The sequence below is a fragment of the Nyctereutes procyonoides genome, unplaced genomic scaffold (assembly GCF_905146905.1).
Source record: "Nyctereutes procyonoides isolate TBG_1078 unplaced genomic scaffold, NYPRO_anot_genome, whole genome shotgun sequence".
Taxonomy (NCBI): domain Eukaryota; kingdom Metazoa; phylum Chordata; class Mammalia; order Carnivora; family Canidae; genus Nyctereutes; species Nyctereutes procyonoides.
This window is the reverse complement of record NW_026575162.1, coordinates 1,983,314-2,271,671: the sequence shown is the minus strand read 5'-3', so window position 1 is coordinate 2,271,671 and position 288,358 is coordinate 1,983,314. Positions and strand designations below refer to the sequence as shown.

Sequence of the window (288,358 nt, the reverse complement as noted above, 5' to 3'; positions counted from 1 at the left end):
ACATAAGCTGAAAAGAACTTAATCAGAAAGTGCAGGGGGGAGTGTCTGGGCAACTCAGTGGGTTAAGCGACTACCTTCCATCCGGGTTGATCTGGAATCCTGGGATTAATCCTCCAGTGGGGCTTCCTGTTCAGTTGGGGGCCTACTTCTCCCTCTTGTTCTGACACCCCCTCCACACACACTCATGCTCTTTCTCTTGCCCCGCTCTCTCTCAAATCTTAAAAAAAAAAAAAAAAAAAAAGTGCAGATGGAGGCCAAAATGGGGGTAGCTGAAGTCCTCTTTCAGTACCAATATTTATTCCTTTATTAGGAATGTTGTGTAAGGATCTACTGTAGGCCAGGGACTTTCCTAGGTATCCAAGTACAGCAGGGAACAAATCTATGAACCACTGGAATCTACATAGTAAAGGGGAAAGAGTCAATAAACATATTTTCAAGTAATGACAGATACATGTTTCAAGGGGAAATAAAGCCAGATAATAGAACAGAGAGAGTGATGAGGTGTTGTTTTCCATGGGGAGACCAGAGCATTCTTCTCTGAGGAAGTGGCATTTGAAAAGAAAATTGAATACGTTAGAGTGATTTTTGAGGGAGAAAAAACGGGGAGGAGGCTGTAGCCATGACCCTGGGAGAAAAACCCAGGAGCACTGCAGGTGCATTAGGAGGACATTGCAGTGAGGACAGAGAGGACTTTAAGAGGAGTTTACAGTGTAGCCAAAAACAACGATTATTTTAAACTACCATTCTACTAGTAGCATTTACTTCAGCTTTCTCATTTCACACCAAATGGAAAATTCACAAGGGACAGAGATGGGAAGAATTTTACATGCGAATCACAGAATTTAGAACTAAAAACTCGTCTTCAACATAGTAGAAAAAAAATCAAATCCCTAGGGCTCTAAGGATTGCTGAAAGAGAAAACTGTCAAATTTCCACTTACCCTCAACAAAAAGATACAGTCAGTAGCATCATCATCAAAACACTTAATGAAGAAGAACTTTGTGAAAGATGGAGCCACTTAGGGCATGTAAATGCCTCTACTAATGGTTATGATAATTATTTAGTCGAAGAATATCACGTGTAGTTACCTTATAATTTGGGATATAAGCTATGTAAAACAAAATACAGGGTAATAGACTTTATGGGGCTAACCACAGTGAATGATGGCAGGGTTCTCGGGATTTTTTGCAATAATTACACATTTTACTCAGAATATTCCTTTATATTTGTCAGGCTCACATATAAACTCCTGAGATGTTGAAATCCCGTATGTCCAAAAAAATCCCCATGCCATTTTGTCTCCTGCTTAATGTAGTCAATAACTGAGAGCCTCTACTTGCCCGCACATAAACAGCTTGGACATCTTCAAGGAATGATGAAAGTGTCATGACAATGTTTCATAAATTGTTCATTACTGGGGTGCCTGGGTTGCTCAGTAGGTTAAGCATCCCACTCTTGATTTTGACTCCAGTCATGATCTCAGGGTTCTGAGATCTAGCCCAAAGTCACTCTTCACACTCCATGCAGAGTCCTCTTGTCTCTCTGCCTCCCCCTCTGCCCCTCCCCCAGCTCCTGGGTGTGCACACTCATATGTGCAAGCGCTCATTCTCTGTCTCTCTCTCATAAATAAATAAATTCTTAGTTCATTACCTACTAGGATAGTTGAATGTGTGAAACCCAGTTAGTGCCCAAACAGTGATCAGGATTTTGTTGTAGGTTTTTTTTTGTTTAATTCTTCAATTCTAGACCACACACACACACACACACACACACACACACACACACACACTTGAGATACAGAAGAGGTAGCTAGCAACAAGGCAAACCTTTGGAAAATCATAAAGCAAATACTTCAAAGAAAATATGTTTTCCCTGGAACACTGCACAGTGCTTAGCTGGCATGTTGTCAGCAAACAAAAAGAAATTCAGTGTTAGCATTTATGACAGAGCATACAACATAATAAAGAGGATTTGGTCTGAATAAAGAGATGGTCCTAAAATGCTTCAGACCATCTGCAGCAGCACTTTAGGACCCGAGCAGCCTGGTGGCAGTCTTCTTTTCTATCAACTATTTGTTGCCAGCCCCCGAGATAAGAAACGAGCCCTACTGGTGTTATTAAAATAAGAAAAATAGGAAATCTCATTTAACATTGCCAACAGCTTCAACTCATTCTGAATCTCCCCATATAGCAGCCAATAATCCAATAATGGTATTGTTTCCAGTAATATACTTAAATATATCTCACTACAAATAATTGTGTCTTGACACTCCATAAATGTTTTGCACAGTGAAATCTTTTTTAGTTCAAACATCTTCATTTTAATGATATTTCATAAAACTTGACTATTAGGTAAATAAACCAGTACTGTAAGCAACTGTGCATAACCACATAAAGCACCTATAAGTCATCTTTTTTTAAAACCTAAATTGTCTTCTTATAGCCACTGTCAATGTTGATAAATTAAGCTTCACTTAGTTGTCCTGACTCACCTGGGTCTACCTTGTTGTCCGTTATAAACAAAGTTTTCTTCTAGATTTGCTTTCTTGGCCTCTTTCTTCTACACTCCCCCAATACTGACATGTCAGTTTTTGAATTTGGTGTTTTGCATGTTTGAACTGTTATATCAAATAAGCCTAGACTCTTTGATCCCGTCTAATGCTCCCCTGACACAATATCTAAAATATTTTTCCAGTTTTTTCATCTTGATTTCTCAGAGACCTCTTGTGGGAAAATTTTGTCAGTAAAAAATGTGAGTGACATCAACTGTGAACTGTGACTGACATAAACTAGTAACTGACAATTCATGCAATGGGCTATATTTCAGTATAGTTTGCAATGGTAACGGCATATATTTTGATTTTAATGTAATACCAATCATGGAAGAAGAATGTAGAAAACTTAAATGTTAGCTCCATATAAAAAGAGAGAAAAATTTTAGAAGGACACGTGTAATACATAATGAGGAAGGGCTAGGCAGTACTGTTAGGAGGAAAATTTACTATACTAAAATCAGGGAGAAATTTAGGATGGGCAATATGTTAAAAGAGATTCTGCTCTATGGTAAAAGCAGAATGATTTTATCAACAAAATGACACAGATGTGATTCACAAAGCAAAAGATGTCTTTGTCAGTAGAGGACCTGTAGTTAAGGTATAGTTTCTGGTAAGAACAATGACTGAGATGATATGGGAAGAATAAGGTTGTGTATATTAAAGGGAAATCTTCGAGCCCATGAGCTCAAGAGCATCTGCCTGTCAATTCTCCCACAAACCTGATCTACCAATCTGAAGTAAATCAAATTTTCATAGTTCCATGATGCCTCCTAGACTGGTCTCCTGCTATAGGTACATGAGGAAATCCTGTAACAGGAAGTGCATCTACATGCGATCATATTTTGCTCTTTTATAGGTAGATCGATCATGTTATTTATTACGCAAATGAAATTTTCTTTTTAAGTTTTCTTTAAGATATTTTATTCATTTGAGAGAGACAGAGAGAGAGTGAGCACACACTAGCAGGGGGAGGGGCAGAAGAATTTCTTGAATGATGGCCCAAGAATTCATTGACATGCTCTACTACACTCCCCCCTTTAAAAAAAAAAAAAGGATTTTATTTATTTATTCAGGAGAAACCCAGGCAAAGGGAGAAGTAGGCTCCCTGTGGGGAGCTTGATGTGGACTCGATTCCAGGACTCCAGGATCATTCCCTGAGCCAAAGGCGGATGCTCAGCTCTGCTTCTGTCATGGTCATAAGAACATGCCCTGGGGAGCTCACTGGTGCCAGGAGAAGGGAGACATGCATCAGACATGTGCTCAGCTCCCCCGCACACTGGCAGCTTCCAGTTATCACCTTAGTCAACTCTAGACCTATGTGAATGAGAGTGAAGCTCACTGCTGTCATGCCACTGAATTTGGGATATCTTTGTTATACATCAATAACTAACTGATCCAAGGTTGTATCCTAAGCACACACTAAGCTCTGAAGCATCTGTCAGCCTTGTGAGCTATATTATTAGCTCTGTTTTGCAAGAAACTAAAGTTTAGAGAAGTTCTGTAATTGAGTATAGTTTCTAGCCAGGCCTGCCTAAGTCTTTCTTCTTTAATCCTATCAATACCTTTCAGTGTTCTAGAAAATTCAGGTTTGATCCTTTTCTTGAACTTTCCTTTACCCTGCTTTTGGATGGATATACTCAGTGGGTAGGACTAGAAGGCTTTCTCTCTTTTGTTTTCTGTTTTTGACCTGAGTAATAATGACACTAACAAGGGCCTGATTGTGAAGCTGGAAAAAGCTAATCTGCAGCTATGCAATTGCTCTAATTGATGTTGCTATTTCTTCTTCCAGAGAAGTATACTACTCTTTCCTTTCAGGTACACATTTTTTTTTGTTTGAATCCTTCTCAAATTAAAGCGAAAAAGATCTGAAATATGTGCTTGGTGTTGGTACACCAACACTGTATGATCTTGATCCTAGTTAATTGCATTTTAATCTTATCTCTAAATGAGGAATTTATTTATTTGTTCATTTTTTTTAATTTTTATTTTTATTTATGATAGTCACAGAGAGAGAGAGAGAGAGGCAGAGACACAGGCAGAGGGAGAAGCAGGCTCCATGCACCGGGAGCCCGACGTGGGATTCGATCCCGGGTCTCCAGGATCGCGCCCTGGGCCAAAGGCAGGCGCCAAACCGCTGCGCCACCCAGGGATCCCTATTTGTTCATTTTTAAAGATTTTTTATTTTAAGTAATCTTGATATCCAACATAGGGCTCAAACTCACAATCCTGAGACCAAGAGCCCCAGGCTCTACCAACTGAGCCAGTCAGGTACCATGCTAAATGTGGAATTTAGGGCTTTGTTTTTGTTTTTTGTTTTTTTAAAGGGGTTTGTATTCTTTTAAATATACTTGAGGCATTTTCTGCTCTCCTTTCCTTTCTTCCTTATAAAGGAATAACTGGTATTTATTGACTATGTCAATAGAAGGAAAATGAAATGAAGTAGGAATTCAGTAAGTAAACAGATATCATCAAGGAGTCTACAGGGAGATGGGAGACCACATGGAATCCTTGGGAATTAGAGGTAGCAGGAGTTAGGAGAGGCAGAGAAAATGCAGATATAAAAGAATAAAATCCGATATTTAATCTCATATAATCTTTTAAAAGTCCGTTGTCTGTTAAAAATGTAACTTTCAATTCAATAAGTATATCTTTTTAGTGCCAAGCGTGCTAAATCCATGTATAATACTGAAGAAATGTAGGACCTTATACTGCAATAAGAGGGGCTTGCAGCAACATTCTCTTTATATGTGATCAGCGTTTTTTTCAAAGTTATATGATAAATATAACCTGTGGATTTTGGAGAGAGCAAATAAGCCACCATTTGGTAAGAGTTTTAGTTGGTAAAACATTTGTGAAGAACAATTGGCAGTATAAATCAGAAGCCTTAAAAATTTGTGCCTTAGAGGCTTATTTAACATTCCTAATTATTAGAAAAAGGCAAGTAAGTGCACATGAAGACCACAATGAGATACTACCTCACACCCATGAGGATGGCTCTGGTCCTAGTTCACTAGGGCCACTAAAACAAAATACCACAGGCTGGATGGTTAAACAACAGAAATTGATTTCTCACAGTTCTGAAGACCAGAAAATTTTGTCAGGATGATGGCCATTTGGTGGTTTCTTAGGTTGTTCTCCTTTGCTTGCAGATGCTCACTTTGTGTCTTCGCATTGTCCTTTCCTCTATGCACACATGGAAATAGACAAATCTCTGTACTTCCTCCTCCTAAGGACAGCAGTCCTACAGGATTAGAACCCTACCCTCATGACCTGTTATATCCTTAGAGCTCTCTCCTTCAAAATAGTCACATTGGGGGTTAAGTCTTTAACATATGAATCTGTGTGTGTAGGAGTGGGAGTGACATATAATTCAATTCATAATAATCTTATTGTTTACAATAGCCCCTAGTGAGAAATATTTCAAATGCCCACCAATACATCCTTAAATACATCCTTATACATTCATATGATGGAATATGATTTACATGTATATATTAACATGGAATGATGTCATGATACAGTGAGATGAAAAAAGATATATGCATGTACATGCTATAAATGCAATGTGTATAGTGTGATCTCATTTTGTAAATATAGAAAAATGCATCCACAAATACATTTTTAAATTTCTCTCCCTTTCTCTCTACCTATATATGATCATCAGGAAAGATCATAAAGTAAACCTAGGAATAAATTTATTGAATGGTGGGTTATGATTGATTTTACCTTTTTCCTTTAAAATTAAGTTATTGCTTGAGTATTTGTATCTGAACGTATTTTACTCATACATTCCTTAAGTAACATTTTCATTTTTTAAAAAAATCTATAAAAATTGAAAATACAATTTACAAAGAATTAAATCCGTAAGGCTTAAAAGGTAACCTGAAATAAAGAGGCTAAGGAGTCTATTGGATATTTTCCAGTATCCCTCTTAGGTTAGTACCAAAATCCAGAGGCTATGAATTTTGATTCATATTCTAAGCACTGAGTTTTCTATACATATATCTGTTTCCTACTTTTTTTCATCTAAGGCAATGTTCTTCAGAAAATCTTATCCTTCATGCTAAGAAAATGATTGCTCTTGTGCCTACTGACAGATAAGTGGCACAGTCCCGACCCTGGAGTAAACTGGCCCTCAGCGGGCTTTCCCCAGCTCCTTGAGAGCCCAGTATGCTGTAGAACAGCTCTTCTGGGCGTCCAAGTACAGCTAGAACAGATTGTCTCTCACCCTGTAAGGCCAGCTGCTGACATTGGATTCACCCACTGGCAGCCACCCAGTCCTCCTGCGAGCTGGTCGCACAGAATGGAGCACTTCATTGGCCTCCTAGGCCCCAGGGCCCAAGGAGAAACCTAACAGCAGAGTGGGAGCCAGCCTCCAAGGACAGCGTGGGCGGAGTGAGGGATGACACTGAGGGGTGTCTCCAGGATCTCTCCACAGCTCCACCCAGACCCTGAGTCCGAGCCCCTCCTCTGGCTGCCTCCTTCCTGGCCGGGGGGCCTGCGGCTGAGAAGAAGCCCCTTTTCTGCTTAACCTCGAGGGACAGCCTGTGATCTGCCACTAAGAATCTAACTGATCAACTGTGCTTGAAAATAAGTTTCTTTTGTTCTTGTCTTTGAATAAAGGATTCACTGGGTACGAAACGTTGGCCTCAAGGATCTTTTCCCTCGGACGTTTCTGATGATTCCATTTCTTCTTGTGACATATATCCCTGCTTCTCATTCCCTAGTAAACCTGTTTCTTCCCTGGAAGTTTTACCAGGTTTTTCCTCACCCTGAGTGTTCTGAAACGTGTCTTCCGTTTATCCAGTGTCTCTGGATGTCGTTTTTCCTTTGTCCTACTCGGTCCTCCGTGAACCCATCCAGTCTGACACTTACTGCAGAGAAATCCCGCTCTGCTGTCCGTGGCATGTTGTCTTCCATCCCTTCTGTCTGGTGTCTTCTAGATGGCCTACCTGACCGATACCAGACCTTCTTCACCTATCCTACATGTTTTAGAAAGTTCTTTCACGCTCTGTAGGACTTTATTTCATAACTGCAAATTATGCCCTATCGATGTGCTTCCCAAACGTCCCTGTGTATACAGATCACCTGGGAATCTTAGTAAAATGAGGATTCTGATTCCAGGTGGCCCCTGAGTGTCTGTATTGCCCAGGGGTTCGTGGAGATGCCAGTGCTGCCGGTCTGCAGCCCGGGCTCTGTACAGCAGGCCCTAGACAACGTGGTAGCATGGCAGGTCCCGAAATGCACCCTGAGACACAGGGACTCCACAGGCAGCCAGCGTGGGGACCTCCGTCCCCCACTCACTGGCCATATGTCCTTGGGAAAACTGAACTAATCCCTTTGAGAATCTGCTTTTCCCTCTACGAAATAAAGATAACCTGTCCCCATGGTTCGGATTCCCTGCAGTGACCAAGTGTGATATTTAGCCTGCGCACACCGTGGGGGGCACGAAGTGGACGAAGGACAGCCCCGGGCCTCTGCTGTCAGGGGTAGGCTTTAATCATACCCGACAGAAAGTGTCCTGGCAGCCAGGTCTCTGCCCAGTGGGGAGGGATCTATTCTCAGCTTGACCTCAGCCATGAAGTTGTTCTTTGAGTTGAAGGGATTGGAACAAAACCCCACACCTGTTTCATCCCCACACAGAGCCAGTCCCCACCCGGAGGATGGGAGCAAGTGCACTCAGTTTCAATAAAGGCAACCTTCAGGGTCGGCCACGCAGATACAGTAAATCATCGTGATTAATGGAGTATACTGAAAGAACAGATTCCTGTTAAAAACATAAAGGCAATACTTCAAGTGAAAATTGTGAAAAGTCATGAGCAGACGGTGAGGATAAGAGCCTGGTGTTTGGGAGCAAATCTTCTTGCCCTAAAATCATTCGACAGTTATGGTTGTTCTGAACAGAGGGCATGGAAAAGGAAGGAAGGAGGTCAATATTGAGCAGATATTTCATGCCAGGCATCTTGCAAATATTATTGTGGGGTCTGCTGTGATAATGTGAGGCCCACCAGAGCTGCATTCAGCTCCCTCATCTTAGATATGGAGGGTAAGTAGCCTAAAGCAGCAGAATGAGGGGACATATTGGACCAGACATATTTTTAATTTTTTTCCAGTATTGATAATTGAGTTACCAATTTCTGTTTGGTTATAATCTTGCTATTGATAGGCAAACATTTGGTTATAGTTTTGCGGTTAGGAGGCCTGATTGCATTTGTTAAGTCAAATACAAAAAGAACAGCAAAGTATCATAGACTCTTGAAAGGATGGGTGATAATTTTCCTAAGAACTAATTTTACCCTCATTAATTCTCATGGAGTTTATCAGAAAATTGCTTAGTGGGGCACCTGTGTGGCTCAGGTCATGATCTTGGGGTCATGATATTGAGCCCCAAGTAGGTGTGGAGCCTGTTTGGGATTCCCTCTCCCTTTGCCCCTCTCCTGCCATGCATGTCCATGTGTTCTCTCTCTCTTCAGAAAAGAAAGGAAAGGGGATCCCTGGGTGGCTCAGCAGTTTGGCGCCTGCCTTTGGCTCAGGGCGTGATCCTGGAGTCCTGGGCTGGAGTCCCATGTCGGGCTCCCTGCGTGGAGCCTGCTTCTCCCTCTGCCTATGTTTCTGCCTCTCTTTCTCTCTCTTTGTCTCTCATGAATAAATAAAGTCTTAGAAAAAAAAAAAGAATTGCTTAGTATTTTATTAGCCATGCCACATTCTAGAGGAGAGTCATGAATTACATTGCACAAAGCAATTCTGTTCCAATGAAGTTTGGGGAAATTTTTCTTTGGCTGAGGATTTTCACCATTTCCTTAATGAAGAAAAAGCAAGAAATCTGAAAGTGGACTACGTACAATATAAGGCATAGTTTGCTCTAAAGCAGTTAAAAGGACTTTTTCCCAAGAATTGCTTTAAATCATTTTCTCTTGGTGGGAAGGCTTACAGGACAGTACCCCTATCTATATCAGTCAAGGTTCAACTTTTCAGAGAAAATTGTGATATTGTGATTTATAATAAGAAATCTATATCTAGTCTTAGTCAAGGTTCCTGGCTCACAGCTTCTAAAACCCTTGGAATTTCCTGTGATGGAGAGTGATAAAAATATCTTGTTATGTTAAGGAGGTAACTTTTGGACCCCACCTAAGGACAGGGGCAGGTTGTCTTGAGAACCAACCTTTTGATTAAAGAGCTGGGATTTCTGGGGCACTTGGGTGGCTCAGTTGGTTAAGTGACTGCCTTCTGCTCAGGTCACAATCTCAGGGTCCAGGGTGAAGCCCTGTGACCAAGCCTGGCTTAGGGCATCCTGCTCACTGGTGGTGGTGGTGGGGTCTGTTTCTCTCTCTCCCTCTGCCCTTACACCCACTGTGTGTATGCACACTTGGGCTCACTCTCACTTTCTTTCAAATAAATAAATAAATAATTTTTTTTTTTTTAAAAAAAGAGAGCTGCAATTTTCAGGCCCACTCCCTGACTCCAGGGATGAGAGAGGAGTTGGAAACTGATTTTCAATCTACGATGGTCAGTGGTTTAACCAGTTATGTCTATGTAATGGAGCCTCCATGAAAACCCAGAAGGATGGGGTTTAGAAAGCTTCTCGTTTGGTGAATGCAGGGAGGTGTTGGAGAGGGCATGGACATTCTATAACCTTTCCCCATGCCTTTCCCTACACAGTTCGTTCATGTGGCTCCTGAGTTCTGTCCTTTTACAATAAACACAAGTGATCTATCTGGTAAGTAAAATGTTTCTGCGAGTTCTGTGAGCTGCTCTAGTAAATTAATGGAACCCAAGGAGGAAGTCATGGGAACCTCTGATTTCTAGCCAGTTGGTCAGAAGTACAGGTAGCAACAACCTGGGTTTGTGACTAGCATCTGAAGTGCGAAGGACAATGCATTCTTGTTGGATTAAACCATTAACCTATAGAATATGATGTTCTGCCCAGGTGTCAGATAGTGTCAGAACTGAATTTTCAGACACCCTGCTGGTACCCAAAAATTGCTCGGTTGACGTGAGAAGGCTCAAACATACATTGAAATTGGGCCCAGGAACCCAAAAGAAGATGAAAGGGCTGTGTGGCAGTTTCTATCCAGGTGGCCTACCTGCTACATCAGAACATATGTCCAGCACTTAAAGTGAACTCAAATCTGTATTTTGTTTTTTCTTTCCTATAAACTACACACTTATTCCTTTCTTCCCTTCCCTTCGGCGCTAGACTTATTTACTATAGTATTTCAGGCTGAAGAAGTTCTCTCTAGCCCCAACAATTTTTTTAACCTGTTTAGATTTGTCTCAAGTATATTTAAAAGAATACGAAGCCCCCCCCCCAAAAAAAAAACAACAACAACAAAAAAAACCAACAACAACAAAAAAACAAAGCCCTAAATTCCACATTTAGCAGGGCACCTGACTGGCTCAGTTGGTAGAGCATGGGGCTCTTGGTCTCGAGATTGTGAGTTTGAGCCCTATGTTGGATATCAAGATTACTTAAAATAAAAAATCTTTAAAAATGAACAAATAAATAAATTTCTCATTTAGAGATAAGATTAAAATGCAATTAACTAGGATCAAGATCATACGGTGTTGGTGTACCAACACCAAGCACATATTTCAGATCTTTTTCGCTTTAATTTGAGAAGGATTCAAACAAAAAAAAAATGTGTACCTGAAAGGAAAGAGTAGTATACTTCTCTGGAAGAAGAAATAGCAACATCAATTAGAGCAATTGCATAGCTGCAGATTAGCTTTTTCCAGCTTCACAATCAGGCCCTTGTTAGTGTCATTATTACTCAGGTCAAAAACAGAAAACAAAAGAGAGAAAGCCTTCTAGTCCTACCCACTGAGTATATCCATCCAAAAGCAGGGTAAAGGAAAGTTCAAGAAAAGGATCAAACCTGAATTTTCTAGAACACTGAAAGGTATTGATAGGATTAAAGAAGAAAGACTTAGGCAGGCCTGGCTAGAAACTATACTCAATTACAGAACTTCTCTAAACTTTAGTTTCTTGCAAAACAGAGCTAATAATATAGCTCACAAGGCTGACAGATGCTTCAGAGCTTAGTGTGTGCTTAGGATACAACCTTGGATCAGTTAGTTATTGATGTATAACAAAGATATCCCAAATTCAGTGGCATGACAGCAGTGAGCTTCACTCTCATTCATATAGGTCTAGAGTTGACTAAGGTGATAACTGGCAGCTGCCAGTGTGCGGGGGAGCTGAGCACATGTCTGATGCATGTCTCCCTTCTCCTGGCACCAGTGAGCTCCCCAGGGCATGTTCTTACGACCATGACAGAAGCAGAGGCATGCAAGCATGATTCAAGCATTTGCTTATATAATTTCCACTAATATACCGTTAGCCAAAGGAAATCGCATGGCCACACTTAGGACCAATGAAGCAGTGAGAGGGGAGGGAAAGTTGTTTCTCTCTCTCTCTCTCTCTCTCTCTCTCTCTCTCTCTCTTTTTACAGTCAACTGTCTTTACATTAATTTATATCCTCGCCATATGCAAAACACATCCATCCCCATCCCAAGACCCTCTTGAAGTCCCATGTAATCCCAGCATCAAATTCAAAGTCCAGAGTCTTGTGATCTACATCAGATCTAAATGCAGCTTTTCTGGATCCAGAGATCTCTTAATAAAATGACAAGTTATTTGTCTGGTACACATCCAACATACAAATTCAGAACAGGGATAGGATAAATAACAACTCCCATTAGACAAGTGAATGGTTTTCACATGCAGACTCTTGCCTGAGGAAGGCAGATCCCAAGAACTTTTTATGTCTCAGAGGATTTCAGTCTTTTAGTTCCAGCTGGCCGTGCTTTCCCCAATATGGTTCTTTTCAAAAACACTCTAAGTTCCAAACACCATGGCCCCAAAATAGATGACATCCGTAATTCTTTCTGAGACATGCCTCTCTCTCTGGAGACTCAATTACAGATAGTTTGATGGTTTGGGGCATCTATAGACCAAAACCTTAATCTTTGTAGGAACTCCTTTGTCCATGTAAGAGGATCTAGTAGACGCCTTAATCATTTCAAGAGTCTCAGCGAAGAGTCTTACAACCACAGTCTTCAATTCATCTTTACCCTAAGTCAGTTTCTTGCTGGCAGTCCCCTGAATTTGTTCTTTTCCTTAACACTATGTCATAATGGCTATATGGTTTTGATGAGAAATAGTTTCATTTTCTACTGCCACTCCCACTGACATGTGTTTTTAAAAATGTATTTATTAAACAGAACCTGATTTTTCTACATGAGTAAGGGATGACCACCCATTTCATCATTCTTCAAAAAGCATATTGGAAGGGCATGGAGCTTTTCAGATAAGGACTTTGGTCCTATAAATGAATTGTCAGACTATGACTAAAGCTCAGATAACACAGGGAGTTTACAAAGAACTAGAGAGATTCAGCAACAGGAACAAAATTAATGATTGCTCTTCAGGCACATGATCTGTTCGTGGTGTTGATCTTCCTAATGCAATAAGGGAAACCTAATAAAGAGCTTCAGAAGATGTTCATGGACCAATTCACCATAATATAGTGAACATTATTGATGAATGAAAACAACCACCAGTGATTACACCTGGAACCTCGGTGTGAAGAGAGCAATTATCAGCCACTCAATTAAAAAATCTGAAGGAAATGAATGTTCATAATGATGCCTTGCAATTATGTGAAACTATACGCTCTCATAGTATCACTAGGGACTAGGAAATTATTCAGTATCATCAGTAGGCCTTTTTGGATTGACCTATAGAATTGTGAATTATAAAGTTGAATAGAATTACCGGGAATCATGCTTTAGATCCTGTCTTTGCCGTTCCTGGCACACAAAAGTGGCTTCTGATTTCCTCTTAAGTGCGATGAAAAGTCTAATCATAGGTACTCCATACACCAGCCTCGTACAACTATAGACCATTCCCTGAATACACTTTTGATTCTTTCTCAATTCCCTGTGGCCTCCTTTAGCCCTTCATTATCTCTGACCTGGATATGACAGTGGTGCTATTCCATCAGCCTCAGTTCTTATTCCCTTGTCTTTCAGAGCTTGTTCCAATGCCATCTCCTCCCTAAAGCCCTTACCAATTACATTGCTCAGAATTATTATATTTACATAGTGCTGTGTTTATTCCTCATTTTGAGATAATCACCATGTAGTACATTTTACTACAGTCTGATATATTGAAGTCTGTTGCCCATCATTGGACAATAGGCTTCCTGAGGTAGCATACAGGCTTCATCCCATTTTATCCCCTGCAGATGATGTTCATTATTCTAAATTCTATTCTATGCAAAACTACTAACAGTTGAATCATTTATAAAATGATCCAAACTTACCAACATACTCAGACCCAAGTTAGACAAATAGTTAGACCTGTCATCCTACTGACCTAACTCAGCCAACCCATAGTTCTACAGCCAGTCTCATGATCTCTAAGCTCTTCAGAACAATCTTCCTATATAATTTCAATCCAAACATTTCAATTAGAATAATGCTAGCAATGGTAGTGAAATGGACTCTTAAGTATGCACTAGGTTATTATGAAAATATATAACTATGGACATGTTCACATGTGTGTGTGTGTGTGTGTTCCACCACGTATATGTAGGTGGAAGATTTTTCAAAATTTCTGAAGCTAGCTACAGATGGCTAATACATCAGGGTAGAAAAAGCATAAAAACTTATTTATGAAACACATTAATTACAGAAGAGGAATTCCTGAATACTTACTCTATTTCCATATGGCATTTTGTACATATATTTTATGAAGCCAAAGATGAATAAGACTGGCTTGGAAATCACTGAACGTAGGTGTTAACTGACCATGCATTTTCTTTGTAAAGGTCAGGTAAGAGGAACTAGACCATTTTCTGAAAAAAATTTGTGTGTGAAAATTGTAGTTGAAGTCTCCAGTTCACTCCATGTTTCATATTTGATCACCCAAAAATGCAAGCAACACTTAATAGTTCAACAGAATTTTCAGGGTTTTATTTGTGATGTTCTCAATTGGGGAGGTGAGAAAATTTGGGACCAGTCTAATCATCGTGAAGAATTCTCTAAAGAATTGATGCAATTATCTCACCAAAAGAAGGAAAGGGAAAGCCATACTGGACATATTTAGTTCTGGATATTGAGTTTGTCTTTGTTTAAAATTTGCAGTGGATGTAAGGTATGTTTGAAAAGATGAGCACAACCTAGCCATAAAAAATGCTGAGTATAAAAGGTGCCTAAATCTTACTGAACTTGACCCTTCTAAATGAGAGCAATCAGTTAAGCCCCTACTTTTGTGAGTGATTCTGAAGGGTGCATAAAGCCCTGAGGAAAAACCTTACATTTCCAATATTCTGAAGCTGGAAGGGGAGCTTTTCAGATCACAGAATGCAGTTTTGTTGCAGTTGACATGCTACACACCATACCTGGAAGTCCAGCCCTATTGCTGCATGCCTCTCTGCTTGCTTCCTGAAGATGATTGTTGGGAAGGGAGCTGCCATTATTCAGTCCCATCATGGAAGTGCTGTTAAGCCGACATCCTTCACTAGTCTCATGCACTTTAGGGAAAATTTCCCCAGATGTGGCTGGGGGCAAAAGAACTGGCTAAGGGTGGACAGTTGCTCTCTGTATTTCCACTTGGCCCCTTGCTGCTTATCAAGTAGTCTCTATTCCTTTTTCATTTTTTTTTAAGTGCCTGGAGTTGGATACCCAGTTCTAGTGTTAGATCTGCCTGAGTTAGGGAAAAGCCACAGGAGACTTTCTGGCTAGCTTAAAGGAGGTATTCCTGCCATTAATTATCTTAATGAAGATGGCATAGGTATATGTTGTCAGTCGGTATAACTGTGAAATTTAAATCCATTTTCCCTTTGGCTGTTAAGTGTCTCTCATTGCTTTTAAGTTAATAATCTTCTGACATCTTTTTTTTTTTACATCTCTGCTGTATATTCTTTTTATCGTAGATCTCTTCTGGAGAAACATACCCAGGGCTTGAATGATTCTAAATTCTGATGCAATATCCTAAATTCCTTGATATGTTAACAATTTTTTTTTATTCCTACTTTACACTCCTCTGGACTGGGGACCATGGCTTTCCCTTTCTGTGATCATTCTAAAGCACTGCCCTGTTCAGTAGAGTTCTCCATCCACCCCACATCTAAAGGACAGAACTGTCAAATGAGTAACTTATATGCATTCTGTTCACACCCATACTATCTCCAAATTCTACTGATTCTATTTCAGGAAAATATCAATCTCCCCTCTCTCATTGCCACCACTCCCTGCTTTTCCATATTTCTTAACTCATTCTCCTCACTAATTCCAACAGAACTGTTAAAATCCATATGCCTCCCACCATCGGTATTGTTAAAATACAGACATAATTATGTTATTTCATCATTTTAAAGCTTATGATGTTCCCATTTCTTCAAAATAAAATTGAAAATAGAGTATTTTGTGTAGTAGGAAAAGCTATTCATAACTTCTCTATCTTTCCACCATTTCTTTCCACTTCCCTGCATGCGCCTTTATCTCTAGTCACTGGTACTTACTCCCAGTTTCCAAAAATATAACTTGCTTTTATTCATGCTGTTCCTGCTTCTGAAATCCCCTATGACTACTCAAAGCACCTCCAATCCCCAGATGTATATATTGAATTAATATCCACACTCCCAGGCCCTCCTATTACAGGATAAATGTTTTCCTAGGAAGCATTCACAATATACTTTGCACTCTCTTTGTTGTGTGTTAGTGTCTTACAATTAACTTTAAGTATAATGTGTCCTGAATGCAAACATGTGTTAGTCCAATATAAAGTGACTATTGTTTAATCACATTTTGGATTTCCCTTACTAGGTGAATAGCATTGAGAATAGGGCCAAAAGATTTCTAAAGATCCCTTTATGGACAAATACTTATTCAGTTAATCTGAATATGTGCCAAGTATTTTTATTTTTGTTTTAAAATTTTATTTATTTATTTTAGAAAGAGACAGAGTATGAGTGGGGAGGTGCAGAGGAAAAGGGAGAGAACCTCAATCAGACTCCATGCTGAGCATGGAACTGACTTAGAGCTGGATCTCGGGACCATGAGAGCATGACCTGAGCCGAAACCAAGAGTTGGACACTTGACTGACTGTGCCAACCAGGCACCCCTCAAGTGTTTTATAGTGGGCTGAAAATATGCGAATGAACAAGACAAAGGCTCTATCTGCATGACATTAACATTCTGAGGAGGAGTGTTAGGGTGGAGACAATTAAAAAAATAATTACATAATATAATACAGGTACTGAGAGAAATTTTTTAAAAAGAATAAAACAGGATAATAGGCAAGTGATAGAGCATCCAGCGAAGGCTTTTCAAGTGGTAACAGGAGAAGAGAGCTAAATCGAGTGAGAGCTATCACCAAGCATGTGAAGATCCAAGGAAGTATAAGTGCAAAGGCCCTGTGGCAGGAGTGGGCTTCCTGTGTTCCCATGCATAAGTGACCCATGCATAGGGAGTAATGTGAGGGGAGAGTGGTATTGAGGAGGCAGGAGGTAAAAGCTAGAGGGAACATCTTGAAGGGCTGTCTAAGGGGTGATGGATGGACTGACTGTTCTGGGATTGTTGCTTACTTGTCTTCAGGAAGAAAAGCTGGAGACATGAGCCAAAGTCAGAGAACTGAAGCAGTTGGAGAACTAAATATTGCTTCAGACTTAACACTTCCAGATGTTTCCAAAGGCAACCAGTAGGGCATCTATAGTGACTCCCAAGAAGAGCCCCTCCCAGCATGTAGTCCTTTTATTGCCTCAGAGGTCCACAGGCCAACTAAGCCTTTGGAATGAGGGGTGGGGGAAGGAAACACAGCCTGTGCCAATCTTCCCATTTGATTGTTATTTTGGAGCCTAAACAGTATTCTAGAATGCTATAAAGTAGGAGTCACCTGGATAGCTTATTCAAAATACAGATTTCCGTGTTCTTCAACCTTCACAAATACAAAATATATAAATAATGAGGGCCTACTATATATGTCTGTTGAAGGAAGGCAATATATTCATTCTCATCACCTGTTGGCACGAATAAAGAAACCTATGAGGTACCATGACTGTATATAAAAAGTTGCCAATAGCAGCTGTTTTTTTTAGTGATGGTAGAATTTATTTCCTATGCTTTCATTGCTATCTGTCTTCTAAGTAAGTTAGGGGCTCTAAGAATAATAAACTCTTAGAAGTAGCTTTGTTGAAGAATTCTCAGCCTTAGGTATTCATGTACCTACTTTCTATTTTCCCCAAGTCTGATGGAACTGGGTCTTGTCTGGGTCCATCTGGCCCAGAGATAAGGAGGTATTTGGAAGACTGGTATAACAGGACCCGGTGCTGAGGTTAAATGAAAGGGGCAGTGACAGATGTTTCTCTGAGATGCAAGGCTCTGTTTTGTTACAGTTGCCTTCTTCTTGTCATCTGCATCTGTTCAAGTGGTCAACCCCAGTGACAGACAAGAAGTAAGTGCAAGATTTAACAGATCCGTTCCCGAGCAACTGATCTTACATAACAAAATTGCAGCAAGCTGTCAGTTCTGTATGTCCTCGGTCTCTAGACCTTTGCACTCTCTCCCATGCTGCAATCTTGCTGACCTCTAGCCTACACATAAAAGAATGATGCTAGCTTGCTGTCTGGCATAGTGTTTTCCATGAAATGCCACAATTTGTGAGACAGGGACTTGGTGTTTTAAATGCATTTCTTTTCCTAACTTCTTGATGTGTGTCTGGTTGGGTGGGTGGGAAATACTAGTTTTTTATGATTAAAAGTGCAGTTAGAGATTCAGGGGACCACCCTTCCACAAGCACCATGATGATGTGAAATGGCAAAAAGATAAAGAACAAAAATGATGGTAAATCTTGTTTCCCATGTGAATGGTCCTACAATTTCAAAATATGAAATATCCCAAGTAGTTAACCCATGACCAGTAAGACCTCACATGTTCATCTAATGAGAAAATGTCCTTTGGGCTTTTTCCTGTGGCTTTGCTTATTTGCTTTTGTTTATATGTAATGATGAAATAATCTTTGATTCATTATACCCTGTGACAACCTCATAAGGTGTTAAGGTTACCTTCATAAGGTAATGATTTGCTTTCAAAGTCAGTGTAGTTATCCTAGAACAAGAGAGAAATTATCTGTCACAATTTCAGGTATTGACCTTTCCATAACCTAATTTTTCATATTCATTATTTTATCAATTCCTTTTTTCTTTACTAAAACCCATCTCCCTCTTTCTTATATCAAACAGAGCTTATTTGCCAGAATAAAACTAATCAGGACACCCTTATTTACAAGATATTTGCTAGAATAGAAAAAATAATTCATTAGTAAATCATTTTACCTAACTACATTTTTTGTCTCCTGCTTAAGAATATAACCACCCAGATAAGCTTGAGAGGGAGAAGTTCGGGTCTAGGCATTCACTCACTCTTCCCCTAAAACTCATTTGTTTGTGAAGGCCATATTTTAGACACATCAGTCTTGAAAAATAAAAAGGATTCTTTTAATTTGGCCAATCTTTTCTGGCAGTAAAGACAGAAGATAAAACGTATCAATAGCAAGATGCTATAAAAAAACAAAAATGAAGATGCTGGGGGAGAGGGGTGCTCAGCCATGGCCAATAGCACAAGAGACATTCAATGTGAATTTGAATGTCTTTCCGGATTTCGTCCTAGTGCATATGCAAACCCTACATGGGGAGAACTCACAAACCTTCTGGAAATTAAGAGTTTACATTCTAGAGGGCCCTAAATATCAAACTACAGAACAACAAAAAAAGTTACAGTAGCTTTATTTGTAATGCTACCTTATTCGTGGGAGACCTATTTCAAGACTCCCAGTGATACCTGAAACCATAGATGGTACCAAGCCCTGGAGAGGCCATGTATTTTCCTGGACATCCAATACCTATGGTAAAGTTGCATTGATAAATTAGGCGTGACAAGAGATGGCAAGGATGACTAATAACAAAATAGAACAATCATAACAATATACTCTAATAAAAGTTTTATGTGACTGGTATCTCTCAAAATTTTATACTGTTTTTCACGCTCCTTTTTGTGATGATATGAGATGATAAAATGCCAGTGTGCTGAGACAAAGTGAGATTAATCATGTAGGCATTGTGACATAGCGTTAGGCTACTGTTGACCCCGATGATGATGTGTTAGGAGGAGGGTCATCTGCTTCCAGACCGTGGCTGACCATGGTTAACTGTGGATTTACTGTACCACTGTACCACTGTCTACAACTTTTGGGATCTTTATTTTTAATTCTATTAATTTGGTTGAACATAATCATAGATTTACCTATCATATTCCTTTTGCTTTCCCTTTATGCTAAAGTAAATCTGGGTAGTGCTTGTTAAAATAGGCTGACAGGGGCGCCTGGGTGGCTCAGTTGGTTAAGTGTCTGCTTTCCCCTCTGGTCATGATCTCAGGGTCCTAGGATGGGCCTGCATCTGGCTCCCTGCTCAGGGGATGCCTGCTTTTCCCTCGCTTCTCTGCTCGTGCTTTCTCTCTCACAAATAAATCTTTTAAAATAGATAAAGCAGGCAGACAAACAAAAATCACTGAAAAATATACACATTTATTCTGTTCAGTTTAATCTGCTGGATCTTTCAATATGTAAGTAACATAAGTAGATCTGTTGTTTTTCCATGAGGTTGGTTCACTCACTGTGATATAATTAAAAATAAATGGAATTGGGGATCCCTGGGTGGCTCAGTGGTTTGGCACCTGCCTTTGGCCCAGGAAGCAATCCTGGAGTCCCAGGATCGAGTCCCACATTGGGCTCCCCGCATGGAGCCTGCTTCTTCCTCTGCCTGTGTCTCTGTCTCTCTCTCTCTCTGTGTGTCTATCATAAATAAATAAATAAAATACATACATACATAAATAAATACATAAATAAATAAATCTTTAAAAAAATAAAAAATAAAAAAGAATGATTCAAAAATAAATGGAATTGACAAGTGTGGAAGATGTTAGAAAAGAAAAATCTAATTGTCTTTAAGAGTGTCAAGAGCTTTCTTGTTTATTTATTGATAGCTGCTAACTTTTGCTTCAAAATTTCCTAAAAATTTTTATAAACAATCCTTTTTTTTAATGTGGAAAAAAGTTTATTCAGTAAACAGCAGATACTGCATACACTGGGAATCACCTCCCCCAATGATGGCAGGAAAGAGTGACCTCACCTGCTCGGCCTCCTGGACTCTGGGGTTGGCTCCAGATGCTCCCTGTGCCCTGCCCCTCTGTCGTAGGCCTCATCCTCCTCCTCCTGCCAATCCTGTTTGTTTGTTTCTTGTACACTATACAGAAGGAAAATTTGTTCTCAATGAACAGATTTGGAAAAAATGCTTGAGGACCCTGATTTTTATTGCAGTGTGAATTGGAAAAACAGGGAACTTCTCAAGAATGAAAACAGGATGCATTTCATAAATGGACAGTCACAAACCTCTTTCATGGTTTATGTTCCCCCAAGACTGTTGTCCCCACCATTAGCTTGTTATTTTACAGCATTATACAGTTCAACCTCACAAAAGCTTTAGGATGATCTCTAAACCTTTCAGCTGCTCAGAAGCTGAAGTGGGCAGGTGGTTTCCTCTTATAAATGTCAGTGTGTGTGTGTGTTTCCTGGTGACTATACTTTGAATCTACTTACTTCATTGCAGTTAACTTGCTTTATTATAACTTGTGTGTTCTATATTTATTTCTTCAACTAGATTATGAATTCTAAGAATATGCACTTTCATCTTTATAATCCTAGTGTCTGGCAGGGCCTGATACATAGAAAGTGCTTGAAAATGCCTATGGAATAGAAAGAGGCCAGTTTAGTAAAATGGACATTTAATCAGAAAAGTTCAGTTTAACCAGTCACATATAGGCTTCCTGCACAGATTTTCTTTACAAGTAATAACAAATAGTGGGTGACATCTCAGGATGTGGTGGTCTCTCAGCTCAAATTCCTACTAAGAACTGAAGACACTTCTCTGAAACAAACTGGTTCTCCTCACCTTCAAACTTTACACAGGAAGAAAATGAATGACTCCAACCTCCAAGTTCTTGGGAGTTCACTGTTGAAATAGCCATGAATTTGTTCAAAGCAGCATTGTCAGTAGCCTCATACAGAAATACAGTCATAAACAGTAGTAGAAAGTAAATACTGCGTCCCTCTTAGTTGATGACTGTCAACAGGATATTTTTCTGCCATTTCTAGATGCTTTTTTGTAATTCCACAAAACCACATTTATTCAGTTTATGTTCTCCCCTTTCTTGACATACTTTGCAGTTGCTAGAAATCATACTGAAAGAGAGAAGGAAAAGGAAAACCTCACTGAGAATGGATGTGTAAATGTAGGGATAACACTTCGGGGATTTTCCTTGATTAGTCTTTTGGGTCCCCCACCTATTTTGAGGCAGACTGTGTTCACAAAAATCCTGAAAGTTTATTATATTCCTTTTGTTTACTTTTGAGCGTGTTTAAAATTTTCATTAGTAAAAGATGTTGGTGATATATATGTGTGTGTGTGTGTGTGTGTATATATATATAGTTTTTTTTTTTTACCTTGTACTACAGTATCTAACTTTGGCCCCTCAGGCACATTTTCCAGAAGAATGATTTTTCAGAGTTTTTATTCCTTTGCAGAAATGTTCTAAGCATATACACATACATACATGTGTATGTTTTTCTGATGGAATCCTATGCCACACATTGCTCTACAACTGGCTTTTTCAATGCATAATACTCATTCTAATGCTGAGTAGTATTTCATCATGAAGTTACCCTATGATTTGTTTAATCAGATCTCTTATTGACCAACACTTAGATCACTTCCAATTTTTTACCTCTAAAGGGTGCTTGTGTGATTACTCTTCCATCCATCTTTGCACATTTGTATGGGTATATCTGTAGGGAAACTTCCCTAGTAGTTAAATTTCAGGATCAAAGGAAATTTCATATATTTAATTTTGCTAGGTATCTAAACTGCCTCCCAAAACAGTGTCCCAAGTGACTTTGCCACCAACAGCGTACATGAACATACCTCCCGCCCTATCTCAACAAGCTCCCTCCCTCTGTTTTTTTAATTGTTGTAAATTGATATATAGTGTTATATTAGTTTTGGGCTTACAACAGAATGATTTGATATTTGTATATGTTGCAAAATGATCCCTACAATAAGTCTAGCTAACATCTGGCACCATGTGTAGTTTTAACATCTGGCACCATGTGTAGTTACATTTTTTTTCTTATGATGAGACCTTTTCTTATGATGAGATCTTAAAGATCTCTTAGTAACTTTCAAATATACAATACAATATTTTAACTGTAGTTACCATTCTGTATAGCATATGCCCAGGATTTATTTATAACTGGAAGTTTGTATTTTTTGACCCTCTTTACCCATTTTGCTTTTGCCCTCCCCTTCTCTGCTCCTTTGCCAGCCACCAGTCTGTTCTCCATACTTAGTTTTGTTTGTTCTTAGATTCCACAGATACATGAGTACATACAGCACTATTCTTTCCCTGAGTTATTTTATTTAGCATCCATCCATGTCATAAGTGGATCCTCAAAAAAGAAACCCCAGGTGCATTTTATTAGCTCATAATTATTTTAAATATTATAAATATTGACAGATTATTTGTAAAAATGTAGGAATAGCAAGACAGAAGATAAAGCTTAGTCTTCACACATTAAATATGACTATAGTTTGTGATACTTTTATTACATTATTTTTGTGACAACAAAAGTCAGATACACACTATAGCACAATGTAGAAGGATAGGGACATAATCAATGTATGTATAAATTCCAATTTGCTTTGTCTCTGAGTTTCCTGCTTGCTGAGATAAAGGAGGAAGATTGTTGGCTTTAACCAGGAAAAAAAAAAAAACACCAACAAAGCCTATTACCCACAATTCCTTGCAACCTCTCTGCTTGATGATGTACCAATGACAATACAATAAATCTGCTTGTTCATGAGAGCCTGACGTAGCCCAGTTAGGAAGGTAGCATTCAGCAGCCTGTATCATCATATATCACCTGGAGGTGCTGCTGGCCCTGCTCTAGAGAGTGACACTGCTCTGATTTTTCTCTTTTTTGTCACTGACTCCTCCAGACATCACTGTCTCATTGAATGTAGCTGATTCCTGGCCATATTTCCCCTCTTCTTGCCGCCTCCTATTATTTCTGCTCAGATAAATCTTCTCACTTTGGCAAAAGGGGTTGAATATACAGCCTCTTCCCTTTGCAGTAATCAATACTTGCACGGAGATAAGCCAACCAACAAAGGGCGAGCAAGAGCAAAGGAACTGACTCTTACCATGATTATATCTCATGTTTGAGGGATATCTAACCTTTATGGTGTAATCCATAAAAATAATACACATTAGGAAGGTATGACCACAAGCACATGTAAGAGAAAGGCTTTCAGGTACAGGCTAAGGGTACTGAACCACAAGACCCAACCAGGTATACTCCTGAATCTAGCATTATTGCAACCCAAATCTTACAGAACTTACCCATATGTGGAAACAAATGGGACTCAAAATATCTGTGTTAATAATAATTTCAATGACACTAACTCCCATCTACTTATGGAGTCCACTATGAAGTCTGACTTAATTATTTTGAGGAATCTCTGTGGGTTCACCCTAAAGTACCTACATACCAGTGGTCAGTTCCAGTCAAGTTATGTTGCAGCATCTGTCATGTTGCCTGGGTCTAGCCTCCTCCTTTGTAATTACTACCTGCAAAGGTGCTTGCAGATGCTGTATTCCTAGGCAGGCTTGCTATGCCTAGTAGCCTAGTAGCTCCTTAATGGAACTATGCCTAGTAGCTCCATTAAGGGAGCAGTCTCCTGATTTTCAGAGAGCTAATACAGCCCCCACATTCCCGAGGAAGTAGAAGAATGTCCTTCTCCCCAAGGCAAGAAGGTCTTTAGCACCTGGGTACCAAAGTAACTGGGCTACTGTTCTTGCCTCACATTCCCTCATTGAAACAGCTCCATGAATCTGGGCCTCTAGTCCCTCTTGACAGGACTTGACATAAATCTCTATAACTGGGCCATCAGGAGCAGCACAGCTAGCTTGGACCCCACTATTTCTGTCTCTAACTTTCCTGAGGTCTGCTTCCACTCATGCCTATCAGCTGCTGCACACTGCCTGCGCAGAGAGACAACATAAAAATGACAGTTTACATAACACCAGGGGCAAATGGGAGACAGATCTATTCGTATTGATTTCAGAGCATGTCCCCGACTGCTTTGAAAACAGTGGAGCTGGCGGGCACCATTTCTCAGGTCCACACCCCAGCAGAAACACGGAGTTAACCGGCAGGGGGCAGGGCTGCACAGACCCTGGTAGCCTCCGCCCAGAGCTCAGGGCAAATTTTGTTAAAGCTGCAAGCAGGACTCATCATCTGGCCCCTGGATGACTGGCTGCCACACAGCACCCAGCCTTGCAGCCCCCACCCCTACCCCGCCACCCCACCACCCTACCTGGCATTCGCCCCCCTCCCAGGCTGCCACAGTGCTTGGGGATGTCCTAGGACCAGTGGCCCAGAGCAAATTTTGCTAAGATCATGGCCCCACTCCCACTTTCCCAGCAGGCTTGCCCCTCAGAGCTGGCCTGTCTGGGTCCCAGCAATACCACAGACAGCAGGCACAGCCCTTAGCAGGCAGAGTCCGTGCAGACAACGGCCCTGAAAGGAACAGTGACTCAGACACAACTGCAGGGCGTAAGCAGCACACACAGGAGAGTCTGCTGAGGTGCCAGGTCTTGGTGAACAGGGGACACGGCACTGCAGGGCACACCAGGACCTCCTCTTCATAGAGTCACTGCTTTCAAGAGCAGAAGGCAGAGCTGACTCTCTTAACACACAGAAACAGACACAGTGAGGCAGACAGAGGAATTTTTCCTAAATGAAATAGGACAAGGCCACAGCCAGAGATCTGAGTGAGACAGACATAGGAATATGCCTGATAGAGAATTTAAAGCAATGATTGAAAGTATGTTCACTGGGCTTGAGAAAAGAGTGGAAGACCTGAGTGAGACCCTTACCACTGAGATAAGGAACGATATAGCAGAGATGAAAGACTTAAGTCCTGCACACACAGGCCTGGGCGCCCCATTCCTACTGTTTCATCAGTCCTCCTCTTAAATTGCTTTTTTTCCGCACATTCACTAACTAATGCAATTCCATGTCCCCAAAAGAAGTTACATGCATAGCTGCATTGTATAAGTCACATGAAAGATATGCTTATATGATTAGAGTCATCACTAAATTGTAACTACTCACTGGAGTTGCCTTTCTAGAAAGGTTTCTTGGGCTTTTTAAAATTTTTTTATTTTTTCGAAGATTTTATTTATTTATTCATGAGAGAGAGAGGGAGAGAGGCAGAGACACAGGCAGAGGGAGAAGCAGGCTCCATGCAGGGAGCCTGATGTGGGACTCGATCCCAGGTCTCCAGGATCAGGCCCTGGGCTGAAGGCGGTGCTAAACCGCTGAGCTGCCGGGGCTGCCCGGGTTTTTTTGTTTTTTTGTTTTTTTTTTTTAATATTGATTTTGTATATTCCCAAACTCAGAATTTTGAACACGTTTGAGTATTCTGTGTTCCTGCCAGGAATGTTCCATGTCAGCTCAGTGATGTAGACAATTATCTGGTCTAACCTACAGTCTCCATGATCTGTCCCTTCCTCTTTTTCCATATCTGGCTTTACCCTCTTATACCCACTTACTAGTTTTACTGAATGATTTTCAGTTTCCTAGTCAAGTTTCATTTTCATGCTTACAACCTTTGCTCCCAATATAATTCAACCTAGAAAACATTCCTCTCCACTAGTTGTCTCAAAACCCAAATCAAGCAGCTGTGCATTAATGAATATTTTACTCTCTACTTTTACCTCATCCCTCACCACCCTGAAAGAGTCAATCACTTTCTCCATTGACTCAACACCATACTCCATATAAAACTCTTCCATATCACCACAGTATTTTATTTTATGAAACTTGTTACACTTAAGGGCAGACTTATTTTATCAGCACTTACCAGTGTCTGGTGCTCAGTAAAAGTTTGGTGACCTAATCTCTTGAAAACATAACATGGGCTGTACAGCTCCTGTGCCCACATCACATTCCCTTGGCCCACCTCTGGTTGCAGCTAGAAGGGACAGGTGTTTGGTGAGCCTCTCTGCATTGTTGCCCAGGACCTTCTCTGACAGGCCTGCATAAGCACAGCTGGAAGCAGAGGGGACTTAATGCCCTCTGTCCCAAGACTTGACAGATAAGTACTTCAGACTCTTATTTCTCAGGTGGGCAATCCGAGAGGCATCTTGGGTGCTTCTCAGCAGCTCTAGCAGAATTGAATCCCATTCCTTACAGTTATAGCATCAGTAACACATGCCCCTACTAGCATTCCCTTCTTCTTTTTTGTCTTTCTGCTCCCTCACTTCTTCATGAAGTCCCCTTCTAGAAATGACTTGCACAAAAGTCTATCTCAGGCTCTGCTTTCAAGGAACCTAAACCAAGCCCATGGGAACTTGGCCTGGACAACCCACACTCTCTCGAACATTAGTGCATGAGAAGATAAACCGGTCTAGATTGAAAGAAACCTAAGACACATAACAATTAAAGGCAATGTGTGTTTCTGGATTGGATGCCAGTTTGGACAAGCTTGATTTAAAGGACATTTTTGAGACAATTTTAAAAATGTGAATACGGTTGGGTACATGAGATAAAAATATACTGAAGTGGAAAAATAGACTTTAACTATAGTGCAGATTTCAAAATAAAATTTTATATATCCCCAAGGATATGTAAAAATCTAAAAATGGGGATGGCTGGGTGGTTGAGCATCTGCCTTCAGCTCGGGGTGTGATCCCGGGGTCCTGGGATTGAGTCCCACATCAGGCTCTTCGCAGGGTGCCTGCTTCTCCCTCTGCTTGTGTCTCTGCCCCTCTCGTGAATAAATAAATTTTAAAAAATTTTTAAATGATCCAGAAAGATACATACTCAGGCATTAACTCTTCAGTCTCTAGGTATTTGCAATATAATCCTTTTATTCCTTTAGTTTTGCTTGTATTTTTTTTTAATATGCCACCACACACATACTGTTTCTGTATTTAAAAGAACATTTTTGAAAAGCTCATGCTATGTCCAACTTTCAACCTGTTATGTTGTTATTCTAGGGCAGTTTCTATACCGTTCAGTGATGAATGAGTCTGAGAAACAAAGAAAAATGTAAATGGACTGAGGAGGGTCCCATCATGCGCTGTGGCAGGATAAGAATACACAAGCTGTGACCCGGCTCCCAGGCAGACAAGGATCCCATAAATATGAGAGTCCGATTCTAGGTGAGTTATGTTCACTCGTCTCAGTAAACTCATTCGCATGCACGCATTACAATACTCAGGAAACACAGACCCATTCCTCAGCCCAGATGGAGGAAGAGGCCTGTTTTAAACAGTACTTTATAATTTATGATTGCAGGGATTGGGAGCCAGCCTTCGTGCTTACTAACGGCACCCGATGTGCCTCGGCAGGAAACTTCCACAACACGCACATTCTCCGAGAGCCGGTTATCCTCCTATATACTTAATCTTTCCCCCAACCAATCCCCCGAAAAGAAAACAAATATTTGTAGATTAAAGGAGAACTGCCTTGTCATCCTTTACAGCTGCTGGCGTGCAAGCTGTTAAGCACCGAGTGTTTAATTAATGGAGAGATACCCTTAGAGAGACAGCTGGACCTGCATTCAGATGAGCCCGGCTTCAAGGTGCCAGGAGATAAAGATCTGGAAGTGGGAAAGCGGAACTGCAGTTGGGTTCATTTATAAGAGAGGCTGTTAAAGGTCAGCTGTGGCTCCTTGGGCTGGAGATAAAGAGATGCTATTAAAAACAATTGGAAAGTAATTCATAAGGGAGCAGCAAGTCACTCACGTTAAATTAATTTGTCTTTCTGGTAGCATGGCCCTCACGATGGGAAAGTAAATTTACCTAAAATCAAGATCTTTTGAAAACAGCCATTGATCATGGGTTCCATGCAAAGCCACAGGCACACACTTTGCATGGTTTCCATGCAAAGCCACAGGCACAAAGCCACAGGCCCTCGGGTCTGGTCTGATTACAGTGTCCCCTTTGTTCACTGCAGCCCTACCCAGCGTGCGCATTCACCATTTCCCCCTAAAGGTAGCAAGGACAGTGGCATTTCCGTGGACCCCCTGAGGGGCTCGAGCCTGCTGACTTCTTCCCGCCTCCGCCGATGAGCTAACAGCCAAGCAACAGGACAAGTGCACGCGATCCCACTCTCCTGACCTTCAGCAACATGTTAGAACATTCTAGCCCACTGTGCTCTGCTTACAACCTCTCCTCCCCCCTTTACTCACCCTAACGTACCCCATGTTCACACATACACATGCCAGGATGAAAATTGTTCATGTGTCCCAGGACTGTATCTGTAATCATGACTGGCAGCTGATTTAACTCCACACAGGAACCTGGTAGGTCTTCTTTGTCCATGGCCTCCTAGGGGCAAACGCTTTCATTCGACGGCTCCACTCCTCTTCGCTTCCTCACGCATCCCAGCAGCAGCCTGTGGTGTGACAAAGGGCAGGTGCTCTTCATGTGGGAAGGCCAGCTTTGCTGAAGCCCACCACATCTTCCTCCGGGCATGGTGGCAGCTGTGCCCCGGTGCTGCCACCCGGGGCTAAGGGGGAGCCGATGCCCTGCGTCAGCCCATGATTGTGACCGTGCGTGCTCGGCTGGGTCTGATCAGCTTCTCCCCTTCTTCGGGTTGCCCGAGGAAAACTGCTGGTTGTTCTTCTGTCTTTCTTGGGCTGGGAAATGAATTGGGGTTGTTCTTTATTTCCTGAAATAAGGGGAACAAGGAGTGATTCCCTGCCCAGGTCTGTTTGCGACCAACGTGCATTCCTGGGCACGCGCTACTATACAGCCCAGCTCAGTGGGCCGCTCACCGGTCCCTGGGGGCAGTTGGGAGTGTCAGCCAAGGGGACAAGAAGAGTGGAGAGGCGGTTCATCACACATTTACTGCTGCTGATCATTTGCGGTTTTTAATAACAACTTTGCAATTCAAATTTTGCAGTAAAAAGGGTTTCCAGATCAGATATCACAAGTTTGTTAGTTTTTTTTTTTTTTCTAAGCCTGTCACCTTTGAAAAACTAGGGACGTGTACGTGTTCAGCATTAACCGCACCAGGATGGATGCACCTTGCTCATGTTCAGACTTCACACACATGATCTTAATAGGATGTGCTTTAGGCTGCAGCCAGTGGAGAGAATTCCAGAAAGGGAAGAGGCCGAGTCAGGGGGGCTGTCCTCCTGTAATGGAAGCTAATGAGAAACAGCACATCGCAGAAGGAGCCAGGAATAATAGCGACAACCAAGAGGCCCCACTTACGGAGTGCCCGCTCTATGTCATGTGCCAGAGCACTTGTTTCACATACACGATCTCACTTAATTTCTGGAACCATGCTGGGAGATGGGAAGTGGTGTTTTCACTCTCCAGTATGCAGAGAATTTAAGTAAAGCTAATGTAATAATCCCAAAGATTGAATGCCTAGTAAATAGAAGAGACAGCATACCCCCACGCGGCCTGCTCTGTGCTAGGTATCTGTAACCATCTCCTGTGATTCAGAGTTTAGCAATGAAACCAATTCGGGAAAGAACAACAAGGTCCTGGGCACATTCTTCTTGTATTTTCTGCCCTATGTGCCTCTCATCATAACATGGAATCAGTAGCCATGTCTTCTGGGCAATGCTTCTTCCATCATATCTAACCATCTCATTAAATGGGAACTACTTTCTTCTTACAGACCCTCAACCCCTCTTTTACAAGCCAATCTCTAAGACCCTTCCCACCTCCCTCACTACAGTTTGTGGCTGGGCATGTGAAACTGTAATATAATTTTTAAAAATTTATAATTTTTCCTTATGCCAGACACTTTACATTTTAACTTATCTTATTCTCACAACGATTCTGTGATATGGGTACAGGTACTATCTCCATTTTTCAGAGGTAGAGAATGAAATCTGGATGGTTAGGCATCTTGGCCAGGGTCACATATCTGGAAAGTTGTAAAATTGAGATTTGGTTTGTATCAATTAGCTATTGACACACCATTTAAAAAATCTAGGTTAATAATTCAGTGGCTTAAAGCAATAATTACATATTCTTCTAGATCTGGGGGACACTTAGGTGTTGGCTGGCTGAGGCAGGGCTCAGCTGGGTGGCTCTGATCTTGGCTGAGATCACTCATGCAGTTGAGTCAGCAGGGAACAGCACATACAATCTGGATTGGCAAGGTGGCTATGTGCCATGTGTCTCTGGGGACTTCAGAGACTGGCCTGGGAATGTCCTTTCCATGGAGCAGCTAAAAAGCAAGGGCACAGATGGAAATTAAAGAGGCCTCCTAAGGCCCGGGCTCAGAATCCACACACTGCCGTCTTCACCTCATCTAAACATCTCACGAAAAGTGAGAAATATAGTCTGTCTTTTGTGAGGAGAACTTCACAAAGACAAAAATAAAGATTCAAGGAAAGGTAAAGAGGAGGGGTTAATGCCCCAATCTACCACATAATCCCGTATACTTCTTAAGGATGTTTCACTCAAGCTGGGCAATTTCAGGTCCTTGTTAGGTAGCTGACATTGACAGGAAGTGAATCTAAGATTGTCAGCACCCACATTCCTCAGAGTGAGGAAGAAGTTACTCTGCAACTGTATGTGGAGACACAAGACAGAAAGTCCCAGGGATGCTCATGACCCTAGAAGCAGTTGTCTTTAAGCCTCAGTGGTCTTCTTGCCTTTCCTGTCATTTGGTTGGTCAAGCCTACTTCTGAGGTCCTCACCCCAAAGTCTTCTAATTTAGGTTTATTTTCTGCCAAGTGTTACTCAGAATCTCCTACACAATGTAACATCCTGTAAATAAAACCAATCAAGCAATCTGCAGGAATTCATGCTAAGATATCTAACATTTAACATGTTTTATGCATCTACTGTTTGCAATAGATTATGTTAAAAAGTGAGGATCAGAAAGAATGGGTAAGATTGAATCCCTGTCCTCAAAGAACCCATAACCTAGAGGAAGACACTGAACATACATAGCTTGTAGCCCCACAAAATGAGTGCAATTTGCTTCTAAAGGAAAATGCAGGAGAAGGTGGGATTAAACTGATTTAGGCAAAAATGGGAATGTCTCGAAGGAACTCATGTGTTCTATCAAGTCCTGAGAGATTAGGAGGATTCCTACAATCAGAAGAGAGAAAAGAGGTGGCAGTACAGGTTTTGCTTGGGGTGGGAGTTAGGAAGCAAGGACAATGAGCAAAGTCATTGAGGTATAAAACTCCATGATATCTGACGAAGTGATCAAAATCACTTGGCAAGTGATAAGAAATCTTAAAGTGTAAAGATGAAAAGAAGAATTTGTCAGTGTGCCTCTAAGCATTATGCAAGGAACTGGGGCCCTGTTTAGCTGGCTAAATTGTTCTGCTCCACTTAACAGGCATTATGTCCCCAAAGTGCCATGGGATGTGGAAAGGGCCCCTTGAGATTGTCCTACTCCTTTTAACCTGATATTGTTCTTTTGAAGCAACCTTTTCAACATCATTTGGTTTCCCACATAAGCTGTCCTCCAGGGAAGAGCTAACCTATAGTATTATTCCAATCCATTTGGCAGTTATATTTCTTAGCACAAATTTTTAAATTGACAACCTAGTTTATAAAACAAACTCCTGGGAGTTTAGTATTTAGTCAGGACTCTTTATTTTACAGAAATCCAACATAAGCTAAGCAAAAAGTTTCCTGGAAAATGATCAGTTTGGCTCACAAAAGAGGAACTTCAAGTACCAGGGCTACTTCAGAGCCTCAGAACGTGGAGCCTGAAAGTCCATGTTCTGCTCTCATCATTGTCCTGAGATTTACTATACCTGGAAAGACACTGGGAGCCCTGAGAGTGTATTTTTATAGCTCACCAGGAGGAAGGAAGGAAGGAAGGAAGGAAGGAAGGAAGGAAGGAAGGAAGGAAGGAAGGAAGGATGGATTTTGCTAATTCCAGCCAAGAGGAAATCTTAAAGGATGCCCCTGTTGTTCAGATCTGGATTTTATGTTCATTTGTGAGGAATGCCAAAAGAATGAGATAGAATTATTGGTCCAGTTCTGGATCGTGTGGTCAGAGGTAGGTGAGAATATTGTTCCAAAGTTTGAGGACTGGAGGGAGGGTATTTCCTTGGACAGAAAATCACAGTTCCCACCTCTGTTTATCATGAACCAGTTAGGCCCTAAATCCAGTGGTCCCCAGGCTAATAGAGGAAACTGAATATGAACCTCAAAAGCACAAGACAAGACGTGGACTGTTCCCCTTTCCTAAGGATGGAACAGCCAAACCACTTTTAGTCTGGCACTGCTTTTCTTAAGGCATGATTTGAAATGATATGGATTGAGTAAGCTTTCAGACAAGTCATAAATTAAGTCTGCAAAGGTCAACCCTGTGGGTAAGATACTAAATTTATACTGAAGTGGAAAAATCTGACTGAGCATCAAATAACATAAGAGAATGGGTATGTTTTGTCTCCTTTTCTCCCTTGGGGAAGCACTCACATACCTTGCAATTCTGAAACAGAAGATCTGGGATCAGCAGCATTCCAGATGTTCAGGGAAAGGTGTAAAAAGGAATAGCATGCCCAGATCCCAGCCTAGGCAGCTGCTCTTCACTTACTCCCACTCCTACCTGAGAAACTCAACATTACTTTCAAAATAGCACAAGAACTTTTGGTTCTCACAGATATAAAGGTCAGCACTTTTTTTCTGATTTCTTTCAGCCTTGTTTAAACCAGGGATTGCTCTGGCAGGTCAAAAACAGCCCATTAATACACTTGCTAAGTTGAGAATAGTTAAAAGCATGGATAATAATACAAAGTTTTGAAAGGGGGGCATGAAATATAAAGAAAAAAGCAATGGACATCAGGAGACCAAATCTCTGATGCTCATTCTGTGTGTGCTCTTGAGCAAGACCATCATCTTTGATGCTATTTCTTCATCTGTGAAAAGCACCAGTTGGACAAATTAATCTCTAAGAATCTTTACACATCGGAAAATGTACAATTTCTCTAGAATGCCCAGTTCCTAACCTTTTCTGGGATTGATGTATTTTCAGTGTGCTTTGTTGTTAGTGAGGATGAGGGCAACATTGGTATGGGAATAGTATCTATATACTGAACCATCCTCAATAATTAATTTATACAGGATAGGGGAGCATTTGGAGTTTAGCATTTGGAATCACACAGATCTGCATTCAAACCGTACCTCTTCTACATTGCCTAGTAAGAGGGACATTGTGAACAAAGAATCAGTAAAACTTGGCTCCTGCCTTTCTGGTATAGGACACTCAACAGTGGCTCCTTGACTTTGAGTCTGGGAGAAGTAGGAAAGTGGGCAAGGAGAGTCTGGTTTTAGATATTCAAGAGAAAAAGGGCAAGAAGCAGAGAGAGAAGTGAGAATGGAGGCCACGAGCTACAGATTTTTTTAGTTGGAAAAACAGTTGGTATCTTTTTTTGTTCTTTCAACAATGAGTGCTACAAGCTAAAAAAAATTGGTTTGGACGTGAAGATTAACAATGGTGTTACAAATGGTGTTTCATAAGGAGTAAGCGAGGGAGGCCCTGGGGGGACAAACACAGCTCTAATACTCTGTCGACACAGATAATACGAGGCAGACAGCTGGATGAGGCTGCCATGGTATGATGAGAGCAATCCCATTCAACTTCAGTTATCTGACACTCCCTATGTGAGTTATATTGTTGTCTTTGGTGAATAAAAGAAAAGTTCTTTCAGTTACATGTCTTTTTATTCCAATCGTATTATCTACCTTCACAAAGATGAGTTGACGGGTGCCCATCACTAGATGCCCATCATTAATCTATAATAGCCGACCCAATGAAATACTATGCAACTATAAAAAAAGAATGAGTAGGCTCTTGTATAATAGAATAGAAAGGTCATCAGGATATTCTGTTATGTGACAGGAACAAGATGTAAACCAGTTTAGATAGTAGGCTACCTCTGGGCTTGGAAGGAAAGAAAAGAATATATTTACATATATCATTGGTATATACTTTTGTGTTGTATGTATAAAAAAACACTGGCAAGATATCCAAGAAACTATTAAAGTAGGTCACTACAAGTCAAAGAGGATGTGGCATGGAGCATTGTATGGAGAAATGACACAAGAGAGCATCTTTTATATTCATCTTCATTTTTTTATTGTTTGGACTTAATAGGAATATGTTACCTATTTTTAAAATTTTAAATTCAAATGAAATTTGGAATGTGTATTTGTTAGTTAAGGTAATGTTAACTGCAGCTGAACTCAAACACTTAATACATTGTATGTTTATTTCTTACTCACACAAAGTCCAGAAGCAGATGGTCATTTAGGACCTACGCTTCTTTTAAAATAATAGGTCTCATTCATCCAATGTATCTCTGATGTCTCTGTATACAGCCAGCAGAGCTAGGGGTGCAGAGGAGGCACAGGCCTACAAGTGGAGCAGTCATTTCTACCCATATTGCTTTGGCCACAATGCAGCCATATGGCTACACCTAACTACAAAGGAAGCTGGGAACACAGTCTAGCTGTGTGCCCGGAGGAGGAGATGAATTTGGTGAACAGGTAGTGTCTCTGCCACCCGTAGAAAGACCTAACAAAAGGGAATTCTGAACAATTTTATTTCTCTGTTGAGTACATAAAGTTATTGCTAAAGCATTATTTTGAAATCATGGCATTGAGGTAATGAGTTCTTGCAAGACACCTTTATTGCTGTTGATGAAATATGGACATTCACTAATCTCATCCATTCATCAAATGCCTTAGTCTTAGGTTAAAGGCAACCGTTGGAAGATCTGTTATTAGGGCAAATTGGACTGTCCACAGAACAGTAGGACTCTGCTAAGAACCCTCTATCTTGTTGACTTTAGGTAGGATGAGGGTCCCTGCTCTGTTTATTGAATCCCAGGAGATAAGGAGCATCGGATGATTTGAAATGCCTCAAAGGTGGGTGCTGCTAGTACCAGCAGGTTGTCCAAGATGGAGGTCATGTGCCTTCCCTGTGTAAGGAAATTCAGACTGAGCAAATAAGATGACTAGGTGTCTCCAAAGGCAGACTATGCATTGTTTAAAGACATCTTCCTAGGGTTGTCCAATGATAGCCTCTAATTGCCTTTGGGCTATTTTACAATTGATGGCAAGGTGAATCATACATGTCTGTGGACGCGCAAATGGATTCTGTTTGGTGGAGGGACTGCTCTCTCCTTTGTGGCAAAGACACTTACAGGTCCGTTTACTAATTCAATTCAGTATTCCTGACTGGTAAATGTGTCTGTTCTTTGGATTCTCCTTTAAGCCAGTTTTAACATCTGCCTGGTGTTTTTGTTAACAGCAAGTTAAATAAAATCTTTAATGTGCGTGTGTGTTTTTATCTGCACGAGAGTTGTAATTTTACCTTCTTTTTTGAAATGTATCCTTAAACACCAGTAATTGCTCAGAACTGAGGATCTGTGCTTCTGGCCCTTGTTAAGCTTTACTTTCTTTCTTTGGTTTGTTTACTTGTTTTGTTTTTTCTTGTTGTTACACCTATCAGCATTGCCAGAAAAGCTGTTATGTAGTATAGCATAAAAATTAGGCAATGAAATGATTTTACTATCTTGCACTTCCACCCCCACCCCAACTGTTAGGATGGTAATGCCAGCATAATTTCATCAGAAAGCCTCTTCTGCTGACATTTCAAGCTCCCACAGAAAACGCTGTAAATTTTCTGAGAAGGCCTTTTTTGCAAGATTTGTTCAACAAAGAGGTTGGATAAGCACCTTGGATTAAACCTTCAAAGCCGCAGGCCTTTGTTTACTTTTCCTGATTAACCTGGGAACACTTTGAAACTCTCTTATTTATCATACCATGTTTTTCGAGTCCATCAATTTTCATAATGAGAAACACTTTTGTAAACGCCTTTTTTGTGTTTCCCTCTAATTAGCAAAATCTTTATTTTGCACAAAGGTTTCCATATATACACTTTATCTGCAAAGAATATTTAGTGTGAACTATTAAAGAATTAGAAGGCTAATGGAAATTACATTTTTCCTACTGATAACATATCAAAATCTGTTGGTCTATCCATTAATATCTAGCTGTTTAGCCTCCAGGAAGCTCAGAGTCAAATTTGTGACTCAACTTTAATAACTCAGTAGGATCTACCTATCTGCATTCTACCTTTTCCATTCTTGACCTTGGTTCTTTATTTATATTTTACCTACTGCTGATTTTAGTTATTTAAGATTATTTTATTTTACCTTTTTAATAACATTTCATAAGCTATCTCTACTTCCTTAGGGAATAGGCTGGATATAAAGAAAAATGTTTATACAGGCACATTGCAAATGTCTATATTCAGTCTTCTAAGATAAATTCTTGGAAAAATCATAATTTACTTTGTCATTGTGTTTTCTTGGTGTATTTCATTCACAGACAAGGAGGTATTTGGGTATTTCACAGACAAGGAGGTATTTGGGTATTTCACAGACAAGGAGGTATTTGGGTATTTTACTTATCTAGTCCATATCCTATGTAACTATTTTATACACTTCAGGAATGGACAAACAAAGTCATAGTAAGGTCATTTGGTGTGTCTCAGTTCCTATAGTAATTCACGTCATTTAAATGAGATTGTATTTTCAATCTCTAAAATATTTCTTAGCCATATCATTATTTATTAGAAAAGTACTTGCTGATCATCAGACTCTCATCCATCTTTCTATAAACAGCTCATGAGCTAGAAAATGGCTTGCCATTATGCCTAGAAGGTTAAGAATTCAACTTGAACAGGCTTACAATTCAGGGATTTAAGTACAACTAAATCACCCTGGGAGCTCAGGGCTCCTCAGATCCCTTTATAGAAGTGAAGTCTCCCTGAAAGGAATCAAAGTATTGCCCTAAAGGGGCAAAACAAAAGATTTGGTTAGCTGCCTTCCCACTGTCATAAGTGGGGAAAGCCCATTTGATGATGTATTAAAAACATGCTGGACGAGGGAACACTTTCTTCCTTATAAAGAGTGTGTTTCTGGGGCAGCTGCCCTAACTTGAGCTCGAACAAAACTCTTTTCCTTTCTCTTAAAACAACAACAACAACACACTGGACCTGAAGCCCCAAATCTGGGTTCAAGCCCTTGTTTAGCAACTCATTGAAGTGCAGTTTCCTGCATCTTTAAAATTTGGGTAAAAATTCTCCTTACTTTTGAGTAATTGTGAAAAGGTCTTTTGAGCATGTTTGATATGGAAGAGGACTCCCTCATCTTCAACACTCTCCTGACTTGCTGTGGGAATTAACTCTGTATGTGTGAACTCTAGAGCTTTTAGAGCCTCTTTCTTTTCCCATGCCCTGCTGCCATGCTGAGGCAGGCTGCAGGAAGCAGCTCAGAGCTTTGAGGTTTACTCTTTCCCCATGGGATGTCTTAGCCCAACCTTAGGACATCCTTTATTTTGCCCGAATAATCTTTGAGGAAACCATCATTAAGGAATTACTTGATCATTTCTGGCATTTTATATTTCCAAAGGTGGCCACAACAATTTCCTTCACCCCATAAGCACTTCTGCAGTATGAAAGTAAAGAAAGGAAAAATTGGGGTTCTGAAAGGATTTAATACCTAGTTTAATGGTCTTTCACTTTCTGAACATAGACACCAGTGTTTCAAATTGTCCCTCTGTCATCTAGAGCTTTACTGGGCTTGAATGGGAAGGACACCTTTCTTTTGTAAAGTGGAAAAGGAATATTGAAGGCTTCTCCCCGTGAATATTGTCCAGCAGGTTAGTTTGGGGAACACAATATAAGGAAGTGGGAATCTGGAAATTGATTTCCTTAAAATTACCATAGGCATGTACCTGTTGCAGGTCTTAACGATACCCTTGAAGGTATGAGCTTCCTAGCTTGAAAGTTACTGTTCTTTGCAACCATTACCTTGTGGTGTGATAATTTGAAAATTAGTTTTATAAGATATTACCAGAAGTTTAAAAAAAAATCAAAATGAGGCTGAGCTCCATAATGGGAAAAAAATCCAGGTAACTCTGATTTAGTGATATCTCTTTGTTGTTGCATTTTTCAGAATACAGTGATTCGGGGATCCCTGGTGGCTCAGCGGTTTAGCGCCTGCCTTTGACCCAGGGCACGATCCTGGAGTCCCGGGATCGAGTCCCATGTCAGGCTCCCTGCATGGAGCCTGCTTCTCCCTCTGCCTGTGTCTCTGCCTCTCTCTCTCTCTCTCTCTCTCTCTATGTGTGTGTATCATGAATAAATAAATTAATTAATTAAAAAAAAGAATACAGTGATTCTCTAAGGGGGCAGAGAGTATAGAATGCAACATTCCCCAAACTGATTTAGATGTGAAACCTCCCCCACTGCTTAAGGAGCCCAATATGAGAATAAAGTTAAACTAACCATGCTTTTGGAAACATGGACTATATTAGCAATCTATTGCTCTATGACAAATCACCACAAATTTAGCTTAGAAATATATCTATTTATTATTTCACGATTTTCTGTGTCAGGAATGTGAGCACACTTTGATTCATTTTCTGTAGGGGCACAATCCAGGTGTTGTCTAGAATCGATCTCATCTGAATGTTTGGGAAAGGGTTCGTTCCATTGAAGTGGTTGACAGATTTCATTTCCTTGTGGTTGTGGGACTGGGGGCCTTTTTTCTCACTGACTGTTGGCTGGAGGCCATCCTTAGTTCCTTCCATTTGGGTCTCCTTTCATCATGACCAATAAGTGAGCAGATAGTCTCTTCACAAGATGTTTTTGCCATCTTATGTAATGTTATTACATAAATGTAGACATGTTCATTTTGTCATCTTTGTTGAATCAATAGATTAGAAGCAATTTATAGGTTTCACCTGTATTCAAAGAGAGGAGATTACACCAAGATATGAATATCAGGAGGTAGGAATTATGGAGGTAAGAACTGACAAACTCTCAGTACAAATGACTTTGTCCACTATGCATACTAAGACATTTGAACAAATTCTAACGTAGCTTCTATTAGCTCAAGGCTATGTCCTAGGATGACAAACCTGTCCTCTTAAAAGAGTTGTCTGAAAAAGCTCAGTGCTGCCAAAAGAAAATATTGTTCTATTAGCTAAAATCTGATTATAGGTCCCTGATCTCCCTTTTTGTAAAGCATTTACTTTAGAAAACTTGCAATTGTAAATCCTTTCTCTACCTCTTTGAGATGTATCTTCTGCAACCCAGAAATGTCTTTCTCAAGGACCTGGAGAGCCATCTCTCTGAAATGTAACCATTAAGAGAGAGATGTTTGTTTCCCTTTTCCCTGGGAAGAAATGAGCCTGACTTCAGTAAGCAGTTAGCCGTCATAGCCCCCTCATCACATTGGCCGACCTCCCCCTAGTGTCCTTCAGTGTTTTCCCTCTGGCCCACCCAGCATTAAAAGGCATCCTTTTTATTTCGGTGGAGTTGAATTAGTTTATACTGGGGTCTCTGTCCCCTACTGCCATAGCCTTAATAAAATCTATCTTGCAGCCTTTGACAAATGTCTGACTGTTTTCTTTGACAGGGGCAACCTTAATGTTTATCTTCCACAATTACCCAGAAGTTTGGGAATCATTTTACTTTCCATCCTAACACATCTAGTCTAGCAAAGCTGAGCTTCAATGAGCATTTTTTGGATTATGTGTTTGTAGAGTAACTTGGGTGTTTCTCTCTTTACACAATAGACATGTTCCTAAAGAGTGGTAATTGTTTTAAAAAAAATAAATAAAAGTTAAACTATGAAGGGACTTTGATATTGAAAAGCAGCATAAGCAGAGGAGCATATCTGGCTTGTAGATGTGGCTCTGTAACATCGACTAATCTAGCCGATTAGTAGGCAGAAATGACTTCTCTTGATGATGAGATAGGATTACCTTGAGACAATTTTGTAGGGGAAAAAAATTATCTCAGCCTTGCAAATAGAGAAACTGAGCTGGAATCATGTAACACACCATTTGCTCCCCACTCCAGCTCTTCAGTGGGAGTTCATTCTTTCCCCTGGAAGAAGTCAGGAGAATCTTGAGCAGAGAAATGTTCCACTCATCCAGCTCAAGCCTAGGATAGAAGAATCAACACAAAATGAAAAGGAATTTAGGCTTTATAGGATGGTTTTGAGATATTTATTTGAGCCCTTCAATTAAAGAACTTCTTTGAGGTAGTTGGATCTAGAAGTGGTGAAATCATGTGTTCTCTCTGGCCTCCTCCACTGAGGCCTATAATCAACCAAAGAGCAAGGGCCACTTCTTGTGGTTTCTTGAAGGAATGGATCACTCTCTACTACATACCTCTTTTCTGACCCTATCAAGCCAGTTCCTTTGCATTGAGCCTGTACCTCCTGCCCAGCTTGTCAAAGTGTAAGTGTGCTTCATGGATCATGATGCACTAAACCAGGAGGAAAAAGACATTACACAGGTGTTGAATGAGTATAGAGTAAGAGGGCTTTGTAAGTGCTGGTGTTTTCTTTTGTTTTGTTTTTTAAGAGAAGCTCACAGCTTCTTTTATGTTTTATAATATAAACTATGGATAAGAAGAGCTGAGATTTCCCTTTGACATTTTGTCTGTTCAGTGAACTGCAGAAAATGCAAACCTTTCCAAGCCAGAGAAATATATCTTCCTTGTGTGTGTTTAGAATATTTAAAGACCAATCTGTGTCTAACTTTTTTGTTCTCAAAGTTTTGGAAATGACATTCCTCTTGATTTTTTTCCTGTTAAAAATTAATTGGTTCTAATTCTGTAATAGTGTTTTTAAATCAACAGCTATTTCCCAGTTTTATATTTAATATTCCAAACTAATCATTTCTGTCATTGCAATATCATCATGTAGTATCCTTGGAAATGTGATTCTTTGGAAAAGTAATATGCCAAAGCCATAATAACTCTAAAATGAAGTTAAATTCTATATAGGTTTTTACCTCTTCTTTTTTATTTTATTTTCTTCCCCTGAGATTTAGATCTACTTTTCAATAAAACTGTTTCTTTTCATATGGACAACTTTATTTCTATTTTTAATCCATTAGTGCTTTGGTTCTAGATCATTCACTCTAACATTGTTTTAACTACATTAAGAAGTTTCAAGTCTTGCTCTGAGTGTTGGTCATTGAGTTGTAGATTCTGAACTAGAATCTTGCACCTCTGTTACCTTCTCATTCAATGTCTCTGTATAGCAGTCATAGTCTTCATGCTTTGAGATTCCATCACCATGTGTAGCTTCTCTGAGCCACTTGGCTAACCTTACTAGCTTTCATTTTCTTTTTTGTATCTTTTAAGCTTATTTAGGAGTGAAAGATTTTAATGAAATTACAAATGATGAAGATATTCCATAAATTTGGAACTATTTGAGGAAAAGGTTAATATCTATGTTGTACTAGAACACTGTCATATCCACTACTTATTTAATCAGCATGTAGTAGATAAGTCTTAGTGCTTTGGGTTCAGGAGAAATGTCTCCTTCCAATGGCCCTAGCTGTCACTGAGTTTGTAGCCTATCACTCCCTGCCCTTAGCTGATGAGATATGGGAAAACGTGACTCAAGACCTAGGCCAATCAGATTACCTCGTCTGAGACTTTAGAGTTAGTTGATGGAAATTCCTAGAGTTGGAAGATCAGGAGCCAATGTTGTAGCTCATTTAGACCCTATGCTGATGAGTAACCAAAAGGAGTTTTTACAGGGAAGAAGGGAGAGGTGGATGGAGGAAGAAAGGAAAGGGGAAAGAGAAAAGAGACGAGGACCATTTTAGGTAAAAATAGAGGGGCAACTCCAGAAAGTTATAGTGCCAATGAGCTACCCTGATTCTGGAAGATCTTTTAGTTCCCCATTCCAGCCTAAGGTTTTTAGGTATTTGGATTCTGTGAGACATTCCTGTGCTCATACATGAAACCTCCCTTTACATAAGTAGGCTTGAGTAGATTGTTATTACTTACAAACAAGCTATATTTGACTACGAAACTTCCTAACAATCATGTGAAAATTATATTTAAAAATTGGGGCAGATTTTTGTTTAAAAAATAGTAGATTGAATTCATGTTTCTCTCTGCTGCCTCTGGAAGACCCAGTAAAACTGAAATAAAGTAAAAGGATTTGAAATCACAGGGACAAGGAGAACAATAAAATCAAGTTTTGGAATGATGGAAGGAATACGATGAGTGGTCACTCTCTTAGCTCAGCAGAGAAGGTGAGCTCCAGGGCCCGGAAAAGGGGGATGAGAGTCAGACTCGTATGTGTTTCCAAACTCCATAATACCAAGAAATTGAACTACCAGACATGGTGGGAGGTTGGAGTGAAGAGTGAAGCTGAAAAACACAAATGAGGAACAGATATCTAGGTGCACTTTTCCACTCTACACTGTCAGATGTGTCCCTTCAGCTAAAGGGGGGACATCCATCCCCTACCAAAAGACCAGAGGGTCTCCAAACAGAAAGACAGCAAGTCCTTCTAAGGACAGAGGGGAGACTGGTCACAGGGAGGTTGAGTGACTGTACAGGTGATGCCATGAGACTTTCTAGCCCCACTAGAGCCCTGGCTCTCTCACCCTTGGCATACTGTCCTAAAACACATAGTTTCAAGAAGGAGGCTGTAGCATTTTTTCCTGGAGGAAATGGTCAGACAAATACACACACACACACACACACACACACACACACACACACACACTCAAAGATGTGCTGGCTTTTGACAGATTTTTTTTTTTAAGATTTTATTTATTCATGAGACACACAGAGAGAAAGAGAGGCAGAGACACAGGCAGAGGGAGAAGCAGGCTCCATGCAGGGAGCCTGATGTGGGACTCGATCCCGGGTCTCCAGGATCACGGTTGAAGGCAGGCGCCAAACCGCTGAGCCACCCAGGGATCCCCGATTCTTTTATTAATTTATCAATGCCTCCTGAAGTGACTCTCACCAACCTACAACCTTTTCCTACGTACATAGCATATGCAGTGCCCATTCTTTAGAATGAGTGGGCTGTCAAGGATTTCCAGACATTTGAGGAAAACCTTCAACATGAAAGGGGGAAAAAAAAGAGAGAAAAGGCTATTTGGGTGAACAAAGAGGAAAAAGAGACAATTCAAAATAGCTTTGGCTAAATGCAGGTTTAGAAGTACACACATATATAAGGAAGTGTGGATTGTCCAGAGCAGGACATAGTAGAACAGAGACAAAAGCTTCATTAGACTAAGAGGTAACTTTCAAGACATCAACCTTGTGAGAGAAAGAATGGCCTCAGATAAGGGGAGATAGGTGGCTGAAAATAACAAGAGGAGACTATTGATCCTGAAAGCAGGAGCTAGAAGGAGATTTAATGATAGAAAAAGAAAATTTTATTATTTTAATAGAAGAAAAACTGCCTGGGTCAAAGTTAGAGAAAAGCAATGAGGGACATTAAAAAAACAACTTTGTAAACAACCCAGTAGAAAAACAGGCAAAGGATATGAACAAGCACTTCCGTAGAGAATATATACAAGTGACAAATAGGCACATGAAAAAGCGTTCAAAGTTATTAGTCATTAGGGAAGTGCAAAGTAAAACGACAGTGAGATGCCTGTTTGGCTAAAAAATGAAAGCAAAACCAAACATAAAATGCCAAGTCCTGGTGAGAATGTGGAGATGTGGAGCACCTATAACCATCATATATTGCTTGTGGCGATGTAAAATGTTGCAGTCACTCTGGCAGACACCTTGGTAGCATAGTACAAAGTGAAATATATGCCTACCACATGACCCAGCACGTCACTTCTAGGTACCCAAGAGAAGTAAAAATTATGTTTCCACAAAGACACAAATATTTATAGAAACTGTATTCATAATCACCAAAACCTGGAAACCACTCAGATTTCTCTCAACTGGTGAGTGGGTAATATAAACTGTGGTATATCTGTACAATCAACACTTCTCAACAGTAAAAAGGAATTAACTCCTGATACATGAAACAACACAAATGAACTATTTTAAGTGAAAGAAGCCCCACCTAAAACAATATACTACAGCATTCCATTTTTATGACATTCTGAAAAAGGCAAAACTCTATGGACAGAAAATAGATGAGCGGTTGCCAGAGGTTGGGGGTCGGGAGAAGACATTGACAGTTGGCTATAAAGGAGCATAAGGTAATTCAGGGATGTGATAAAACTGTTTTCTACCTTAATTGTGATGGTAGAATGACTGTAGTTATGTCAAAACACAAAGAACTGTTCATTAAAAGTGTGAATTTTACTATATGCAAATCATAACTTTTAAAAATGGAGGAAAAATGAATGTGGTTTCTGTCTTGAGAGACAATTGGAGAATTGTTAATAGGGAAGCCTGTATGGGCAGCAGACAAGCCTACAGGAAATAAGGGCAGATATTGCCTTGGAAAATAGAACTTGAGGCAGCAGAAATACAGTTAGTATGATCAAGGTAGTGGGAACTTTTATTGCTGAATAGTATTCTGTTGTATGAATATACCAGAATTTATTTTGACATTTGCCAGCTAAGGGACATTGGAGTTGTTTCCAGATTTAGGCCATTATAGTCTCTATACACATTCGTTTGGCTACCAAAGGATCTGAGCAGAAAAGTCAAGGATCTACGTTCCTAAAATGCAGATCCGATCATGTTACTTCCCTGATTAAAATTCTTCACTGGTTCCTTATTGTCTATAGCAATGATTCTGCACCATGACCATACATCAGAGTCACATGGAGTGCCTCAAGATGCTGAATGTTCGGCCCACCCCCAGAGATTTGGCCCTAATTGATCATTGGATGGGGCTCAAGTGTCAGGGTTTTTTTTAAGCTCTTCACATGATTTTATTTTTTAAGGCCTAAATCATTTTCAAATAAAATTATTGAGATATAATGTATATAACATAAAATTTATCGATTTAAAGTGTACAGTTAAATCATTTTTAGTATAACCCATTCTTGATATTTTCAAATGTGTATTATATCTATAATAAAATCTGCCATCTTATTTTTGTACATATTTTTTTAAGGATTTTGTTTTTCGGGGGCACATGGGTGGCTCAGTGGTTGAGTGTCTGCCTTTGGCTCAGGTTGTGATCCCGGGGTACTGGGATCGAGTCCTGCATCAGGCTCTCTTGAGGGAGCCTGCTTCTCTCTGCTTCTCTGTCTCTCATGAATAAATAGATCTTAAAAAAAAAAAGATTTTGTTTTTAAGTAATCTCTACACACAACACAGGGCTTAAATTTGCAACCCTGAGATGAAGAGTCACATGCTCTATCAACAGGGCAGCCAGGAGCCCCTAAAATTTGCTATTTTCAAGTGTATAATTCAGTGGCATTAATTATATTCACAGTGTTGTGCAGCCATCACCCCTGTTTGACTTTAATAAATGTCCAATTCTGCAGAACTAAGTCCAAGTGCCTTAGGAAACTCCCAAAACCTTTCATAAGAATACGTCATCCTTTCTTCCTAGGTGCAGCTCCTGTCACTTCCTGCCCTCTCTCTTGGATCCAGACATGCTGAATCATCTTTAACCTTTGAAAACTCATTATCTTTGCATATCTTGTTTCATCTATCTGAAACATTATTCCCACTACCCCTTCTGATAAAATCCCATGCCTTCAAAGCCAGGAATCAATGTGGTATATAATAATAATAATAATAATAATAATGATATTTATATCTTATATAACATACTTCTGTTATAGAATTATAATCATCATATAAATTATATAAACTATATAATATATAACATATAAATTTATATGTAAATTATATAAAATATAATTTTATTGTGATTATAAATATAATTCATATTTATATATAAATATAAATATATAATATAATATATATTATATATAATACAATACATAATATAATTATATATAAATTATGAATATGAATATAATTCATATAAATATGAATTATAATTATTAATAGAATCATTATTATATAATACTCAGGTATTATTTGTATGAAGTATTTTTCCACCTCTGTGCTTCTTTGGCTGCTCTCCATCTGTGATCTGTATAGCCCATTTCATGAACCTCTGTTGGAACCCTTACTCATGACAATTTCCTGTTTTTTATCTCTCTCACCAGATTCTCTTTCTTCCCTCTCTTTCTCTTTTTCTTTCTCTCTCTTTCAAGTGGCGAAACTCAAATGTTGAAGCTGCAGTGTGAACATATAAATCCATGAGGCAGTTCTTCAAGAGCTGGCAAGAAGTGCCACAGACAGTGATACAGGTGAGAAGTAGACTTTTGTTGGTTTAAGGCACTGAGATTTCTGGACTGTTTGTTTCCACAGTATAGCGTAGCCTAGCCTGACTAATACACTCATGAAGAATTTATTCATCATGTTCACCAGCTGTTCTGGTGTGTTATAACCAAATGGAGAATGTAGAACTCCATGGGAAAGTGATCCTGGATTTGAGGGCAAGTGGGAGAGCTTGATTTTAGAGGATCTAGGAAAGATACAGGCTTAAGGAAAGGTCTTGAGCAGAAATGGTTCACCAAGGAAGACAGACCTGGGCTCTGGGACAAGGGAAGAAGGAACCCATATATTGGCTGTGTCTAAGGGCACTGAAAGCAAACAGCCTCTTAAAACTTTTTACATAAGACTGCTCATGACTTCCAGAATTACACATAACCAAATGTAAAATTTTAAGTCCCAAATCAATACTTGCCAAAAAGATAGTGTAGAAAAGGAGAGATAATCATAACCCTGAACAGATGTTCCATTTGTTAATCTGATTTTTACTAACCAGATACATGTTTGGAGGCGTTGCTGAATGCACAGTTTTGTCCCTTGTTAGTATAATCAGAAGGACGTCTGGTTCAACACTGCTCTGGAGGTTGAAACGTGCTCTCCTTTATGATTTGCAGCTCTGATTGGTTCAAGTTTTCTGCCTAAGGTGCAAAAATGCAAATGTGAATTAAGAGTCTGTGTGATTTCTGCTTCTTATATCATCACCATTAAAAAAAAAATTCAGACCAAGTGTCTTCTGTTGAATCTCCCTAGAAGCGTGGCCTGAAGTGCACAAGGCAGACTATATACTGTGGTCCGATCTTCCGTGAACATATTACCCTACAGTCCCACAGTATTAAAAAAATAAAACAAAATGTTCATCTGTCAGAGAAAAATATGTATAAGTTAAACACATCCAATCAGAAGCAAATTGTTGAAAGGATAATATGTGTTAAAAGGCATTGTAGTCTGGGATCTGCTTTAAAATAATTAGGTGAAAAAGAAAGGAAAAATATATAAAGCAAGCATGGCAAAATTTCAAGAATTGTTGACTCTCAGTTATGAGTAGATGGGGATTCATTGTAACCTTCTCTATACTTTTGTATTTATGTCTGATATTGTTGATGGTAATAAATAGTAGAGGCATCATAAATTTACAGATAGGATACCTTCAAATATTTGCATGAATTTGAGGGCACAGCTTACAGAATTAGGTTCCTTATCATAGAATTACATTGTGTTATATAAGAAAAATATTTTGCAAACCATAGGCTTGATTAATCTTCAGAGCTCTTTCACCATGTTCTTTCCACCATGGAGCATAGAATGACAGATTCCTTCAACGATTATTACCTCTTTCTGATGCTATTTAATAAGCTGCCTTTCTCACTGTCCTGAAATCTGAATATGCTGAAAGAGTTCATCTGTCTTTAAAAGCAATAATGAGCTTGCATCACCTTTGGAATTAGACTCAATGTTATAAATGATAGTTGGAACTGGCATGCATGAGGGAGAGCCACGTTTTCTCCTCCTTATGTATCAAGAAGGGATATTATCATCTTCAAACTTATACATACAACATGATTCAATTATTGTTATGTAGAAACCTTATCTATTGTTTGTGTCTTGAAACATGGATTTGAAAACAGTGATTTTTTTTTTTACTGCAATGACAGTATCAATAAAGGTAAAGTGTATCTTATTGTCTAGAGAGATATTTAGCATGCTGTAGGTGTAAATGAAAGACATAAGCTAAGAGACAAAAGCGAACCTTTCAAACATTAATGGGATATTGGCTGTGTTATTATGAGCCTAATGATATCAAGTGCACACAAGAACACATAGGTGTCATGCTGGGAAACCAATGATCTAGCTTTCATTTTGACTGCAGGCAAAGAATATCTCATTAAAGCTATAAATTTCATGAGTCTGTTCCCAAATTTAAAACCCTTAAGGAAAATGGCTTTCATGGTTCAACAGTTTTAAAGGGTTGTACTTAACTTGGCTTTGTAACAAGGAAATTAATAGTTTTCCTAAAACAAATCAGAATTATGCCATAGTTCCATGTCTTTTCATGCTGCTGCTGTTAGCACTTAACTTCCTCTCTAGATAACAAAACCACGGACTCCACATTGAATTCACCACGGGAAAACATTTATTACCTGCTATGTTTGTTCAGGATAGTCTGGGATGGGGATGAAATTTGTTCAATCGTGGCTAGGTAAAAATTGTTTTCTTGAGGTGATGTGAAATGGAGTAGGTTTCTAATCAACCTTCACTATTCAGAGTGAATCTTACTTAGCCTACTATCAGGAGGAGTAAGTTGCTCTGGTCCCACGCCGTGTTACCAACCAACTGATCGAAATGTGTGCAGGCCTCAGGGACCCGAGGCATTGGGAAATAAATGTCAGTGCAATGAACTGAACTTATTTCTTCTTTCTCAGTGGACTTTGTAATAAATCTTAGATAGTCCTGTGAGAGATGCATTTATAAGAAACTGTTTTGTTTTTGTATACATTTAACTTAAATAGCAATTGTTCTATCTGGGAAAAACAAGACAGATTTTAACAGATATAAGACAGTACAGGTATGTCAGATGTCTCTAATGGTTTAAGCTTAAAAGAAAGTCATTAGTGATTTACAGAAAGAATATACAAAACAAAGTGAGCAATAAGAATGTAATTATCATTTTCCAAAAAATGTTAGAGAAGCAAAACTACCTAGACTCACCTCATTTCATCTGGATGATCAGAATTTCACACCCTGGAAAGAGCATATACTGTTGGGGATGTGGGGAAGTAAAACTTGAAGTTCATAGACACTTAAAGTTTATAGAAACTAAAAGTAGTTCATATATGCTTCAAGTTGAGCAACTGGGTGCACATCTTACTTCCCTCCCTCACTTAAGCTCCCTAATCTTATGGCAAGGGACAGAATTTATCCAGAAGATATAGTTATGACTTAAAAATTTAGGTTGTATATAAACGTACTTTCAACTGCAAAGGTCATTCAAACCAAATCATTAAAACGGAACAAGGTGTCATTAAAAAGTTTTAACTACATGAAATGCTTTCAAATAAGGCATTACACTTTTTCAAAAGCTGAATTTTTTGAAATTTTTTATGCTGTTTAATTTCTTTTTAAATTCAGGATCTTTTTGTAGGTAGTGTTTACTCCTGTCCTTTATATTGTTGTTGTTACAAATCTGCACAATATGTCCAATTTTCCAATACCCTGGAGCTTAGGGTGAAAAATAGTTTCTGAAGAGAATAACCATTATAAAATGCAACATTTACTTAAAAAGAAAAAAAAATGTCTCCAGCTTTTAGCTCATTATGAATATTATAAGGTTGTTTAAAATGTCCTTGGAACAAATGTAATTCATGTATGTAACTATATGTAATTCATGTAAACAAATACTTGTGTAAGCATATATTTTCATTTCTCTTATGTAAAAATCTATAGTGGAGGTATGGGTCACATATTAAGTGTATGTTTGACTTCATACAAAAGCTGAACTCTTTTCAAAGTGTACCATTTTACACTTGTACTAAGAATCAGGTGGACAAGATGACAATTTCTTTAGCTGTCTTCCAGCCTCTTTCCATGGCTGCATCACATTCTCAATAGGCTCATGAATAAAATGCCCATCCTAAAGGGATGGAGCTGTGTATGGACTCCATCATGTTACTATTTACTCCCAAAAGGAGATCCTGTTACCACTGTTGAATGCCAGACTTGTCAACAGTAGCAGCCTATCCCCAACTGCTTATGCAGTATCTCATTTGTTTTCTATTACTGCATAACAATTGCCACAAAACTAGCAACTTACAACACGTTTAATATTTCAGAAATTCTATGGGGCATGAGTCTGAACATAGGTTAGTTGACTCCTCTATATAAGTTCTATTTGCTTCATAAGTGCACCAGCATTTCATCATCAAACTTTAAATTATAGCCCAGGATTGTCCATAGAAATACAATGGAAAATACATAGACAACTACATTAAAACAGTGGAAACAGTGGAGATTTATTTTAATAATATACTTTCTTTAGCCAGATCTATTTAAATTTATTTTCATTTCAGCATGTAATCAGAATAAAATTAATGAGACACTTTATTCTTTCATGCAAGCCACATGTGGCTAGTGGTTGCTGTATTGGACAACATAATTACAGATATTTTAGTGTGTATACAGTGGTAATTGTGATTTTAATGTGCATGTTCCTGATAACTAAATGATGTTGAACATATTTTTAGATACTTCTCGTCCATTTGAATATCTCCTTTTATATAATATCTGTTCAAATGGATATACAGATTGTGGTATATTCATATGATGAAAAAGTACTCAGCAATAAAAAGGAAAAAAAAACCCTACTGATTCATGCAATATGTACATTTAGAATGTGTGTATGATATTGTATGTAAACTATACTCCAATACAACTGATTTAAAGAGTAAAAGCAATATGTGTTAGTAGTACCTGGTATGTACTTTGGCTCAGGGCACAGTAAAACTGTGGGGCCCCATATTTAAAAAGTATTGAGAATTTCAAGACAGTGACAGCAGAGGGAGTTTGTTATTAAATTCCTGGTAATAGACAGTGCACAGCAGGTAGAAAGTTCCAGTAAAGTTCTATTGAATCAATTTAAGATCTTAGTGCTCAGCAGTTTCCATTTGAGAACAGCCTAACACCTCTTCCAACTTCTGCTGTTTACTTCATAGACCTGAGGAAAGAGTAGAATTCTGAACACAATTTTTAAAAAACTGCTGGTTGTTAAGTATGATAGAGAAAAGTACTGAGTAAAGTTGTTTTAAGTTTTCTAAAGATATGAAGAAATAGAGTCCAAACACTAACATGAAGAAAGAACAATTCAGTCGAGTGGGTGGAGGTTATACAGGCACCATGAGGTACAAACGAATTTTGTCCTTTAAGTAGTCTGTATTGTCAATCACAGGCTGACCTACAGTGGCAGTGTTACACCTTCCATGGGCTAGGAAACAAGCTAAGGAATGGGGATGTACCGAGATAAAACAGGTACGTACAATTGTGCAATGGTTTGTCTTCTTTAGAAATCAGTCTTAGATCATGTTCCAGTTATTAACATTTCTAATATTTTGTTCCATCATAACTCAGTGTACAAAACATAAAGCAGATTTCTCGTGTTTTGGAGGAGGTGGCATAGTAGTTTTTATATAATCCACTCTGTCACAGACATTTCATTGGGAGTTTGCTCCTGTGCTTTTTAACAACTAGAGTAGTTATTAACAGAGGCACTGGAACTTCCTTAAACAATGGGTTATGGACTGGATGTGTCCCCCACAACCGCCCATATTTATATCCTGAAGCCCTACCTCCCCAGGATGGCTGTATTTGGAGTAAGGAAATAATTAAGGTTAGTGAGGTCATAAGGCTAGAATCCTGATGACAGGATTAGTGTCCTTATAAGAAACCAGAGAGCTTGCCTGTTTTCTTGCTCCTGATGCACCAAGAGCCCATGTGAGGAGGCAGTGAGGCCACCTTCTGCAAGCCAGGAAGAGCCTTCAACAGAAATGAAAACCTGTAACTTCTAGCCTCCCAAATTATGAAAGGATAAATTTCTGGTGTTTAATCTGCCCAGACTGGGGTATTTTGTTATGGCAGCCTGAGCTACTATAATATGTAATATTTTATGAAAACTTAAACAAAATATGCATAATCTGCATATTATTAATACAATCTGCACATTAAATAACCTAATCAGTTACATAAGGTGGGCAGCCTTGTAGGGTGACAACAGGATCTATATGGAGACACCTGGGTGGCTCAGTGGTTGAGGCTCCCTTTGGCTCAAGGCGCGATCCTGGAGTCCTGAGATTGAGTCCCGTATTGGGCTCCCTGTGAGGAGCCAGCTTCTCCCTCTGCCTATCTCTCTGCTTTCTCTCTCTGTGTCTCATGAATAAATAAATAAATCTTAAAAAAAAACAGGATTTATATGTATGTAGTGATAGTATGAATGTGTGGATCCTAAAATTTTGAGAAGTTCATATGGCAAATTATCCCTAAAGGAAATTTACAGTGATTCTACTTTATCACTCCCTGTCCTAAAACAGGGGTTTTTTTTTTTTAAAGGAAAAGTACAGTTTTAAATGATTAAAGCTATCCTGTAAATATAAATATTAAAAATGTCTGTCATGGGGCAGCCTGGGTGGCTCAGCGGTTTAGCCCAGGGCCTGATCCTGGAGACCCGGGATCGAGTCCCTCGTCAGGCTCCCTGCACGGAGCCTGCTTCTCCATCTGCCTGTGTCTCTACCTCTCTCTCTCTGTGCATGTCTCTCATGAATGAATAAATAAAATCTTTATTTAAAAATAAAATAAAAGGTCAGGTGTCTGCGTGTCACTATGCCTCTCATGCTATTCAACAACTTATTTTAGGAACGAAAGTAGTAAGAGATGAGATGGCAGTGCACTAACAATTGAATAAAGTTTACTGGAAAAAAAATGGCCAAAAAGTTTTGTTATACTTGTTTCATTGTAACTTCGTGTAAAAAAGATAAAGCAGGATTCTCCTGTTCTGAAGCAGGTGGAATGGTAGTTCTAATTATTTCACTTATTTCACTTAAGCCAGAGTCTTCAAAATAATATTAAGCATGGCTAAGAAGTTGGGGAATAGATATAACTAAAGAAGTGATGAATGAAGTGCTAACAAGGAAGACTGTACATTTTGGGGAGGATTGAAAGAGGGATGGTAGTAATTGGTTATTTCCACAATAATTAAATGTGGTATTAATTCTGGGGTGAGACTGTTTGGGTTTGATGTCTTGCTATGCCAGTTACAAGCTACATAAACTTAGCTTATTTCCCATCTAAACCTCAGATTGATCATTGGAAAATGGGAAGAGTAATAGTGACCATCTTATAGGTTAGCAGGGATGATTGGTGGCATAATGTACAGTAAGCATTTAGCACAGTACCTGCAACATAATAAATAAGTACTACCTCTGATGTGAATAACGTATTACTGCTGCTTTTCAAAAATTACATTAATGGGGCAGCCTGGGTGGCTCAGTGGTTTAGTGTCACCTTCAGCCCAAGGTGTGATCCTGGAGACCGGGATCGAGTCCCACGTCAGGCTCCCTGCATGGAGCCTGCTTCTCGCTCTGCCTGTGTCTCTGCCTCTCTGTGTCTTTCATGAATAAATAAATATTTTAAAAAGTTACATTAATGTAATTCTAATCTACGTGAATATGGGTATTTTGAAATAGACTGATGTAACTCAAAAACAAAAAAATGAGGGAAAATGTCAAATTTTATTTATTTTTGCTTATTGTAAAGATTGTCTTTAGACTCCAGCCTGCCTTTCTCAGGTATTTGTCTCAAAGTCTTTGTTCCAAAAATCATCCAAGGAGTTCAGTATGTGGGATATGGCTGTTTTCCTGATATCCAGTTACATTAGTTGAGGCTATATATCAATGAATTTTCTATCTTGCCTACTTGTAGTTTCTCCCATTTCGGTTCACTGTATCATAACTGTCAGCATGTCCCACTGTCATACCTTTATTGAGCTTGTCAGATGCATGTGATAAAACTATGGCTCCAGGGCAAGTACACAGATTTCATTTCTCATAGGGAAGAAGTTGTATGCTGACATTCCTTACAAGCCCTCCAAAGTTCTGCTTCTCATTTTAAGAAACTCTGCCTTAAATAATCAAACAAAGACATCTGCCAAAAACATTTGGCTCTGCAAATAGCAAGTAGATTTGTTGCTCCTGCTGTAGTTGGCAAATGGTAGCTAAAGAAGTAGAATCTGGGGAAGCAAAATGTCTTGTTATGAGAACTCTCTGATAAAGACAGGAATCAAAGGAATTCTAGAACATTTCTAAGCCAAAGAAATAAAGATGGGAAAACTGTTCTTGAAAAGTCCAGGATAAGTGTGTAGGGCACAGTAAATAGTAGGTCCTTAGTATTTTATGAATTAGAAGTCATGGTACTCCTACTGCAGAGAATGCTAAATTATTTCTTTTTAGCCTTGACCTGCAATCCCAGAGTAGTAAGTCATACATAAGCTGATGAAATCACAAAATGGTATTTCATCTTGTGGGGCACTGTTTGGTCTTAAGTGTTTTCGCATCAAGTGTTCTCTGTTCATGTTTGAACTATGTTGGTTTTTCCTTAAACTAATAGTTAGGATTCTGTTAAAGTGCTTGAAGAAGACAACAGAGATTACTAAGGGGAAAAATGACTGTTAGAAATTTGTTTAGGTCATCCAGATGTATTCATACTTACAGATAGGTTAGAGATAAGAGAAATGCTTTAGAAAACATACAAATTCTAAATGCAAGTTCCTATTTCATTTTCAACGACTTTATTGAGAACATTTTGCAAATTAGATTTTACAATTTAACATTTTACAATTAGAAATTTTATCTGCTACTACATAAGTTGCAAACTTTCCAAAACACTACAGAAAATCCTTTATTTCTTTGGATTTTTCTGTTCCATGCTGAGCTCCTGAGATATATTTTTTCTTTCAGCTTCGTTTTCATCTTCCTGTGAAATAAATTTTAGAAAACATTAACATATAAACTTTAGGGCATTTTATCAGCTATACTTAATACATTTTTCATTCTGTTTCTCTGAAGAATTAACTATGGTGATTCTGGTAATCCTAGAAAAAAGGCTAGAAACAAAATGGTAAAATTATGTAACATTCAAATATTTACAGTGGATGTTCTCTTATACTACACATTCACTAAAATTTGCTATACGTTTTTAAAGGCAACTTAATTAATGATCAAAAAATTACTTTTGAAAACCCCTGCCCACAAAAAGTGTCCTTTTGAAGGAGGTGAATCAGGTATATTTTTACTTCACTGTTTGATAAAAATAAATTTAACTTCTGAGATACTTTATGTGCTCCAGCATAGTGTTTTTGTCTCATCTAGCATACTTTCTTGACAGGTCTGCCAATTTTCCAATTACTTGTACCACCATATGTTATCTGAAGATCAGTCAGCTCTAAAATAGGAAACATGGGCATGTCAGGCTATCGAATGCTTACAATCTCCTACAGTTTCGATTCTAAGTGGTGGCTTCATAATTCACAGCAGATTCCTTTGAAACATGGTGAATAAATGAAGTGACTTCATAATATCAGTCTCCATAGGAATGAAGTGTATCTTGTGTTCAATATTAAATGATGACCTCCAAAGCATAATGAAGAATATGGAAAAATATTTCATCTTACAATTTGTAACCCATTTCATCATCTATATTTCTTCAACAATACAAAGTATAAAGCAGTCTTGTTTTCCTAATATTTCTAATATTTATCAAGATCTTTCATTTTTATTAACTGAAGGTAAAAAGCACCGTCTCTTCTATTGAATTAATTAAAGCATGAAGGGAAATTTCTTAAGTATCTCTAGACAACAGTAATACCAGTATCATCAAATACATCACCCTCTATCTCGAATCATATAAAACCAAATTCAAGTAAATAATTGTTGAGCTCTGCTTTAGTAAATTGACATTATCAAGTAAATGCAAATCAAGGCATATATATTCGTTTCCCATGAAAAACCACATCCTTGCCTATAAACATTAAGGTGGAGAATGCTTCCTTTATACACGGACTCTCTCGAAGCTCGCCAGCATCTGTGATTTAGACTTTGTCAACACCAGAGAAGTAGAGAAATTATCAATATTATTATCCAACTGGAACCATTTATAAATATGTGGCATACAAGAGATGGGGTTTTGAATGTCATTTTGGCAATGTAATATATTTTTCTAAGCATAATAGGCACTGTATGTTTAATTTTTTTCCAATTTCTCTTTACTGAACAGAGATATTATTATGTTTGACTCACTCTTGAACAGGTAGCTTCCACTCGTGGACATGAGTTTCTAGAGATTATTACATTTTGCTTAGATCCTAATAAAAAGCCAATCTTGCTCTGTACTTTACACTGTCTTCTTTGAGTGAGACATTGACAGGAAGAGTTAAATCAGCAGGTAAAGAGCAAGACATTTTCTGTTAGGTAGCACTGAATTTAGTTATATATTCCTCAAGGCAGGGCTTTGTTTTTTTATATTCTTACCATCAACAGGGCATACTTAGTGTATAGTTGGAATACAATAAATGTTTTCTGAATTATGTGTAACAGTGGAGTAAAAAATGAATAAAAGAGAAGTCTGCCTAAACTAATATGTAACTTGGAAAAGCATTCTTCTTAACCAATAGACTTACTAGAACAGTACTGAAAACAAAAAATAAGCAAAAATGTTTGAACCAACATTAGCCAAAAATAGCCACTATCAAGCTCATATCCTTTGATTTATAAGACAGGAATGGAACCTTTTTTATGTGCGCAGTCTAAGTTCCCACATTGACATGATGTACTGGTTTAATAAGCTTGGTTATCTTGCTTTCCCTAGCAACCTTCAATAATGCTCTAAGTCAAATGGAAATGTAAAGGCTAATAACCCTGAGGACTAGGAAGTATCTATACACTTTCATATTTAACTAAAATTCTTATGCCAGCCTTCTTGTTGAATTGTTTCTGTAATAATTGACCTTTGAACAACACAGTTTTGAACTATATAGACTTTTTTCAATAAATACAGTACTGAAAATGTATTTTCTCTTCCTTCTGATTTTCTCAATATTTCTAGCTTACTTAACAAAGTATGTATTAATCAACTCTTTATGTTATCACTAAGGCTTCTGGTCAATGGTAGGCTATGTTAGTTAAATTTGGGGTGAGTGAAAAGTCACATGCATGTTGTTGGCACCCTGAAGCCCCCCTGCATTATTCAAGGGTCAACTGTAGTTTATAAATGCATGTCTCTTGTAACATTGTCTCCTGTTCAGGACAGGTGAAGAACTGTTCCACATTTTTCTTTATGCTGAGGACATGTCTTATAATATCCTATCTTTTTATGCCTTTAGACTATTTCCATAGATAACAAGATCCAGCCTCTTTTTTCCTTTGTACAAGAATAATCGTGATTTGGATGAAGAGGATTATGAAGGGGAGGAAAAGGCATTTAACCCTAACTGCTGGAGTATAACACACTGTAACTCCTATAGTAGAACACCATCAAAATAACAGTAACAGATTTAACAGATTTTATTATTATAAATAAAAACATTAGGATTAGACACAATAAAGCTCCAGAAAGGATTTTAGAGGTTGCTTTGTTTGTTTGTTTTTGTTTTTTGTTTGTTTTTGTTTTTTTTTTTGGAAGTACTGATTTGTGTTTCCAGCATTACAGGTCAATTTGTATAAGAACTTTATAAGCAATTAAGATTAATAAAATCATTAAAATAGCTCAGGCAGCAAACCAAATATCATTGACAAATGATTGCATAATGAATAAAACTGCAAAGAAAGGAAGCTTTTTATCAAAGTATTTCTTCACTATTAGATATTAAGGGCAGGCAAAAATTTCATCTGATAAATGGCAGGTTTTTGTTACTTTTTGCTGAGATACGACATCTGTTTGTTTCCCAGTGAAAGAAGACCCTTGCTACACGGATCATTTTCTTAGTGACAGTCCTGACAATTTTGACATTTGTTTCATGAAGTGTTCTGAGCAGTGAGCAAGAAAATGTACCCTTTGGGGCCACTGGAAAGTGTAGACAGGTTTACCTCTTAACTTTGAAGCTTGCTAATTCATACTCCAGAAAACATGTTGTTTGTAACAACACAGCAAAGCTACTAGTTACCTGTGGAATTTCAAGAATACCCACTCATGTAACAAGTTAACAACAGTAACTAAGGTGGTTCTTTAGCCTTCTTGTTTTTACACTACAGCATTGTTGTTGTAAGGAGAACAGTAATTTCTAGGCATACACAGACCATGTGATTATGGTCTAATACTCCAGGTGGCAACACAAGACTGAAAGAAAGTTATTCTAACAGAGAAATCCATAAAAACACTGCCATTCTTATCTAAACTAAATCCATCTTACCACTGAATAAAACTTGCAAGATTTTGGTTAAATTCTATTCAGGCTTCCAACATCAATTGGAACAGAGGTGCCGTCAATTTTCCTTATTACAAAATTGCCTTAGTTCCCATAAGAGTTCTAAGAATTGATGCCAATTAATCCAACCTGTCCATCCTGCTTTCCCTTTCTCTTAGGAGGTAACCAACTCCAAATAAAGGGCAATTATTTTAGCAGCTGGGATTTCTACTGTTCAGGTAATATTTTGACTCAAATTAGTCTGTGTACAGATGACTTTGTTTTTACCAAATTGTAAATGATTTTTTTTAAAGTACAGAGACAACTTATCCCATTGATTCTTTTTTTTCTTTAATTTTTCTATTTGACACAGAGCACAAGCAGAGGGAATAGCAGGCAGAGGGAGAAGCATGATCCCCAGAACCCTGGGATCATGACCTGAGCTGAAGGCAGACACTTAATCAACTGAGCCACCCAGTCACTGATTCTCTATATCTTTAAAGACTTTGAGTACCTCTATAGAGCAGATACCTGTCAAATACCACCATACCCAAGTGATCAAGATTAACATCATCAGTTATACATATTAACACTAACCATTTGCTGTGATGCACAAAAAAGAACACAACTCTGGTCTGTGGTATCCTTCCTAAAAGTGTATAACCTCAATCTAATCATGAGAAAACATCAGATAAAAACTCTATAAAATAATTGAACAGTAGGCTTCAAAACTGTCCAGGTCATGAAAGACAATACAAAGCTTGAACTATCACAGATGGGAAAAAACTAAAGGAACATGATGACTAAAGGCAGTGGTGGGCTCCTCGACCATAAAAAGGATATTTGTGGGAAAACCGACAAAATTTAAATATGGTCTATGCGGTAGCTAATAGTATTTTCTTGATGTTAATTTCCTGATTTTAGTAACCTACTTTGGTTATAGAACCTGGTAGCTACAGCAAGCTGGATGCAGGACAAATGGGAATTATTTGTGCTATTTCTGCAGTTTTTCTCTAAGTCTACAGTTATTTCAAAATAAAAAGGGCAACTTAATGAAGGTTTTCCTAAATTCAAAATAAGTATCATGTACATGCAGGGATTTTGTGGAAAAAATTTTAAGCCATCCATTATAGCTGCCTACACTGAAAATATACAGCTTTTGAGTTTGCTTTCCATTGTTCTACTTAAAATTCCTTTTGTAAGTATCTCTAATGTTAATAATGTTGATGCTCTTAATTTTTATTCCTTTGTGCTTTCATGTGTTTTCTTACTGAGTATGCATTACTCTTACACAGAACATAAGCTTTCTTTCAATAAATGCCTTTATAATCTGGCCATTTGAACTATTTCCAGAAGTAAGTATAATGGAGGTCAGTGTTTACAAAGAGAATGGTTTCAGTTGTTTTTACTTAACTGAATTTGCTATTCATAGCAGACAGATAAGATACATGGTAGTACAACAGTAAGATGAAGCGAGAAGGTGCAGCAAGCATTAACTTAATGTATTTTTTAAAAAGATTTTATTTATTCATTTATGAGCAACACAGAAAGAGAGGCAGAGACATAGGCAGAGGGAGAAGCCTGAAGTGGGACTCCATCCCGGATCCTGGGATCACGCGCTGAGCCAAAGGTAATGCTCAACTGCTGAGCCACCCAGGCATCCCAACTTAATGTATCTTTAGTTTTGTATATAATCTTTACATTTTAAATATATATAATATATTCCTTTGGCCAATTAGAGAAGAGCTCTTATAGATTCAAATCAATAGTCAAAATTATCTGTATGCTTTAACAATGGTCTTTTTAAAAATGTTAGTGTATATATATATTTATGTATGTATATATGCATGTATGTATGTATGTATATAGCTTCTGGAAAAAAATATGTACACCTAACCTGTTATGTTAGCTATAGAATAAATGTCAAAAAGCAAAAAATACTGTTCCAATCTGTGGACAAAACTGCTTTCTTTTATTCACTTATTAAAGCATATTCCAGATATAATTCTGAACAGCATTTAAGATTGTGCTTTTAATACAGAAAATATGCCACTGCTGCACAATGAGGAAAAAATTTATCTTAATAACTGGAAAAATACTGATGATAATGAAAATGTTTTAGGCAAAATGGGCACGCTGCATGCCTCAGACTAAAATTAATTAGAGATTTTAATGTTTTACAATTCCACCATAATTCTTTAAATGGTGCATTTACTTCATAGTAATAAACACTTGGATCATTAAGTAAAGTGCAAGATGTGTGTGATGTGCTACATTTAACAACCTTTGGCTCTTTTTTCTGTACTTCTGCATTCAGTTTTCCAATGCATTGAATAAGCAATTGAAGACCACAATTAAATTTCCTGACTTTGCATATTTGAGATTCTTATTTCATTTAATACAAAAGGCAATTAATCTACCATTTTACAACTGAATTCCAACTTTAGTGGGCCATGATAGATACTGAAATGAACTTACAAGAAATGCTTAATTAAATATATTGTAAAAAAGCATAAGATGGTTTTTTTCTTATGACAGAAGTTGCATATTTAATTAGAAAGTGCAGGCTATATTATAAAATTAAAGTAACTTGGGGATTCTTAGTAAACCTAGCTCAAACACTTATGTCATTCAGAGTGGAGTTATTTTGTAAATTTCTACCTTTTTTTTCTCTAGTGATTCAAACAAGAAATCATCAAGGAAATTTGCCTTTATTTAACATTACAAAACCATATCCCTTATTTTAATAGCAAGTAAGATAGATAAAAGGGTGGTCACGAATATCTAATTTCATGTATAAGAATATATGAACAATTCTATTTCATTTGTTAGGCACTTACCTCCAATTTGTGATTTTGGAGCAGACCTAGTGGAGTAGGTTTGCTTTTCTAAGTCGTTAGTTCCTCTAGCCACTTTTTACTTGGTGGTGGCTTTTGGAAGCATGGAAAATGGGGAAGTCAAAAATAAAACATTGGATTTCCCATATAATTTGGGACTCTCTCTAGAAAGAAAGGCCCTAAGACTGGCATAACTATCTAGAGAGGGTATAATTATAGTAAAAGAAATGAAGATCAGTGTAGTGGAAGGTGAGAGTTTGGCAAAATAGGTAGGGTAAAAGAAAGGAAATGAATGGCAATGTTAAGTGTGAGCTATAGTAGACTCTTAATGAGCATAAACCCAATTCTATGGGCTTATATCCTTATATCTTCCCATAAACATGAGAAAAAAGCATAACTTCCATAGTGTGAATTTTTGGATACTTCAGATATGTTTAAGATATAAACCTTCTAGGGCTAAGAATACCACCATTCTCTATATGTGGAGTTTATGGCCTTGAAAAAAAAAATTCTCCTTCTCTAGTAGAAGTCTAATTTTGGGAAATAAGCATAGAAACGTACGCTAGATTCTATATTAGAAGCCCCTAACTTGATAACTCACCCTCATTTATAACGTTTTTGCTTTATTTATAAAGACATTTATCTATATTGAGAGAGAGAGAGTGTGAGCACATGAGTCGGGGGGAGGGGGCAGAGAGAGAGAGAGAGAATCTAAGGCAGACTCCCCACTGAGCATGGAGCCTGATGTGGGGCTCAATTCAAGGACCTTGAGATCATAACTGGAGCTGAAATCTAGAGTTGGTGCTCAACCAACTGAGCCACCCAGGTGTCCCCATTTTTGCTTTAGAAGATATTACTTTGTTTAAAGAATTTAGGTTGGTAAACTGGTATGTAGTCATCAATGATTACAGAAAAAAATAAAAGCAAAACAAAAACACCCCAAATTCCATAATGAGCCAACATAAATATATTTAAATGAGGATAGCAGAAACGCTATATATATTTTTCCATGTTTTTTTCCCATGTATATTTTCCATGTACATTGTTTTTATTTACTTATTTTAGCTGAAGCATAGTTGACACAGTATATTAGTTTTAGGTGTATAACATAGTGATTTGACAATTATATTCATTATCCAGTGCTCACCACAATAAGTATAGCTACCATTTGTCACCATATAAAATTACTAAAATATTGACTACATTCCCTATTCTGTACTTTTCATCCTCATGACTTACTTTATAACTGAAACTCTGTACCTCTTTGTCCCCTTAACCTGTTTTGCCATTCCTCCACACCCTCTCCTCTGGCAATTATCAGTTTGTTCTATTTAGGGGTCTGTTTCCGTTTTGTTTGTGTGTGTTCATTTGTTTTTTTTAGTTTCCACAAAAAGTAAAATCTTATGGTATTTATCTTTCTTTGACTTAGTGTAATAACTTCTAGGTCCCTCCATGTTATTACAAGGGACAAAACTTCATTCCTTTTTCATGGTAGGGTAAGATTCCATTGTGTATATTACCACAACTTCTTTATCCATTCAGCTATCCATGGACATGTAGGTTGCTTCAATATCTTGGCTATTGTCAACAATGCTGCAATAAACATAGGGGTATTTGTATCTTTTTGAATTACTATTGTTCTTTTCTTTGGGTAAATACCCAGGAGTAGAATTACTGTGCTGTATGTTTTCTCTATTTTTAACTTTTGGAGGAAACTCCATGCTGTTTTCCATAGTGGCTGCGCCAATTTATATTCCCACCAACAGTGTACAAGGGTTCCTTTTTCTCCACATCCTTGCTGACTCTTGTTATTTCTTGTCATTGTGATAGTAGGTGGTATCTCTTTGTGGTTTTGATGTGCATTTCCCTGATGATCAGTGATGTTGAGCATCTTTTAATATATCTATTGGCTATCTGTATATCTGCTTTGTTAAAATGTCTATTCAGGTCCTCTGCTCATTTCTTACCTGTATTTTGTTTTGTTTAGTTTTTAGTATTGGGTTTTAGGGGAGAGAGAAATATATATATCCCTTATCATTTGCAAATATCTTCTCCCATTCAGTAGATTGTCTTTGTTGTTTCCTTTGCTTTGCAGAATATTTTTATTTTGATGCAGTCACAACAGTTTAATTTTGCTTTATTACCCCTGCCTTAGGAGACATACTAGAAAAACGTTCCTAGAGCTACTGTCAAAGAAATTACTGCCTGTGCTCTCTTTTAGAATTTTTATAGTTTCAGGTCTCACATTTAGGTCTTTAATCCATTTTGAGTTTATTCTTGTATACAATGTAAGAAAGTGGTCCAGTTTCATTATTTTCCACGTAGGTGTCCAGTCTCCTCAATATCATTCATCTCTCTTTCTCATTGCATATTGTTTCTTCTTTTGTTGAAGACTGACCATATAATCATGGGTTTATTTTTTAGCTGTCTTTGGTTTCATTGATCTATGTGTTTGTTTCTGTGCCAATACCATACTGCTTTAGTATAGCTTTGTAGTATAGTTTTAAATCTGGGATTGTGATACCTCCACCTTTGTTCTTTCTCAAGATTGCTTTGGCTATTTTAAGCCTTTTGTGGTCTCATACAGATTTTAGTATTATTTGTTCTAATTCTTTGAAAAATCTTATTGTTATTTTGATACAGATTGAATCTGTAAGTTGCAGACAGATTTTAGTATTATTTGTTCTAATTCTTTGAAAAATCTTATTGTTATTTTGATACAGATCGAATCTCTAAGTTGCTCTGGGTAGGATGGACATTTTAATATTATTAATTTCCAACTGATGACCATGATATATCTTTCTATTTATTTGTATCATCTTCAATTTCTTTCATCAGTATGTTTTAGTTTTCAAAATACAGGTCTTTCACCTTCTTGGTTGAATTTATTCCTAGGTATTTTACTGTGTTCAACATAATTATAAATAGGACTGTTTTCTTAATCTTTCTGTTAATTCGTTATTAATTTATGAAAAAACAATAGATTTCTGCATATTGATTTTATATTCTACAACTTTACTAAACTCATTTATTAGTTCTAATAGTTTTTTGCTGGAGTCTTTAAGATTTTCTACATATAATATCAGGTCATCTGCAAATATGAGTGCCTTTTAATGGATGCCTTTTATTTTATTTTTTCTCATCATACACCTGTGGCTAGGACTTCCAGTACAATCTTGAATAAAAGTGCTAAGAGTAGACATCCTTGTCTTATTCCTCATCTTAGAGGAAAATATTTCAGCTTTTCACCATTGAGTATTATATTAGCTGTGGATCTGTCATATATGGCCTTTATAATGTTGAGATATGTTCCCTTTATATCCAGTTTGTTGAAGTTTTAACATGAATGGATGTTGAATTTTGTCAGATAGTTTTTCTGCATCTATTGAGATGATCATGTGATTTTTATCCTTAATTTTGTTATGTCGTATAGAATGTTGGTTGATTGAACCATCCTTGCATCCCTGAAATGAATCCCATTTAATAGTGGTAAATGATCCTTTCAGTGTATTTTTGTATCTATATCCATCAGGGATATTGGTCTGTGATTTTCTTTCTTGTAGTGTCTTAGTCTGATTTTAGTATGAATATAATGCTGGCATCGTAGAATGAATCTGAAAGCATTCCTTCCTCTTCTGATTTTTGGAATAATTTGAGAGTAATGGGTAATTATTCTTTAAATACTTGGTAGAATTCACTTATAAAGCCATGTGGTCCTGCACTTTTGTTTTTTGGGAGTTTTTGGATTACCAATTCAATTCTATTACTAGTAATCAGTCTGTGCGGGTTTTCTATTTCTTTCTGATCCAGTCTTGAAAGACTATGTTTGCAAGGATTTATCCATTTCTTCTAGTTTGTCCAATTTATTGGCATATAATTTTTCATGGGAGTCTTTTGTAATCCTTTGTATTTCTATGGAGTTGGTTGCAGTGTACTTTTCTTTCGTTTCTGGTTTTATTTGAGTCCTCTCTTTTCTTGATGAGTCTGGCTAAAGGTTTATCAATTTTTGTTATCTTTTCAAAGAATCAGCCCTTAGTTTCATTGATCTTTTATACTGTTTTCAGTCTCTCATTTATTTCTGCTCTAAACTTTTTATTTCCTTCCTTCTACTAAATTTGGGCTTATTTGTTCTTCTTTTTCTAGTTCCTTATGGTGTAAAGTTAGGTTTACTAACTTTGTTTGAAATTTTTCATTTCTTGAGGGAAGCCCCTATCACTCAGTGTACCTCTTAGAACCGCTTTTACTGCACCCCAAATATTTTAAACCATTGTTTCCTTTGTTATTTGTCTCTAGGTTATTTTTTATTTCCTCTTTGATTTCTTAATTGACCCATTAACTGTTTAGCAGCATGTTGCTTAGCCTCTACATGTTTGTTTCTTCCAGTTCTTTTCTTAGGCTTGATTATTTTATTTAGACTGTTGTAGTTGGAAAAGATGTTTGATATGATTTAAATCTTGAATTTAGTGAGACTTGTTTTGTGGCCTAACGTGATCTCTCTTTGAGAATGTCCCATATGCACTTAAAAATAATGTATATTCCTCTTTTGGATGGAATGTTCTGTATATATCATTTAAGTCCACTGGTCTAATCTATCATTCAAAGCCATGGTTTCCTTACTGATTTTCTGTCTGGATGATCTATCCATTGGTGTAAGTGGAATATTAAAATTGTCAAAAACTGTCAAATTCTCCCTTTATGCTTATTAATATTTGCTTTATATATTCAGGTATTCCTTTGTGAGTACATAGGTATTTCCAATTATTATATCTTCTTGCTGGATTAATCTCTTTATCTTCTGTAATACTATTGTCTCTAGTTACAGCCTTTGTTTTAATGTCTATTTGTCTGATGTAAATATTGTTACTTCAGCTTTTTTTTCCCCACTTCCATGCTCTTATTCCATCCCTTCACTTTTTTTTTTTAAAGGTTTTATTTATTCATTTGAGAGAGAGAGAATGGAGAGAACATGAGCAGGGGTAAGGGCAGAGGGGGAGAGGGAGAAGCAGCCTTCCTACTGAGCAGGGTTCCCAATGTGGGGCTTGATCCCAGGACCCTGAGGTCATGACCTCAGCTGAAGTCAGAAACTTAACTGACTGAGCCACCCAGGCACCCCTCCATCCCTTCACTTTCAATCTGTAGGTGTTTTCAGGCCTGGAGGGAGTCTGTAGCTAGTATATAGATGACTTTAGGGTTTTTTAAATGTATTCAGTCACCCTCTGGCTTTTGACTGAAGCCCTAAGTTCATTTACATTTAAAGTAATAACTAATAGGTATGTACTTATTGCCATTTTGTTAACTGTTTTCTGGTTGTTTTTGTGGTTCTTCTTCTCTTGCTCTCTTCCCTTGTAATTTGATTATTTTATTTATTGTTATGCTTGGATTCCTTTATTTTTACTTTTTTTGTGTATCTGTTATAGGTTTTTGGTTTGTGGTTACTATGAGGTTTATACATGGTTCATACATATATGTATGTACATATATAACTATGTATATAGCATTTTATAATAAGCTGATGGTCACTTAAGTTTAAACACTTTCTTAAAAAGCACTATCTTTTTACTCCCTTCTCCAAGTTTTATGTATACAATGTTACATTTTATGTCTTTTTATTTCATTTATTCATTGACTAATTTAGGTATCATTGATTTTACTACTTTTGTATTTTAACCTTCATATTAGCTTTATAAGTGATAGATGTACTACCTTGACTATGTTTGCTTTTGCCAGTAAACATTTTCCTGTCTTAATTATCTTTTTCCCAGTTGTGGCCTTTTCTTTTTCACTTAAAGGAGTCCCTTTGACATTTCTTGTAAGGCTGGTTTAGTGCTGATGAACTCCTTTAACTTCTGTCTGGTAAACTCTTTATCTGTCCTTTAATTCTAAACAATAACCATTCTGAGTAGAGTTTTCTTGGTTGTAGGTTTTTCTTTTCAGAACTTTAAATAAATCATGCTATTCCCTGCTGGCCTACAAAGTAACTACTGCAAAATCAGCTGATACCCTAATGGAGTTTACCTTGTATGTAACTGTTTTCTCTTTTTCCCTTTAAGATTCTCTTTATTCTTAATTTTTGCCATTTTAATTATTATGTGTCTTGGTGTAAATCACCTTGGGTTCATCTTATTTGGGATTTATACACTTCTTGGATCTGGATGTCTGCTTCCTTCTCCTGGCTAGGGAAGTTTTCAGTTATATCTTCAATTAAGTTTTCTGCTCCCATATCTCTCTCTTCTCATTCTGAGATCCCTGTGATGTTAGTATGCTTGATGTTCTTCCAGAGATCACTTAACCTATCCTCTTTTATTTATTGATTTATTTTTAATGATTTTATTTACTTATTCATGAGAGACACAGGCAGAGGGAGAAGCAGGCTCCAAGCAGGGAGCCTGACGTGGGACTCAATCCTGAGTCTCCAGGATCACACCCTGGGCTGAAGGTGGTGCTAAACTGCTGAGCCATCCAGGCTGCCCTACCTATCCTCTTTTTTAAAAAATTCTTTTTTTTCTTTTTGCTGTTCAAGCTTAGTTGCTTTCCACTATACTGTCTTCCAGATTACTTATTTATTCTGTATCCACTCATCAGCTACTGATTCCCTCTAGTACATTTTTCATTTCAGTATTGTATTCTTCAGCTCTGTTGTAAAAAATACACACACACACACACACACACACACACAATTTCTTTCTCTTTGTTGAAGTTCTCACAGAGTTCATCTACTTCTCTCCCAAGTCTGGTGAATGTCTTTATAACTATTACTTTGATCTCTATCAGGCAGTTTACTTATCTCTATTTGTTTTAGTTCTTTTCTGGGATTTTTGTCTTGTTCTTTCATTTGGAAAATATTCATCTCTCTCATTTTGTCAGACTCTCTGAGTTTATTTCTATTTATTAGGTAGGTCAGCCTCATCTCCAGGTCTTGAAAGTAGTGTTCTTGTGTCAGAGGCATCCTGAGATGCCTAGTAGCATAGTTCCTTCTGGTTACTAAAGCTAGGTGCTCCAGGGGTGTCCCCTGTGTGGGCTGCATATGCCCTTCTATTGTGATTGGGGCACAAGTGGGTATGCTGGTGGGTGGGACTTGCCTTCTGACAAGGCAGCAATGACCAGCTGCAACTACTGTGGGCACACTGATAAGGAAGGCTTCCCCTGACCATGGCTGGATGAGAGACCGGATGAAGCCACTGTGGATACATTGGTGAGCATGGCTTGCCATTACACTGTCTTTCTGCAATGAACAGCTATGACTGTGTGGGTGCACTGATGGGCATGGCTTTGCCACACAGCTGGCTGAGAGAACCAGCTAAGCAACTACGAGTGTGCTGCTGAGTAGGGCTATGTCCTCCCCTCCCCCAGGGCAGGAGTTGCTCTGTTTGGGTGCTGGTCCAGAATAGGGCTGCCTGCCGGGTGAAGCAGGGCAACAGTTGCTCTGAGGGAGGATGAGTCCCAAAAGAGGTTGCCTACTGGGTATGATGGGTGGAAGACACTTTGGAGGAGTCCTGCCAGGCTGGCTAGGGCAGATCCACAAGGGGAATGCTAGGGTGGGGCAAGTGGTACTAGCAAGGTAGACATCAGAACTGGCTCCCTACAAGACTCTGACCAGCTAGGCTGATGGAAAGTAAGTAAATGGTGCCCACCAATCATTCTATTCCTGGAGAAAGCTTCTGCAGATCCCTGCCTCTAGTCAATAAAGCTTCATATGTAACCCAGGTGCTTTTCAAACTGCTACTTTTGTGCTGGTTCTTGAGCTCAGTGATATAGCATGCTGACCTTTTAAGTATTAAGACTCAAGTTTCTTATAGCCCTCTAGCTCTCCTAGAGCTAAGTCCTGTTGATTATCAAAGCAAGACCTTATGGGCGCTCGTCTTCCCACTGGAAGTCCCCAGGAATGGGGGTGCTTGACATAAGGCTTGATCCCCTCAATCTTCTGTGCCTGTGAGACCCCTCTCATTTGTGGGTTGCACACTGCTGGTTTTTGGGTTCTGACCATGTCTCTGTCTCTCCAGCACTTCTCAATGTGGCCTGCTCTTAAAGTCTTTAGCTATGGAAGGTCTATTCTGCCAGCCTTCGGGTTATTTTCATAGTGTGTTGCATTATATGTAGTTGTTTCCTTGGTATATCCATGGTGAGCTCAGGATCCTCCTACTCTACCATCTTTCTACCTACCAGGTAGTACATTCACAAGTTCAATATATATTAAAGTTTATTGTATACTAAGATAAATTTAAAGACATTCTTTAGAAAATATTTTTATGTAAATCATCTACCATTCACTAAATGTAACATTTCAAAAATCCCAAATGTGCTAATGACAGTACATATAACTTTCCCCATAAATACTCAAGGAAAAGAGACATTTCTAAATTTATGCTGTTTTTTTTTAGCCTAAATATACACATACAGATTTAAGTTCCCATGGGTTTAAAAAATTCTACCAAATTAAAATGAGATAAAAAATAATGCCTAAAAATGTTTGAGATATTCAAGATATATGATCACCAAAGTATAGTTGTCAAGAGATTTCCAAGTTGGATTAAAAAAAAATCAATGATTGGCTCATTAAAATTTTCAGATACATGCATTGTTTACGATGACCAGAAATTATTCAGCCATAACTGAGTTTATTATAAAAGCTGGAAAATACTTATATGTAGCATATTTATTTATTCATTAACATAAGCAATAGCCATGATACTGGAATTGGCCACTAGAAAAGTGACTTTATTGGGTATGACAACATTTTGTTTATCCTTCACAATACAATGAGGGTTTAATGCAACACAGATTAAAAAGACACTTTATAATTTAAAAGAATTTTGTTTTTGCTTAGTAAGATCCTAAGGTTAATTTTTACCAAAACTAACTTCTGTGCCATTAGAAAAATTATAATCTCTAGCCATTTCATTGAAAACAGAGAAAGAGGGAGAGGGAAAATATACTTTATATTTCTTTTGCTGAGTTTTCATTTTCTTTTTTTTTTTAATCTTTTTTTTTTTATTTATTTATGATAGTCACAGAGAGAGAGAGAGAGGCAGAGACACAGGCAGAGGGAGAAGAGCAGGCTCCATGCACCGGGAGCCCGACGTGGGACTCGATCCCGGGTCTCCAGGATCGCGCCCTGGGCCAAAGGCAGGCGCCAAACCGCTGCGCCACCCAGGGATCCCGAGTTTTCATTTTCTAAAGAAAGGTTATAGCTCAAATGTACCAAATCACTGTCAAAGAAACAATTTATATAAATGGTAATGTTACAACCTTACTATTACTTTAGAGGTAGGTAGAAGACATTCAAAAAGTAAAGAGTACCAAAACCTCCCTTAATGAAAATTATATTATTTATATAATCTGTTATTATTTATAAAACTTGATATCACTGAATGGAATTTATCAAAGTGAAAACTACAGTTTGTATTAGGATAAAAAAATCAGCTGACAGTATTTCACTAATTAAAATTCTTTTAATGTTGCAGTTTCTGAGGCTAGGTAATGTAGATGTTTTAAACTGACAATTTTTAGACTAATAAATAACTTCATATCTAAGTAATAAAACGTCTAGATAGTAGATTTTCAGTTAGGAATTTATAAACACTCTCAATTTAAGTTGTTTTCAATGTATAATGCCCGTGTTAAGCAGGAAATAAAAGTATTTATATCAAAAGCCACATCAAATTCAAAGATGGACTTGAGGCTAATATGTAAACAACTATGATATGTATGGGACATCTCTTAACTCGTTTCCAGTTCTCCTCAGAGTGATTAAGCCACAGAATATTAAAGCTGAAAGATTCTTAGAAGATTTTACCTAATCCCCCACTGTATATATGAAAATACTGAGCACTGGATAGATAAAAACATGAAGCCAATTTCTTCACTAGGTTATTTAGTGATTTAAAACAACTCCCCAAACTGTCTTCCAAACTCAAATGATTTAAAACTACATTATTAAAGAAAAACAGTAATTTTCCAGTGGAGAAACCTGCAAACACTAATCTAACTTGAGTGAGCTAGGTTAACCTCACTAGTAATAGATATTGACATCGTATTTTCTGTCATAGGATGCACGGAGAAGGGATATCACCTCTAGGCTGTGGTAGCCTCGATCTAATCATGAGAAAATACCAGACAAACCCAAATTGAAGGATATTCCACAAAACAAATGAATAATCCTCTTCAAAAGTGCCAAGATTTTAAAAAAGTAAGTAAATGCCACACATTAGAAGACCCATTACAAAATTAAATAGAGGATTCTGTATCAGAAAAGTTTCACTAGTGGCAAACCTAGTAAAACCCAAATAAATTCTATAGTGTACTTAAAAGTATTATAATACAAAGGTTTAGGTTTGATAATAGTCCTATGCTTATACAAGATGTTAACATAAGGAGAAGCGGGATACTACATACTCTCCATACAATTTTTGCAACTCTTAAAATCTAAAGTTATCGCAACACAAAAAGTAAAGACAGATAAGCAAATAAACAAATCTTTGTTAGGATGATTCAGAAATAAGTATACTTTGGTTTAAGTACTATAAAGTTTTTCACCAAAGTAGTATGCAAAGGTAATCACAGTTATACATAAAGAGGTTTTGGCATTTCCATGATATGACCAGCTCATTATAGACTACACTATAAAGTAGTGTTTTTAGTAAAAACAGTGCTAATAAAATCGTACAATCATTCAATAGTACAGAATAGTGTTTCACCCATGAAGTTCATTGTCATGTTTTTCTGATTCATGCAGTTTAAGAACCATTAGAACAATATTCAACTGTGATATGGTTAAAATATGATATGTTTTTTATTATTTTATTTCATAGGTCTTTTTGGGTAGCAGATGTTCTTATTAATACTGACATGTTATTAATATTTAATAGGGGCCTTCAAAAATAAGTCTGTTATCTAGAGGGAAAGAGGTACTCTTGTTCAACAAAATAAATTTCTCCAAAGAAACATCATTTGATCTAAAACTGACAATATGGTACAAATGTCAAAACAAAGTAAAAATATTAGTAAGTAAAAACCTAATGATTAATCAATTGATCTATCTATTCATTTTTGGTAACCCAATAACAGACTTGATTGCACTGATTAAACAATCTTCATTTTATGTTTTAGAAGGGTCTGGAATATACTTTCTCCATTGACTCACATTAAACATTTTTTTGAAAATGATCTTAACTAGAAGTAAATTCTATTCCTAGAATCCTTCCTTTTATTCTCTCACAAAAATTTAATGAACAGTGACCATATGTTAAGACACTAGGCAAGGTACTGGAAACAACAAAGAGGAATAAAAGGTCTTCCTTTCCAGAGGAGTCCATGTTCCAGTTTGGTAGATAGGCATGCACATAATTACAATGCAATGAAGAAAGTATACCTGACATATAAATGTGAAGAGAAGAAAACTGAACCATGATAATACATAAGAGAGCATTTTTTTTAATGATTAATATCCTACAGAGTTGGGCTATGTCATCAAAATAATAAACCTTCCCTTGTGCCCAAAGATTAGTATTGTGAGTCTTTAAAACAAATACTTCTCAACGTAACTTACACAGTTCTTGTATTAAGATAAATTCAACTTCAAGGACATATTTCAGAAATAGATTATGTTTAGAAAGTGAATTTTAAAAACTTAACTCCCAAGTGAACAGATTAAGTTGCCTTAAATATCTCTATTTCAAGTTTAATACTATTTTCCCCAGAGTGAACCTATTAATCTTCACAGTTTTACTGGAAATTAATAGCTCATTAGATGTCCAAGTAAAACATTTCCTATGGCACATTAATTTTTCATGGATTAAAAAACTGATTTTGCTTCAAGAAAAATTAAAAATACTACTTTAGAAAATTCTACACACAAAAATTCTCTAACGGTGATATTTCATAATCAGTGTCAAAAATAACAGCCACATTTCCACATCTTGAATTTGTAGATTACTGCTCTGCCACTATTTTGCTTTTTTAAGAAAAAGATTAAATATTTTAAACTGTTACCATAAATAAAATCATGCAATGATACATTAAAAAAAGTTTGTCTCTTGGCAAGTACGGAATCACTTAGAAAGCTTGCCTAAAAATGCACTCATTTATTTAATGTTTTTCTGTGACCAATTAATTATTCTATATTTCTCAGTATTCCATAATCTAGGCTATGTGACATTAGAAAAAATAATTCATACAATGATATTTTCAAATATTCTATTTGAAAAAAGATACCTGGAGAGTTACATAAGCTATTTATGCATCCTTCTCTGATTTAGAACTGTGTATCAAATATTGTGCTAGGTGCTCAAAAATTGTGATCTATTAGACAGACATAGTCCCTGCTTTATGGAGCTTTTTATCTGTGACTAGAACAACTGATCAGTTGAGTAACTATATAATTGCAGTTACGATATGTTCAATGAAAGAGAAGTAGAGTGCGAGCAAACTTTTAATAGAAGAATCTGAAAATTCCTGGAAAGATCTCCACCTTCCTGAAAATAAAAAATACACTGAGATCTGAAGGATGAGAAGGAGGAGAATTAAATAATGAAGGAATAGCATTCCAGGTAAGGAGAACAGTGAGAAGGTGAAATCAGATGAAGTCCAGTAAGAGAAAGGAAAAGAGTAGCAAATGACATGGAAAGGTAGACATTTCTAGCATTTTCTGCTGTAGCATTACACACTTTCCACAGAGGGTTACTTTAATTGTACTTTAATATTTTTTATGTTTCTTCTGTGCAATTAGGTGGTGGAGATTCAACTTGGGCTTCCTGGTCAGTGACTAGCAAACCCAGGTTCAGATCCTAACTTTGATAAACACGCTATCCGAAGCTATGCAACTCTGAGAAAAACTGCTTACCCTTTCTGAACCTTTTTTCCCTCCTCTACAAAATGATAATAACTGTTACTGATGACTAAAGGTACTAAATCAAATAAAATGTGAGGAGACTAGCACAGATACTGGCCCACAGAAGGCATTCAAAAGCTTTATCCCTGCTTCCTTCCAGGGTTGACTTTATGACAGAGTTTAACCATCAAGGGCCTACTAATATGCTGTTAAGTAGTGGGGATCCTTTTAAAAAACAGTACTTAGCTAAATTGCCAACATTATGATATTAAATAGAACCCTATTCCATCTATGTCTTTTTAATTTTTTGATCTTGCAATTTTGTTTGTGTTACCAGACTCAAAGCAAGAGTAAATAAAAGAGTAAGTTAAATGAGTGAATGATTACTCTCAAAGATAATCATTCAAAAATAGTAATAATTAAGGAAAGGCAATAATTAAATAATTTTTCAAAATGACAATAAGGGCCTTTGATTATCATTTTTACTGAAGTTCTTCCCAACTTTACCTTATAGTCTGCACAATGTTGTAATTGTAGATGAATGTAAACTAATGCTTTTCTCCCTGAGTAAAGCAACAATCTTATTGTGGTAGTCCAATTGAAATGAAAATAATCTTGGGATTTGGATAGGTCCAGTACATAAAAACATGAATAATGATTTGGTGTAGAAGTTAGACAAGTATATTTCTTGTAGAACTGACTTAAACTTTTAGGCATATCATTCAAAAAATAGATCATAATCTTACAGATAAATTTTTCAATTTTTAGAAATACTGAATCTTGGAATTGAAAGAAAAGCTAAAAGTATTTAATTCACCTCCCTTAAGTAATATTTAAATTTTGTTTTTCTTTTACATATGTATATACCTAGATATATACAGACATACTGCAATGGACAATATTTTATATTTGTGAGGATTGTATAAATATGGTAAATGATCATTCCTTATTATATATATAATATTAATTACTTGAATAAATAGTCCATGCCACAGGAATGAATCCTCATTGCAAGGTAAATTCCATAGAAATAACCTGGTTAAATTTATTAGTTTCTTTAAAATGTGTTTGACTATCACGATAGACCCCACTGGAAACATGAACTGATTTTAGATGAAATACGTAAGGAAACCTACTGGGAAATTCTGTGAAAGTATTCCTTACTCTCTAAACAAACAAACAACAACAAAAAACCCACACACAGACAAGGATCCCTTCCATTGAATTGCCTTTATATGTATTATATGAGGACATAATACCTGGAGCTCCTAAAGCCATCTTGTGATCACTGAGCCACAAGCCTAATGCCAAAAGTAAACACACTGATGATTCCAGAAGACAGAATATCTTAATTAGTCCTATAACCACCAAAATCTTCTCAATTCTGAAATGCAGGGTATAAAATATTAAAAGTAGTTCAGTTTTCTGTTACTTGCAGTTAAAGCATACCAATACAACACTGGCATCTTTCTTAAATTCTTCTCCTAGTTCTCTGAGTTTTCCTCATATCTTTTAACTTTGTTTTATTGCTGTCTTTATCTTGGGATGGCTCTGAAGTGCCTCAAATTCCACCTATTTTATGATGATTCTCCAATTTGTATCTTCAGCATTGATATATACTCCATACTTTAAACTCACATACCCACTGGGTGGGTATACCTACTTGATGTTTTCAATGAAGTTTTAATAGGCACCTCAACATATCATGTACAAAGCCAAAATCTTCTTTATCTCTCTCTTTTTTTTTTTTTTGAGAAAGAGAGAGAGGGGAGGGGGAGAATCTCAAGCAGGCTGCTCACCCAGCATGGAGCCCGATGTAAGGCTCAGGCTCACAACACTGAGATCATGACCTGAGCCAAAACCAAGAGTCCGACACTTAGCTGACTGAGCCACCCATGCACCCCTAAAGCCAAATTCTTGTTTCTCCTTTCTCAACTACTGTCAATCCTCCCACCCCCTTCAAAAGCTTTACACTTCTCTTGGTCTGCAGTTTACTCAATTACTCAAACCCAAACTCTGGAGTCATTCCATAATTTCACATACAAAGCCAACTCCTGCTGTCTCTATCACCAAAGGGTATCTAAAGTTTGTCTAGTGTTTTCCATCTCCACTGTTACCATCTTAGTCCAAGATATATTTCTTGCCTGGATTATACCAATAGCTTCCTAATCAGACTTCTTGCTTCCCCTTTATACTTGTAAAAACTATTCTCCATAAAGACAGAAATCTCTATAAGAGATTGTAAGGCCACCCTAGAATGAAATCCTCCTATAGCACTGTATTTAGAGTAGAATCCAAACTCCTGACATGGCATATAAAGTCCGATATCATAAGGCCCTTCTCACCTTTCTAGCTTCATCTGTATACTTCTCCAACTTGTTTAGCTGGCTCGAAACATGCTAATGGTTTCTAAACAAATGGTGGTTATTTCCTCTGCAACTAATTTTGTGGACTTATGCTTAGTTTACTTTTGTCATACAGGTCTTGGTCAATGAGTTCTCTAACTTTATACATGAAACTAGCTATTCCTTCAGCACTCAGATTGTTCTCCATAACATTTATCACAATGAAATGATCATTTACTTATTTACATATCCTGTCTTTCTAAATAGTAGATTTTCTGTCTTGTTTACCACAGTATCTCAGGAACTAGTGCTATTCCTATTATACTTTGGCTTCTCAATGAGTATTTCTTGACTGTATGAATAAATTCACTAGTATATAGATGGCACAGGAAACAAATAATACTTTTGACTTTTTGAGTACTTATAAATATCAAGTACTTACATGCATTATATGTAATCTTCACAAATGCCAGGCAAGAGTAAGTATTATTATTCCCACATTTCATTGAGAAAATTAAGGATTGGAAACATTAAGGAACTGTTCTTGGTCACACACTCAAAAATATGATGACCTAGGATTCAAACGCAACTCTGACTCCAAAGAGTCCTCTTTCCAATATACCAAAAGTACAATTAGAATTGCTCACGATCAGTACATTTTAAAATCTTCCCATACCTTCCCAAAATAACTCAACTTTTCCTTACTGAATACTGACCACTAATTATTCAGTTATACAAAAAGGTCCTAAAAGTCTATCTTGAAGAACTGATTGAAAAGCAACCTTAAATCCAAAACAGTTCAACAGTTCTGCTCCCTGAAGATAATTCATAGAAATCTTGATAAACATGCCAATTGGTTTTTCATTTTTTCAAGCATTATGACAATATTTAGGATTTGTTGTATTATTTCTTAAATTTCATGAGGAAATAGAAATAGTTGAGGACAAAAAGGGGAAGTGGGAAAATACTGCAAGGATCAGTTTCTGAGCAACATACAGTTCTGCATTACCTTGGTATTCTTGTTCTTATGTCTTCAAGTAAACTAATGTAAAGAGGATTTACTATTAAGATCCATGGTTTTCTCAACTCTTCAATAGCTACTAATATAAAAGCTTACTTTCTAAGAAAAAAAATAGCCTCTACTTAGAAGAAGAAGAATCATAAGCTTCTAACAGGTAGGACTGTGGGTTCTTGGGAATGTTGGGAGTTCAGACTCAATGGTCTCAAAAGGAAATCCTAGTGTACTATTAAATTGAATATAAAACACTGATATAACTCAATAGTTAAAAATGAAGTTATAAATTCAAAAATATAAAAATTACAAAATAAAAGTTAATGATCTCATAGTCACATTATGGGGGAACCATACTGTTCAATCAAAAATATATTAAACACTTAAAACTTGCTAATTTTCCCAATACAGATGTTCAGCAATTACCCAGAAAATTTTAATTTATAGTTCTTCATTGCATTATGAGTTTTTTTTAAAAAAATGATTTTATTTTACTTATTTTAAAAATACTGGTATATATATTTTATCACAAAAAATAGAATGTGTTTTTCCAGTTTTATTTATTTATATATTTTTAAAGATTTTATTTATTTATTCATGAGAGACACAGAGAGAGAGGCAGAGACAGAAGCAGACTCCCTCTGGGGATGCGGAACTCGATCCAAGGACCCCAGGATCATGACCTGAGCCAAAGGCAGATGCTCAACCACTGAGCCACCCAGGTGCTCCTCCAATTTTCTTTTAAAATAGAAAATAAAGTGTATGCTCTGTAATTCACCACAGATTGAAATGTATTGTCAATATATTCAATTTAAAAAAGAATGATAAATCAGGATTTTAACTGAGCAAAGCAGACATTTGAGACTATGATACCATTTTGTTCCATATTAATGTAGGTAGCCTGAATCAGGACTTTATTTTGCTAATACACAGGTAGTAAACCCCATTATTAATTTGTGTTACATGTTTCACATACACTACAAGAAGTACAATAAGTATGTAATAATATGCTGATTTCTGAAAAGCTGTATAGAAAACTGGGTAACATTGTTCTTTAGAAAAGTTGAGGCTTCTAATATACAAAATACATCAAATCTACAGGACTTATTTAAACTAAGCTTTAGTTAAAAAATTGATGTGTATGAAATAATGAGAAATAAGAAATAAGGACAACTAATGAAAATATCCTCCTTTCGGGGATCCCTGGGTGGCGCAGCGGTTTAGCGCCTGCCTTTGGCCCAGGGCGCGATCCTGGAGACCCGGGATCGAATCCCACATCGGGCTCCCAGTGCATGGAGCCTGCTTCTCCCTCTGCCTATGCCTCTGCCTCTCTCTCTCTCTCTCTCTCTCTCTGTGTGTGTGACTATCATAAATTAAAAAAAAATCCTCCTTTCCTTCTTTCTTTCCTCTAGTTTTTCACTCAGTAATTATTAAGTGAATACCTACTATGTGCAATAAGTTGAGGGTAGAGAGGACAGCAGAGCTGACTGATCCCTGCAATCAGGAAATTTATATACTTGAAATGTATAGTGTGTTCAACTCATGCTTATGTTCTTTACACCAGACACCTGGTCAGCAGATACCTCTATGTTTCTTCAGCAAATCAAATTATTTTGTTATAAAATATTGCAAACATAACAGTAATCATAACCATAACTTGTAAGACTTACTGAAGCCCTTTAGGTATTCCTTCACCATCCCTTTCCCCTTCTTTTTCTTCCTACCAGATGGACCAATACACTAAATTGGATATTAATCATTCTCTGGTATGTTTTTATATTTTAACACTTTATATGAATGGCATATTACGGATCTTCTACAGCTTACAGTTTATGTTCAACATTATGCTTTACATATTTACGTTAAACTTTCTTTAAATTTTTAGCTCAAAAGCTAGTTTCATTTGCTTAAAGCATTCCAACTAAAGTCAAAGTAACACATATACTAATATTATTTAATCTTTTTTTGGATATATTTAGCCAACACAATTAAGCAAGAAAAAGACTCAGTACAAAATTGCAAATGAGGAGGTGAAACTATTCCTATTTGTGTATACCTGGAAATAATCAAGAGAATCAACTGAAACACCATTACAAACAAAAAGAAAATACAGTGAAGACCTCTATTGATAATATTAGGAAAATCAACAGTAGGTAACAATAAAACAATATAGATTATTCAACCCTATATTCTGTCTCTGTATTCTTCTAATTACCTTCCTAAATTTCAAGAGTAGTTAAACCAAGGAAACTGTATATTTCCAAGAAGAGCAAATCAGTATGTAAGCAATTCATATTCAAGATATATATCAGATATCAAGATAAGTTACAACAAATTTCTATGGTCTTTTCCAGACCACTCTTCTCTGCTAAGAGCTGTAAGATGTTAGAGATAGGAGGTACCTTAGACAATGGATCATTTGATTTATTCTTTTTATGCTGCTGATAGAAAAGCCATTCTCAGATTATGTGATTGACATCCCCAAAGCCCCACAGATAATTAATGTAGAGCTGGAATCAGAATTCATGTATCCTAAGTGGCTGTCTGGAAGTGTCTTTCATAGTGAGTCAGTATTACCACAATAAAACAATAGGATTTTAAATCAGATGTTAGCCACACTCTGTGTGTACATACTCTGTGAACTGAATTGATCTTATACTGGAAAACAGTTGTGTGATGTTCTTACGCAAGACATCTATATGAACACAGTGGGCAATGTCTAGGCTTTGGTGTCAGATAAACCTATCTGAATCCTGCTTTGGTACTTACTACTAATGTGATTTTGGGAATGACCTTAGTCTTGGTTTCCTTACCTGTAAAATGTGAAAAAATAAAAACCTAACCTCAAAACCTAACTACAATTTTAGTATTTCAGTACAAATGGTAACTGCTAAGAATTAAACTAAAAAATATAAAATGTGTTCTATTTGTTGATAAATTTATAAATATGTGTCTACTATGTGCCAGGTTCTGTTCTAGGAAATGGAGAAACAGCATATCTATCCTTTTGGATCTTAAATTCCACCCAGGAAAGAGATAATAAATTGTTAACAGGTAATTTCAAACTCTGATGTAGCAGAAAAAAAACACAGCAAAGGGATACGAAGTGTGGGAGAACACTTTTTCTTACACAAAATAGGAAAATCCCTCTACTAAAGTGGTGACATTCAAGCTGAGACCTGAATGATATGAAGGAACCACTCATGTATTCATCTGTGAGAAGAGAATGTCCAGGCCAGGGAACAAGAGCAAGGGTGTTATGATACAAATGAGTGCAGCATGCATGTGGACCAGAAAGGTCAGCATATGTGGCATGAGATTAAATGTTAGACATAACTATGTAGGTCAAGCTGAATATTCTATTTGCAATGAGAGGCCACCGGAGTGTTTAAAAATTTAAGTAAAATGATTTGATTTTGAATTTTATGCTGGTTTTGGTTGTAATATAGAGAAAGTAGAGGATAGGTAAGAATGGAAATAGGGAAATAGGGCAAAAGGCTATTCCAACAGTCCATATCAGGAATGAAGGTGTCTTAGAGTACTGTAGGAGTAGTGGGAATGGAAAATATGATATACTTCAGAGTATGTTATAGCTCGGAGTGACGGTAAGGTTGATAAGTAGATGCAGGAATAAACAAGAGTAATTAGAAAGGATTCTCTGTTTTTGGCACCTGAAAATGGTAAGTTGGTAAAAACTATGGGAGAAGTAGCTGTGATGGAGTGGTGAAGGATAAGAAAACAAGAATTACATTTTGGCAATATTAAGCTGAAGACAATCTTTAGGTATTCAATGGGAATGTCAGGCAAATGTTTGGACATAAGAATTTAGATCTTGGAAGAAGAATTAAGGCCTGCTGTTAGAAGTTTTGAAGTCCTCAACATATACTTACTAATAGACTTATTTGCAATCATCTAGGGAACAATATGTAAATTGAGAAGAAAAAGGACTTAAGGAGTAAGTCATGGTAATACAACTTGGGTGGAGGTGGAGATTTAAGAAGACTGAGAATTTAAGGAGTTGCCAGTTTTGTTAGAAGAAAATTAGGGGACAGTGGAGGTCACAGAAGCCAAGGTAAGAGAATTTTTCAAGAGAGAGGGAATAGCCAGTTGATTGTCAAATGATATTGAGAGGTCAGACAAGATTCAGAAGCATGACTATTCAGTTTGACAAGAGACTGTAAGTGACCTTAACAAAAAACCATTTCAGTGGAATGCTATGTATGAAAACCTAGTTGAAATAGTTTAAAGAGGGAATAGGACATGTCATTTTGCACTTCATCTTTCCTCTTTAATTTCAGGAACATGGATATAATGTAATGACTGGAGTTTTGACAGCAGTCTTTGAGCCATGGTAGAAAGACCAAAAGAATCATGGTAAAGTTATGTCTGATAGCCTGGAATCCTGACAATACTATTTCTGTTTTTTTTTTTTTTTGTTAAGTGTTAGTAATATTATCTATCTATCTTCTATATTAATCCAATCTTTCCTGCAGCATAAAAATATCCCTCCTCTAAAAACAATATGTGGTATATTCTCTATCCTAGTCTCTAAAACTTTTAGTTTGAGTAAAACAAAAACAGAAAACAACTGCAACACTGATTTGCACAAGGTCCACTGCATTTACTGTAAATAAGAACATCTTTTAGCATCTCCTTTTAATTCTCTATGTTCTAGTTATCCCTGAAATGACCATATAAAGCTGAATGTGTGTATGAAAGGTAAACTTTCAGACAAAGCAGAGATCTATAACTGCTTTTTTTTAAATGTACCTATATGTGGCTTTATACACCCAACCATAAACAGTCAAATCAGAATGATCTTCCCAAATTCAATTTGGTGTTCTGAGAATTAATACTACATGACTATAATCTGGAGGTATATATTTTGTACTGTTTCATTTTTTTACTAACATTTCTAATCTTGAGGGAAAAAGGAAATGAAGGTCCTGAGTATAGACAACTACTTAGAAGTTCTGTTGTAGCAATATGGAAATGAGCAATAATTGGAGAAAGGATGAGCTCAAAGTTAGAGATTCTAAAAGACTGGGAGATATTAAAACATGTTTGTCAAAGAAAATTTAAATAAATGAAGAAATTCCTTTTGAAAAAAACAAAAATATTTTCTCTTATATTCCTCTGGTATTAGTTTCTAAAATGAAGTCTTAGATCATAACAAAATTATTGGCTTTCAAAATTAATTTTACAGTATTTAAATAAACATTGTTATTAGGAATTCATGTTTTGACTGTAAAGCACTAGAAACTGTATGTCATGAAACATACAGTTATAAGTCTAGATTTTCCAACGAAACTTTTTAGGATAATAGGATTAAATTAATATAGTTAATCCATGATGGAGAATTTAGGCTCAACATATTAAACAGCTTACTTGCCACTATTAAAATTTTTTAATATGAAATATGCTTTCATATTTTCCTAAGTTTGCTTTGTAATATAACAAGTTTAAAATATGGTAATGTATAAAATACAGAACAGAATGAAAGTAGAAATAATACAAAAAATTGAAAGGCTTTGCATTCTATTAAATTTATTTACTGTTTTTAATAGAACAGAATTACAGTACTGTTCATATATTACATGCCACTCTTCAAATTTATTAGCATATTTCATAATGGTAAAAACAAAGCACATAATTATTTTATTAGAAAAATGGGTGCCTGGGTGGCTCAGTCAGTTAAATGTTTAAATGTCTGTCTTTGGCTCAGGTCATGATCTGGGGGTCCTGGGATAGAGCCTCACATTGGGTTCCCTGTTCAGCAGGGAGTCTGCTTCTCCCTCTTCCCCTTCCTCTCTCAAATAAATAAGTTGACTCTTTTTAAAAAAGAAAAAAATAGTCTTTAAATAGCTTGATTAAATTAAGCATATTGCTATAAAATATATTGCGAAATTGCTATGAAATTCTGCTAATTGATTTAGGACAAAAGCAGTGTTAAGCTGGATAAAATAAAATACTTTCATAAATTATAACAAGTGAATCAAGCAACCTTATATTATCATAAAAATAATCTGGAAATGCTAAATTTTTTCTGCCCGCAATGAAGAAATTGCCTAAGAGACATTTTGGATATTTGCTCATTTTCAGTCTATTTAAGTTTATAGCAGTGATAATGATACCATAGTGGTTTTTAAAATAATGCGAATTTTTCAGATATGAAGGTTTATGCATACAAGAATGTTATTTTCTTTTAGATCCTCAATGAAATGGCCAATGAAAATTTTAAAATGTGAGAAATAAAAAGAACAAGTGAGAACATACGCCTATAACAGTACTGGCATCACAGAACACTCCTACTACATTCTAAAAATAGCAAGCGTACTTGCTGGGACCCAACCAACAAGGTTAGTTCCCTTGCTATGGGTTTTAACAGTACCTTGGGTGCTTTTCTCATAGCTTCCATCTCATTTGCCTATATTCTCTGACACTCTATAAGCAACCATCAAGAGGATAGGGGTTATATCCCCACAGATGCTATGCTACTCAGAAATTATTACTGGGCCTTACACTTATAAAATGCTCAGTAAATACTTGTTAAATGAAGGCAAAAATGAAAGGCTAGAAAGAGATATACCAATATGCCAACAGTAGCAATCTCTGAGAGGTTATGACTTTTGTTTTATCCATTTTTCTGCATTTTTTGAATGATCTTAGTAAACATACATTACCTATATAATAATTAGAACAAAGTAATTAATGTTTTTAAAATGCAGCTGTTAATCTGCCACTAAATTCCTTACTGAACACACAATAGATAACCAGTAATATGAAAAAAGTAATATTTAAATTATGTAGTTATTTATATAAAAATTGTGCTAAATGAAGCTTATGTATTTTATTTACTTACAAATTACTGTAGCATACCATTTTCAAAAATTAAGTACATATTTTAGTATATAGACCATTGTTCAATATAATTTAGTTTTTCATTGTCGAAAATGGCAATGTCAAAGTCAAGAAATGTAAATCTGAATTCCCAAAGCCCGTCAAATATTTCTAACATACCTAAAACCTTTTATACGTCTGATTTTTAAGTAATGCAGATCAAGTAGTATATAGCTTGTTCCTAACCTAGGCAAATATTTAACTGTGAAAATATGAAGCAGTAAATTATAGAGCTACATTTTGTCTGAGCAGAAAATACTAGATTTTTCAAACTGATAACTTTTATGGCAGTAGTCAACTAGCCATTAAGTCATCTCATTACTGTATATTTATAGAGGATAATAATTTGTTTTTGAGAACTCAAAGTATTATACTATTAACAAAAGAACTATTTCACTTTTTGCGTTTTAGTAGGGTTTTTTGGTGGTTTTATATAGTGAACATATGATAACAATAAAATCTTCCTATTTCCCCCCCATCAAACAGAAGAGGATCTTCTTTAAGCTAGGTTTGTAATAATGATAGGTTAAACTTGTCATACTATTTTTAATAAAATACTGCATCCTTACTTTAGTATATGGAAGATACATTTTCAAGAAAGAAAATGCTGATATTATCTTGGTTATAAGCTTGCTGCTAAAATGATTTAGATAGTTTTCTCTTCCATTCAGTATCAGTGGAAAGTCTTTCTTTTCAAGCAATGAATTATAGTGGATACTTCAAACCTACTTTATGTGTATCTCTTAGTTCAGAAAAATGAAAAAACATAAATATTCTATATAAACAGAACACAAGATATAGATAAAAAATGATCCATTATAGAGCAGTGAATAATTGCAATCCATATCACTGTAAGAATGGAAAAGGGCATCAAGTATTTCTACCAGTTTTCAATCTGAGGCTACCTAAAGTTAGTGAGAAAATTTAAAATCCATAATTATATCTGTTTGGGATATGCATTTATGGTTCATGAACTTACATTGATAATAAATTTAACATTGTTGTCTATAGCACACTTTGTCAGAATAAAACTATTGGCTTTGATTGAAAAGCATCTACAAACAAAAAAAAAAGTCTTAAAAATCCCAATGTATAAAAATAACCAGTGAAGCTTTTTAAGTATTTTCTTCCTTTTACTTTGCCATTTCTGATATCTAGATATTTAAAAGGTAACCACTTAAGTTTTTGTAAACGAAACATTCTCAGAGTCTGGTAACTTGAGGAAAATACAATAATATTTTTTTTCTTTCACGAAAGAGTATTTTCAAATTTTGGGAGACTATGGGTAAGGAAAAGGAAGTATCAATTAGGAACAGCAATATCACTAATAAAGTGATAAGTATAAAAACTTATACATGCTAGATATGATTTCAAACTAGGTTAAAAAATGAAACACAAAAATGTCTATTATCAGAGATTCACATACTACACTGATGTAAGATGAAGCTGATAATATCAAAGAATAAAATTTGTACACAGATTAAACCTCTCTGTAGGAACCATATATCAAATTATGCTCTTGATGAAACTCAGACTATTATATACAACAATGCAAAAAAAATTTAAGTAACTTATTTTACATCAAAATTACAAGAAAATATTTTTGTCTATATATGCCAAACAATAAGCCCAATTAGATAATTACTGAAATTATACAATATTTGGGAAATGTATAGGCACTATAACAGATTTAACCACCAATGTCCATAAAGGAACACTGAACATCAGTACTATATAGGGCAAAGGCCAATGGATTTGGAGACAGAAAGTCAAAGTCCTTTGCTGGTTCCTGCAACTCACTATGGGTCTTTGACAATTCATTCACAAATCTTCTGGAACCCCAGATTCCTTAAATACAGAGATAACCTTGAGGAAGATGAGGTCTGAGAGCATTCAATCAGTTGACTGCAAAGTCAATTCTAGATTTAAATTTAAAAATTCCAACTATTCTAAATGAGAAGTATATTATGATGAACAGAACTCAAGGTGAAATTAGTATTTTCCTCAAATGACCTTGGGGAACCAATTCTCTTCCTGGGTAAATGCTTTATAATTCTAACCAACTGAATTTTTAAGGCAGACATTACTTATTGAAGACATTACTTACTGTGAGCATATTTGCAGTATCTATTGACCTGTTATTAGCAATAATTTAATATCATGTAAAAATAACACTAATAGCTTGAATTAAAACTCAAGATGATTAGAAAATACAGTATATAACCCTTTGTTGAAAAATTATGAAATAGTACTGTGCTATAATTCTATATTGACTCAGAAAAAAAGTGTCTATAGCCAGATTTATACATGATACTATTTTTCTCAAGGAATCTTTTTGACAGTAACAGTTATATAAAGAACTACTCTATTTTTTTAGGCATTCCTATTTTTGAGTTATGAAAAACCAAGCATAGATGGAACAAAATAGCTTGACTTTGTTCACAAATCAAGATAAATATAAGATTAGCAACAAAATTAAGAACTATGTATCATCATGATTATTATAATAGTATATTACATCATATACTATGGAAAATTTTACTCAACTCATCAATTTTAGAAACATTTACTGTATCTTTTGTAAACTTACTATAACTTTTGGTATATAATAATAATCACAGTGATATATATTACCATTTTTTTTCATTTTTATTTTTTTTTATTTATGATAGTCACAGAGGGAGAGAGAGAGAGAGAGGCGCAGAGACACAGGCAGAGGGAGAAGCAGGCTCCATGCACCGGGAGCCCGATGTGGGATTCGATCCCGGGTCTCCAGGATCGCACCCTGGGCCAAAGGCAGGCGCCAAACTGCTGCGCCACCCAGGGATCCCTATATTACCATTTATGGAGGATTTAATGGGCCAGCAATTGTGGTAGGCATTCTATATATGCTATTCTTTGATCTTCAGAACATGCCTATTAAGTATTATCTTTACCTTACAGATGATGGATGACATTGAAACTCAGAAGGGTTAAGGACTTTGCCAAAGTATCACAACTACTAAGTAGAGGAGTAGATATTCAAATCCAGGTCTGACTGACCATAATCCTGATGCTCTTCAGGCATGTTTCACTTAAATTCCAATTTTGTAGAAATATGATCATGACCTGAAACCAAGAGTCAGCTGCTCAACCTACTCAGCTACCCAGATGTCTGCATTTGGTTACATTACTTGGGTTCCAAAATCCCTTGTTACAATGGCTTCAAAGTCACTTAAAAGAGAGTACAATTTTTAAAAATAAGGTTTTAATATTATATGATTTAAGTCTAGGAGTTTAAATTTTAGTGATAGTGAAACAAATGAGAAGAGCTGAATAAAAAAATCTTCAAGACATAAAAATAAGAACACAATAAATATATACTATTCTCAGTCTTAAGGGAGCTTGTCTCTCACGATCTTCTCAAGATAATTAGTGGAAATACAGATGTTAGATAAGTTTTAGGAATTAAACTATTGTTACAGTATTCAGTGTAATATATATGACTTATATGGTAAAACATTTGTTATTGTCAGACATCATTCTGCCAAATATTTGATTGTTTGGCTCCATAAAACAATGGTTTCTTTATTTCTACAATATCAAATACCCGGTAGTGTTAGTTTTTTAAAAAAAGACTTATTTAAGTAATCTCTACACCCAACATGGGGCTTGCACTCAACCCTGAGATCAAGAGTTGCATGCTCTACCAACTGAGCCAGCCAGGCACTCCTACCTAGACTTTTAAAGCACTAGTAAGTCCTTACTTTTCAGTTTACATGGCTTTCTTCCCAATAAGACAGAGTTACTCAGAGGAAGAATTATGTCTTGTTCTCATTTTTAAGTAATTAAGACAAAATGTCTTACAAATTTAACCTTCATAGTACATAGTGGCCAGCACAAAGGCATTAATGTTTGTAAATGAAAAGTCATAAATCATACCCTAGAATTATGTAACAGAAAATATGCATACAAACTAGAAGGACCATAGTAAAAACAAAGGTCAGATCATCTGAAAGACTTCAAACAATAACACATAAAAAATGTTACAAAGGAATCCTACTGAAACTTAGATTTATTAAGACTGAAACATCAGTAGATAAGTAGATATTTACGAATCTGTCTCTAACAATCACAAAATGACCTAGTACTCTAGTACTCTTAGATATTTGTGGATTACTAGAATTTATGAATTATCATCTCAAATGAAATTTCAAATAAAACTATTATTAATGACTGATGTCACAAGTGAATCTAATTTCAAATAAAACTGATCATTAATGACTGATGTCATAAGTGAATCTACAATTTCTTATATATCTTGTGTGCAGGGCACAAAACTGGCTTTGCATAAAAATAATTTGAATGTTTACTATGTAATATTAAGTAAAAGAGCAGGATAACAGTTGTTTATGCTAGTGTTTCTCAACTATTTTATTAGCATCCCCCAAAGAGTCTTTTTAGAATTTTTTTTTCCTAACTGCCTCTCCATGATATTTTAATGCCACGGATATAATGGTATATCTGTTTATATGCTATATGTATAGCTGCACCTTATTTAATAAAAGGAGTTAAGCTTTATGCTTTAAAAGAGCTTAACTCTTTTTATTTGATACAAGGTTATAAATGACTAAATAATAAATTTTTATATTTTTAAAACTAACAAGTGAAAAATTAAAAGCTATTAACATGCAACTTAACTCTGTAACTGTAGATGTTGAGTAATTTATTTATATAACTTATTTGTCAAAAAACAATCCTATTTTAAAAAATGGGCAGAGGGGGATCCCTGGGTGGCGCAGCGGTTTAGCGCCTGCCTTTGGCCCAGGGCGTGATCCTGAAGACCCGGGATCGAATCCCACATCAGGCTCCCGGTGCATGGAGCCTGCTTCTCCCTCTGCCTGTGTCTCTGCCTCTCTCTCTCTCTCTCTCTCTCTCTCTCTCTCTCTCTGTGTGTGTGACTATCATACATAAATAAAAATAAAAATAAAAAAAATGGGCAGAGGACCTGAATAGGCATTTTTCCAAAGATGATTTACAGATAGACAATGGATTCATGAAAAGATGCTCAACATCACTGATCCCATTGGAGAAATGTAAATCAAAACCATAATGAAATATCACCTTACACTTGTCAGAATGGTTAAAATAAAAAAGACAACTGCTAACAAAAATATGGAGAAAAGAAATTCATGCACCGTTGGTGGGAATGTAAATTGGTACAGCCACAGTAGAAAACAGTGAGGAGGTTCCTCAAAAGACTAAAAGTAGACTTTTTTAACTTACCCCAAGAGAACAAAAACACCAATTCGAAAAGATGTAGGTACCATTATGTTTATTACAGCATTGTTTATGACAGCAAAAAAATGGAAGCAACCGAGGTATCATCAGTAGGTGAATGGATAAGGAAAATGTGATACATGTACATAATGGAATATTACTAGCAACAAAAAAGGATGAGATCTTGCCATTTATGACAACATGGATAGACCTAGAGAGTACTATGCTAAGTGAAAAAAGTCAGACCTAGAACAAATACCATAAATTTCACGTATGTGTGGAATCTTAAAAAACACAAATAAATAATGAGTAGAACTAGACCTATAAATAAAGAGAATAACTGATGGGGATTAGAGAAATAGGCAAAATGGATGAAGAAGAGTAGGAGATACAGGCTTTCAGTTATAAAAGAAATATGTCATGGGAATAAAAGTACAACATATGGAATAAACAGTGATACTGTAATAGCATTGTATGGTGCCAGATGCAGCTACACTTGTGGTGAGCAAAACATAATGTACTCTTGTCAAATCATGACACTGTACATCTGAAACCCATGTAATACCATGTCAACTATATTTAGAAAAATTATAAAACATTACAAAATTTAAAAATTATGTCAAGTTACATATAACAAAACGTGTGAGAATAACAATATAAAAATCAAGTCATTCAATCTACTATATTTCCAGCAAAAGTAACTGAAAAAATTAAGCCTTAAAATTTTAGTGAACTTTAGGTTTTTTGCTTGATAGAAGAAAATAACTAGCTGCTAAATAATCATTCATATATCAGTATGTTCTCATTTCAGCAACTGATACAATTAATAACAGATTAAATAATTTTGTAATATTAAATAATCTATTTTTATTCATTCTCAAAGCCTAAGTTATACACAAAAGCATTGAAGATCAAGCATAAACAACATCCACAAGATAGCCAACAGCAGCCAGCAGGCATATGTAGCCATCTTATGTGACATAACTTCAAGATCAAACAATCTGATGGAATGTCATGTGATCATAACCATCTGTTTGTCATTGTTTTATAGCACTGATCATTATATATTTTGTATATTTCTACTACTACTACTTGTGTGATACCCAACAAAACCTGAGAGAAATTAAATACTAAGATTTTATCAGAAAAGGTTAAACAGTGGAGAGTCACAAACCCTCTTTTGTTTCTATTCCTGTGTGAACCAATTGCCCCCTTGTAACACTGCCTCTACCGGGAATGCATGGCATGTCATACTATGTTAAGATCTTTAAAAATACACATAGAAAAAATAACAAAATACTAGCAATGGTTATTCCCTAAATGACTTTTACTTTCATCTTTATATATTATCCTATAATCATGTACTGCTTTATAATTTTCAAGAGTAATTAAAATAATTATAGCCATAACTTACTATGGGCAGAATTAGATTAACTACCATCTTTTTGTCTTAATATCTCACAATATATCTAGACACGTTTCATTGATGAAACTATAGAATATGACAGTACAGTCTTATATATCTAAACCTATGTTTATATACATTTATTGACATTTTTAGCTTAGATATCCAAAACATTTCCAATGTATTAGTGATACACATGGTTAAAGATGGTAAATGTCCTTTTCAAAATTTAAACATTTTCTAGGGTCCTATAATAATAGCATATGACAAAAGATATGCTCATCCTCCACTATCTTTTTCTTTCAAGGAAAAAAGTTACAACCATGCAGAGTACTTAAATATAAAAAAGGAAAATGTAATCCATTTTTACTCCTGAATGCTGACATGAAATTTCTGAAAATCTGGCTTCATTCACAGTACAAATTATCTTACTATGGTGGTTATATTATTTGTGGGTCAAAAAATGTTCAAATAAATAGATAAAAATAGCCCACAAAGGCCAAAAGTCTATGGATTTTTTTCAGCCCAAATAAAACTGAAGAGTTCTCCTTTCAGCTTGCATGTTGAAAAAAGATTAAATTAAATGCTGACAAAACTATTTAGCATCAGTCACTATGGCATACAGTACATTTGTCACTGTGGAAATCACAGCACCTGCTAACTGTACCTAGCCTCTCACTAAACTTAATATATATGTGATGAAAAATGAAGGAATTTAAAATACAGTAAATGCAAATAGCACAGATTTTATGAAGAGAGGACAAGAAATTAGGTCTGAAATGAGATGATGACAAATTTAAACTGTGTCAACAATGCTACTTATGTGAAGCAAAGTTTACCAATTATTATTTCTGCCATTCCCTTCCCACCTATGTTTTCTAATACCAGCTGACTTTAACAAAACAATCTGAATGTCACAAGTTAATTCTTTATCAGTTTTCATATATCATCCTTTACCTTGGTTGGCTGGCTAAGAATTATGCAAGCTATAAATTAGCTTTAAACAACCTCTGAATCAGGTTAGAACTGGTTTTCGAATTAAAGAGCCTTCAATATATTACAAGTTGCTGTCATTTTATTACCTCAATCAATTCTGTGTGGCCTGAGGTGGAAGAAAATGAATGCTGTCTTCATTTGCAATGGGTTTATCTCTTACAGCAGGCTCTGGAAACACAACCACAGCAATGAATTGAAAGCTAAAGTTACATTTAACATTACCAATGCAGGAAATTGTGCTCCTTAACAAAGTTGGAGTTGCAATGGAAAAAAGACATTTCTTTACTGTGGAAAGATATACAAAAAATTAACACTTGTTTAAATTTAAATTTTTATGGAGTATTTAAAAAATTATAGTTAAAGCCAACATTATATTAAAATAATTTTAGATGGTTCTCAAATGAAGAAAAAAATGAAAACAAGGGACTTGCTGTTCTCCGTGTTTCAGAAATAGTAGACAGAAAATAAATATAACTCATCTTTATCTTAGTGAAAACCATTTCTTTTCCTTTCCTTGCAGACATGCAACTAAATGGAAAAGTGAATCAGGTACTAGTGAGGCTCAACGACATTGTTATCAGACTCTAAAACACAGATAAAATAGCCCTTCAAAAGCCTTAATGAGTAGGTATTATTATTATCTCCATTTCAAAATGAGGAAACGAGGCAGAAAGATTAAGTCACTTACCCAAATTTATACGATTACCTAGACAATATGATTCTGAGTCTGTTTTTGAAGGAGACTATTTGAGATTAGAGTAACAATAAGAACATCCAAGAGACTACTTTCTCAGGAAACATTTCATCAGAAGAAGTAATGAGTGTGGGCTACTGATGACAGAATAAAATTAAGTTTAGAGGCCTTAGAAAGGTATGTCAAGTGAAGAAAGAGGTGGGTTCTAGTGCCGGTAGACAAATAAATCAGAATTTTTATGTGCAGATATTTTTATATAATGCAACAATGCCTTTAATCTTTTAACAAAGCTTACTTAAAAATGACTTGTATTTCTTTACCTAATCATTCACTGTGTATCATTCTACAGTTCGAGTTGACTTGTTTTTGCAAAATGTTTTTTAGGTATATATATTTTAGCACCAAACTTATTTTTAATCACTGAATAAATTTAGTGACAAGTACAATAATTTCTGAGGTGCTCAAGGATAGATTAATAAATGACTGTAGAAAGAGAAATAACTAGCACTAACCTCATCATAGCTCTGCCATTAACTAGCTGTGTAACTCTAACATGAATCTGAGGTTACTTCTCTGAGTTTCATCTTCCTTATTCTGTAAAACAAAGCACTTTGAAGAGATCAATGTTTTTGTTTTGTTTTGTTTTTTTAAGATTTTATTTATTCATTTGAGAGAAAGAATGAGAGAGCACAAGTAGGGGGACAACCAGAGGGAGAGGGAAAAGCAGGCTCCTCACTGAGCAGGGAGCCTGACGGCCAACATGGGGCTCAATCCCAGGACCCTGAGATCATGACCTCAGCCAAAGTCAGATGCTTAACTGACTGAGCCACCCAAGAGCCCCTATATCAATGTGTTTCAAATTACTTAACCCTATAAGGGGTAGTGAAGTCAATTTAGTAAAGACTGATCAGCATTTTTTTTAATCTATAAAGCACAAAACAAAAATTATCAGCATGCTTTTATTCCATGAAATCTTTAAATTATATGTAACAAACTATATAAAATAAATTCTCTCATTGAAAGAGTTTGCAAATCACTTGTCTAAAGGATATTTCTTCTTCTGATCCCTAACATCCTCCGAAAAGGCCTTTAGTGACTACAAATTTATGACATTTATAATCTTTTATGACATGGTATCATCTGCATTCCCCTAGTGACTTCACATTAAAACCATATTAGCCTAAAAGACTATACTTTCTTCAATGAACTGCCTTTGCCAATGGTCACTTGGCACACATGTGAGACTGTTTCTGGACCATGTATTCTGTTCCATTGATCTGTATGTCCTTTTGCTGATACCATACAGTTCTTTTCTTTCTTTTCTTTTCTTTTCTTTTCTTTTCTTTTCTTTTCTTTTCTTTTCTTTCTTTTTTTTTTATACCACATTGTCTTTATTACTATAGCTTTATAGTAAGTCTTGAAATCAATTTCATTACTCCAACTATGTTCTTCTTCAGTATTGTGTTAGCTATTCTGGAACTTATCTTTGCATGTAGACTTTATATCTTATATCTTATTTTAATTCCAGTATAGTTAACATACAGTGTTATATCTTCAGGTTTCAGGTGTACAATATAGTGATTCAACAATACCATACATCACCCTGTGCTCATCACAAGTGTACTCCTTACTCCCCATTACCTAGTTCACCCATCATACTATACAACTTCCCTATCTTTTCAGATAAACTTTAGATCAGTTTGTCGATATCCACAAAATAGCCTGCTGGGATTCTGACTAGAATTGCACTGAATCTATACTTCAAGTTGGAAAGAACTGACATGCTGACATTACTGAGTATTCTTTGTTGTGTACCTGGAATGGTTTTGAAGATTTTGAAGTTTTCTTCATATAGGTTTTATACATATTTTGTTAGACTTAAATCTAAGTACTTATTTTTTTGGTTCCAATGAAAATGGTAATGTGTTTTGAATTCAAATTCCAATTGTTCATGGCTGGTATATAAGAGAGCAATTGACTTTTGAATATTAACAAACAGTGCTAGAACACTTGGATATCCATGTGAAAAAAGAGAAATATAATCCATACACAGACCTTACCTTTTCACAAAAATTAACTAAAGTGGATCACAGATCTAAAGGTAAAACATAAAACCATAAAGCTCCTAGAAGATAACAATAGAAGATCTTGTTGACCATGGGTTTGATTATGACTTTTTAGATATGATACCAAAAGCATGATCCATAGAAGAAAAAATTAAGTTAGGTTTCATTAAAATAAAAAACTTCTGCTTTGCAAATGACACTCCTCAGAGAATGAAATGACAAACTACAGAGTGGAAGAAAATATTTGCAAAACATATATCTGACAAAGAATTGGCATCTAAAATATACAAAGAACTCTAAAACTCAAAAATAAGAAAAAATACAACCAAATTAAGAAATAGACAAAAGATCTGAAGAGACAAATCATCAAAGATATATAGATGGAAAATAAGTTTGTAAAAAGATGTTCAGCATTATATGTCATAAGGGAACTACAGATTAAAGCAATGATGAGATACTACCACACATCTTTTAAAACTGGTAAAATCTAAAACACCAAATACACTAAGTGCTGGCAAAGATGTAGAACAAGAATTTTCATTCATTGCTGGTTAGAATGCAAAATGACAGGCACTCTGAAGTTCAAAATGAAGTTTGACAGCAGATTACGAAACTAAACATGCTCTTACCACATACTCTAGTAACCATGCTCCTTGGTTTTTGTCAAATGAGTTGAAAACTTATTTATGTCCACAAACCCTGAACATGCATACTTATAGGAGCTTTATTCAGAGTAGCCAAAACTTGGAAGCAACCATGATTGTTGTACACACAACAAACTAACTGTACACATATTCTTTCTCTCTCACCTTCACTAGGTGAATGGATAAATCACATGTGGTATATCCATACATACTGTATGATGTCAACCGTGTGACATTCTCTAATAGGCAAAGCTATGGAAACAGTAAAATGATCTGTAGTTGCCAGCGGTTTGGGGGAATGGAAAAAAGAGGTAAAGAGGTGGGGCACAGGAGATTTTTTGGGGCATTCCATTCTGTATGATCCTGTACAGGTATATATTAGTTATCATACATTTTTCAAAATCCATAGAATAGACAGCACAAAGAGTGAATCCTAATGTAAACTATGGGCTTTAAATAGTGCCTCATTAACTGTAACAAATGTACCACACTAATACAAGATGTTAATAACAGGGCAGGAATGAGGGGGCATATGGGAATTCTCTATACTTGCTACTGAGTTTTTCTGTAAACTTAAAACTGCTAAAAAAATATTTAAAAAAATTTTTAAGAACATATTAGTAACTATTATTACAGTTATGTTTCAAACTATTATGCAGTTTCCTTCATAGAAATTATACACACACTCTTTCCAAGGATTCCCCTACACTGCTTCAAACATCAGAAAGGCCTTTGGAAGTATGGTCACACGTGGTAGTGTTATATTTCTCTGGCTTCTTAACAGTAGGTTAAACTATGTAATTTGTGGAATGTAAATTAAAGTGATATGTGTCAATTTCCAAATATGATTTTAAAAGCCATTCTGCAGTTTGCCGTATTTCCCACTACAGTGCCAGGGACCATATATGTTGAAATAAAACTATGATCAGCTTGGGTCCCCAAATTACTCTGATGTACAGATTTGTCTGCCAATCTGTAATGACATGTTACTTGCATGAGAATTCAACTTGTGTTAATCTCTTAAAAATTTGGGGTTTGGGGGTGTATTGCATAACTTAGGCCATTCTCATATTAGCCCATATCTCATATTAGTCCATATCTCAATCCTACCTAGTTTTCATAATTCCATTCAAATGATATGTTATCCATCAATTTCTCTTTGATTGATGGAGCTGAAAGTAAACTAATGTTCTTAGTCTTTCAATTCCCAGAGTGGCTTTTCTATACCTTAATGGCATTTAACACTTTAAATCTTGTATTGTATGTTTATCCTACTAGAATGTTAAGTTTTTTAAGAGCCAGAGTCATGTCTGATCTTTTTTTTTTTTTAAAGATCTTACTTATCTGAGAGAGTAAGAGTGAGGCAGCACAACCGGTGGAGGGGGTGGGTGGGGAAGGGAGAGGGGGAGGGAGAAGGAGGAGCAGATTTTTGGCTGAGCAGGGAGCCTAACATGGGGCTAGATCCCAAGACGCTCAGATTACAACCTGAGCCAAAGGCAGACAGCAGACATGTAACCAACTGAGCCACCCGGGTGGCCAATGTCTGATTATATATATCAAGCACCTAGTACAGTGTATAGCATATCTTTTGAAATGCTACAGGTTTTTATTCAATAAAATGAGGTTACTGTTGCAGATGTATTAGTAGGATCATCAAAAGAAAGATAATACCTATATAAATATTCCTTCTCAATTTATATATAAAAATATGAAATAAACATTTTCTTTCAGATTAGTTTTACCATCTTAGACAACCCCAGTCTTCTCCATTCTGGAGGAAACAATTTCTTTTTAATTTAAAACTGCATTTCTATTCCAAAGAAATCTACTCTAATCAGCAGGTACTCATAAATGTTAACAGAAATGCTGAGTGAACTAGACAGGAATAGAAACTATTCTAAGAAAAGATATTATTTTAAACTTGCTGAACAGGTATTTTCTTATGTCTTTTACCCTAGGTCTTTTATGCATATATGGGTCATGGCTGGCAGAAATTTATGTTTTAGACATCATTTGTTGTTTCAACAAATAGCCTTGAGCATCTATGGCAAAAAGTAGAACCTGTACTATTTCTACTGCCATTCAGCAAAATAAAACTTTAAAAAATAATTTTAATAACTAATAGGAAATAATAGCAGTGAAGAACTATTAGAAGCAATTTAAAATCTATCTCAGAAAAAATTATATGTAACATTGAGACTCCTTGTCTAAAGAAAAGTATGAAAGAAATATTCTCTGCCATACCCATTTGTAATCTAGCTAGTAAAAAGAACCTAGACATAAAAAGATGAATAAAAATGAGAAGAAACATCTACTAAATGGTAAATGAACAGTCTAGCAAAGAAATTAAAGAGAAATTCAGTCTAGTCCTAAAGATTATAGAAAAACTGGAACTTAAGCTGAACCATTAATTTTAAAAATACCCTTATATTTGTAAAAGAGAGAGCAGAGTGAAGAAGGAAGGGAAGAGGGAGAGAAAAGGAGACAGAGAGATCCATCTGGAGTATTAGTATGGACACAGATCAACAGATGGCCTTGGAAGTCAGGGATAAAACCCTGATGGTCGGGGATCCCTGGGTGGCGCAGCAGTTTAGCACCTGCCTTTGGCCTAGGGGTGCGATCCTGGAGACCCGGGATCGAATCCCACATCGGGCTCCCGGTGCATGGAGCCTGCTTCTCCCTCTGCCTGTGTCTCTGCCTCTCTCTCTCTCTCTCTCTGTGACTATCATAAATTAATTAATTAATTAATTAATTAATTAATTAAAAAGAAACCCTGATGGTCTGTGCTACAGTATGGACAATGGAGAACTCCTTCCTGGAGTTTTCTAATCGGGAAGGATGTGAAAAATGATCTTTCAAAAAGACTGATTTGGAAGTTTGTAGAATGGCTTAATGAGAAAAGAAACCTAGATTCTGAAGAGAAAGGTGATTTGGGAAATAAAGAACAAAAGTAAACATTTTTCTTTCCTTTGGAGACAGGAAATAAGAGACTGAGGTAAGGAAAGTAACAAAAGTTGAATTAGGAAAAATATGAAGGATTATTTCTAGGGTTGAGAGGAGATACAATAGCGATATGGGAATGATGTTAAGAGACATGTTAAGAGTCATCTTGAAAAATGAGAGTGCTAGAAATAAAACTGAGACCTGAGATATGTGGCATAGATTTGACATAGCTGCTATAAGAAATTTGATAAGGAGCTCACAAATGAACCTAAATCCATAAATTCCTCTAGTTATTTCTGGCCAGAAAAAAAAACCAGTTAAGATGAAATAGCACAATGGATCCAGGAAAGCAGGGGAATCATAATGGAGGGCTTCAATGCTTTATTTTAAGTGTAATATTAAATGCCAAAAAATAGTGTAATAAAGGGAGAAGGATAAAATCAGATGGAAGATTAGGGTCTAGGGGTCTTGAAAAGTTGAGAAAACTATATGAGAACATATTTGAAGAAGTAGAAAAACTAAGAAAAAGATCATGATTTGAGTCATAGTGACAGGGCATTCATTTGACATACATTAAAGTATTCATGAGGTGGGTGGAATTTTCTTTATCATAAACAGTCTAAAATTTCATTTTTGTAAAGATATGCACTGATGAAATATTTCAGAAAATATTTACTTCAAAGGCTCACACACATAAAAATTGGTCTGGAAACTCATCAAAGAAACCTGAAGACAGCAAAGGTGAGACAAGAGAGCAAGGATTTCTTTAGAAGAGGAAGTTTAAAGGGAGTCCCTATATGAGAAGGATTTTCTGAAAGGTACTCAGAGTTTGCCCTGAGGAGTTTGAGGGTCACAGAGACTACGGTGATGCATGTCTGTCTAGCTGTAGGGTGGAGCAGTGGAGAAATAAAAAATCAGGGCCACAGATGGAATGACTCCTTTTCTGAGCTTTCAGGGCAGAGGTGTGAGTGTATGTGCTTATCTCAGGAATAATAATGAGATATGAAAGACAGCAAGATTCTGGTTATCTAAAAAAGGAGTTAGCCAAAGAGGACAGCCTAGTGGGAATGAGGTGATGCCAAGCAAAGAGGAGACAAAAGGGAGTCTAAGTTCTGAAAAATGAGTTGTAAGTAATGCACAGGGGAAGGCATCCATCTCTCTCTCACATCAAATGAACTGCAGGTAGGCAAGCCTTAACAATGAGAGATCACCAAAAACCCACAAAAGAAAGCAGGAAAAAGAATCAAAGTCCAGTATGGCCCCCATCAAACTATAGATTTTCCAGTTTGAAGCAGGCCTGAGGTGGGGAGAGGAGAAGCTTTGAATTGATTGAGAGAATGAACCCTTGACATGAAACTAGATTGGATTTTATGTATTAAAAAAAAAAAAGAGGATTAATACCTTAAGGAGACTAGAAGAGCCATGAAATACATCCTAGAATCACTGAAGAAAAGATCCAACACAGCTTGTTTTAAAGGCACTGAAAAGAATTAAGTTGCTTTCTGTTGTATTGTCTTAAATTCATATTTATATCTGAATAAAAATTAAAGACTAGTATTTTTTTTAAAGATTTTATGTATTTATTCATGAGAGACACACACAGAGAGAGAGGCAGAGACACAGGCAGAGGGAGAAGCAGGCTCCATGCAGGGAGCCCGACATGGGACTCCATCCCAGGTCTCCAGGATCACGCCCTAGACCAAAGGCGGCACCAAACCGCTGAGCCACCCGGGTTGCCCAAGACTAGTATTTTACAAAAAATCTGGATAGTCCTTAAAGCATTTAATATGGAGAACAGATAAGACCATTTCTATGGTCTTTAATACTCTTTATTTAAAATTAATTTGAATAGTTTTTATTTAAAGGTGTCAATTTCAGACTGCAGGATTTTTCTTCCAAATTGCTATGGTGAGTAAACAATAATAATATTAATTTAAAAAGCAACTAACTATATTTGACCCTATTAAAGAGGTTTTTATGGATAGAGGACTACAAATAGACAAAGTATTCATTACATCTTAGGGGAAAATGAGGATGGTAAAAAACCTAGGAAAGGAAAAAACTGGGTGATTATGGAACAGCTAAATCATAAAGAAAGAAAGTTTATCTCACTGCAAAAATTAGATTCATGAGTAGTAGACTTGGGAGCACTCAAAAATAAATGGAGAATAAGACAGTACTTACTTAATATAGTCATTGTGCTGCAAACAAGTTAAAGCTTCCACATTGTCACTAAATGTCACAGGGAAAAGGTAGACAAGTGTCTGAATTATACAGCAGTTCACCTTCTTGTAAAAGCGGAAAATGTTTTCTGAAAATGTTTCATTCAGAATTCTAAAATGACTTGAAACACAGAAAAATAACTACGTGATAAGTAAACTTAATGACTGGATACTAGAATACATTTTATATTGAATTATTAAGTAAGCAATTTTGTTGTCGTGGGATATATGTTGAAACTGCTGCATTAAAATAAGGAAATAATGCTAAAATATCATAAATTCATGACTTGCTTTGAGCTACCTATTTGTACTTTGGAAACGGATCTACAAATATCTGCTAATCTAAATCTAGAAATCTGATTCTAGAAATAGAATTTATACTGTACTATAATGTAATGTCTTTGAAAGTCGAGAATATAGTGCAGTCCCTCAGGAATACAAAAGTGAAGTGATAAAAATGCACTGATGCAGCCTGAACTTTTCAAAGTGATTCTTAAAAAATGTAACCTCTATATGCATACTTTAAAGAGTTTTCAAGCCAGCGAACCAGATAATCATTTGTAGCCATTATTGAAGGTACATTTAACAAAAAACCAACTTAACTTCAATGAAGATATAACACTACAGCATAAACCTTTAAGAAACCTTCAAAGAAAACATTAAAATAAATTGCATCTTAGGTGACCAGAGTTTAAATTCAACATATGAATACAGTTCAGAGGAAAAAAAGAGACCAATATATTAAAGCTAAAAAAACTTGTGGAAGCCTGAGATCATAAGAGAACATAGATATCTGTGCTGGGTCACTGGGGAAATATAGGAGAACAGCACCGTGCACATGTGGATCCTTTATCTGCCAACGATGGGGAGACAGGTTTTAACTTAAATTATAGGTTAGGTGATGATTTCATGCACTCTGGCTGACAAAAAAAAATCAACAAAAGAATTAATCCAAATGAATCTAAACTGCATTTTAATTAGATTTGATCCACTTATAAGGTATTATTTTTGAGTAAGAGGAATTTTTTCTGCAAAAGAAAGCTAGTATTAAAAAAATATATAAAATCTTCCCATTTGTACACAAAGTGGCGGACACTGCACAAATCAGAATATTCTTAAACCATCTTTGCAAAGAAACTAAATGTGGCTGCTTTTAGTTTCTTTTCATGGTGCAGTTTTCAAATTTCACAATTAATGACAAACATTAAGATAGAATATTTGACTGAGGGAAAATATTTGACTCAGGGCCTTGAGAAGTTATGGTCTATCTTCTACACCTTACAATAGGACCATCTTTAATTTATTTGTTTTAAGAATTACCTCTAGGTTTTATTCATTCCTCTATTCATTAGAAACACCAAAACAGATCCCACGTAACAGTAAAGGTATTTTTTCCTTTTCCTAATACCAGCAGTGTTTGTTTATAATACAAAATTATGAGTTTCTACATTATGAAAATCTGAAGTGGCTAGGACAAAATCTAACTTGAATATCTTATGCAACAAAGAATAGAAAATACCTATTTCAATATATGAAAGCAAGTTTCTAAAACACAGGCTCCTAAATCAGGCAGAGCTAAGTTTGAATCACTCTTATACCACTTAGGTGTGTAATCCTTCTCTGGACCTCACTTTTTTCCCCCCACACAAAGGAAATAAAAACAGTTAACTACCTTCAAAACTGTGGTAAGGATTAAAAGAGATTATAAAGGGCTTTTTTTTTTTTAAAAAAAAAAAAGGTTTTATTTATTTATTTGAGAGTGAGTGAGAGTGAGTGCACAAGGGTAGGAGGGTCAGAGGGAGAAGCAGACTCCCCGATGAACAGAAAGGCCAATGCAGGACTTGATCCCAGGACTCACGGATCATAACCTGAACAGAAGGCAGATGCTTAACTGACTGAGCTACCCAGGAGCCTGAGATTATGTTTTAAGTGCTTAAATAATGCTAGGCACAGAGTTACTCAATAAATGTTAACTCCTATTATTATTTCTAAAATTCTACTTTATTTTAATGATGTTCATTTTTCTGACCCAGAAGTTACACCAAGACTGTATTTGTGCAAAGGAATGTACAGTACTTAAAAATCTGGTTTGGGATGCCCGGGTGGCTCAGTGGTTGAGCATCTGCCTTCAGCTCAAGGTGTGATCCTAGGGTTCCAGATCGAGTTCCTCATCAGGCTTTCTGTGAGGAGCCTGCTTCTCCTTCTGCCTATGTCTCTGCCCTTCTCTCTCTGTGTCTCTAATGAATAAATAAATGAAATCTTATAAAAAAAAACCAAATCTGGTTAGAAAAAAAGTATCTAACATCATGGAAAATGGCCACATACACAGATACATTTTAAAAAATTAAAAATGTATAATATGATTGAAATTTTTAAAGAATAGGTTATTGTAGGATATACTACTGAAACATGAGCATAAATGTAATGCCTATAGGTACTATAATTGCAGGTAATTTTAAAGATTTTGTTTATTTGAGAGAGAGAGAGAGAGATAGAGAGAGAGAGAGAGAGAGAGAGTGCATGCACAAGTTGAGGGGAGGGGCAGAAGGAAAGAGCGAAGCAGACTCCTCCCGCTAAGTAGGGACCCCAATGCAGGGCTCAATCGCCAGACCCTGAGATCATGACCTGAACCAAAGGCAGCTGCTTAACAGACTATGCCACCCAGGTGCCCCTGCAGGTAATTTTAAATATTTTTCTTTATATTTTTTAAATTTTTCCTAATATTCTATAATGACCATGTATTATATTTACAAGAAATTGTTACAAAAACACAATGTATGTAATTTCTTTTCTGATTCCAAGTTTCTCCAGAAAAGCTGAGTCAGAGAAAAGAAAAAAATTAAGAGAAAAACACAAGAATATGATTTTTTAAAGCAAGATTTTATATAAAGGATGTAAACTATATTAAAAACTGCTATTTTGAATTATTACTCTCTAGTGCTAAAGTTAAACAAAACTCAAAGTCTGACACCTCATTTACAGCATATTTAATCATATGTCCAGAACAATATTTCACTTGGAGATCAAATTGATAAGTATTCTCCTACTTAGATAAATTACTATTTAAACTTTGTGGTAATTTTTTTAGTTTTTTCACCAAATTTATTGAGATTAATTGACATATAACACTGTGGAAGTATTAAGGTGTGCAACATGTTGATCTAATACACATATACCGCAAAATGATTACCACCATTGTGTTAACACATCCATCATGTCACATAATTACCATCTCTTTTTTTGTGATGAGAATACTTTAAGATCTACTTTGTCAGCAACTTTCAAGTATGCAATACAGTATTATTAACTATTATGACCATGCTGTTCATTAGATCACCAGAACTTATTCTGCATTCCAAGTGATTACACCATTTTGTCTTCACCCAAAACTCACTTGCTCCTCCCTCCTTATTTAGAAGTTGCTACTATAAAAATTTTTAGGTTTTCCTCAGTAGACTACTAGATAGTGCAAATGGCCAACTAAAATTTGGTGGATTTATCACCAAATTATATCTTAATTATTAGGCAAAAGATAGTATTTTATTTTTTTAAAGGATAATTTTTTAAAAGACAGAAAGTCTCTCTTGATGAACATGAAATCAGAAAGACTAGATGGATCATTAAATCCTAAATCCCAAGTTTTCCTGTAGCTTTAGGTATGGATGCTGACAACTGCAAAGTAAGACACTATGTATTAAGAGAAGCCAAAGAAGCCTATCAAAAGACCAAAGATATATATGGTCTGCTAAGAAGGGAGAAAACCAGGACAAAGTAAGTTCACTGAAAGGCAAGGGAACAGTTTGTAAAAAGGGGAAAGTTACCACCAGTATCAGCTGCTGCAAAGAAGTAGAAAAAAGATGAAGCAAAGTAACTGAGGAAGATTCTGCATGGGAGCATACTAAATTTATAGCTCAGAGAAGATCCTTAAGATATGGCTGAGCAATTCCAGAACTCAGAAATAAGAAAGGGAATATGGTATATTAATCCAGGAATGTTACTGTACTGAACCTGAATCAGGTATCATAAATCAAATCTACTTTGAACCTGCCTGGGAGGCTAAAAGTCCATTTATAGAACAGTAAAGTCTGTACGTATAATGAGTACTTGAAGTAGAGACCAAACTATGTAGGGAATTTAAAAGAAATTAGGGTCAAAAGCAGTGGTTCTTAAGCTTTAATGATCACTTGTGGTGCTTATAAAAATGCGGATTCTTGAGCACTATTCCAGAAATACTGATTTAGTGGGTCTGTATGGGGCCTTCCAAACTGCATATTTAATAGTACTTTAGAAGACCCTGGTGCAGGTGGTTTGTAGGCTTTGGGGAAAAATCACTGGCATTTTGCCTATGTGGACTGTCAAGTGATAAATATGTCAAGTTATGATGTAAATCAGAAGACTGAAAAAAACTTTTGACAAAGCACATGAAGGAATAAAGTGATGTTCACTTAACCTATTAAAGTTAGTTACAGGTAGTTCTGGGATGCTGTCAAATAAGAACTGAAGCTCTTAATTCAATATGTAGCAGGACTGGACTAAGCTGGGGCCATAGGAAGATAGTGTGGACCACAGTCTTACTTAGCATTCTATCAATGGAAAATAAGTTAAAAGCTATATATCTGATATTCCCAGATAGAGCTATTTTTTAAGGTAACATGAAGGTAACAGAGAAATTTATATGCTTAAATTTATATGCTTAAAGAAGAAATGTGGGGTGTAAAGATAGGGCTTCGAAGAATTTATAAATCTCTATCCTTTAAGTCATATATGTAAAGCACATGTTGAAATCTACTTTTCCAAAAGAAAGACATTAGTAGCATCTGAGAATGAGTATAAATTTCCTTACTTAAGAATGAGGCTTTCACATGGCCTAAATGCCGTAAGATATATTGAGGGGCACTTGGGTGGCTTAGTTGGTTAAGAGCTTGACTTCTGATTTCGCTCAGGTCATAGTCTCAAGGTTGTGGAATCAAGTACCACACCATGCTCCATGCTCAGGGCAGAGTCTGCTTGAGATTCTCCCTCCCCCTCTCCCTCTGCCCCTCCTCACACATGTCCATGCACTCTCTCTCTCAAATAAATAAAATCTTAAAAAAAAGACATACTGAAGGCACATGTTATGAAATTCTAAATATTTTTACACAGGATGCCCTAAAAGTTAATAACCTTAATTTCCAGATTTCATAAGGAGTGTGAAAGTCTAGTCCAGAACCTTCCACATATTCATCCATAGGAGTTTTCAAATATTTAAATGGTAAAAGCATGTGCTGCTGGTATATATGCCTGTTCTCTATAGGGCATTCATTAGGATTAATGAAATCTTTTATTATCGAAAACTGTATATACTTTGACAAAATAGACTCATAAATTATCTTACACCTGTCTTCAATGGTTTGTTAATTTTTAATTTCATTTTATTTACTTTCTATTTTCATTTCAGTTTCAGGTTTATAGTTTTCATGACCTTGACAATAATACCCCTCCAGTCTATGGGAAATTTCTTGAGTATTTCTTAGACCCATTAACAAAATCTGTCTTTAGCTAAGGGCAGGTTTCTTTTTATGCCCATACCAGTTACATCTTTTTTTTAAATTATTATTCAATAGTTGGTAGAACCAGTTTAAATATGACAGTAACTCTAGAAAGAAATTAGAACAAATGGGCTTTTTTGTGAATGGAAATGTTAGAGATGATGTTATTCTGTTTAGCATAATACTCTGAAGGAGGCAAGAAAAGATTTTTTCTTGGTACATGAAGACAAAAAAAAATTGCTCTTTAGATTAGCTTTCAAAACATTTCTTACATTTGAAAAGCAGAACATTAGCACTAGCTCTGAACTTTTCTCCCTGTAACTAAAATGATTGTGTATTTTTAAGAATAAGAAGAGATATCATTTACTGAGTATCTCTATTAGTCCAAGTATTGCCATTAAACCTTTCACAAATAAGCAACCCGAAGCTCACTGAACTGAAGCAACTTGCTAAAGGTCACAAGCATCATAAAGTTAATATCTGGACCCAGTCCGTTTCTTTTCAAAGCTCATAAAGCTCTTTATTCTACACTGCATTACATACTTTGACTTTCTCTGTATTTTATTGTTTTTTACTCAACAATGCCTCATATTATAAGAAACTCAAAAAATTGCCATTAAATTTATGAAGAAAAAAAAGTGTTATGACTTAAAAATACAAACTGCTTACAGACACACACCCTAATTTCAGAAATGTCAAAAAATGTTAAAATGCAAGTAACATGGTGTAACACACTTCGGCTATGTCCCAGCCCCCTAATCTACAATATTTTATCAATCTTGATAAGGATTCTATCAGAACATCAAGATTAGAAGACTTAAGTATGTTTGATTTCAGAACTCAATTCCATTAACTTTCAGAGTTCATTCTTTGAATTTTCTTAGCTTAGAAGTCTTAGTTGTAGATAAACAGTACTTCTGAAACCACAATGTATAGGTTTAGAAGGATAATTTTTTAACCAATAAATAATTCCACACAATGATAACGTAGTTAAAATAAATGTTTATTAGAAGGAATAAGCTATCTGCATATAGAACATATGAAATTTCACTCTGTTTTTTGAAGCCTGGAGTTAAGCTTTTCCTATTATTTAGGTTAGTTCCACAACTCGGAGATTGAGCTAGCCTATTTCAACTAGGACCATCTCTTTACAACAAAAAAGGTCTCTCACCCTCATATTACATACAAATACTGGAATAACAAGTTTACATAATTAATGTATTCTACCCTACTTCTGAATTCTTATATTAATATATTATACAATACAAATTCAATAATGCTGGGTTAATAGGTAAAAATATTCTTATTAACTTTTTATTTTTATCTATCTATCTATCTATCTATCTATCTATCTATCTATCTATTGTTATTTATTTATTTATGATAGTCACACAGAGAGAGAGAGAGAGTGAGGCAGAGACATAGGCAGAGGGAGAAGCAGGCTCCATGCACCGGGAGCCCAACGTGGGATTCGATCCCGGGTCTCCAGGATCACGCCCTGGGCCAAAGGCAGGCGCTAAACCACTGCGCCAGCCAGGGATCCCTCTTACTAACTTTTTAAAATCTGTAATGAAAATCCTTCAGCCTAACTACCAGATTTTTAGTAGGTGGCTTTTTCTACCAACATAATATAAGTATATATATTTTAAAAATTATTTAAAAACTGAAGAATAGTATAAAGTTGGTGAGTTCTGAAAGGCTTGCCCATGTATAGCACCCTACTGTACTTTGATTAATATCTCTCAGTTATGAGTTAGTTTCTTATCACATATGGTATCCACAGCATGTTACGCAAAGGCCCACATGCCGTCTAAATAGCTTAGTTTTTCCAGTTTGTAGTAAGCATAACTTAAATAGTGATTTAGTTTTTCAATTTTTCAAATTAACATAAAAAAATTTTGTCTAATATTAGAGGTTCCACTCATTTTCTTTCTGTGGATATGGTGTTGAAATATATACAAATGTATGTCATAAACACTGACAAACTTTACCTGGAGGACAGAAACCAAATTTGCAGAAAAATTCTTAAGGAATACCTAACCATGACATAACAAAGTATACCAATATGCTTAACATGTATCATATAATCCCCATGAAAATTACCTTAAGTTACAGAACTAAACAGATCAGTAAAGAGCCCAGTTCTATTGTAAAGATAACCATAAACAGTCCCTTGTTTAGCTCAAAATTGTTACCTGATAAAAATAATGCCTGGAACAGGTTTCAGAAAATGTCTAGGACAATCAAGTAAAGAACCTCTGAGCAAGCAATAATGACAAATAATAAGTTCATTTCAGTACATAAATGCTTAGTTTTAAAAAAAATACACTAAAAAAAACACAGTACCAACTATAATTAGTGGAATTGTTAATGACTATTACTTCTTATTGAATTCACAAATCATTGTTACTAGTCTCAAATTACAACACTCAGAAACTAAGAGCTTAAATAAGACATTTATACAAACAATTTTGCCTACCACAGGAAATGCTAGAGGTATCTGGCAATTGCCTGGACTTAATCTAGTTATTAAGTAGAAGATTGACTGGAAGACTGTGGGCTTTATTCCATATACTAACAAAGAGGAAATCTAAAGTTTAAATATATAACTACAGCTATCATCAAGGATAACCATGCCAGTTTTAATTCTCAGATTTTTACTAAGTCTACAAACTGCCACAGTTTTATCTATGGTATTCTACTGTAAGATAGTGTATAAACAACTTTTCTGCAGACTTTTACATTAAGTGTATCAGAAAAAGCTAAATCAAAACTCAGTAAAACTTGCTAAGCACACTGTTGTAAGCTTTAATGCTAGTTACATAAATGCTAGAAGAATACTAAATTAAGATAATTAAGTGGTACAATTTTTACTTGAAAATGACTTCTTGGCCAACCATGCTAAATCTAGAACTTTAAAATTTAACCTAATGTCAGATAAAATCCCAGAGGTCAAATGAAGTTAAAATATTTTAAAAATCCTTTTTCTTATGGGTCAATTATATACTTCAAATTTAAAAGAGCTTTAAAGTATAGTTCATTACAATTTTATTTTTTATTATTTTTTAATAAGGATTTTAAGTAATCTCTATACCCAACATGGGGGTCTAACTCACACTCCTGAGATGAAGAGTCACAAGTTCCACCAACTGAGCCAACCAGGCACCCCTTAATTTTATATTTTTCATAAATTTTTATCATATAAAAAATTCAGACATTGAATTTCCAATAATACCAGGTTTAATTAAATGTGCTTGTTTAATGTATTTCAGCAAGATACTCCTTGAAGAGACTATTTTGTTCAATTCTTAAAGGGGCAAAATTCACAATGTTTTATTTGAAAATAAATATTTATATATGTAGTTTTTATTCAGGTATATCAGTTTTAGAATTCTAGTTGCCTAGTGCAGAAAATTAGAAAATAAAGGTTAAAAAAAAAATCCTACTTTCCCTATCCAGGGATTTCTAATACAAATGATTATCAAAAAGTACCACTTACCTCAGCAGGTATGTATTTCATTTGTAGTTCCAGAAAATCTTACATAGGGATTTAGATGACATTTCTGTGCATATGAATTCAACTTATTACTGCTCAAAAAGAGTAGTAAACTAGGGGACACCTAGGTGGCTCAGTGGTTGAGCATCTGCCTTTGGCTCAGGGCGTGATCCTGGGGTACTGGGATTGAGTCACGCACTGGGCTCCAGGCAGGAGCCTCTCTGTCTCTCTCATGAATAAATAAATAAAATCTTAAAAAATAAGAGTATATACTAGACAGAGCAAATAAGAATGAACCAAATGGAGGTCTTCATGCTAAGACAGTTCATCCTGTAGTAGTCTGCATACCTGTCATGTATACTCTACAGCTTTTCACTGAATAGGGCGTAAATAAGGATGAAAAGCTAAAATCAAGCTAAAGATCATAAGATCAAGCCCTGTGTCAGCTGCCTCTCTGAGCTCCCTCTTTCAAATAAATAAAATCTTAAAGAAAAAAAAAAAAGAATAATAGGAGCCAGTTTTCTGTCAGGGAGTTACAAATACAGAAAGGGAGAAAACTGGAATGGTTTCCAAAGTTTACAAAGGCAGAAATATAGATGCAAATGTGTATGTATACCTACATACATCTAAGCTAAAACTGGCATAGTCACTGTAAAATATGTGATATACATTTAAATTCTCACTGGCGTTTGTAAATATATATGACTTTGATGAAGCACTTTAAAAAATATGCAGGTTCATTTAACCATGTCAAAATAAATTATCTTCATTTTGGATGTTTTGGCAGACAGAAGTTGTTGAAATCTGCATCAAATAGACTCTAGGAAGAGACTGAATAGTGAACTGTGCCCTATATTTTTAAAAAAAACATTATTTAGTCTACTTTGTATATTATATGTAAGTATACAACATAATTTTAAAGTAGTCTGTTGACATTTCACTTGGGTTATAGGCATTGTGTATATTTATTTTAAAGTTCTGAAAATTAATTTTTAAAGTCTTAAAAGTTCTTATTCTTGACTGCTCATTAAAATAATTCAGGAAGCTTGTAAAAGATACAAATCTCCACCCTCTTTCCCTCTCTCACTTCCTCCTGAGCCATCCAGTCTAAAAACTCTAATGAGACTACAGAGTAAGCAAAATAGGTCTCCAAGTGGGGTGGGGTCGACAGTGACAGAGATTAGTTTTGTATCAGGGGACTAATCATATAAGAATATTTAAGAAGGGGGGGGCACTTTGCTTAAGCATCCAACTCTTGATTTCAGTTCAGGTCATATATTAGGGTCGTAAGATCAAGCCCTATGTCAGCTCCCTCTGCGCCCTCCCTCTTTCAAATAAATAAAATCTAAAAAAAAAAAAGAAAGAAAGAAAGAAAGAAAGAAAGAAAGAAAGAAGAAAGAAAGAAGAAGAAGAAAAGGAAGAAGAAAAAGGAAGGAGGAAGGAAGGAAGGAGGAGAAGGAGGAGGAGGAGAAGAAGGAAGAAGAAGAAGGAAGAAAGAAGAAGAAGAAGGAAGAAAGAAGAAGAAGAAGGAAGAAAGAAGAAGAAGAAGAAGAAGAAGAAGAAGAAGAAGAAGAAGAAGAAGAAGAAGAAAGAAGGAAGAAGGAAGAAGGAAGAAGAAGAAGAATAGGAGCCAGTTTTCTGTTAGGGAGTTACAATACAGAAAGGGAGAAAACTGGAATGGTTTCCAATGTTTATAAAGACAGAAATATAGATGTAAATGTGTATGTATACCTACATACATCTAATCCTTGACTCTACTGTGAAGACCCAGAAGGAACAGTGCAGCAACAATGAGCACATCTAGTACCCACACTGTGGTGTCTAAATATCATTCTCCACTGAAAGGAACTGGAGCTTCTAGAAGAAATGGCTGGTTCCAAGAATAGGGAAAAGGAAAGTATAGTTGACCCTGGAACATCGTTAGTAAGGAATTAGTTAAAGATGCTGGGATCATGTCAAAAGATCATACATGCCAGGATGAAGTGTCAGAAGCCAAATCTGGGACAATCTGAATATCAAAACAAATGGTAATAACCAATATAATCCACTGATTAAAACAGAAGATCAAAAATAGGATATTTGCATAGTCTCAAGGTTCTTCCCCACAAATTAAATAATTAGAAAGGTGAGGAGAATGGAGAAGACTTGCAGAAAACTTGTCAAATGATTAAAGTTATTGTCACCATATGTGGTCCACACTGAAATCATGTGTCATCTGAGAGAATGCATACTGCATTGCATCTGTGGCATTCTTATCACAGATGCATAAAATGAATCTATAAGAAAAGATTAAAAGTGCAAAGTGAGATATTCTACAAAATAACTGCCCTGTAATCTTTAAAAGTGGCAAGGTCATGAAAGTAAGGAGAGACCAAGAGTACACTGGAGAAATATTTAAGGAAGATAACTTTTTACAGGACTCAGGAAGTGATTTTCTGTATGGCACAAGGATTGGAAAAACTTAAAAAAGGACCAGGTATTTGGCTTGGGTGAACAGATGGAATAGAGAGGGAAGAAAAAAATAAGGGATAGGTGGAGAGGAGGATTAAGAATAAAATGCATTACTTTTCCAGGCATGTAGCATTCATTAACAATACTATTAACATAGTAAAGAACAGAAAAAAAAAACACTAATGCATGGTGATGGGTAGCAATGAACTAACTGAACATAAACATAATATATTGACTGAAGAGTTGCTGCCTTAGTCAAATGTCTTTGAAGCATAGCTTAGGGGAGATGGTAAGTTTTGTGCATGTGTGTTTCCATATGTTTGTATGTGTATAAATCTGTGTTTCCATGTATGCACAAGTACATGTATGTATATGCATGTATCCATGATATGCATGGACTGTATCCATGCAGTCATTTTCCATGAAACCTAAAGTGAACTAACTAGGTTTATAATGAGTTGATAAGGCAGAGAAAGTCCTATGCCATACTTCATGGATTTAGGTAGAATAAAAAGTCATTCTATATACAAATATTGAATGGTGATGTTATCATACCCCAGACTAATGTTATATGCAAATTATTTCTCAGTTTTAAAAAATTATCTTACTTTTAGGTATATTATTATTAAATCAGTATTAAAACTACACTTAGGTATATTTTATCATGTTTAAAACTTAAAATTATGGATTATGATATTATGAATCTTCTACTTTAGTGGAATTTCCATAAAAGTAAAAAGCAGGATTTGTGACAGAGATTTTCACCGTCATAAAGCCCACAGCAGTAAACCTATTACTTGAAAACAAAAACATATATAAATATATTATGCTACTGAGAATATACGTGGCAATATTTTACTTTCCTCTACTTGCTACACAAAATCTGGAGACAATGATAACAGTTAAACTAATATTTAAAGTGCAATGTATTTTCAAACACATGTTCAGCTATATGCCTTCCTCTTGTATTTATCTAAAATTCTAAGCAAAACAATTTATTTGGGAATTGAATTTTCATAATAATATTTAAAGTGCAATGCATTTTCAAACACATGTTCAGCTATATGTCTTCCTCTTGTATTTATCTAAAATTCTAAGCAAAACAATTTATTTGGGAATTGAATTTTCATAATAAAAGTTAAGACTTCTTAGACTTAATAATCCTGACTACCACAGAAAAGGGAAGTTGGATATATATTTTATGGCTATCACAATTTTATACATTCACTTCCCTGCACCTAAATTTATTAGCAATTTAATCACTTCCTTTCTCCTGGCAATAACTAGTTCTATCTTACTTTTTATATCATTAAAATACATGAACATGGCAAACATACCCAAGTATTATCTAACAAATAACACTTCACCAAATCTAACAGAGGAAAATAAAGGACAAAGTATATTAACTTCCATTGTGGGTTTCTCTTAGGCCTGAAGACTATACTAATTTTGACTCAGATGTTAATAGTATACTGATTTCTTAATTTGAAACAGCTTCTGCAGCAATTCACTGAATTATAAAGCATGATGTTATCTATCCATGCTTTCTTGTTGGGACCCAGATTGGCAAACGTCTTTCAAAGGAAAATGCAAACAGAAATCTACTACCTGCTAGTCAAGAATGAAGTTTTCCAAAGTGAACAAAACAATGGATGCAACACAATTTTCTCAGGAATAAATTAAGTTTCCAATCTAACTATTATATTAAATATTATTTATTAGAAAAAAGTTTCAGTATATAATAGTCATGTTAGTAAGGATAAAAAATACAAATCCACATCATTGCTATAAAACTTACAGTAAAATGCTGTGACATTCCAAAGATTAGATACCATATTGGATGAAATTTTGACCATGTTGTTTGTTTATATCTAGTATTCAATAAGAGGTGAGAACACAGGAAATACAATGTAAGTTTTCTAACAATGTGCCTTCCTAATGGATTACCATCAGAGTCCAAAGACCTACAGTCTCATAAAGAAGGAAAAACAAAAATAAAAATATCTTATCCTTCTCAATGGCTACTGGCATCCTAGTGCATTATAAAATAAGATATACTCCCATCCTGAAAACGAAATAGGCTCACTTTCATTTTCACGATTCATTCACTAAATTACTATATACCGTAAAGCCATTCTTTAGGCACTGAATACAGTGCTACACATTTACACAGTACAGAACCTTTTCAAGAGAATGTATGCAAAAAGGTGTACTTATAAAGGGCAATAGATCCTTTAAAAATGCTTTCCTTTTTTTTTTTTTTTAAAGATTTTATTTATTCATGACAGACACACATTGAGAGAGAAAGAGAGAGAGAGAGGCAGAGACACAGGCAGAGGGAGAAGCAGGCTCCATGCAGGGAGCCCGTCGTGGGACTCGATCCTGGGTCTCCAGGATCACACCCCAGGCCGAAGGCGGCACCAAACTGCTGAGCCACTGGGGCTGCCCAAAAGATGCTTTCATAATTTGCTTGTTGAGGGTAGAAGGAAACTCCCCCCAAAAAATGTATTATAAAAATCATATCACAAAGAGTCCCATAAGACAACTCTCTAAAATCTATAGTACAACCACTATTTTTTTTATTTTTAAAATATAATTTCTAAAAAAAACAAAAAATAAAATATAATTTCTGTAAAGCATTTTTTAAATTATGCAGTAAAACTTTTGCTATTCAATATGCTCCCTCTTAAATCTGCGTTGTAATAAAATGCCTGAAAAATAATTCTTGATATCGTATAGTTTAAAATTTGGACAAAAATGCTTGGTTATTAAATAAAATACATAGTATATTCTATTTTAATAATAATTACACAAATATGTAAAATCCTTAATAAAGTTCGTTATTTAAAAAATGCTTTAGTTTTTCTATAACCAAATGTTTTATGCAGTTTTTCATAAATAAATTTTTACAGATGGCCTTTGTGGTAACCTGGAACAAATCATTTTAACTTAAAAAATATATTTTTTTTCTTTTCTTTTTTTTGGTTTTGGTTTCTTTTTACTAGAGCTTGTATTTTATTAAAAGATAAAACTGCAAACATTTATACAGACATCCATTGTGCCTTTGGGGTTACTCATGATTTTGGTATGTTCTGAAAACAGTGGATATCTATCCTTTGGAGGATCTCAAATTAAAAATGGATCATTCATTACTGAATTATTAGTCTCAATCTACATACCTTTCTCCTTGGCCATTATTGAAGTTCTTGAACATTCAAAATCAGACTCAATCTAAAGGCAACAATTTGGCCAAAAAACCCTGCTATGTATACCACACACACACACACACAAACACACAGGATTCCACAAGCAGAAAGGAATTTAATATCAATTTTAAATAACTCTAGGACAGACAGATGCATTTAAGTAGCATTTTAGAAAGATGGCTTCATGTTTATATTGCAATAAATAGCTGATTTCCATTGTCTTTTTAAGGCAGAACAATTTGATTAACCTACAGCTGACCAGAAGGTCTTAGTTCAAATACATTCAATATTTTTGTCAAATGAGTCGAAGTATCAGGAGTCTAACTAGTCACACACTTTAAAGAAACAATAATTTTAAACTGCAGGTTACCATAATTTAAGGTTATAATATTGCTATTCAAAAGATATAATTTCACTAACTTTTGGGGATAAAATATTAAGCTTTATTATCCTTTTTACTTAGCTAAATAAATATTAAAAATAAATTTTGGAATATAAAAACTAGTTTTTCAAAGAACAGACCTTTTTGATTCCCTACTATATTCATGTTCTGTTTCGTTAAGTGAAATCACGGTATTTGTCTTTCTCTGACTTATTTCACTTAGATCTCAAAGAACAGATTTTATAAAACATTTACAAAATACTTAATGAGTCATCTACAAAATAAAACTGGATTTAATTGGTGATTCTGTTGATTCACATTTATATATGTTACCATACATTTGTCAAAACAAATTTCTTATGACCCAAGGCAGAATTTCCCTGCCATCCCTAGGTGTGGTAAATTAGCACAGGTGACTTCTTTGGCACTATTTATAAGTTACAGTAACACAGAAAATACACAAAAATGCTAAAATACTTCAGAAGAAATTTATAAATAATTTAGTAGAGCTGTTTATCCCTTATTTTAAGGACAATAGAAATCACAATGGCAAATATTCTTGAAGTACATTAAACTAAAATGTCATTCATAATGCTAATTCTCTTTAAAGTTAGGAAGATGATGTATGATATGGCTATCAAAATCAAGTGAAACTTTCTCTTATGGACCTTTTTTTCTCCTTACCTTAGAAGATGAAGAATCGCACTCCTGACATATCCAACCATAGCCAGTTTGTTTAGGAGACTTTTTCAAAGGGGGATCCAAACAGCCAAAATGGTAGCACAGTCTGCATTCATCACACCTGCAGGGTAAACAGATTTATGGTTTATCTAAATAATGTAAAAAAAAAAAAAACAACACCCTATCTTTTTCAAAGACAAATGGCAAACTACTACATAGTTCAACACAATTCTATGCTTAGTTTGTAAAATTATTAAATTAATGTCTATGACAAAGATAATCTAAACCTGAAATAAATGTTTTAGGAAAAAACAAAATACAACAAAATTAACAAAGTAAATATCATTCAGAATACTTTGATAGTAGAAATGTTAAGAGCATACGAATGAATGTATGTGTATAGCCAAACGTGTTCAAAACTAGTAAGCACAACAATTTCAGTTTTGAACTTCAAGAACTAATCATTTACCCATTCGTTTAAAAACATTTAATATAAGATACACATAACTCTAGATTATGAAGTCAATCTAGTACATTGTGGTTACTTAAAAAAATTTAAGCTATAATCAATCCTATACAATTTATACCTTATCATCTTTCTCCACATTAAGGTAGATTGTAAATATACTTTCTATGTTTACAGCATGCTAACACAATCTAGCAAATAAAAACCATCCTAAAAATTCAGTATTATTTTCTCAAGTATAAATATACTAAAAATTTACCTGTCACTTTCTCTCAGTGCATTTGTTTTTTCAAAGTACCTCCTAGGACACCTTAAAGCTTATTAACAAATATTTTTATAATGTCTTTGCCACCTACAATGTACAAAATCTAAGAAAACTATCATACCTATTCTTCGTTTCAGACAATCTCATCCTGCTGACAATGAAGAAAGATCTGCATTATTTCATTGTTATGTAAAAAAAATTTGCATCAGTTGGAATAACAAGACCAACATTTAACAACAAATAACAAAGATGTATACATCTTACAGAAAGGATTATATGCTTATTTTCTTTGTGCTCATTTAAATTAAATATTTTTCTTCAATCTGTCAGATTCTCTTTATATATGGTTTCTCCTACTGATTTATACATTAAAACATTGAGAAATCTACAACTATGAAACTAAGAGGAAAAAGTTCATAATACATATATTTGAATAAAATGCAAAATTACTATTCAGTAACCTTTATTAGAAAAAAGAGAGAAGGAACTATTGTTATAAACATACAAACAAAAACAATTGATTTTCAAAAACCATCACAATACAGGTGACTGTAAATCTACATTTATGTAAAAAATCTCAAATCATGCTACAAAATCCAATTGCCCAAAGACTCATTTTGGAAATCAAGAATTTCAGAAAGTTACCAACTCAGCAAGTTATAAAGAAGGTTAAAACACAGTATGTCATAAGTTTATGCATTTCTTCCTCTATAACTATCTTCTTAAGAACCAAATAAACATAGGTACTTTTCCAAAAACCATTTTTTAGAGTCAAGACAGGGACTTGAAAAAAACTGTCTGCCATGATAATTCAGCTACATGAAACATAAAATCAAATAGGAATAACAACACTTTGTTTACTATGCCAATTATCTAAATAAACCAAAGTACATTTAGAAGCAGTCAAAATATTCAAATATATGTTGTTCTGTCATTAAGAAAAAATAATATATAGCTAATATCAAATGCAACATAAAGAGACTAAATGGCAAGCCCACACGATTTTATGTTCTTTCTTGTCAATTCACCTTATTTACCTTTCAATAGTTAAAACTTCAATTACATTACATATAGTTACAGGAACCTTCAGAACATGAGCACTTCCGAATTTATGAGAAGGTTGAGATTGTAGATAGCTGAGTGCATATTCTGTCAAGCATGAAAACTAGTATTTTAATCATCTTTGATGGGAAATTAAAAAGAATCACATTTTTGCTTCATCAAGAAAATACATTAAGTATAGTTTATTTTGTCATCTCTGGGTCATGAATACAAGTAACACATGCTGCTACGCATATATAACAGCGTGCCAGGCTTTTGTGATTTGGAGTACTATCCATCCATCCGCTATTCTGTTTGAACTCTCATATTCAAATATTATAGGTTTTCAGGGTTCTCACTTTCTTGAAAAGTGTTGGCTACTGCTTTCTCATATTGTGACTTTGTCTAAGCATTTCCCTAATAATAATTAGTTGTGGATTTAGGAAACACATCTTTAACCTCAGGAAAATTGTGCAACAGACAGTTAAAAGATATGAAAATGAGAACTTCTACTGCATTAAGTACATGGACTCAATTTTGGTTAACTAATTAGTCTTTTTTTGGCTTTACTTCAGGTTTTGGGGCAATGTTCCTTAGAGTTCAGATTGCCAATAATCCGGGCTCTTGAGAGGTGAAGAGTTGTGGCATTAATGTTCTCCTAGTTCATATCAAATTACAACCTAATTATTGCATATTTAACTTTAAAACTGTCAAAATAACTTGGAATTATGATTTATAGTGTATAACATACATCAAACATCATGATGAATATAAAGATTAATTTTGTTATTTTTCACTTGCATCTGTGCAAATGATTCTTGTTGCTCTATGTATTTCAAGCTAATAAATTTAAGAACAAGTTTGCTATACTGATATATTTCCAGTTTGTACTGGATCTCAATTTATTGTAAAATCAAGTTACCAGCTCAAGAATAAATGCATAGGGAAAAGATGTTATATGCTACATTTGTTAGATGATAATGCTGAAGTATATGCCATTTGTAAATAACTAATCCTTACTGACTACTTCATTAGTAATACCTTTTAGAATGACCTAGTCTCAAAAAAAAAAAAAAAAAAGAATGACCTAGTCTCCGTATGGAACTCTAATGTATTTATAATAGGTCTCAGAGGAAAGGCAAAATTTGCTTGTCAGAATTAGGGGGTGATATGAGAATTCTCTCAAGTTATAGCTCACTCACCAGTAAATAAAAACTGCAATTACAAGACTAAATAACAAAAAAAGAGTAGTTAATACACTTTAGAACTGCCAAAATCCAGGAGAGAAAAAACACAAAGAAAAACAAATCAATCTTCAAATCAAAAGCTCTGTTAATAAATATGCAAATTAAAGCTCTTTCTACAAAAGACTAAATTTGTTTCTATGTGGAAAAAATAAAGTTGTTTCTACATTAGAATATTGAGGACATCCATAGCTTTATGTGCTGGTAACAAAAATACCCTGAATGATACAAGTAAACCTGAACAGAATCTGTAAGAATTAATATATCATAGACAAATGTAAGAGATACCATTAAGAATCCTAATAACCGAAAAACAATGTAGATGGTAAAAATAGTGTATTACTTATTTAATTCACACATACACCACTCTGAAAACTTCAGCAAATTTTGTCAGCCAATAAATTCTAGCTATGTTACAAATTTAGATCTTTTCTAAAATTTGAAAATCAGAAACTCTTCAATTAAAAATTGAAAATCTGCAATCATTCTGCTACCTAAAAGCTGAAATAAAGTTGAAGTAGTTATGGATCAAACTATTATTTATTGTTTCTCTTCTATTTCTTACATATACCTAGAAACACATAACTGCATCACATAATGTATACATATTTAATTAATCAAAATAATAATGAATATAATGTTTTAAAATCTTTTCCAAGTGTAGTCATTGACCCACAAAAGCATGGTATACAACACAACATATTTTATTAAAGAACAAAAATGTCTATGTAAAAAAAAAAGCAGATTATAGTATACCAACAGCACATATACTAAATAGAAAGGCAGTGTCTTAAAATATTTAAAAGAGAATATTTACTAACCTATAAAGAAACACTATAATTTTTTAAATAAAATACAAACTGGATGCTTAAAGAAGTATCCTTTAAACATCTAATAAATATTGTACACATAAATAATATAGGGCATTCTAAATTACAATTTTAATGAGATAAAATGAATCCCATTTATAAGATGAAAGGAAACCTGATTCTTTAATTGGATTATTACTAAGTACAACTTCCTAGGTATCAGATTTATAAAGGATACAGATGTAAACAATAAAGCAGCTATATATGTGGTCTTTTACACAATGATTTGACAAAATGTAGTGACCAAATAAACACAGTTCTATATGTATTTAAAATACTTACTTAGTATATGGTTAAGTATAGCACCATAGACAAAGAAGAAGAAAATGACTTATGTTCATGTCCTAATATCCATACAACAAGCTGTTCTTGGTTTACCTGATTACTGAGAATAGGAATACAAGTAAAAAGAAACTGATTTATTTCTGCCTGTGCCAAGAGAAAGGATAAAAGCCAGTATTCCAAACGATTTCTTTAACCTTTTTAATTTCCAATTGATAATTTCATTAGAATACACTAAATAACTCTCTTTAAGCTAACTGAAACAATTAAGTGCACCTACTATGCATATAATTTATAACCAAATGATAAACTAAATGAATTTCTCTTTGGAAGAGAAATTCATAACACTTGAAAAAGGATGTACATTTTTTTGAGATCAAGGTAACTCATAATCACTGCTATTTTTTTTATGTCAAAGAACATTTTGTTTAGACCTATGTCTATATAGGGTAAAATACTGACTAGAAATATACTACATCTATTCACTCAAAAAGAAAACGGACTAAATATTGAGAGAACTGATGGGCCGGGTTTCCTTGCTTTTTCATGATTTTTATGTAAAACTTCTGTAAGAAAAAGATCAAAAGAATTGATCCTTAATATTAACATTACTTAAATAAAATCTCACTAGCATCTTAAAACACCCACAAAAAACTATTAACAGTAGTGATAGATTCTTTCATTGGATAGTGCCCAATTATTTCAATTACTCATTTTAACAGAGAAAATGCTGGATTGTGGTCCATGAGTTAAATTACTTTTAAAATAATACAAGCTTGAACAAAATTCTGCATTCTACCAATATCAGAATAATATTTCATTATCAATAAAGACATATTTTATTCCTTCTATTTTACAATTTTAGTGCAAACTACCTATACGACCATTTTCTAAACAAAGTAATTAGAAAATGCACTTTATATCATATTTTACAAATAGAAGACTAAGGTGGAGATCTTCAATATATTTTCATTAATGCCCCTATAGACCACTATTTTTATCACAGGCAATAATGAATGAATGTGTGATAAGAAAGACAAAAATACTCTTTACATATGAAAGTATATTAACTGAAGAAAAGTATCTGGATAATTATTGAGTTTCAAATTCATATTTAATGATAACTTAAATAATGACACCAATTCAGTTAGCTACATCTGTAGCAGCCACATTACAAGATTCAAAGAGAAGCAAAAAAATAAAACATGAAATAAAAAGAATTCATATGAAAATACACAATTAAGGTCAAGTACCTCCTCACAGCATGAGAGAGTGATTAGACATTTCCATACCTGAAACATGTCTGCTTTGTTCTTTAATAAACTGATCTCCATCTGCTCATGCCCTTGGAAATTTTTCAGCAGTACAACCTGCTGTGCTCAAGCCCCACATAACTTTGTATTTCCCTGTTCATAATTAACTAATTATGCTCTAATCAATAGTGTAGATCCTGATTTTACAATGTAAATCAGATAAATGAGATAATAGCTGGGGGTCAATCTCATTTTATTTACAAAGCCCAGCATGAACATCCAATTTCATTACATCTTATGTACCTGAACAGCAGTGAATCTTATCAGCAGGCCTGCAGAAAGTCTTAGAGTGAGCACTGGGAGAAAGAGGCCTATGTTTTAATAAAGAAAAGTACTTGCAAACCATGTCCATCTCAGAAATATTTTTAATCACAATCCTTAATATTATGTAAATTTACAAAGTGCTGACCCAGATAGGTAGGAAAACTCTATCTTCATATGCATGCAACCCTAAAGCTGAGTCTCTTAAACAAGCTTCAGTTGTCGAAAACAATTTTAGAAAAAAAAAAAATTAAACATTTCATTCTACTCTGCTGTAGAAAGTCCTTCTATATTCCTTAAATAGATGTTGGTGAAATATTCATAAAATATTCCCATATTGTGAATCAAGTAAAATAGTGGTAAGTTTTGTCAATTAAGGAATATTGTTTAAAAAGAGTAGTCTCAAGTGATAGGATATAAAAACAAGGAAATGATTGTTATTTGTCAGTAATCTATTTTTAATGCCATAAATGTAAAATCAGATAAACATCAAATAATAAAAAAAATGATATTGGTATATAAGTGATACATAAATATCATTTCTAAACCTAAGATGGATAAAGGTTAAGGCTAACCTTTTTATGTTCAAACATAACCCTAATTTCTCACCTCTTTTTTAACAAAGGAATTATTAGTGAATTATGGACAAAGTCTATGTTCTCTGATTAATTTCTGTTATCTAAAATAGTGATGTCCCCGTAAAATCAGAATTAGAAACTAAAAAGTAAAAAATTATTTAAGTGAATTCATAAAAATAAAGAGATTGTAAGTGTTGTAGATGTAATTCCTACAACCTTATCTAGACAAGTATTTGAAAATCTAAGGGCTCTTTGAAGGACATTAACTCCATCTTCAATCAATCAATGTCAATCACAACACGATGACTCTCTTAAAAACAATTATATACAAATGGTTCTCAAAGTAGTGGTCCCTGGCCAGCAGTATTACTTAGGAACCTGTTAAAAATGCAAATTTTCAAGCCTCATCCTAGACGTATTGAATCAGAAACTGTAGGGAGACAGAGGAGGAGGGAGTAAGGTGAGGAAGAGGACAATAAGGAGGTGGAATAGCATAGCAATCTATGTTTTAACAAATCCTTCCTAAGATTCTGATGCACTATAAAGTTTGAGAACCACCATATATACTATTATGTCATTTTTCTTGTATTTTGAATCTTTTCATTTCCTTCCTGATATTTTAGTGTATTTTTCCTTTCCCTACCATATGAGAAATAGCCATCATTTACCTGTCATGTCCATTTTACACATCTGTGAAATATGCATCATTTAGTGCGTATTTTCTTTTTTTTTTTTTAGTGCGTATTTTCTTAAGGACACATTAATATCTCCTTTGAACAGCAATTGGACCAATTATGGAAAAGAATTCTATACTATAGAAATATGAGAGCACTTAGGAGATTATTAGGAGAAAATATTTCATTCTCCTCCCTTTAAAAGTCTTCTTACTCTGAATACAATTGCAGGACCAATGATCTTATGAATTATGATTTGTATTTATGATGTTTGACAAAGATTTTAGGCTAGCACCAAATATGGAATAGCAAATCTACCACTAAAGATTGTAAGATAGAGAAGGATAATGTAGCCTTCTAATTAGAACCAGAGTAGAAAAGTTTTTTATTAATAGTGACACCAAAACCACAAAGCTTAATGATTTCTCAAAAAATTTAAAATAAAATGACCACTAGTAATTTCTCACCATATATCAAAGGAGAGCCAGGAACATTAGCATATTCATTTAAGTAAATGGCAATCTGTCATTTTTCTCATAATCAGCTGCAATTAAGCAATAGTAATAATTATTGACTTTTTTTTAAGCTTAGGTTGAGATAATGAGTCCTTCCTTATTTCAAAAAAAAATCCTACTGGTTTGGCTAAAGGCTATTAATATTTTTCCTCCAATGTTAAAAGATTTTTTGATAAATTAATAATCTCAGTTTATACATATTTTATATACATATTACTGTTATTAAACATCTTATCCAATAATATGGTTCCTAACTGTAACTATAGATTACTAGCATACAGTAACTTTATACTTACACTTGCCTTTGATTATCTATATATAACATTGCCTACTCTACTCCTAAAGTTTAAACTATTTTCAATGCCACTATACCTGAAAAAGATGTCCAAACCACATTTATAAGTCAGGATATTCCAAGAGACATGTTAACAATTACATGTATATGTACATTTCAATTTCAGCCAAGAGTTTCTTCTAAATCAGTTCAAGATGAAGTGATGGAATATTCAACATATTTCTGTCGTTGATTTAAAACGGGATCATTAAAACTTGAAGATCAAATTTTAATTCTGCAAATCTCTGGAAAAATACAGATGTTGATGAAGATCTTTCAGCTGGCAGGTGGTATAGTCATTAAGTTTTGTATTTCCCTCCTTATTTCATAACCTCATATTTAAGGTCACCAAAAATTACTGAACACAGAAAGTTCATTTAACTCAATAAAGACTGAATAAATTTGAGTATTACTAAAAAAATATCTAGAGATCAACACAGATATATTTTACTAATGAGCTTAAAATCTCAAGTCGTAAACGTTTCATGCTAATAATATTAGTGCTTTCACACTAGGAGTAATGAGCCAAAACTGGAATGGCATATGCTTCACAAGTCTTTCATTTTTGCTGAATACTATAAATAGAAATAACCTTTAATATAAGAGTCTATATTTGTTTCCCAATGTAACATTTCACATATGAATATATGTATTAAGTTGGATGAAATAAAATAGCAGACTAGTGGAATGCATTGTCTTTCTTGTTTGTTACTGGTATTGTTCAACAACAACAGTGAGTAGCACATTGCATTTAAGTCCCACAGGCTTCCATAACTCTTCAGTAAGTCCAAACACTGTATATCATCATTTGCCAAAGAAGCATGAGGGAAAGACATTACTTAATAGGACAATTCTCACAAGACATCACCTACTATTTTTCAACAATGCACATATCAAGTGTTTCTGATTAGTGCAAGGAAAAAAAAAAGTAGAAGAAAAAATAGAAAAAAATCCACCCAGGCAAATTAACTGCCTTGTCAGTCCAAGCAACAAACCAATCAATTACATTCTATCCAAACCTGACAAGCAAAGGCAACTTTTTGAAGTGATAAGCTTATGGGAAGGACAAGATAGCTGTTCTCCTTTACTTTATGTACTCTATTGAGAGTGTTATCCACATTTTTAAAATCACACTTATAAAAGAGGTTTCCAGGATTGCCTCCGAGGATGAGCTGTGGCAGAGTTGGGTCTCATGAAGGGTATCTACACAGTAAAGTGATAAGAAAAGAACATTAACATTTAAAGATCATAGCAGCTCTGTACTATGTCTTATGAAACATACTAACAATACCACAGTAGATTCAAATAACATGATTTGGTCCAAAGAGATAGATACCCTAAACCTAAATGCCATGATCTTGTATAGGTTAATGGTTAAAATGGAATCATTTTATCCTTTAAAACATTAAGTTGCCTCCTCTTGTATTATTATTATTGTTACTATTAGTTTTAGTTGTCAAAATAAATCTATCTTAACTAAAACAAAAAATAAAATATAAAAATGTTGAGTTTATATTTATATAAGCAAACATGTATTTCATCAATAAATGTTTCAAAAAATAGCAGTTTGCTCTTTTTTCTTCAACTATGGAAATTTAATAATGCCTGAGAAACTATGCTAAAGGCATACTGAATGCAACTGTGCTGGAAACAAGTACACCTACTATGTTACAACGCTGGTTCTGCTCAACTTACAGAGTCTCAGGGAGGAAATTTTCAAATGATTCTTAGCCTCTGTGCCTACATTGCCTTCCTTTGTTAAGGAATTGTTTGGTTACAATTGTAAAAAGTATATCCCAAACTAGCAATTTTAGTGAACTGTGCAACAATGATGGCAGAGAATATACCTCACTATAAAGACCTGGTAGGTTATGAATGCACTAATTTTAACTAGACTTTCAAAACTCACTCATGTGCATTTATTTCTTAAAACTCTTTCTAGTGTTTCTTGTATTTATTTCACTTGCAACATGTATTCATTTGCTACCTTCATACATTTATTTTCAGAGGAAAAATGTTAGGTGCTTAGTGATTAGAAGAACATTTTTTTGTGATAAAAACAGAAATTTGTTTATTTCCTTCAGATATCTATGCCTATGTAGATGAGGTGAAACTATCAAAGTAATCATACATCATAGAGAAATTTCATTTTAATATTTAACTATTAGAAAGATGTGTTTAATGCTTCTAAGTTCCATTGAGAAAAAGAAAGTGAAAAGTGGCACAATCACAGACAAATACAGCACTATTGAGAAGAGCTACCATGCCAGGCTGAATATTTCCAAAGAAAGCAAAACAAAAGTACACAAGAAAAATAAGAATATAATGTGAAACATAGCTTTCAGAGAAATGTTCTTATCGACATATGAGAAATAAACAGAAAGAGTTGAATTCCCTTGCCAAATAACAAGGAAATAGGGAGAGCTGAATTCCCTTGCTAATAACTTTTCTCAGTGCTTCAGTCTCTAAGTGAAGAGCTTTAAGCACATTCTGAATGTGATATTCTGAGAAGTGCTTTGACTGCAAGTTAAGAACTACTACATAAGCATAATGCAAGAGGAAGCAACCACATCATTTACCACAGAAGTGTAATTAAATCTTAATTACATGCACAAATGATGGAGACTAGCAGACAACCCAAAAGACATATCTGCATTTAACTTCTGATAGGAATTTGAACATAGAAACATTAGACATCGAAATCTGTTTAAACCCCAATAAAAATTCTAAATTTCACTCTAACTTTGAAAAAAAGTAAAATTTTTGCTGATATTCCTCTATCCTAAAATTTCACTGAATATTCCAAATTTCCCTTAAAGCCAGAATAAACAGTATGACTTTTTTGGCTACTGTCTTCCTAGGACAAAAGCCTATGTGGTCATTTACATCAGATATCAAGTCGTGGCTTTGTATTTATTCTGTATGTATCTAGTAAGTTTACAAATTCTGTAACAAAAAGGAATGTAGTATTTTCAAAGGGCTTCCTTAATGTATGTACCAGTAGTCTGTATCTTATATAGTTGGAATTGCCTGCCAAGAAGCATTTACTTCTTCTGACCCAACAAAGTCAAATACGCTAAAGCAGTGTCATCTGGAGAGGAAGTATACCTAATGATTAGAACATAAGCTACACAGTCAAGAGACTACCTAGACTCAAACTCTAAACCCACCACTTTTCAGTTGTATGATGTTGGACAAGTAATTCTTCTCAGTTCACTCACCCATAAAATAAGAATAAAATCTGTATCTATTTCCTGGAATTGCTATGAGGATTACATGAGATAAAATACTGAAAGCACTAGCATACTGACTGGCCCATAAAAAGTACTCTGTAAGTCTCAGAAACTAATACGATTTATCAAATGGTATAAGAGTATTTACTGGATGTGGAAAATTATTTTTTAATACATAATCTATATAATTTCAATATATAATTGGAACAATTTCTATTTCATAATGCTTGGTATCTCTGTACCTTAGTTACCTAATTTCCAAAATGGAGATATGCATACCTCAGTAAGATTGTTGTAAAAACATTTGAATGAGATGATAAATTTAGAGAGCAAAGAATAGAGTCTGGGGCATTATAAACATCTAACATTAGTATTATCTAAATTCCCAGTCCAAAAGGCTCTAAAATAACATTTTTCTAGGGTTCAGTTATAAAAGTTAAAAATATGAGATTCTTATACATTATTATCTAGATATAAAAATATATCAACTCCAAAATTTATATCCAATGGTATTTTCAGATTTATTTCATCTCTAATCATTAATATTGTTTATTTCATATGTCCAAAACAATGCAAAACCAATACAAATCAAAACCTTGTTATAGAAGGAACAGATGAAACAGGATGTTTGATTAAAAAAAGAAAAACCAGAAAATATAGTTGGTTTCTAATAATAGAACTTGGATTATCCTTGTTTTGTATGACTCCAAGGACTGAAATTATTAAGGAGAGACATGTCAGTTCACCTGGGGAGAGAAATTGCCAAAGGTCCGACCTGCCTCAAGAGGAAATGGGTTACTTACACACTCCTCTCTCTGGCAGAGCTATCTCCCTGTCACTTAGTAGTGATACTGGGCAGATGATTGAAGTATCAGATGGATGGTGGGATTACAGGTTTTGAGATCCTTGTCAGGACTGCACAGTGTTTGTTTTAAAATCTCTTCAAGTTACAAAAGTTACAAATTTTGAGAAAAAATAAGATTGATGCTTTTATTATACGGATGAGAAAATGACTTCAGAGGTAACTTAATTCAAAGTCATTCATGTAGCCAAAAGCAGAACTATAGCGAGAGTCCCAGTCCAAACAACTGAATGTATAATAGATAGTCCCCTCTGCATAACTTAAAATATTAAAACATTGCAATGGAAAATAAGTAAAAAATTTCAAAACCAAATTTTACTGAAAAATAGATGAATGAATGAGAAATATTTCACTGCTATAGATGCTTGAAATTATGATGTTTACTACTCTAAAATTGCTTACTCCAGAAATACCACACTTCACTATGTAATTAATATATACCACGTTCAGGCTTTTGTTTTCTTTAAATACAAATTACTTGTTTATAATGTATTTAATGTATTTAATTTAAAAAGAAAAATAAAATTTAAAAATTCAAACACTGATAACATGTAACATAAAAATATTTATAGAATCATACAAAGTTAAAGGTTAGATGTTTTAATTAATATATACTTAAAAGTCAAAGAATGTCAAATTAAATATTGAATGTGTAAGGCAAATTAGCCATCCTACACATCTAACAAAATTGATTAAATCAACTTAATTATAAAAGAAAAATAAACAGTAAACATTTTCTTTTTCATGTAAATTTTATCAGAATATCACCTTAATAAGAAAATTTCAGTGGTAGATGAGTTACTTTTATTATCCAAATATGAATATTGTAAAAATTAAACATCTCTTCCCAAATTTTTGCTAGCAGAAAATCATTCTTAAAAAATAGCTAAGTAAAGTTTCTTTCACCAGACCAAGTTTATTTTCTAATTTCCTCTTTAGGATCTAATCTCTTTATGACATATAATACAGAATCATTTTATGTTCAAAGAGATTAACTTAAATCACTGATGATGGCTTTTTATAAAGTCAGGTCTAAGGCAAAGAGGCAACATTCTTGGTGGTAGGGATGATCAAGTAACTTCTAAGAGCAGTGATATAAAGCATTCAATTTTAAATTTTACCTACTGTGTCCATAAGACAATTCTATTATCTTGAGTTTGTTCAGTAAATGTTCATGACAGACCTGGAATAATTCATTTGGAGAAAAATGTAAAGTACAGTAGGGTCTAGTGGAGAATAAAGAAGTAGAAGAACACATGGCCTACTCTGAATATTAGGGAGGATACTGGTGGGCTTTCTACAATGACTACAGTTGAGGTTTAAGCCATTTTATCAGGCAAGCAAAAGACCCAAATTTTGGAGGAATTGAATTTATTAGAGCTACAAAATGCAGTTATACACTAGCAATAAAAATGAATAGAGCAAAAGCAAACAGGGTGGAATCCACGGAGGTCTAATCATAAGTAAGAAACACAGAAAGAAGGCAAAAGAAAACACTGAAGCAGCTAAGTAGAGAAGAATGAAACAATAACAGAGTAGAGAACAATGAAACAGATATTGAGAAAGATCTCAAGGAAGCCACAAGAATGAAAATGGGCGGGAATGGATATCAAGAAATGCTATGATGGGAAATTATTCCCAAAGTATTCTGATACTGGTAGTTTTCAAATAATACACTACAGCTATATTTAAAACTTTTTTAGAACAAAATCATTGTTTTAAAAGATTTTATTTATTCACGAGAGACACACAGAGAGAGAGGCAGAGACATAGGCAGAGGGAGAAGTAGGCTTCATGCAAGGAGCCTGAGGCAGGACTCCATCCCTGAGCCAAAGGCTGATACTCAACTGCTGAGCCACCCAGGTATCCCAGAACAAAATCATTATAATTATATGAATAAAAGTAAATATACTAAGATTTAATCCTATATGCTATAAGATTAAAGGAAATATGCTATAAGATTAAAGGAATTTAACCTCTCATTTTTGAATTTTTTGTATGTATATTTTTATAATGAACAGCAGAACTTCAAATATGTTTCCATGTACCTAAGTTTCTTTAATTAATAGATTTTATTTTTCAAACAGGCTTAGGAAAATTGAGTAGATATACAGAGATACACACACACACACACACACACACACACACCTCCCTTTAAATTTAAATGTTAAAGTCTTCAATTTTATATAATAGACACTTCTGATAGCTCAGGGATAAGAAAAAAATGAAAAAGAAGAATGCTGGATAGAAATAGAGGAAGAAATAAGCATGCTAAGATTTAAGAATGTGCACACTTCATTGATTCTTATTCAGAATAATGATATTGGACCAGTCTCTAAGTTAGAGACAAGGAGATTAACCCTAGACTTTGAGAATTTGAAGAGAAGGGAGGCTTTCAGAGGAGAACTGAACTAGCCTCCATTGCCTCTGGCATTCAAGGTGTGTTTTAAGATTCTTAAATTAATTGTGAAGAAGTAAAATAATACTTGAAGAGTGTTTGTGATACATTAAGGATGCATACTGTAAACCCTAGGGTAAATATTAATTCTTAAAACAGGGTCAAATTAATAAGACAACAATGGAGATAGAATGGAATCATAACAAAATATCCATTGCAAAAGTAGGCAGAAAAAGAGAATAAAAAATAACAAAGAACAATTGAAATAAATAGCAAAAAATACCAAGATGGTAGATTTAAATTCAACCATATCAATAATTACATTAACTCTAAATGATGTAACCCAGTAAAAGACTGAGATTGTCAAACTGGATAAAATATCAAGTTCCAACTACATGCTGTTTACTAGAAATCCAATCCATTTTAAATAAAGTCTGCCTTTTGGAGTGTGCATGCAAGTATGGAGATACATATGCATCTCATATTAATTATAAGCATAATGCTATTTTTAAGCATAAGGATATGGATAGTTAAAAGTAAAGAAGGGTAAAAGATATACCATGAACAGCAATCAAAAGCTTATTGGAGTGCCTAAAGTAACATTAGATGAAATAAGCTTCAGAACAATAATGTTACCAGAGATTAAAAAGAGCATTACATTGATAAAGGAGTCATTTTACTAAGAAGAAATAATGTATGAAGCAAATACTAATAAAACTGAAAGATACATACAATTCTACAATTAGAGTCAGAGACTTTAATACTCTTCTCATAGTAATTAATAGTACAAGTACATAGAAAATAAATAAATATAAAACTACTTTAACAACGTCTCAACCTACTTTTATAGAACATTCCATTCAACAAGAGATGAATACACAATCTTTTCAATTGCACATAGAACCAGACATATCATATTATAAGGCCATAAAATAAACCTCAATGAATCTGAAAGAATTGAAATCATATAAAATATGCTTTTTATACCATTTTGGCCAAGAGAACTGTATTTGCTCCTTAAAGGCTCTAAAAGTCAAAGATCAGTTTCAATGAGGAGATAACGAGGTTCCTGGTCTTATGAGATCCCTACATAAACATAGCTCCAGTATAAAGACTTTAAAAAAACCAACTCTTTTGGGTTTGGATCAGTGAATATGTTAGCATATGCAAAAAAGGCAGGGAATATTTAAACTCTGAGGTATCATGCCTATATTATTCACCGCTGTTTTTTTTTTCTTTTTGAGAGAGAGAGAGAGAGAATCTCAAGTAGGCTCCACACCCAGCATGGAGCCCGACACAGGGTTTGATCTCACAAATCAAGAGTTGGATGTTCAACTGACTGAGCTACTCAGACACCCCTAGTCACCTCTGAATTTCTGGAACTAAGAGCAGCATCTGGTGCAAGGAAACACAAAATAATTATTTGCTGAATGAATGCTTGTTTAAAATCTTTCCCCAACAGTTGGAACTGAGTACAATGAAAGGGTGAATCTAAGGGCCAAAGAGAGAACTGGCACAGGTGCTATTAGGTAGCTAGTATCTGTGAAGCTTTGTAAAGCCACAGATGCCTAAATTCTACTCCACAGATTTAGAATCTAACAGAATGAGATTCTCCAAGAGTGGAATTTTTCTTTTTATTTATTTGGGGTAATTCTTTCCAAAGGTGATTTGCATCCCTAACAAGCTTAGAAACATATCTTACGGCTTCAGCTAAAAGGACTTTTGGAATAAAGCAGTAGTTCTCGAAGTATGCCCAAACCATCAGAATCAGCATTAATTAGGAATTTGTTATAAATACAAATTTTCGGGCACCGCCCTAGAATATCCAAAACAAAATTCTGTGGCTTACTATTCCTGTCAGGTGGTTGAATGTACCCTAAAGATAAAGAACTTCCGCTTAGAGCAAATAGAGCTAATATGAAGAAAACACAAAGAAAGAGGCACAGAAAGGAGGTTAAATTAATAATAATAATAAAGAGGGCAGGAGACAAATTACAAATATTTCATAAGTTTACTTAAGGTAAACTTGAAATGCAACTACTCAAAAATAAATTTTATTTACATGGAGATATTTTGGTCAGTAAAACAAATCTTTAAAAATCCCCACAAAATACCATACTACATCTTGAGATATCCTACATGGCAGTTAAATTTCTCTGGACTCAGCCTGTGACACAACTAAGCCAAGGATATCTATACCCAATTCTTTCAGTTCCTCTATTCTTTCCCCACCTCCCTCTTTTTTTTCCTCCAATTCCTCCATTCTTACAGAACATGGTTTCCTACTAGCCCTTCAGTATCCATTTAGAGACACAGTCATTTACTTAAAAGTAAAGGTAGTAAAGTTAGGATTGGATACTTGAGTTGTATAGAATAAATCTGTAACAGTTACCAAATCTATTTCCAGAGTTTGATTCCTCTCTATATTCATAACCCCATAACTTAAAATGTATTCTGTAAACTAATTAACACTCCTAAAAATAAACCTCACAATATCCCCTATAACACCATTCATCTACTGTATCTGTATCCAATAATAAATATGGCCACTCATCTTTCTGTTACTAGTATCACCATTTTTTCCAACTAGTTATCTTAAAGTCAGTCAGTTGAGTTAAAGTCAGTCATTCTTTAAGGAGTATTTCCAGGATCCTCTAAATTCTTATGTCTCTTATATATCCTCCATATAACAATTGATGGATGAATAAATGAATGGATTTTAATATCCTTAATAAATAGGAGACAGAAAAAAAAGAGACTAAACACGAGAATCTTATTTTTAAAAAGAATATTAAAAAATAGATTTCATAGTCTATTTACAAATGAAAGCTTCAAAAGAATAGCCAAAGAAATCGTTGGGCAGTGTGCTCAATGTTCTAAATGAAACTCAACTTTCCTTTTAAAAAGATCTACATTTACAGGCCATGTCACAACAAGGTCCTTGATATATCTAGGCAATTTTTCAATTCCTTAGTAAATGATATAAATGAGTACCTGACAAGAGAAATTTGGGTCTGGAAGATTTCAGTCACTTAAAAGGAAAGTTACTGACTGATGTAATTTCACTTAGATGGGACTGAATCCCATTGATTTAGTCTTTCCTAGGCCTATCTTCCTTGTGCAGCTGTCTGTGTCAATCTGATTTACTGAGCAATTACAGGGAATATCTACCAGTTTCTTTCAAATCAGAACTCCTCCTCCACTTCCTATTATTTGGAGAGAACATACTTAAAGAGCTACTTTTATATAGTTCAATCTATCAATTCAAAGTGCTCAAATGGTTGCCTATTTATGAACTAAACCACATTTAGGATCCTTGGATTCGTGTATTATCTTTATACAAAAAAAATATATACAAAGAATGCATGAACAATTTTATGCCTAGTCACATTACACAGTCACATTTTTAATCGTACAGTCAGAAGGTAATGCTCAACCATTCTTTCTTTTATCCATAATACATTCCTCAAACTTAGGTCCAAATATTTTAGGAATACATACATACATACATACATACATACATAGAAACATACAGTACCTCATTTAAAACAATATTTCCAGAGTTCTGAATTTTACCTTTTAAAGAAACCAGAGTATTTAGACGAGGTTCAAAGAAAACTATGAGGAATTAAACAACTGATATAGTACCTATGAGAGGAAAACTGAAGAAACTAGGTAATTCACTTGCTTTTTTTCTAAATTTCTTCCTCTCTCTTTCACCAAAGAACTAAAGTAAGGGTACAATAAAAAATTTTAAGAATAAAAAATAAAAATAAAAACTTCCATTAAAAGGCTATGTAACTCATTTCTAGGAGAGAATTAAATATAATAACCAACTTGGAAAAATGAAAGAAGTATTGTCTTGGAGAGAGATAAGAAATTCTGGAAAAGATATGTTAATTTTCAGAAAAGGATACATTCAAGGAATAAAGGTTACAAGAACATTTAAAAAAAACACACAAAAATGCAGGGTTTTAAAGAGAAAAATCCAAATTTAAAATCATAGTCTGATGAAAAGGTCAATTGAACAAAAGCATAAGACTCTAAGAGACATTCAGTACAGGGTGACAAGTATGAAATCACAGAAGCCTGCATAAGCTCCTAATGTAATAGAGACTAAATTTGCTTGAAAAGTAGGAGAGAGGGTTAAATAAAAAATTAACAAAAAAATGAACAAAACAAAGAATTAAAGCAAGTGTTAAAAGGTATGTTGGAATTTATCGGGCAGAGAATATGTGGAATAAAATTTGAGGCAGAAAGAAAGTACAGAGGAATTTTTAAAGAGTATGTCAGAAAAGCTTCTCCATGGCACTCACGGATAAGCAACAGGGGTCTGGACAGTTTTCTGGAGATCCTCTTAAAGTACTTAAGCAAATAGATGACATAAGTATGTAATACAGAAAGAAAGCTGTGGATGCATTAACTGGAGAAAAAAGAAGCTATAAGGAGGGGGGAATTTTAGAAAGTTATCCGCAAAAGTTCACACATGACAGACAAAGGCTAAAACTGAGGCAGTAGAAGTGAAGATACAAAATGACGGCATAGACATAGCAGGTACAGACTGCGACAGATATGTGACTGGCTATACTAGTAGGGAGAGTCTGGCTAGAATTAAGAATTTTGAGTATTCCAAATTAAAAATAGAAAATACCAAATGATCCAGTAATCCCACTAGTGGGGATTTACCCAAAGAAAATGAAAACACTAATTCAAAAAGATACATGCACCCCGTGTCTACTGCAGCATTATTTACAACAGTCAAGATATGGAAGCAATCCAAGTGTCCATTGATAGATGAATGGGTGTGTGTGTGTGTGTATATATATATATATATATATATATATATAGAGAGAGAGAGAGAGAGAGAGAGAGAGAGAGAGTGAGTATTACTCAAGACATAAAAAGGTATGGAATCTTGCCATTTGCAACATTTTAACCAAGAGGGTATTCTGCTAAGTTAAATAAGTCAGAGAAAGACAATTACCATACGATTTCACTTATATGTGGAATCTAAAAACCAAAACAAATGAATAAACAAAAGGCAGAAACTACCTCTTAAACATGGAAAACAAACTGATGGTTGACAGAAAGTTGGGTGGTAGGGGGATGGGCAAAATGGGTGAAGAGGAGTAGGAGACACAATCTTCAGTTATGGAATAAATCAGTCACAGGGATAAAGAAGGTACAGCAGAGGGAATATAATGAATGATACTATAATGGAATTGTATGGTGTCCGATGGTAGCTACACCTGTGGTGAGCATAGCATAATGTATAGACTTGCTCAATCAGTACTATGCACACTGAAACTAATGTGACATTGTATGTCAACTATAATTCAATTTAAAAAAAAGAACACAAAAAAATTTTCAGGGAATTCAGTATTAATCGGAAAACTGAAGATATGTAAAAGATGAAATCACCTGAGAATGTGAAGAATGATAAAAGGATATTGGACAAAATGTTAAGGAACACTAACATGAGCAGGGAAGGCAGAGTGAGAGAAGTCTACAAAAGGCCTATCCAGAGAGATAGAATACATAGGAGAATGCCATGTTTTGAGAGCTGAAGAAAGTAATCAATGGAGAAGAACAAGTTGAAGATATAGGAGTAGGAAATCATCTGAGTTGAGGAGAATGGGATCCAGGGCACTGGTAGAAATAGTACCTTCAAAAGGAAAAAGGATCACCTTGTCTAGGTGTACTGCTATTAAAAGAGGAGAGATTAAGGGTGACAGATGAGATGCCTATGGATATCTATACACTTATAGGTAAGCTATAGGTTACATATCAGAAAGTTTGTGCAGTTCTGTCTGATGGGTTCTGTTTTCTATGTGAAGCAGGAGATGAGGTCACTGTTTAACCATGAAGAAAGAAGAGGTGTTAAGATGAGGTTAGGTTCATAAGGAGAATGGAAATAGATGCTGTCAGCAATCAATGTTCAAGTTGACTAGGAAAACATGGAAGCACTGCCAGACAATACTGGGGGCCTAATTTATAATGATCAGGTATGCCAAAATATATATACTTATATACGAATCAATAAATTGTTTATACCTCAATAAACATCCTTTCACTCTTAGTATTTTGTTCCTTAGCTAACTAAAATTATGTGTATAAAAATTTATTTAGCCTATCTTTAGTGTCTTTTTTTGAGGAGGAATTTGATTTCATTTGAATATTTTTTCCCTAGGAAATGATCATTTCTGAGCAAAGGTTAATGTTAGGTCTGATCATACCCATTTTTTTTTTATGTTTAGTCTTTTTGTATGTGTGTCAAATAGGGTTGTATTTAAATATTAAATTCATGTAATTAACTTACATAACATTTTGTAAAAAGTTTTTACTGTATTACTCACAATCCTACCATAGTAAAAAAAATAAAAATAAATAAAAACACATGCTCATTTTTATTCCCTTCGAATCTCTAGCTATCTATATTTAACAATTTAGTGGCATATACTTATGTTCAAAAATAGGCTTCTTCATTCCTATGTAATTCTGTTGTAATTTATAAAAGATATCTAATACTTTTGTTATCCTGATTTGCATCATTTACCTCAGATATACCATTGTTTAAGCTGCTTTTTTTGTAATTTGGGGGTTTTGAGGCAGATCATTTTCCTACAATGAAATGTACTTTTATATAGCTTTTATTCTTTGAGTAAACCTTTTTGACATATTCTGAGGAGAAAGATTATTATGATGAAATGTAAGAATATTATGTAATTAACACAAAGCAGTAAAAGAATTGATTTTTCCCCTTAAAATGAAACAGTATATAATAAGTATATGAAACATACTTAACTTATAAAAGATATTTTTTAAATGCCAGAAAATAAAAAATATTATGTTATTCATCAGTTGTTAGTGTTTGATATTTGACAATCTGCAACTAATACATGTTAGGAAATAGGCTATTTTTACATATGCATGTATGTGTGTGGCCAATAAAAAAATTTCCTTCTAGGGGCAGCCCCGGTGGCGCAGCGGTTTAGTGCTGCCTGCAGCCTGGGGTGTGATCCTGGAGACCCTGGATAGAGTCCCATGTCGGGCTCCCTGCAGGGAGCCTGCTTCTCCCTCTAGACATGTGTCTCTGTCTCTGTCTCTCTCTTTCTCTCTGATTAAATAAATAAATAAATAAATCTTTTTAAAAAATTTCCTTATAAAGTTGATAATAATGACAATCTTATAAAGTTAAATTTTACACTGAAGGAAGTAAGCAGTATTCTACCAGAAGTTAAAGCTTATAAAATTATATCCTACAAATAATTCTGGGTGATTTATAATCTTTATGTTAGTTTAAAGATGTACATGTTATTTTATTTTTTCTTTTCGCCTCCAGTTAGGTTCTGGAAATCATCACAATTTTCCTAAATTATTCATGGTTGGATTTTATTTTTACATATTTAAAATGCTCACCTGATACCAGAAAAGAGAGTCAAAGTTAGAGTCTTATACATTCACATATATACTAATGAAGCTACAACATAAAAAGTACTGGAAGTTAAATAGATTGCTGGTAGGTATAATTCATGTCAGCAAGAGCCACTAAAAAAAATACCTGCACAGGTAAACAAGTCAATCACTGGAGTGAAATAAAAGAATAAAGTACTATATCAAAGTACCTATACCAACAAAACAAAACAAACAAATCCCAAAAAAAGAGAAAAAAAGCAGCACAGTGCTTTCTATTGCCATGGAATTACTCCAGGAAGCAAAATTAGAAGTTCTCAATCTGTTAAATTTAGGATCAGAGTAAAAAGGAAGCCCAGTTACATATTACAAATCAAATTGTAGTCTTATTTCCTCTATCCTGACCAAACTAAAGTACAGTCAGACTTAATTTAGCTGACTCTACATTACCCAAGCAGTTAAAATCAGCAAAAACTAACAGTTTTTCAGATTAAAGATACTTCCGATTTCAATGAAATAGGTACTAAATTAGAAACACAACAGGAATATTAAGAGTAATAAAATTCATGTAAGAATTTTAACATATACCTAACTCATAGAACAATACATTTTGTTCATGTTCAAAAATTAACTGAATTACTACACAAATTATATTAAAATTGATGACAAAAACTACCATCTCAATCTAAATAAGGCTTCACTGTTTTATATATAAAATAACTAAGTTCCCAGTAGCATTTGATGACTATCACTCTTAAAATATTAAATAAGAGCCACTTTATTTAAAATCTATAGGTTCTTATTCTCCTCAGATGTGTAAAGGGCATACTATGTGATCAGCACTGAGTCTGGGATTGGGATTATTAAAACTTCCTTGCTTTAATTTTTTAGATATACTATTTACTCACTGAGAATCATGGACTGACCAAGACATACAGACTACATATAAACAAGTGAGAAACCCGCATTCCAGAGAAAAAGGGGAGGTCATATTAGGTAAAAGGATACAACATAAAGTAAAAGATGGCATGAAAGTAACAGGCAAGTTTTAATAGGGAGCAATAGCCTGCAATGGTTTGAATAGATGTCATCTGTTGTTGTGAATATCCAGTAATAAAGATAAAAATTGAACTAAGGTCAGTTTCGGAGCACCTTATAAGTCATGGTATAGACTTGATTTACCTTGCAAGAAATGAGAAGTTGCTGGACAAGTACAAGTATAACATGAACAAATACATTCAGACAACTAGATAAAGACTACAGACATTCAAACTAATGAAGGTGCTTGTTACTGCAACAGACTAGGAGGGGGTTGATGAAGGTATATAATCATGATATATTTTTATTCATTTAATCCTCATAGCAATTATATGAGATAGAAATGATTGTTATTCCGTTTACAAATGAGGAAACTAAAGCACAGAGATTATAAAACCAAATCAAAGTCATAACTCATTAAGCGTTGGGGGAAAGATTTGAACCCAAATAACTGGGCTCCAAAATTCAAGCATTTTAACCACTATTTTGCTATTGAGAACTAGAATAAAATACTGCATAATAAAACCCAAAAGTTTTAAGAAGTAAGGTTGGTCACTAATGTTATTTGCTGACATAAGACCAAATGCAATGAGTACTTAAAAATTAAAAAGGCCATTAAATTTAGCATTTCATGTTCACCAGTGACTTCTTCGACACAAATGATAAATTTTGCCTTAGGAATCAATCACCAAACATACATTCAACTTAAGATACCAAACACTACACAAAAGGTTTAGAACATTAACGAGTAGCTTTAACATGCTTTAAAATTTAGTTTTAATAAATAAAATTTAGTAAATAAAATTTGTTAGATAAAATTTATTTTAACTTAGAATAGAGTCTGAAAGCTAATAAATTATGTTTTTAAATAAAAAAAAGAATATGGCATTCTAGTAAAACAAAATAACATTTTTATATTAGGCCACCACCAAAATGTAAAGGAAAAAAATATTCTTAAATAGCACAGTATTTCAGCAGATATTTAAAAATATTTGAAGCAAAATTCCACATAGGTCATTTACAAGGCAAAGACAAATAATATGTGGTGCCTGCCTAAGTAATGTATATTAGCTGGCCATTTCATAATAACATGTCAGATTAGTTTTTTTTCAGACACACATATTACGACAAAGAAAAATTAAAGTTGTGATTTGGCAAAAAGTACCATTAGCAGACAAAGCACATACATACAAAAAAAATGAAAGAAAGTATTTGCAACTTACACAAAGTTGCAATACAAAGATATGTGATAAACTCATTTTTAAGTACGGAAAACACCTAATAGACAAAAGAGGCACAGGAAACAGAAAGACACCACATCAATGAGAAAACCCAGATGGTGAATGGCTAATCAATATGTGATAAATCCTCAGTCTCATAGGTAGTCACAATATATAATCAAAATGCCAATTTCTAACCACTGGATTGTTAAAAATCTGTGTGATGATATTCTCACACATTCGTATCTACTGGGTAATGAAATAATTGTATATTAAAATGCAAAGTGCACACACTGTATATTTAATAAGCATATTCTTTGGTCTAGTAAACTCACTTTGAATAGAAATCAAACAAAAAATTCCATCAATAGAGAAATATTAAAATAAATCATGGCACATCCACATAATATTTTGGGGCTATTTAAAAACCGGTTTAGTTTTATTTTTATTGAAAAAAGTCCTTTGGATGTTTTCAAGTTAAAAAAAAAAAAGTAGATTTCAGAGTCAAGCCTACTATAACTGTAAAAAGGACAGAGAAGTTAGAGGGAGGGAGGGAGGTCAGCCACTGGGCCCTGAATATTTTGTTTGTACTTAGAAGAAAGAAGTATGGATGATTATATATGAAACTTAACATGTTCCATCAAAGAAGTGGGGTTTAGGGCAGCCCGGGTGGCTCAGCAGTTTAGCACTGCCTTTGGCCGAGGGCATGACCCTGGAGACCCAGGATAGAGTCCCACATCGGGCTCCCTGAATGGAGCCGGCTTCTCCCTCTGCCTGTGTCTCTGCCTCTTTCTCTCTGTATCTCCCATGAATAAATAAATAAAAATCTTTTTTTTAAAAAAAGAAGCGGGGTTTAGAGTAAGGAGAAAATTAACATTCTTCTATACATTTGTTATTTACAATGTTACAAACAACATATATTGCTTTGGTATTAAAATAAATCAATCTGGTAAGTTAATAAATGTGTTCTAATCCAGTATGCCATTAATTATTAAAATGAAAAGCTATCTGTATATGCCAAAGCATTTGTTTTACTATTGGTTGTATTTTTTTCTTTCTTTTTTTGTATATCTTTTTATTGGAGTTCAATTTGCCAATGTATAGTATAACACCCAGTGCTCATCCCATCAAGTGCCCCCCTCAGTGCCCACCACCCAGTGTGTGTGTATGTATATGAATATGTATATGTATAGTGTATGTGTATATTCATTTTCTTCATGAATATTTTATACTTTAGGTTTTATAACTGTTATTAAATTTTATAATTAAATTTTTAGCAAATGGTAATAGTTTGAAAATAGTGTCATATAAAACATCCTTGTATATCTTACATAATGCTACAGTTCAAGAAAATTACCACACATTGTGCTGTTTCAGGTCAAATAATTCTCCACAGATCTTTGTTTGAATCTACCTACTGACATAACAGAACTTCCCATCTTCTGGCTATGGTCACAGAGATTCTCTTCTCTTATGGAATGCCTTGCTCCTGGTCTTCCTTATTTGTATAAACCTACCCAACCTTTTACAGCTCCATTGGTTATACTGGATACTGCTCATTTTTGACAATTCTCTCACTGGGTAATCCTATATCTAACTATGTAACACTCTTGGGAAAACAGATTCTTCCTCTATAACAAATTTCTGTGGCTTTCTGGACATGATAGTATAGGAGAGGTGTGGGAAAGAGGGAGAGGAGGAGAGTGGAAAGGAGACAAGGGGAAAAGGAGAGAAGAGGGAGGAAGAGAAAGAAAGGTCCTTGTTCAGCAGGACATACCTGAATTTTAACACTAACAAAGGCCTTCAATCACTTTTAGTTAAAAGCATGGGGATACATATCCATCCTGCATACTTTCCTGATTAGTTCTTTTGATCTAGATACTGCTGTTATTGGCAAAAAATTAAATAAGATAAAATGAAGATAAAGAATTGTTGAACTCAATGTTTACTATTTTGAAACCTTTGGAAGAAAAAGCAGCAGAGTTAGCATTTGTTAGGAAACTACATCTAATCTACACTTAGCTCAGAGAGATCAATGAAATCTACTGAAACAGTTACCCAGTTGGGTAAAAGGAAACAGCGGACAGCATACTGATTAATTTCACATTAAATTTGCACTCCTTTAATTGATACTGCACATTTTATAAATATTCCTATAATCCTGGGGGGTAAGGAAAATCAAAGTAATGTTTAGTTAGAACACTATTTGATGCATATTTTTAAAAACATGAGATACTAAGAAATGTGCATGTATCAACTACATTCTCAAGTTGTTTTTTTTTAATAATTGTGTGACTGAACCCATACCCGAGCACTCCATATCAACACTAAAACTGAAAATCCAATGCTGCAAATGTCTTACAAACTGTATATTGCTAAATTACTTTCTTGTTCTTGGCATGTTTTCATAGATGCAAATAAGCTTTGTACTAGTTTTATGTAGGACAACTTTGTAACTTAATTCCCACTAGAAACGTGCCCTCTCAAAGTTAAAAGACATTGATCTTTTATTTTTATTATTGTATATTTATTTATTTTAGAGAGAGTCAGAGCATGTGCAGCTGGGGGTAGGACCAGAAAGGAAGGGAGAGAGAATCTCAAGCAGACTCCAAATTAGTGTGGAGCCAGAAGTGGGGCTGGTGTAGACTGACGCTGAGAACATGACCCTAGCAGAGACGAACAGTCAGATGTTTAACCAACTTAATCACCCAGAATCCCAGACAGGCACTGATGTTTTAGACCAGACTCTATTCATACTTTAGACCAGAGTCTATTCATACTTTTAGACCAGAGTTCTATTCATGAATAGACTAATAGTCTAGTCTATTCATGACCCTAGTAGAGACGAACAGTCAGATGTTTAACCAACTGAATCACCCAGACTCCCAGACAGGCACTGATGTTTTAGACCAGAGTCTATTCATACATAAGCAGCTCTAGTAATATACATACAAAGTGATAATAATAAGGACATATTCTGGTTACATGTAATAAGTGAGACATACGCATTTACTAACAAAGTTTTCCTGATTTATTGACAAGCCATTGATGATCAAGGGTTACTAGGATGAAAAAAGAGTAAGTGCACAATGGAGAAAGGGATTAACTTTAAAGAATAAACAAGCCATCCTTCTACAGATATAACTGATTTGTATATCACAGTTTACATACAACATAAAGGAGGAAAAGCCATGCTCCTAAAATATCTTTTTATGTATTTTGAAAAGAGACTTCTATAATAGAATTCAGTGCTTGGTCACCCTTCCCCTACATTTCTGTCCTAACTTTGGTTTCTTTTTTAATGAAAAAAAAGGAGTCAGCAAAACAAAATGCCACCATTAAATCATTTTGCAACATTTTGTGTCAAAAATGTAATGGGAAATGCACACATCAAGGGAAAGGTTACTGTTCTTCCAGAACATCTTTTCACTTGGTTCATGGCTCATCCTTCTACGTAACTGTGCAGGCACTACTGATGGTTTTCTCTCTCGGTTTAATGTGGCATTTGAAGGATTATGGCATTTTCAGGAAAGCACACTGCAGTGATTTTAGTGGTTATCTGGCTGAAAGTGATACGGAGATTTAGAATAACTATGCTGTTTATGTGCAGTGGTGAAAGTCATCTCACAATGTCAACTTAATTCTTGATTATGTATTTTCTTAATATCTGAGATCATTCTAGAAAGGGAAACCAGAATTAGAGGAAACTCCTTCGAAATGGGAGCTTGCTATATAAAGAAATACTATATTTAGCTTTAAATTCTACTAAGCGCATTATAATAGGAAGAGCTAATTCAGAAATTGATAATCTAAAATCATGCTAGTTGAAGATAAGTATAATTTCTCCTTGAAACTGTTTCACAGAAAGGATTAAAATGAATTAAGAATTAAGAGAAAAAAATCTTAAAATGAAAGGAAACTATATATCATACACATAAAACAATTAGGAGATACAAAGGAAGAGTAAATATGAAATCTGCGATAAGTACTTACTTAGATGTCTTTTTTTTTTTTTTAAAGATCGTATTTATTTATTCATGAGAGACAGAGAGAGAGAGGCAGAGAAATAGGCAGAGGGAGAAGCAGGCTCCATGCAGGGATCCCGACGTGGGACTTGATCCTGGATCTCCAGGATCACACCCTGGGCTGCAGGTGGCGCTAAACCGCTGCGCCACCGGGGCTGCCCAACATGTCATTTTTATGTACAAATATACTTCAGCCAATTTAAAAGCTCAACTTATATATTTTGTTTTAGAGAATTAAAAAGAAGACAAAACTGTTTCAGGTTAAAAGGAAAACATTTTCTACTATAAACCATTCCTCACAAACTTATGTCTCAATTAGTAAAAAAATATAAAGTGACCACCTTATAATTAACTCACATATTTTGGTAGGCTATGATCTATAAAATGTATAACCCAATTTAAAATTAGAAAAATATTATGGAAAAAAAACAAAGAAAAATATTATGGGTTTATAATACAATTAAAATAGTACTGCTGGTGAATGTTTTATGCTATAAACTTTTTGTAATTCCATACACCTAAATAATAACTTTCATTTCTGACTTTTTTTCATTGCTATACTATTATAAAATCCTAGAATGAAAATTAAAGAAGATACTCAAGTCAATCTAGGATGCTGTTTGTTTTATGAATGAGATAACTAGTTTCCAAAGAAGTTATCTTCATTCCTCATGGTGCCACTGGCTCTTGCTGGCAAAGCCTTACTTAATATTTCAACCTCTCAATTTTACTTCGATGCCCTCCTTACCATTTTTTCCTGGCTGGTTACTTAATTAAGTTTTCAAGTGAGACTCACTTTTTGAGTCTATTAAAAATTCAATGCACTACCACTGCCAAAAAAAAAAAAAAAAAAAAGAAAGAAAGAAAAGAAAGAGATTTCTTCCTTTAATAAGTAGAAAAATTATCATCCTCATTTTCCTTATTAATAGTCTCTTCATATATGTCAACAATATTAATTTGAATATTTTTTTTAAAGAAAGGTTTTTTTTTTTAATTTTTTTAAATTTATTTATGATAGTCACAGAGAGAGAGAGAGAGAGAGGCAGAGACACAGGCAGAGGGAGAAGCAGGCTCCATGCACCGGGAGCCCGATGTGGGATTCGATCCCGGGTCTCCAGGATCGCGCCCTGGGCCAAAGGCAGGCGCCAAACCGCTGCGCCACCCAGGGATCCCTATTAATTTGAATATTAAAGTTATACTATTAATGATGTGTACTATATCTAGAATGTGTGAATAAGATGAAATGAGGAGAAAAAATCTGATAGCTTCTCTTCTCAATCCTTAATCATAAAACAGGAGACAGAACATAAAGACTCCTAACTCTGGGAAATGAACTAGGGGTGGTGGAAGGGGAGGAGGGCGGGGAGTGGGGGTGAATGGGTGACGGGCACTGAGGGGGACACTTGACAGGATGAGCACTGGGTGTTATTCTGTATGTTGGTAAATTGAACACCAATAAAAAATTAATTTATTAAAAAAATGTAAAATCATTTCTGTTCAGATACCACAGTGTTAACTAAAATATACATGCACAGACACAGACACACACACACACACACACACACACTTTTATATCTGAGCAAGATTTCCCACGGTTATGTAATTCTGAGGTTTTGTATTTCTGAGATTTAAGTCTTCATGCATGCTGATGTATGAATCAAATTCTCAGTTAATGAACAAATTAACATTTATTTTTTGAAGATTCTAAAATCGTAATATCTTATTAGCTAATCTTACTAAATTTCAAAGGACTGTAATCTTTGTCTATTATCTTGTATTATTCCATTCATTTACATGACCTCTCCTCTCTGAACAACCCACCCTCAGATTATAATCAAGAGGCTGACTATATGTGACATATATCTGTTCTACAAATATAATTCACAACATGCAAATATACTATGCTTGTGATTTTTTTCTTTTTTTTTTCTTTTTTTTTTTGAACAACTAGTGGTTAATATAAATACTCACACCTCTCTAAAATTTCACATCATTGTCCTGGCATATTCAGAAATTTCTTTAATCTACAATTAGGACAATGATGTATGCTGTTCTTTAAGATAAGACAGAGGGACTTCAAAAGCATTTAGTAAATAGATGAACACAATTAAAATTACAATGATCAAAAAGTAAAAATATAGATGGCATCTCATATTTTCGCAAACAGAAACTTCAATTAATATATCTGGTATTAATACATTTTATATATATATATATATACACAACATAAATATTATGTAAACATATACTGATATGACTTTTAGATATTAATATTTCTTAAAATTATCTGAAAAAAATATAATCTTGCCTCCCCAAAAGGATAAAGTATATTTACTTAAAAACATATATCCCAGAGATAAACATCTTCAATGGTCAGATCCATTATTAGTGCTATGATCGTCATTCAATATAAAATATAAATAAAGAGCAATTCAGTAACACCTAAAGTTAAAAAGGAAAAAGTACATTTCAATAAATCTTTTCAATATCAAAGAAACTCTAATAGCATGGTTAGAAGAATAAAGATTATAGCACTGAAGTCGCAGAGAATATCATGAAAACTATAAACACAACATCGAATCATCTTGAAAGTACTGCTATCATTTAGCCTGCAACAAATTCATTTATCAATGGTATGTTATCCAACCAGGGAGCTGAAACGTAAATTATACTGAGACTATATAGGATTCACAGCACAGACTCTAGACAGACTGCCTGAATCTGAATATCAGCTCCATTACTTTCTAAGCTTTCTAAGCTTTGCAACTTTTGGAAACTTAAGTTCTCTATGGCTTAGTTTCCTCATCAATTCAATGGGGATAATAATACTCATTAGCTCACAGGATAAGGATGAAATGATTAAATGTATATGGTACCTGGTACATATTATGTGTTTCATTACAGTTGTTTGCATATATAGCATTTACAACTCTAACAACTGAGCCAACCCCTATACTAGCATTTATTGCATTTAATCTTCCAATAGCCTGAGGGGTTGGTACTATAAAGTATTTCAATTTTCTAGATAAGGAAACTAAGCCACAGGAAAGATAAGGACAGAGTTAACAAAAACAAAACAGGCTTCAAACCCAGCAGAGTGGTTATAAATCCTCAAACTAATCATTTGTTACATAATACTGTCTCCCAAAATGTAGAAAAATGCCAAAACTTAATAAAATTTGGCTCTTCACGTAAATCTAGTAGGCTTCTTTTTAAAATATCCAATGTTAAAAAATATCAAGTTGAAGGACTAAAATGGGATAATCACCTTTCAAGATTCATTTTTATATATCTTTTCTAAAAAAAAAATTCTATCACACTCGTTAAAGATGGTAAGGTATAGGTTATTTAGGACCATCACAATAGATAGTGTGATCACTGCAATAGGATTTTACAGTGGGAGAGAGATGCAGCTCAACTCTGAATACATCATGGGCAAGTGAGAATGTAAGGCCAAGGTGCAGGGTGGGAGTCAGTGGATGAAAAATTACTAAGAGGCAACAACATTAAAGATAAGGGGAGATTCTAGCTCAACCAGCCAAACAGGACTGTTGCTGAAGATAGCCCAGGTGATCAGACATCTGGCTGGGGGAACTGGAGGATGAGGAACCTGATCAGATATCAAGGGTGGGGGGCTTTGGTTGAACTGATTTAACAGGATAAACACTCTAACCTTACATTTAAGAGAGCTAGAAAAAGAACAAAGCCCAAAACAAGTAGAAGGAAGGATATAAAAGATTAGAGCCGAAATAAATGAAAGACTAAAAAAATCAGTATAACAGATCAATGAAAACAGAAGTTAGTTCTTTGGAAAGATAACAAAATTGTAAATTTAGCCAGACTCATTTAAAAAAGGGGGTGGGGGCAAGAAGGAAGATTCAAATAAATAAAATCAGAAATGAAAGAAAAGTAAAACCCACACCACAGAAATACAGAGGATTATAAGAGAATATTATAAAAAATTATATAACTTACAAATTCAATAACCTAGATGAAATGGATAAATTTCTAGAAACATAACCTTCCAAAACTGAATTAGGAAGAGAAATTTTGAACAGACTGATTACCAGCAATGAAACTGAATCAGTAATTAAAACAAAACAAAACAAAACACCTCCCATCAAGCAAAAATCCAGGATCAGAGGGTTTCACCAGTGAATTCTAGCAAACATTTAAAGAGGTAAAACCTATTCTTCTCAAACTATTCCAAAAAAAAAAAAAAAAAGAAAGCTTCTAAACTCACTCTAAGAGGCCTGTGTTACCCTGATTCCAAAACCAGATAAAGACAACAAAAAAGAAAACTACACACCAATATGTCTGATAAACATAGATACAGAAATCCTCAACAAAATATTACCAAATGGAATCCAACAACACATTAAAAAAATCAATCATCAGATAAAGTAGAATTTATCTCAGGTATAAAAGGGTGGTTCAATATTTGCAAATCAATGTGATACATCACATTAACAAGAGAAAGGATAAAAAACATGTGATCATCCCACTGGATGCAGAAAAGGCATTTAACAAAGTACAACATCCATTCTTGATAAAAACTCTCAACAAAGTAGGTTTAGAGGAAGATACCTCAGCATAATAAAGGCCATAATATGAAAAACCCACAGCTAACATGATACTCAAGGTGAAAAACAGCTTTTCCTCCAACTGCTGGAACAAGAATGTCCGCTCTCGCCACTTCTTCAACATGGTACTAGAAAGTCCCAGCCACAACAATCAAACAAGTAAAAGAAATAAAAGGTATCCAAATTTGTAAGGAAGAAGTAAACTTTCACTATTTGCAAATGATATAATCCCATATATAGAAAACCCTAAAAACTCTCCCAAAAAACTACCAGGACTCATAAATAATTTCAGTAAGTCACAGCATAAAATATTAATATATCAATTCCATATCTTTGCAATAACAAATAATTATCAGTTGCATTTCTTTACACTAATAATCAATTAGCAGAAAAAGAAATTAAGAAAACAATCCCATTTACAATTGACCAAAAATAATAAAATATATAGGAATAAACTTAACCAAGGAGGTATACTCTGAAAACTATAAAACCTTGATGAAAGAAATTGAAGACAACACAAATAGAGATATTCCATGCCCATGGATTAGAAGAACCAATACTGTTAAAAATGTCCATAAGCAATCTACCCAAAGCAATCTACAGATTTAATAGAAAACTATCAAAATGCCAAAAATATTTTTCATAGAACTAGAACAAACAATCCTAAAATTTGTATGGAACTATGGAACCACAAAAGACCCCAATGAGCCAAAGCAATCCTAAAAAAGAAAAATAAAGCTGAAGTATCACAATTCCAAAGAACAAGTTATATTCCAGAGGTGTAGTAATCAAAACAGTATGGTACTGGTCCAAAAATGGGACACATAGATCAATGAAACAAAATAGAATCCAGATATAAACCCAAGTGTAACTAGTCAATTAAACTACAGGAGGTAAGGATTAAAATGGAGAAAAGATAGTCTTTTCAACAAATGGTGATGGGACAATAGGACAACTGTATACAAAACAAAACAAAACAAAAAAAACTATGAACCATTTCCTTACACTATGCACAAAAATAAACTCAAAGTGGATTAAAGACCTACATGTGATACCTGAGACCATAAAATTCCTAGAAGAAAACACAGGCAGCAATTTCTTTTACATCAGCCTTAGCAACATTTTTCTAGATGTGTCTCCTCAGGGAAGAGAAACAAAAACAAAATTAAACTATTGGGAGTGCACCAAAATAAAAAGCTTTTGTACAGGGAAGGAAACCATCAACAAAAGCATAAAGTAAACTCTGGGCTAGGAGAAGATATTTGCAAATAATATATCAGAAAAGGGGTAAATATCTAAAATATATAAAGAACTTATACAACTTAACACCAAAGAACTAAACAATCTCATAAAAAAATGGGAAGAGGACCATTTTTCCAAAGAAGACATACAAACAGCCAACAAACACATGAAAAGATGCTGAACATCACACATCATCAGGGAAATGCAAATCAAAACAATTAAATATCATCTCACACTAGTCAAAATAGCTAAAATAAAAAAGACAAGAAATAATAAGTGCTGGCAAGGATGTGGAGAAAAAGGAACCCTGATGCACCATTGGTGGGAATGCAAATTGGTGCAAACACTGTAGAAAACAATATGGAGGTTCCACAAAAAATTAAAAACAGAATTACTGTATGACACAGTAATTCCACTACTGGGTATTTACCCAAAGAAAACAAAAACAGCAATTTGAAAAGATATATGCACCCCTACTTTTACTGCAGCATTATTTACAGTGGACAAGCTATGGAAGCAAGCCAAGTAAATTGTGTATTGACAGATGAATGGGTAAAGATGTGGTGCATGTGTGTATGAATATGAATGAATGAATATTAGCCATAAAAAGGAATGAGATCTTGCCATTTTCAACAACATGAATGGACCTAGAGGGTACTGTGATAAGTGAAATAAGTCAGATAAATACCATATGATTTCACTTATACATGGAATTTAAGAAACAAAACAATTGATAAACAAAGGAAAAAAAGAAAAAACACGAAAGCAGACTCTTAACTATAGAGAACTGATGGTTGCCAGAGGGGAACTGGGTGGGAAGATAAATGACATATATAAAAAAAATTAACAGTACACTTACCATGATAAGCTCTGAGTAATTTATAGAATTGTTAAATCATTAGATTGCATACCTGAAACTAACATAACAGTACATGTTAATTATACTTCAAAAAAAAACTAAAAGTGGGGTGCCTAGGTGGCTCCTCGTGTTGGGCAACCAACTCTCGGTTTTGGCTTAGGTCATGATCTTAGGGTCATGGGAGCAAGCCATACCTTGAGCTCTGCACTCTGCTTGGGATTTTCTCCCTCTGCCCCTCCCCCTGTTTGCACTCTTTGACTCAATTAAATAAAGAAATCTTAAAAAAAAAAAAAAAAAAAAAGAGCAGCAAAAGCTAAGCAACATAGCATTAAAATAGGAATAGCACTAAGATATTTTGGAGGCCAGAAACTCAGGGCAATACCTGGAGGTTAGCAAAAAGTAAGATTAGCTGTGGGGTAAAAAACTATTTGTTTGAGAGAAACATTACAAATAAAAATGCACAAAAATAAAAACTGTGAAAAATAAATTTAAAAAAACCACCTGACTTAGCAGGGTTCTTGACAAAACCGTATTTACAATGAAGTACACTTGTGAACCTAGGAGGAAGTTCAGGAATCTGACTAAAGTTTGGATTAGAAAAAGAATCTTTGTTGGGCACCTGGGTGGGTCAGTTAGTTAAGCATCTGTTCACCTTCAGTTCAGGTCATGATCAGCATAACCTTCAGTTCAGGTCATGATCCTGGAGTCCTGGGGTTGAATCCCAAGGCTGCCTCCCTGCTCAGCAGGAGCCTGCTTCTTCCTCTCCCTCTCCCTCTGTCATTCCTGCTTATGCTCTCTCTCTCAAATAAATAAAATCTTTTTTTTTTTTTTAAGAATCTTTGTTGCCTTCAGTATATTAAAATTTTTTTTGAAAAAAAATCTGTAACCAGAAACATGTATAATAGTAATATGAAAATGAATAAAGGGGCAGCCTGGGTGGCTTAGCAGTTTAGCGCTGCTTTCAGCCCAGGGCCTGATCCTGGAGACCTGGGATCAAGTCCCAGGTCAGGCTCCCTGCATGGAGCCTGCTTCTCCCTCTGCCTGTATCTCTGCCTCTCCTCTCTCTCTCTGTCTCTCATGAATAAATAAATAAAATCTTAAAAAAAAAAATGAAAAAAGGTCAGGAAAGGAATAGGCTATACGGAACCAGTGACAATAGAACATTTAAAGAGGGTGGAAGCTAGATTTAACAGTAAATAGGCATAGCACTTTTTGAGGTGATAAAAATACTATATTCTTTTTTTTTATCTTTTTTCTTTTTTTTTAAATTTTTTTTTAAATTTATTTATGACAGTCACAGAGAGAGAGAGAGAGAGAGAGAGGCAGAGACACAGGCAGAGGGAGAAGCAGGCTCCATGCACCGGGAGCCCGACGTGGGATTCGATCCCGGGTCTCCAGGATCGCGCCCTGGGCCAAAGACAGGCGCCAAACCACTGCGCCACCCAGGGATCCCGATAAAAATACTATAAAACTAGATTGCAGCGATGGCAAACCACTTTACAAATTTATTAAAAATCATTATGTTCTACATTTATAATGCTGAATCTTATGGCATGAACACTGGACCTCAGTATATTTATTTTTTAAAAAGAAAGGGAGTATTCAGGTGCCTGCATAGCTCAGTCAGTTGAGCGTCTAACCCTTGATTTTAGCTCAGGTCATGATCTCAGGGTCATGGAATTGAGCCCCATGTCAGGGTCCACATTCAGCAGGGATTCGGCTTGACATTCTCTCTCTACATCTCTCTCTGCTCCTTCTCCCACCTTGTGTTCTCTCTCTCTAAAATAAATAAATCTTAAAAAAAATAAAAATTAGTACATACTATTTATCAACAGAAAAAGGTGTTGTGGATGAACTTACTTTCCACTCCTCTTTAGCTAAATGAGAGACACAGCAACAAGAAAATGGATCTAAGAAACCTTTTTTTTTTTGAGACTTAATCAAGAAAAATAATCATATTCTATGTAGTTACAGAGTAGCCTCAAAAGAGATGCTACTGAATGTTGCCAGGAGAGCTTGTGAGGGAATGTAAACAAAAAAGTAGCATGGAGTTAGGAATTTAGAGTGTCACATAATCTGTGAATAGCAGAGCTAGTTTGTTAAACCTCAGAGATGACACAGCCTAAATTCTTCTACTGAAATAAGAAAACAGAGATACACAGAGATGAACTGACTTGCCTAAAATGAAAGAACTGGCAAATGACAAGTATGAAGTAGCCGAGATCTCTCAGTGAAGTAATCAATCAAAAAACTATTATTTACCTTCTTGTTTCTTTACAACATGTATATACTATTTTTGTTTTTGATAATTAAAAATGTTTATAAAATTTAAAAATAAAACAAGCAGGATCTATTTAAAGAAATGTCCCTGCCCTCAGAGAGATTATAAACTATTTCAATTGTATAAAGTTACAAAAGTGGGGGTGCCTGGGTGGTTTAGTCAGTTAAGCATCTGCCTTTGGCTCAGGTTATAATCCCTGCTCAGCAGGGAGCCTGCTCCTCCCTCTGCCCCCCTTCCCCAGTTTGTGCTCATGCAAGCAGGGGCTCTCTCACTGTTGTTCTCAAATAATAAAATATTTAAAAGTAAAAACTAAGAAAATGAAATAAATAAAGCGATAAAAATGTACAGACTTAACAATGCATCAGCAAATCAAGACGTATTTATTGTGAATTAGTTGCCTGTGCCATAGTATATTATATTAGACTTTAAGAACTATCACAAATAAATGGAAGGCTAAGACCCTGCCCTTATCTAATTGAAAAAGTAAAAATAATTCAGAGACAATTTTCAAACAAGAGGATGACAGCATGATGTAGGATTTTATATGGGTCCCAAGGGCAACCAAGGCAAGAAAAAGATCACTGCGGGATCATGTAAGTCAAGAAGGATACGTGGAAGAAGTAAATACTGACTTTGTCTTAGAAGAGAATGTGATCCAAAATATTACAAGAAGTAGAAAAGTCACAAGCAAATAGTGCATATCCAAAGATAAGTGTATGCAGAGGCAGGAAGGTGTGACCAGGAGGGGGACTGAAGAGTTTCAAAGGTTTGAATAATGTTCAGTTTCTTAGTCAATGTGATCAGTAAACAGCTGCCTGTTCTATTTTTGTGTCATGAACAGATTATTTTTCTTTAAACTGGACATGTAAGTTAATACTCTTTTGTATGTAAGATGTACTTTAAATTTTAACTGTTCTTTAAAAAAAAAGATGAGTACGACTAAAGAAAATAAGTAACTGACAACAGAGAAAAAATTAATAAATTCCTTGGAAAACCCATCTCATCAAAACTGACACAAAACAAAATTAAAAAGTTCAATCGATATTTATTTTAAAAATTGAATTATCAAAAACCATCCAAGAAAGAAAACCGTGGCCCAGATGGTTTCATTGGGAAATTAAAAAAAAAAATTAGTGAAGAAATATCAATTGTAAGCAAACACAGATGAGACAGGAATACTTTCTAGTGCCTTTTAGAAATCCAGGATATCCTGAGAACAAAACCTGATAAAGACTACAAGAAATTAACAAGAACAGTACTTTCATCAATAGAGAGCCAAAACCATTATCAAATTTTACTTGATTTCAGTAACAAATTTTAGCAATATTACCAAATGAAATCCAAAAACATATATATGAGGCAATACCTCACGACCTGGAGGGGGCTTATCCCAGGACTGCAAGATTGGTGTAATTTTTGAAGCCTCCTGATGTGGAGGAAGGAGGAGGTAGACTCAAACACTGAAGTAAGAGCTCATGCACCTCTGCCAAATCTCCTTATTGAGTGGTCTTAAAGACTTTACTGACTCAATTATTTTCTGCTTCCCGGACCTATTCCCAGTGCCTGGGTCCATAAAACATGAAAAGCTTTTTGTTCAGGACTCCCTCAGCACTGACATTAATGCCCCACTCCCTTCCATGTCTGTACTGATTAATTTGACCTTTATCTAGTACTATTCAGTAGAGAAAATGGAGTATTGGAGGAGCCAGCAACTTTTCCTGTTTGGTATCTTGTTTATACTACTGGAATAAATAAATAATTTTAATTGTCCTAACTGAACACCTCAATACCTGGCAGCTCTCCATGCTTGGATAAACAGTTTTTAAAAATTGTATTTAGGGATCCCTGGGTGGCGCAGCGGTTTGGCGCCTGCCTTTGGCCCAGGGCGTGATCCTGGAGACCCGGGATCGAATCCCACGTCGGGCTCCCGGTGCATGGAGCCTGCTTCTCCCTCTGCCTGTGTCTCTGCCTCTCTCTCTCTCTCTCTCTCTCTGTGACTATCATAAATAAATAAAAAAAAAAAAAAGATTTAAAAAAAAAAATTGTATTTAAAAATCTCTTATACAATAACATCAAAAAACACTAAATGCATAGAAATACATTTAATAAAAGACATGCAAGACTTTTATACTGAAAAGTACAAAGACATTGATGAGAAAAAAATATATAGGATATCTGAAAATGTGAATAAATGCAGAGATATATCAAGTTCAAGGATCAGAACACAATCCTGTTAAACACCCAAAAAACAAATAATCCAATGAGAAATGAACAGAAGATATGAAGAGACATTTCTCTAAAGAACACATACAGATGGCCAACAGACACACAAAAATGCTCAAAATCATTTATCACAAGGGAAATGCAAATCAAAACTACATATCACCTCACATCTGTCAGAATGGCTAACATCAACAACACAGGAAATGACAGATGTTAGCAAGCATGTGGAGAAAGGAGAACTCTATTGCACTGTTGCTGGGAACACAACTGGCGCAGCCACTGTGGAAAACAGTATGGAGGTTCCTCAAAAACTGAAAAATAGAACTACTCTACTATCCAGTAATTGTACTACTGTGTATTTACCCAAAAATACAAAGACACTAATTCAAAGGGATACATGCACTTTGATGTTTATTGCAGTATTACTTATTATAGCCAAATAATGGAAGCAGCCTGTGTCAATCATTAAATGAATGGGTAAAGATGAGATATATATTGATAATAATATATTTATTATATAATTAATATACATATTTTATAATTCATTTTATTTTATTTTTATTATATATTTTATATATTATTTACATACATTTATATATATATTATTTTTACTTTTATTTTGTATACTATATATTTTATAACAGAATATATATTTATATAATTAGTATATATGAATAATATAATTATATAATCTAATATATATTATATAATTATATATTATGCATATAATGGAATATTATTTAGGCGTAAAAAAGAATGAAATCTTGCCATTTGCAACAACATGGATGGAACTAGAGTATAATGCTAAGCAAAATAAGCCAGCCAGGGAAAGACAAATACCATATGATTTTCCTCATATGTGGGATTTAGGAAATAAAACAAATGAACAAAGAAAAAGAGGAGAGACAAACCAAGAAACACACTCTTTACTATAGAGAACAAATTGATGGTTACCAGAGGTGAGGTGAGTGGGAAGGGGTTATAGGTGATGGAGATTAAAGAGTATATTTATCATGATAAGCACTGAGTAATGTATAGAATTGTTGAGTCACTATATTGTACATCTGAAATAATACAACACTGTTAACTATACTGAAATCAAAATTTAAAACTAAACTAAAAAAATAATTTTTAAAAAAGACAAAGGGTGCCTGGTGGCTCAGTTGGTTGAGCATCTGACTCCAGCTTAGGTCATATTCTCAGGATCCAGGGATAGAGCCCCATGTTCACCTCCGCACTCAGCAGAGAGTCTCCTTCTCCCTCTCCCTTTGCCCTTCCTCCTGCTTGTACACTTTCTCTCTCAAATAAATAAAATCTTAAAAAATTAAAAAAAGACAATACTCTTGAAATTTTAATGCTCCTCCAAATTCATCCACATATTCAACACAAAATTAATCATAATTGCAGTAGGCTTTCTGTTTTGGTCTTTAAAAAACTGTAGTTAAGTATACATAACATTAACATTTTAAGCATTTTTTAGGTGCACAGTTCTAAGGCATTATGTAGACTTTTTTTCTTTCTCTTTTTCTTTTTTTATTTTTTTGAGAGAGAGGGAGAGAGGAAGGGCAGAGGGAGAGAGAGAATCTTAAGCATGTTTCATGCCCACAGCTGAGCACCACACTCATCTCACAACCTTGAGATCATGACCTGAGCCAAAATCAAGAGTTGGGACATTTAACCAACTGAACCATCCGGGTGCCCCGGTATGAAGCACTTTTATATTGCTCTGCAACCATTACCACCATCCATCTCTGCACCTTTTCATTTTCCCCATATGAAACTCTGTGCCCATCAAACAGTAACTTTCTAGTCACCCTATCCCTGGAAACCAATATTCTACTTTCTGTCTCTATGAATTTGACTACTCTAAATAACTCATATTACATGGAATCAGACATTGAACGTAAGGTCTTCAAGGTTCATCCATATTGTATGTCAGAATTTCCTTACTTTTAAGGCTGAATAATAATATTCCATTATATGTATATGCCCTATTTTGTTTATCCATTCATCCATAAATGGACATTTCGGTTGTTTCCACCTTTTAACTATTGCCTCTAATGTTGCTATGAACATGGATGTACAGTATCTTAAGCCCTTGCCTTCAATTCTTTTGGCTATATGCTCAGAACTGGAACTGCTGGATCATATGGCAATTTTACTTTTAATTTGTTGAGGAATTGCTATACTGTTTTTCTCAGTAGATGCACCATTTTATAGTCTCATCAACAGTGCACAATGGATCCAATTTCACCACATCATCACCACACTTGTTATTTTCTGTTTTAAAATATCCATTCTAATGGTCTGACGTGGTATCTTGTGGTTTTCATTTGAATTTCTCTAATGATGAGTGATGCTGAGGATCTTTTCATGTGTTTGTTAGCTGTTGTATATCTTCACTGGCAAAATGTCTACTCCAGTCCTTTGCTAGTTTTTAATTACCTTTTTTGTTTTGCTGATGAGTCGTGGTTCTTTATGTATTTTTGATTACCAATCTCTTATCAGATACATGATTTGCAAATATTTTGTCACATTTTGGGGGGCTACCTTTTCACTCTGTTGATACTGTCCTTTGATACATAAAAGTTAGTTTTAAATGAAGTTCAGGGAAGCCTGGGTGGCTCAGCAGTTGAGTGCCTGCCTTTGGCCCAGGGCCTGATCCTGCAGTACCAGGATCGAGTCCCACATTGGGCTCCCTGCATGGAGCCTGCTTCTCCTTCTGCCTGTCTCTGCCGTGCTCTCTCTCTCTGTTTCTCATGAATAAATAAATAAAAATCTTAAAAAAAAATTACATGAAGTTCAACTTATCTATTTTTGTGGTTTTGTTACTGCCTGTGACTTTTATGGTATTATGTCCAGTCTTCTTTCTTTTTTTTTTTTTAATGAAAATGGACATGTATTTCTAACATTTATATGAAAATGCAAAGGAACTAGAAGCACAAAAAACTTACTATAAGGCTTCAGTAATCAAGACAATTGATACTGGCATAGGAATAAATAGATAGCTTAATGGAACAGAATATAGTTTCAAAAGGACTCACATTTAAAAAGCCAACGGATTTTTAACAGTGATACCAAAGCAACTTAATATAGGAAGACAAGCATCCTCAATAGATGGTGCTGGGAAACTGGAAACCCACATGAGATAATAAATAAACCTTCCTTAACTCTACCTGTGACCCTAAACAAAAATTAATTTCAGATTGATCATATATCTCAATATTAGAGTCATAAAGCTTCTAGGAGAAAATGAAGGTAATAATCTTTGTTACCTGGATTTAGCAAAGGATTCTTAGGAAACAAAAGCAATAATCATAAAAGAAAAGGGTGTTTAATTGTAATTGGACTTCAGCAAAATTAGTAATTTCCACTCAGTAACTTCTGCTGTTTAAATGATACCATTAAGGAAATGAATAAGAAAGTCATGAATAAGGAGAATATGTTTGAAAAACATTTATAAAAGGACTTATATTCAAAATATATTTTAAAATTTCTAAAACTCAATACTAAACATAAAACCCAATCTTTAAAATAAAAAATGGGCAAAAGAATTAGTTCTCAAATAGAGAATCCAAATAGCCTGGGAGTGCATGACAATGTGTTATATATTATATATATATCAGACTAATGCAAATTAAAACTACAGTAGGAATCCCTCACATACTCCTCGAAATAGCTGACATCAAATAAAAACTAAACATATCATTTATATGAAATTCTACCAGAGGCAAAACTAACATACGGTTGAAAAAAAAAAATAGAAAAATGGGCGCCTTTGGGAAGAATGACTGGGAAAGGCCACAAATTCTTGAAAGTGATGACAATGTTCCAGCTATTATTAGAAATGAGGGTTACATGAGTGCATGCTTTTGTGAAAAACCATCAATTTATCCACTAACATTTATGCATTTCATTGTATGTAACTTATGCCCCCCACAACACACACATATACTAGTGAGCTTAGTAGCTATACCTTTTGTAGTTGTTTTGGTTGGCAATTCTGAAACTACTTCCCATATATCCTAAACTCAAGCAAACAGAGTTATTGGACATGATACTTTTTAATAAATTTTAATAAATGGAAACGTTTCCATGAAGCTATTTAAGCTTGTTTCATCATTGCATTATTTAGAATTTACAATTTTAGGAACATTGAATTGTTTTTTGTCTATGTAGTTAACATAGCCTAGATTTTAAAAACTTGAAACAAAAATGATTAAGTTTCTATTTAGGAATAGTCATTTTTTTACTTTTAATTTTCTGTCATCTACATCCAAATTACTAAGATTGTATTTCATCAAAACATCTACTTTTAAAAATATATCATCAAGGATATTTAAATTGTAACATATATGCTCCTTTTTACCTACTTATCTTTAATAATAAGGGAAAGAAAAATATCTTTGTTAACCAATAATCGTACATATTTCTTCATACACTTTAGCATTTTTCATATATTAAATATTGTCATTCTTATAGTTTTATGTCCAACATTAGGCTTACCCAATTAAGCAGCTTTTTAAAAGTTAAAACAATTAAACAACCAAGTTTTCAAGAATAAATTAAGCTTTCAGAACTAAAGATGACCTCATAAAGTAGTATCTTTTTTTAAAGGTATCAAAAAATTAAAAATCAACTGTGTGCTAAACAAAATGGAAGTTTATGAATATTTCTCATAACAGGAACATAATTATGTTTAACATTCCAGAATGTGGCAGAGATAGGTGTTCTTAATTTTACTGAATTTTAATTTTGCTAAAGTATTAGATGGTATTATTTTCACTAATCATATCAGAATTTCCTTGAACAGCAACCGTTTCCATAACCATTAGTAAAATTATAAATAAAATTTTTAAAGGACAGTTAAAAATCAAAGAAAATAAAATTTCAGAGGTCATAATTATGTTCCTTTGTTTACATTTTCAAATATTTCTATGGCTTCTTCAGTTTGGATAGAATCCCAGAATTTTCTTCCCTTAGGCTGTGAACCCCATTAAAGGAGTTGAGCAGCATAATTCTTCAGGCTCTGAGTTACAGGAAGTCCATATGTCTTCTGAGAAATCTTGATATGTTGCTCTTTGTTTTTTTTTTTATTAAATCTAACATAAAAATTAGTAAGATTTACTATCTTAGCAATGATTCCTTGAGGCAACTTCCTACAAAGTGTGTAAACCATTAACTGGAATGAAAACACAAAGCTATATGAGGTTAAGTGAAACAGAAACTATTACCTTCAAGATGGTTATAATTTCAAGAGAGAAAAGCCAAGTTAAACATATACCAGAGAGAGAAGCAGCCAAACTTGAAGGAAGAGGTATATCACAAAGGCTGTCAGGGAGACTCGAGAGGATATATTTTACCACACATAACTGAAAGAAATAATTGAAATCCAAGCTTTGGAAGTAGTCTTTTAGAATAAAGTAACTGTATGGTACTAAGAAACCACTGACTCAGGAATGCAAGACAAATCAAAGTAAAACAAAAACCTAAAACTTATCCTTGAAATTTCTTGTAGAGGCAAAGAGTAAAAACAGAAGTTTGTCCAGAAATGTCTTTGTACAGGGGAATATCTGTTTTTCATATATTTGAAATTTATTAGAAGACACAAATCATTTTAAAACTTGTAGTTGTTTCTAGGTTTCAATTTAAAATTATCCAAATAATCCAAACACCATCACTTACAATCATGATATTCCTACATCAGTATGTAAATTTTATCATTAAGAATGATTACTATGTGATAAACTGCACAAGAAAGAGTAAACTAACAAGTGTGTAATCAAAATAAAATAAGTCATTCTATTTAAGAAATCTACCAATTGCAATTTTAACTGCTCTTAAAAAATAACACTAGGCTTCATTTTTTTAAGTATTTTTTAAAGATTTATTTATTTTAGAGACAGTGTGTGTATGCGGGGGATGGGGTGTGGAGGAGCATAAGGGGTGGGAGAGAGAAACTCAAGCAGACTCTGCTGAGCGAGGAGCCAACACAACAATCCCACAACACAATCATGGATTGTGGCTCAATCCCATGAATCATGACCTAGGCTGAAACCAAGAGTCGAGTGCTCAACCCACTGGGCCAACCAGGCACCCTTTCATTTTTTAGAAGTAATTTAAAGCAATTCATTTTTAGTGAACTGATGTTCTATGAGCATAGTAACAAATTGTAACTAAACATAGTTTTACTTTTTTTTTTAAAGATTTTATTTATTTATTCATGAGAGACACAGAGAAAGAGAGAGGCAGAGACACAGGCAGTGGGAGAAGCAGGCTCCATGCAGGGAGCCTGATGTGGGACTTGATCCTGAGTCTCCAGGATCATGCCCTGGGCTAACGGTGGCACTAAACTGATGAGCCGCCCGGGCTGCCCAGCTTTACTCTTTAGTCTAATAAAATCTCTGCAAGAAAACAACCCCTCAACCACAACACAGGTAATCTAATAAGCCTCCATACATGTCAGAACAAAATAATTTTAAAAAAATCTGAGTAATCAAAGAGATTAATATTTGAATAAAAATCTGATAAACATGAATTTTTGCTGGTGTTCTTAACCACTTATGATACAATCAAAGTTAGGAGGGAAGCACTCAGTAGCCAGATGTTTAAAATATGAAATAAATAAAAGTGCTAATAATATTGCTAAGAGACCAAACAGACATCCTAATCTTATAACCAAAATGGTTCAGTATCTAAGAAATTTGCCATTTACTCAAATGAGGAGAATATAATAAGCATTTAATACGTGGACGTAGATAAAAAAGTGAAATAGCTTCATAGGATAATATCCTACACTTAATGCTTCTGAGTAGTGGCCACAATACAAAATAAAATTAAGATACTATTTAAGATGATTGATGGATTCTAGGGTTTTTAGCTTTACAAAACCTTTTTTTCTCTCTCCTATCTTCCATTAAGTAATAAAATGTGTCACTGAGTTTACAGGGTTAAGCTAAAATTTGAGGTCTAAAAGTTTGGTCTTATTCCTAATCTGACAGTTTGATGGAGACTTAAAGATGCACCAACATCTAAAAATATATCTTTTGCAGATCAAATTTGATCAAGGAGAGGGATCACTTCATTTCTGTTTATTACACTGATATATCAACTAACTAATCTGAGATCTGTAGTTCCTATTTCCTTAGTTGTATTCATCTTATATTTTTAGTGACATAAAAGCAATTTTCCTTTATTAAGCCTTTTAAACAACTTCATCAAATACTTGTATTTAATGACCAATTTGTTCTAGGAATAAATTATAACAGATTTTTTTAAATTAATTCAGCAAAGAATGATCAGTCATTACTTATATGAAGTAGTCATTCATTTACCAAGCATTTACTGAGTATTGATTGTTCCAGGAACTGTGGAAACAAAAACCAATAAATGTATCACTACATAGGCCATCACTACCTCAACAAGAACATCCATCACAAAAAGATAAATACCTGAAAAGACTTCATAATTCCAAAACAGAGCTTCAATGTGACCTTTAGCACTAAGAAATACACATTTTTAATTGGGAATTTCCCATATAATTTTTAACTAAATTTTAAATGCAGATAGCAAAAAGGAGGCACTATTTTTTTTAAAAATGTGTAAGATACTGTAAACCATCTTTCTCTTTAGGACCTTGATCATTTTCAGATTCCCATGTCTAGTGGAAATAGCTGAGTCAAATCATTTTGACATGTTTCAACAAATTCAACAAAAACAAGGCATGCACATTCTCTGGAAAGCAAAAATAAACATGTATTATTATGGAAATATATTTACCAACTGGAACCCTTATTTTGGAGCCCACATATATGTATCCTTTGTATTACTAAACAATACCACTACCCTACCACTTTATATGGAAAATATTTATCACTCAGTAGTTACTCATTTAAGTCCCTAATAGAACAGAGTATAATTTTGATCATGTACCATGATCAAAAAAAACTGAGACACAGAAACGCTAAATTACTTGCCAAAGACCTGAGAAAAACTTAGAGGCAAACCAAAAATAACAGCTAGAACTTAATATTACAGTTAATGGATCAACTGAACTCAATTTCCCAATGATATGAAAAGATTATACATGTAAATTCACATATACACGTATACAGGTAAGTGAAAAAGCCAGGAAAATAATTAAGAAGGATTTTTTTTTTATATAGCCTGAATTACATAGAGAAGTGTGGTTTCAAAATCAAAGTTGCTAAATAGCAGGTTCTAGTGAATCACGTACACTAGTTCAAAAGAACCTGAGAAAATATAGTATATTCATTAAAATATTATTAATTAAATTACCACCCAAGAAGATTAATTTTATGAGAACCTAACAGACATACATAGTAAGCATAATATATCACTGACTAAGCACTGAAATATATCTTTAGGAAAAGTAAAGTCTAATTTAAAATGTCTTAAAATTAAAGTTAAAAAATAGCATGTGTACATAATATTTAAGATGCAACTTAATCATAAAAGCATAGATTGGGGGGGTGATTTGCAAATAATAATGGTGCCAATTACAAAACTAAAGACATGTTAGGGAAAATGGCAAATATTAGCTTATAAGATTACCTTTTTAAACACATGAAATTCTACGTAAAAAAAAAAAAAAGTTCTCTTTAACCCAAGAGCAATAGCGCTAAAACTGAATATGTTGTTTTGTTTTGTTTTATAACAGAAGAATCACATTATAACTATAAAACAATTTATGTCATTGCTTTATATCCAGCTTATTTTATCCTCAAAAACATTAATATATAATATTATAAAACATTTAATTCCCTCTTCATTACCTCTTTAAAACCTTTGCAGAAAATATGTGATGTTATCTTCTTATCAAGGCAAAATCAAGGAAGACTTTGTATATTCATCATTTCTAGAGTAACAAAAATATCTTTACCTTCCAGAAGAACTTTCCACAAAATCCCAGACACTGGCACTGGCATGTTATAATAATGCAATTAGGAATGGAAATTTTATAACAATAATTAATTAAATAAATGATAGGAAAGGCTAATACTATTTTTAAAATCTCATCAAGAATCAAAAAAAGATTATACCTACTTTTTTATAACTAAAATATGATGTGTTGATATACTCTTGTTATAAAGTGGTTTTTAAAATAAAAATGAATTTATGTCCTACGTTCTTTCAAATACATAACCAAGGAAATAAAATAAATAAATTTATAGGTCCTACAGCAAAAATGTCATAAATCAGCTTAGGATCTTGAAAAATATATGAGGACATATATATATATATATATATAATTAAATAATATAATCTAATTATATATAATTATATATTATTTCATATAATTAAAATTATTTACATAATTTTCACATAATTAAAAAGAGAACCAGCTCTCTAGTTTTTAACTACTGTTTCAAATTGATCAGATCCCAAGATGCATCCCTCAACCCCAAGGGGATTTCCTGTAGATTGAATTTTTGTTCATTATATAAGACTGTTTTATGGTGTTTTTCATTTATTTATTTTTATTGTTTTAAGCACTCCATCATGTTATGCTTATGCTTGGGATTTCTTTTTTTTTTTTTTTACATAAAGAAAATTGTATTATGGTCAGAATTATTCATGTGTATCTTCTGATACAAAAACTACTCTACCCTAAATTTAAATGAGTTTCATCTACAGGATAGCTCTCATTACTATGTACTACTTCGGAGAACACTGACCAAAGATGATAGACCTTCCTAACTCTGTGGAAGCACTTGTATTTCTTCACTGGAATTTTTATTTTCTCATTTTCTTTAATGATAGTATAAAAAAAAAACACATAAAATTTAAAACTGCATACGTTTATTTGAGGAATTAAAACAAACAGAAATTAGATTTTTAATGGCAAATAAATGACATCATTTTGGAAGCAAATATTTAAAATCATTTAACAGTGCTAATGTATGTTTTAACAACTCATTCTTTTTGAAACATTTAATTTCTGTGCCCTCAGTTAATTTCACAGGGCTTTATCAAAAGATAATTCTTGAAAGAAATCAGAAATGGCTTCCTTAACATACTAGAAGGCTCTTTGTGCCACTGTCCTTTGAAAGAATGATACTACTTTTAAATTAGATCTTTTGCTCACCACTCCACCCACTCCTCCATCTCACCCAGGGCTTTGAGTAATTTCTTTATCTCAGCAAGAAGCAAAAGGCTAAAATTAGCAGTCTCTGGACCCTCAGGATAGTCACTGTGTAACATCAGCTGAGATTCCTGATTAGCATTATGTCTGATTCTTTAAAAAAGTACCAAAGCAAAACAAAGAAACAAAGAAGAAAACAAAACAAAAAACAAAATCTATCTAGGCCATCTTTTCACCTTTCTTTATTTCATGAGAGAAGCATTTAACACATTCGTTTTGATAAATGGTAAGGAAGTACTAATGAAGCTCTCGTCAATAAAAAAGAATCTCTATCATTATTACTAATAAACTTCAACTTTTATAATATGTAACAACTTAGGAATTTTATTGTTTATGAAATGAAATAATCTTTAGTACGAACTGTTTAGATGAAATTATTTTTGTGACCTATAAACACAGAGCATTGCTAACTGCTATTGTCAAGAGAAAATTGTTTCTTGTGTTCAAAATCCAGACTTCACTCTTAATTACACCTAAAGCCAGAGAATAACCATGTGTGGCAGGTTAATAAGTGGATGAAATCTGTTTCTGAACTACTATTTCCACTAAATAAGATTTTAAGAAAGGTCCTATACTGTGATTTTTTCCCCATTATATCTGTGATGAGAAAATGATGAAGATGGAACCTCAATCCCCTAAAGACAAAGTCTCAGCAACCAATTTACCTGACAAGATTTTCATTGTCTCCAGTTCCCTTGCAAGTTGCACATTCAGTTCGCAAATCTTCAGCCTTAGGCTTCTTTTGTAACACAGACTGCCTTTGCCTTCTCTCTCTAGGAATTCTTTCCTGCCATACAAGGGAAAACAAAACAAAACATAAAACAAAACCAAGATATGAGGAAAAAAGAAAATTTAAGCAAGAAAGTTTCTCAAAGTTTAGACTGTAAAAAATGCTTAACTTATTCCAACCTCATGTTTTTCTTCCTCAGGAATGAAGCTTCGCTTTCGTCCTCTGGTTCTCTAAGAAAAAAAAATTCCACAAAAATATCTAATGTTTAATTAATAATAAAAATAAATATTTTCTGTTAAATGTTACTGCTTTAAGTTAAGCACTTGAAAAAGTAGTATTTCTAATTAATACTGTATCACTCTAGTGCACTTTGTTACAGTTTATGTCATAAGAGATAAAACATGACAAATTAAATGTACTTTACAAGCGTTTTACTTTTAAATTCCACAACTATCTGATAGGAAAAGTTCTCCAAAATCAGCTGAAATTATTTTTCAATACTTCACACATGTCACACAATTATGATTTATCCAGAGCATTTAAATTTTAACTTCTATGACTTCTATAGCCGAAATGCTAAACCTGGACTCATATTACTATTATTTCCAATGTTTGTATAGAGTACATACATGTTTGTATAACATAAACAACCAACTTTTAACTGCCATCAAAAAGTGGGAATAAAAGATCTCAGATTCCCCCAAATCCAAGATGAAATAAAACTAACTAAAACTCACGTTCCACACTGGGCATGTAACCTACTTAAAAAAAAAAAAAGAAGAAGAAGAAGAAAAAGAAAGTAAGAAAAAATAAAAACCTAACTAACACATGGTATAAGTGACTTATTTTAAATTTATTTAGTTGAAATTTTACATCCTATATTTCAGAACACATTTATCATTAGAAAGATGACATCTAAATGTTAAAAGAAAACTACAATAGTATTTGTATCCAATATGTTAAAAATTTCCACCCACATTGCACATCCTCTATAAATTTATAATCCTCCTACGCAGACCAGTTCTTTAGAGGCTGAAAGATAAAGGAGGCACCATTCCCACAAATTTGTTTGTGTGACCCTTAAGATCAAGGAACATTCCCAAATTAGAATAGGTACCAAATAATTGTGAACAAAACTGATGTCCAGTACAAGCTGATGTTTTCCTAAATTACTGTCCATTTCAATTCTTCATAATATTGAGTCCCTTGTTATTTAACACCATGGCTAATTGCATACTGTTTAATCTGCTCCAAGATATAACGAACAGCTAACTAAATTAGTCATTCAAAAGAAGCAAATTTATAAACTTTGTATTCATTTATATTTGTACTGCTAATCAGTATGTTCTAATTAAATTATGGAGTAAGTTAGAAGAAGAAAGACTTTATCTAGGAAAAGACTTTAAATGCAAGCCCTAAAGAGAGTCTATTCTTACTTCTGAAAAAACAGCACTGAGCCTTGCTCCTCAAAATATCAATCATAGCTCATAAGCACTGGCATGCCCGGGGGCTTGTCACAAACACAGAAGCTCACACTCACTTCAACATACTGAATTAGAACCTGCCTTCCTTTTAACAAGATCTGCAAGTAAATTATACACACATTAAGGTCTGAGAACATCAATGTGGAAGAGTCCTTAATGCTGACAACACTTATCCATGTTCTAACTAAAATCTTGGGGCTAGCTCTTTACATACTCATCTTTTCTTTCTGTGACATTCCTGTCCTTTATGCTTCTACTTCTGTCCTCCAACACAGTTCATCATAAAACTGGCAAGAACCATGCCATATTCATCTTCTAGACCCAATTAAACTTAGTATAATATGTATTACATAAAAACTCAATAAATGTTTTAATAAAATAACCAAGTGGTTAGATTAAAACCATAAATATACTAGATAATGCAAATGATAAAACAGTTGACATAATGGATAAATTACTGTTCCCTTCTCCAGTAATCTATTTTTCAATTTGTATAATTTACGAATAAGGGCATTTCCATCAGGTGATCCAAATAATTGGTACCAAAGGGAAAATATTTGGGGTGCCAGTCTGGCTCAGTTCCAAGAGTATATGAGTTCTTCATCTCTGGGTCATTAGTTCCAGCCCCATGTTGGGTGTAGAGGTTACTTAAATAAAACTTTTTTAAAAAAACATTTTATTTATTTATTTGAAGAGAGAGAGTGCAGAAGTATGAAGAACAGCAGTCAGAGGCAAAGAAAGAATCAGGCTCCTTGCTGATCAAGGAGCCGAAAAGCAGGGCTCAATCCCAGGACCCTGGGATCATGATCTGAGTTGAAGTCAGATGCTTAACTGACTGAGCCACCCAGGCACTCTAATAAAAGTCATGTTAAATGAAGTACACTTATTACCAAATGAAAATCAATGATGTATTCCTGTGGTACTCTTAAATAACTAAACATAAACAGTTCCCAGCCAGAAAAAACAGAAGTGTTATAAGCAATATGAAATTATAGCATCTTGGAGCTCTGAAAAGCAGTCCAAACAAGTGACTTGATTATCACAGAGCTGATAACTGACAGAGGTAAAACTGCAAACCCACGTATCTCAACTCTCAATTCAGTGATTTTTCTTGCATGCCAAATCCAAGGTTAATAGTGTAATCCAAGTAGAGATAAATAAAATTATTATGAGAAAGAAAATCTCTTATTCTCACTTGAGTACTTAAATACATTGTAATACTGTAATACCATCGCTTCTCGACCTTTTGGCTAAGATCAAGTGTATAACACTGTAATGCCTAAAGGAAGAATTCTTCCATTTTACCTCAATATCTTAAATTGATACTATATTCTACCAATTGGGTACTCTGTCAGTACAATGACTAACATGATCCATTACCAAAGTAAATTACAGCAAGCTTCTTCTTTGGCATTTAGCACATCAGTAATATTTCCAAAAAAAGAGGAAGAAGAAAGAAGAAAGAAGACGACGACGATGGAAGAAGAAGAAGAAGAAGAAGAAGAAGAAGAAGAAGAAGAAGAAGAAGAAGAAGAAGAAGAAGAAGAAGAAGAAGAAGAAGAAGAAGAGGGAAGGAAGGAAGGAAGGAAGGAAGGAAGGAAGGAAGGAAGGAAGGAAGGAAAAAGAAGAAGAAGAAGAAGAAGAAGAAGAAGAAGAAGAAGAAGAAGAAGAAGAAGAAGAATTACTATTATTATTATATTACTATTATACAAACACAACTTTTCATATACCAAGTCCTCCAACCAGGAAAATACTGACAGTTCTGGGTTTCCTTTCTTTCTTTTTTTTTTTTTTCTAGTTTTAATGAAGCGGCAACAACTGTAACTATGACAATTCATGACTGCCTACAATCACAACAGAGAAGATATCTTACACATGGTATCCTTGAATCAGAAGAGGAATGCTAAGAGGAATTAGAAAGAGGAAGAAATGATGCAAAAAGGAGTAGCAAAAACATGTTTGGTTCATTTAATAAATCTCAATCATCCAAAGGCTTACACCATCTTAGACATATTAGAAGTATTCATAACTGGATGGTCATTTCATGATATATACTGAGGCTGACACCATTTTAGAAACGAAAATAAATAAAGCAGCAGGGTGAACATAGCATGTAGAAAAAGGAAGAATTTTATTTATCAAACATGCTTCAGAACTTAAGATAGATACATTACCTCGTAGTTCTATATAACTGAGGGTTCAGTTGCAAATTGTGCTTTCTTTTGTAATTATTAAGCTATTAAGAGTAAATGAAAGTTTGAAATTCACTCCAAAACTTGACATATTTCTATTTTTTTCTGTTGTTATTTTGTAAGAATTTTATTTGCCTAAGGAACAAGGACAATCTGAATTGCATAGATCACTTAGCTCTTTATCTGTCTATAGTACATTTTCTTGAAAACAAAGGGGATAAAATGTACACAAAGAGCGTAGCATGGTATTACAGTGTATATATGTTAAAAAGGAGTATTTTTAGCAACCACGCATCATTTTAATAGTTTATTCATCTAAAACAAATAATTAAATGTATCAATAACTTCACTCATTTGGACTAGAAAACATGTAACAAATTTTCATTAATTCTTTAGCACTGGGTTATTTAATTTACAATGAAGTTAGGTGCATGATGATTTTTCCAAGGTTGGAATGATTCATTTGACAAATGAACTAAATTTAAAATTAAGACAGTGCCTCAACATATTTGATATCACTAAGATAGGTTTCAACATATTCATTTGTGTACTGTTTCCTCTAAATTTAAAACGGATCTTTTTAATGACAATTAATAAACAAGCTTATATGTGGTTAGAGAAACATAAGGAATGCTTCCTTGTGTAAGTTCTATAAAAAAAGAGGAAAATGCTTATTCATGAACAAAATTCCAAATTCAAAGTTAATTAAGACAATTAGGTCAAACCTTGACAATTTCTGCTAAGCTAAAATTCAGATTTATGCTGCAGAAAAAATGCCAACAGCTATGGGGCAGATATACAAAATCCTTCAATATCATTTATTTTTAATTTTCAACATAAATTATTATATAAAATTCCTAAAAAAATAAGTATATGCTTTCCAATTATAAAACAATATGTTGAAAACAGTCATATATTAAAGCTCATAAAATATTTAGAATAAAATGTTATACATACAAACAAGGTATGAACAAAGCACCATCTGTTTCTATTGGCTACTGGCATATAACAGATGGAATAGTGATCACCAAAAGTGAGTGTTTTCCTTCCTTGTCATTTGGCTGTAAGGTTTATTTTTACCTAATTTAATTTATATTAACAAGGTTAGAAAAATATGAAGAATAAAATTATGACCAATTTTTCTTAGCACTATAAATTAAAATAATCAATTTAAAAACAAATGCAATGTAAGTAAACTCTAGGATATTTGATTATCTTTCAAATGGAGAATGCCATTTAGAACAGGCTATATTGACTTAGTACTGTTACATTAGATGTTAAACAATTTAGCCATGTGTTTAAGTCTTTTTTCAAAATAATGATCTATAACAAGCACATCCTGAAAAACAATATGGTTTTACTCAAACTGCTAAAAGGTATTTTGACTTTTTATGGCATTTGTTTTTTTAAAAAAAAGGAGATCTATAAAACAAAATAAAATGTATGAGATAGGAAAAAAGATATACAACTTCAAAGAGAATAGAAAATGATGGATGTGTGTAAAAGACTATGAGAAGATGGGTCCCAGTAAGTCCTTTGGCGCTTGTATAAAAGATGAAAAGTCACTAGATAACATAAAGTGTAAAGAAAACGAAAAGAAAATCTGAAAGCTTTCAAGTTACATTAAAGTCATTAGAAAATATGCCAAAAAAGTACAAACATCAATTTTAAAGTAACTTCAAAAGGGACATAGGTAAGCTAACCTATATTTTCTTCAAAAGTAATTACCTTGCATAAAAGCAAATGTAAAGTCTCCACAGAAAAAATAATGCAGAAAAATATCTAAATAACAAGATACTTACACAAATGTCTCCTGGGCTGCCTTTGAGTAATTCTAGTTTCACCATAGGAATATGATTAATATACAAGGAGAAAAGGACCAATTCGCTTTCTAACAAGAAGGAACTAGAAAAAAGATTCTTCAAAGGACACTAACTTCAGATGCATAGCCATAGTGAAAGATGGAAAGAACTATGAAATACTAAGTACCTGCTGTGAACCAAACCCTGTAGGAGGTAATAGACATATAGTAGTAAACAGGACAGTTCCTGTCCACTTAGGAGTTCATGTCCATGAGTCTACAGATACCAAACAAATAATTACATGAATATTTATAAATATGATTAAGTGCAACTAAGGAGAAGCTAAAAATAAAATCATATATTACTCATACTTTTCAAAATCTCAACTACAGTCAAAATTATTCTTAATTTAGGAGTCAGTTTTAATACCGTTAATAAGGATATAAAACTCAACATTCACCTTAAAGATGAGTATAGAAAAAAATGACTAACAACAACAAAAAACACACGTAACTGGCAACTCTCTAGCAAGAATAGAAAAAAAGAACTCAGACTGGCAAGAGGATGAGAATCAAGGATGGTAGCAAAAGCATTACTAAAATGACTAAATATAGGATCCAAGTAAAATACTGGAATTTTAAGCAAAGGCACTGGTATGTGGGGTAACTATGCTGCTTAGTTATTTTGACAATAAACTGGCTATTAGACTAGGAATGTAAAGAAGGATCCATGACATATTGGGGTCAAAGGAATTGGAACTGGATCATGGTTCTTTCACACACATCTTAAAATTAAAATTAAGTGTTATTTCATATAATGGTTTCTCTTTACCCAGTTTGGAAACTCTTCATAAAATAACCCTCCCTGACAGTCATATAGCTTCAACTATTCCAAAGAATGAGGCAGCATGTTCCATGCTAAAACAATTCTTATTGTTGGTCCCAGGTTTACTATCTGAATTTAATCTAGCATTCATGTAACAAAAGTTTAAATATTTAAAAACAAATAGCCAGGTCTCTATTATGTAAAGTATCTCTACCCATTTATTAAACTAACAACATAACATAACATAAAAAATTAATTCCAATTGTGATAAAGGCACCAAAGGAAAAAAGTGCTAGGGCACTAATCTTTCATTATTCCTCAGGTTATTCTTCCGGAATTTCATCATATTATCACATTAGGTTTTGCTTCTTAGCTCATACAAACTAAAATTAGGGACAAGGGAAATAATAATAGATAATTATTTAAAGCTTTACAACAGATGTGTAATCTCAGTCATTTTTCATTTAAGAGTCTAACTACAAACATCATTTTAGCACTGTTACATGGCACAGATAAATGTGAGGGAAAAGGGACTGCATCATATTTTTTTCTTTTTAAATATAATCAGTCTCATTAGCCAGCAAAGAAATACAAATCAACCATAATGAGATACCATTTCATGTGCACCAGGATCACTAGATCAGAAGAATAGACAATAATAAATATTGGTGATATGCAGAAAAACTTGGGTCTTCATACACTGCTGGTGAGAAAAGAAAGTTATATGGCCAGTTTAAAAATCAATCTGGCAATTTCTCAAATGGCAAAAATAGAGTTATCATAAGGCCCAGCAACTCTACTGCTAGGTGTACAATGGAGGTAAGTAAGAACTCATGGTCACACGAAAAACTTATATATGTATTCATAGCAGAATCATTTGTAACAACCAAGGGGTGAAAAACAAAAAGAACCCCACAAATGTCCATCAAGTGACAGTTGAATGGATGAATTTTAAAATCTGGTATAGCCATAACATGGAGTAATATACAAAAATCAAAAGAAATAAAGTCCTGATACTGCCATAACATGAATAAACCCTGAAAATATTATGCTAGGTGAAAAAAATCCAGTCATAAAATGCCACATATCGTATTACTCCATTTATCTTGGATGTCCAAAGTTGGCAGAGACATACAGTGACAGAAAGTAGATTACTAGTTGTCTAGGGTTTAAGGTTAGGAGAGTAGAGAATGGAGTCACTGCTAATGGGTACAGGAATTTTGGCGGGAAGAGCTGGGGGTGCACAGCAATGAAAATGTTCTAGAGTTGACTGTGGTAATGGCTGTACAACTCTATGAATTTACTAAAAAACACTAAATTATACAATTTTAAATGAGTGAATTGCACAGTATGTGAATTATATCCCAATAAAGCTGTTATAAAAAAGATCATCAACCATAAGTTGATTAGGTTAATTTTAATTGTAGCAAACTTTAAAGAATAGTGAACTAATTTTCCATCATGGCATAAGGGATTTTTGTATTTAACTTATATCTAAATAAAACTAAAATGCCTTTCAAAATTTTTTCAACAACCATCAATGTTGAAAAAACTAAGCACTATAAAATAAAATTCACCTACTGGCCCTACATCATTTAATGATACAAAACATTTAAGTATGAATAAACTACTGTACTACTGGAACTTTCCAAAAGTTTGGAGGAAAGTGTCATTCATTTCCTACATGCATGGCTTCAAGTAAAAAATATACAGGAATATATCATTGTCCCATTTCAGCTGTAAATGTCAGAACCACAAATTACTCTCTATTAGCTTCTATTACAGCTGTAACAAATTATCATAAACTTAATAGCTTAAAAAAAACAAATGCACTATTTTACAGTTCTGACATGGGTGTCAGTGGGTTAAAATTAAGGTGCTGGCAGGGCTGTATATCTTTCAGGGGTCTCTAAGGGGAAGAATAAGTTTACTTGCCTTTTCCATCTCCTAAAGGATGCCAACATTCCTTTCTCATGGCCCCATTCTTCCATGTTCCAAGGCATCAATGCTGCATCTTTGTGACCTATGTCTATAGTCACATCTCCCTCTTACTTCTTACTTACAGCCAGGAAAGGTCTTCTTCTTTTAAGTACTTATGTGATGAGACTGGGCACATGGACAACTCTGCTTAATCTTCCCATCTCAAGGTCCATAACTTTAGTCATACCTGCAAAGTTCCTTCTGTTATATAAACATGTTAGAACATGTTTACAGGTTCTAAGGATTAGTTTACAGACATCTTTGGAGGGCCATTATTCCACTTACTACACTGTGTAAATCACTATATAGGTAAGAAATAAAACATTACTTTGGGTTAAAATTTAGTAACATAAAGTTATAAGGGAATTCTTCCTTCCTTATACTGTCAAGAGATTAATCCTCTCCCACCAGACACAGAAGGCCTATTCTCTGGAGAAAAACGACCAGACAAACTCTGGACAATGGATTATCAGGCACAGAGAAGGGAGCAATGATGCAGCAAACAAAAGCCAGAAAATTTGCATGGAATTCTGATTTCTGAACTGTGAGATCTTTAGCCCCCTTCTCCTCACCTATCCAGGAGTCTGGCAGTCAAAATTACACCTACCATTTAGGAGATGAGAGAATACTTCTACTAAATTGATATGGAAAAAATCTACAGATACTGACATTTAAGGTATTCTCAAAGAAAAAGCCCCTAATCATAAAATCATCCCTATAGGAAAAACAGCCCCACATAAACTTAATTATAGATATAGATATAGATATATATAGATATAGATATATAGATATAGATGATATATAGATATAGATATAGATAGATATCCAGAGATCCCCAAGCATCTTAAAGCTTCAACATGAGAGAGACCAACATAACAGAAATAGGGAACCCAGAGGAAACAAAGACAATGACGGATACAAAAGAAAACAGAATTACAATGAAAATTCCTGAAAATATAATAAGTTTTTGTCATAATGAAATAAGAACATCTGCTATTAAAAGAAAAAGGAAGGGGAAGCCTGGTTGGCTCAGTAGGTTAAGTGTCTGCCTTGGACTCCGGTCATGATCTCAGGGTCCTGGAATTGAGCTCCAGATCAGGCTCCTTGCTCAGTGGGGAACCTGCTTCTCCCTCTCCCTTTGCCTGCAGCTCCCCCTGTTTATTCTCTCTCTCTCTCTGTCAAATAAATAAAATGAAAGTAAAGAAAAGAAAAGAAAAAAGTACATACACATCCCCAAAACAGAAATTTAGTAAAACAGTTGGAATATAAAATTGAGAAAATCTCCCAGAAATTAAAAAAAAAAAAAGAATATGATAGAAAGAAAAAAATATTACAGAACTAATCTAGTATCACCAAAATACAATTAATAGAAGTTCCAGAAAAGGAGAACAAAGGATAAAAATTATCAAAGAAATAACAAAAAATAATTTCTCAGAATTAAAAATAGGTGAGTTTCTTGACAGAAAGCACTCACTAAACTCCTATAAATGAATAAAAGTGTACCACACCAACCAAGGTAGTGAGTTGTACCACTGAAACTCAAAAAGAGAAAATAGTAAGAGTTTCAAGACAGGAGACAAAATAAGTTATAAGAGCAGAAAGCAATAGTGACAGCCAGGAGTCAAATAGTGCTTTTTAAAAAAAAAAGTAATATTTTATACATAGCCATAGTATTAATGAGCATTAAAAAATTAATTTTCAGACATAAGATCTCAAAAATTTACCTCTCACTAACTTTTACTAAGTAAGTCATTGAAGAAGTTCCCCCATCAAGATACAGGCCTAAATCGGAAAAAAAAAAAAAAAAAAAAAAAGCCAAAAACCCAACTTTAAATGCAAGCAGCAAAAAATTCCACCTATGAAAGCTTAAAGGAAGTCCCATGATGATGATGAAGCAAAGTCCAAGAATGACCAAGAAAAAACAATTTAGATTAAAACTGGAGGAAAATGGGCTCCGGACAAAATACTTCAGAAATTATTTGAGGGATCCCTGGGTGGCTCAGCAGTTTGGTGCCTGCCTTTGGCCCAGGGCGTGATCCTGGAGACCCGGGATCGAATCCCACGTTGGGCTCCCGGTGCATGGAGCCTGCTTCTCCCTCTGCCTGTGTCTCTGCCTCTCTCTCTCTCTGTGTGACTATCATGAATAAATAAATTAAAAACAAAAACAAAAAGAAATTATTTGACATGGCTGACTGTGTGTGTGTGTGTGTGTGTGTGTGTGTGTGTATAGCACTGGGTGTTATGCGATATGTTGGCAAATTGAACCCAATTAAAATGTATATATATATATACATTTACAAAAAAGTTGAATGTTGTAAGAAGAGTTGCTCTTAAACTCAAGGAACCCAAAAAATTGAAAAATAATGAATGGCCAAAAAAGTCATTTTTGAAACTCTATTTATGCCTTCCTTTAAAAATAAACTGGATCAATGAGAATCCTTAAAATTTACTAAGTGGGATAGTCTCACTGTATGGTTTCTTCAGCATCTGCCTCATCCTTGCCCACTCAGCTTTATAACAGTAACATAGTAAAAAGTACTCATAAAGAGAGAAAGCATGTTTCTATTCTTGTTAAGCAATATTTTATCTTTGCGAAGTTACTATCATAAAGAAGTCAGTATGAAATTGGCTAAGTAAAACAATCAAATGTCACTTTGAAAAGTGAACAAAAGGACAATTTCAAAGAAACAAAATTTTGGAAACAAGTCAATGTACAGTATACACATCTGGTAGCCTATTTGCTGAAAAGTGTCTCCTGGAGGCATACATAAAATTTTTTTCAGAATAACAATAAAAATAAAGTTAACTAAAAAAATAAAAAATAAAAAATAAATAAAGTTAACTGCCAGAAAGGCAAAAAAAAAAAAGGTAATCAACAAATATCGTCTTTTAAAAAAAAATTTATTACATGTCATGAAGCCTAATCACAAAGAATTACTGTCTCTAGATTTTTTTAATATCAATGTATGTACTTTAACCCTCTAATTAATAGTGTTAAGGATAAAATAATAAATGCAAATGTGAATTTAGACGAGACTTTTAGTTCTAGAAAAGACTGCAGATTATCTAATTTATTTTATAAATGAGGATACTGAGTACAAACAAAGTAAAGTACTTATCCAGTTCTGCATAATGGGTTATTGGCAGAGTGTGAATTACAATTCAAATCTACCATGTGGAAATATCAGAGAGGGAGACAGAACATGAGAGACTCCTCTAACTCTGGGAAACGAACAAGGGGTGGTAGAAAGGGAGGTGGGCGGGGGGTGGGGGTGACTGGGTGACGCGCACTGAGGGGGGGCACTTGATGGGATGAGCACTGGGTGTTATGCTATATGTTGCCAAATTGAACCCAATTAAAAAAAAAATCTACCATGTGCTAGTTCAGGTACTTCCACCACACACTATGCTATTTTAGAGATTTTGATGCCATCTAAAAACTCTCAAGAAGTGTATTTTGTACCATCTTCTACTTTTTAAATGGAATAATGCTACAAAGAAAATGTCCTAGAGAGGAAAATATCATTACATTTTAATGGATACTTTCTAAAGGATAATTATAAGTCATATCCATAAACAAGATGATTCTAATGGAGTAAAAAGAAAAGTTAAAAAAAAAAAAACTCTTACCATCAATTAATACAGTAATCATCAGAATCTCTCCTTAGCACAGAAAAAAATTTAAAAGAAATGAGCTGTGTTAAAGAACTATTTGCACCTATTTATCTGAAAAAATCAAATGGCTGAAATATCAAGTGATTTTTTTGCTGAAAATGTGCTAACACTCATTAATTATTAATGCAAGAAGCTGTTGCCGGCAAGGTGCTATTATGTTGGGGCGCCCAAGTGGCTCAGTCAGTTAGGTGTCTGCCTTTGGCTCAGGATTCTCACTCAGCAGGAAATCTCCCTCTCCCTCTGCCATACCCCTACTGCTCAAGCTCTCTCTCTCTCAAATAAATAAAGCCTGTTTAAAAAAAAAAAAAAGATGCTTATTATAGAAACAAGCTGTAAGAAAGACAGCTATAGGTATTATGATACTAAATTTTTACATTAAATTTTATGCTGAAGGATCCAATGCTTTTCCAAGTGTCTACCTTGCTTACTTTAAAAATTTCAACTTATTAACACCAAAATCTAGGGCAAAGGAAAATGAAGATTTTCTTAGCTAGCAGAATACTTTTCTACTAGTAATAGTCAACTTGTTGTCTTTGTTGCTCACCTCCATCTTCTGTCTCTCTTCTTCCTTTCACAACTATCATGTTACCAGATAAAGCAACTTTACCTCATATGAACCCTCATATGAACAATGTATTTTCTCATTAAATTACATTTACTTGAGGGCCACATTTTTATCACTATAGTTCCTTAAGGACATAGAACATGTCTTCATTTTGGTGTTCTATTAAGGGTCTATTGCCCAGCGCCTTACATTATTAGTTGCTCAATAGATATATGTTGAAAAAAATTAACCTGGTAATGGTTCAATAACATGACTAGGAATCACAAGTAAAGACTAGAGAATATGTAAAGATCTGGATTTCCACACAGCCAATCTTTTTTTTTTTTTTTTTTTTTTGCTTAACACAGGGAACTATTAAACTCAGAAGTAAATATGACTAAAGCACTCACAAAAAAAGATAATTACTTATCATTTTTATAGTTGTAAAGAGAACACAACATAAATTCATGTTTCTATCCATTATAAACACAAGCTTATCTTCAAATACTGTCTTCCCTTTACTGACTCTAAAGGTTTACCGAAGAGGACAAGATAAAGCTAAAAGATCAAATCACTGAGGCTAAGAACTATGTTACATGCATCAGAAGTCACATACAATCTACCTTCTAAGAGATGTGAGATAAAGCTGAAAATGAACAAAATCAGAGTAGATAAAATAAGTGTAGAATTACTGGGATCTCAAAGGTGTGAAAAAAAACTATTAATTCTTAAAACTAGAATATTATAAAAATCATCCAATGTATGATGTGATACTAGATAGTGATGCATCACAGATCAATAAAACACCAACCTACAAGATCAATGAGATTACAAAGCTGTTTTGGCTCAATGCCAAAGAAACAACCTGGAAAGATAGAAGAAAAAAGATACTATCTGAAACTAGGGGAAAGGAGGTACTATAATAAAAATCTATTGCTGAAAGATTAAAACCGCAAACATTTAAAGAAGTTCAAGAAAAAATAATTTTTTTTACCCAATATTGTTATCAAAGAAAAATACTATATATGAAGTATGACCATTTACACTTAAAATTGGGCTAGGTATATAAATTAATTCATTGTCCTATAAGAAGATTTTCAGGTAGGAGAAGAAGAACAATTCCCCCAGTTCAAAAGAAGCTGAATTATATTATGATAAATGAGATACCAATCCCAAAGACTAAATATTTTCATTCCTATAGTAAGTGAAAATGTATTAAAAAATTATTCCCAATTATTATTACTGGCTATCAATACAGAAGTGAAAACTATTAGTTCTCTCCAGTGTGTAATTAATTAGACATGTGAAAGTCACTATTTTATAAAGTATTAACTTATATCCTGAATGTATAGATCCAAAGCCTAGGCTCAACTACTAAAAAACAAATTGCATTAAAGAAGACTTCTGACATTGGCTAAGGATAGTACCAATTGTAGGAATTCTACAGAAAAGAAATGCTTAATGTAATTTAAATAGAAGGAGCTCTCTGCCAAACTCTGAGAAAAGCCCTGTATCTGAATGGCTTCTACAAAGACAGAGGAACAGAGGAAGAAAGTCACAGAGTTATGGAGGCCAACATTATCCTCTATCACAAGAAGCTTTTTTTTTTTAAGATCCTCTACTTCATCCATGTTACTTTCTTTTAATTAATTAAAAAGAGAGAGAGAGAGAGAGAGGAAAAAAAGGAGAGGAAAAAACTTGCAACTCATTCATAAATAAATGGCAAACATCGTAGGGGCTCAGCTGGATATTCAGAAACTTAGAAAAGTAGTTAACCCTCTCTCTTATTTTAAACACTGCTGAGTTTGTAAAAAGCTCAGGTTCACCTTCTTTAGCCAACACCGAGATTATCCTTTTTGGTATTTTACAATTCTTTTTTTTTTAATTTATTTTATTTTATTTATTTATGATAGGCACACAGTGAGAGAGAGAGAGAGGCAGAGACACAGGCAGAGGGAGAAGCAGGCTCCATGCACCGGGAGCCCGACGTGGGATTCGATCCCGGGTCTCCAGGATCGCGCCCTGGGCCAAAGGCAGGCGCTAAACCACTGCGCCACCCAGGGATCCCGGTATTTTACAATTCTTTAAGTCACTGCCTGTATTTTGTTGTCAGTAATTCATTTAACCATTTTACCAAGAACTTACTGCAAGCTTTGCAAAATTCTCAGAGCTGGAGAATATGGATGAAATAGTATTACAGTCGTCAAAGAAGAAATAAAAGGAAGGGATAAGGAGTCTAGAAATGTTATTTCTTAGACTACCTGCCAAGTACTAGTACATTAGGCACTTTTTAAAACTGCATTTGGTTACTATCCTAGATTGCCCGTGGTTAATCTGAAACACACCTCCATCAACACCACCACCACCTTACTTATGCTGTTTAAGGCTGGAAACCACATTTCCCAAAGCCCTCCCTCTCACCTTTTCTGTCTATGGTTCCATGTCAATAATCTCAGATTTGAAACATTTAAGTGAAGGCCATTTTACTGAGGAGGTCATGGGAGTCAGATGCTTATTAGTTTTTTTACATGCTGCAGCCTTCTAGACCTTTCCATTAGCTCCCACTTCATGGTCCTGGCAGGCTTTGCAGACATCCCCCACAAATTCTCATTTTTCTCACCCACTCAACAGTGTTCTTCAGGCTGAGAGCTTCACTGTCAAATTCTCTGACCTGTTGTTAGCTCCTACCAACCTACTCAGTGCTTCAGGATAGAAATTTCACTGACACTTTCTCTGATGTTCAGCAGAACCCTCTGACACATGGTGAAAGTTTTCTTGACATCTACAGACCCAGCTAGCTATACCAACAGTGGTATAAGTCTCTAATTCTCCACAGAGTAAATTCCATTTTCCTGACCAAACTGTCAGCCACTAAGCTGCTAAAAGCATGAGGACCCTGTGATTCTGGCCCAGGGACAAATGCCAGGAATAATCACTGTAATCTTGCCTAGAAAGGCAGCATAATGAAGTACTTGAAAGTATGGCCTCAGAAGCTACCTTAGTTTGATTCCTAGCTCTATGCCCTTAGAAGCTGTATGTCCTTAGGCAAGTTACTTATATGCTTTGCCTCAGTTTCTCAACTATAAAACGGCAATGGCATTAGTAACTACCTCATAGCATAGTAATGACAATTAATATAAAATACAAAGTACATAATAGAAAATGGTTAAGTAAAAATATATTTTTCAATTCTTTTTCTTCTTTAGACTTAGTCTTCCTATTTGTGCCCAGTAATAAAACAGAAAATATGGTTACTGAGACACTGAAATACTGAAGATGGGATATTTGTGAATCAATCTCAGATGATATTACAAAGTTATTTTCCTGGAGCAGGAAACAATATGTGAAGGATTTTCTAAAAGCAGATCATTCTTCTTTTACTTATAAATACTTTAATATTTCCATGTTTCTTGAACTATGCCCATATTACTTTTCCATGACTCATTGATTACTTTTTTTATTTTTTGTTTGACAGATACATCAAAAGAAATGTCAGATAATCAAAGTTCAAAATATGTACCCTTATAATAAAGATAGATTCAGGGCAAGTGAATTGGGCTGGAGTAGGGTTTTTTTGGGAGGAAAGTCAAAGGAGACTTCATACTTTTGAATTTCTTATGACAAAAAAGTATTCACGTATTACTTTCATAGTTAAAACTTAACTTAAAAGTAATTCCAACATGCAGAATAAATTTTTTAAATGGTGGTAAGCTAACAATTAAATATGAGATAACATGAAAATATGAATCCGAGAGAAATCTCCATGTTTGTACAGGAGGAATATTTTCTGAAAATACAGTATTTTCATTCTTTCAAACTTAAAAATAGCTATTTGACACTTTATTTTTAAACACCAGATCTTTAGTGCTATCATTTTTTTCAAGTAACTTTTATGGCTAATCTTTTATCATCTTTGGGTAGAAAAAAATTAGAAAGAAAAGTAACACTGGGACTACTTACTTTGAAAAGCATCTATATCTTATGGGATTTACTGTCTCAAAATATGCTGTATTTGTTCAGATTTCTATAAATCCTTATTAAGGAAATCAGAGTAGAGTAAAATGAAAAATGACTTTCCCCAATATCTAAAAAATAAAAATGTAGTAAGGTTTGCTGAAGTGTTCTATTTCCCAATGCACTCTCTGGCCTATGATAAATGGAAACTGCCTGTCAGCAGGAAAAAGTGGATGCCATTCTTCTAATAGCAGCCATATTTGGCACAAAGGCAGTAGAGCACAAATTTGAGTCTATGGCCCCATCTCTCTTAACACTGATCAAACCAAACGAACAAATCAAAAAGATATTTGCTGCTTAATCAGAAAAGCTGAGATGCAATAAGCCAAATGTTTTAGGTAGATTTAGAGTAACTGGTTAGGAAACAAAAACCACTATTTACTTCTCCATCCTCATTGCCAATACCAAAGCATATGCTCTTTTTTTTCTATACCAAGTTTCACAGTATTCACAGTTTTGAGGGAAAAAAACAAACCAACATAGAACAGTAAAATAAACATATACTGGTGGCTAATATATACATTTACTGTGAGTGTATAGATTTGCTGTTTCTACTTTTTTTTTTAATATCAATTTCCTCAAGGTAGAATAACCTTCAAACATTTATATTCACTTCTACACTATTGTACTGTGACTGAAAGGAACGACACGATGCTCTTGTACAAGCTTGGGGTGGGGGAAACACATCGCACTCAATTGAAAGTGCAAAGAAAAGGAGTGTTGAATCTTATACTTGATGTGAACAAACTCGGTATACAAATTAGTAAGTGGATATATGCCTGTCTTACCATAGATAACACTATGCTACAGAAAGACACACAAACCTTCTGGTATCACATTCCCGACTATGCTACCTAAAAACAAAATGTTTTACAACTCCATTTGTACCTCAACTAAATCTTTTCTACAGACCTTAAAAAACAAACAAAACAAAAAAAGCCCACAATTTCTTAATTCGGGCTGAGTTTATGTCCTATTCTGCTTGCTACCTATAAGATTATAGATAGGTTACTCAAGCTTTGTGTGTCTGTTTCATTTTGAGTAAAACGAATGTCATAATAGCCAAATACTAACTTATTTTTTAAAAGGGGGAGTAGGCTGGAGAATTAGTACAGTGTCTGGCATATGATGAGTCTTCAAAAAAATGTTAGGTATTATTACTATTAAACAATCTTAGATAAAGGTAGAATAATCCCTTACGTCCTCTTCTGACTTAATCCTTTGAAGAAAGTAATGAAGTAAAATATCCAATGATCAAATAGTATGAAAAAAGACAAAATAATAGAATGGTTGGGTTTATTAGCAATATGGATAAACAGAAGTTAAATTAACAGTAGCAACATACCAAGATTTACTCAAATATTCCAACATGGAAATCCTTTCCTTCCTCCTTTACTACCATCATGATGTTACATAAAGATATAAAGTATAAAAACTGAGAAAGTAATAGCAGGGGGAAGAAAATCTGTTCAATAAAAATGGGACTTCAATCTATGGCAGCCATGATCATTTTATATTTTTGATGGTTCTTAGGCAACTCTACAGAGACAGTTCTTAAAAAAAAAAAGATTAAAGTGCTATAAACACTTAATCATAAAGTCTGAATTTTCAAAAATACAATTATTCTAACAATACCAATTCGCATATCTCACAAAATAAATTTTTGAAACAAGAAAAAAAAATCATTTTTACTGGCATGAAACAGCCCAAACTATTTTTCTAAAAATTGTGCTAGTACTATAACCTAAAGGAACTTAAAGTTAATAGAAATGGATAGAAAGTTGTCAGATCATTTATCATTTTAATAGTTTTATTAAGTGAAATATTATTTTGAAATGAGAAATAAAAGCTTAGGATATATGTCACGAATTCCCTATGTGACAAAGGTAAATTTTCTTTAAAATTTTGATAGGGCAATATGACTATTGTGAAATGAGGTACATTTTGATCAATAATGGCAGGAAAAATAAAAACTAAGAAAAGCAAGAATTATTTTAAGAAATTTAAGAATAGAATATTCCAAAATGTATGTACTAAAATAAAAAGTATAAGTAGGAATATACTAGGAACAACAATTGTTTAAAAAATTAAACAAAGGGAGATATAAATCAGTTATTTATTGTGAAAGATACTTGGTTATACAAATGAGTTGGCAGTTAGGTACCTGGATTCCCTTAATTAACAGTATTCTAAGAAAAGAAAGTAGACCACCTCATTTTTAACCATGCTAATATTTTAAAATGTTAATACAACTCTGAAACAGAAATGATAAGATAAAAAATTAAGGTAACAATAAGAACTCAGCCTAAATGATAAGATCAAGATCAAGATGATTCAATCACTCTCTTCTGCATCTCTCATTCTTACATTCCTCGATCAGGTACCTGACCAACTGAACATGCTCATCAAAGGTTTTCTGAATTGCTGTATGGATTCATGGGGGAAAGGGAGGAAAGAAGGAAGGAAAAGAGTAAAAGTAATAATCATAAATATTATCTAGATAGCTATTTTCAAATTTTAGTCTGCATAAAGAATATCACCTAAGAAATCTGCTCAACCCCCCCAAAAAAAAAAAAAAAGAAATCTGCTCAACCCAACCCCTAATTCTAATTCATTAGCTCTAGGATGATTCCAACAAACACCGTAGATGATCCTGATGCAAGTTAATTCACGGCCTCCAGAACTCCAGAACATTTGCAAAGCTGGTGGTACCCAGGGCTCTATGGTAAAATTAAAAATTAGTCTAAAATACATTGCTTTTGATAAGTTGGGGGAAAAGTTAATCATTTTTCTAAACAGTAGTGCTTCTCAGATCTTCAATATGTATTTGAATTCCCTTAAGAGAGAAAATAATCATACCATATTTCCTAAAATTACTAGCTATGGAATCCTTTTTTGTTTTACCCACCCATAGCTTCAAGAAGACTAAGACTTTCACACAAGAAAACTAGAGACAAAGAATAAGGTAAAAAGAAATGGACTAAATTAGAAAATTTAAAAGCTTCCTTTTATTTCTAGGCTGGAAGAGCAAACAAGTAAATTAGAAAAATATGGGATCTTCTTTCATCCTAAGTAATACTAAGCTAGGGATTATACTAGGTATGAAATTTCCCCTCTATATATAACTTCAAAGTTAAGATAAAAACACTGGTCCTAAAGATGTCTTTAAACAATAAAGAAAAAAATGTTTCATAAAAGGATAATCTTTGCTAGCATAGACACATGAAGTAAAAACTGTTCTTCTCTAAGATCACAGTAGCTGCAGATATTGGCATCGAAGATACAGAAAACATATTAGAAATAGAAATAAGCAGCCTTACTTAAAGAATGAAAATTCTCTTCAGTTCATTTATAAACCTAATATATTTGTGAGACCTTAAAGAATGTTTTAAACTAGAGGGAATTATAAATAAAACAATTTCAAGGTCATCAATTTAGAGCACTGAAAATCAACTATTTAAATTTATCTTAGAGACAATTTCCACATCTGTATCAATTCCAAATAAACCCATAACCCAAAACTGAATGAAATACTCTAGATGACTTCTCTTAAATAAGAGATCTTAAGTGATTAAATATGATTACTACAGATTAAAGAGATTTTTTTGAGAAAGTTGTTACTTTAAGGAAAAAAGCAAAAACTTTCAAAGTTAAATAGGCAACAAAACAAAGGATGACAACTAACCCTAAAAATATCTTTATTTCCTTCAGGGGGAGGCAGATTTTTTGAAAAGAGTCTGATGTGAAAAAAATAAAAAATAAAAAAATAAGAAAACAAGAAAAAAAAAAGAAAAGAGTCTGATGTAGTTCAAGGTAAAAAAAAAAAAAAATGCCTCCTCTAAGAATTTGTAACTGCAAGCCAGTCTTCACAAGTCTGGGGCAGAAATTCACACCACGTGCATAATGGAAAAAGACACACACACCAAATTTATTTAAAATGGTCTTAGGTTGGTAGACTTCCCAGGTAATAACAAATATAAATGACCTCTGGAAGAAACTGCTTAAACTCTAATCTCAAAAAAATTTTAATGACAAACTAACAATCTCACAGAAAAACTAGAAAAGAGTGGCATTTACATTTCCTAGAAGAGAAAATGCAACTTACCAAAATTTATAGCTATTCAAGGTTGTTAGTATTGAAGGAAATGCAAAATAAAATGATACACTGTTACATGTTATCACATTGGAAAGCATTAAAATATTGGACACAATAAATTTGGGGGGCAACAGTTAGATTATTCATTGTTCTGAATGTAAACTGGTTTGGAACACACTGGAAATACCTAGCAAAACTGAAGATACACAACCCGAAAACTAAGCAAATAAACACCTTGATATATACCCTACCTCCTTGTTACCATGCTTCAGGAAACATTTTCAAAAATATTTAAAACAGAATTGTTTACAAAAGGAAAAAAAATATAGAAGCAAAACTGCCAATCTACAGAATATATGATCTACAGAATATATAGTTTTTAATTTAAAAAAACACACATTAGTGAATATAAATGAATTATAACTACACAGACCATATGAGTCAGATTTATGAGTCAAATCAATATAATATTGGTTAAAGTATCAAATAACAAAAGGGAAAAGTCTGACTCCATTTGTACAACATTCAAAACCTACAGAACTATGTATTACTTATGAATACACATATCTGGAGAGTAATTATTAAAAAAAAAAAGAAGAAGAAGAAGAGAATGACAAATATATAGTGGAGGATGAAGGTGACCTCTGTGCTAGATAGATGCAGTGTGACTACCAAGGATTCACATGGGACATCAAAGCCTGTGGTAATGTTCAATTTTTGAAGCAGGTCAATGGAGACAGTGGGTATTCATGATTATTATGCTTTAAGTTGAACACAGAAAACATAAATTCTCAGGTATGTATGCTGTCCTTCATAATGTAAAACAATAAACTCTTAAGAATGACCAATAGCAATATTCTGGTTTCTTTCTTTGACTCCTGAGTATTTGTTCACGCTTTATCTTTCTCACCTCATAAATTCTGGCCTCAGAATTTTGTGATGATTATGATAAATGGAGAAAAAATTACCGTGTTTCTTATTGGAATCTTCTTGGGTTCTGGAGGCATATCCTGTGGAACAAATTTCACTGGTTCCTTAATCTGCCTCCTTGATCGTTTGGTCCCATCTGGTAAGGTTTCCATGGCCATGTCTGCTTCCATGTCACTGCTCCCTGCCTGGTCACATTCTGAACACTGCCTACATAAAAATATATATATAAGTTCATACATTTATTTTTATCTTCTACCATTAGCTATGGTTTCTATTAAAATAAAATTCAGGTATACGTGAAAAATATATAAAAATATATACAAGTATGTGTGACCACAGAATATACAATGACTACATACAGAAAAGCACATACACTTCTATAAGACAATAATAAATATAAAAAGCAATTCCATGTGTCCCTGTATCATAAACACACATGCAATAATGCTACATGTTTAAATGAACCAACATAAGAGATGCAGCACTGATGGCAGAGTCCAAAGCAATGGAAATCTGTCTCTCCGCCTGGAAACTGACAGCATTGGCAGAATCTGTTTGATGCAATTATTCTGGAATTCTGGATTCTACTAAAGGCTTACGACTTGCAAGGAAAGACTTGCAGAGGTTGTAAACTGTCATTAATTTCCGTCATTTTCAGCTCTCAGCAGTCACAGCTACCCATTCTCCAACCAAGCCTCATGGCAGGCAGCTGTGCATATGCTCCTGCAGTAACTTACATACAGCTCTTAGGAGCCACAATGGGCAAAACCAACCATGTCCTCCAAATATTGAGGAGCCTGTATCTCTGCCTCTCTGTGTGTGTGTGTCTCTCATGAATAAATAAATAAAAATCTTTAAAAGAAAATAAAGTGTGTGAGAAATTAGACAGTCCTAGACATACAAAAGCTGGGGGAGTTTGATACCACCAGACTCGTCCCACAAGAAAGGTTCAAGAAAGTCTTGCACGGTGAAAAAAAAGGACACTAGACAGTAACTCAGAGTCCATTATGGAGAAATAAAGATCTCAACAAAGGTTAATACATGATCAATTATAAAAGCTAGTATTATTATAACAATGGATTGAAACTCCATTTCTTGTTTTTTACCTGATGTAAGAGACTAATACATTAAAAAAATAATACCTTAAAAGCTAATATTACTATAACTGCTTCTTAAGTCTACATTCATGTTGAAGAAGGATTTAAATAAGATATAGAGGGGTGCCTGGGTGGTTTAGTCAGTTAAGCAACTGACTCTTGATTTCAGCTCAAATCATGCTCTCAGTCTCAACCCTGCCATCAGACTCTGCAATGAGCATGGCGCCTACTTAAGATTCTCTCTCTTTCTCCTTCCCCCACCCTCTGCACTGGCTCACACTCCTCTCTTTTAAAAGCGCAAATAAATAAATAAGATACAGAAAGCATTTAGATGACTAATAAGCACATGAAAAGATGCTAAACATTATTAATCATTAGAAAAATGAAAATCAAAACCACAATGAGATACTACCTAGCATGCAATAGGATAACTATTATCAAAATAAAAACAGAAAATAGTGTTTGCAAGATATAGAGAAATTGGAAAACTGTGCACTGCTGATGGGAATGTAAAACAGTACAGCTGCTTTGGAAAGCAATATGGTGGTTCCTCAAAAATTTAAAAATAGAATTACCAAATAATCCATTCTCAAAGAAATATCTGTATACCAAAGTTCATAACTGCATGGTTCACAACAGCTAATTATGGGAGCAACCCCAGTAACCACTAACATATAAACGGATAAGTAAAATATGTACACATACAACGGACTATTACCCAGCTAAAAAAAGAAAATTCTGCAATATGCCGTGACATGGATGAACTTGAAGACATTACTCTAAGTGAAAGAAGCCAGTCACTAAAAAGACAAATACTGTATGATTCCACTTACAGGAGGTACTTAAGAATACTTAAAATTAGAGACAGAAAGTGGAATGGTGGTTGCCAGGGGCTGGAGGGGAGGAAGGAATGGGGAGTTACTTTTTAATATGTAGATAGCTTCAATTTTTACAAGATGAAAAATGCTATAGGGAAAGATTATTATTGTATTTAATACAATAATAATTATTAATGTATTTAATACCACTGAACTATACCACTTAAAAATGATTAAGATGGGGGACACCTGGGTGGCTCAGCAGTTGAGCACCTGCCTTCGGTCCAGGGCATGATCCTGGAGTCCCAAGATTGAGTCTCGTATCGGGCTCCCTGCATGGAGCCTGCTTCTCTGCCTATGTCTCTGCCTCTCTCTGTGTCTCTGCCTATGTCTCTGCCTCTCTCTGTGTCTCTCATGAATAAATAAATAAAATCTTAAAAAAAAAAGATTAAGATGGTATATTTTATATTATACATATTTCACCACAATAAAATGTTTGGACATTAGAATTAAACACTGAAACTTCAGTCTGACTGTCCAACAGAACTTTACATTAGAATAATCCATAACTGCAGTAGCCAATACAGCAGCCACTAGCTATATATAGCTATGGAGCACTTATAACATGTCTAATATGATTGAGGAACCGATTTTTAAATTTTCATTTTAATCAATTTAAATTCAAGTAGTCGCAAATATCTAGTGGCTAACACAGCAAAAGTCTACAAAAAGATTTTTAAAATCTTGATTTTGCCAATTATAAATGCCCATTTAAAAATTCACGAGAAACTGTTAAAAGCAAAGTTTTTTTATACATTTTCTGCAAATTTAACCAACTGAGCCACCCAGGGACCCCATTTTCTGCAAATTTAAAAGAATGATCAGAAAGTAATTCTTTAAAAGTCTAACTTATAGTGCTATCTTTATAAAAATGGTCATAATAGATAAAATTATGTTTGATATTTAGTTTACGTATAAGTACCCTTAGTTTATATCAGTATCCTTGAATGCATCTTAGAATTCTCTCACCAAGCATTGTCAAAAATTTCTTGTCATTTGAAGTCATACTGCATCAAAATTCACAATTCTCTCTCCTTAATACAGTAAATATTATCAAACTAATATTTATTAAGTGACAGCTTTAAATTTTGAAATCCAGTAACAGAGTTAAATACAACATGCCATTGTGTTACTAAGGCATATGCATTAATTGCTAAAATGCAAACTAATGTTTAAGGCTTTAATTTTAATATCTAAAAATTTTGATTCATTTAAGCAAAAGTGATGAGTAAAAATTTTAACACTAAAAAAATGACCAATGAGGAAAACACAAGGAAGTAATTTATCGTGTGTTACTTAAAATTTTTTATATGTCTATTACTAGAACAACCAAGTACTTTATTCCTTGGATTCATAGACTGTCATCAAAATTTAAATACAGGGGCACCTGGGTGACTGGGTCAGTTGAGTGTCCAACTCTTGGTTTTAGCCTAGGTTGTGATCTTATAGGCAGTGAGATGGAGCCCATGTTGGGCTCTGCTCTCAATGAGGAATCTGCTTGAAAATTCTTTCCCTCTGCCCTTCCCCCTCCTCTGCTCGCACACTCTCTTCTCTAAAATATACATATATATATAAATCTTTTTTTATATATAAATTTTTTATTGGTGTTCAATTTGTCAACATATAGAATAACACCCAGCACTCATCCTGTCAAGTGCCCACCTCAGTGCCTGTCACCCAGTCTCCCCCACCCCCCACCCACCTCCCCTTCCACCACCCTTAGTTCGTTTCCCAGAGTTAGGAGTCTTTCATGTTCTGTACAAATCTTCTTTTAAAAAAATTAAAATACAGGGATCCCTGGGTGGCGCAGCGGTTTGGCGCCTGCCTTTAGCCCAGGGCGCGATCCTGGAGACCCGGGATCGAATCCCACGTCAGGCTCCTGGTGCATGGAGCCTGCTTCTCCCTCTGCCTGTGTCTCTGCGCCTCTCTCTCTCTGTGTGTGTGTGACTATCATAAATAAATAAAAAAAAAATTTAAAAAAAAAAATTAAAATACAAATAAAGTGTAATATACCAAATTGCTACTGTTTGTCCCATATGAAGGATTAAAACTAGTATGAGAAGCAAACACCTAGCCGTATTCCTAATCAAAATAATGAGTATATTTTGAAACAATCTATTGGCAATCCTAAATTGTGAAAACCCCACAAATGTTAGATATTGTTAGTGAATAATAACAAATACAACAAACATCAAAACAGAAATGCCAATAGAAAGATATCAAATTATATCACAGAAAAGGAATAATTCCTTGTCTTTACAGATCATAACCTTAATATTATCATTTCTATCAGTTGAAGTAAAATGTAATATTTCTTAGTTCTAATTCATTTTTTAAAAGATTTTATTAATTTATTTAACAGAGAGATCGCACACAAGAAGGGGGAGTGGCAGAGGGAGAGGGAGAAGCAGGCTCCCTGCTGAGCAAGGAGCCAAATGTTGGGCTCAATCCTAGGGACTCTTGGGATCATGACCTGAGCCAAAGGCAGATGCTTAACAGACTGAGGCACCCAGTCGCTCCCAGTTCCAATTCATTTGGGATATAGAAACAAGTATCTTTTTAGGAATTATTGTTTTGGCTTTTTTTTTTCACTGATTTTTTTCTTTCCTTTTGTTTCTCATTTTGTAACAATAACCCTTGTCATGATATTCTCTAATTTCTCATGTTCATTCTCATCCCCACCAAAAGTAATATAATACATTTAGGTGACAGTAGAATTGTTATTCCCTAAACTCCACAAAACACTGAACAAGCAAAATCCAAACAAAATGTTACCAACAATACAGAAATGCATCTATTTGTTTCAAAACAACTGCCATGTGAGTTATAGTACAAAGTCCATACAAATGGGACACACTACTTAAAACTTTTTCAACAATCTATTAAGTACTCTAGTCTCTATCTTTTATGTGTCATTTAAGATATGAAAAAGCATCTCTATTACATTAATCAGTACACAAGGTGCTAGGCATAATAATTTAGGATAAAGCTATGGCTTGTTCAATTCAGTAGGATTAAGTAATGTTTAGGGGTAAAGTCAAAAATACCTTTCCTAATGTGGCTTCACCTGGCTTCTTCTAATAACCCACTAAGCTGCTATCCTGTATATTTAATCTTGTGTATTTTTTACTTAACATAGGCTACTAAGAGAACAGAATCCTTTTAATTTATAATTATCACACAAAATGCTAAAAATAATCTTAAGTAATCAAAATATTCAATTAATTAAAAAGGAATTTTTAAAGTATTAGTAATAAAAATTCTCATCAGGAACTTATGCAAAAGATGTTTTTCTCATTTGCTATACCTTCTTCATCTCCTATACCATACACTGCATCTTATGTGCACAAGCAGGTTTAAAGTTTTTCAATTGCTAAAGAAAAACAATTCCATTGCATAATAATGCTAAGACAAGGAGGAATACTAATTCAGTTTATAGAAAATTTTACCTGCATATGTTAGAGAAAAAAAGGATTTTATGAATCCTTAAATGCAATAAATTCAATGATACTATCTCTCTCAAATATTATACATAATTCATGTTTTGCTTTTTTTTCTTTATAAATTACTTCTTTCAGTCTTCAAAGATTCCGTAACAGTCTGTTTTTTTTCTTCCTTATCTCTAAGTTTTTTCCATTTTTTCCCTCTTTTTAAAGGAAAATCTTCATAGGTCCCCATATAAAACGTAATTAGTAAAATACAAATCAAAACTACAATGAGATATCATCTCAAACCCATCAGAATGGCTGTCATCAAAAAGACAAGAAATAACAATTGTTGGAGAAGATGCGGAAAAAAGGGAATGCTCATACGCTGTTGGCAGGAAATGTGCAGCCACTATGAAAACTACCGTGGAAGTTCTTCAAAAAAATTAAAAATAGGGCACACCTGCATAGCTTAGTCAGTTGGGCATCTGACTCTTAGTTTTGGCTTGGGTCATGATCTCTGGGTCATGGGTTCAGCTCCAAGTCAGGCTCTGAGCTCAGAACAGAGTCTGCTTGGGATTCCATCTCTCCCTCTACCCCTCCATCCACTTGCGTCTCTCTCTCTAAAATAAATAAATCTTATAAAACAAAAAGATTAAAAATAGAACTACCATATGATCCAACAATTCCACTTCTGAGTATACATCCAAAGGAAACAAAAATCACTTGCTTGAAAAGATATCTATACCCCCATGTCCATGCATCATTATTTATAATAGCAAAAACATGGAAATATCCTATGTCCATCAATGAATTAATAAAGAAAATGTGGTATAGATATATAATGGAATATTATTCAGCCATAAAAAGAAGGAAATACTAGCCATCTGCAACAGCATGGATGGACCTCGAAGGACTTATGCTAAACAAGTCAAAAGTAAATATTCAATGATCTCACTTATATGTGGAGTATTTTTTTAACCCACAAATTTATAAATAATATAGAGTAGAAATTGGTGGTGGCCAGAGGCCAGGGTGGGGGAGGTGGAGGGTGGATGGGTGGTGATGCAAAAGGGGTGAAGGTGATCAAAAGTTATGAACTTCCAGTTAAAACATAAATATGTCCTTAAAAATAAATAATTTAAAAAGGGAGGGGTGCCTGGGTGCCTCAGTCAGTTAAGCACCCAATTCTTGATTTCAGCTCAAGTCATGATCTCAGGGTTGTGAGATGGAGCTCCAAAGCGGGCTCTGCACTGGGCGTGGAGCCTGCTTAAGTTTCTCTCTCTCTCCCTCTCCCTCTGCCCCTTCTCCCACTCTCTCTCCCAAAAATAAAGAAGAAAATCAATAAATCCTGGGGATGTACCACACAACATGGTGACTATAGTTAATAATAGTGTATAGTGTACTTGAAAGTTGTTAAGAGAATTCTTAAAGATTTTATTTATCTGAGAGAGAAAGAGAGAATGCAAGCAAGGGTGCACTGTGCTTGTGCCATAGGAGTGGCACAAGCAAGCTAAGTCCACACTGAGTGTGGAGCCATACCTGGGGCTCCATCCCAGGACCTGAAATCATGACCTGCATGAAATCAAGAGTTGGCCACTTAACCAACTAAGCCACCCAGGCTTCCCTAAGAGACTAGATCTTAAAAGTCCTTATTAGAAGAAAAAAAAAACATTTAACTATGGGTTGCTATGGATGTCAACTAAACTTACTGTGATAATCATTTCACAATAGATACATTTATCAAATAATTATGTTTTACACCTAAAAGTAATACAAGGTTATATGTCAATTATGTCTCAATAAAATGAAAAAGAGTTCATGGAGGAAGGGGAGAATAAATTATTAAGAAAAACAGGGGGAGAAACTTGTAAATTATTTACTGAAGGATTTGTGCTATAGATTTTCTTTTATCTTAAAAAAATAAACCAAGGTATTTCCAAAGAATAAAGGAATAATAAATATCACTCAATTATCTGTCAAATAATACTCTTCAGAATAATTGTGGTTTTTTTCAGAATATTCTCTAATTAGAAAAGGCAAGACAAATTCTGATCAGATGGGTGATGGAAACATAAGAATTCTCAAAAATTAAAAGAATTATTTCTTATTTGAGCTACTCTAATAAACCAAACCCTTACTATTTATTTATACTCTATCAAGCTTGTCTTAGAAGAATGTAAGGCAGTGTGCAACATCATATATTAAAAATAAACAAAACAAAATAACATAAACTAAGAAAAAATACAGTTCAAACAAGAGAAGTAAGTACAAGCAAAATGAAGCCTAGATTATACCATCACTAGCCTATCCCTTGCCAAATTTCTCACACACCTAGCATTTAATCTGATTTGCCCATTTTTTAAAAAAGATTCTATGTATTTATTCATGAAAGACAGAGACAGAAAGAGAAGCAGAGACATAGGCAAAGGGAGAAGAAGGTTCCATGCAGGGGGCCCAACGCAGGACTCGATCCCAGGACTCCAGGATCATGCCTTGAGCTGAAGGCAGACACTCAACCGTGAGCCACCCAGATGTCCCTGATTTGCCCATTCTTAATTCAACCTAAGAAGTCCCTGGATTTTTCCCTCTCCTGCTCTTGGACTGAGAACTATTGAAGAAAAATTAATCACATTTATTAAACTAATTTACCAAACATTCTTGGCATATAGCCTCAGCAAGTCATCCATGATTTTTTTTTTCCATAGTAAGTACTGGAAACTATGTCCTATCTTCTTAAGCCCCCATCACCATCCCACCCTTTCCACAAACTACTTCCATTTCACTGAAAAGTCAGAGCTGTCTGATATGAACTTACTCAACCTCCCTACTCTCCATCAATAACTACTTCTGCATCTTTATTCTTTCCTGTCTCATATCTTTCCTGTCATGTTTTATATCAGTCCAAAATAAGCAGTAAACTATTATGGTATAGACGAAACAGAAAGCATCCAGATCTCAAACCAGTATCTCCCAAAAGCAGTGCTGATACTGGGGAGAAAAAAAAAAAAGGCTGGACAGGAGGTGCTTAGAAAGTTCTATCAAGCAGAACATGCACATAGCATAAAGACAGCAAAAGGAGTAACTGGTGACATTCAGAAATGTGTACCAGTAGGCTCTGTATAAATATAAGCCAATAACAGGCCTAGTCAAGAGATAAGGATCCAGGAGCCCTTTCCCTCAGAGGAAAGGACCTTTCTAAGATCTTTTTTCCTAAGAAAAAGAATGAGAAGAACTAAATGGAAACTAAGCAGAGGTTAGGCAGTGGTGTGCCAGTAAATATCTAACACTTAACCATCTATGGGAAAAAGTTGTGTAGCATTTGCCAATTTCTGCAGTATGACTACTACTAACCATAATCAATTTCAAATTACCAACATGGCATCAGAGAATGCAGAATGGGGAAAAGATCCATAGTAGCACACCATTACACAGTTTTTCTACCATACATATATAATAGACTTAGGCAAAGAGCACAGGTAATATAAAATAATTGGAAGTGAAATTGCTTTAGTATTTATTATCTTTAACTTCAAACATAAGCTGAAAATGTTAAAAAGCAAAAAGTGTCTCTCACATTTGAGATACACTAAAGAAAACTATAATTCTATAAAACTTACTCTAAAACTAATATATTCAATTAACTGCTAAGCAAAACTAAGTTGATTTGAGAGGTCAAAAGAATTCTAATCAAGATACTAAAGACTTCACTTTACCACAGTATTAACTTCTTTTATTTTAAAACACTATAGCCAATGTATAGGACCCTAAGTGGTTTTAGGTCTTTTGAGGAGCGCTTTCCCTGAAACATTCCAGGCAAGACAGTTCATGTGAAGTTCTTCAAGGAATTTACATACTGGAAATCGGAGCTCTGTAGGAAGAGCAATATTAGAAAAGTTCATAATCTCATTTAAGGAGAGAACTGCATATCTCCATGTCAAAGATCATGACAAAGCACCCTGGCCCTGGAGACTACCAAACTGGCTTTTTTGCCCACCTGTATGTAGGGCACCTGGCTAGCACAGCTGGTTGGGAGTCTGACTCATGGTTTCAGCTGAGGTTGTGATCTCAGGGTCATAGGATCAAGTACTGCATTGAGCTCCAAACGCCAACAGAGTCTGCTTAAAGACTCTTTCCTTCTCCTTCTGCCCCTCCCCCAAGCCGTGCATGCAACATGCTCACTCTCTCTCTCTCAAATAAATAAATCTTAAAAAAGAAAAAAAACACCTAGGATGCTTACTAACACTGCTGGCATTCTAATAACCCACAGCATTTTCTTAGTAAATTCTGGTTTCAAAAGCAAATAATATCAAAAAAAAAAAAAAAGTATACACACACACACGCACACACACTCCATTATACTTGTAAAGAGCAGACTGGTAGGGCTGTCTCAAGACGAACTGATAAAAAAAAAAAAAAAACACCATGAAAAAGCAATTCTGTGAAAATGGTGAAGAATGTGAGCTGCCTAATAAAACGAACAGAGAATGCTTTACAAGATAAAACAATGAGGTCAGAAAACATGCTTAATGTGTTTGACAAACACATAGCTTTACATATAAATTACCATTTTAAGAACCTGGGGTTTACTCTTTTCTAAAACTAGAAAGGGGGCAGCCCAGGTGGCTCAGCGGTTTAGCACCACCTTTGGCCCAGGGCGTGATCCTGAAGACCTGGGATCCAGGCCCATGTCGGGTTCCCTGCATGGAGCCTACTTCTCCCTCTGCCTGTGTCTCTGCCTTTCTCTCTCTCTCTCTACTATTACTAATGTAATACGCATGCTAATGAAAAAAATTTAGAAACGTATGCCAAATGTTTCTAGATTTGCAAAAAACAGTAAAATATAACTAACACAAACGAAAAATACCAAAAGTAAAGCCTTGGTGAAACTAATTAAAAATGTTAAATTGCAAATAAGTTTGAATATGGAGGCAAATTCCTGATAAAGTAAAAATTCCTATCTCAAAAAAAGCTATTACAGGTTTATTCATATATTATAGTAAATATTTATGACCGAAGTGCTCTCATCACAAATAAAGAAAATGAAAACTGTGAAGTCATGGTATGTTAATTAGCTTGATTACGGTGATTACTTCACACTATATATATATATATATATATATCAAATCATTAAGTTGTATACCATAAGTATATATAATTTTTAATTGTCAATTATACTTCAACAAATTTAGAAAAATATTTATAAAAATATCCATTAAAAATGTCCTAAGAACTTTACTATGAAGCAATACAATGTAACACTTCATCTTACACTGTTGAAACAGAGAGCAAACTAGTTCTATCATTAAAATCTCTTTCATTTTACTTACCAATAACTGTTCTTGGTCTTTCTTGGCATTCTTGTAAGAGGAGGGTCTAGACATCCCAGGTGATAATGGAGTTTACAGGTATCACACAATAAAAGAAGATGTTGATCATGGTTCTTCTTACAAATTCCACAACTTTGAATAAAGGCAGCAAATAAAGTATTAGAATATTAATTATCTTAGTGAGACAGTTATTCATAATATATTTTTAAAATTTCAAAATATCACCTTAACTTAAAATTTCTTCTGTTAAATCAAACGTTTTTTCATAAATATTATTAGTTCTAAATATTTTTGAGGCTACAAAAATAGCCAGATCTAGTATAAATATTGCTCTGGAGTCAAACCTTTCAGAGAAAGGCATATCTAAGATAGTATTCTCAACATCATCACTATCTTAATTTCAATTATCACTTAAAACTCATTTAATATTAACTTAATTATTCTGTAAATTATTAAACAAAAAACTTTTTCAAATTTTACTTCTTTAAAACTACAAAAAAAAATCAGTTTATTTTTTACCATTAATTATAAACCTTCCAAAGAATCTTGAACATGTAAACAAGCTACATTTATAAATAAGTATCTTTTCAAAATCTGACTTTGAGTCTTAAAAATATACCAATTGATATTTATTACAAAGAATGGGGCATTTTACTATTATTGTTACTGTTACTTGATTTTTGTTTGTTTTCAAGGAATCCAATTTTTCTTGTGCAAAAGGCAACTTAACTACTCCTGAGGGCACAAGGACCATGACCTAAAAATCTAAGAGTTTTTATATTGGGAACATAAAGAGTGAAGGAAAAGTTGTTGAGAATTTTTAAGAGCCATCCATCCGTGTACAAAAACAATGATATTTGAGTTTTTAAATTATCCTAGAAAAAAAATCACATAAATTCAACAACTAGTACTTGGTCTCAATATTGCTCAGAGTAAAAAAGGAAAATCACTTAAATACTTTTGAAACAAAAATGAACTGTATTGATAAGTCATAAGCACTGTGATATAAGTGATGGTCCCAAATGAACCAATTTTGTTTGGAAAAACTGGACTGAGAATGTACTAGTCTTCATGCTGTACACTAAAATACTAGCAGGTTTTTCCAACTATTCAAGGAAGTCATTTAGCATTACATATTGGAGGGAGCTTCCAACTAAGAATGGAAAGTAATTAGAGATTGATATTGTTGCTACTTCTGAGAAAGGAAGAAGTTGTGGGAAGAATACTTGTGTATTTACATAGCATATATAGGTATGCATGTGAATATACACACTTGTGTGTGTGTATATACATACATGCACACACACACACACATATACACACACACACACACACACACACACTAGCATCTTCTAACTTTCTCCACTTAACATGATCAATTACATTAAAAAAGATCCTACCCTATTCATATATGGAAAGAAGTCTTGGCTACGTAAAATTATTATATAATGGTGAACACTATAAACTCTTGAGACAGAAAAGTAAAAAACAAAAATACTTCTGGAAATAAAATTATTATAACTAAGCACAGAAAAAAAATATGGACAGATTCAAATCAAGAAATTATCTTTATTATCCACCACTGTATAAAAAGGCAGTAATTGAGACTGTATATGATACGTATCACTACCTAAAAACACATGCAAAGCTCAAAATTCATTAAAGTAAAATAATATATCAGTGCACATTAATATGATATATTAATTATTTAAGAACATGATCATCTACATTATTTAAAGTCAGTTTTTAATTTCCCAAAGAAGACTGTTCACTTTCCACAGAACTTTTGGATATATATTTCCACCTATTTAAAGGATATAAGTAATTTATCTTATTATTAAAAGAGGAGCAAAATCTCTTCTGTCATTCAACTTAAAAAGCATCTTTAATGAAGATATTCATAAAATGAATTTCAAATGCATTTAATGTAAGTTCTGGCATGGACTAATTCATTCACAACTATTTGAAGCATCTTGTTATTAAAGGTATGAGTTTAAAAATATACAATATCAATCTGTTATCATTTTATTACTTGCCTATAAAGTACTGCAGGAAGAATAGATGTCTTTTGTGTGCCTCCTTCTTTTTTACTTGGTTTTCTTTCCTTGGGTGCTCGCAAAATTGCCGGTATGTTCAACTTCTATTGATTTGAACAAATGCAGTTTATTTTGTTTTAAAGAAAAAATATAGAGCAACATTCTCCTCTATTTGCCACTCAGGTTAACTAAGTATGCTAGAATTGTGAGGGAGAAATGTTTTACCAGCTATTACACCAGCAAAAAGAATTAAAATGAGTTTCTGTCTTGCAGTTATTTCCATTAGAAACCCATAATTACATACTTCCATCAATTTTCAGTGAAATACTAAAACATCATGAAAATTAAACTTCTACTTTAGCTTTTAAAAGTGAAAGACAAGGACAAGCATTTAAGAGCTTAAAAAAACACACACACACAATACACTTGACAAAAAGAATATTGAAGCCGTTTATTTTCCTTAACATCCCAGCTACATTGGTGCTCCATAGGTTAATTACAAAAATTATCTTATTGGACCAAACTCTCCACAAAGTGAATGAGATTCTTTTTGGTTTTCTACTAATCTGTAGTATGCTGGCTTCTGAGACAGCAACCATCTATCAAACTCATTTCTCAGTGGCCCGGTGGGCCGGCATCTGTTCAACCAACTAGAAATAAATGTCATGCAAGTGGTACAAATGAATTCTACTTCTGTGTTATTTTGCATTTGCATAAGGAAATTTGTGAACTTCTATTAAAAGTCATTTAATAAATAAAAATGCCCTTTTATGGTAGATAATGTTTTACACTAAGTAGGAGATTCTTATGAGACTATCTTGCAAATCAAGCCAAAAGATAATGCTGGCTTGGCAAATAAAGTAATCATAGTCTTATACTCAATGTTAAATTATGTTCTCTAAATATAAAATGCCATAATCTTCCAAAAATCCATCAACAATCTATCAATAGGAAGAAAGGTCAATTCACCATAGGTGACTCCTCATTGTCACCTCTTAAATTGTTACTCATTATAACACAAGCCACATACTTCCTCTCCACAAAAGTAAGCACCTTCAAAGCTGGCATACCACAATACTTATCAGTATGTTATTACTTTCTAAAATATTAACTCTACACAAATTGTATGATAAACTTGACCTTTTATAAACTTCTGAAACAAGTACAATGAAAAAATATCTCCTTTGATAACCCTCCTTCACAAATAAGACTATTTTCATTGCGAAAGGACTACAGTGAGTCTCCATCATCCTTTTAAAATGAAACTATTACTTGAATAAATTTTTAATTTATGAATTATATACACAGTATTCCACCATTCAAAGAAATCTACTCGGCAAATGATTCTTCTTTTCAACACCAAGAACATTAACAGGCTAAAAATGTTCAAGTAGTAATTTCTTCATTACTACAATGACATCTACTGAAGGTGAGAAACTACACTTTAACATTAAAGTTTCAAAACCCATTATCTCTTACATAGCTCAAAACCAAATCAACACAAAAACAAATCTCTCTAGTTTGCCTTTTAAATTTTACATCTGGAAAAAAAGAACGAAATGTAATGCAAGAACAGGATAGGGAAAAAAAAATCTAACTGCTAAATTAGAGATAAGAAAAATTTGGTAGGATTAACTCATGCTTCAAATCTTAAGTTCACCACAAATGACAGGTCAATCAGTTAGAGCCAATGAAAAAATTTTGCAAATAAGATAGCTGTTGACACAACCAAATTAAGCTACAGGTTCTCAGCAGGCGCTTCCAATGCTCTAGATGTATTTCAGGCATTTATCATTACCCCAGAGGATTAGTTGGCCCTGATTAATCAGACAAAATTTTTTAGTTAGAAAAGTTGTATCAGAAATCTGGTCTTTGAAAATAATAAAGAAAATAAGCATAGGAAATAGCAATTGGAAAGAAACTAACCTGCCCTGTGATTCTGCCTAGTAAGGCCCATATTCCTTGCCCTTCACTTCGAAGTTTTCCATTCAGGTTTTGTAGTTCTTCTAAAGATTCACATAGCTACAATGTAAATTATCCAAATTAGTAAACCATTAAAATATAAAGTAAAACATGGGAAAATTTAAATAATTTATCAATAAGTATCCAAGAGTATTTGTATTGATAGTCCATATTTTTAATATATTTAAGTCACAATACCCTGAGATAAGGCTATCCAATTTTTAATAAGTGGCTTCAATAAGATTTAAGCATTTTGTTTTATGTTAGCATTTTTACTGATAATATCTATATTTATCATTCCATTATAAGTTTTCTACATAATTTCATACACATTCTGCTAATTAGTCCTTGAGTCTATCAAGATGGATTTCCACTATTTTCCCAATGAGAAAATTAAGGATCATAGATGGTCTGTGACTTAGCCAAGATCATACAATGAGCAAGAATCCCCAGGTCTTCTGAAATATAATCCCAGTACTCTTTTTCTTTCACTACAGTGTGGCTGATATTACCTCTTATTAATTTTTTATCATTTAAAACATTCTCTAATAATAAGTCAATGTCAGTTTTATATGCTTGTGTTACTTATTGCCTAAAATTTTAGCCACCTTTGCTTTTATAGGGTATTTCTTTTGATCTCCCTCATCATTACAAATGAAGAGATAGAATGGAAATTTAAATTGGGACTTCATCAAGATAAGAAGCTTCTGCACAGCAAAAGAAACAGTCAACAAAACTAAAAGACAACCCACAGAATGGGAGAAGATATTTGCAAATGACCTATCAGTAAAGGGCTAGTATCCAAGATCTATAAAGAACTGATTAAACTCAACAGCAAAGAAACAAACAATCCAATCATGAAATGGGCAAAAGACATGAACAGAAATCTCACAGAGGAAGACCTACACATGGCAAACAAGCATATGAGAAAATGCTCCGCATCACTTGCCATCAGGGAAATACAAATCAAAACTACAGTGTGATACCACCTCACACCAGTGAGAATGGGGAAAATTAACAAGACAGGAAACAATAAATGTTGGAGAGGATGCGGAGAAAGGGGAACCCTCTTGCACTGTTGGTGGGAATGGGAACTGGTACAGCCACTCTAGAAAACTGTGTGGAGGTTCCTCAAAGAGTTAAAAATAGAGCTGCCCTATGACCCAGCAATTGCACTACTGGGGATTTACCACAAAGATACAGATGCAGTGAAACGCCGGGACACCTGCACCCTGATGTTTCTAGCAGCCATGTCCACAACAGCCAAATTGTGGAAGAGCCTCGGTGTCCATCGAAAGATGAATGGATCAAAAAGATGTGGTCTATGTATACAATGGAATATTACTCAGCCATCAGAAACGACAAATACCCACCATTTGCTTCGACGTGGGTGGAACTGGAGGGTATTATGCTGAGTGAAGTAAGTCAATCAGAGAAGGACAAACATTATATGGTCTCATTCATTTGGGGAATATAAAAAATAGTGAAAGGGAAATAAGGGGAAAGGAGAGAAAATGAGTGGGAAATATCAGAGAGGGAGATAGAACATGAGAGACTTCTAACTCTGGGAAACGAACAAGGGGTGGTGGAAAGGGAGGTGGGCGGGGGGTTGAGGTGACTGGGTGACGGGCACTGAGGGGAGCACTTGATGGGATGAGCACCAGGTGTTATGCTATATGTTGGCAAATTAAACTCCAATAAAAAGAAATTTAAAATAAATAAATAAATAGGGAGGTATTTTTCTTAAATAAAAAGTTACATTACAAAACAACTCAAGATAAAAACAGTCATTTAAAGGAAGTTTCTAAGTTTTGTATAAATTTAGAAAGAGAAGTTCTATGGTACACTAGTTAGGAACAAGGAACGGTTGGCCTCAAACCCCAATTTGATGACTTGAGTCTGGGCAAACAACTTCATCCCTTTTGGATTATATTAGTTTTCTCCTCTAAAAATGGGAGCAATAATTATAGCTCATATCATAAAAACGAACTGAGAGGCACCTGGTGGGTTCAGTCAGTTAAGCATTGCCTTTAGCTCAGGTCATAATCCTGTAGTCCTGGGATCAAGTCCCACATTAGGCTCTCTGCTCAACAGGGAGTCTGCTTCTCCCTCTGTTCCTCACCCTGCTTATGCTCTTACCTCTCAAATAAATAAATTAAATATTTTAAAAAAAAATTAAAATAAAACTGAAATGAATCTCAAATAAATTAAATATTTTTTTAAAAATTTTTTTAAATAAAACTGAAGTGAAAATTATGAGTTAATATATGTAACATATTCAAAACTGTATCTGGCACATAAGAAACACTTAGTGTACTGCTGATATTGAAGACAATAAGAGCAGGAATTGTAGACAAGAGTCTAAAAACTCCTTAAGAATTTCAAAATGAGACAGAAATAGAAATTCTCTAAAATCACAAATGACATCATCAATAGAGCATTATTTTGATTAGCCAACTTACCTTATTATATTCCACATGGAGCTTTTCCTGTTCATTCTCTAATTTATCCTTTATATTCTTTTGTTCAGCCATATTTTCCTGAATTTGAATCATGCGCATATTTCTCTCTATTTAAATTAAATATCCAATTTTACTTTAGTAGAAAATAAAAGCTGATATACAAAACACACAAAAGAAGCTAGCCATAAAGATGATGACATGGATAATCTTACATTGTTTACAGTACTTTTAACCCTATTCACAAATACATAAAATCAGCATTTTATAACACACAACTTACTAGGAAAATAAACATGCTAATTTTACTTAACATATATAATAATAAATAAATTTCAAAAACTGACAAACATTTTCAATACCACTTTGCTCATTGACAATGTGCATATATTAGTGTCTATACTGACCAAAGTAATAATTCACAAAATCAGCAGTGAGAGCAGGTTGCTTATGCTTTCTCCTTCCATCCACACTAGAACTAGTATCTGAATTGTCCACTGGAAAGATATCTGTACTGATCCCCATTAGCTCTGCTTTCCGCATCAGTTTACGAATGGCTGAAGCACTGCTAGTGAGTGGTCTGGGCAATTTTTCCCTTGGAACCCAGGCCTGGGGTCTGGTAGATCGAGCTAGTTCTGCTTTGGCACGATACTGCTGAAGCCGGGCATTGATCCTTGCCTATAAAAGAAATGCATACAAATTTTAAAAATATTAAAATCTAACATATTCCTTATGATTTCTACTCGCATGCTTAGAGAAAGTAAAGATAACCAGAATTTCCTATATCAAGGCAAATTATATTTATCCACAGTAATTAAGATATACTGTATTATTCTTGGGTTACAATAAAGTAGGTCTACCCCTAGTAACTCTTCTATGTCCTAATCTATGATCAGAGTTGTCAGAAACTAATTTGATTAAACTAAAGTTTCTCTTCTCAGTAACTGTTAAGTCTCTATGAATTCACTTAATTTACATAGAAATACATTCTAGAAGATGGACAAATTGATCAGATCCTTTACATAAATATTGAAACAGACTGAAAAAATATGGTCAACCCACTGCACTGATAGAATAATTTCTCTAAGCCACATTTTTCAATGTATTTGTAAATATGCTTCATAAAAGGCTGCTCTGTTTACTAGATGAGGAGTACTCATCAGCTACAAAATACATTCACCATTTACCATAATGACAATCTACTTCCTAGGTAACTAAGCAAATTTCATAATTATACTTCACATATCATTGGCATGCACACATGAGATTTGAAATCCATAACCTTGAAAGAAAAAACACGAATTTGGGCATAAATTCCATACCTGTGCTTCTGGTGACAGTTGCTTCTCCCTCTCTTGCAAAGACATTTTACAATAGGACTGTAGAGCCAAGTAGTTTTTTCTCTTCCACTTTCTGTCTAACCTATCTGCATGCTGCTTACAATAAGCAAAAAATGGATCTGCTATATCCTATACCAAAAAACAGAAGGAGGGGAGTGAACATTTTTACTCCAACAAGTAATAAACAACCTAAAAGAAAATATTTCCTTTTTGAAGAATCTCCTACAGTGTTGATTATTTCTAAAATAAATTACAAAAGTAATTTTTACCCATAATGATAAAAATTGCTGCTTTGAAACTTATCTTGTATATCAACTTCAAATTAACACTTTTTTCCTTAAATTTAAAGGGCCTTATAGACTTAAAAATACTGAAATCAAATCCTATATATTGTATTTAGCTAACTTGTGCACCTAAAAAATAATAATAATCACCATTTAAAACAAAAAGATTTTAATACTCTTGGATTGAAGCCATCATTAAATATTATGCATACACAGATTAATAATACAAGACAATATATCCAGAAAACATAGGACTAGCAACCACAGATAAGTGGAACATTGTTAACTGGTTAGCAATGCAGGGACATATTCAATCCAAGATAAAAATGGATTAAGAAAGCCAGACCTGTCAATTGAACACATTAGGTATCACCTTTAATACACTTCAAATGGAAAACACAGCTCTCTCATAGCCATCTCTCAAAATACTAACCTAATGGGTACATTTTTTATTCATAAAAAGTAGGGAGAAAGAAAAGAAGAGAAAAGAAAAGAAAGAGAAAAGAGAAAGAAAAAAAGAGAAAATTTACTCTATCAAAACCAAAAATAACTTGTAAATCAATATTTAACCAAAACATGTAATCTACATTCATTCTTTAGATCTGCTCTAAGGTGGGGTGGCATGGGTGGCCCAGTGGTTGAGTATCTGCCTTTGGCTCGGGTTGTGATCCCGAAATTCTGGGATCAAGTTCCACATCGTGCTCCCTGCAAGGAACCTGCTTCTCCCTCTGCCTCTGTCTCTGCCTTTCTCTGTGTGTCTCTCATTAATAAACAAATAAAATCTTTTAAAAAATTAAAAAATTAAAAAATTTTAAAGAATAAAAATTAAAAAACAATCTGTCCTAAGGAAGAGAAATAAAGATAAGCTCTCTGTACATTTTTTATATAAGTTATGTTAAGGTGGGGTCTTACAACCCAAAGAGAGATGATGACCCTAAAAAAGAAGCAAATTAGAAAGAAAAGAAAGGGAAATAATAACAATAACAGCAACAACAACAATATAAATGTAAGGTATCCGTAACATAAAAAAAATACATTATTCAATTCTGTAGTGTGATATCCACAGATGTCACAATACAGTACTGTGAATAACATTATAGAATTTGGAAATACAAAAGCCTGAACATAGATCTTGGGCCAGCTCCAAAATTTACTGGTTTTGCAGCTTTGAACAAGTTGCTACGCATCTCTGAGTCTCTTAACTCATTTGTAAAATGGATTTAATAATAATTACTTCATATAATTTTACTTTTTTCTTTTTTTTTCTTTTAATTACTTCATATAATTTTAAAAGTAAAGTAACAAAAATGTAGGTAGGAGATTGTATTAACACACATATACATACACACTGTCACTTTCTCATGACATGTTCTAAATCTTGGTGACAGAAGATGATAAACAAAAATAAAGATTAGGGACGCCTGGTGGCTCAGCAGTTGAGTGTCTGCCTTCAGCTCAGGGCGTGATCCTGGGCTTCCGGGATCAAGTCCCACATTGGGATCCTTGCATGGAGCCTGCTTCTCCCTCTGCCTATGTCTCTGCCTCTCTCTGTGTCTCTCATGAAAAAAATAAATAAAAATTAAAAAAGAAAGAAAGAAAATCAAGATTATGTTGAAACTTAGACAAAATGCCCAAATCTAGAGAAATGTTTTATTGTTTTAAAGTAGGTAAGGTTGAAACTGAATTATCAGATATAGGATTCATGCTTGCATAGGTGAGTTAGGCATTAGGAACAAGATTCTGAATTAGGAAAAAGTCCAGTCATCTCAGGTCTGAAAGATATCTGAAAAGGAACAAGTAACCTAGGTAATTTTTTTAAATTAATTAATTTGGGATTAGAGGACAATAAGCCTAATTATAAAGCTAGAATGACCAAGGGATTAATATTGCTCAGTAATGAACAGATATACTGAGCAAATCTTAACTATGACAGAAAACACTGTCTTCCAGTATCTATTCTCCCCATCCTCCCCTTAGAAGAACCCTCTGAGTTTTTACTGGGTAATAGCAACACCTTCCTAGATATCCCTGCTCCAGCTTCCTTGAACTTAGATATGGCCATGTGGTAAATTCTGGACAATGAGATGGATAAAAATTCCAGACTATGCCCTTGAAAGGAAGCTGCATATCTTCTCTCTCCTCCTTCCAATGGATGGAACTCAGTCAAAATAAACTATCTCTGACATGTAAGAAAGTGCAACAGACTAAGGGAAGCTGAGATAACAAATAAAATCCTTAGAACCAAAACTCCTCTGAATATCAAATCAGTCTAGAATCTTTATGTTAGAGCTGATTCAACTTCTTCCATGTTTAAACCACTAAATTATTTGGTTTTCTTAAACCAGCTGAAATAGTGTCCTAATTAATATATTAGTTAACTTGGAATATCCTTTTAAACTCCTTAGAGAAACTGAGCTTTCAAGATCCATTCCCAATGGAAAAGGGACAGGTAAAAACATTCATCTGAAAGTCTACTATGTGCCAGGCATTTACATTCTATCTCATTTATTCTATATCACTACCACTTGAGATGAGTTCTATCATTTTAATATCAATTTTATGGATAGAAAACTGAAAATGAGAGAGATACATTGCTGACCCAGTATCTGTGGCTAATGAGTAAGATCTCACTTTTTTAACCACTACCTGACCAATGAGATTCACTTAAGGAGGTCTCTAAATAGAGATAAATAAAGCCCAACTCTGGGAGATTCTGATTCAGGAAGTCTAAGGCAAAGGTTTTAAATGAGAATGCTTTGAGGGGCAGCCCTGGTGGCTCAGCGGTTTAGCGCCACCTTCAGCCTAGGGCCTGATCCTGGAGACTCAATCTGATCCTGGAGACCCGGAATCGAGTCCCACATCGGGCTCCAGGCATGGAGTCTGCTTCTCCTTCTGCCTGTGTCTCTGCCTCTCTCTCTCTCTGTGTCTCTCATGAATAAATAAATAAAATCTTTAAAAAATAAATAAATGAGAATGCTTTGAGAAACAGTAACAACAAACATAAATGAGTAAAAAGGCTTGAAAGATTCTGTAAAAATTTAAGACAAAAGTAAATGATGGGGGGGGGTAATAAAGATTAATAAAGATATGAGACCTATGTAGGGCCTGTGGCAAATTGGAATGCCCCACCTATAAAGGCATTCCAAATTCAAGGTTTTGTTTTTATAACAAATCTCCTATCAAACAAAATCTATCTACAGGTCAAATTTAGTCTGTGGGCCTCTAAACTGCATAATTTAGTCTAAAATCTTAAAAACATTTTTTTTCTTTTTTAAACAAAGCTCCCTAAGTGTAAAGACACTATACTTTTAAGAAAGTAAAGATGCTTAATTGGTGTCTTGATAATAAAATTCAAATATGGGGACTCCTGGATGGCTCTGGTAGCAGTTGAGCATCTACCTTTGGCTCAGGGCATGATCCCAGAGTCCTGGGATTGAGACCCACCTCGGGCTTCCTGCATGAAGCCTGCTTCTCCCTCTGCCTGTGTCTCTGCCTCTGTGTGTGTGTGTGTGTGTCTCTCATGGATAAATAAATAGAATCTTTAAAGAATAAAAATAAACCTCAAATATGTATTGAAACCAGAAAAGTGTAAATACTACAATGAGTTAGGAGCTTATTTGTCTTCTCAATTATAATACCACCAATGTTCGTGTCTACTACACCTCAACTACCTAGTTGCCATGACTATACCTAGATTCTACATTCTTCCCATAATTTAATGACTAAAACATATCATTCTCAGAGCATCATCTTTTATCTATCCTGGTCATTCCATCTGAGACTCAAGTTTTTAACACCATTTGGATCTGTAATGTACTGACTTTCTACCTCCTGACTTCTTACAGCCCATGCACATCAAATGACTGCCCTCTTTACCTGACTATTCCATTAATTACTCTTTTGCATGGAATAACAACCCTCTTGCTTGTCCTCATCTAGTTTCACCTGATAAAACTTGATGCACAGGTAACTCCAACTCTCCCTCTATTTTGTACTTGTACCTGAACAGCTGAACACATTCTCAAATTAATTTATTCGCCATTTTCATAGATGACTATTAAATAACTTCATCTCTCCCTCAAATCTTCAATAGCTCCTCTCTATTCCTGCCTGGCAGATGCTGACCTTATTTGTTTCTTTTTTCACTGGATGGGGTTGGGAAGGGAGGAAAAAAGCAAAATAAAAAGGGCAACTTCCATTTCCTCCCATCACTACATACATACATCAATCTGTCTGCATCCATATCCATATCCTCTGCCAAATCTCCTATTACTTAGGATAAATTGACTATTGTTCCTGTTTAAGGTAACCTTCTCTTTCCTCCAGCAATTCACCTCTCTTCTACATTTCTTCTCTCCATTGATCACTCACTCCCTTCAGGATATTTCAGCATGCAACATAAAAAACACACCATAATTATCTCTGTAAAAAGCTTTAAAAATCTCTCTTGGGCTCCCATATGCTGGTCAGCTTCTAAGCTCCTCTTTAAAGTAAAATTATAAAGACTTGTCTATATTAGCTATCTTTAATTCTATTCCACTCCCAAGTTTTCATGACTACCAACCACTCCAATAGCTCCTATCCAGGGAATAAAACCTTCATTTTGCCAAATCCAGTGATCATTTCTCAACCTTAATCTTGCTCAGTGCTTACTTCTTTCAAACATCGCTGAGATACTATTCTTAATTCTCCTTCACCTCACTATTACTCCTTGATCTCTCTGGTAGATTCCACTTTATTTTCTCAACCATGAATGCTAAAGTAGCCCTATGGCTATCATCAGACCTCTTCTCCCCTCCATCAACTCTTACACCTTAGGTATTTTCATCTAGCCATTTTTCCATAAATACTATCTATACTCTGAGAGCTCCCAAATTTCTATCTTTAGCCTTGAATGCTTCCCTAAACTCCAGCCTCCTAGCCAACTATCTGCTTCCTGTCTCCACTAAGATGTCGAATAGGCATCTTGAACTCAACATGTCCAAAACTATCCTTAATTTCCCCTTTTCCTGCAACAAATCCACTCTTCCTACGTATTCTCCATCTCACTACACTGCAACTCCATTCTACTAGGAACTCAGGTCAAAGAGAAGCTACCTGTGATCTCTCACTTTCTATAATACTCTACAAACAACACATCAGCAAATACGTACAAAACATTGCATTTCTCACTACCTCTACCCTAAAACCTGTTACAATAAGATTCCTAACTAGTCTCCCTACTTTCACTTTCACCCTTGCCTCCCTATGGTCTCAATACAATTACTGGTGGTCCTTTTAGACATCAGTAGGTTCACATGTCCTCTATGCAAAACTCTTATGGCTTTCCATCTCACAGTAAAATTCCAAAGTCCTTTCCGTGTTCTTCCAAGTCCAACATTATATTCTATGACTCCTTCCTCCCTTCTTACCAATCCTAGTCCCTAACTCTGTACCAGCCATATCAGTCTCCTTCTTAATCCTCAAACCAAGCATGTTCCTATCTCAGTCTCTACATATTCTGTTCCTTCTGCCTATAATGCTCTCCTCTCAAATAAATGTATGTTCCCTACTACCTTCCTTATTTATTTTCATAAAATGTCACCCAAAATGTCACATTATGGAGCTCTTCTTACCCTACCTCCCTTACTCTCTAAATACTTTGCCTTGCTTTGTATTTTTTCAAAGTACTTATTACAATCCTTTCGCTTTTTTTCTTTTTGCTTACTTCTCCACTTTCTGTACTCTCCCATGTGCCACTCAAATGTAAGACACCTTAGAGAGCATATGGTTTATCTGTTTTGTTCACTGCCATCTCTATACAGTCTGTAACAATGCCGAATACGAATAGGTCAATATATCTGTTGAATAAATATATTGAGTAAATGACAACAGAACACATTAATTTGCAATCCTTAAATAGCTAAAGATAAGATAGATAAGGTAAAAAGAAATAGGTGAATCCTGCTGAAGTTTCTAATTCTTCCAGGGAAATTTCTTCCTATATTTACATCAGTTCTTATCCATAGTAGACACTTGTGACATCTTTTAATACCATCCTGTACGGTTGTTTAATATTTCACTGTGCTTACTGTTTATCCCCACCTAGCTGAATATTGTGCCTTAAAGCTTTTTTTTACGCTCCCTGACAGACTTCTCCATCCCAATAACTAGCTTAGTACCTTGCACATATGCATAGGCCCTCAATTATGACTGACTTTACTGAGTGTTATGAAGTTATTTTGAATATAAATTTCACTGACAAGCAAAGTACAGGCCACTTCTAAACGGGTTTTAGAACACGAATTCAGTAAGGACTATATATTCATATTCCACAACTGCTTGCTGAGTTTTATTTCTGTCAGCCTCCAATTGTTGTCTTACAGGCATTTTAAGATTAACCTATTTATCATACAATTGTGGTTTATTTCTTGAAGACTGTTGTACTCAAATCTGAAACTCCCAGAAAATGAAGACCAAAAAAGAAAAATAATAAATTTGAGCAAGAATTCTTTCTTATTCTAGTACTTGAAATTTCTTAAGATCTTATAAAGATGAAATCTTTAAATGAAAATTCAATACCCAAATGTCTGGTGTCTAGATACTAAAAGAGAAAAATAAATTTAATAATGTACATATTTTGTCCTTTGCATAGTTCTGAACCATAAACAAAACTATGTCTGGAGCTGTGTAGTATTTCTTGAATGCATCTGAATGTAACCAACTTAGCTTTGTTGATATCTTTGCACTCAGGTTCTATCTAAGAACTTCAACTTGATCTCTTTTGTGATCTCTTTTGTGAAGGTAAATTTCCCCCATTTGGCATGCATCACTTGTTTCTTTCCTCCTCTTATGACTTAAGTATTTTTTTAATTCCTAAAACCACTTCTATACATTTCATGTAGACTGACTATCTAAAACCAAGATGAACTAAATCTAAATTTATAGTCTTTAGTATTTCTTATAAAATTTATTTTAAAATATATAGTTTCTTTTTACTCCTCAGGAAACGTTATCTTTATATTTGTCGTTTATATATTAAAAAAAAATACCAACCTAGCTAATGGGAAAATAAGGCTTTTTCCAAGAAAATAAAATTATCCTTTGGCATCAGATTTTACAAAGGCACTAGGTATAAAGCTTTTTATGGCACAAAAATATAGATAAGATTAAAGGATCATATTAAGACTTTAAAAGTATCAATTCTATTTTTCATTTTTTAACTGCATCCATTTAACCAAAAAAAATATATAAACTGTGTTAATTTATTCTGCAACTGAAGCTAATCTTATCCAATATCAGTTTTAGGAAAGTACTAATATTCTATCAGCACATATGATCTATCTTCAATTATTACTATATTTTATATTTCTTAAATTTAGTTGGACCATTCCAAATTATTTCTTAAACTGTGGTTTATAGTACATATACAAATACAATCTCATGGTAGGCATCCCAATTTAGGTACCAATACTGGTCTCACAAAATTAATTCAAAAAATAATGATATAACCCCTTTATCAATACCAGAATTGATGTATATTTATCTAACAGGTTACCACTTATATTCTTCAAAACAGGATTTAGAGTAGTTATCAAAATATGCAGAGTATAAGATAATTTTAATTAAGTTTTAATTATTAATTTTAAAAATTAAGTCAGGACTATGGTGGGGGAAGAGATGAGAGTGAAAAGTGCAATGAGGAAAAAAAGATAGGAAAAGTAAAATGGGTAGGAAAAGTAAGATGAAGGAAGACATACAGACTATTCCTTAAAGTTCTGTATAAGATCACAGAACTATCTAGGAGCTGTGATGATAAAAGATAAAGCCAATATCATTCAGTCTATGGGATTTTTTTTTTCAATTTAGACTGTTTTTCCTTTTCATGAATAACAAATACTAAAGCCATACTAATGTTCAGACTTTAATGCTCAGAGGTGATTCTTCTGACATTAAATGTACCTTAAATCAAAAATAACTTAATAACCTTGACTAAACAATGTTCTGATTTAACTCCCTAAAAAAACACAAAGTAAATGAGCCAACATTAACTCAACCCCCCTGATGGGGTCTATAGTCTGTGAGAATAAAGCCTAGGAAAGAAAGGATGACTGAAAAGCCAAATCCCACTCTACTGAGAGAATCTAGAAGAAGAGGGGGTAATACTACAAAAAGGCAAAGCCCAGGTATGACACTTCCTGTCATATGAGAGAGTTACTACATTACTATTAGACCACTGCAGGTAAATGTTCAATTACTTCCTGCTGAAAGCCTAGGTAAGATGCAACATCAAGAATATGAACAGCCAAAACATATCTTGAAGGCCCCATGCATATTGATACTAGACTCCTAATGTGGCTCTGAAATTTCCAGAAAATTAGAGTTAATACAACCAGTTACACAATTAATTATATCCATAAGATAAAAAACAAACCAGTTAATAAGCAAACACAAAGCTAGAAGCATCATGTACTTTAATTTCAAACTGTATTACAAAGCCACGATAATTAAAACTAGTATCATATTGACATAATAAAACACATGGATCAAAGGAACAGAATAAAGAGCCCAGAAATAAACCCATGCACATATGGTCAATTAATATATAACAAAGGGGCCAAAAATATACAATGGGAAAGAATAGTCTATTCAGTAAATGATGTGAAAACTGGATAGCCACATGCAAAGGAATGAAACCTGAAATCTTATATAATGGATTAAAGACTTGAACATAAGGCCTGAAACCATAAAACTCCTAGAAATAAAACAGAGGCAAAAAAAATGCTTGACAAAGGTTTCAACATTGGTTTTTTTAAAATCTGACATGAAAAGCAAAAGCAACAAAATAAACAAAATAAGCAAAATAAACAGTGGAACTACATCATACTAAGATTCTGCACAACAAAAGAAACCATGAGCAAAATGAAAAGGAATCTACTGGGTGGGAAAAGATATCTGTAAATCATATATCTGAAAAGGGGCTAATATCCAAAATACATAAAGAGCTCAAACAAATCAATAGGAAAACAAAACAAAACAAAATTCAAACAATCTGATTTTAAAATGGGCAGAATATATTAATAGATACTTTTCCAAAGAAGATATACAGATGGCCAACCAGTATATGAAAGACATAGCATCATTAAGAAAATGCAAATCAAAACCACAATGAGATATTACCTCACACCTGTTGGAATGGCTACTATCGCAAAGATAAGAAATAAGTGCTGGTGAGGATGTGGAGAAAAGGAAACCCGTGTGCACTACTGGTAGGAAGGTAAATTGGTACAGCCATTAGAGAAAACAGTGTGGAGGTTTCTCAAAAATTTCAAAGTAGAACCACCATACAACCCAGTAATTCCACTTCTGGATATTTACACAAAGCAAATGAAAACACTAACTCAAAAAGATATATACGCCCTTATGTTCATCGCAGCATTATTTACAATAAACAAGATATGAGAACCTAAGTGTCCATCAATGGGTGAATGGTTAAAGAAACTGTGATATATATTACATAATGGAATATTATTCAACCATAAAAAGTAAAATCTTGCCATTTGTGACAACATAGACTCAAGAACATCACGATAAGTTAAATAAGCCAAATAGAGAAAGACAAATATGACATAATCACTCTTATATGTAGAATCTTAAAACAAACAAACCCAAAACACACAGAGAAAAAACAAAAAACTCACAGAGAAAACAGACCACTGGTTGTAAGAGGAAGAGGGAGAAGGATGAGAGAAATGGGTAAAGGGGGTCAAAAGATAAAAACAAACAAAATCACAACAAAAAACCCAAATAAGTTAATAAGCAAACTCAAACTTATACCTAGTATTAAGAACTAAGGGAAAAAACTCTATGTACCAAAAACTTGGCTCATCAATATTCCCAGGTTAATACAAAAGAAAAATATCAGTAAGGCAAAATGTAACAATAAAAAATAAAACAGCATCAAAATGTAAAAAGTTATATCAGCAAAGGAATAATTCTAAGAACCTAAATAATTCTGTCCAGGTATGTAAGTGTCTAATAATAGAGCTTAAATAGAATTTTTAAAGGAATTGATACTCTGCATATACTCCAAATAAATCATACTTCTTAAAGTTAAACTTCAAATAAAGGTTAAATAAGTTTATAGTCTTAGAAAATTACCAAAGTGAAAGTAATCTATTTTCTAACATATGCTTTAATAGTTCACTGAGCTGGGATGGCAGGAAACACCATTTAACGCAAACCAAAGAGATAAGGAGACACAATAAACAGTTATTCCAATATCACCAAAAAATGATGCCAAAAATATACCCTCAGGCAATGCCTTTAGATAAATGGGAAATCAAAACAAGGATACATAGGAAGGAAAACAAATATGGAAAATACTACAACACAAAATGATGATTTGAAAACTAATTTTACTCTAGAATTATTTTTTTAGCAAGGTTTACTGAGTGATAGCAAAGTGATAGTACGAAGCTTATTATTTTTAATAAAATCTTACCCCAAAAACACAATAATGCTAAAAAGCAGATCAAACAAAAGTTGACTGATAGAAGGGACCCTCTCTCAACTTGTATTCTAACCACTGAAGACAGTGAAAAATAAGAGAGAACAAAAAAAATCCCTCTCATTATAACTGCATGTTCTAATAAAGGTGAGACACAATAAACAAGATAGATAAGAATCACATATATTAAACAGTGGTTAGGTATTAAAAAGAGGGGGAAAATAGCAGGAAAGGGGATTAGAAAGTGTCATGGAGGGAAAGTGCTACAACATTAGACAGGGTGACCAGGATGTCTACAGTGAGATGCAGACAAAGAGTGAAGATCTAAAAAAATGTGAGGGGATGAGCCATGAGAACATATAAGAGGGAAGGGCAGCCCACACAAGGAAAAATAGGAGCTTACCTAACATTCATTTCAGGAGCAGAGAAAAGACCAGGGAGATTGAATGAGGGGAAATGATGAGGTCAGAAATGGAATGCGAACCCAGATCACACAGAGCTTTATAATCATTTTAAAAACAACAACAAACAACTGGCCTCTACTGTGAACCAGAAGGGAAGCCACTGAAGGGGTTTTGAGCAGATGAGTGACCAGATCTGACTTAGAACTTACTGGGACAATATTAGCTGCTCCTGATAAGATCCTCTACTCTCTAGAAAAGGACTGGCAAACTATGACTTGAGAGCCAAATTTGGGCCCATTTTGTTTTGGAAATAGTTTTATTTAAACACAGCCATAGTTATTCATTTATAATTTCTTCTAAAACAGTTTTCACAATCAATGGCAAAGTTAAATAGCTGTGACACAAGCCACAGGCCCAAAAAGCCGAAAATATTTACTATCTGGCTCTTCAATGAAAAAAAAAAAATGTCACCCTCTATCCTTAAAAGGCAAAAAGAAAAACAAGGGAAGAGTTAGGATGTTATTATATTAATTCAGGTGACAAAGGATTACAAGGACTAGGATAGCAGTGATGGATTTATTAAGAAGTGGATATATTCTAAATATATTCTGAAGACACAGTTTAACAGATTTACTGATAGATTAAAAGTACAATGTGAAATAGTCATCTGAGTAACTATCATAAAGTGAACACTAAATACTTTTTTAAATAAAAATATAAATTACCAAATGCCTAACCGCCACATGAAGGTATTACTGAAGATCTCACATAAAATGTCTAATTTTAAGCAATGTAACTTCTTGATGAATTCATGAAAAATTATTTGATCCACCAAGAGCTCATTCCTACCAATCCTGATCCTCCCAGCAATATTAAGGCATCAGTTCAATAACTACAGATCTAATTTGTGCCCTTGACATTTAATCCATGAATGATTTTAGTCCATTAAGTCAAAGGTTACAGGAAAAAAATTATCAATAAAATCTATAATCTTGACATTCCAAGCAAGGGGGTCTCAAACTTTTCTGTGCATCAAAATCACCTGGGTTCCTTTTCAAATGCAGATGTATTCAGTAGGTCTGTATGGTGCCTGAGGTTTCCTATCTCTAGCAAGCTCTGGAGTGATGCACATGCAGAGACCACCGTTTGAATATGAACGCTGAAACCACTCTATTAAATTGTTCTCGAGGGAGGGGCAGGATGGCGGAAGAGTAGGGTCCCCAAGTCACCTGTCCCCACCAAATTACCTAGATAACCTCCAAATCATCCTGAAAATCTACGAATTCGGCCTGAGATGTAAAGAGAGACCAGCTGGAATGCTACAGTGAGAAGAGTTCGCGCTTCTATCAAGGTAGGAAGACGGGGAAAAAGAAATAAAGAAACAAAAGGCCTCCAGGGGGAGGGGCCGCGTGAGGAGCCGGGCTGAGGCCGGGGCAAGTGTCCCCAGGACAGGAGAGCCCCGTCCCGGAGGAGCAGGAGCTGCACCAACCTTCCCGGGCGGAAAAGGGCCCGCAGGGAGTTAGAGCAGGACCCAGGAGGGCGGGGATGCCCTCGGGCTCCCGGGGACACTAACAGACACCTGCGCCCGGGAGAGCGCCCCGAGCTCCCTAAGGGCTGCAGCGCGCACGGCGGGGCCGGAGCAGCTCGGAGGGGCTCGGGCGGAGGCTCCGCGGAGGGGGCTGCGCGGCTCCGGGGGCAGCTCGGTGGCGGCGGCGGGTCAGGCAGAGGAAGAGGCTCTGTGCGGAGGGGGCTGTGCAGCCGGGAGCAGCTCGGGGGGCTCGGACGGCGGCTCCGCGGAGGGGCTCGGACGGCGGCTCCGCGGAGGGGGCTGCGCGACCCCGAGCGCTAATCCCACAGCGCAGGCCCCGGAGCACAGGGCGCCGCGACACAGCCCAGGATCCGGCCTCCCCCCGGGACAGGCAGAGGCCGGGAGGGCCCAGGACAGCGAGGACGCTCCTGCCCCGAGCTGAGCAGATCAGCGGCCCCGCCCCGGAGCCTCCAGGCCCTGCGGACGGGACAGAGAGCCCCGTAGTTCCTGCGGGGGCTGAATCCAGGCTTCCAGGGCTGCCATAGCCCCTGGGGCTGTTCCTCCTGGGGCCTCACGGGGTAAACAACCCCCGCTGAGCCCTGCAGCAGGCAGGGGCAGAGCAGCTCCCCCAAGTGCTAACACCTGAAAATCAGCACAGCAGGCCCCTCCCCCAGAAGACCAGCTGGACGGACCAGTGATACTCCCCCGTGTTCCAATACAACTTGTTTTTGGACACTCTGCACTGAGCAAAATGACTAGAAGGAAAACCTCACCTCAAAAGAAAGAATCAAAACAGCCCTCTTTCCCACAGAGTTACAAAATCTGGATTACACTTCAATGTCAGAAAGCCAATTCAGAAGCACTATTATACAGCTACTGGTGGCTCTAGAAAAAAGCATTAAGGACTCACGAGACTTCATGACTGCAGAATTTAGATCTAATCAGGCAGGAATTAAAAATCAATTGAATGAGACGCAATCCAAATTAGAAGTCCTAACAACGAGGGTTAACGAGGTGGAAGAACGAGTGACATAGAAGACAAGCTGATGGCAAAGAGGGAAACTGAGGAAAAAAGAGACAAACAAAAGACCATGAGGATAGATTAAGGGAAATAAATGACAGCCTGAGGAAGAAAAACCTACGTTTAACTGGGGTTCCCGAGGGCGCCGAAAGGGACAGAGGTCCAGAATATGTATTTGAACAAATCATAGCTGAAACCTTTCCTAATCTGGGAAGGGAAACAGGCATTCAGATCCAGGAAATAGAGAGATCCCCCCCTGAAATCAATACCGTTCAACATCACAACATCTAATTGTTAAGCTTGCAAATTCCAAAGATAAAGTGAAGATCCTTAAAGCAGCAGGAGACAAGAAATCCCTGACTTTTATGGGGAGGAGTATTAGGGTAACAACAGACCTCTCCACAGAGACCTGGCAGGCCAGAAAGGGCTGGCAGGATATATATTCAGGGTCCTAAATGAGAAAAACATGCAACCAAGAATACTTTATCCAGCAAGGCTCTCATTCAGGATGGAAGGAGAGATAAAGAGCTTCCAAGACAGGCAGGAACTGAAAGAATATGTGACCTCCAAACCAGCTCTGCAAGAAATTTTAAGGGGGACTCTTAAAATTCCACTTTAAGAAGAAGTCCAATGGAAAAATCCACAAAAACAGGGACTGAATAGATATCATGATGACACTAAACTCATATCTGTCAATAGTAACTCTGAACATGAACAGGCTTAATGACCCCATCAAAAGGCGCAGGGATTCAGACTGGATAAAAAAGCAGGGCCCATCTATTTGCTGTCTACAAGAGACTCATTTTAGACAGAAGGACACCTACAGCCTGAAAATAAAAGGTTGGAGAACCATTTACCATTCAAATGGTCCTCAAAAGAAAGCAGGGGTAGCCATCCTTATATCAGATAAACTAAAATTTACCCCAAAGACTGTAGTGAGAGATAAAGAGGGACACTATATAATACTTAAAGGATGTATCCAACAAGAGGACTTAACAATCCTCAATATATATGCCCCGAATGTGGGAGCTACCAAATATATCAATCAATTAATAACCAAAGTTAAGACATACTTAGATAATAATACACTTATACATGGTGATTTCAATCTAGCACTTTCTACACTCGATAGGTCTTCTAAACACAACATCTCCAAAGAAACGAGAGCTTTAAAGGATACACTGGACCAGATGGATTTCACAGATATCTACAGAACTTTACATCCAAACTCAACTGAATATACATTCTTCTTAAGTGCACATGGAACTTTCTCCAGAATAGACCACATACTAGGTCACAAATTGGGTCTGAACCGATACCAAAAGATTGGGATCGTCCCCTGCATATTCTCAGACCATAATGCCTTGAAATTAGAACTAAATCACAACAAGAAGTTTGGAAGGACTTCAAACATGTGGAGGTTAAGGACCATCCTGCTAAAAGATGAAAGGGTCAACCAGGAAATTAAGGAAGAATTAAAAAGATTCATGGAAACTAATGAGAATGAAGATACAACCGTTCAAAATCTTTGGGATGCAGCAAAAGCAGTCCTGACGGGGAAATACATCGCAGTACAAGGATCCATTCAAAAACTGGAAAGAACTCAAATACAAAAGCTAACCTTACACCTAAAGGAGCTAGAGAAAAAACAGCAAATATATCCTACACCCAGCAGAAGAGAGTTAATAAGGATTCAAGCAGAACTCAATGAAATCGAGACCAGAAGAACTGTGGAACAGATCAACAAAACCAGGAGTTGGTTCTTTGAAAGAATTAATAAGATAGATAAACCATTAGCCAGCCTTATTAAAAAGAAGAGAGAGAAGACTCAAATTAATAAAATCATGAATGAGAAAGGAGAGATCACTACCAACACCAAGGAAATACAAACGATTTTAAAAACATATTATGAACAGCTATACGTCAATAAATTAGGCAATCTAGAAGAAATGGACGCATTCCTGGAAAGCCACAAACTACCAAAACTGGAACAGGAAGAAATAGAAAACCTGAACAGGCCAATAACCAGGGATGAAATTGAAGCAGTCATCAAAAACCTCACAAGACACAAAAGTCCAGGGCCAGATGGCTTCCCAGGGGAATTCTAACAAACGTTTAAAGAAGAAACCATACCACCATACCTATTCTACTAAAACTGTTTGGAAAGATAGAAAGAGATGGAGTACTTCCAAATTCGTTCTATGAGGCCACCATCACCTTAATTCCAAAACCAGACAAAGACCCCACCAAAAAGAATTATAGACCAATATCCCTGATGAACACAGATGCAAAAATTCTCAACAAGATACTAGCCAATAGGATCCAACAGTACATTAAGAAAATTATTCACCATGACCAAGTAGGATTTATCCCCGGCACACAAGGCTGGTTCAACACTCGTAAAACAATCAGTGTGATTCATCATATCAGCAAGAGAAAAACCAAGAACCATATGATCCTCTCATTAGATGCAGAGAAAGCATTTGACAAAATACAGCATCCATTCCTGATCTAAACTCTTCAGAGTGTAGGGATAGAGGGAACTTTCCTCGACATCTTAAAAGCCATCTACGAAAAGCCCACAGCAAATATCATTCTCAATGGGGAAGCACTGGGAGCCTTTCCCCTAAGATCAGGAACAAGACAGGGATGTCCACTCTCACCACTGCTATTCTACATAGTACTGGAAGTCCTAGCCTCAGCAATCAGACAACAAAAAGACATTAAAGGCATTCAAATTGGCAAAGAAGAAGTCAAACTCTCCCTCTTTGCCGATGACATGATACTCTACATAGAAAACCCAAAAGCCTCCACCCCAAGATTGCTAGAACTCATACAGCAATTTGGTAGCGTGGCAGGATACAAAATCAATGCCCAGAAATCAATGGCATTCCTATACACTAACAATGAGGCTGAAGAAAGAGAAATTAAGGAGTCAATCCCATTTACAATTGCACCCAAAAGCTTAAGATACCTAGGAATAAACCTAACCAAAGAGGTAAAGGATCTATACCCTAAAAACTATAGAACACTTCTGAAAGAAATTGAGGAAGACACAAAGAGATGGAAAAATATTCCATGCTCATGGATTGGCAGAATTAATATTGTGAAAATGTCAATGTTACTTACCCAGGGCAATTTACACGTTCAATGCAATCCCTATCAAAATACCATGGACTTTCTTCAGAGACTTAGAACAAATTATTTTAAGATTTGTGTGGAATCAGAAAAGACCCCAAACAGCCAGGGGAATTTTAAAAAAGAAAACCATATCTGGGGGCATCACAGTGCCAGATTTCAGGTTGTACTACAAAGCTGTGGTCATCAAGACAGTGTGGTACTGGCACAAAAACAGACACATAGATCAATGGAACAGAATAGAGAATCCAGAAGTGGGCCCTCAACTTTATGGTCAACTAATATTCGATAAAGGAGGAAAGACTATCCACTGGAAGAAAGACAGTCTCTTCAATAAATGGTGCTGGGAAAATTGGACATCCACATGCAGAAGAATGAAACTAGACCACTCTCTTGCACCATACACAAAGATAAACTCAAAATGGATGAAAGATCTAAATGTGAGACAAGATTCCATCAAAATCCTAGAGGAGAACACAGGCAACACCCTTTTTGAACTTGGCCACAGTAACTTCTTGCAAGATACATCCACGAAGGCAAAAGAAACAAAAGCAAAAATGAACTATTGGGACTTCATCAAGATAAGAAGCTTTTGCACAGCAAAGGATACAGTCAACAAAACTCAAAGACAACCTACAGAATGGGAGAAGATATTTGCAAATGATGTATCAGATAAAGGGCTAGTTTCCAAGATCTATAAAGAACTTATTAAACGCAACACCCAAGAAACAAACAATCCAATCATGAAATGGGCAAAAGACATGAACAGAAATCTCAGAGAGGAAGACATAGACATGGCCAACATGCACATGAGAAAATGCTCCGCATCACTTGCCATCAGGGAAATACAAATCAAAACCACAATGAGATCCCACCTCACACCAGTGAGAATGGGGAAAATTAACAAGGCAGGAAACAAAAAATGTTGGACAGGATGTGGAGAGAAGGGAACCCTCTTACACTGTTGGTGGGAATGTGAAATGGTGCAGCCACTCTGGAAAACTGCGTGGAGGTTCCTCAAAGAGTTAAAAATAGATCTGCCCAACGACCCAGCAATTGCACTGTTGGGGATTTACCCCAAAGATACAGATGCAATGAAATGCCGGGACACCTGCACCCTGATGTTTCTAGCAGCAATGTCCACAATAGCCAAACTGTGGAAGGAGCCTCGGTGTCCATCGAAAGATGAATGGATAAAGAAGATGTGGTTTATGTATACAATGGAATATTACTCAGCCATTAGAAATGACAAATACTCACCATTTGCTTCAACGTGGATGGAACTGGAGGGTATTATGCTGAGTGAAATAAGTCAATCAGAGAAGGACAAACATTATATGTTCTCATTTATTTGGGGAATATAAATAATAGTGAAAGGGAATAGAAGGGAAGGGAGAAGAAATGGGTAAGAAATATCAGAAAGGGAGACAGAACATAAAGACTCCTAAATCTGGGAAACGAACTAGGGGTGGTGGAAGGGGAGGAGGGCAGGGGGTGGGGGTGAATGGGTGACGGGCACTGAGGGGAGCACTTGACGGGATGAGCACTGAGTGTTATTCTGTATGTTGGCAAATTGAACACCAATAAAAAAAATAAATTTATTATTATAAAAAATCTATAATCTTATATTGTTTCAAAGAGAATTTTCTGCATGATAACAGAGTGCAACAACTCATACTTTATCACAGAAGAAACGACCATGTTTTACATAAAATACAAGGAACTTTAAGGCTAACTAATTGGTGTGAAACATAATCACATAAATTTCATTCAGCAAAACTGAACCTGTGCTATTGCTCAGTTTTAATAATAAATGTGTTATAACATGATTTGAATATTATAAATAATCTGAAATATCCGCAGTGGATCAGAAAGAAGAAACTTCAAATGGATCCTCACCAATGAGATAAAGTACTATGTCAGAAGTCATTAGAATATGGAACGTTTATGATGTCACTGGATGAAATTGCCTATATAAATCGGCCATTAAGGGACACCTGGGTGGCTCAGTTGTTGAGCGTCTGCCTTCGGCTCAGGGCGTGATCTCAGGATCCAGGATCGAATCCGAAATCTGGCTTCCTGGGAAGAACCTGCTTCTCCCTCTGCCTGTGTCTCTGCGTCTCTCTCTCTCTCTCTGTCTCTCATGAATAAATAAATAAATCTTTTTAAAAAATAATAAAATAAAACAGCCATTAAGAAGAAATCTCACTTAACAAGTCTTTTTAAAAAGGGGGGGGGCTTCCTAGAATGTCATATATAATTAAAACAGAAGATATCCCCACAAACAATAGATCTGTTTTAATTTAATTAAAAATTTGTTTTTTAATTAAATATGCTATTATATTACATGAATCTTAGTCTATAGAAGTACAACCCTAAGAAGTAGCCAAGAACTTAACAGCATGATTACTACCAAAAGCAAACCTCATTGATATAGATTCATAAAAAGTCCTGAGTTTTAAAATATCGTTCAGAAGTCTTTTTAGTTTTCTAATTCTGTTAAGTATTTGTAGCAAAATACCAGAAACATGCAAATATGTTGTAAATCATTTCTCCCCCCCCCCGCAAAAAAAAAAAAGTATACTTAACAAGGCAGCAAATGTGGAGAAAAATCATATTTTATTATTCTAGAATCCAGAATTTCTACCTAATCAATTAAGGGAGGCAGCAAGACAAGGAAAAAGCCTCAGGTCCAGTTTCCATACCCTGATTTATTTCAATTTCCTCTGTAAATTTCCCCAGCTTAGCTCAGAGATATAGACATGTAGATCACAGATATGAACTATTTATTTAGTTAATACTGTGTTTTGTTTCATTTGAATTTGAATACCTTTAGACATTTAGATACTCTCTCCAAATCACTGTAGCCCGTACTAAATTTCACTGTCTTGTATATGGCTCTATCACACATTTTCCTTTCTTTCTTTTTTTTAAAGTTATTTATTTATTTATTTAAGAGAAAGAGAGAGAGAGAGAGAGAGAGAGAGAGAGAGAGCAAGCATGCACACCAGTAGGGGAAGGGGCAGAGGGAGAAGCAGACTCTCCGCTGAGCAAGGAGCCCAATGTGAGACTCGATCTGAGATCATGACCTGAGCTGACAGCAGATATTTAACCAATTGAGCCACTCACATGCCCCTCTTTTTACTTTTTTAAAGATTTATTTAATTTAGAGTGCATGTATGCATGTGCAATAAGCATGCAGGGAAGGGGGCAGAGGAAGGAGAGAGAGACTTTAGCATGCCCTGGGCTGAGTGGAGCCAGTAGCCACTTGATCTCATGGTCTCAAGATTACAGCCTGAGCTGAAACCAAGAGTCAGACCCTTAACTGTGCCACCCAAGCACTCCAACTTTCCTTAGCTACTGTCTACTCCCAAAAAATTGTGAATGGGGCTATACAAATTAACCCAAGCTGCTATAGTATAAAAGGTAAAGCTCTCAGTAAGTTATAAAAGAAATGGCTGCAAAGGAGGCTTCCTGATGGCAAAGCTCAGTTTTCTACAAGTACAGTAATACCCTTAACCTTCAGATTCTGTGACTTAGTTATTCTTGGGATTTATCTGTTCTTCTAAATCTTAGTTGTATTGCTCCTCTGCACTTCTGCCCACCATTCTGAGTTGTAGTCGTTGTAGTCGTTGTAGTCGTAACTAATAATCCACACAGACCTATTATATAATTAATTATACCTTTATGTCTGCCTAAGAGCTGTGAAAATGTTCAATGTTTACCCAGTACCCTTCATCATTAATCAAAGTACAATTCATCAGAATCAGAGACTGGTACAAAACCCCGTACCAAAATATAACTGCTGTAGAACTCATTTATTCAAAAACTATATCCCTCAAAATCTACACAACAAATTTTCATCAGATTATCTTTTTCACTTGATTCCTGTCTATGAATTAAATGAGCTAGGACAAAGACCCAATATAATAAATATTTTTATAAGACACTGAGAATTTAGCCAGTAAAAGAAGGAATGCAAGAGACTTAGATATATCACAGATCCACCATGAATAGACAGTAAGAATTATCAAGCAAAACATCCAAATACCTGTCTACATAAAGAACTTAAAGAATCAACAAAACTTAGTCTCAGGACTCCTTGAAGTCTTAAAAATTATTGGAGATTTGAAAAAGCTTATGTGATTTATATTTATAGACAGTCCCCTTTTGGAAATTAAAATAATAAAATTTTAATATATTTATTCATGTTAAAATAATCTCATTATGTTAAGATAAATAATTTTTATTTATTAAAAATACTGTAATTTACACACACAAACTCAGTGAGAAGAATGGTACTGTTTTATATCTTTGCACATCTCTTTAAGGTTTAGATAGCTCACATAAAAGCTAAATTCTCAAAACTATTTCCATTCAGTATGTTATATTGCTATGTTATATAATCTCTGAAAATATCCACTATTGCTCATGAGAGAATTAAGAGTAAAAAAAAAATGTATATACCATTTTCATATTGTTACAAAGATAGTTTTAACCTCATAGATCCCTTGAAAGAACATGAAGGAGCTCCCAAAACACACTTGGAAAACAACTTACTGCTTAACCTAAAAAGCCAATAAACCTGGAAGGAAAATTATAAAATTAAAAAAAAAAATTGTAAAGAGGCACCTGGGTGCCTGGCTCAATTGGTTAAGTATCTGCACTCAGTTGAGGTCATAATCTCAGGGTCCTGGGATTGAGCCCCAGGTCAGGTTAGCCTGCCTCCCTCTCTACCCCCTGCCCATACTCTCTCCTCTCACTCTGTCTGTCTAATAAATAAATAAATAAAATCTTTAAAAACAAATTGTAAAGAGACAGAAATACAGATACTGAAGACAGAGTAATGATTTTATTTATAGAAATAGAGTGAGATTATCCAAGACGCTGACATTTTAATGCTTTAAAACAACCTGGATTATGTTTCATTTTATCTGTCAGATCTCACAATAAAATTTTAACATATTTTCCAAACGTTTAGCTTTAAAAATGAAAAAAACTCATATATTTTTTTACTTTTGAAATTTTAGTCCAGTGATCTAGGCAAAGACTTAAAATAAGCTTAATTTCTTTTATGATGCACACCTGTTGTGTAGGACATAACAGAGTCATGAAATGCCTTATGAACATATTCACCAATGATGGGTTTAAATAAACCTACCTCTTCTGCTGCTGCCTCTGAAAGCAAACCTTCCTTCTGGGCACAGGTCACATGGAAATAGGCTCTGCACATCCCTGCATCACAGCTAATGCAAACTCCAGTTCTAGCAAAACGAGGGTCTTCACAGAAGCTACACTCCTATAATGGAATAATAGGAAAACTCTCAGAATAAAAATATCTCCAGAACAAGACTTCATTCTCATACAATGCATCCATAAAATACAAATAGTGAATCAACAGCATATTAATAGAAACATTAATAATTATAGGCAAGAAGTTTATATGAAAAATTCTATGGTTCTAATGAACCAAAATTCCATTGATACAATAATGACAGTAATAATAATTTGAAGGTTTACTATGTGCTAGGCACTATTCTAAACATTTTACATATACTAATATATGCAACCATTTGCTACACTGTTCCACAATAATAAGCAGAAGAGGTATTATATCCATTTTACACACAGGAAAACTGAGGTGAAGACAGTTTAAGAAATCTGCTCAAAATAACCTAAAAAATAACTGCCACATCAGTATTCAAACCAGGGTAATCTTACTTTAAATTTAAAGTCCATGCTCTTAACACTAGGCTACACTGATCTGAATAGAATACTGCTTGGATAATGAAAGAAAATAAGTCAGAGAAAATTCACCAGTAAATCAGAGAAAATTCACCAATTTCTTTCACCAAGAAATTGCAGCCAAAGAAATCATGCACTTTTAAAGTACCTTTCAAGTGAATTAAAAGTAATCTTAAGTAAACAATTTGCTCTGGGACATGTTACAGTCAACTATTTATATCCTTTCTGAACACAAAGAAAAAAACTATATAACTAGAAATTTAAACTACTGAAATTACTTCCAATCCCCCCAAATTTATTTATCTTTTTCACTATCCAAACCACAGAAAGAAAAAAAAATTTAGTTTTAAAATATAAACTACTCTAATAAGTGTAATCTTCATAAAAGAAAAACCTGCTAAATTGTGATAGATTGTCAACAGACGATTAAAGAACTGTTTAAAGTAAATATATTCTAAGTAAATTATAAAAAAGGAAAACATAAAAAATTAAAAAGTTTCAATAGACACTAAAAATGTCACTCTCACACTGTAACAGTCAGTGACTACCTGCTAGGTAGACAGCAACAAACTGACCTATCAGCAAAGAATAAAAACAGCAAGAACAGGACTCAATACAGATGTGAAAAGACACCCAAATCCTGATACTCTACTGCTTGGTTAAGGGTGTTTGTTTTTTTTCCCAATAACAGTAGAGGGTGTAGGATATAAAATATGAGCAAATAGTAATCTAAACATGAAAACAAAAAAAAGAGTGAAAGAATGAAACAGAAGGAGAGAGGAAAGGAAAGAGAGAAATGGAGAAATTATATTATTTCAAGAATGACAATAGTGCAAACAGAACCAAATTGTTCAGGATAGTTCCCAAACTAATTCAGTGTAATATGATATAGCTGAACAAGGGATTTCAGAATGAATACAAGGAAAAATTTCCTGACAATAAAGTCTTATAAGGACTATAGAACAATCTAACAAAAAAAAAAAAAAAAAAAAAAAAAAAAGAATCTTCTCAATTGCTTGAAACACTTAAAATGCTAGGAAACTAAGTAACTGAGAATACAGGGGAGAAAGTAACCAGGATTAGGAAATGGATACATAGGTCTAGAAGAGCTGTCCCAGTCATAATTCACATCACTGTTTAATTTTGCAGATGAGCTAGAGAATACACAATTTTTTTTACTCCACTTCCTAATCATACTTCAAAACAAAAGCAAGTTATAATGAAAAATCAGCTGACAATTACATATTTAATGATTCTCTTTTCCAGTTCAGAGGTCACTGCTGGTTTCAGTTATATGAAGTAGTATCTGGTTCCATTGCTTGTAGATTTATGATAAAAACGTGTGCCTACTGAAAATTACTTAAGCTAGTCCCTTCTAGGCTCTGTGTTGGTAAATTATGAAGCAGTTATCAAAAAGTAGTCCCTTTCACTTCCAACAAGGTGGACTAGGTCATTTTCATTAATCCTGCCAGAAACTAGAAATATGGACATGTTAATTTTTTTAAAACTATAGATTAAAGGCATCAGAGAGATAATATGATAATAAGAAAATTCAACAGGAATTACCCAAACTAAAGCACAAGAGTTTTGGAGTGACGCTGGAGGGAGAGCGATGGAGGTGGTAGTTAGAACCTAAGGAGGATATTCTGGATGTAACAGCAGAAACTGTCAAACTCTTGAATTTTCAATATCAGGATTTTTCAAGAATCTTTAAGTTCCCCACCCCACCGTAAGGTGTTACTAACGCTATTCAAGTGTCTTCCTTCCCTATTTCCCAAAAGATAGCAACGGAAGAGAACGTATCAGTGCCTACGTCATTCTAACATGACAGGGATGACTGTAGTAACTATATAATAAGTTTAAATTAATAACTGTATTTTTATCACTTATAATCCCAAAGCTCAAGCAATAAAAACCAATTTTTTAAAAATATTTTATTTATTCATGAGAGACACAGAGAAAGAGGCAGAGACATAGGCAGAGGGAGAAGCAGGCTCCATGAAGGGAGCCCAATGCGGGACTTGATCCCGGGACTCAAGGATCATGCCTTGAGCCGAAGGCAGACGCTCAACCGCTGAGCCATCCAGGCATCCCTAAAAACCAATTTTTAAACTACTGAGTCTGAGAATCAGTTGCTAGACAGGTTATGTAGTCATTAACAAAAAAATAACAGTCCTTGAAGTCTAAGTAAAATAACAGGTGCCTCTTATACTCTTTTAATTATTTTGGCAAATTCCACTTCAAAAGTAAAGTCAGAAATTAAGTTTGTATTTGATTTGACCTAGTATGCTAAATGCCACAGAAATAGCAACAGTATCAATTATCATTTTACCCCACAGGTTGGCTTTCTGGGAAAATTACTATCAATAATAAATGATTTAGTACTAATTGCTCTATAAGTAGTACAATTACTAATAAGCATTTCTGTACTCAAAAATGAATAAAAAGCCATATAAACAAGTAAAATTTTTCTTTTAGACAATCAAGAAAACTTCGTCTCACCTTGGCACCATATTTGGAATAGTTCATTTCTGTTAGTGTTACTGGTCGTAATTTGTCAATATCTCCAAAGGCTACTCCAGGAACATACAGGGCACAAACAATGTGAACCCACCTACAACAAGAGAAAATATGATTTTGCTATCAAATCCTTTCATAAAATGCCCAAGAGGAAAATAAACATAAAATATGTGCCATCTCAAATAACTACTGAAAGAATTCTATGGTCAGATCTCAGGATCTCACACAACTAAAGAATATGGAATAAGGACAACTGCAATAAGCATTACTTTTCTAGCAGCTTAGCCAAAGCTAAGACTTTACAACTATAATTGCCTTTCACTTAAAGTCATTGTACTTTGCACTTACCTGTTATTCTTAAATATTTGCACAAAACCACTATTCAAATGAAACCAAAGATTATTTTCTTATGTGTGGAAAGATATTCACATTCATTGTTTTAAGCATCTGAGAAGTAAGGATCTAATTTAAGGACTGTGAAGTAATTCTGTAGTAATTAGGAAAAACTGTTCTTTCTTGCTACTTTTTTTTCTAAAAGCTGTTGGATAGTCCTTCAGAACACTTTAAAACAATTTTTGGTGTTCATCCTGACTTTCTTTCTTCCCAGGTTAAAACTGATTCTAGAAGACTGTCCAAAACATTATATGGTCTCTTTCATTTGGGGAATATAAAAAATAGTGACAGGGAATAAAGAGGAAAGGAGAAAAAATGAGTGGGAAATATCAGAAAGGGAGACAGAACATGAGAGACCCCTAACTCTGGGAAACGAACCAGGGGTGGGGGCAACTGGGTGATGGGCACTGAGGGGGGCACTTGATGGGATGAGCACTGGGTGTTATTCTATATGTTGGCAAATTGAATACCAATAAAAAATAAATTTACAAAAAACAAAACAAGACTATCCAGAACAGTTATAATAATATAAGGAAGTCCTTTTCACATTATCTGTTCACCATATAACCCTTGTATTACAAATTATATGCCCCACATGTATTTTTTTTAAGTCTGAATGATGTGTAACACTAAAGAATGCTCAAAGTTTCAGTACACTAAAAAGGGAGTTGATTCTATTTTTTAAAAGCTGCACTGAAACTTTTGAAATGCATTAGGAACCTCTTCTGTTTACTTACAACCACAAAATATATGGGATCACTGGATTTTGAAATTTAAACAGATCTATATCACTACTATAAGGTAAAAATGAGACAGCAAATCTCTTTTAACCTTGTGACTATATTAACAACAAATTCCGCTTTACAGCCTAAGAGGCTATGATTGCTACATGGTTGTGTTTTGCGACACACCATAAATTTTAAAAGAATAAGACTAAGAATCATTTTATAGAGGCACTGGGGAAAACAGTGACAAATCATTAAAAATTATCTTTTTTATTGAGAAGAAAATCCAAGATTTTGAGATTTTTCTTGGTAGAATGTTTTAATCTAACCTCCCCCAAACACAGCCTGTGGAGTTCAATATAAAGATACACATCTTCAACAAGCAGCTGCTTTCTCAATTTAATTTGCACAGTTTTTTCATGCTCCACTGGTGTATTAAATGCCACTGTACTCTGTAGGAGTTTATCTTTGATAAACTCAACAGCTGGCTGCTTGCCTCATACTGACCTTCTGAAAATGTTTTAGTACAAGTCATGCAAGTACTACAGATTTGAACTGCCACTTCAGTGTGACTGGCACACAAGTGTATCATTTCCCCCAACCACTGATGTGAGGATGCCAATTTGGGTCTTTATTAAAATGCATATCAAACAGCTGAGACAATTTTGGTCCTTTTTAATACCTGTTGCAAATAATTTTTTTGTGCATTTGTTTAACTGCATACACTCTAGAGCTCTGTAATTAAGACAAATGGAAAAATCAAAAAGGAATAATTTTCTTTGCTACTTTGACGTCCATTTTGCTTGGAACTATAAGGGTAGATGTTGATTGGTGAAAGGAACAGAAAACAGGCACCACATAAAACCATCAAAAAATGAAGAGCCAAAGTTGTCATTCTAGCAGAGAAACTATTAATATATCCTTTTAAACTCACATATTTTAAGATAGCAAACTAAGTGGATACTAATCAAGGACTCAGAACAGGAAATATCTTAATCAAATTTGTTTTTGAAATGTGTTGTATTTAAAATGCCTTTTAATAGGTAAAATAAATCCACTTCCATTATGTTATTTTCATTCTTCATTTATTCATTCAGTAATCAATTATTAAGTGACTACCAAGAACAGAGCACCACAAAGGCAGTTTGGAAGTTATAATTATGTAATGTGAAGTACCTGGAACATAATATTGGGCATGCAGTCTCTAAGGATTAAAGTCTATCTAACATTTCCCATAACTGGGTTTATACAAGACCACTTAAGACAAGGTAAAACACTTCCTAAAGAATGAAATAAAAATGTAATGACAGAAAGTATTGATGGTTTTCTCACATTAAATCACATCATTTTCTATGAAGAACTTCCAGCTCCCATTAGAAACAGATTGTAAAAAGTCTAATTAATTAGCCCATGTGATATGTCACTTTCAAAACCTTTTTCATTCTTTCCATACATCGTTCTCTCCCCTGCCCTCCTCTTTACCATTTAAAGCTAGAATAGTAAATGGCTTGTCAAATCTTCTTGGCTTTTTTTTGCCTTGAATCAAAGTATATCAAGCTTCAACTATATCCTTCAAACTTCATCAAGACCTTTAATTTCTACCATAGCCTATAGATGAGTGTGTGCATCAATGCAAATAAAACGTTCAAATACTATAAAAGAATTTTTGCCAGGCTGTACCATCAAGGGAACTATCTGTACAGGTAAGATCCACAGTATACTGTATAGGTGTCAGTAAAAATATTTCTCAGTGAATCTAATTAAAGAGGCCCCTCTTTTCTCCATACAGAAAAAACTTTACAATTTATTTTGTGGATTATAATAGCATGAAGAGGTACCTTATGGTTTTTCAATAAACTTTCAAATTATGAACAAGAGGTAAAACAAGTTCTCTTGTGTTTTCCAAAGTTGTCTTACTTATTCGCCACAATTTATCACCAAAAATTTCAACTCTAAGGAGTAAGTAGTTACCAGAAGGAATTTATGCAGGTGGTACTCTACAATTATCTTAAGGAAATGTTGTATAATACCAATAATAAGAGAGCACTTGTAGCAGCAGAAGTAGCAGCAGAAATATGGAGACATTTATTAACCACTTATTATGCTCCAGAAACTGTATTGTTTTATAAGAGTCACCTCATTTAATCCTCTCAAGATAAATGAGTTTTAAGAAAGTTTTAAGAGGTTAAATCACATGCCTATAATCACAGTAAAAAAAATAAAAAATAAAAAAATACCAGAACTCAAAATATAGAGAGTCCAACTTGAAAGCACACACTTTTAAAGCTGTACTAAATTCCCTAAATCTGGGCCCAGGGCAGTCCAAACAAGAAATAATGCCCATGTCTATGATACAGACTAAAGACTCATGTCAATACATCAAATAATTTTAATGTCTTGTATTCTATTTCATCTTTTTGGACGTGCAATGAGGAAGAAGAGTTAAGATTTCAGCCATTTTTTCATAGGTATCAACACAGAGGTTCTCCAACATTCCATGACAGATTCTATGCTATCCCAACATGCTTGTATGGCAACATTTCTCAAGGGCCTCTCCACTAACTGAGGGAAGTATTTTTGACTTTTTGACTTTACTAAAGTAATAAGTATTAAATTTTAAAGACTATCCCTTTTATTTTGGGATAAAATGTATCCTATCCTTTTCAATGTTAAAATATGGAAAATAATGCTGAAAATTTGTATAGGTTATTACATTGTTCCTGTCCTAATATTAAATGTTTTTTAAAAAATACTGAAATATTGTTGTATCATAAAATAAAACAATATATTTTAATACTCCTCTTATATAGAGGGTGGGGAAGGTGGGTAGGTAGTGATCCATAAAATAAAAGAGGTCAGGAACTACTCTTAAATCTTAATCACCCATCCCCAGATGGTAGTCTTTTGGGCAAAAACATGAAAAATATCAACACTATTATGATGACAATTGCTCAAATGTAATAATAAAGATGAGTGTGAATGGAGGGGGAAAAAACATAGGTCTTTGTGCCAGTTATCAATTTACTGCCTCTCAGCTCCAAATCCACCTTAAATATCTGCTATGCAATAATGGACAAAACCCCTTCAGCATCTCTCCTTTATCGTGAACATGGTATTTAGCTGTCTTAGTAGAAGTGGTAGAGGGCACTGTAGGAGGTAAGTACATCTTAGCAAGGATGAAGAAGGGCATCTGCCAGTGCTCTGCTCCAGCCACATACATGAACTACTGACTCTGTGACTCTGCAACCTAGCCTGGAGTATCCCTTTCCTGTGGCCTTCTTAACACAGACACCACACATTCCAGATGACACACTGGTGCCCCAGTTCCCTCTGCACCTTGTGCCTAGACATCCACTTGCCAAGAACTAAAGACAAGTTCTGGCCCAGGCAAAATAGCAAGCAACTCTGCCATCCAGTAGGCTGCAATTAATTACACCCTCTCCAGTAAGTCTGAATGCCAGCCTGGGGGAGGGGTCTTCCAAGTTTGTTATTCCCTGGATATTCTTCCTCTGCCTTAGGGTATCCCTTAGAATTCTTTTATCTTTATAACACACTCTTATCATAGCTTATTAATTCTGTAAATTAAAGTTCTCCTTTTAAAACTACATATGGGTTCTGTCTCCCGATGTACTTTTGAAGTCAGACAGATCTGGGTTCAAATTTGACTAATCACCATCTTGTGCCTTGATTAAATTAAAATTTCTTAATGATCGGAACCTCAGGTACTATACTTATAAAATGGAAAACTTTAGCACCTGTCTCATCATAAGTCATTATTGAGTTTAAATGGAACTATGGCTATAAAGGCAAATGTAGATAATCAATAAACAGTCTTTTCTTCTTCTTCCCCTCATATGTAGCCTACTGTCCATTCACTCTATGCCAAAAAAAAAAAAAGAAAAAGAAACAACCAAACAAAAGCGTGTATCTGAAAAAATTAGAACAGTCAGAAGCAGATACATTATAAAGCAGGCATATTAACCCATCAGAATTATGATGACATCAACCTTCCAGCATCTGTCTCCTTGAAAATTCCATCCTGATTAGGACACAGTTCACAGCTAGGGGAAACACCACATTTACAGGCATCACAAAACCAAGGTTCAGTGGAGTTTTCAGAAGCTGAACTCATAATAGAGTCACTCTCTCCATCAACTCCATAGCAACCTAAAAAAAAAAAAAAGTATGATAAATAAGTTTATTTTTTTAAACTCATATTTATAAAATTACCAAAAAAAGTAGAAACAAATCTGAAAAACAAATGGTTTATAAGAATAATATTAAAGTCAAAACATGTAAATGAAATCATTTTATAAAAATACTTTTTCATGTACCATGGTATGCACAATGGAACAAATGACCTTTTAAAATAGTTTTGTACCTACTGGAAAAGCATTACAGGAGTAGAAAAATGTACAATTCTTTAAAAAATTACAAAAAAATAGGAATTTTCATTAAAAATAAATCAGACTGTATCTAGAAACTACAGATTAATATTTTTTGAGCTCCTTTTGTAATGGACACTTAAATTTAAGACCATGCTCATGTAAAACAAACATACATCCAAAAAGGTCTCTAACTTTGGAGATAGCAGATAAAACACAAACTCATATAACCATAAACACAAAGTATTAATAAGAGAAAAATACACACAGAAACCCACACAGACATAAATTAAGGCTATAGGACAATCAGAATAGTTCAGATTAGAGTTAGACAAACTGAGATCTATTCACAACTGAGCCAACATCTAGCTCTAGAAGGTATTTGATCTTTTTAAACATTTGTAATTCTATCTTCTGTAAAAATTTATCTACAACTGAAATTAATAAAAGAGATTACTTTTTCTGTTTAACTCAGTATTCTGAGAGAAGTTAAATTTTTTACGCAGAAAATGTGGTAAAAAATTTTAAAGATCCTCAAAGCAAACAAGTCTTGTTTAAGATTAATTAGCATAGGTCTTTACGTTTTAGAGTAGGTCATGTTATGCTTCAACTATCTTTCAATTATTAAAAGCAAAATGTTGGGATCCCTGGGTGGCGCAGCGGTTTGGCGCCTGCCTTTGGCCCAGGGCGCGATCCTGGAGACCCGGGATCGAGTCCCACGTCGGGCTCCCGGTGCATGGAGCCTGTTTCTCCCTCTGCCTGTGTCTCTGCCTCTCTCTCTCTCTCTGTGACTATCATAAATAAATAAAAATTAAAAAAAATTCTTTAAAAAAAAAAAAAAAAAAAAATAAAAGCAAAATGTTTCCTTATCACTGTAAATACACATGTTTGCAATTACAAATTATATTTAAAGTTACTATTTAGGCTTCCAGATCTGTCTAAACTTTTCATAAAATCAAAAAGATTTTCCTTGATTTTTAGTTTAAAAAGAGGACATCAGATATCAAACGCACACCAACAGAAAATTCAAGCAAAATATCACTGTCAACATTTTGGGAAGATCAAGTTCTCATTAGAATTCCTGAAACTCAATTTTGTCAATGAACTCTGTGCCAATGAGGCTCTGAGTACCTGACAAACAAAACTCACTAGAAAGTGATGTCACATTCATTATCATGGATGAAGAAAATCATGTATAAAACACCAAGAAAAATGCACTGGCACCAACACAGTACTTGATAAATATAGGATCGAATAAAGGACAACTAAAAAGTTAAGAAATAATTTCACCCAGACTATTAAAAACCATGCCCAACTCCTGATGACTTACAATAATGACTATAATAGTCATGACTCCTAAATAGTTTTCTTTTTCCTAGATGACACTTGACCCATTTCATATTATTTAATTTCTCTTCTTCTAGAAAGGAAGACACTACCCTCATGATAAAAATATCCCAAAGAGAAAAAAATTAATGCAGAAATAGTAATAAACTACAACTTAATTCTAGGCCTGACGTATGCCCTCATAAACTTTAGCTTGGGCATTTCTCTGATATCTAAGACACATTTATTACCTCTCCAAGATAGGTTACTTCTATAGATAGCTAAATATCAACCACCCCAGAATCTTCTAACCAGGTTTATTCTAAGAGAGTAGTCTAAGTGCCAAATTCTAAGGGTCATCCAAAGTGACCTCCAATAAACTGAACACATTAAACGAACAAGCAAAAAAGACTATAGGAAGCATATATAAGCAAAATCATCTCTCAAAAGGCTTTACCACATATGTAAATTTATATGCATCCAGTGTAAGAGGTGATTATTTGAACTGGTTATAAATTAAACAGACCAACTGGAGCCTAAACTGGAGAGTCTTCTCAGAAACACCAAAGACATTCAAAATAAAATAAATAACTATATAAATACTGAGTTAATTCACCCAGAAGGAAAAAGAATCATACACAACTAGCAAATAATTTTAAAGTACCAACATTAATTTACTAGATATCATTAATAGGTCAATAGTCATGTATTTTAGTCACACAGTACTACCATTCATTACAATTAAAATAGCCTGGGAGGCAGAAAACTAAAAAGTTGGTTTGCAACTATGACTTACATAAGCTGTCTCAAGAAGATACCATAATTGTCATCTCTACACTATTCAAAGGCTTTATAACAGTGAACCTTAATGTGATCTGAAAATCTTACAAGAGAATGCCAAAGAAAAGATTTCAAAGGAGCTAGACTATAGTACAGAAGATGAGCAAAGAAATCAAACTTATTAATTTCTTTACTATCATTAAATTGTGGTTGATAATCATCATCTTCACTTCTGTTTAGATATACATTATAAATAACAAATCCTAAAATGAAAAGGAAGCAGTTATTATTATCACCAATAAAAGAAGAATTTTCAATAAGGGCTCAGTAAGCAAAATACTGTATTCAAAGAAAAATCACAAAACAATAAAAATTAATCTGCTTTTCTACAAGGAAAAAAAATCTATTTTCTTTACAAAATAATGTTCCTTTGAAGTAAATTCTTTCTTCTGCATTCACACAAAGCAGGCAACTACCAAAATAATGAAGCCCCCACAGAGCTATTTTATTCACTTCATTTGCCAAAATCAAGGTAAATCATAACAGTTTTTAAGAATAAAGCAAAATTTCAATTCTATCTTTTAAAGAACATTCTATACACATGGCAAAAACCTGCACAGAGAGAAACTTACAAACAACCTGAAGAATGATTTTTGAGCAATCTATAACCTAGAAGATCAGTATCATGTAAGTTCAAAGAGCAACCAGCAGGTGCATAAGTATTTCTTCTTCAGCTTCAATGCCCTGAAAGATGATTCAGGGTATTATTACCTTTACAGAGTTCTTCACTTGCCACTTTTCCAGTATTTCTCTACATTACCTACTGGGTTTACTGACCTCTAGACCAAAGTTCTAACATGTTACAACCACTCTAATACCTTTTAATTAATGACTAAATACATTTTAAGATTTTTTTCTTTCTTTCGTGCAAAATAGAATATAAACTGCCATAAAACAATGTTTATTTCCTTCATCTAACTAATTCTGATGCAAAAGAGCATCATCAGTAAGATTATGGAAAGATTTTTTTTCATTTGGGTACCCATCTTAAATTTATAGACATATAAAACCTGTTTCATACAGTGTTTTCATATATGTAAACATAAAAAACATGTTTCTATGGCTATCTGATTTGATTAGGATCAACCTCTGAGTAACACATACAACCTACACAAATCATATTTAAGAAAAAGCAATATAAAATGTATTTACAGTTGTTTTGAATTATACAAGGGTATAGATAATCCAAATCAGTGGAAATTCTCCCCATTCAACTTGTCCGAGGGAGAAGACTTGGAGTCTTCCGTCTAGAATTATGTAACCTTGGACAAACCACATCTCTGAGATTGAGTTAAAATGATCTACAATATGTATTTAATAATATCTCTCCTAAATTATCTCAGTATAGAAAGAAAAAAAATAAGAACCCAAAAGTTGCGATTTAAAAACTTAAGACATTTTTTTTTTCTGTTAACATCCTAGGACTAAGACCTCTAATTTTTACTAAAAAAAAAAGAAAAGAAAAAGAAAAAAAAAGATTTTAATGTAATACTGTTGTTTACGAGAAAAGACATACGGTATCGGTAACAAATATGTCCTAAAGCGTAAAATAACCAAAGTGTCGGCTGACTTATAAAGTTCAAATGGTTATAACTTGAACATACTTTATCACTGAAAAAACATTCATAAGGACATATTTTTGCATATACTAAGAAATAAAAATGGTCTAGGGCTAGTTAATAGCAGACTGAAAATGAAGAGGGGGGAAAGCATTTCTCAGTAGACCTTATCTCATTTAATGCACAGTAGCTAAAGTAAAAAGTAACTGCTGGCACATTACCTAATGTTCTATCACGTACAATGACACGTGTGACTTTTTTCTTCAGACACAGTACAAGCAGTATATCAGGATAACTGACATCACAGTCAGGGGTACCCTACTATTATAAGTCAGTTATAAGATCTTGTCACAAAGGTGTTTATACTAAGTGACAAGTTGGAACCCTTTGATTTCAAAAAGAAAAGATATTTATCTACATTTAAATGGAGTACTTTGAAAAGTAATTAGACCGTTACATATTTAAAAAACAATATTTCAAATACTTTTAGCAAAATCTCAACTTAAAAACTTATCTTTATTATGCTTAAGAATGAGTATATTTAAAGAAAAGAAGGGACACCTAGGTGGCTCAGTCAGTTAAGCATCTGACTTTGGCTCAGGTTATTTCATGGTTCTGGGATCCAGCCCTGCATTAGGATCGAGCGCTGCATCGGACTCCCGCTCAGCAAGGAGTCTGCTTCTCCCTCTCCCTATCAAATAAATACATAAAATCTTAAGAGAAAAAAGGAGGAGGAGGAGGAAGAGAAAGAGAAGAATTAGAACAAAGAAGAAAAGTTAAAGGAACAACACCAAAACAATAACTATGGTTGTCTGGATATTAGGATTAGAAAAGAAAAAAAATTTTTTTTCTTTTCTCTGTTCTTTATTTCCCACATTTTATGTAATATCTGTTAATTACATTAGGATGGATAGTTTTTTCAAAAATGAGACATTCAAAAAGTTCACATTTAACCATGAGATATTTAAGAAAAAGTTCTATGTCTGAATTATAATACGAGGTCTGTCACTTAGGTATTTGAATTTAAAACGAACTCAGGGACTCCTGAGTGGCTCAGTGGTTGAACATCTGTTTTCGGCTCAGGTCGGGATCCTGGGGTCCTGGCATCGAGTCCCACATCAGGCTCCCATCAGAAGCAGGGGAGCCTGCTTCTCCCTCTGTGTCTCTGTCTCTCTCATGAATAAATAAATAAATAAATCTTTAAAAATAAATCAATCAACCAAACAAAAAAACCCATCACCATTAGCTTCCTATTATGCTTTAGAAAATTTCCCTCTTTCTGGATTAATTTTATATATAAATTCATTTTGGAACTTAAAAAGTAATACAGGAAGATCTATAGCTGTAACTGTATTAAAAAAATGAACATTCTATAAATAATTAAAAATACCACAAAGTTACAAAGTACATGAAAGGGTGGAAAAAATATTTGCAAGGATGAAAAACTGTAACACACATAGCAGTGAAAGAATTAACATTGAAAAGATTTCCAGCAAATCATGAGAAAAAAACAAGCAGACCTATTAAGAAATGACAAAAGAAATGAACAGCAAGTAACAAAAAATAAAATGGTAATGGCCACAAGGTACCAAACCTCACTCATTACGAATGTGAATGCAGATTTTAATAAAGCAATAGTCTCCAAATGATTAAAAGAAAATTTACTAATATGCAGTGTTATCAACTAGTTTGTACATTGCTGTTAAGAATATGAACAAGTACAGTCTTTTTTAAGATCATTCTGGCAATTCTGTCTTTTTAAAAGTTAAAATGCATTTATCTTTTGAATCAGCAATTTCACGTCTAGGAATCTATCCCACAGAAGTTAATACATGAATATATATGACACATATATGTTAGTACTATCTATAAGGGAAAAACTAAAAACAAAAAGAAAAATAAAGACATCGTGGATGAGCCATTCTATATAGTTAATTATGTACCAGTAAAAAAACAAAACTAATATATCTCATTTATACTCACATGAAAAGAATTTTAATATTAACAGATTAACATATGAGTGAAATAAAGCAAGTAGCAGGAGGGAAAAGTCCCATGGTATTTATCCTATTTCTTTAGAGAAAAAGAGAGCATGAGCATATGTATATGTGATGTGTGTTTCATGTGTGTACACAGGAGCCTGTATGAAACAGCTGGTCAAATATGGACAAATATGGTCAAATATGGACAATTTAAGTATCAGAAAGAACAATCAGGTAATAGATGATAACACAGGAGAGCACAATAACACTGAAAAGGAAAAAAAATTTCTCTACAAATCAAATACTGCCTAATAAATGTAGAGGAATGACAGAACTAAAATCCCCATCTTGCAGCTACATATATAATAACTGATTTTGACAAGAACCCTAATACCACCATGCAAAAGGCTTTTAAGGAACAAGATATTAATAAAGTCTCAAAGTTATTAACCAACAGATTACTGGTTAATTACCAAAAGAAAAAAACAAATGGCTTTAAAATGGAGAGTTCTAGTTGATACCACCTTAACTATCACCAAAAATTTAAAAAGCTAGCATCATACTTCTTTTGATGTGGTGTAATGGGAAGTAAACATCATCAACATAGTACTTTGGTCAAAAAAATGTTTAAACTGAATCTAATCATGAGAAAAAAGAAGACAAATCTACATGTTAGTCTAAAAACTGGCTTAGATTCTTCAACACAGAGTCATGGAATATTAAAAAAGACAGAAAATTTGTTTTAGGTTAAAGGACACCAGGACACAAAAAGCAATGTTAGTACGTGAATGGATCCCGGACGGGGGGCACAGCAGTGTCACAGTGATAACAGAGATATGGAGGTCACAAGAAGAGTTTGCATTGGGAGGCCTGGGTGGCTTAGTCAGTTAAGCAACCAACTCTTAGTTTCACCTCAGGTCATGATCTCGGGGTTGTGGGATCAAGCCTAGCATCAGACTCCATGCTCAGCTTAGAGACTGCTTGAGATTCTCTCTCCTATCCTTCTCCCTCTGCCCCTCACCCACTCACACTCACTGACTCTCCTCCCTCTCTCTCAAATAAACAAATACAATCTTTAAAAAAAAAATAGTTTGCATATTACCAGCCATTAACGTTTTCCTAAATATGTCTACGTATCTACATACACATGAGAAAGCAAGACATGTCTGGAAGAATACACACCAAAGTTTAAAGTATGTTTATCTCTAGGTGGTATGATTATGGAAGATGTTTTCTTTAGCTCATTTATACTGATATGTTCTACAATGAAAATGTATTTATGTAATATAATCAAGTTAAATGAACAGTACCAGTACGGGGGTTAGAGATTACCAGAGAGGGATAAGTGTGGATACAGACCAAATTGTTAACAGTAATTTCCTATACAAAAAGAAGCAGAATTCAGACGAAGGACGTGTTCTCAATCTATCTGCAATTTCTGTAAGTATTTACATGCCACTTAGAGTTAATAGGAAATATTTTAATAGAAAATGTCTTTTCAAATCTCCTAACATAAGACATTGGTAAAGACTAATTTAATATCTATATATTTAGGTTACAATTGTAGAACATAAGGAACCTGGGTAGAGGGAAGAGCATACATGAAGGCCCCCTATTACTGGAAAAGCAAGTCATTCAAATTGGCAGGTTATAAAATCGATAAGCGTTCTGCTCTAAGAGTGAACTTTATTATAAATGAACTTTATTATAAATCACAAAATGATTTTAAACAAAGGAATAATATGAACAGATATGCATTTTAGAAAAATCAGCCCTGAAGATGGTAGGAGAGTTGGAGCAAGAAGAGGCACATCTATTTAGAAGTTAATACCCCAGCTCCCACCTGCCTCAAGTCTCAACCTGTTATAGGCTTGGACACCATTATTTTTTTGTCTTCAGAGTTTGTTTCTCTACTCGCCTATGCTTGTTCCCAACCATTTTTATAAAGAAAAAAAAAGTCTAAACTTTTAAAAATCTTATTGTGAGTCTCACCTGCCTTATACCAGAAAGTATACTTTATTCTACATTGCCCTGGCAGCCCCTTGCCATGACCTATATCTGCAGCTATCTTAAGCTCCAGCATGACATCTACCTACCCATTCCTTTTCTCTCTCAAATTTTACTTCCTTCCAAGCCAGTGTCTTTCAAAGGATGATCTTCCCTACCTCCTGCATGAGAATCCCAAGGTACTTTTTAAAACTGCAGATACTAGAGCCCCACTGCAGACATACTGAATCAGTGTCTCTAGTATAACCCAATAGTATAAAATGTGGTAAAAATCATAAATACCTTAAAATTTCATAGCACTAGAAGGCAATAAGCTAAATACAATGTATTCAAAAATACATATTTTAGTGCAAGGATTAGTGACCTATTGTTTACATATCAAAATGTCAGCCAGAATGCAACAGGAAGTTACTCAAATAAGAGGGCTGAATACTACCAGCAGAAAGGAAGAAGGGACAAAAGCAGGGAAGCAATGTATTTTGTTTTGCAGAACCAACAGTTCCAGCCAAGGAGACACTCAACTAGGTGTTTTACCAGATAGGTGTGTCTCACCTGACAGCTCCTTAGGAGAGCAAATTTAAGATGGGTTGGAGCTGAGGACTTGAAAGCCCCGAGTTATCCTAAAGCTATCCTTAACTCATTATAATAGTAAAAACTCCTATGGGTAGAGCTTTCTGCCATTTTTTGGCAGATATGATGTATTCAGTAGCATGCTAACCCTATTATACATGCACAGAGTACCTATACAAGTTCCCTGCCCCCATCCCATTTTCAACCCTTCCTTGGGTCATGTTCAATTTGATGCACTACACAAATGAACCCCTTTAGTTCAGTTACAAAAAGAGAACATGCAATTGACTCACAAATCACCCAGATTTACCAATAAGGCATGATGCATTCAATACACCCATAGCACAGAATACATAACTGACTTATAAAATTTCATTCTTTGCTCTTGTTTTACCTGTCTCCTTTCCCCTAGTCTATAAAAACAGCAGAGACTATTTCTGGTACATCCTCCAGTTTCCTAGCACTAAATTTTACATTTAAATATTTATAGAGGGATCCCTGGGTGGCGCAGCGGTTTAGCGCTTGCCTTGGCCCAGGGCGCGATCCTGGAGACCCGGGATCGAATCCCACGTCGGGCTCACGATGCATGGAGCCTGCTTCTCCCTCTGCCTATGTCTCTGCCTCTCTCTCTCTCTCTCTCTCTGTGTGTGTGTGTGTGTGTGTGTGACTATCAGAAAGAAAGAAAGAAAGAAAGAAAGAAAGAAAGAAAGAGAGAAGAAAGAAAGAAAGAAAGAAAGAGAAAGAAAGAAAAGAAAGAAAGAAAGAAAGAAGAGAGAGAGAATCAGGGCAACAAAAGAAATTCATTTAAGTAATAGTTAATGTTTGCATAAACACCACAGAGAAAGTTGTGCTCACCAATCTCTTTTCAATCCTCTCTATGTGGTAAAAACAGCAACAACGCTACAGAGACAGAAATGCTGATGGGAAAACCTATGATTCAAAGATAGTAACAGGCAAGTCCCAGGGTGGAGGGATACAAAAAAGAACTTTCAATATTTTCAATGGTTTAGGTACCTAATGGCTATTGCTATGGTCAAAAGAAGGCAAGTCCAAGAGGGACTCATGCATTAGAGCCCCATGTCTCTCTTAGTGCTCAGTATAGAGAACTAGTAGGATCACCAGTGATTCCACTAACCCTTTCTCCTACTTCATTAGACTCTGACATTTGGTTAACTTACTACCTTTGTTACTATTGGAACCTGATAGAGTATCAACTTGTGTTACTTGCAAATACTGCTTATGGTAAAAACGACCCTATTGGCAGATTACATCTGAACTAGGAGTAACAATAAATGGGGAAGGTGAGGGAATGACACAGTCCAAAAAAGATGGCTCCCAAATGACTATGAACTGCTTGCTGTAGGGTACTATAAAAACCTCACAAAAAAGGAAGGCATGAGGCTGCCCTGCTGGCAAGCTATAATTTTGTTCTTCTATCCTTCTGAATAAACTGGGGTTAAATGTGCCCAGCAATAATCTTGAAAATCTTCAAGTTTAGCTACCTTGGTAGGCATTGCAGAGCTACTTCTTTATATTATCAATGGAGCTAATGCTTTAATGTATGTATGAAACATCTTGGGATCTTGTCAAAATATAGATTCTGATTCAGAAGAGACTTGGTCTGTGATTCTGCATTTCTAACAAGCTCCCACGTCACACAGATGCTACTGCTTAAAGCAGTGGATCTATGCTTTGAGTAGCAATACTTTAAAAAAAAAAAACTGAAATAGGTAAGAGCAACATTTTAGTTTAAATACTATGAGTTATGGGGGCACCCGGGTGGCACAGTCAGTTGAGTCTCCAACTCTTGGTTTGACTCAGATCATGACCTCAGGGAGGTGAGATGGAGCCTTGCATCAGGCTCCACGTTCAGCCCAGAGTCAGCTTGGGATTCTCTCTCTCTCTCTCCCTCTACCCATCCTGCTAATAACCTCTCTCTCTAAAAATAGATGGATAAATCTTTTAAAAATAAGTAAATACTGTGAGCTGTGGAACATTCTTTAAAGCTTATTTATCTATCTAGAACTTTAGATGCAGCAAGAGTTCAGTTTTATAGGGAGAAAAATCTTAAAAACTAAAATACTTAAGCAATCCTGAAAGCTCCTAGTAGGATAGTGAAGAACTGACACTTTTTTTTTTAAGATTTTATTTATTTATTCATGAGAGATACGGAGAGAGAGGGAGAAGCAGAGACACAGGCAGAGGGAGAAGCAGGCTCCATGCAGGGAGCCCGATGTGGAACTCAATCCCAGGACTCCAGGATCATGCCCTGGGCTAAAGGCAGGCCTTAAACCACTGAGCCACCCAGGGATCCCCAGAACTAACACTTCTAAGAAGCTGCTTGACCCCATTTTTTAGAGAAAAAATTAAAAAGGACTAAGAACATAATAATAGTCCATTACTATTACTAGTAATAGTACACCTAGAAAGAGACAAAAATTAAAAAAAAAAAAAACTAAATTGGGGATCCCTGGATGGGTCAGCGGTTTAGCGCCTGCCTTCGGCCCAGGGCGTGGTCCTGGAGACCCAGGATCGAGTCCTACATCGGGCTCCCTGCTTGGAGCCTGCTTCTCTCTCTGCCTATGTCTCTGTCTCTCTCTCTTCTCTCATGAATAAATAAATAAAATCTTAAAAAAAAAAAAAAAAACTAAATTATCTGGACTGAGCCACATGGCATTATTTTTTTTCAACCCAGGCTCTAATTAACATGGGCTGACAACAGTGTGATGACCCGAAAGTGATCAGAAAATATGTATGTTGACTAGACTACACACTATTAATAGAAGAATTATAATCATTACTCTTCCTTAGAAGAGAAAATCAGTCTACGGCTATACCACCCTGAACGCGCCCGATCTCGTCTGATCTCAGAAGAAGAGAAAATCAATCAACTAACCAAAGAATATTAAGCAGAGTTTTTTATTTTTGTTTTTATTTTCATATTGGTAGACTCAATTGATAGAAAGCTAATGAAAGATGAAAAATTCTTCACAGATCTATCAATCAATGTAATTTCTTGCTGATACTACTCAAGTGTTAGCCCAAAAAACTTAAATGGAGAGTCAGGAGTATATCCATATCAAAACAACACCTTCTCAAACATACTACTCAATGATACCTGGTAAAGGAATCTTTTAGACTAGGGAGACAAAAATAACCTACAGGAAATTAAGTTAAAAAAGAAAAATATATTTTAGTAATGTATTTACAAAAAATACATTAACATTTAATAACACTTCTTCCCTTTGGGCCCCTGGGTGGCTCAGTCAGTTAAGTATCTGCCTTTAGTTCAGGTAATAATCTCTGAGTCTGGGATAGAGCAGTCAGCTTTTCCTTCTCCCTTTGCCCCTCCCCCCCCCCACTTGTGCACATGTGCCAGCTTGTTCTCGCAAATAAATAAATAGAATCTTTTTAAAAAATAGCACTTTTCCCCTAAACCAAAACAGGTAACTAAAAATCACCAAAACTAGGAATTTTTCAATCTACTAGTTCAAACTCTATTAAGAAACCAAGAAAAAGAGAATTATATAATCACAATTACACAACAGAAACTCCAAGATTAACAAAGGAAATGGGAGGGGTCCCTGGGTGGCTTAGTCAGCTAAACAATGATCTCAGGGTCCTGGGTTCAAGCCCCACATCTGGCTCCCCGCTGAGCAGGGAGTCTGCTTCTCCTTCTTCCTCTGCCTCTGCCCCTAACCCCCCCCTTGAGCTCTAATAAGTAAATAAATAAAATCTTTAAAAAAAAAAAAAGGAAATGGGAAATTAAACTACAGGGGAAAAGTTATAATTTTAAAAAACTCTCAAGATTTGTTTTACTTTTTATTTATAATTTGCACCTTAACTTTATTTTTTTTAATTTTTATTTATTTATGATAGTCACACAGAATGAGAGAGAGGCAGAGACATAGGCAGAGGGAGAAGCAGGCTCCATGCACCGGGAGCCTGACGTGGGATTCGATCCTGGGTCTCCAGGATCCCGCCCTGGGCCAAAGGCGGGCCAAAGGCAGGCGCTAAACCGCTGCGCCACCCAGGGATCCCTGCACCTTAACTTTAAATTTATATAAAGTTCACAGAATTTACAATACTACTAACAAAGCAATTATACCCCAATATATAAAGATTCACCTAAAGATGTAGAAAACTATTCAGTTTCCCCACTTACCAATTTCCTTATTTATTTATTTCACATATTAGCTACCTCTCAAAAAACTCAAAAAGCTTCAAACTCAGGAACATTAATTTTCCTTTCCTGTCTTCCCTTTTTCTTCTATAACAAAAATAGGTCTCCGATTCTAATGAGTCAGTTTTAGAAGAAAAATGAGCAATCATTAGCAAATGCTCAAAAACATTTGGAACTTGAACTGCCATCAGAGCCAGTTAAAAGAATTATGCAAGAAAATATGCTACATGACTTTACAGATACAACTTGCTTTTGACCTAATGGAATTACCACTCCGCTTGATCACCTTATTTGTCTACCTTGATGCAGAAAAACTTTCTGGGTGTTTCTAAAAAAAAAAAAAAAAAAATAGATTTGCCATTACTTAGGCTGTTCATCTCAGGGTGCAGCACAGGTCCCATGAGGAATCTTTAATTTTAATAGCTCCAGGCATGTCAAGGGTACTAGTGGGATGCCCTTCCAGAAATCTACATTTGTTTAAACAAAGAATTTCCTGGGAAAGAATAGTACTAAGAATCCAAGGTGCAAAAGTCTGAATCAAAGACAGTAAGACATTATGAATTGTACATGGTACTGGTCCCCAGTGGACTCAGGGCTGAGTCTTAAAGGCAGGCATTTAGAAAAATAATTGCTTAACTACTACAGCTGTGAGACTACAAGGCCTCGGTAGTCTGAGTACCAGCACCAAGAGACAGCACCCTCAAAACAGATGGGAACTATACATTCAAATACCTCCAGGGAAAAGACAACTGATAAAAACGGGTGATTTGGAAGAGGATTGTGGTAAAAAAGAAACTGTAGGCCTTACCAGCAGGGGGCACTCTATTCAACTCCAGCAGATTGTTGTCCTCAGAGGAAAAACTACTGCTGCCAGCACTTTAAGAGAAGTTTGAAATCCAAAATGTATAAAATAAAATCTCCCAGTTTTTAAATGTTAGAAACCAATTCATTTTCTTAAAACCACTGTGCTTGCCTTAAAAAAAAAACATCCATGGTCAAACCAATGACCTATGAAGCAGAGATAGTGCTCTTAGCATGATGAGAAGTCAACAACATTAACAGTACTGGTCTTGCCTGCATCACACATCAGCAATGACATTTATGGACATAAGCACTGGTAACACATTTGTGATCACTTCTGTGATCAACACACATATCAGCAGCACAGCAGCTGCTTTTGATGTTCATCTATTCTGCACCTACTCCAAAGAAGCTGAACCATGCCTGAAGGAAAAAAAAGAACAGAGACAGACATACAGCCATGCTGACTGGTCTGTTTATATGCATTACTACTAATCACCAGTGGTCCTTTATACTATCAATAATATATATATATATATATTTACAGACATATACAGTAAGTAATATGCCAATATTTCCCTAGTTTTTATTCTCCCAAATAACTTTTATACCAACCTCTCTTCCCAAATCTCCAACATCTCCCCCACCACCACCCTCTGCTAATGACTCTGCTTCCCATTTCACTGAGAAAACAAGAAGCACTCAAAAAATGTTACCCATGCTCTGACCACCACATCTAACAACCTACCTACATCTGTATCCATATATCCTTTCCTCTCCAATTACTATGGCTACTCATATTTATTTAATCTCTTCATTTGGTGCTGGATCCCATCCCCTCTAGCTTTGTACTTAAAGCCCTTGCTCCAGTCACTGCTTCCTGTTCTCACCTTTTATCAACTGTCAACTTTCCCTTTCCACTGGTCACTTCCGTATTAGTATAGTGCACTAACATACTATATAATCTCTGCATCTGTGATAGGCAGCCTCTAAGATGGCCCCCAATGATTAGTGCCCCTCATATTAACAGTCTCCGAACGTGCCTTCCTACATTTAAGTAGGGTTGGTTTGTGTGAACAAAATCCAGAAATTATAGCATCTATTTCCAAAATAAGGTTACAAAAGACCCTAGCTCTTTTATATAATTGCTTCTAACCCTTTCTCACTCTGATCACTCATTTTGAAGCCAGCTGTCCTGTCACGAGAGCACTCAGGACCAAAATGATAAGGAACTGAGGTCTCCAGACAAGAGCCACCAAAGAATGGAAGCCTACCAATAATCACGTAAGCAAGGTTGGAAGCAGATCCTCCAGCCCCAGTCAAGCCTTGAAATGACTACAATTCAGGCCAACAGCTTTGACTGCAACTTCATGAGAGATCCTAAACCAGAATCACCCAACTATCCACTCCCAGAAGATCCTTGACCATTAGAAACTGTGTGAAGTAAAACATGTTTGCCATTACACTGACAAATTGTGGGTAGTTTGTTACACAGTAAAGGTTAATTAAGACAGCGTCTAAGAAGAAATAAACCCACCCAACTCCACATCCCTTTAGCTAAGGTCCCATCTTGTTTCTTCTCTTTATATAAAAACTCTTTGTAGGAATTGCATTTAGTCACTATCTTCATTTTCCTTCTGCTATTCCCACTTGGAAGTCTCTTGAAGATAACCAATGATGTTCATGTTATTAATTCAGTGGTAAACTCTCAATTATAACAGTTTTGTTCTGCTTGAGAATATTCATTTCTGCCTCAGAAAAACAAAATGAGATAAATGAAAGTCACACATACAGATAAAAAGTAAGTAAAGCACGTGTGTATAAAACAAGGACAAAAAAGAAAAGGACAGAAGGACCAAGAAACATTTAACATTCTTGAGGCACCTAGTTACTACATATACTGAAGATACAGAAGAATCAGGATATACTAAATGTATATGAGATGTGAAGAACACAGTATTCATGGGGCTTCAGTATGGCCCCCCATCAATGATACCTATTCTGGCTCCATGTGTCCACAGCCTAAGAAACACAAAACCCATAGCTATTCTGTAGGTTAATTGAATAACTAAAGCTGTAACCAGGCATACTTGTCCCTGGATCTGTCCAAGACAGCGTGTATTTGGACAGGGTACTGTCCAGCAGGAAAGGCCAAAAAGGCAGAGAGGGGTAGGACATAAAATACAAACTCTGTGTACCTCAGGATTCAGGTGATCCTTCCACCAACTTGTACTCTATCATAAGGATGTTAACTAATCTTGTATTTTTCCCCTTGCTTCTTTCCAAGTATTTCCCACTTATTTAATAAATCATGTAATATAAGCATTTTGTCCATGAACCTTTTCTTCTACAACCTTTGGGATGGCTTGCCTGGCAGTGTACTTGGGAGTCTATCACTGCATTAGAATAACTGGCCACATGATATAGGTCCTCATCTGATTCTAGAAACAGAATTTGACAGTTACTCACTGTCTCTGAAAACATTTTCCTTACTTAGCCTCTGGGTCATTACTCTTCAGTTCTCCTCCTATCCCTTTGGCCATGTGTTTTTCATCTCCTCTGAAGTGCTAGAACCACTTTATTACTCCCTATTAGATAGCACATGCAGTTTCACACTTTAAATAGCATCTACAGGCTGATGAGTCTCAAATTTTTATCTCTAGTCCCAATATTTTACCTAAGCTCCAGACAGTTTAATACCAAACTTTTACTATCTACCTCAAAACCTATTCCTCTCTTGCATCATTGCAATGGTCTCCTAAATGGTCTCCCTGATTCCCAACTTAGACCCACTTTAGTCTACTCCCAACCCAGCAGGGTGACCCTTCCCAAACAAATCAAACCGTATTAATCCTCTGCCCAAAACTCATAGGTCTTCCCATATCCATCACAGTCAAATCTAAAAATCTATGACCTGCAAGGCCTTATCTGGTTTCCTCCCATCTCTACCCCCACCACTCACCAGCTTGCTCACTCAGTCCCTGCCATTAAATAAACACTCCAACCATGTTCCCACTCAAGATCTTGACACTTGCTACTCCTTCTTCCAGGGGTTCTCTTTCCCCAAAGAGTTGTGTAACTTGCTTCCTTATATCCTTCAGGTCACTGCTAGAGTATCACCTTATTAGAGAGGATTTTCCTTTTCACTTTTTGTAAATACAAACTTCTACCTGCCCACTCAATGGCCCCCATCCACAGCATTTCCAATACTCCTTGTCCTGCTTTATTTTTCTTCATAGTCCAGACTACCACCTGATATTTGTTTATTGTTTATTTTTTCATTGACTGTCTCTCTTACTAGGTATTAAGCTTCATGAGGTCAGCAATTTCTACACTGCTTATTTTACTTGCCTAAAACCTAGAGAATGCCTAGCATATAGAGAGCACTCAAACGCTACTAAAAAAAGTAAGTGAATGAGTAACAGTAATAGGAAACATTTCCATAGTGAGCCTTAGCAGCAAGGAAGGGCACTTTACATGAAGGCAAGAAGGTATTGGCTAAAGAAGCACAGGCCCTGCAGGTCCCATAAGCCCAGTAGACTCCCAGAACTATCTGGGAGAAGGGCTGTAATACGAAAACAACAGGTGAGGACAAGGCCATAGAAAAACTGTTCTGTGGTAATCATGGCCCTACAGGAAGAAATTAACTAACAGGAAGAAATAATAACTTTATCATAAAGAAACCTGGAAGATACCCTCTCAACCAAGTGATCAAAGTAATATCACCAATAATTTGAAAAATAAATATTATGTACTTCTTTATATGATACACTGAAAACACAACATAACTTCTGTGGCATTTCTGCCAAAAGCATGTCACCGGAATCTAACCATGAGAAAGGATAAGAAAAAAACTAGTATTAAGGACATTCTGTAAATGAACTGGCCTGTATTCTTCAAAAGTGCCAAAGGCATGAAACACAAGGACTCAAGAAATGTTCCAGACCAAAGGTGACCAAACAGACATAATGATTGAATGTAATGCATAATCCTGGATTTTATTTTGCTAGAATGGGTATTATAGGGATTATTGGCAAAATGTGAATATAGTCAGTAGATTAAATAGTAGAATTCCATCAAAGCTATGTTCCTGACATCGACAATTATAGGATTACATAAGAAAATGCCCTTGTTAAGAAATACACAGTAGGGTGCCTGGGTGGCTTAGTCAGTTAAGAGTCTGCCTTCAGCTCAGGTCATGATCCTGGGGTCCTAGGATTAAGCCCTGTGTCGGGCTCCTGCTCAGTGGAGAGTCTGCTTCTCCCTCTCCCTCTCTCTGTGTGTTCTCGCTCTCTCACAAATAAATAAATGTTTAAAAAAAAAAAGAAAGAAAGAAAGAAATACACACTGAGGTATATAGAGGCAGAGGTGGACGTTATGTCTACAATTTATTCTCATAAAGTTGAAAACAAAATTGTCATATGAGAGAAGATTAAAATAGCAAAATGTTACCATTTGGGAAATCTGAGTGAAAGTATATGGGATTTCTTTGTAGTACCCGTATAACTTTTCTGTAAGTCAGAAGTTATGTCAAAATAAAAAAAAAAATTTAAGAGAAAAACAAACAAGCAAATAAACTAACCAAAAGATTTAAAAATATAATTGGGAAAAATATTTTCAAAATAGTGGCTTCTATTTCGGTTTTTAAAAGATAATCTCTCTGAATATTCTAGTTTAAAATTAAAAATTATAACCATGAAAGAAGAAACTGTATCACTACACTTCAAATATATTTTAAATAACATATCCTACCAAACTAACATACTAGACTACTTCCTATATCTAAATTTCATTTAAAAACTAGAAATAAATGCCATGAAGGAAACTATCATAACACTAACCTTCAGAGAAATACTGTAATTTCCAGATAATAATATTTCTATTTAAGTTATTTTACACATTTTAAATTAACATAATCCAAAAAATAATACCCATGATACTTTGAGGATTCAATACGTCCTACTTTCAATTGAAAAACCATGAAATACTATAGAAGAACCTTAGAACAGTACAAATGTAAAAGAGCTGATTTTACTTATTTAAATTCAGTGTCAATTAGCTGTTTCAAAAAGGAGACACAACAGAGCAAAATTACCTTCATGGACTGTAATGCCACAATTGTCACACTGAATTATTTCATCAGCATCCTCGCTATTATCTCCAAGACAAACACAGCAAATCAGAATGTGGTCCATTTTTTGAGAACTCCAGTTTTGACTCTTCTCAAGAATCAGCGAGTCCTAATATCAAAATATATCAGAAAATCACATATTTAACTTAAAAGATAACTTTAATAACTAAAATTCTGTTATTTTATGCATTTCTAAAATTATGCTACATTCTCCATTCTTTTAGTAATTTCAAAGCATGCTACATTTGAAAAGTCCATTTCTTTGTCAAATGATCCTCTAAATACCCTCAATTTTTCACTTTCTTTGCAAGTCCCATATTCTCCCTCCTTTAAGAAATAAAAAAGCAAGCATGCAACTAACAACTCTTCATCTGCTTTGCCATTCCAGATTATAGTCTGATCCCTTAAACTAGGAGAAAGGAAAAATTAGCCTACAAGTAATTATTACTCCTACAATGGGTTTAAAAAGTGTAACACATGGTTCCTACACTTTGGAAGCCTATTATCCTGCCTGAAGAGAGACAAGACACACATATATTAAACAAGAAAAAAATCAATCCAAGATAACATATAAGCAAATATGCATGTGATGGCATAATTATAAACTCTATACTTAACTGCTGAGGAATTCAGAAGTTTCAGAGTCATCAAACTACTGGATGACAGATCCAAGAGAACCTGAATAGGCATAGCTGTATAAACAGGTACAGAAAACCATCTAAAGGGACGCCTGGGTGGCTTAGCAGTTGAGCGTCTGCCTTTGGCTCAGGGCAAGGTCCCAGAGTCACGGGATGGAGTCCCACATTGGGCTTCCTGCATGGAGCCTGCTTCTCCCTCTGCCTGTGTCTCTGCCTCTCTCTCTCTCTCTCTCTGTCTCTCTCATGACAATAAAAAAAAAAGAAAAAAAAAAAGAAAACCATCTAAAAAAGGATCCAAGTTGTCTAGTTGCAAAAGCATGAGTACTCTATTAACTTTATGTCAAGAAGTACAGAGTATAAACTGATAATAAGGATACTGAGATAATTATAAAAAGAGAAAGACATAATAGATAAATATAAAGATACAATTTCAAGAAGGAAAAGAATTTGCTTTAATTTAAACTACATTACAGATTTAAACTTTAAATGGTTAACAATATAGTAATTCTTACCATATTATCAGATTGGACATTATATAAGATAGCACTTGAGTCTAAATGTTTTCATTTAGGAAACTAACCACTGTTTTTTATATTTTTATATTCTTTTAAACAGACCAATATTCACAGGAAACATTTAGAGTCATCATTTCATAGAAATTTGTAAATGACACTTGAATGTCACAATAACATTTTTTTTTCAATTCTGTGTTATACATCTAAACTTACAGCTAATCTGTAAAACAAATCAGAAACAAATGCAAAGTCAGGAAGGAGGCAGTATCCTTGCTCTAGAGAATCCTACTACTTAAAAACTGTAGATTTCATTTATTTATTTTACTACTCTTTGTTATAAAACCAAAGTAATTTGGAGGCTTTGGACATGAGTAGTAAATAAAGGTAAAAACTTCCTAAAAAGAAAACTCACATTTTATAGTACATTGGTACACTGAGTAAAACAAAAATACCTCCAGATTTTCATATCAGTGATCTTGGATTTCATTCTCAGTTCTCATTTAATAACTATTGAATCTCAAAGCTGTAGTTTTCTTATCTGTAAAATGGGATGGCAAAAGTAGTACCTACCTGATGAGATTGGTGTGAAAATTAAGAAGATAATTGTATGGTAAAAATGTCCCTGAGACATACTGTGTACTCAGTAATTATGTTCATTCCCCTTCTCCTTTCGTAATTATTTTAGGTGGTTCAAGAAAAGGAGTATAAGCTGCCCATTTATTACACTGAGTAATCCCTTGGACTCCCCCCGCCCAAAAGTTGTAACCCTCAATGAGCACTGCTACTTTAAATATTTTCCTGTGGTAAGTCCAAAAAAGACTTTTCTCCCAAAATACCACATCTAGGGTTTAAAAATAAAATTAAAAAAAACAAAAAAACAAAAAAAAAAACCTCACACTAGAAAAAGATCTAGCCAATAACCAGTTTGATAACTGACAGGCTACTCATGTAAAATGGGTTCTGCCAATACTTCTCTGCTGGAAATAGCCAAACTGTGGAAGGAGCCTCAGTGTCCATCGAAAGGTGAATGGATAAAGAAGATGTGGTTTATGTATACAATGGAATATTACTCAGCCATTAGAAATGACATATACCCACCATTTGCTTCAACATGGGTGGAACTGAAGGGTATTATGCTGAGTGAAATAAGTCAATCGGAGAAGGACAAACATTGTATGTTCTCATTCATTTGGGGAATATAAATAATAGTGAAGGGGAATAGAAGGGAAGGGAGAAGAAATGGGTGGGAAATATCAGAGAGGGAGACAGAACATAAAGACTCCTAACTCTGGGAAACGAACTAGGGTGGTGGAAGGGGAGGGGGGCAGGGGGTGGGGGTGAATGGGTGACGGGCACTGAGGGGGGCACTTGACGGGATGAGCACTGGGTGTTACTCTGTATGTTGGCAAATTGAACACCAATAAAAAATAAATTTATTATTAAAAAAAGAAAAAAATACTTCTCTGGTGGAATTACAACTAATAAGTCCTTGAAAAAAGGTTTACCCCTGTGGGAAACAAGTACATTTCTATGGATCAGAAAAAGTAGCATTAATAGGTAGCTCTAATTCCATCATTTTCCTGTTTTTCCACTTTGCTCAGATAAAACAGTGAATGTCTAAATTGTATATCTATACCAATTTCTCTCTAAACATATTATCATCTAGAGGCAAACAAAATCAGCTGGCTCTGGCCCTCTGATTCACATCATTTGAGACACTTATCAGAAATCTAATGCAAAGAGAAAGAAATGGGGGGAACTGGAGCCCTGCCCAATGACTATGGATAATGCTTCAGTGGGAAAGTGTTACTAACACATTCTCTTAAAAAAGTATGCTCTAAATTATCTTTAATACATCAAACACAGGTTTGAGCACACATAACCAAACTATAAAAGCAAATTTACTATCAAATTTTTATTAGCATATTTCTGAAGATGTGTATCATTTTTTTTTAAGTTTTTGGACAAAATAGTTAAGTTAAACTTTTTACCAAAAGATATATCATTTGAAAATATGGTTTTTACATATAAATAGAAATTGGGAAAGTTGGTTCTGAATGGCACATGAGTATTACCTAGGATATAACTTTAATATTATAGAAGAATTTAATGTAATCGAATGGCAACTAGAAGAATAAATGGGGCACAATAATAATAAACCAATGAGTACTTATAGTAAATTATTTCACTCTTTTCCTTAGAGTTTAAAGTTACACCTCAAATGATAATATTGTCCAGTGTTCTCCATGGGTCTATTGCTTGTTTATGTATTCCACACAGATGATTATAAATAATATATACAAGGTAAATTCTAAGTTTTATATGTATTTAACAAAAGAGAATTCCTGAACACTTCATTCAAAACTAGAATTAAAAGAATCCTTATTGCTCTGATGATGAGAAAAAATTAATATACTGAAAAATCTGAGCAATAGGTCTTCCTCTAAGTTTTGAGAAAGTGAAATTCTCAAGAATCTGAAGTAATTTTTGTACAATATTTCAAACTGTATTTTTATGTATATTAAGTTGTTTTACTTTGAAATGTGTAAAAAGCATTGATAAGTCTGAAGTCCCAAATAGAAGTTGCTATTTATAAATAGAAGTTGCTATTTATAAATTTATAAATTTTAATTACCAAATATCAGATGACAATTGCCATTTCTTCATATCCATTTAACATCAATCTAATCCACTTAACATGAGAGCCTTTTATGAAAAGAAACCAAAAAACTTCTGCCTGAAAATTTCTATTGATATAATTTTCTGTTAAATATTAATCCTCAACCAAAGCTCTAGTTTCAAAGTCCTGAAAATGTGAACCATTTTTTGAAAATGCTACACCCCATCCCCAAAAGATTTATTTCAGAAAACCAAAAATGAATGTAACACCAGTTAATCTCAAAAGCATCAAGTTTGAAAATGGCATATAACCATATTCCAAGAGGATTGTTTAGACCACACTAAATTCAAAAAATGACATAATTCCATAGGCCAAGTAAAGTGCCCATACGTAGAAAATGCAAGGTTATCAAATTCCAGTTGTAGAACAATAGTTCTCAAGGTATGGTCTGTGGGACTCTGCTTCATAGGGTCCACAAGGTAAAGGCTATTTTCATACAAAATACTAGGGTTATTTGCCTTTTTCACTCTCTCTCTCATGGATGTATCATGTACTCTTCCAGAACTACATAACAGGGGATAGGGTCATCAATCCGACAATTTGTTGCTTCTGTATGCCTTAATTTTTTAATTCCTGAGTTTTAATTTAACCCACATAAATAGTAATTAGGGTCTTCAATAATTTTCAAAGTGTAAAGTGGTCCTGAGACAAAAAGTTCAGAAACCACTCTTCTAGAGTATTTCAAGGCCTATGGCATAGTCATGTTAAGACCATTAAAAGTCCATAGTTAAGGGACGCCTGGGTAGCTTGGCAGTTGAGCATCTGATGCCTTTGGCTCAGGTCATGATCTGGGGGTCCTGGGATCGAGTCCCAAATCAGGCTGCCCACAGGGAGCTTCCTTCTCCCTCTCCCTATGTCTCTGACTCTCTCTGTCTTTCATGAATAAATAATAAATAAACTCTTTTTTTTATTCATGACACAGAGAGAGGCAGAGATATAGGCAAAGGGAGAGGCAGGCTCTACGCAGGGAGCCCGATGTGGGACTCAATCCCAGGACTCCAGGGTCACACCCTGGGCTGAAGGCAGATGCTCAACTGCTGAGCCACCCAACTGTCCCTAAATAAATTATCAGGAAAAAAAGAGTTGATAGTTAAGTCAATAAAAGACCCCAGCTCCGTTCAAATAAAAGAAAAATCAAATTCCCTAAAAAACTTCAAAATTATTACAGTTTTGGAATATCACTTACATGATGTCCAACATCATTTAAATCAAATTCCCTAAAAAACTTCAAAATTATTACAGTTTTGGAATATCACTTACATGATGTCCAACATCGTTTACTTACAAAAGCACTTGACATAACAGCCAAGAAAGTAAGCTGTTTATAAACTAAATATAATTCAATTATGTATTTCTAAAATCACACTTTCAGTTATCTCTACTACAAAGTAGTATTTGAAAACATAAAGTAAAAGTAGAGGAAAGTAAAACTTCAAATATAACTAAATACATTTGTATTAACTAATAGATACTTGATACCTTGATGCCAAGGTATCACTACCTAAAATAGCCAGCAAGATTAAGATACAAACAATAGCCATAAGGCAACAAGAATTACCTTTAGTCATCTATTTTACAAAATCGAGAGCATATGAACAGGAAATTTAGAAAGATAAAAGAGTTTTCATTAAAATTTGTTATCTGAGTGACACTTACATAGAAGTAGAATCATCAAAAATTACTAGTCTTAGAGAAAAACAGTTACCAAGGTTTCAGGTAGAATTATTGAGGTAAAATGAACTTTCTATCAATTTTTCTACATTTCTGCATAGGGTAGAACAAAAGGAAAACTAACATAAGTTAACACCAGAGAAATAAGTTTTGTTACTGTAAGAAGAAAGTTCTTGATAATTTTATGGAGACCCATTTCCAAGAAATGCTCTGGAATCACATTCCTTTGGGACTTAACATAAATATATGAAGTCTCGTTATTTAATAAAGTCTCTTTTGGTGGGATAAAAAACCTAAACAGCACATGTGACCTTCCAATGCAACTTAAAGGACAGCCTACAACCTCTTAAGCAATATGTTACGCATTACACATTATTAACAAATGGATAATGTATACATTTTACCTGGCAAATTTCTAAACATATGTAGGTATTCCCCACACCATAACAGAGATCTAACTCTGCCTCTATCATTAGCCAGCCTACTTTTGTGAATGTCAGGCTAATAAAAATGAAGAAGATAATGCTACCAACAGGTAAACTTATTCAGTAGACAGACTGAGTATTAAATACTATAAAATAAGCTGGATACAAGCCTCAATCAAATATGAACAACTGAATTTTCCATATTTCTATTTCCCTAAATTGCTCCTGGGAATATGAAACTATTTGTTTTACAGCATTATAAATACTATATTATATTCCAAATGACAATTTCCCATTACCTAAAGAATTAGGATAGCACTGGAGGCAGACAACACTCTTCATATGAAAGTGGATAACCTAGAAGTTGACCAATGTTTATAATTTAAAATACAACCTGCTGCTTCATCAATCTAACATATAACCCCCCCTTATCTCCTGTTACTTATTTTTTTGGAAAGTAAAATATCACCAAGTTTTTAAATGAAACTTACTTAAAATAGGCAATCATTGCTATGCAAAACTTGTAAGTAGAAGGTAAAAGAATAAAGCACAGAAGGAAAATCTACCGGTTTAACCTATTGTGATGATATGAAAAAACAAAAAATAAGTGCTTGCTAAAGAAGTGAATTTTGTGACAATAAATGTATTAACAGAAATAACAGACTTAATTATTATAGTTCTACATGCTGATGTAACAGGTACATCTACATGTAAGATGACAACTCAATCTTGCTTCTGAAGAAAAACATATACATAAACACACAGACAAAGAGACACAAATGTGTTTGACTGAAGAATCTTGAATGTTGCATCTTGGGCCCAAAGGATAAACCTAACTTTCGGTAGTAGAACTTCAAGTGGAAGAACTGAGTCATTACTGTAGTTTTAGGACAAAAATGTTTGTCTTATGATAGGAGTGTTTGATTTTTCTTTTTCATTTCTTTGTAGAGAGAACTTATTCACTAAATATATGTAAACATATAGTTCATATTTACTCCCATACATCTAAAGCAAAGACTTGGTGACTATTCAGATGATGAGTGCTACAACTGGTAAAGGAATTAACCTTAAAATGAATCTCTAAAAGTCTGACGCAATCATTAAGCTGTTTTTGTCCTGCTCTAAAAAGTAGAAGTCTAAATTTTCATGTGGATATGGACATGCCTAAGTTGAAATAAAGGTGACCTTTGTTTTCATAATCCACTCAGAACCATTCAGCAGTCCTACGAAGAATGGGGTGAGAGGACAGAGAGGGAAAAGGAAAACTATCATAACCCTAGTCTCTGAATATAAAAATATTTCTCTAATTATAAAGACTGTAAGTTCCTTGAGGGCGGTGATTGTGAGCTCCTTGAGGACGGTGACAAATAGTAGATACTGAACAAAGGCTGGTTGACCAAATGAATAAATGTTACACTTAGGGTGCTCATTCACTCCCACAGCTGTCTATAAATAGGATTTCAAGGAAGCTACTTAATATAACGAGTAGAATGGTTTAGAGAAATTCCCTTTTCCCCAGACAGACAGATATCATAAAAATTGGGTTGATCTACCTCATTACTCTTGCTTTGAGATAGTGTCAGGCTATCATTGGTCAGTTCCTCATCATCAGCACTGTTTCTGCTAAGAACTTTACTCTTCTTCTTCTTGCAACCCCCTTCACTGGCAGGGCTGCTATGATCTTCATCATTGCCTTCATCATTCTCATCCTCATCACTCCCACTTCCTTCATCCTCATCATCCTCATTGTCTCCATCACTTCCTTCTTTCTGAGATGCAGATCTTCCCTTTCTCTTTACTACAGTAGGTCGCCAATCATTGTCATCTTCACTGTCATAGTCATCCATATCATTCAGCTCTTCCATGGATACAAAATCCAAAAGTGGTCGATTTCGACGAAGGTTCCACTTTTTTGGCTCACTTACTTGTTCCTCTGCAGTGGTTGTTGTAGTGGGGACTGAAGGAGATGTGTTAACACCAGGAGGACTTGTGGCTGGTGTGGTGGAAGCAGCAGAAGCAGCCACATTATCAGATACTGTTGCTTTTTCTTTATCTTCTCTCTCCTTCTCCTTCTCCTTTTCTTTCTCTTTTTCTTTCTCCTTTTTCTTTCTAGGTCTTTCTCCATTATCTTCTTCCTCCTTCTTTTCCATTTTAATTAACTGTTTTTCTGATGACAGTATTTCTTCCTCTGCAGAATTTTTAAGTTGTTCTTCTTTTACTTTAATATCTTCATTCAGTTCTTCTTCTAAAATATTTTCTTCAGAGTCACTACAGGAACCTTCTCCACTGTCCTTTGAAGGATCTTCACTTCCATTACCACTCCCTTCAGAATCTGTTGAAAATATGAGAAAAAAAAAACCACACATATGTATATACATACACACACACACACACAACGCTGACACAAATGAAACCACCAAAATTTGTGAGTAACTTGCAAAACAATATAAACAAATTTAAGTCAAAGAATGGTAGACATTCCCAACCTGATTAAATAATAAATCAATGAAGTTGGCATAATGGTTCTAATTCAGTATAACACTAATGAAGATGAATATATGTAACTCTAAATTAAAATATGCTTTAAAAAGAAGAGTACTATTTCATGTCATATAGCTCATGCTATGTTTGGTACCCTAGAAGCAATTATTTTTTCTAAAAGTAAAGGTGCTTCTTTTGAAATTGGGCATCTGATTTTTTAACTTAATGATACAATACAGACCAAATTCTTCTTCTCTTGCATCTTCAATTCATAAACTGAATTAACTTACAAGCATTGAGTCACATTCAGAACAAGAAAATTCTGGCCCAAAAAAACTTGGTCTCATTTATTTCACTCTTTACCCAAAAAAAATGAGCACAGGTATTTATGATAGTCAACATCCCTAACATACCAATCAATTTTAGGAGTACCAAGTTCATAGGTGAAAGGAGACAGGAGCAGTAGCACAATAAATGGAAGTTACAAGAGCAGCTGCCAATTTTCCTGCTGACAAGGATACTGTTCATATCACTAAGAGCCACCTAAACTTTCAAAACTTCTAGGCAGTAATTAAGACAGCCCCCTAGAATGAAAGAAATTAATAATTATTTTAAAAAGCTAATCCATCTTGGAAACGAGCAACCACAGTAGTCGCTAAAAAGACAGGCTTAGAATATTAAAGAGTTTGTGCAGAACTACAAGTGTCTAGCAAGTTTTTCCCATTCCTGCGTCAGGCAGCCCAGGCCATCTTGGCCCAACACTATTCAGCAGCTTTCTGATCCTCTTTACACCTAATCAAATAAATAAAAATCTAAAATCTGAAATAAGGGGGAGGAGAAAAATAGAAGGGAAGCTGGAAGAAGTAAGAAACAACTAGTCACAGGTCACAGCCAACACTTATAGTAAAATCTGTAGGAAAAAATAATAATAATAAAATCTGTAGGGTGATACATTTTTTGGGCCCATAATTAAGAAAAGGGTAATATTAAAATGGTGAGAAAAAGTCTGTGTTCCCACACCATTTTAATTTCTGTTAATTCAACCAGCCTTAGCCACTATAATTCAATGGACATTAAAAGTAAATAAAGTTAAAAGAAAAAAAAAGTAAAGAAAGTTGTAATTAGTATCTGGTTATCCAAAATGTCCTAGAAATCCTTTATAAATGGCTGATTTAAAAAAAAAAAATCCTCCAAGTCAAATCACAAAAAAATAAAATAAAAATTAACATACAATAGATATTGACTGGCCCTATAAAATAATTATCAATCTCAAGATTATCATGCAGGGACCCACAGCTTATTCAAAATTGCTATGAAAAAAACACTCTAATCCCACACATCTTAGATAGGACACGAGCAATCATATAGGTCAACAATCCCTTACTTGAAACTTCTAGAGCCAGATAGCTTTCAGAATTTTGATTTTTTTCAGATTTTAGAAGGGTAGCATGGTGCATACACAATATATTACACTAAAATTTCCAGTGAGGTCTAAAGCACTATTCTATACTCAAACACATTTCTGCAGTGAAAAGTATAAATATTTACAAGTATGATAAGGAAACACTACAAATAAACTATCATTTCCAGTTAGGTTTTACCATCAAACAAGTAGATACCAAACTCAGGAAACACATTTGGATTTGTATGCTTCTTGAATTTCAAAGAGTGTGAATTCACTATCACCCACAACTAGGTACTTCTTTTCAGTCCAGTAGTTCTACAAACCATTAAGAAAATTATGATTTTTAAAAATACCATTCATAATTAAATCCAACCTACCAAGAAACTATTTCTGGTAATATAATAAATAATAATAATAATAATAATAATAATAATAATAATAATAGACATTTTTAGATAAGAATTTTAAAAATAGCAAGCCAAGGTGACCAAACACTTCTAAGGCAAAAAACAGTCTCTGTGCACACTGACTACAGAAGATTGAAACATTTTGCAAGCAATGCCATAATTAAAAGAGATGGCCAAAATTAAGAAAGATAGTTTTTTAAAGTACCTAAAAAGTATTCCTAATAATTTTTACCAATAAAAACAACAGTAGATACAAAAGCAAGATTAACTGGGGCACAAATGTGAGTACCTAATCAAAACTGAGACCAATCCAACTTTGCTATTACTTGGTAAATTTTACGTAATGTTAAGCATTTTTATGATTTTTGTTTTGGTTGCTGTTGCCAAAGCCAATTATTTTTAAAAATATGAAGGGGGTTGCCTGGGTGGCTCAGTCAGTTAAGTAATCAACTGGTGATTTAGGCTCAGTTCATGATCTCATGGATCATGGAATCGAGCCCAAATAGGACTCTGCCCTCAGTGGGGAGTCTACTTGATATTTTCTCTCCCTCTCCCTCTGCCCCTCCTCTGATTCATACACAAGCACTCTCTCTCAAAAAAAAATAAATAAATAAATAAATCTTTTTTTTTTTTTTTTTTAAAAAAGCATGGGGAAATTGATACCCTGATTGTTTTTATCTTGTAATCATGTCTGGATAGAAAGCAATTTGAAAAGAAAAAAGATTCAAATGCTTTACATCTGTTAATTTTATTATTAGATGAATCTGAGATTTTTCCACAAATCCAAATCCTAGTAGCTTACCCAACCCTTCATTCTCCAAATATAATACATTATCCATACTCCAACTGCAGGCATCAGGAATATATCAAATTTTATCTGTCCTTGATTTCTGAAAAATAACTTCTTCATCTGATTAGTCATCATTTCTTTTGGTATATATGCACTTGAAGAATGGAAATAAACAATATTAGGTACAAGCATAGCTTGACAAAAATTACAATGAAAAACTCAGAGTCTTTTGCTGTCTATAATTCTATTTTTGTAGGCTGCAAAGAAAAATGTCTATTACAAATTCAAACAATGACTGTATCATGTTCTAAATCCAGCATTCTTAAATCTTTTTTTTAAAAAAAAGGTAGTAATAGAGAAATAAGTCAGATACTTTAAATAAGTCAGACGCTTCTTAGCATTAAGAGAATTCTAAAAAAAAAAAAGAAGTAATTCTAACTCTACTAAAATAAAATAAATTTTTTTCAGAAAAAAAAAAACTTTAAAATTGAAATCCCTCCTTTCTATTCAATTAAATAAAAGGTAACTTTTCTCAAATATACAATATATCAAAATCTCTCCAAGCAATAGCTATTTCAACTAACAGAAGTTAAGGAATTTTTTATCAATACAGAATTTAAAAAATAATCTTTAAGAATTCCTTCACAATTTTCAATGCTTAAGTTTTCCTCATAAATATTAAACAATAAAATTGGTATGATTTAATTCAGTTTTATTTTAGCTTTGCAATGTAAAGGATCACCTTTGTTCACCAGCCTTAATTAACTATTCTTTTCATTGATCTGGTACAATAGTAACCAGTATTTATAAATATACACAATACATAAGAGATCACCAATCTACTGGTTTCTTCAGTTATCACTTTGCAGCCATTTTTGACTAATCCTGTATTTTCTCTTTTTAAAAAAGCTAATCAATCAACACAACTTATCCTCTACTCATCATCTCTAGTTCCAACTGTGTCATTTATCATTTTCTGAATGAATCCAGATCAGTGATTCTCAAGTAAGAACAATTTTGAATTCTGTCCCACAGAGAACATTGGCAATGTCTGGACAACGAATGGTTGCCATGGTGGGGGACAGAAAGGGAAGATGCTAATGGCATTTAGTAAGTAGAAAACAGATGTTGCTACACATTGTACAGTAAACAGGACAAGCCTCCAATACAAAGAATTATAGAACACCAAATGCCAATAGTGCCAAGATTGGGAAACCCTGGTCTAGCAATATAAGGCCTTAACCTGACCTCATTATACTTGCCCAGGAGAATCTCTTTTATTCTTTTACTCATTCCTGATTCCCAAATATAAATGATATTTACCAGCCCCTACACTTCTAAACTTAATGTTTCCCTCACCTAGACTGCTTCTTTTTTAGTTCCTAGTTCAACTTACCTCCTCAATGAAATGTTCTAGATAAATCCAGTCTAAAGTGACTATTCCTTGACTTGAACTACACAAATAATCAATCATGCCTTGCATTGTTATTTTATTTATTTAATTTTTCCAATATTATCACATCTCTTTGTGAATTTACCATAATATCCAACAAAGTACTTTTAAACAAAACTACAGATCTATGACTATATCTTGATCCACTTAGCCAAAATTAGATTAAGTACAAAATACTACCAAAGTCTCATCTGACTCTTCTAGTTAATTTTCTAGCAATCTGGCCTATCTAAACTAAGACTCAAGATCTAAAGTTAATCATCTTACTTTGGCCAGCAGGTTAGAGGGGACACAGCACTGCTATTTTGTCTTATTTAATAAAAGCAATACATGCACTCATCTTGAAAAATATTCCACTTATATATCAGATAACTAAATGTAATCAAACCCCAATTCTAGGACCAAATCTCAAATATAACCACTTTAACTAGATCAAACGATGAAACTGCCAAAGAAACTGCCAATAATCTTAAATTGGTAATTTCATGTGGTTCAATTTAACATTTCCAAATACGGTTCTTCTGGTGGTTATCACCACAATTCTAATATGGTTATACCATGTCCACAATCAAAAAATGAGAAATTTAATTAATTTCACATTAAAGATAAAACAAAAGATCTATTTTCAGTTTATATTCTTCTAAAGGCAGAGGCTTATAGTTATTAACCATCAATGATCACTTGAAAATTTTACTGACAGGTCATTTTTTGAGCAATATTTACCTTTTTCTATTACCTGAGAAATACATGAATAAAATTATGTTTATCTGCAAATGTGTTGAATATAATCTCTCAGAATTATCTATATTCTTAAAGACAAACAGAAATAGGAAGCTTTGTAGTCATAATTTCTAATTTCAAAATGAAGAGAAGTGATGCACAAAACTGTTACAAATTAAGGCCAACCAATCTAATCATTTTAACATCAAGTTCTAAAGGAGTTAGTAGTTCATTCAAGAAGTCATCTTTAGACAGTTTTGAAAGAGGCTTTGATCAGACTGATGATACAGCTACTGCCATTTCTCCACCTCGAGTTTAATCTATTCATATGTAGTAGGGTTGGGATTCCACAACTCTGACATGACTGAAAACCAGTGATAAGTCTGTTTTATCCCCCGTAAGAGTCCACCTACCTCAGGCAAAGAAAGGATTCAAACAGGAAACACTGGTAATCAAGAGTAAGCCACCATGTTAACTATGGGGGACACCAATGAATCTTAACCAAGAAGGGAAAATAGGATTCAATTTCTACTATTTTAAACAAAATCATCTTCTACTATAATCTCCTTTATAGTAGCATAACAAGAACTGCACAGGGGCCAAGGAAGTAAATTACAAATAGAACAGATTAGATATGATGACAAGAGAGAATAGAAAGTATGCATTTTTTAGTACTTTGGAGAGATTTCTTTAAAAATTATCAGCATAACAAAACTCATCCTGTCAGTTTTCACATATAACTGATAATTCCCATTAACTCTGATTAAGATTTAATAAAATCAGGAATTTCTACTTAGCTTTATACCAAAAATTATCTTGAGAAAGCAGTTTGCATCATTAGAAGCTTTGACCTTTGTAAAGAGAAGTGATACCTGTGAATGACTACATCTCAATAAACAAAAGAAAAAAAATCTACAAAGTCAGGATTTATTGTCACAGAAGAAAAAAAATATGGAATACTTAGTCTGAGTTTTGCATAATGGTATTCAAATAAGTCATAACTTCTGAAACCCAAAAACTTGCCACAGTTAATCTTGACCAAAACCACATTCTCACCAAAATATTAACTACCAAGATTCTCACCAAGAGAACTTAAATAGTTTTGGATTTTACCTCCTTTCCTTTCCCTTTCTTTCCTTTCTTTGGAAGTACCAAACATCAGTGAATTGACTAAACAGGAGAGAAAGTAGCTGAGAAGCAAAAGTTAAAAGACGATTAATCAAGATAAACTTAATTTTTGATTGTTGGGAGTAACCTCATTAGTCACAACAACCAAGTAGTTTCAGTTTAAGATTACATCAATTTACTTTTAGGATCTAAGCAGCAAAAAGATCGTTAAATTTTGGAGTCAAAAGACATGGATCACATCCATTATGGCCTAAGTGATTTCATCCAAGTTCTTTAAACCCAGTCCCCTGTTATCTGTAAAATATTATCTCCTTCACTAAGCTATTATAAAATAAAAGTTAAACGAGATTATGGAAATAAAAAGTTCTCAGTAAATCACCATGCAAATTCTACTTGTTGATACTATTTAAACTAATAACAGAAACAACACAACCTAATTTCATCGTCTACCATCTGTAACAGGAGTTAAAAAAAAAAAAAAAAAAGAAAGAAAAAGAAAAAAGAAAAACCAGAGGAAAGGAGAGCTATATGATGACTAAACATAGAAAACTCTCTGGAGGAATGAATACTTTAACATTATTAAAGGGATGAAACTGAAAAGGCTTTAATTTCTCTTTTTATTTAAATTTCCATCAGAAAGGGACAAAATTCTAAGTAATTTTATAGTTCATGTATTAGTATTTTTCACATAAAATATTTAAACACAATTTGTATGCATCTCTCAGATTCCTCCAATTAAAATTATACATATATCTATATACATGAAGTACAATAGACGGAAGATACCATGGAAAACCATATTTTTCTGTTTCCCAACCTTGTACAATGTAAACATATGACCTTTTAAAAAAAACTGCATTGCTTTTAAAAATCACAAAGTAAAATGAGCAAACATCTATCTTTGTACTTTAGAGATTTTTGAGAGGCCCAATCCACAAAGCCCAACACATACCACAAAGTATAACTTATTGCTCTGGTCAATTTTATTCTGGTAAGGGAGCTAATAATAGGCAAAAAGGCAAAACTCCCCTCAGAGAATGCCAAGTGATCAGAATAAAGAAAGAACCCTGCTTATGAGCCGTTCATAGCTCACATTACCCTCAGGATATTAAATGACTTCGAGATATCTATTTTTTCCCCTCTATCCATAAAGTAAGCATCAATAGTCTTTGAGGAGGTAGAGAAAACGCTTCGGTATCTGTAGTAGATGCTCTTTTCTGCCTGCTAAATTATCGGAGAATCCATATAAAATACAGAAGCAATGATGGGATCTAGTGATCTTAGAGACCACTAGTGAAAGGATCTTGGGGAAATGTGGGAAATCAAACGGACAAACTAAAGGAAGTGTATGTGCTTTAACTTTTTCAATTGGCATTTTCATCAAAACCCATTTAAAAAAAAAAAAAAAGTCTGAAAGTAAGCCCAACTTCCAGAAAGCTGGGAAAAGGGAAGAAGAAAAGGAAACATTTACCTGAGGCATCTCCAACTTTAAAATCACTGTCATCTGAACTATCATAATCGAGAGCTTCTAGCAGAGAAGCTGCCAAAGGCTTCACCTGCCTCCTCTTGGAGCTGCGATCCACTGTTAAGAGAAAAACATTACATCGTCATTACTGATCACGCCCAGCACAGAGGACAGCCGTGATGCTGGGGGGGGGGGGGGGCAGATGACCTCGTGCAGGGAATCTTTGTCTAATTCAGTTCTCAGCAGGAGGTGCAGGGAGCTTGGGGTGGGCTGGCCAGCAGCCCCCGTGGGTCGGGGCTGGGGCGTGGCAAAGGCGACACCAGGCCGGCCAAAATCTAAGGTGACCCCCCCCCCCCGTAACATCCTGTTGGGTTTCTGCCACTCGTTCACGATCCCTCACTTAGACGCGGGGACAGTCCACAGGAAAGAAAAACGCGGAGCCCAGGAAACAGAAGAAGCCTTGCCCGTTCCGCGGACTGAGGAAGGGCAGCGCCCACGGAAGGTCCGGCTGCCGGCAGAGCCCTGCGCCCCCCTCCACCCTCCCTGCTCCCACAGGCCCTGACTTCTCCAAGGGCTGAAATGCACCTTTCTCCCGGCGGAGGCCTCCGACACACTTACTAAGGAATCCGTGAGGCGGTCGTTCGGAGGACACCTAGGGAGAGGCTGCGAGAGCCCAGGCAGCGCTGAGGTCGGGGCTGAAACCGCGGAAACCAATCCGAAAGATGCTACTTAAGATCGGCGGCGCCGCCGACCGGACCCGGGCGAGTCTACCGCAGCCGTGAGACCCCCTCCCGCCCCCCCCACCCCGCCCCCTAATCCTCGCCGAACCGGCCCCGGCCGCTCGCGCCCCTTCCCACGGCGCTCCCCTGCCAGAGGCGCCCCCAGGCCCCGGCAGCCCTGGGGAGTTAGTGTCCTTCGTTAAAACTGTTAGAAAAAAAAAAAATAATGATGATAATAAATAAATAAATAAATGAAAGAAAGAAAAACTTTATTAGCCTGCACCCGAAGCCACGAAAGACCCAGAATTTGCAAAGTCCGAGGCCGTTTGCCTGAGACAATAGAGAAAGCAACGACCCGGATACAGCTCTGAGGAGAAGGAAGTGAAAACACAAGGTAGAGCGCGGCCGTGAGAACAGCAAGGGGCGTGAGCGCGTGCGCGCGTGCGCGCGTGCGCCGGACTCGCCGCCGCCCTCGGTCTCTCCGGCGGGAGGAGCCGAACAGAGCCGAGCGGGAGCCGAGCGGAGCCGAGCGGGAGCCGAGCGGGAGCCGAGCGGAGCCGAGCGGAGCCGAGCGGAGCCGAGGAGCGGCCGCAGAGAGCTCTCCCGGGCTGAGCGGCTCTTCCCCCCCCGCGCCCGAGGCTCCCCCCGCCAAACCCGTGGGAGGCTCAGGCTTGCTCCAGGTTTTCGTTTCTTTTTTTTTTTTTTTTCATTTTTTTAAAAAAAAGATTTTATTTTTTTATTTATTTATTTTTTTAATTTTATAAATTAATTTTTATTGGTGTTCAATTTACCAACATACAGAATAACACCCAGTGCTCATCCCGTCAAGTGTACCCCTCAGTGCCCGTCACCCATTCACCCCCACCCTCCGCCCTCCTCCCCCTCCACCACCCCTAGTTCGTTTCCCAGAGTTAGCAGTCTTTATGTTCTGTCTCCCTTTCTGATATTTCTCACACATTTCTTCTCCCTTCCCTTATATTCCCTTTCACTATTATTCATCAGGTTTTCGTTTCTTAAGGAGTTCCTCCTAGCACACTTTACACAAAGGGACGTCGCTAGCTTAAGTTACTACCAAAAACATAAATAATACCGACAACAACACTCTACCTGCTGCTTCTATAAGTTGCATCGCTTTAAGTATCTTGGTACGTGCGAATATTTTATTTCCTGAAAGAGAGAAAATGTGAGAATCGCATTAGACTTTGGTTGCCGCTTTGAAAATCACAACTGAAAAAAAAAAATCACAACTAACAGTGGGGCGAAAAGCATTAATTTTTTTTTATATTAAGTGTCATTACGAGTGTACTGTGTGCAGTCATTCCACATAAATAAGTGTTTAATTTTACTAAGAGAAAGAATACCTCTGGAAGAGAATACTCCATTTCACCAGTATATCGCATATTTATTACCTAGGATGTGTGTCCACGTGAATGTGAAATAATGCCTTGCATCCACTTCGAGAAAATATTTTTTAAAATGGATTTTTATTTTTTTAATAAATTTATTTTTTATTGGTGTTCAATTTGTCAACATACAGAATAACACCCAGTGCTCATCCCGTCAAGTGCCCCCCCTCAGTGCCTGCCACCCAATCACCCCCACCCCCACCCACCCCCACCTCCCCTACCACCACCCCTAGTTCGTTTCCCAGAGTTAGGAGTCTTTCATGTACTGTCTCCCTTTCTGATATTTCCCACTTATTTTTTCTCCTTTCCCCTTTATTCCCTTTCACTATTTTTTATATTAAAGATGGATTTTTAGACCCATAAAAACTCAGGTCAGTATGTACAGCTGGATAAAGCAGTCGTTCAACAAGTTTCAAACACCACATTTATTTATGTACAGGTTAAATATTTTTAAATAATATTAAAATGTTAGGATCTGACTAGTACTAACACTTCTCAAAAATTTATGCATCAAGGACAGAGAAAGATCTGGATGAAGTTGATTCAGTTCATTAGTTTATTCCACACATAAACATGGAGTGGCAGCATTTGTGACGTGGGAAAATAAATGTGTAGGAGTCAAATCATATAATGAAATATTGGAGCTTACTCTAAAGAAACACGTTGAATTATTTTGTAAACTGGAATGAATCTTATCAAATTTGAAAAAAAAAGTAAATATTTACTACAGAGTAGTATAATTTATGGAATGATTACATAGAGGCTGGACCGTCTGCAAGACAGCTGTCTTTTCCCTTCCAGAACTTAAAATACAGGTAAGGATACAAACTGGTCAAACAATTGCTGTATATTGTGAAACAAGCTACCAGAGAAAGAGTACACAGGCTAAGAGAAGAGAAGGAGCTCAGGGTAAGCTTCCTGGAGAAAGTTAATGGAGCCAATCATAGTCTGAACTGCCCTGGAAGGGGAAAAAAGGAGCTATGAGTGTTCCGGACCAAGGAAAGATCATGTGCAAATGCTCAGGGCTAGGAAAGCTTGGCTAATTAGATTCCCCAAAAGCTGGGCTACTTCTAATGCCCCAGGACATTCCACCATAACAGTAGTTACACAATTTATATTGCAACCTCTTCTTTCTGTGTTCCTTATCCCTCCTAAAAATGTAAACTAACTCCTCCAATCTCTAAGAATCTCTAGTCCTGTGACCCAAACTACCACTGCTTTGTGCCCCCTCAAACCTTTCCACAGTGCTGTAAAAACTTACATCCCAAAATTTTAAAGCCTACTCAGTAAACCCTTTCCCTTTTCAATGATCATTCATGTATCTCCTTGTCTAAAATGGAAAGTTACCCTATAGCCCTCTCAGCTGGAGGCCACTCAGCCTCCCACAAGTCATTTTCTCTAGATCCAGAGGTGGTATCTGATCCTTAATACTCCTCACTGGCTTTCAGACCTGTTATTCCTCCAGTTAAAAACCTAGCAACTTAATTATTTGGCCAGCTCTACTTTGAGAACTTAATTTTCAATCTACTTTAAACATGAAGCATGCTAAGAATTGTCTTACTTCTGAAGTTAGAAAATCAGACATTCTACTCTCTTCCTGGATTCATTGAGAGGAATTATGCTGAATTATCTAAAAGGGAAATGGATACTCCAAAAGCTAGCATCTAAGTTTCTATAAGAGAAATTCCTAGAAATAGATTGTCTTTTTTTTTTTTTCTTCAAAGGTTTTATTAAAGGTCTTTACAGAGCAAAATCCAGACTCCAGATCCAGCTGCCATGGAGACTCTGTTGTGCTGAGAGTACTAGCTGCAACATAGCAGGCTGCTCTGGCCATATCTGGCCCAGAGCAGAAGGCCATATCATCCTTCTGTTCCAAGATGGGGGTGGTAAGCAATATCTCATCTTTGGGTTCCACAGTGCTCATAGGATTAGACAGGGGCTTTTTAGAACCAATCTTACCACTTGGGCCCCAAGGAAGCAGGATCTTCCCTTTGATGCCCAGCACACTCTATCTGAGCAGCATATGGTACATAGCAGTGTCAACATAACAGTTAATAGGGTCCCCACTGTGAATCATCAGATCATGCACCAACATCATGGATTTAGCTCTCTGTCCTTGGAGTTTCCTAGATACCAAGACTTCATAGCCTTTGGCCCCACTCTTCATGATGAGCCACAGCACACTATAGCAAACCCTCTGCACAGCAAGGCCTCCTAGGAGTTTGTAACAGAGAGACTTTGCCTCACTAATAGCACACAGACTTCTTGTGGCCACCTTCCCAGTTAAAAGCTCTACACTGCCCTCAGGGAAATCAAACCTCTTCTGAACCACAGGTTGAATCAGAATTCTTAACTGCAACTTTGGATGTCTAGGAACTTCTAAAAGCCCTTCAATGTTTTGTAATAAAGGGTTCATTGATAATCTCCTTTTCAAATTATGTAAAATGTACTGACTATAGGATTTCCTTCCATGATTTAGGCAGCAAGGATCTACTGTAGTATTACATGAATAAAAACTTTCAACATATTTAACAAATAATAATATCAAAAGGATTTTAAATTAATTTATCATAGCTAGTATGTATACATAGTATAAAATTTTAAATGCACAAGAGTATCATGAAAATAAATTATCATCTCATCTATGTACCTTAGCCAGTCAATCATCTCTCTAGATATAACAAGATTACCTTTTTTAAAAAAAGGTACTTGGAGCACCTTGGGTAGCTCGGCCCGTTAATCATCAAACTACTGGTTTTGGCTCAGGTCGTGATCTGCCATCAGAGATTGACCCCAGTGGAGTAAGTCCACTTGAGATTTTCTCCCTCTCCCTTTACCCCTCTCCCCCACTGCTCTGAACTCTCTCTCTCTAAAATAAATAAATAAACCTTTAAAAAATTAGAAAATTAAAAAGGAGCTTAATCAGGGCTGAGTTTTTATTTTATTTATTTATTTATTTACTTATTTATTTTTAAAGAATTTATTTATTTATTTATGAGAGACAGAGAGAGAGAGAGAGAGAGAGAGAGAGGCAGAGACACAGGCAGAGAGAGAAGCAGGCTCCATGCAGGGAGCCGGATGTGGGACTCGATTCCGGGTCTCCAAGATCACACCCTGGGCTGAAGGGAGACACTCAACTTCTGAGCCACCCAGGAATCCCAGGGCTGAGTTTTTATAACAGCTTTATTGAGATATAATTCACATACCATAAAACTCACCCTTTCATGGTGTAAAATTCAGCAGTTTTTAGCATATTCAAAAGTTGTACACCAATTACCACTAATTCTAGAAATATTAACTTACTACAGAAAGAAACCTTGTACTCATTAGCAGTTACTCCTAATTTCCCCTATTCCTAGCCCTGGCAATCACTAATTTAATTTCCATCTCTATGGATTTGCCTATTCTAGATATTTCATATAAATGGAATAAAAAATGTGTGATCTCATGTGTCTGGATTCTTTTTTCAAGAACAGTGTTTTCACCATTCATTCACATAGTAACAAAGCTTTTTTAAAAAATTTACATGACACTGTGAAATGTTATCAGTTTTTATTGTATATGAAGAAAAGATAAAAGTGAGAGGTAAGTACTTCAACATTTGCTATAGTAGCAGTTTATTAGACAGATCTCTCAGACAAGCTATTTAATTATTTCTCTGTGCATATGAATAGCAGTCATTCATATGCACTGAAAAATGCATAAAAGGAGCTGTGTTTCACAAGGGGCAAGTCCCAAGAAAGCAAAGCAGATGGGCAAAGACAGCATCAGTGGAGCAACATCATAAAATGTACAATATTGGATGTTACAGAGACAAATAAGGTTAGTTAGAGACAGGTTTCATGTCATCAACTCAGAAGCTACAGAGGAGCTTTCAAACAAACAAAAATGCATAAGTGATACCTTCTGTTCTTTTTTAATCCATCAGATTTTTAAGTGACAAATCATAAGCAAACTCCCTAACATTGTTCTAAATCTAGGGACCAAATCTGCTGGCACCTTAATTTTGGAGTAGTGAATGCTTTTCATGTCTTTAGCTGTTATTAAAGACCAACAAAAGTAGTTTGCTTTCTGTAGATAAGTAATACACTTTGACTCTCTTACCTCATGGATACATCAACTCTGCAGCCCTATTACAGTGTCCTAGGTATATCTCTTTATTCCACAGAAATTCATGTTGGTCAGTTACATTGATGGTATTATGTTGATTGGAACTAGTAAGAAAGAAATAACAATTACTTAGGATGTAGGTAAGATAATTATAGGCCAGATGGTGAGAAGTAAATCTGACCAAAAATTAGTTTTCTGTCACCTCAGTGAAATTTCTAGAGTTCCAGTGGTCTGGGACATGTCAACATAGCTCTTTCAAAGTGACAGATTATTGCATTTGGCTCAGCTTATCACAACAATGCTTTCCACTATGTGAGCCTCCTTAGATTTTGGAGGTAACGTTTACCTCATCTGTGTGATCCATTTGCTGAGCAACCTGAAAAGCTGCTAGTTTTGGACTGGGTCCTGCAACAGGTTTAGGCTCCCATGCAAATTGTTCTTCAACTGAGATGTATAACCTAGTAGATCTGCTGGTGCTGGAAGCAAATTATCATGCTATCTCAGTTATCTATCATGAACTAGGGCTTATCTGACCAACAAAGCTATAAGATTGAGTATGCACTGCATCACCAAATAGAAACCATTATCAGATGGATTTGAGCAGATCCTGAAAGTGTAAGTTGCATAACCATGTTCTATACTCCCCTCTCAACCCACCTACACCTGTGGTATAGAGCATTGCCTATGACCAATTAACTAAGAAAGACATTTAAGCCTGGTCTACAGATGGTTCTGTATAAAATGCCAACAATGTTCCAAAGTAGAGAGCTGTGTCCCACTCTGGATTGGCCCTGAAGTACAGTAGTGAAAAAATTTGGAAGGGGTTCTCTTTGATCCACTAGTAAAATTACGACTAACTATCCCTGCAACTGTGGCTTTGCTGGTCTAGAAGTCATAATTGCAAGAGAAGAAAACTCCATTACTCTATTAGCTTGGGTGGTTGATTTTGACTAGCAAGGGGAAATTGGGATACTACAACTCAATGAAGGGAAGGAGGAGTGTGTCTGGAATGTATGAGACTCCCCTAGGTCATCTCCTAGTTTTCCTTTTCTTGTCAAATTCCTCCTTCAGTTTCTATATTCCTGAACTAGGTTTATATCTAATTCTGGGACAAAGGACAGAGTCTCTCTCTGGGAGTCTCTGTCCTCATAGGTACCACCTATCCTTCAAATGTATCTCTGCTTCTGCACTTCATGTTCCACTTTCCTTACTGACTGCCTCCCCTGTTGACTTCAGACTGCAATAAGATACTGCTCTCGCAATTGCATAACGTCAATTCCTTATAATAAATTCCTTATTATGTATGTATATTTCCTAGAAGTTCTGTTTCTCGGGCTAAACCCTGATATAAAATATTATTTATCTGCCTCCATTTCTGACTTGATCTAACTTTGCTATTCTGACTCCTCCCTCCTGGCCTGGTCCCCATTTTGTTCAAGTTCTCTAGGGTTTTAGCATTAACCCTCTTCTCATTATACTTCCCTTCACACACATTTTTCATGGAGAAGCTCATTAGTTCCCAGTACCTGTCTGTCTCCTATATCCTCTTTTCTTTTAAATTGTACCTCGAGACCAAACTTCTCTCTTGGGTTGAAGAGTGATGTTTCTTCCATCCTTCAGAACACCTCTAATTGGATATTTCAGAGGTATCCCAGACGTAACATTTCCAAAGATGAATTTATATTCTTGATCTTGGTTAGACACTATATATCCAGTAACCTAAGTCTTATATCAGTGTCTATTGTAGCATTTGTCATAAAGTTTTGTAATAATTATATTCCTGGTCCCGTTAGACCTGAAGATGTTGAAGAAAGACAGCAATGTGTTATTCTTCTTATCCTAAACACTCAGCATGAGGAGCAATAGATAGTGGGCACTTAATATATGTTTAATGAATGAATGAATCGATTCATAGAGAAGATAGAAATTTCAGAAATAATAACAATAGAAGAAGAATAGAACATAGCTATTTTAAAAAATTTCTAATTTGAAGATCTAGGTGTATGGTTTAATTTTCCAAAAATTGTAAATATGCAGTTTTGCCAAAATGTTTAAGCAGAAAGTTTCAGTGAAAATAAGTGTCACTATTTTAAATTATAAGAGTTTTGGGGCACCTAGGTGGCTCAGTCAGTTAAATGTTAGACTCTTGATTTCAGCTCAGGTCACGATCTCAGGGTTGTGGAATCCAGCCCTGGTCGGGCTCCATACTCATTCAGGAGTCTGCTTCAGATTCTCTCCTTCTCCCTCTATGCCTCCACCCACTTTTGTGCTCATGTGCTCTCTCTCTTTCTCTCACAAATAAATATTTATTTTTTAAAAGATTTTATCCGGGATCCCTGGGTGGCGCAGCGGTTTGGCGCCTGCCTTTGGCCCAGGGCGCGATCCTGGAGACCCGGGATCGAATCCCACATCGGGCTCCCGGTGCATGGAGCCTGCTTCTCCCTCTGCCTGTGTCTCTGCCTCTCTCTCTCTCACTGTGTGCCTATCATAAATAAATAAAAAAAAAAAGATTTTATCCATTTATTCATGAGAGACACACACACACACACACACAGAGAGAGAGAGAGAGAGAGAGAGAGAGAGAGAGAGAGGCAGGGACACAGGCAGAGGGAGAAGCAGGCTCCATGCAAGGAGCCCGATGTGAGACTCGATCCCAGGACTCCAGGATCAAGCCCTGGGCCAAAGGCAGGTGCCAAACCGCTGAGCCACCTAGGGATCCCCTCAAATAAATAAATCTTTAATACATACATACTAACATAAATACATTGTTAGAGTTTCTTTACTTTTTAGTGTTCATTGAATATTGTACATAAAGTTCTTCAGGTATTTAATTTAAACTAATGAGAATATGTGAAGCTTTGAGATTGACAATGGTGAAAGTAAACTTTCACAGACCAAAATATGTTTTCATTTTTCTAATAGAAATGCTATAATTAAATACAGTTTATGCTAAATAACCATAATACTAATGGAGGAACATATTTATTTTTAGATTAAGGATAGCTGCAGAATCTTCATTAACAAGTGAAGGTATAATTTGTATTTGTGTTATCAGAAAAACAACTACAGTTGTCAATTTATCTGCTAGAAAAATAATTAAATGCCTAAATGCAAACAGAGTAAAAACTATAAGATTCTGCCTTCAATTTGCATTGATATTAACATATTCCATGGCTCACTTATCAAATTATTCCTCTCTAAAGAAGTCACTTCTTTACTGTCACATTAATAACACATAAGCACATACCTTCCAGCATTTTCTAGGCTTGAATTTTCAAAGAAAATCTGCAAGAGAAATCCTTTTGGGCAGTGCTATTAATATACTGCTTAGGCTTTTTTAGAGCTATTCACAGAACTTACATTTAAGTTAGACAACTATTATTTATACATTTTTGTATTTTTAAAATTATTCACAAAATTAAATCAAAGGAACAAGAAAGAAATCTAGAGGGCACAAGTCTCAGAGTGAAATAGTAAAAAATAGTTCCAATTCATTTATTGAGATAATATGGCTTGTAGTTGTTTTTATGTGTTTAATATATGTTTACTGAATGAATGGATTCATAGAGAAGATAGAAATTTTGAGATAATAAATAGCAATAGACGAAGAATAAAATATAGCTATTCTAAAATAAATTCTATTTTGAAGATATAGGTGCATGGTTTAATTTTCCAAAAATTATAAGACACAAACATTTGTATCCTGTGTTTAGATACAAAGCCTTTATGAATCTTCACTACCTAAAGGATCAAGTTACAAATCTAAAATTCTTGAAAATCTGGATTAACCTATTCTGTTTCATTTTCTATAACCCTTCCCTATGGAACCAAAGCTTCTAACACTGAATTCATCTCAATCTCTTATACATATTATGTACTTACACTATGAAGTTTTATTTCTTCTGCCTTATTCAGGTTATTTCATCCATATGGAATATAAATCTTCCTCTCTTTTGGCCTGATCACTCTACAAAGGTCATAATCCTCATTAAGTTCTTCATAGGCCCCAAAGTCTTATTTCTTCCTGTTTTGCCAGTATTTTTACTTTTGCATTTATTGCCCTAATCAAGTCATTTGACAAAACTTATCAACAGGGAGATCAAAGACAATCTTTTCCCAGTAAGGACATTAAATATTTTGAACAAAAGACAATTTACCACTTCTGATGGCCCTTCTGATTACAGTCATTCAGATCTTTCTCTTTTCCTCTTTCACCCTCCTCATCAAGGGAAATTATCTAAAAAATCCTACACAGTCATTATTCCCAGCTTAAAGCCCATAATCTATGAGTGTTGCTGTAGTCTCTGTTCTGGGTATGTCTCCTCTTAATTTGGAGACCTATGAAATACCCCACAACATACGAAATACAATGGTGGAACAGGGGCTGTATAACCACCATGAGTGATCCTATTAAAAAAAAAGAAAGAATGGGAGGCACACCCTGGTCCTGAAATCTCACAAAGCAGAAGTTGCTATTGACTGAAAGTGTGGAATATTCCTTGAGTAGGTCCTGATTTTGCAGTTTGGAGGTTAGTTCCAGTCTACTCTTCTCTGTGGCTCCTGTCTCACCCTTTAGGAAGCTTTGCCTTAGTAGCATCTAAAGGAGACATTAGAGGGCCCCCCAGTGGCTCAGCGGTTTGGCGTTGCCTTCATCCCAGGGCCTGATCCTGTAGACCAGGGATCAAGTCCCATGTTGGGCTCCCTGCGTGGAGCCTGCTTCTCCTTCTGCCTGTGTCTCTGCCTCTCTCTCTGTGTCTCTCATGAATAAATAATAAAATACTTTTTTATAAAATAATAAAACAGTACTTTGTCTATTTCTCTTTTATTTGATAACAGTGGCTATACTCACATTTATTTTTAGTCACACCTCCTTTCTTTAGGTTTAATTTCCATCACTTTGATCCTGTCAGGCTTTGGTGAGAGAGCTACACCCTTATCTCTTTGTCCAGAATTTCAAGTTGTTCAGTTGAGAGAATTTACTGACACACCTTAGTTTATTGAGATGTTTGAATAAAGGTGTGATGGCTACATTCTTGATTGGGTCATTATCTTGAGATTTTAATTGACCTTTTTGACTAAACATCAGTCTTAGTTTTATCTTATACAGCTGAAGATAAGTATCAGCCAGATTTTCTAACTCTGCAAGTCTCTAAATTTCTAGATGCTCCATTCTCTGTCATTGAAGCTTGTAAGCTGACCAATTATTTCCTGAGCCCATCTCTTTATTGTATTACCTTGTCAACTGTTGCCAATAGTAATGGACACATCCCTCTAACATACCCTTTGCCTACCATTTCACTGAAACCTATGAATTTATGAGAGACATTAACTGCCTTCCAATTAATTGCGAACAATTTCATCAAATGTTGCAGCACAGTATAACATAATTGCTATCCTTCCAGCTTCCTGTAACAGTTACCTTGTTACTTGTTGTTGGAACCTGAATCCAATACTAGATATTTTAGGATTTTTATTATATACCAAAACACTTTCAGTGCCAAATTCTTTATTTAGTAGGCTAAATTAGGCTACAGTAACAAAATAATCTTAAATTTGGTGACTTGCAGCAATAAAGGTTTATTTCTCATTCTCAATATACATTCATTATAGGTCAGCAATGTCTTTGCTCAAAGTAAGTTTCACCCTGACACCCAAACCTCTATCCACAACGTTGCTGATCTTGTGGCAAAGAGTAAAGAAAGAACATGGCACATACTGGCTCTTAAAGCTTCTGTTTGTGCATGACACAAGTTATGTTTCACATCTCATTTGCTAGTAGAGCAAGTCATCTTATCAATCAAGCCTGACCTGGAGGCAAATGAATAATATCCCCCTCTAGGAATAGGCAACAGGTATTTGTATATAATATAATCTACCACACATACCAAAACTACTTCTAAAGCTAAAATGTAGTTTTTAAAAATTTTTATTTATTTATTCATGAGAGACACAGACAGAGGCAGAGGGAGAAACAGGCTCTGCAGGGAGCCTGACATGGGACTTGATTCCAGGTCTCCAGGATCATGCCCTAGGCCGAAGATGGTGCTAAACCACTGCCTGCTAAAATGTATTTTTACAATATGTATCTTCTATTATGACTTCTTTTCCTTGATTGCCTCTTCTATTCTTCCAATCCCTGCCTAAAATATAGGTCACAGACTCTTTCTCCTAACTTTAATATGCGTAATTCAATGTTTTATAATTTGACATTTTGGTTAATATTCAAAATATTTAATGAAATTTATATTCTGGAACCCTGCTTTGTTAGGGTTCCCCAAAGGCATAAATGGACTACCTATATTACTGTTACTGCTAGAAACTAGGTCAATTCCCAAAAAGTATGCCATTCCTGTACACCTATATACTTATTTTATTATCACCTGTTATCATCAAAAATAAAAATATTACAAGAAGTCTTCCTCCTAATTTCTTTGCTGAAAATCCACCTACATTCACTGCTATTAGGTTTCTGTGTTTAAGTATTTTCCATGATTTTTGTGATTTCTAAAAATAGAGCCACATTCCTCCTCATCATCATCTATAGAGTTAATGTCAGAGTCCTTTACAACCTCTTTGACCTCATTTTCTTCTCCTCTTTGATGTGGCTTGCCACACTGTTCTTGGATTTTCTTTTATTTTTTAATCTCAAAACAATTTCTCTTGAGAATTGGAACATTCTTCAACCATATTGTCACCAGGTTACCTCCTTATTTAAGTGTGGTAACTTTATTTATTTAGATATTCGATATTAATTAGATATTTGGAAATTTAGCCATAATATCTAAATACAATAATATGATAGGTAATGATCACTACCTCAGAAGGAACTTCCTTGTCTATTCTCACTTAAGTAACCTACTTTCCTCTACTCCTGCATGTCCTTCTCTCTTGTCATATTTTATTGGTTTATCACCATCTAAGGTTGTCTTTTTTTTTTTTTTTAAGATTTTATTTATTTGTTCATGAGGGACAGAGAGAGAGAGAGAGGCAGAGACACAGGCAAAGGGAGAAGCAGGCTCCATGCAGGGAGCCCGATGTGGGACTCAGTCCTGGGACTCCAGGATCAGGCCCTGGGCCAAAGGCAGATGTTTAACCGCTGAGCCACCCCAGTGTCCCACCATCTAAATTTATCTTAATTATTTATGGTTTGTCTTCCTAACTCTCCTGTAATCCCCATGAGGATAGAACAATGTTTGCATTCACTGTTTCCTCCCAAGTTAGAACAGTGCTTGGTGCTGAGTAGGCACTTCATGCCAGACTTAATGAATTCAAGACCCAAGTCTTCCTAAACTTCATACGTATCATCTTAATAATTGCCATTTATCTTTTTTGCGTGGTTTTTTTTTTTTTTTTTTTTTTTGCTGGCCTTATCTCCTCTCCCAAACATCACACGTTGGAATTCCTCACCTCCATGTCCTTTGTCTCTCTTACTACCTTCTACCTTCTCTTCCTAAGTAGTCTCATTCAGTCATATGCCTTCATTTCTCATCAATAAGCAGAGATCTAAATATATTTTTCTAATCTAGATCTCTCGTCTGCCCTACAGAGATATATACTTATATTTTTATTTTAAAGATATTTATTTATTTATTCATGACAGAGAGAGAGAGAAAGAGAGAAAGAGAGACAGGCAGAGGGAGAAGCAGGCTCTGTGCAGGGAGCCCGACGTGGGACTTGATCCCGGGTCTCCAGGATCACACCCTGGGCCAGGGGCAGATGCTCAACCGCTGAGCCACCCAGGAATCCCAATATACTTGTATTTTACATAGATACATATCCATCATTCTCTATTGCTTCTCATCTCAGTAATTGACATCTACATAAAAACAGCAGGCCAAAACAACCTCTGAAATTATCCTGGGCTGCTTCTCCTCACTTTCTCCCATTCAACCAATCTCTGTAATCCTTTTTACATCATCACGTTGCCCACAGTGGTCCAAGCTACTATTATCCCTCTCAAGGACCACTGCGGTGGCCCTGACCAGTCTCTCCCCTTTCATGCTTATGTCCTCTGATCCATTCTTCATACATAGAGCAAACATTTACAGTCACAGCAACTTTTCTTTTTTCTTTCTTTTTTTTTTCCATAACTTTCCAGTGCTCTCAGCATAAAACCCTTGATGTGAAAGTGGTCACTGGACCAGCAGATCTGATCCCCCACCCTGTTCTCCCTCTTCAAGTCCCAACCATACCAGACCCTCCAACACCTCTTCAAAAGGGTATCTTCAGTTTCAGACTGTCACACTACCACTAGTTTGTCAACTACATAGATTCGAGAGGGTTCAGATTGTCCCCCATGCTACCACGAAAGCCTGTCTGTCCCATGTTACGACTTTCAGAATAAAAAAAACAACCACAACAGAGGGACACCTGGGTGGCTCAGCGGTTGAGCATCTGCCCCTGGCTCAGGGCGTGATCCTGGAGACCAGGGATGGAGTCCCACGTCGGGCTCCCTGCATGGAGCCTGCTCCTCGCTCTACCTGTGTCTCTGCCTCTCTCTCTCAGGGTGTGATCCCGGGTCACCAGATCAAGTCCCTCCATCGGGCACCTGCGAAAAGCCTGCTTCTCCCTCTGCCAACGTCTCGGCGCCTCTTTCTGTGTCTCTCGTGAATAAATCTTAAAAAAAAAAAAAAATCAACAACAACAACAAGAAATAAATGAAAACTGTGTTAGAGTACTAGAAAAGATATGTGTGGGAACAGGACCACTCAGAACACATTTTAAGGATGCCGTTTAGGGTCCTGGGACAGGGCATAGGGGTATGCCACTGAACATTCAATCCAGAGCCAGGACCTGGGGATTTAGAGAACACGTCTGAGAGGGCTGCTGCCGTCTTCAAGTCATTTACTAGTTTTTCACTTCTGCCCGTAAGAAGCGACAGTGGGAGACAGGAAGCAGCTGCAGTCTTCTTAAACCGCAGGGGCTGACCTTAGCAGCGAGAGACCCGGCCGGCTCCCCAGGGGCCTGACGCCCAGCAGCCGCAGGCGCCGCGCAGCTCCCTCAGCGCCCGTCAGGGCCCTCAGGCGCGCGGCCGGCACGCGCGCCCCCAGCGCCTTAGCGCGCGGACCGGCTGGCCGGGGACCTCCCAAGAAGACCCCGCCCACCCCATGTCTCAACGCGTGTGTTTCCGAGAAAGTGCCTGTCTGGTCAGTCAAAGCGTTCTAGCTTCGGCGCAGCAGTCACCTGGTCAGCAGCATCTGTAGCGCAGGAATGAGCATGCTGCGCTCGGGCCTGGAACGCTGAGGGTCTGGCCAGGTTAGAGCAGACGCATGAGGCGCCGGGTCAAAGCAGGCACTGTCAAGGACAGCCGCATCCGGGCCCTCCCGCCGCGAGCCGCCCTCCGAGCCAGGGGGCCTTCAGGTAGGAGGTCCTGGGTGACTTTGGACGTCCGTTCCTCCTCTGTCGAGGCAGTTCTGAGTTCCGGGCCTTGCGGCAACTCGGTCTTTCCTTGTCCCGCGCGGGAGGCCTGTGCCGCAACCATGTTACGCCAGATCATCGGTCAGGCCAGGAAGCATCCGAGCGTAAGTTCGGGCCCCCTCCCCAGTGTCTTCAGTCGTCCATTCTGTCAGCTGCGGCTTCCTCAGTTCCCTGGGGGCTTCCTCTTCCTCCTCCACCGTCGTTGATTGTTCCTCGAGGCCGGATCCCAGGTGCCCCGGGCCCTCGAGCTCTGACCTTCCACGCGACGCATTGAGGGGTTTGGGCTGGTAGGCGGAAGGTGAGGGAACCTTCAAGGAAAATAAACGGGCGAGTGTTGGAACCCTCTGGGGATCGCACTCTCTGGTCTGTGCGTCGGACCCAGGGATAGCTGTGCGCTGTGTGGGTTGAGACCAGCAAGCAGGTCAGGTGTCCTACCTGTTACGCCATCTCCAAGAGCTGGTGCTTACTGCATTGCACCACCAGGCCGGGTGGCAAATAAAGGTCTGCGGTCTTGGAATGGGATCCTCAATTTGTCTTGACGTCCTGACATGTGGGGGTGGGGGTGGGGGTGGGGTTCGGTAGCGCAGAGGAGGCCCGCCTTTAAGTTCTTGAGCATTTCAGTGTTCTCTCCAGCATTTACGTTTAGGGGTCCTAAAACTCAAATACGAAGCCTCTGTCTTAAGCCCACGGTGTACTTATTGAGCATGGTTAGCAGTATGTTCTCAGAGACTTAAGCATGTAACCAATCTTTGTGACACATATGCCTGTTTGTTCATTCAAACTCTTTATTTCACAGAACTCATGTTTTTCTTTTTTCTTTTTTTTTTTTTGAGATTAATTATTTATTTATTTATTTATTCATTTATTAGATTGAGATGAGAGAGAGAGAGAGAGGCAGAGACACAGGCAGAGAGAAGAGAAGCAGCCTCCCCACAAGGAGCCTGATGCGGGACTCGGTCCTGGACCCCGGGATCAGATCACCCCCTGAGCCAAAGGCAGACGCTCAACCTCTGAGCAACCCAGGCGT

At 35.2% G+C, this 288,358-nt stretch overlaps 2 protein-coding genes and 1 pseudogene across 3 annotated transcripts in view; 1 reads left to right on the top strand and 2 right to left on the bottom strand.

Moving 5' to 3' along the window:
- Window positions 1–55,168: 55,168 nt before the first annotated feature.
- Window positions 55,169–272,456, bottom strand: PHF14 (PHD finger protein 14). Of its 2 annotated transcripts, XM_055314889.1 has the most exons (18): window positions 272,298–272,456; window positions 271,686–271,796; window positions 263,384–264,162; window positions 255,866–256,010; window positions 237,125–237,284; window positions 231,982–232,093; window positions 228,896–229,033; window positions 206,853–206,999; window positions 205,938–206,208; window positions 205,534–205,640; window positions 203,036–203,131; window positions 201,110–201,213; window positions 199,074–199,205; window positions 188,382–188,550; window positions 166,981–167,031; window positions 166,737–166,858; window positions 116,691–116,808; window positions 55,169–55,370 (listed from the first exon to the last, which is right to left on the bottom strand). In XM_055314889.1, coding segments are annotated over exons 1-18 (2,838 nt in total). In that variant the 5' UTR covers window positions 272,299–272,456; the 3' UTR covers window positions 55,169–55,295. The 2 variants fall into 2 exon arrangements, with proteins under 2 accessions (XP_055170864.1, XP_055170865.1); XM_055314890.1 differs by lacking the exons at window positions 55,169–55,370; window positions 116,691–116,808 and adding an exon at window positions 120,624–125,732.
- A 3,035-nt stretch (window positions 272,457–275,491) lies between these two features.
- LOC129503017 (40S ribosomal protein S3-like) lies at window positions 275,492–276,648 on the bottom strand (annotated as a pseudogene).
- Window positions 276,649–287,276: 10,628 nt separating this feature from the next.
- Window positions 287,277–288,358, top strand: part of NDUFA4 (NDUFA4 mitochondrial complex associated) — a 6,551-nt gene continuing 5,469 nt past the window's right edge. Inside the window, exon 1 of the mRNA XM_055314893.1 lies at window positions 287,277–287,435. Within this exon, the coding sequence (XP_055170868.1) occupies window positions 287,394–287,435 (42 nt within the window). The 5' untranslated portion in view covers window positions 287,277–287,393. The remainder of the gene's footprint in view (window positions 287,436–288,358) is intronic.

Bases quoted from the DNA above. Each gene is read 5' to 3' on its own strand.
- PHF14 (XM_055314889.1), bottom strand. The intron at 201,214-203,035 runs GTTAGTTTCTTT...TCAAATCAATAG, and splicing joins TAGGCAGAATCACAGGGCAG to AAGTTGAACATACCGGCAAT. The intron at 166,859-166,980 runs GTTGGAATAAGT...CTTGTATGGCAG, and splicing joins CTGAGGAAGAAAAACATGAG to GAAAGAATTCCTAGAGAGAG.